We start from the raw sequence: 274,575 nt of genomic DNA, 5'->3' as shown, positions 1-274,575 counted from the left end.
CAAGGTGCTTTACACAGAAAACTGAGCAAGCTGGCATCTTAGACAGAGGCTGGCATGACATCTACAGACAGCTCGGCGATGAGTGAGGTATGGCTCGGTGCCAAAGCCACTTGGAGAGGCCCAGAGCCCTGTTAAGCTGTCTGGAGCTTCAATCTAAAAAGAATCCTAAAATTTGACTGGAACACATCTGGAAATACGGCTTATTGTAACTCAGATCACCGCCCCCCAGGTCTCCGTAGAGAACAGGTCGAATGTAAACTGGTTCCTTTGCCACAAAAAGAGACAAGGTTCTGAAGAGAATTAAAAACAGGTCCCCCAACCACCACTAAAGTGTTGAACAGAAGTCAGACTGTCTGCTTGAAGGGAGGCCAAATTTCTATCCTGCCCCTGGTCCTCACCTCCACCCCAGCCAGCTGACCCAGGAAGTACAGATAACTATCACCAAGTCTCGGGTTAGAGAGGCTGACGGCACCATCAGTCTGATAACCAGCAATGATCACGACAGTGGGCGGGGCCCAGGGACCGGAAACCAGGGTCCAGGGCAGCCTGAGCCTGGCAGCCGGCAGGCTGCACATGGGAGGGTGGTCAGGGCTTGAATTTAGGGACCCAGTAAGGCTGGCCTCAGTCAGAAGGGGTGATGGCAGTGGCAGCTCCAGAATTTCCATTTAGGGAGGGCTTAGAGGCAGCAATTTGTTAGAAAGAGGACAAAAAAAGCTGAATGTGTGATGCACCCTACATAGAATTGAGAGAATGTCAGGTATCCCACTCAAAAACTGTAAATGCTATGGAGATTTGGGAGGGTAGCTAAAGCCTCTGCAAAACACGCTGTCAGCCCCCCACCGCACGACACTGCAGAATCGGGAAGTTTCCTGCATTCCAAATTCTCTAAGGTCACTGATCTAAGGTTCCAGCAGAATGGTGGGTTTAGAAACCAGGAACCACAGTGGGGACAGGTTCAGGCTTCAAGCCAGCCACCAATGTCCTGTCCCAGCAGACAGGAGGCAGAGGACACGGAGGGCTTGCTGCAATCCCCATACCAGGCGGCCGCCCCGCGGTCACCAGAGGGACATGCATCCTTGGTTAGAAAGGTGAGGACAGACGTCTGGATGTGTATGTCTGACCCATGGGGAGGGAGTCCTGGGGTCTGCTTAATTGTTTCCTGCCTCAGCCCAGATTGGGCTGGAAGGAGGCAGGGCTGAGTTGCAGGTGAGAGATGTGTGTGGCCAGCTGTGACAGAGCTGAGAGGCTGAGTCCAGGGGAAATGTGATGGGAGGTGGGGTGGGAGTGGGGAGGCTTTGCCAAAACAAATTCTCCAATGTTCTAGGGAAGGAGACGGGTCACTCGACGTGGGGAAGGCACTTCCTCCCCTCTTTCCTTCTTCTCGTTCCTCTCTCTTCCCTCAGAGGCAACAGCTAAGGGCAGGATGAGCTGTCTCAAGGAAGAAGAAACAAAAACAGCTTTTAAATTACTGGAGGTCATGTCCTGTTTGAAACAACAACAAGAAAATAGAGCAAAGTGCTACCTCCCCTGCAGAGACCAGGCAGCCATGACCTCTAGCCAAAGGGATTACGTAAGCACATTACTAGAGTATGTGAGCACGTTAGTCGATGACGAGAGCATGTTCCATCGAGAGCATGTTCGTATGGTCTTCGCAGCCTGGGGCGGAGGCGCGAACCCACAAATCTCCGTTCCTCGCTCTTTTAAAGAAACTGCTAACCTGCCATGTCAGCCCCTAAAGCACACGTTCCTTTTACTGCAGACAGTTCCTGCCCGAGAGCCAAGCACCGATGCAATAATCCCCGAGGCGGTGTCTGGGGTTCATTTGTCCTCGGCCCATGTTCCTACACGTTGGCCTGGAGCACAAAGAAGGGACCCCCAATGACAATAAAACAAAGTGAGTGATGGTATCTCAGCTCCCCTTCTCCAACTCAAATCATTTACAATTGCCTACTAACCTGATTGCCTACTAACCTAAGACATAGTCACCGCTTTTTCATTTTCTGATGAGACACAGTCTTCAGATCTTCTAAAGCTGGCCCTTCCATCCAGTCTTCAGTCTGGTGGCAAATATTCGTTAAACCTCCCTGGTCTCCAGAGGGAGGCAGAGCATGCTGATGACATACTTAAATGCAGCAACAAGCCCCCAGGAGAAACTTAAACACACATTGGTGAGATTGACTTCCAGAGACAAAAGATAAAGTTGGTACCTAGAAAATAGGCCTAGTCATCTTACAGAGTCAGAATAGCTCTCTGAATATGTCAGTCATTTCCAGTGTTGGGCGGGGAAGCAGCAGGCTGGCCAACCACCTCAGGACTGTGGCAAGGCTCGACTGGCTCCTGTGTCCCCATGGCGTGCGGACCCCCATGGGGGACACGGTGCATCGGACAGACTGGAGCCCAAGGCATGAAACGTGCAGTTGCTCTAATTCACCAGGCCCCTCTGGTGCTGCTCGGGACCCTCCTGGAGGCCTGCGCGGGAAGAGTGCACCAGCTGGGGGTCCAGAGTGCCTGTCTAGTCCCCTCGGCAGTCCTGGTTCTTATAAACTGACTTGGCTACTTAATTCACAAACCATCTTGGTTCCTGTAAGTCTGCCCCTGAAAGGCTGGGTCTGCTGACAAATGCAGTGCCTGTGGTAAATTCAGTCAACACGAACTGAGTGAACAAAGGACTCACATTAGGCTTCTGCACCTGCAAGAAGGAAGGTTTGACCTGGAGTGGTGGGAAACCCCTGTGGGCAAGGGCTCTCGGTGAGCGGCCAGAGAGCTCGCCTGTCCCTCTTTCCCATCATCCTCCCATCATCGTGGCTCCCTGGTCAAACACGCAAGTCACGTATTTCTAACTCAGACCGACACCAGTAAAGCCAGCTCTTCGACCAGGGGGAAACGTGCCTGCTTCAGAGAATGATATAAAGCAACGAATAACTGCTCCAGTGCACGGTTCATGGGCAGGACTGAAGGAATGGCTGAGAAGGGCCTCGTGGAAGGGATGAGCTGAGTTGGCTTTGTAGATTGACACAGATGGAGACTCGGTCCGTGGCAGCTGGATAGGGATGCAAATGTGTGGGACCCAGAAGGAAGTGGGACCGCTTAGAACAGAAGGGTTCGGTTTGAAAGTGCTAGATGCGAAGTTGGGGACGAAAGGACTGATCAGACCTTACAGTGTCTTAAACACCAGGCTGCTACAGGTTCATGAAGCAGAAACAGGCCTAAGAATACTGGCCTGGTGACAGTGCAGAGGCTGGCTCCCAGAGGACAGGGACCAAAAGTGAGAGAACAATTACTGTGTCAGCACAGGAGCCTGGTGAGAAGGGCTGCTGAGTCTATTTTCAGTACCTTGTTCCTCCCTTCAACTCTCCATGTTCTCTCCTGTGCTCTACTCGGTCATCTCTGCCCACTCTTTTTGACTGGCTTCTGCTGTACACACATGACCTCACTGAACTATCCCAGCAAATGTGAGGTGCATGCTCTTGTCCCCAATTGTTAGGTGAAGAACAAAGCGTCCACTTGAGAGTTAAGTGACTTGCCCAAGGTCATGCAGCTGATTAGAGGCTCGCCCTGAATTCCGACTCAGGCCTGCCTAAGCTGAAGCCCAACAACCCTTTGTGTGTGTGTGTGTGTGTGTGTGTGTGTGTGTGTGTGTGTGTGTGTGAACAGTTTTCCTGTTATATGGGGAAATTAGGAAATATGGTTTCTTAGCAGAACCTTTAAAAGTCAAGTTCTATTTTTAGCACCTAGGTTTTTTTGTGTGTTTTTTTTAAATGCTTTTATATCAACCTCACATTTAGTCCAGGAAGAATTTACTCTCAGCCAGCATTAATTACGCATTAGGTAAGTACAATTCTCAAATATAGTCCATGCTCAATCATATGAACAGGGTCAGCGTTAATTAACAGAGCAAATCAAATGGGATTCGTGGCTTAAAACCACATAAAAGTCTATTGTTCCCTTGCAGGAATGCAGTCCAGGAATAAGCAGTGTATGGTGGTGATGGTGGCATCACAGGATCAAGACCCCACCCTTTTATCTTTCACCTCCACCGTTCTAAGCACAGGAACTTCCATCTTCAAGGTCACCTCAAGGTCCAATATGGTGCTGAAGCTCTAGCCACCAAGTCCAGGACCCAGGCAGGCATCTGAGGAAGTGAGGATGGACAAGGAAAAATGCCCTGTCATGAGGTGCATTTTCCAGAGGTTCCTCCCCACAAATTCCATTTGGAACTAACTGGCCATTCTCAGCCACAAGGGGAGCTGAGGCTGTGGGTTATTCTAGGCAGCAATGAGCTATGCTAAAAATCCATCACGTGGGAAGAAAGCGAGAAGAGATACTGAGTAGGCAACTAACAGTCTATGCCACTCAGATAACCTGAATTGGCAAGGAATCCAACAATTAATTTAAATGCAGACAGTATGCTAGGATCCATTTGCATGTGAATAATGGAAATTGGAGCCTCTTACAGCACTTTTCTGCAGGCCACAGAAGGAAAAGAGTTGAAAACCTACTTGAAGGGTTTCAGGAGTTTGTTTTTAAATTCTTTTTTTTTTTTTTTTTTTTAATGATCCTTTGGTATTTGAATGAAAAAATTTGCTCCTGTCCAGTAAGCTTAATTTCCTGAGACCTGTCAAAATTTTCTCTTATTCTATTTCCAATGTAAGTGCTTAGACTGATGAGGGTGGGACATATGAAGTGTGAGAAATACAGCTGGAGGGGTTGGGAAGGTTGATGCTGGGTTTAAGGAGTTAAACGGTGAAAAGATGCCACTATGACACAAACACTCCCCAACCTGAAGCTCTGCCCTGAGACCTCAGCCTAAGCACAGAACTAAGTTTTATCTTGAAATTTTCAAGGTGAAAATCGTATAATATTTTTAAAGCCAACCCCAAAGAGGATTATCTTGCTTCCTTAGCGCCACCAGAAATGGCCTCTTCTTGGTCAAGTGGCCTCCTCTGTACCCTTTGTTTTATTCCTCAATGGTCCAGTGTGGTTTAGGATTAAGGCAGCCCCAGAAACTTCAAGAAGATCAGCGTTTAGCCATCCTGCAAGCAATTCCGATTTAGAGAACTCATGAGAAAAGGACGAGCTACCTCCATGATTTCCCAGACTTGGCCAATGTCAATTTAAAGTAAATACCTGAAAACAGTCTCTCAACCGTGATTCCAAATGTTCTGATTATGCCAGAAGGAAAACACTGCAGAATTTCAAAGGCCTACCATTTTTGATACTTCCATAATAATGTAAGACCATTTTTCCAACTTACACTAGCTCCAGACAACCATTGTCAGGCAGTGCTGAGTTTAGGTAAACAGTTCCAGCTCCCTTCTAAGTAAAATAGTGGCCTATTTTTAGAGCCCAGGGGTTTCAGTGTTTCACCATTATGGGAACAAACATCATTATCATTCCTTCTATTTCAATGAGCACAGCTGTCTGGGTGGGGATGTAAACATCCCCCAGAGTGTTGTGAATCTAAATACAACAATGTCAGACTGCTGTGTGAGAACCAGGAAACCGAGCTGAAGACAAATCGCCGCAGAACTGATCTAGTCTCATGATCTAATCTAAATGGAGTAAAACCTACAAGGTATGCTATACACTTGGCCTCTTGGAAATTAGTCCTGATGTCAATCCATGCTTCTCACAGAAATGCACAACTCCTGGTGGAAGTCTATCAACCTTATTTTTTATTCTCTATAATTTTATGATGTTTTGACATCTTGGGGGTGAGGGGCTAGCTGGCCAGGGCTAGCTAACTCCTAAGATAATAACTTACTTGTGGACACACCTTTCATATTCAAACCAACCAATCCTTAGTCCATACCCCTCAACCACCTCCTTTCTCTAACTTTCACACATCAAGTCAGTATTTTCCCTGCTTAAGCCAACCCGGGGCCATGTACCAGACAACTAGGGGCAGCCCCTATGCCCCAAAGCCCGCGAGGATCATTCAGTCCAGCCAATTCTAAGCTGTTTCCCTGTCCTGCCTTGTGTTTCCTGCAGAAAACACAATAAAGGCTCTGGCCTATGTTTTCCTATCACTCCTTTCTTTCTCCTGACCAACACTGGTGCTTCCCCAGGTGGCCCTGCATGGCACGGAGTGACCCTTATCTTAGGAAATCTAAGGAATAAAAATCTTTCAATGGCATCAGCCTCCCTGAGCTGTCACTCACTCACCTCTATAAGAAAATCCGCAGGTACCATCATTGCTTCAGAAATGGTACTAAATGTAGATGGGCAAAGTCCCAGTTCTTTCTATGTCCATCGCCTAGTCTGCTGGCCCCGTCTGTGTGCAGTTGAGTACATATGACACCTGCCAAGAGAAAAACATTTTCTCAGCTGTGTAAGAGTGCCAGAAAAACTCATCTCACAAGGATCCAATACAGTTGTGCCCCGACTTTTCTCCTCTGCTAAGAACAGAGGGGGGCATCCTAAGCAGGATAAAGGGTGCAGACTCAGACCCCCTTAACCCTCTGCCTGGACCACTGTGGCCTGCCAGTAACCATCTGTGGCGGGTGGGCCAAGTCTGGTTAACAGATGTGTCTTATTTGGCCATCACATTATGTTTAACTACATTTGAGCCAACATTCTAAAATCATGAAATTTCACACAAAAATCCAGATTTCCAGCTTCTTTTAAAACTTGAAAACTTCGGTGGTGCCAGCCTATTTTCCCACATGGCAGCCACCAACTAGAGCTAAGGAGGAGGGTGCCCCTTAGCTGGGCATGTGCTCTCCAGCCTGCCACAGGTTCCCCCATACCCGTCTGGTTCAGGACTGAGGCCAAGTGGCCTGTCAACCTTGTGCTTGCTCAGTTGGCTGTCTTACACTAGAGGTGTTTTCTGCACACACACACACACACACACACACACACGGTGAAGAGCAAGGGGCTCACACTTTTGTCACAGGTTTGACCTCCAGCAGTTTTACTCGTCATCCTGCATCTTGGCAACCTCATCATTAAAAAGAGGGATAATAATGGTACCTACCTTGTGGGGTGGTTGTGAGGATCAAAGATTTAAAAGCACTTAGAATAGTGTCTAAGGAGCAGAAAGTAAGAGTTCAATTAATGCTAGCTTTAAAAAGCCCCACATTTATTCTAAATTAAGTTGGAGGAGGGCTGAGAGGACCACGAGTTCAGAAAAGAACTGAGAAAATGTTTCTTTGTAGAACGAAGAAAACTCACTCCCACCAGCCAGCTTCGTTCGTTCACTGCCTGTGTGGGCACCAGCGGCGGTGCCGTATATTGGAGCCCAGCTCCAGGCTTTCTCGTCCCTGGTCCAACATGAGAACGCTCCCCAGAGTAATCTTCCTAGAGCAAATCTCTACTCATTTCCCTCAAAAGCTTAAACAGGGCCCGCCTCCCTCGCCTGACATCAAGGTCCACTACGATTTTTTTTTTAAATCATAAAAAAGTAAATATAATAACTACCTTTTAAAGTTTTTTAAAATACAATACACAATGACATGAGATCCCATATTGCCCATTAAAATAACGGGCTAGACCTTTTAACCATCAATTATACTTATAGCTAACATTTATTCAACACAGTGTGCTGAATAATATGCTGATTGATCTTCACCTCAATTTGTCCTCATGTGTTTCCATTTACATTTGAGACACTGAGTTCAGCAAAATTAAGTTACTTGCTTCAAGCCCCACAGATAAGAAATGGTAGCGGTCAGGCCCATCCAGACCCCTCCGATTCCACAGCCTCAACTGGGATTAGCAGATATGTGGTCTCCTCACCACCCTCCTGCAGAGGGCGCTAGGAAAAACCGACACGTGTTGCCCGTGGAAGAGTAAAAGGTACAATCTTGCTAGAAAGCAATTGTGCAATGCATATCAAGGGCTTTAAAAATGGTCACATCCTTTGCAAGGACTGTCTCTACGAATATATGCTGAGGCAGTAAGTTAAGACTTATCCCAAAATTTATGAACAGGATGTTCACAGCATCATTACATTTTATAGAGAGAAGGTGGAAACAGCCTCACATCAAAGAAGGGAACTGGTTACGTAAATTATAGTGTTTCGGTTTAAAATGTTTTTCAGTGACTTCAATGACACAGCAAAATATTAAATTAAAAAAGCATAATATGAAAGTATGTTTCGTTATTAAGTGAAAGCATATTTCACATAATTCTGTTTTGCAAATGTAAAAAAAAATTATTGACATACAAATGCATAGAGAAAGGTCTGGGAGGGAAATCACACAGTTGTTACTTATGGTGAGAATATAGGCCTTTTAAAAAATGTTTCTGCTTTCCATATTTATTAGGATGAATATATTACTTAGTCACAAAAACAAATTTTCTTACACGAGATTCAGTCTTCAAAAGCCTGGTTTCTACTCAATTTTCTGGAATGCACCTACTGCCTCAAAAACACCTTTATTGAAAAGGGATATTCTCATATTTTTAGAATATATAGAATATATAAGTCGCTGTTAAGCAATATTAATGTAAATAATGTAATACAGTAAATTTAACTCGCATGGAGCCCCCCCCCAAATTAAAATGTGATCATTATTAGAACTAAAACTGGAAATCGTTGTATGTGCAGCAAACGTCTGTTTATCTTGAGTCCAACCTACTGGAAAACTAAGATAAACATAATTATTCCGTGCTGTACAATCGAAGGGTAATTACTGCTCATAATGATGACTCGAAGGCATTGCAAGACCCTGAAATGCCTTCCAAGCCACCAAAGAAAGATTGCATTACATTCAGAATAGTTTCGTTGTTAAGACCGCTTGATTGTGCTGAATTCTGAAAATTGGCTAACCTACATTTGGCAGGTACAGTTACTTTCAGTAAGCTAAAACTGTCTATTAATCAGAATCCCTATTCCCTGATGCTTTGGAATAAACTGGAGAGCATGAAAAACTCATCGGAATTTGTTGAGAAAGTGGCAGTATGAAATGCCTCTGGGCTTTTTACTCTAATTTACCCTCTTGACGTGGGGGGCTGGGAGTTACAAAAACAGAGAATTGACGGGACTGGTAAAAAGAGCAAGAAATCCTGCAGGCGGCTGGAGAGAACCCGGGAATGGCGCTGTTTAAAGATAATGTGATGATGTAGGGACTGTCAAGTTCTATTAGCAAAGGCATGTGAACGGACGCTTCAGCACAACTGCTAAAAAGAGGTCAGAAGGCAGAAGAATTTTGGCAAGCGTGGAGCTGTTTCCGGCTGTGGGAACCGCATGGTGCTCTGGGCAAGGGATCATGGGGGCAGGAACTATTCTTTTCAGTGTTCCCTGGGGGAAATGCCATGCGCTCCATCCTGAGAAATGACAACAGGGCCACAGGGCTTCAGGATTGGGGTCAGCTCCCTGAGCATGTTGTCCGTCTGAGACGCTTCTCTAGGTTTCCTGAAATCACATGGTTGCTGCTAAGGAACAGACGGGGAGTAAAGGACACAGAGAAGCTGCAGGTCGGTGAGCAGCGCTGGGCGGAGGTGGTTACCACGGCCAAGGGTCCAAGAGCCACAGAGAGAATGGCAGGATGGCCAGCACCGCAGCTGCCTTGTGGATTTCTGTATCTACCCTTGGGCACACCTGGAGTGGTTAGGGCAGTGCTTGTCGCCAGAAATCATTACTGTTGTCCCAGGAAATCCCTAAATGCAATGGGTCCGTCTAGAGCTGGACTGTCCAATATGGCGGCCACCAGCCACATGTGGCTATTTAAAGTAATTAAAATAAGGTACAATGAAGTTCAGTTCCTCGGTCATCCAAGCCACATTTCAAGTGCTCAAGAGCCACCTGTGGCCAATGGCTACTGTACCAGCCTGTGCAAATACAGAACATTTCCATCAGCACAGAAGGTTCTGTTGGACTTACACCGAAGCCAGCATGATACACATACATGGAGCAGAGTACACGTGTCTTACAGATTTGTTAGACAAGATACAAGAACTCAAAGCATGTGTGTGCCTGCACCTGGCTGCTTTGAGCCGAGCCCCTGGGCCTCCAGGAGTACCTGTGCGTCCTCCTCCGGCTGGGAGCACTGGCAGTGGTCAGCATCTACAACATTGCATCAGGTATCCCTTACACACTGCCCAGCAGTTTCATGAACCAGACAAGACATGAGATTTGGAGGTAAGACTGTTCTCTTGGGGCCCATCCTGCTTCCAAGCATCTCCTTGTCCATAGGTAATAATTAGCACTTCCCAGAGACAAAAGTCAGTTTGACATTTTTTTCCCACCCTAGGTCTTCAAGACCAGGTTATCCCCCACCCGCCCAACCCCCATCTTTTGGCTGAACAAAGCCCCTGCTGGAGAATCCCAGGCAGCCGACCCAGTCCATTCTGCTTAAGGGCAGGTCAGCTCTGCTCAGAAAGGGGCAAATGTTTGTGACTCAAGGTTTCTTTCCCGAGTAATTTTAGCATTTATTAGTCATTGTGCATTCTAGAATACTCAGTGTCTCTAAGGACCTCTTGTTTCCTGTGGCCATCATTCACCCCCCACCCCACCTTGGTGAGGTTCATGCAGCTCGAGAAGAATGCTCTCTAACCCAACAATTGACTATATCTGAAGCACAATAAGTCAATCTTTAAAAAAAAAAAAATGGGGCTGAAAGTCAAACCTTGTAAAATAATTCAGACATTTTAGTGTTGTTCTGATTACATACAATTCCCACAAGAAGGGAAGTACCTTTAAAATAAGGACTATTCAATACTAGTACAGGATTTCCTCTTGTTGTTGATAATTTCCTCCTCACAGAAGACACAACGCGATCCAAACCAGATTCAAAGGAGGTGGCCAGAGACAACGCGGCATCTACGTTCTGCGGGGAGCATTGTTCAATCTAATTGATGTTTTCCTTGCAAGGCAATAGAATGAGTGGAACTATTTTTATCCAGAACAGAATAAGCTCCCCTCAACTTAGGACTCCCTTACCCCCCTACTAGTTTTATATATAGTCAGAATCACAACATGTACCTTCCCAAAGTCCACATTTCCACAGCAGAAGTTTATCAACAATAGGCAAATGTAAATGCCAAACTATGTTCTTACTTGACAGGCAAAACTTTACCAGCCATACAGTTTTGAATTGTGGAAATTCTGGTCCCACTATTACATGTTCCACGACTCTCTCTTCTCAGCAGGTGTGGTGTCTAGAAAAGGGTCCTCAACCTTCACAGAATGAAATGCCTTCCTCTTTGCTAATGACAACTACACATATCTACTAGTCACTTTAAGTTACCTGTAGAGGCTGATGCCTTCCGTGACATATGGCGGAGTTTCTACACAGACCGTAAACCTTGTGTATACAATGGCAGTAAATCACTAAGCACATTTTGGCAGAACATTTTTCCAATTTCCTCCCTTCAGTCAGAGAGGCACAATTCAACCTTCACAATTTGGCCTGACTTTCTTCTAGAAATAAACTAAGGTTAACCTTTTGTCCAATGACATAAATGCACCTAATGAAGAAGGTGGTTGCAACTTTAGGTTGAATTAGCTAAGAGCTACGATCACGAAAAACAGCCCTGCGTAGGAGAGGGGAAAGGTAATGAAGTAGTAACGGGGAACCTACAAGAGCTCATCAGTACATGGATATTTTTAGAATTTTAACGTGAGAACTTCATAAAGTCAGGTTGTCCTTGGTTTTCCTCAGTTCCTTCTTCCCTTGAGTTCTTCTAGGAAGTCAGCTGAGTAATTCCCACCACAGCTACCTTCCCCCAGAACAGCACAGACCTGACTGCAGCCTTGGGCAGAGCCAGCCAATGGACCCCCACCATACCCTGCAGCAGAAGTGAAGAACAATTCTTCAAGCCTTAAATTATTTGGCCAAAATATCATAAAATACTACGTGATAATTACTAAACTAGCCCAGACCCTCCCAGGCTGTCGAGGGTTGTAGCAAGTGGAAGATTCCATCCATCAACATCACTATACTTTTCCAGGAGATGGCGACCCAAACTCACCAGGGCTCCCCAAGTTACAGCTCTCCCATCTTCTGATTCCCCCCAACATGCTCTTGTCCAGGGTAGCTGTGTCAGGGCACCCCGCCCCCCTCCACTCTCCCTGTGCTTATGTCATTATTATCCGGGCACCCTGATTGCTCCAGGGATTTCTTTTCAGTAAGACAGGACTTCCAATGGAGAGCCCACTCAGGGAAAAACCAGGTTTTGTAGGGCCTGGAGCTTATACAACTTGGGGGCCACTTACAGTGCACAAAAATAATTTATTTTTACAGAAACACATGACCAGGTTGACACATTGCCACCGCCTTTCCAGGTTTCCCAAGGAGCTCACACAAGTGTGTGGGGGGGGGGCGGGGGGGGCTCCTGAGCCTCACGGTGCATCCACCTGACTTTCCCTGTGGTTCTTGCTGCCTCCTGCGCTGTGTGTTGCAGACGCACGGCCACCGCAGTGCAAACACAAACAGAAATGCTCGGGTTACGGTTGTAACTACAGCAGCCACGTAAGTACCGCGAGAAAAGCGCCCCTTGCTGACCACGCTCACACCCAAAGGTAAATTTCTGCATCGTTTTCCCTTGATTTGGCCCAATGTTCCTAAGACTCTGGTAGTCTGGGGCTTTTGTGTTTGTTTGTTTGTGAGTTATGAATTCCGTTTCTCTGCTGTCCCATGTGCCGAAACAGTCTTTTTTATCTTGTGGCACTGGACATCCCTGGCGGTCCCTTCTCCCCCCCCCCCACCCCAACCCCAAGAGGGGAGGAACGGAGTATTGTTTGGCTTGGTTTGGTTCCTAAACGCTACAAATAATAGAAGAAATGATATTGTTTGTCGTGGGTGCACCTGCTTCCCTCAGCCAGGGCGAGGTGTTTTGTTTCTTTATTCCTCTCCACCCCCACTCTCCTTTTATCTTGGCTGTGCGGGCTTTGTTGTTTGGTGGGAATTTAAGTGGCTCCTGCTTTCTTAGGGAACTTCCTCTCCCAGGGAATTCAGATTCTCCCCAGGGGCCCCCAGAGACTGTATTGTTTTATTGCCCCCACCCCTCCCCACCCCTGTTCCACGTAAACCACATAAACACGCACCCAAACACACAAGATGTTTTTAAAGGAGCAAAGGAAATGCAACCCTGAGAGGGATTCCAGCAGATGTGGGCACTAGTGTGTGTGTGTGTGTGTGTGTGTGTGTGTGTGTGTATGATACTGAATGTGTTTTACATGTACGTGTGCATGTTACAAAGAGAGAAAGTGGAAGTCTGCATGGTTTTCTATGTGCATTCTCTTTAGTCTTGAATACAATAAAAGTAAATACGATAATTTCTTCTCTAGCTTCCTTTGTTTTTCTCCAACTTATAAGAAGCCCCAGATGATCAGCAACTTGATGCCCGCCCCCCCCCCAACACACACACTATATAGACACACACACTGTCCCATGCCCTTCTTTCCCCAGGGTTACCTTCAGCCCTTGGGGTCACTGGATAGCACCCACCACAAAGCCCACCCAAGATGGCTGGGTGCACAATGCTGGGAGGGAGGGAGGCCCATCTATTCCACTGTGCAAGCCTCTGGGTCGCCAGACACGCCAGGCTTCGTCTTTGTGCCACAGCTCCTGGCAAAGGGCCTCCCACATAGGACACGCCCAGTACATGTCTGTAGCATGAAGGTTGCATGAAGTGACCTGGGGCCGGTCACTAAACCGCTCTACCTCTGAGTCTCTTCCTGATAAATAAGACCATGGATTCCTTGAGTTTTTTTCTAACGCTATTATGATGTTCTTTGTCTAAAATGGATTGGATTTGCCTCAGAAGAAGCTGCACTCAGAATCCTGCCACAGACCTGTTGCTGCTTGATGGCCAGAATCAAGGTCAAGAAGGGAGGTCCCCTCTCCATCCCAAGCCCACCTTGTCTCTGCTCTGTGTCAGAATGTAGGTCTGAGAACCTGGCCTCCACTGTCAGAAGACCCTCTCTTTACATACTCAGAACAACAATTTACCTGTTAGTCACTATTAGCCTCCCACTTACCCCAGACTGTGATATTGTAGTTCCTTTAACCTTGGCACGTTTAGTCTAAACATTTTATCTGTGCTGTCCCCCTGGGATTCCTGGGCAGATGTAGTCTGTTCCCATAATAGAACTTCTGTTCTCTCCATCCCTACGAATGTAGATGCTAAGCTCCCCCACCCCGCCCCAAAAGACAGGACTAAATTATAGCAAGATCAAAACCACTGAGACCCCTTAACCAGAGAGAAGGTGGAGGAGGTGAAGATGAATTAAGAATTGAATGTTGGGAGAAGATATTTGCCAATGATACATCCAATAAGGGGTTAATATCCAAAATATGTAAGGAACAAATAGAACTTAATGCGCGCACGCACACACACACACACACACACACACACACACACACACACACACAAAACCAATCTGATTTAAAAATGGGCAGAGGACCTGGATAGACATTTCTCTGAAGGGGATATACAGATGCAAATAGACATATGAAAAGATGCTCAACATCACCAATCACCAGAGAAATACAAATTTAAACCACAGTGAAGTATCACCTCACACCTGTCAGAATGGCCATCATCAATAACTCAACAAACAAGGATGTGGAGAATAGCGAACCCTCGTACAATGTTGGTGGGAATGTAAATTAGTGCAGCCACAATGGAAAACAGTATGGAGGTGACTCAGAAATTAAAAATAGAACTACCCTGTGATCAATCCAGCAATTCCACTTCTGGGTGTTTATCTGAAGCAATCCGAAACACTAATACGAAAAGACATATGCACCCCTATGCTCACTGCAGCACTATTCACGGCGGCCAAGACATGGAAGTAACCTGGGTGTGTACATCAATAGACGAATGGATAAAAAAGATCCATATATACAATAGAATATTATTCAGCCATAAAAAATAATGCAATATTGCCATCTGCAACAACATGGATGGACCTAGAGGTTATTATGCTGAGAGAAATAAGTCAGACCGAGAAAGACAAATACCATATGATTTCACCTGTATGTGGAATCTAAAAACACGAATGTCTTCAGGGAGAGTAGGGTCTTTAATGGGGAATATAAAACAGGTGACCAGTGTCCCTCCATCCCCAGTAAACACTGATAAAAAAGGAAATCGACTTGAAGAATCATATTTGAGTTAGGTTGTTCTTTTTTTTTTAAGCTCGATTGTATAATAGTGACGAGAAAATACTTAAGTAAAACATGAAATTAACTTTCCAGGTAGTTTCTAAAATAAAAGATTGGGGGTAGGGTAGGGGGATAGAGACATACCAGTTTGGATGTGTTTTGCTCTGCTGCTTTGCCGTGGTAACGGTTGGATTGGATTCACGAATTCATTCAACAAGCATTTACCGGGTGCCTCCTACCCGTCAGGCACTGTTTACATGACAGAAATATAGAAGTGAATGAACCAGGCAAAACAGACAATAAACAGATCATCAATGAAGAACATATTCTGTCCGATAATGCTAAGTATTACAGAGAAAAACAAAGGGGGGAAGGGAAGGAGGGAGGGGCAGGAGGCCTGTTGGGGTGGGAGTAGTGGAGTGTTTTAAATAAGGTTGGAAGGGAAGACCACAGGGGGAGCTTTGAACAGAGCCCCAAGTAGTCACAGATTACAGTAGATTAGCAGTTAGCTGGGGGAAGAACATTCCAGGCGGGCGGGGAAACCCCATTGCAAGGCCTGACAGTGAGAAGGCACTTGGCATGCTCCGGCAACAGAGAGAGTATGTGTGGGTGATGGAGGGGCGAGTGGCAGGAAATGAGGTCGAAGAGGGTGCTTAAAGGCTCAGACATGTCATTCTTTAATTTTATGATTCAATTCCGCATTTATGGAACATTCCTATACACCAGAAACAAAACTATGCCCCAAGGGAGATATTAAAAAAAAAAAATTAGGAATAACTACAGAAAATTGTCAGTAATCAACTCTTTCAGGGGGAACAGCCAGTCTCTTTCTGCCTAATATGTTGTTTTCAAGTCTCTTCTGGTACATCAAGCGATAGACCAACTGCCCAGGAATCATTTAGGTTTTTGAACGTGGACGTGGCCTTGAGTACATGTCAAAACCCAACACAAAGCACTTAATGACACCTACTAACACAAGAGTAAATACGGAGGGGAAATTGTACCCCACAATTGAAGAAGCATGGTATCACAGCCGATCAACACAAAACCTGAAGACTGCCCATAGGCTCCAGCCCCAGCTCTCCAGACAGGACAGCGTTTACCTCCTTTCCCTGGGACTCGGGGGCCTGGGGAAACAGCTGTGCTGCAGGCTTGTCAGGACCGACCGACTGCGCCAAGAGGAAGGCCCGGGGTCGTTTCCTTCCTTCTTTCTCCCCCCTCCCTGCCCCCACCCCGTAGCAGAACACTGAGGCAGCACAGAGAAGCCAGCCCCGCAGCCCGTCCAGATCAAGGCCAGCGTTATATTTCAAGTTGAGGTTCAAACAGCTTGCTCTTGGCTGGGACTTCTTACTTCCTGAAATCAGACGGCGCCGTGTGGGACGTCAGTGTGCTGAGTCACCAGCTAGCTGCACACTTGCTCTTTCAATGAAGACCACCAGGCTGAGCCCCCAACTTCCTCCAGGGTGAAGGGCACACGAGGACCTTGCCGAGAGCCCCTTTGGAAGAGGTTCCTGTGACATGCCCAGGCTTAGAACAAAAAGAATGATTTAAGTGTCTCTCTCCTTGAGGTGATTTGGCGGCTTAGAAGTAATTACAAAAACCCCTGCCCGTTATCTTTACAGGGTACTCTGCTCCATACCACCTCCAGCTGCCTAATTACTGAGTGGTTTATTTTAAGTTAGGTGAGTGTTTATCCATTGTGCATATTCACAGGCCATGCATGACAAGGATGTTAGAAACTTCTAGCCCTCGGGGAGCCTTTGGGATTGCAGCCCTAAGAGCTGAGACATGGCTGCTGCCCAAGGCCCAGGCTTACTGGCAGTCAGGTTTTGGTCAAGTAGTTACCAACCTAAACAAATTGGACAGTCTTGCATACACATCTAAAATTGGAGATGCTCTTGAGAACTTGAAAGATCTGGCAACACTGGACCAAAATTCCTACGTAGAAAACAACTGGCCTTCAGACAGAAGGTGCTGGAACGCGTGCTCCCTGGGTGGGCACCCACTGGCCCGTCCCATCCCAGTGCATCCTTCCCCGTTGGTGCCCACTCCCATGAGGATGCACCCAGACCCCCATCTAGTCCAACCCGCTTCCCATGAGGAAAGCGGGTCTAGAGAATTATCAATGACTCGCCCAAGGTCACTCAATTAGGTAAAAGCTGAGCAGGCACCAGAATCCGGGTCCTCTTCTCAATACACCCCCGTTCCCCCCGGAGCTCCAGTTGTGAAAGAAATGAGGCCACATTTGAAGCAGTGTCTCAGACGACGTTGGCTCTGAAGTCCTTTTAATTATAAGTCATCACCGGAAACTAATGAAAGGCATCAAAGCTGTGATACCGATACAGAAGGGCTAGGGAAACGAAGAACTCGGAGATACATTTCCTGAGGGGTTTTAAATGTAAGTCATCTATATTTAAAATGTCATGATTTTAGTGAGTAACAGAGTGGGGCAAAGCCATCTTGTATCAAAATCGCATGCTAATTTCACTATACTGAATAAATTAGACGTGGTATTTCTTGGATTTTTCTTTTAGAGGTGTTTTTAAATGCAATAATTCTGCCCATCTACCTTTCATTAAGTCATGGTAACGCATGTAATGAAAATGAGCGGCTAATTATTGAGGCTTCAGTTACTTATGACCAGTGATGCATACGGTAAATTTATAAATTTATCTGAAAAATGTTGGTAGAAGTATTACAAACCTAGGTATAATTTTAAAGCACGCCAGCACTGATGACGCCGACAATTTTTTTCTTACCGCATCATCACTTCATAATAGAAATGAGAGTTTTCTTACATTCATTTTTCCTACATGCCACTGGCTTATCGTCATAACGCCATCCTGTTTTCCTGGGAGGTCCAATCCCACCTGCACCATCTCCACAAACCTGTCACCTCACAAGGCCTTAAAAAGAAACCAAAGTACTTCTTGGTAAAACTACTACGTAACCTTGAAAATGACCTTGCACACACCCTCCAAAAAAAACCCAAAAAAACAAAAACGTACTGACTAGATCAGGATATAGAGATCATTGATGTGACGAGTGAAACATGCCACATGCTTCACTCCTTCCTCACCACCTGAGCAGCCATCGAAACCTGGGTACCAGTAAGAGAATCTAAGAGCGTAAGACAATGCTGCTCGTAGCGCTGTAATGGCATCTAAAATCGCAGTTGCTAAAATTGAACTGGCACTTGGCAGAAATTGTCATAACACTTTGCATCACAGCACTATGACAGACAGAAAGCGTCTGCGTGGCACAGGACGTGCGCAGAACAGAGCTGTGCCTTACAAGAGGGACCCACATCTGAGGCCACACAGAAAACGGTTGAGTGGGAGCCTCCGAAACCCACAGTCACAAAAACGCTGCAGTCTCCATTCCCTTCAAAGGGACCCAGAAGTCACCACTCCAGGTCCAAGCTCAAACTTCTCTTCACCTTCCTGTCTTCGTTTTCTAAACAGAGGGGGAAGGAGGAGCTCAGTGGTTGGGCAAAGAAAAGTAAGGCTCTACTTTGTCACCTGCCAGAGTGGGTTTCCTCCCTCTCTTCCCTGCCACCCTCAGGATCAAGGCAAACTCCTTCCGAGCGAGCGAGGACGGGACACTCCTTAATTGCAGGATGACTTTTAAGGCAACAGGAAGGCACTCCTCTCCCCGGGGCCCAGATGACTGCCTCTGTTCTGGCAGCGTTTTGTTCTAACCCGAAACATACCTCAGCCTCCTCACTACACAGCTCAGGAGTCTAACGCCATTAAAGGGTTAAACAAATTCCTTGGGAACAAGACAAGGCTCCTGGAGCTGTGCAGGTGGGGAATTACAGCCTGCCACTGCTCATCATGCCACAGATTCCGAGGTCTCAGAGAGAGCAACTCTTGGCTCTTCTTGTTTTGCCATTAAAAAGAAAGACATTTTCTGTTCTCTCAGTACAGAACTGAGTACACAGAAGATGCTCTCCGCAAATATTTGTCGAACGGGTCAACAGTTCTGTAAGATTTCATCGGAGTTCTTTTGCACCCTGCCCCTCCAGCCTGATGTTGAGATGTTTAGGGCCAGATCATCTGACATAACATGTCCCCTCAGGCTGAAGCTCTGCCCTGCGATGAAGACCCTTTATTCAATAGCACAGATTCGCACAGGTTAGAATTCCACCAATAATGAAATTGTTACACAGAAGAAAACTGATGATCGAGCAAAATGAAAATGAGAGAAAATCGATCTTTTCTTAGCCAAGAGAGAAAAAGGCCAACGTATGTAAGACGTAAGCAGAATAGTCGGTTCCTTCTTTTTTATTTAGTCACAACACATCGGTACAACGGTGGTCAAACCCAGTTCAGTGGAGGTCGTTTAAGCTACACCTGCTAAAAGAATAAACCTGTAAAGTGATGCTTTCATAGGCCGAATCAAATGGAATAAACGAAAAAGAGGCAGCAAAGCCCTTCGAAAATATCTCAACAGTCACATTTCCACGCACCGAAAAGGAAAACGCAACATAAAAATTTCCAGTGAAAAGAAAAATATGGCAGAGGGAAGAATTAGGTCGTATTTTTAAGAGGTTCTACTGGACCAGCCAACTGACCACTTGCCCACCCTTACCCGTGTTAACATTTGTGAACTTGAGATCTGTGAGAGTAAAGATGCGCTGCATTGCTTGGGGCTGGTAAGTGCAGGCATATTCTACAATCTCTTCAGTCTCCTCCCAGCCACCTGGGGACCTAAGGTACAAGTAAGTGCTCTCTCCAAACTCAGCCAGAACTGGGAGTCCTGGCAGATGACAGCAGTGGGCCACAGGGACGCAGGCCCCTGACAATTTGTCCATTCACCCCACTGCTGTAGGAGGCAGAGAGTTAACTAGTCTTCTTTCTTGGATAAAGCTAATCATCTGATTTGTCAACGCTTTGTTCAGGAATATAAAATTCAAATATAGCCCCCCCCCCCAAAGAATATTATTTGTACAACACCTTAATTGTCAAAATATTAACAAATAGCGTCATGTTAACATTGAACATAGTGTTTTGGAAAATTAATTCTAAAAACAGACTGTAACTATACAAGGAGAAAAATAGCCCCCAAATACTAAATGTTAGAATTCCCAAAACTGAGGCAAAAATGGTATCATTCTCAGACAGATAGGTTTACACAGTAAATTAGGCACAGTACAAACCTATCACCAAATGTTGTTTTATACTATTTCAGTTTAATGTTTGGAACAAAATTTAACAACTAGTTATTAAAAACTGCTAATACATGACATAAAAAAAATTAAAAAAAGAAAAAGTAAACCAAAAAACCTTTAGTCTTTCAACAAAATGTATCTAAAATTGTACCTTTTTCCTTTTTATATTACTGACGACTTTAAGGTGATGTTGGCAACAGCCCAGCTCAGCTGGGATTTTAAGCTTTCCCCTCCCCTCATTCTACGGCATCGGTTCTTTAAAAAGCTCCAATCTCTGTCCCCCACGGTCTATAGGGCTTGCCAAGGTTTGCGGCCTGCGTGGGTGCCGAAGGGCTCAGTGCATTGGGAGAGAGTAAGTGGAAGGAGCCGAAAGAGAAGGGGAAGGCCGACAGGGAGGCCACCGAGGAGAGCAGGGGCGGCGACAGTTTGGAAGCGGAGGTGACCACGGGGAGCACCGGTCCAAGGCCGCCGCTAGGGGGCGCTCGCAGGGCGGGAGCCTCGGGATGTGCGGTGGCCAACCTGCCCTGGTGGTGCGGGTCCGTGGGCGAGGCCGCCGAGCTAGTGTTCCCGTGGGCGTTCTGGGGCAGCAGTAGCGGGTGCGCGACGTGCGGATGATGTCCGAAGGCGCTCCCCCAGGGAATGTGTCCGAGGCCCGCGGCATGCGCGCCGCTCGCCGCTTCCCGCTGGGAGGCGTAGTTGTTAAGATGGGACACCAGGCGAACTCGAAGGGGGTCGGAGGCATCTAGTCCCTCAATGATGCTCAGGTAACGGGCGACTTCCGCCAGGCATTCCCGGAACCCCAAACTCCGATAGTCCATGGCCAGAGCGTGCGCGTCAAAGTAGCCTGAGGCAAAGAACAAAAGAAAAACCTCTGACCTCTGCTCACTGCCCACATTTCTTCAACCCCAAAGGCTGCCCTTCCTGGCAAATACCTACATCCTTAAAAAATGGCATTCACGGGCTCTTCTGAAAGTCCAAATATTTTGGAGTTGACCAAAATCTTTGCATTAATCAACAGAAGTATGTGTTCACTAATGCAAGTTCAAAGCCCAATTAGAAGCCGCGGAGCAGAAACTGGAATTATATCCTACCAGCAGATGAAACTATGTTCGTCCTTTTAATGTTTTCCCTCAACAACAACAAAAAATACATCAAGGGCAGAGAAACCACAGAGCAGTGAAATTCATTAGACACACAGATGTAAGTTATCGTCATGGAGTTTTTAGGCACTTGGTCCTGAGGACAGCATTTTCCGGCTGGAGACAGACACACAGACCTTGGTCCCCCAACTTGTTGGGTTTTCTCTGCTTAACCACAACAGGTTTCCTTTCTCAAGTCATGTGGCAGCTATTTTTTTTTTTTTTAATAATCCTGTATATGAAATTAAGACCATATACTTTTTGTAAAAAAAAGCTTTATTCTCAAAATGGCAATACACAAATGTGGTGAGAGCTCCCTGATTTTAATCAGGGCTGTCACAACTTTAGGGCATCTCCCACAGAGCAGGTATTTTCCAAAAGAAGGTGCATTAGCTCAGTTTGCAGAGGGTTGGGGGTGATGAAGTCACCGGAGAAAAACCTATGTGCACTTGAAAATGCACTGACAGGCTACGGCACACACCACCAACACAGGTCTCTCCCCACCCCCAAAGCACAGAGTAAAAATAAGGCAGCGACTGCACCAATCCTGGCCTGCGGAGGCTCACTGCGCCCCAACACTCAGGGCGCCCCACAAGGGACCAGTGATGTACCTTTCCCTCCCGCGGTGTGCAGCATTTTCAGGTGATCCACCGTCATCTGTAGGATCTCGGCTTTTTCTAGCTTAGCAGATCCCTGGAGAGGGGAACGGCAAAAGATTGATTTGGCTCCAACTGCCCTTGGGGAACAACTGAAAATCTATATGCACATTTGTACGTTGTGCATCATAACAGCACAAACTAAAACAAAACGACGTTTCTTCGCAGAACGTGTTGACATCTGTGCATGAATGCATCTCCGCACAAGCAGCACAGTTATTTTCCAAGACACAGATGGGGTTCAGATGAATGAGGGGAAGGATTCTGGTGTGGACAGCTACACTGGGAGTTCTACCTACTTGCTCCATTACCTGCTTCTCAAAAGCACTGGGTACCAGCCTCCTCAGCTCAGACAAACTGTTATTGATTCGGTCTCGCCGACGCTTCTCAATGATCTGCAGAAAGCAGGCAAAACAAAGGAGAAAATTTCCATGACGCCTCTAAATCCCAAAGTGAAGAAAGGTGGTTCTTTCCATTAATTTTAAAAAAGACAAAAAACCTAGTATAAAAAGACTCACGCCTCTCCGTCTTTTCCTGGCCAAGATCTGGGAAGATGTCGTTGGGGACATGGAACCTAGAGCCGAACTCAAGTTTCTGAATGAAGGGGGGAAGACAAAACAAAACAGCAATCGCCGTTAAGGAGGGGGGGACGGTATGAGGGGTCACCCCCAAGGTCCTCCCGCACTCAGATTGTTTTGGCAACTCGGGCAGGAAAGCGCCTCGGGGGGTCCCTCACCCCCGGCGGCGGGCGGCCCGCAGAGGTCAGCGCAGGGCACCGGCGCGTCCGGGCCTCGGCCGCTGTCACCGCGGACCGCCCGCGCCCGCCTCCCGCTCCGGCTCCGCTCCGCCGCCGCCGACTCACCCATTCTCGTCCGCACTCTCCTTCTCCACCTCGATGGTCTCGTCCAGCTCGCTATCCGAGGAGCTGTACTCGGGGTGGGCTCGCTTCATGTCGGCTGCGCGAGGGCTCCGGGGAGGGTCGACGCGGCGGGCAGGGAGGAGTTAACAGCAGCGGCGACACTCCGCGCTTGGCTGCTCGCGTTCCGCACACACTGATCCGGCTCACGCTCTGCCTCCGGTTAAAACTCAACCATCCCTTTCCCACGCTGCGCCCCTTCCCAGGGCCCTGGGGAGGGCGGGGGAGTGGAGGGGCGGGCGAGGGGGCGGGGGGGGGCGGGGCGGTGGCTCCCGGGCAACAGCGTCCCATCGGCCAATCCGGCTTCTCGCTCCGCTGATTGGCAGCCGCTCAGGGGAGGGCGCGGGCGAGGCCGAGGGCCAAGGCGAACCCCGCGCCTGCCCCTGCCCGGCGGCGGTGCGTCGGCTCCGCCGGGGCTCAGCCGGCCGCCACTGAGGGGAAGGAGGCGGCGCGGGCGGCGGCGGGCCGGCGGGGGAGGCCAGGCGGGGACACCAGCGCGCCGGCGGCCGCGGCCCCGCCCCGCCCCGCGCGCCCCGATTGGCCTGGCCGCGCGCCAGGGCCGCGCCTGCAGCGCCGCCGGTGAGCCGCACGCGCCGCGGGCCGTGGGAAAGTGCCGGCGCCGCGGCCGCCAGCCAATCGGGCGGCTGGCGGCGGCGACGGCGGCCGCGCTGGCGGCTGGCGGCGGCGCTGGGCGTCCGCATGAATGGAAAAGAATGGGCGGCCGCTGCCGGGCCCCCCGTGTGAACCTGTAATCGGAGCCCGGGCGCCGGGCGGCCCCGGAAGCCGCCGCCCTGCGCCGCGGTAAAGCCCGGCGGCGGGAGGCGCGCGGGCTGGCCGGGCGGGGCCCGATACGCCGGTCGCGCCGCCGAGGGTGCCGGACGCCACCCGCCGCGGCCACCTGCCCTGGGGCCGGGGGCACGGAGGGCCGACGGAGCGTCGGGGAATGCTCTTTTCGGTTTCTGGGGCCATGTCCCCACTTGCCGCCGGTCTCGCTTCCGCAGGGGCTTCCCAGCCTCCAGAATGGAATGAACTGCCCTGTGCATCTGATTTCCCGGGAAGCGGAGCGCTTGTTTTCTCGGCTGACCAGGGGAAAGAAGGCCCCTGGGGACATGCATTATGTTGTTTTGTTTGTTTTATTTTTTCAGGCGTCGGCGGCCAGATCCTCGGCGGGCGACAGGGTGGCGGGGCTGGGCGTTGCGTCTGAGGCCTCCCTCGCTGTGGGAATGCACGTCTCTGACCCGGAGATAACACACGCATCTCCCAGCTCTGGCCTCGGTGGTGGTGTGCTGTGCATTGGGTGCTAGGTGAAGTCCCTAAGAAGGCAGATTTAAAAAAAAAAAGTTGTCGATGTCAGCCCGAGTCCTGATCCAAGGATTTGTAGCAGCAGCCGGAAAAGTGGTTTTAAATTTGAAAACTCAAGCTTCTCCATCCTTCACAGAGGAGCAGAGCGATTCGCGGTCCTCTGAGGGCCCCAGTTGTGGCTGCTGATCTTGCAGTCTGGCAGGGAGGGAACACTTGATAAATGTTCTTGAGGGTGACACGAATTTTCTCATGCAAATAGCTTCTCCGTTTCTGTCCCTCGATTGTTGGTCTCAATGCCATCTTCACACGTTTTGGATGCGGCACACTGAGTGGCCTGAGCTTACTATGTATGTTCGATTCCGAGCCCCTCTGCACGTGTCATGACAGGTCCTGGCTCCCAAAGAAGGTCTTGGCAGGTCACATTCACCTCCAGCCCCTCAGCCCTCGCTCTGGCCTCCTCTGCTCCCCTGTCTCAGCTGGGTGGGGGCGTTGGAGGGGGGTTATACTGACAAAGCTAGAAGTCAACACTCCTCAGTCAATACATCACTGTCACCTGCCTCTTCCCTCCCAGAACCTGATGGTCCAGGCATAGGCAACCGCCACTCACTCCACTCTACCTCCCAGAACTGACTAACAGTTTCCTCTTCCACGTGACAGGCCACCCTGCCCCAGAAATCAGTATGTCCACTGCCCCTCTGTGATTTGGTAAATTTTCCCAGATTCTCTGCGATGAATCAGCCTTTTCTGCTCTGGCCCATTTCTGCTGCCCTGCAGAAGCAGGGACAAGCACAGATAGGTGGGCGAGAGGAAGGACAAAGCGGCTGAGGATTCCTGGCTCCACACTGGCACCTAAACAAAATGTTTCTCCCACGGTCAACACTGTTCTGTCAAAGACTAGGTCTGCATGAAACTTTTACACTTCTCAACTCTGACTCTTACCCATCCATCCAACAAATCATTTTCAAATGTCACAGATTACATAAGATTGATTACTAAATCATTTTACACGGTACTTGGCTATTAGAAACACTTAATATGCAGCAGCTGTCATTATTAACTATTAATGTACCTGACTGACCAATGAGTGAGTAAACGGTACTAGGTCACTGCTCGGTTTTCTTCTGATACCCTGTCACACATCCAATGAGGCTCAAAGGAGGGTTACATAATTATCTAGTAATTGGACATATTCAGAACAGTGTCTCTAGAAAGTAATACCCCTTTAAGATGATGAGAAAGGACCAGTGCTTCTTAAAAGCACTAGATAATTCTAAGAGAGCTAAAACATATGCATCTGCTATTCATTATTAATGAAGGTTGTGCTTTTTGAGTCTTTTATGTAGGAAACCCCCAAAGCAGGCTGTGCTGTAAATATGTGTCTAAATAAGTAACGTACTTTCAGAGTTCAGAAAGGGCACTTTCATGGGAACACACCAAGTCAGAAACCACGAGGTAGAGTCGCCCAAAACACCAGAATTCTGACTAAGTGCCAGTTTCCCTCTGTTCCTCATGCTTGCTGTTTTCCCTACATACTGTCTCTGACACCAGATTGCCTCGTGGCCTGTCATGCCATGCCATGCCAAAGTGCATTTCCCCGCCATGCTCCTAACTGAGGTCAGGTGTAAGATGCCTGGGTTCATCCCGAAGGGTTGTTTAATTGGAAACCCAGAGGGCCACAGTATGGAATAGCAGAAGATGCAAAGTCCCCTGCTTGGGTTTGTCACCCTTTCCTAGCTGTGTCACCTGGAGCCTCAGACCTCTCTTTTCTGGGCCTCAGCTTCTCCCTCTGTAAAATAAGAAGAACCCTGCAGCATTTGTGTTGTTTTTTTGAAAGGCAGCGTGAGACAAAGCATTTTGTGAAATACTATACAAATGTTATACCTGATGCTTATGAGTTAATGATGATGATGATGATGATGATGATGGTAGTAACACGGGCTGCTTCATCCTGAGCTCAGCCAGGCCACCTGAGAGGATGCTTCTGTAGGTTTTCTTGATCCGTCCAGTGAATTTCTTCACGAGGGACCAAAAGATATGTAAAATGCCAAAGTGCATTTCACAGAACATTAATCTCTCAAGATGCTCTCTAGACAAAAGAATCTGTTTCCAAATACACTTGGGAAACGGAGAGCTCAGGGCGCATGAGACATGACCGGCTCTGAGAAGTAGCATGCACGCGGAGGTGGGTCTTTCTGCAGCTCCCACTCCACCCCTGCATGCATACTGACCACCAAAGCTGCCCTGAGGGTACAGGGAAAGGCACCAGGGGGTGGTGGGGGGTGGGGCAAGGAGCCCTCTTGAAGAGGGCCAGGTGGTGATGACCTTGGCCCAGAAGGTCAGTGAGGCACTGTCTAGGAGTGGCTGAGAACCTGGAGAGGGGCCAAGGTCCCACAGGCAGGAAGGGCTCAGAGTCTGTAATTTGAGTATGAATGTGACCCTGTTTGTACTTAGGCTAGGGGCGCCAGGCAACATTCCAGGTACAAGAGGAAGAAAGAAGTGAATGGTGTTTGGATATCATTCCTGCTATGGACTGAATTGTGTTCCCTCAAAATTCATCTCTTGAAGCCCCAGCCTCTAGTGTGATGGTATTTGGGGATGGGGCCTTCAGGTTTAGGTAAGGGTGGGGCTCTCATGAGGAGATCGGTGCCCTTACAAGAAGAGACACCAGAGAGAGTAGTCTGTCTCTCTGCTGAGTGAGGCAGCCAGAAAGAGAGCTCTCACCAGAACCTGACCCTGCTGGCACCCACCTCGGACTTCGGCCCCCAGAACTGTGAGAAAATACATGTGTGTGGTTTAAGTCACCCAGCCTATGGTATTTTGTTATGGCAGCCGCAGTTGACTAAGACAATTCCTATTTCAAAACTTATAGAGTGTTAGTAAATCTTTGTACGTAGGCATTTCTGTTATAGATGTGTTCTATTTCATAGCTTTTAAAATACATTTTACTTGTCAGGAATTGAAAGAGCTAAACTAAAGATTTTTACAAACTTTTCCCACTTAAAAGGTGCCATTTATACAGCCGCAAAGATATGTTTCTATCTTTCAATAACTTTTCTTGTTCAAATCCCTTATCAATTATACATGAATGAAACAGGACAAGCTGCTCTCCAAATCAATGGCAGAGGGCTTGGTATTTCTGCGTAGCATTACCATGTACCAGGAACGTGGGGTTGCAGGCGGGAGTCTTCCTTCCTGCCCCCTCCTTTCTGACCTACTCATCAAATGACAATGAAATGAAGAGATGGTTGGTCTCTGCTACACATTTTCACCGTAGAGAACTGGCACATGACACAGACAAACCCAGGATCCCTCTCTTTAGGCCTCTACTGTGTGTACCCATGACACCCAATACCCAGCATTCAGCTTTCCTCGTGCCAGCCTTGTAACTGTGAAGAACCTCCCAAGTGCCAGGCAGATCACCCACCCTCCCTGAAGGTACACTTGGGAACACAACACCCTTGTTCAGATCTTAACAGAATACATTTAAAAAGAGCAGTTGCATTAACAAGTCTTCGGATTTTGTCATTAGATCCCCTTAAAACGCGCACGCACGCACACATACAGACTTTGCTTTGCAGGTAAGCATTAAGAGTTTTCTACACAAGGCACCTATTATGGACTATAAATATTCTCCCTTCTTGATTTGGATACTCTTAGGCCCACAGCACTGAACTGTGTGGATGCACCAAAAAGCTTAGAGAAGACTAAACAAGAGTATGTCACAATGTCACCTTTGTCAGCATTTTTTCTCTGATTTTCCTTTGTAATAAGACCAACAGGTAAGGAATCCACAAGACCATCCATGCTGTTCTCTAGGAAGAATTCTCATATTGCTCCTTCCATGTGCTTACTCAGGGAACCTGGTCTCTAGGACCCGCATTTTCTAAGTGTAAGCCAGAGAGTAAGAGAATTATGACAGGTGGTGAGTGAAGACAGAACTGCGCCAGATCAGACACTTCAATGCAGTGTGTCAAGAGCAACTCGCTGCCTTTATTCATTCTACCTGTATTTGTGGCATTCATGGAGTTGGGAGAGGGAACAGGAGAGCGTGTGGTGGGTGAGCCATGGTGGAGAAGAGGGCCTGGAGGATAAGGAAACGGTAGAGAGGGATGATCCAGTGAAAAAGGATTAAGCGCCCATGAGGAAAAAGCAAGTGAAACAGGATTAGACGACCTCGTTGGGTTCAGCACAGAAGGGGACTGCACTGCACTGCAATTCCTCATCACACGTAGTTGAGGGGATACAAAAACAATGGACACTAGGAGAAAAGTCCTAGAGTTCGCGGGGAATCTGCTATGAATGTACGTGGATTATGGCTACAGTTTCAGGGAGGGAAAGACAAACGGAAAGAACATTGAGCAACCCTTGTCATGCCATTAGATGGAGATAATACTGTCTGGCCAGGTAGTGGGTTCTCAGATTGCTTGCTCTAAAACCGTGGTTCTCAGCCTTTAGCCTCAGAGTAACCTCAGGACAAGGTGATGCTTCTGCTGCTCCAAGGATCACACTCTGAGGAGCTCTGTTCTAGAAGGCCACATGTCTTTGCCAGTAGAGAACCTCGGCTCTAACAGACGACAGTTGAGGAGAAAACGGCGCTTGGCTTCAAGTGTGTCAGAAGACCATGAGGATACACACAATACTCAGTTATGTATCTTCGACGTAAGCCAGAATCTTTCAATGCTAAGGACTTCACACCTATGTAATTAATTCAGGATACATGTCAAATTCTGTAACGGAGCTATGTGAGTTTGGGGATGGTTTTGTTGGTGGTGATAATGGTTTGACGTTTGTTTTAAGAAAGTCACTGCCTGCTTGAAAAGCATGGACTCGCAAAATAAGTTTCCCATGGGAAGGGCTCCACGGAGAAGAAAGGAAGCCATTGTTTCCTCCATGTCAAATGAAATGTTCAGGCCTCTGAAACCCAAATAAATTGAGCAAATAAAAGATAAAAGCATAAAGGAGACCATCCTTTCAATCTACAAAGACAAAATAATTAAAAACTAGGTGAACATTACATTGGTCATAACAGAACTTAATAATACATATTAATTACATAAACCAAGAAACGGTTCCTCCCGGGCCTACCCCATGGTTTTGTACTGAACTAGGATTCACCTTCTATGTATTCAAACATCAGACCCTAGAACTATGCTGTTGAGACCAGTGGCACTCAAACTTTCACGGGCGTCAGGATGACATGCAGACTTAAGAAAACACAGGTACTTGGGCTCCCCCGCCCCGCCCCACCCACCCCACAGTGTCTGATCAGTGAATCTAGAGTGGGCTCAAGAATTTGCATTTCAAGCAGATTCCCAGGAAATGCTGGTATCTGTTCAGGACCAAACTTTAGCAATTGCTGGTTTATATCTATAGTTCACAACTTGGCCACATATTAGAATAATCTGAGGCGCTTTCTCTTAAAAATCCCAATTCTTAGACCACACCTCAAAACAATTACAGTCAGAATCTCTGGGAATGGAACTCAGGAATCGGGATATTTTGGAAGTTCTCAGCGAGTCCAACGTGTAGCCAAAGTGAAGAACTTCTAGTTAGATCAGAGTTGTCAAATGTGAGCCCACATCAGAATCTCCCAGAGGACTTGTTAGAACACACTGCTGGCCCCTCTTTGGATTCAGGAAATCTGGGCTGGGCCCAAGCACATGCATTCCAATCAAGTTTCCAGGTGACGATGCTGCTGGTTCTGCAACCACACTTTGAGAACCATGGGCTAGACCAACCTGAACCCTGGCTGAACTTGGAATCTATTGGGGGATCAGCAAAAGATACTGAAGTTAGCCACTGCCCCCACCCCAACTACCAACAAAAACCGGGCATTGGGATCTAAATCATTGTGGGAGGTGTGTGGTGTTAAGTATGCTTTTCAAACTCCCCAGGAGATTGTAACGTGCAGCCAGGACTGAGCAAAGGTGGGGATGCTGTGAATGCATCTCATGTTTGCTGCTCACCTGGTTGAACGTGAATTCCTCCAATTACAACATATTCCGGCTTTAATCATTATATGCAATATATGTCTTTGCTTAAGAAAAATACTACATTGAAATAAACGGAAGGTTATGGCAGTCCTTTCTGAATTTGAGAAATAACTAGTTAAACCAGGAGGGGATTCTCCCCACTTTCGTTGCTATAAATACAACTTACTGTCTGAACTTTTTTTTTAATGTAACATGGTAACCCACCCCTTTGGTGATCTGCAGCTAGTCATGTAAACAGAAACATTATAACTATTATTATAAAAGCAGTTTCCTATAAATGAGAATTTATGCTTATATCTAAATAAACTTGAAACCTGATCAAACACCCTGGCTCCAGGAAAATAACTTTGGGTTTGGACAACAGAAACCAGGGTAACGTTTTACTGCCAGTTGAAGTTTTTGAATATACAGGGTCATTTTTAATCACATAGTATGAGAATAACTTGTCTGCTACAGACAGTGGAAGCTGAGATTTGGGGATGGGGTGGGGTGGGCCTGGGGGAAAGTAGCAGACGGAGTCAGCTCCTAACTGGAGCTTTCTTGGCCAGCTGCATGATTTCAGCCAGATACATGTTTGTCGATAATTACTTTCTACCGTAGTTTTCTCTGAAAACAGTGACACTATTGTGTTTTGGCAGCTAATTTCGTGAGCTTCCATTCATGACCCTTCTGGAATATATAATATGCAAAGTCCAGTTCGTACACCCAGAAAGCCTTTAGAAATTTAGCCCTGGAAAAGCTGAGATCCCACTTCACACCCACGACAGTGGCCATGACAAAGACAAACCATAGCAAGTATCAGCAGGGATCTGCAGAAAGGGAGACCCCCGTGCATGCTGGTTGGGAACTTACTGCCCATTTCGAAGCAGTTGGTCAGTTTCCTTCAAAATTGAGCATAAACTGACCACACAAGCGAGCGATTCTGCTCCTAGGTATTTCCCCAAGAGAAACGAAAACATGTTCACACAAAATCTTGCATGTGAATGTTGATAGCAGCATTATATACAATGCCAAAAAGTGGAAATGTCCATCAAATGTCCATCAACTGATGAAGAAACAAAATGTGTTTACAGACAACGCAATGGAATATTATTTAGCAATAAAAGGAGAGTACTGATATGCCACGGATGAACCTTGAAAACATGCTGATTGAAAGAAAGCAGTCACAAAAGATGACAGTATATGATTCCATTTAGGTGAAATGTTTAGAATACGCAAGTTTATAAGAGGTAGTACATTAGTGATTGCTTAGAGCTGGGCAGTGGGGTGGAGGGACAGATGCAGGGGAAGTGAAAGCTAAGGGGTACAGGGTTTTTTGTTGTTTTGAAAGGAGGAAAACGTTCTCAAATTGACTCTGGTGATAATGCCATTTATCTGTGCATATACGAAAAACTATGGAACATCCGCTTTAAACGGGGAGTTGCATGGTAGTGAATTACAGCTCAGTAAATCTATTATATATGGAATGAATGTAGCAGACTGGGAAATGTCAGATGCAAATTTCCATCGGCCTATTTCTGACATCACCTTGGACAAGACTCTGAGCGCATGCGCAGGGAGCTCCCCACAGCTCGAGAGCGCGCGGGGCCAGCTCCTCGCTGTGTCTCCCCTGCTGTGTGTGCCCTTGGCTGTCCCCTGCAGTAGCCCCTTGCAGCCACCGGCGGAAAGCGCGGCGACGACTTGTCCCACATAGAACACGACCGAGCGCGGTCCCTGGGCGCCCCGGCCTCTCACTGCTGATGTCCCCGTAGCGGGCGGGGCATGTGCTCCCGCGGGGGCGGGTCCTTAAGCTGTCGCCAGGAGGATATCTGATGACTGTCTTTCTTCCCTCTCTTCCCCAACAAAGGGTAACCGACCTGCTGCGTGACCTGGCAAGAGCTGAGGTTCCCTAACCACGTTTCCCCCCATTGTGTGAGGACGCTCACAGAGGGCAGAGAATCGCCGGTCTCACTAGAGGGACCGGGACAGGGAGGCCGGGGCGCCCCGGACCGCCGGCCCCTCCCTGGCGGGGCGGGGTGCGGGTGGGGGAGGGGAGCTGTCACGCAGCGCAGCCCCGGTTCCCACGCTCCTGTTGTTGGCGACTTACTTTCCAATTCCCATCACGTGTGCTAATTAGTTAGAGATGCTGGCTGACTGGGAGGCGTGTGGCCAGCCCAGCAGCAGAAAGATCACTTCCTGTAGGGAGCAGGGCAGGCTGAATGCTCCTGGGGCTTCTTTCTTTCTCCTACCCAGTGCCTCCTCCGCCTCCCAGGAGGGTGGGAGTGGGAAGGGACGGGGAAGAAATGCTGACTGTGGAGTAAATGCCACCGAATTGCAATGGCGACCAAAAAGCTGGGGAGGGGGGTAAGTGGAAGGGGATGAGTCAGAGCGGGAAGAAAACAGGATTCAAGGAGAAATTTCCGCTAGAAATGTAATGTAATGTAAGAAATGCTTTACAAAATTCGTTCAGTGAGTCTTTTCCAGGAAAGGTATTAGAGTGTGTTCGTAAACTAAAACAAAAATGTTTTCACTCAGAATAAAACAAGCACATGCAACAAGCAAGAAGTCAAATGTAGTAAGTGGTGACTTTTGAGTTAGCGACTTGTTGGGGGACTCGAGCGTCTGAGTTTTATGCACTTTGGTGCTAAGCTGTAAGGAGGGGTGCTGGGAGGTGTGACACCACTGACAGAGGACAGACAATAGGGGGCTTGACAAGACACAAGGTCCAATGAAAAGCAAACGTGCTTTCTATGTGTCTTGGCTTTTCGTTGGGTTACAGATTTAGTAACGCTTCGATTCTCACAATGGAAGTCCCCACTTGGAAGATAAAATAGTATCCCTACTCCACTATAAATAAGAAGGAAGCTGGCTTTTTTAAAGGACCTGTTGGATAACCTTGTCTGCTCTAGCAACAGAGAAGTTCCTGCCCTTTCCTTGATAAGTGACAGAGCAGTGGAGAAAGAAGATCCAGGGTCACTGCCTCCAACAAGGATGTCCTGAGCATCTCCCACAGCCAGGCATTTGCCCAGGGCTGGCGATGGGGAGATGAGACGGCCAGAACCTGTCTTTAACAGCTTACAACTCCAGTTGAGGAGACAGGTAAACGTGTAAGCCAATAATTAAGGATGACTCAATAGCGGAGGTCTGTTCTGGGGACTGAAGGCCAGATGAGGGGCATCAGATCCAGGCAGAGGGATTCGGGAAGGCTTCCTGGACAAGGGATGATTCGTCTGACACGTGAGTGACACGTAACAAATGGCCAAGAGAAGAAGGGAGAAAGGACCTCTGTAAAGAGGTACCAGGCTGTCCAAGTGGCCCATGGGCCTGGACGGAGTGTGGGGTGGGCACAGTTACAGCACAGGGATAGAAGGTGGGGGTCATGGAAAGTCTTGTTGAGGACTTTGGACTTTAACCTAAACGCCATGAAAGATTGTAAGCAAAGGACTAAGCTCATCAGATTTGTCCTTTAGAAAGATAACTTGGGCGGTGACGGATTGAAGGGACACAAGCTAGAGGCAGGGAGAGGAGGTTGGGGACGAACCCCACGAGAGACTGAAATGAGGAGTGGGATAGAGAAGATGGGCCAGGTTCAAGAGGTATTTAGCAGGTGGAACTGACAGAACATGGGGACCCACCGTACTTTGCAACAAGCACCGAGGAGGAGTCTGGGACAACTCCGGGTTCCTGTCTTGTAGACCTGGACGAATGACGGTGGCATTCACTGGGGCAGGCAACTCGGATGACAAAGAACAGGCTTGAAATGGAGTGAGACGATGAGTTGAGTTTGGGCCACGTTGTATCAGAAGTGATGGTGGGGCATCAAAGCAGATGGATATATGAATGTGGGACATAAGTGGGACAGGATGGGTGAGACAGGGCTGGGAGAGGAAGCAGAGACAGAAAGGCAGCGTGCTTTGCCTCTGACCCACAGAGGTCACTCACTCTGTGTGGCGTCCCTCTGCAAGCAGTTCCTCCTGAGTCCAAAAGGGACTCAGGAGAGAGGGCTGTATGATCTACGTGACGTATCGAAAAGTAGTCACGTTCATAGAAACAGTGGATGATGGTTGCCAGAGATCGAGGGGAGGCAAAAAAGGGAGGTTGTGTTCTAATGGGTACAGTTTCAGAGTTGCAAGATGAAAGAGTTCTAGAGACCCGTTTCACAGCAATGTGAATATACTTACCACTACTGACCACTTAAAAATGGCTAAGATGGTAAATTTCATTATTATTTTTTAAATCAAATTAATAAAAGGCTGGGGGCACGGGGGGAACTTGGGAGGGAAGGCGATAACTCTACCAGCTTCCTCTGGCCTGAACGGGGATGAGTTCTTTGTCTTCTGCTAATGCATTTTCACCCAACCTTGGGGGGAAGGTTAAGCTGGAACTGATGGGTTAGACAGCACGGATCAGGAGCCTTAAAAAATGTTTATGCCCTTGGATCTACGCATTCCACTGCCTAAAACCAATCCTAAACAAGAAACCAAAAACACTGGGGGAAAAGATGATTGAAAATATTAGATATAATTTTTACATTAAGTGTTCAGGAATAGAAAAACAAATACTTAAACGTAGTCAAATACCATATAACTGTTATACATTTTTACAAAGAATTTACAGCAACATGGGAAATACTTATAAAGTTAAGCGAAACAAAATCCCGGACACAAAATTGTATTTATATTTTGACCACAACTATGTCAAACCCAATCTCTACAGAGAATAAAAGCCTGGAGGAAAATACACTAAAATGTTTATAGTATATATTTCTGGTAGAGGCCATAGGTGATTCTTTTCCCATTTACTTTTCTGTATTTTCCAAATTCCACATTAAGCATATATTATTTTATAATGGGAAAAATAACCTATACAAATTCTTTCTCCTTAATTTTTCTACAAAATTTTCCATCACTCCTTTGACTTCAGAAGAGGTGGCCGGCATTCAGCACAAAGCTGCAGCCGATTATTACGTAAGAGATTTATAAATGTGTCAAAAGCCAAAGGGAAGGAGAAAGTCTCTGTCAGTAAACTCTTAGAAAGCCTTTGAAAATTCCTCCAATATTCAAATATATCGGTTTCTCTTTACTGCCCTTGTGTGGGAAAGATGAAGCAGGAAATCTTAGCATCAGGAAGTCATGGCGAACATTTTAGCTGATTATAAGTGCTACAAAGGCAAATTAAGACCTTCCCTTTAATTGGATGTAATCAGTCAAATGCGATAGTGGGCCACCTGTGGCCGGGAGGGAGCTGGGGAGCCCCGCCCCCCACGGTCCTGGCCCCCCCTCCACTCCCCCCCACGCCCCACCCCCGACCTCGCCCCCCTCCGCTCCCCCTCCCTGCCCCCCCAGACCACAGCTTTGGTATAGAGCATTTCTCAGGTCAGCTGGGATGGGCTTTTTGATTCCATATCAAGTTACACAGGCTGTGTCACAAAGACATATTCAATCGAAAGCTGAGTGTATGATTTGGTTTCCAATGTCTTGATAAAGGGAAGAAAGTATAGAATTTTTAAAATAATTTAAAAATCATCAACAACTAAGCCAGTAAAGAGCACTTCCTATGTGCCAGGGCACTCGCTAAGCACTTCACGTATAATTAACTTGCCAACAGGCCTGCGAAGTAGAGTCTATTAATATCAGCATAATCATCCCCACTTTGCAGATGAGGAAACTGAGGCACAGAGTGAGACTGACTCAAGGTCACACAGCTTCTAATGGTAGAGCTGGGACCTGAACGCTGACAGTTCGACTCCATCTCTCGCTCAGGTTATGCTTTATCAGTTAATTGGGAATTCCAAACACCCATAGGCCAGAGCTTGCATGGGACAAATGTCTGTGATACACTCTGCCCTCTGCACAGTAGTGTAATCATTGCAGACGCAGCCTTTGGGAGGTGAAAGGCCTATCAACGATTGAATCAGCAAACCTAAAATTACCAAGAGATGACAAATGTCACACTTTACTCACACACCATGGCCTTTGGGCTTTGAGCGTGATGCCGAGGTGATTTTATAAGGAGCACGCACAAGTCCCTACTTTGGAAGCAGAAAAATGTCCTCACGTGGTTCTGCCACCCTGGGGCAGGACCGTCTTTCCCACAGCTAGGAGAGTGCATGGGTTGGCAGCGGGAAAGCCTCCTTAAAGAGTGGGCAGCTTCTTGGGTCCATACCCCTTTTAGCTAAGGATGTGTCACCAACAATTCGTAAGTTTTAAATTGCGCGCGGTTCTCAGTAGCATGATGACATCTCACACCTTCCCGCTCTGTCCCACCGGAAACGCATCCTCGTCCAGCGTCTCCACGCTGTAGACGCTCCCCCGGTCGTCGGTCAGTGAGTCGCCCACTCGGGTATCAGATCGACTGTCGGGGTACCACACTGCAGGTGCTCAAGCACCCTTCTTTTACTTCATAATGCCACATTCACATGGCTTTCATTGCAGTACACTGTTAGAACCGTTCTATTTTATTATTCGTCACGGCTGTGACTCTCTTACTGTGCCTATTTTATACATTTAACTTTATCATAGGTATGTATATAGGAAAAACATAGTATATATGTAAGGTTTGGTACCATCCGTGGTTTCAGGCGTCCACTGGGGTCTTGGAATGTGTCCCCACAGATAAGGGGCACTGCTATATACATACATCCTAGCTAATCTCCTACATATGTCGCACACACCATGTCTTCACCAATAGAAAGAGCTAAACATGATAAGGTTCTGAACAGTCTTAATGTTCTAAAAGCATAGCCAGCATTTTAGGGGGAAAACAAAAACAAAAACAAAACTACACTTCAGGAATGGAAATGCTATAGAAGAAATTCCAGGAGGTGTTATAACCTTGAGACAATAGGCGAGTGGGTGCCTATAGATACCCATGGCTGACTGGCAGTAAAAATCAGCCAAATAACTACACAACTGAGAGCGGATGCCTCTCGGATTTCTCCAAAGCCTCATCTTTCTCATAATCTAGATGTCACTGCACCCCTCTATCCAAGGTCAGCTCTGCTCAGCCCTGTGCTGTCAGAGAGCTGAGTCTTGCCCCAGTCTGTCATCTCTGCCTGTCCTTGGAGTTCTCCAGGGGACCCCACGCCAGAATCCACACCAGGGCCTGTTTCCCTGCCACCACTCCCGTCAGGCACCACGGCTGCCACATGGCATGGCAATGCATGCCCAAAGCTCGTCACCGAGGAGCTGTTGCCATCTCTGAGGACAATCAGTAGAGGAGGGCAGAGTGGCCAGTCTGGCTCTTGTCAACTGCCCTTGAACCATATATAAAGGAAAACCTTCAAGGCATAGGCCGCTCAGGAAAGGGTCCTCTCCAACACGTGCCTTGTCATTTGTTTGTCCCTCATTGCTTTTCTAAGTACCCACAACATGCCAGGCCCTGGTTGGCACTCGATACACATCGGTGAATGAAAAGATCTCACGCCCGCGTGGGTCCCAGAGCCACAGAGAGATGGGTCTTTGCACTCAAGTTTCAGCTTCCTCACCAGCGAGGGACCCAGACCTCGTGTTTCCTCACTCTGGACCTCAGGACATCTCTTGTGTAACAACAGTCCCCTCTCACACTAGAAGTGCTCATGTGTCTTGGCACTGACTGTCTAGTGACACACTGACCACAGTTTTCCTTTTAGCCGGACTTCAGTCCTGCGAGCCCGAGGCCAAGCTCTAAACAAGTGAGAAAACAGCTAACACCTTTTGATTCCGATTATCTGTCTGACGAAAGGAGCTATGCGTACGGATGGGGGGAGGGCTTCATTTTCCCCACGCCCCAGCTCTATTAGTGTTTTGGAGGACAATGGGAAGATACTGACGTTTTCTGGGAAGGACTCGAAAGCATCACTGGACTAAATTCACATTTCTCAGGCAACACGGGTAACAACCCGTAACTAAGTGATAACAAAGACCATTCTGTCACAGTCTGAATCAATGAGCTTTTGCCGAATTTCTGTTTTGAGGGTAGTGATGCCAGTGGCTCGCTGAGGGTGAGGGACTTGCGGTGGTGACTGCTCACTCAGTGTCCCGACCCCTCACTCAGCGTGGCCGGGGGGCCCGGGGTTCACAGGTCAGGCTGCCTGGAGCAGCACACAAGACACCAACACCCTCCGCAGACTCCAAGCCCTGAGGTGCTGGCGTCACAGGGTGCAGCTGTGACCCCACTTTCACCTGGAACTCCTCGTCAACAGCCACCTGGGGCAATGCTTTCAAAACTGATGGTCACAGCCCACTCACTTCCACGGGTTACAACCCGCATTTTTGAAAAAGAAGGAAAAGAACAGAGTTCAGTAGAAGATAGCAGAGGACACTGGACACAGTGGGTCAGCACTGCTCTCTGAACCTTTAGTTTGGGTAGGAAGGTAAATCGGAGACGCATTGTTATCATGGGCTGTGTCCTAGTGTCAGGACGTTTTTACCGAGGAGCTTGGTCAGTGCGGACCAAGAGTGGCCAAGGGCTGTTCTCAGTAGTTCTTAGGCCTCCCTTTCTCCACTGTGCTATTTTTCAACTCTCTTTTCAGTGCTGACGAATAAACAGTTGCTTCAAGTCTTTCTCTTGCATCCTTATTCCCCAAAGCTACCCACACCCAGCTGGGATCTTATCTGCCTGAAAGAGGTGATCTCAGGATATACACTACTTCTGAAGATGAGAGAACCTGGGTAAAAGAGGGTCATTCAGGAAAATTCCAAAGATGTTACAGAACTTAAACTGGTCACACACACACACACACACACACACACACACACCACCCTTTTTCTGGCCAAGGCAGCCGAAAGTAGAATGTTTTCAGGACTGGCCTCAGACTCATTCGAGTCCCATGCACCATGGCTCCCTCCATGTCTAAGCTTCCAATGCCCTGCCTGTTTGCAAAGGCCCTCGGCGGCTGGCGAGCCAGACTGAGCAGACCATCCTCCAGCATGTGCAGTGGCTGAAACAGGCCCACTCCGGTGACTCGGCAGCAGCCCGGGCAGTAATCCTCCCCGAGCTGACGCCTGACACGGTGAGAAGCACCACTTCCCCTCCCAGCTGCTGCAGCATTTCACGAGCCTGACAAGGAGCATTACGTCCGACCTAAACCTCACCTGTTGCAATGCGACTCCACGCATTCACTCACTCTGTCAGACGGTCGGCAGATCTTTCCCGAGCCCCTGCAATGGGCTCCCCTTGCACGACACGGCAGAGTCTGGGGTACAGGCACTCACAGCCCAGACACAGGGACCACACACTCCTAAACCTCAAAGCCCGGCCACGTGTAGCTAAGGTCGCTTGTGCGATGAACACAACGGCTCTAGTGCACAGGGAGGGGACAAAACGGGTGGCCCGAGGGAGGGGGCTCTGCTGGTGAGGAGTGGAAGCTATGGACGTGGAGATGGACAACGGCTGGTGTCGTGCTCCTCAGAGTGTCTGTCCCTGAACTCCTCCTGTTTTACGTCTCAGTTCAATGTTCCTCATTAGTTTTGCTCTCTATCCCCAACTTGCAGCCCTTTCATCAATTCCAGCGTTGAAGTCAATGTCTTCTCTCTCTATATATAACGCCGTAAGCTATGAAAGTAGACCTCGTTTTGGTCCCTGCTCTATCTTCAGCATCGGGTACAGTGCCTGGCGGTAAATACTTGTTTAATAAACATTTGTACCCATTTTCCCTGAGCTTCATTAGGCTGACGTGGGGGCTGGGCTCATGTGTAAAATGAGCTCCTGTTACGAACAATGAAACGGACGTCCCACTCCGGCCACTGCAGTGCCCCCGCCCCAGGTCTCTCGTGGTTATTTCTGAGAGTTCCCGGAGATGCCCTCACTAGGCTCAGGAACAAGATGCCGAGAGGCAGGGGCTACACCGGAGGCCTCAACAAGCGGAAGAGGTTCTGTGCTCTTGGCCGCCCTCTCCGCACCAGAGCTGTGGCTGGGAACCATGCAGAAGGGAAAGCAACACCATTTCCCCCGCTGTGTAACCTCTTTCACACAGGCACTGAAGCAGTATGGCCCTGTGCTTTCTATTTGGAGGACCTGTGAGGAAAATACTTCTTCCCACATTTCCTTACAGCATCTTGTTTCCCCTGGACCCAGACGTGAGTCCGTGAGGAGCTCGTTGGGAGATATGGGCAGTATTCAGACTCTCTTCTCTCTGTGGATCATTGAGACGTTGGGATTGCACTTGTTAGCCCGGCTCTCCCTTAGGGGGAGAGGTGCCCATGAGGCTATTCAGTGTCCCCTGCAAAAGGGACTTCTCTGGTAGCCCATGGTCGTTACCAAGCACATCTGGATTCCAGCACGGACCACAGTCAAGCCTGAGAGCCACCACTAAATTCCTTATTTCCAAAGGAAGCTTGGGCTGGCACTGAAATCTCTCATGAGCGTGAGCAAGCCCGTGTATATGTCATTCGTATCTTACATAACATTCTAGAGCTTGTGGATGGCCAGGTCCAGACAGCACGGCCAGCGCGGGAACGCTGTGGGAGGACACTTAGCTTCTCTCTAACCCACGGACGTGCTGCTGTTCGAGTTGTTACAAAGGCAAATGGGGGAGAGAGTGTGGACCTCACAGAAGATACCATCAGTCCTGTCAATGCACCTCCAGGGAACAGACCCACTATTATTCCTCAGATCAGAAGGACAGCTCACTCAGCAGTGTCTGGATGGAATGCCAGCGAGCTGCACGGGACGCTCATAATTACACTCTGCTTATCTGGTGCTTTGTGAGTGTTCTGTGTGTGCTGGAAACCCACTGATAACAGGGAGGCAAATTGTGCTTGCTCAACAATCAACACATCGTTATTGACTGCCTACTATGTGCTGGGCCCCCTTCTAACCACAGTCATAAACAAAAGACACCGGGTCACTGTTTTTGTGTAGCTTACCATACGTAAGGATATCCCATAAGTACATCATCAGATAAACACCAAGGCTACTCAGATAACCACACATCCTATGAAAAAATTAACCAAGGCAATAGGACTCAGAGATGACGGGGATTGGCGGTCCCAGATTGCTCCCCTCTTTTTGCATTTGCTAGTGTAAATGATGAAAAAATGAAATGCTTGTGCCCCCAACATCCCTTTCTGCTAGGGGGAGCAATGTGACACACATCCATGATGCAGGAAGAATACCCCGCCCAATACAATGCGGAGTCAAAGGAAAGCTGCTGATGCTTTGAACTTGCCCTTCTGCTTGTTTGGGACACAGACATAACGCCCAGGGGTGCAGCGATCTTGACGTGATAACCCCAGGAAGAAAGTCCAGATGTTAAGGGTGGCAGAGCCGACGGTGAGAGTGTCTGAGTCCCCGGTGGCACCACTGACATAGCCCTGCACAGCCCTGACTAACTACCCTGGCTGCTGTAAGATGTGAAGATCTATCGGTCTAGGCCTGTCTTAGGTTTATTCTTATTCTCAGCCAAATACTTTCCTAACTCATGGAGGAATATAGAATTGTGGCTGGGAAGCTCCTTTCCCCAAGGTGTTCAGGGAAATCTTCTCTGACATGACGTTTTAACTGAGACCTGAGTGAAAAGAAGGAGCGAGCCACGTGACGATCTGGGAGAAAGAATTCCAGGCAGAAGAAGTAGCAAGTGCAAAGGCCCTGAGACAGAGAATCGGGGAGACCAGTGTGCCTGAATCACACTGTGGTGGGCTGTGGCCACACTGGAGGTCCTAGAGGCAGGCAGGGCCCAGGCCATGGGGAGCCTTGGAAGCAAGGTCAAAAACACCGGATTTTATTTTAATCCCAAGGGGAGATTTGAGATAGATGAATTTGAGATACATTTTGGAGGTAAGGCCTTCAATAGGACTTATCAATGGGCTTTGTGAAAGATAAGGAAAGAGAAGGAATTAAGGACAACTCTTAGATTTTTATCCTGATCAGCTGAGGGAGCCATTCCGTGAGTGGGGAAGAATGTAAAAGATCGGGGTGGGGAATGAGAAGGGCATGCAGGGTCAAGAACTGTGTTTTAAGTCAAGTGAGAGACGTCTGTTAGAACTGCAAATGGCAATGCCACACGGGAAGCTGCATCCGGGGGTCTGAAACTCCCGGGAGAAGCAGGGCTACACACAGACATTTGGAACCAGGCTTACACATCTCAGTCGTGGCTCTGGACAAGGCTTCTGGCTTGAGGACCTAGACCAAGAAGCTTAGGCCTGAGATAACTCCAAGATTTCGACGGAGGATGGAGGAGTGTCCAGAGAAGTGAGACAAAAACTTGGAAGCTTTGAGAAAAAGTCTTTTAAGAAGGAGAGCCATGAGCTCTGTTGAATGATGCTTAGTGGTCGCTGGAGTTCGCTCATCCAGTGTGTTCACCTCGCTAAGAGCAGTTCCAGAAGAGAGGAGGGCAGAAGCCAGATTTGAGTGGGTTCCAGACAAAACGGGCGATGAGAAAAAGAAGTAGAGACATCTCTTAAGCCCTGAGTATCCCGCCTATGAATAGAAGCAGGAAAATGGAGCAGTGGCTGTAGGGTGTTTGGGTGAACGGAGGGTTTGGGAGAGTTTTTAGTTAGAAGAGATCTTATAACCCCTGTCTGCACAGTAAGGAGTGAGGTGATGGATTTGTTACTTACTGAGCTCCTGCTACATGTGAGGCATGTTACAAATTCCCGTAAAGTAATGGTTGGTACTTCGGGTTTGAAGCCAAAAGAGTCTGAGCCTTGGACTTGTTGGCTATGTGGCCTTGACGTCTTAGTTTCCTCACCTGAAAAATGAATGAATTAAAATTCATTTCAAAGCCAATTTACTTGACTAATGTAGCTAACGAAACATGGTACTTACCTCAAATGAATGGTGACCATGAAAATAAAGCAATACACATAAACGCATCCACAAGGCCTCACACATAGTACGTGCTCAATAAATATTTGTTCTTTTCAGAGATGAGACAAGAGAGCCCCAGAGGTTAAGGATCTCTTAAGCAAAAATTAATACAAGACCCAGTCTATAATATAATATAATATAATATAATATAATATAATATAATATAATATAATATAACATAACATAATATAATATAGGTTTGATATAAATTTTTGCTCCAAAAGACACATTAGAGCTGATTGTCTGGTTAGGTCTTATTTTCGGGGAAACAAGGTATCTAGAGCTTCTACTTTTTGCTAAGCCCCATGTAATGCCAGGAAGCACAGCAGTTGACAAGCTCAGAAGTGTCCCTGTCCTCACAGAGCTTAGCGTCGGTCAGTGGTGATGGTGGTGGTGATGGTGGTGGTGAAACCAACCATCGCTAACATGTATTTACAACTCACCAGGCCCCGAGGCTTCACAGTAGTGAGTAACGAAAGCGGACTAAGTCTTGTTCCATTTTGTCTTTCTATTATGTCACCCTTCCCAGGGGTATCATTTTACAAGAAGAATGAAACCCAGCTCCATTGAAATAATCCTGCTGTATGAGGACATGTTATTGAAAGGAAGACAGTACAGGCGATGACTAACCTTCCTTGCTTTCTCCTTGATTTCCCAAAGATCCTATCAGAACCGGGTTTGAAGTATTGTTTTCCCCCGCATCCTGCCTTCTTTCCCCTTCCTTGGTTTCTCCCAACGTTGTGTGGTTAATGAATGACACAAACGTGAGAGGCACCATAGTAAAGATCCTGTGGCGTATCAAAGATCAGTGTCACGGGCTGAACTACGGCCCCTCCAAACTCATGTTGAAGTCCTAACCCCCAGGACCTCAGAATGGGACTGTCTTCAGAGGTAGGGACCTTAAAGAAGTGATTCCATGGCAATGAGGTCATATGGGTGGGGCTTAGTCCACTCTGACGGGTGTCCTTGTAAGAAGAGATTAGCACACAGACGTGTACAAAGGGGTGACTGTGTGAGGAGAGAGGCCTCAGAAGAAATCAGTGCTGCCAGTACCTTGATCTCAGACTGTGAGCCCCTGGAACTGTGAGCAGACAGAGTCCTGTTGCCTAAGTCACCCAGTCTGCAGCACTGTGTGTGGCACCTGAGCTGACTAAGACAGTAAGTACAACACCCCGTGGCCTGCAGGACCCAGCAGTGTCGTGAGGAACTGGGCATCTCCTACCTGACGCCAAGCAAGGAGGGCCACGCTGGCACCGTGTGAGAAGCTGGGAGGTGAAAGTCCCAGCACCCAGGACAAATTAGTCATTTCCATCCTCGGAGTGAACAGTCAGGCAAAGAGCTAAGGAGCAAATACATGGTGAACTGGAACTATAATGACCCCCGGGGATGTACTGGGTATCAGATGGTTGACAGGGCACTCTAGTGAGATGGCCTGGCATGAATCATTTTTCTCCTACTAGGAGGTCACTCTCTTTGTCCCCTGATGTATTATTCTTACCAGGCTCTGTAATCGAATGATCATTCTAGCATTACCGCACTATTATGTTCATTAAGGAGCAAAGGTATTATTGTCCCCATTTCACAGGTGGGGAAGTTGAGGCACAGGAAGGTGAGGTGACTTGTCCAAGGTCACACTACTAGTAAATAGTGAAGCCAGCTGCATACCCAGCAGTCGCCTGCTTCACTAGTCATATAACTGAGACCAAGCTTGGCCAAGGAGCGGGATGGGGGTGGATGGAGGCCATGTGGAGTGAAGGGTGTTCGGGGGAGTGGGATTCCTCTCTCAAGACACATAGGTTGGAATCTGAAGAAGTACACTAGGCAGTAGCTTGAGAAGGAAGGAGAGGTGACGGAAGTTGTTTTTATTTTTGAGGACAGGGAAGATTAGAAACTGTGGGTAACAGGGAGGAGGGAAGAAATACTGAAGATAGGAGAGGAGGTCATTGGCAAAGAAAGTTCTGGAAGGAGAGCAGAAGCCTAGCGAATGTGCATGTGCAGGTGGGGGAGTTTGGGGTGGTGAGGACAGAAATTGGAAGGAAATCGGGGCACAGTTTCCTCTGAGGTGAACACGCAGAAGAGCTACAAGGAAGAGAATAGGAGACGGGGGGCAAGAGGATGGATGCCCGTGGCCCTGGTCTGGACTTTTCTTTCTCTCTTCCTTCCTGCTTTCCTTTCTTCTGTCTTCTTTTTCTCTCTCTCTCTCTTCCTCTTTTCCCTCCCTCCCTTCCTTCTTCCTTCCTTTTTCTTCTTTCTTTCTTTCTATTTATTTTACTACATATTTTAATTTTCCTGTGACGTACAAGGCAAGGGGAGAGAGTGGGGAGGAAGACCGAAGGGGAGCCATGAAATGTGGGGACAGATGCCATAGGGAATTGGAGAGATACGGAGGACAAGTCACCCACTGCTGGGGTGTAACTCTAGCCAGGAGGGGCAGCGTGAAGAAGGCGGTGGTGGGAGGGATCAGAGTGGGGTGGGTGTGGGGCAAAGTCCCGGGGATCCGAGAACTGACAGAAGGAGACAAGAGCCCCTGAGGCCACAGGCCATGACAGCATCACCTACATCCGAAGTGATGTAAGCATGCTGGGTCTTATATTGTCCTCTATATCCCTTCTCATCTCTTTCATTTGACCACTTCAAGTGAAGGGAGAGCCTCTTGAAGGCAGGAATTATGTCCTACACCCCAGTTTGCTTCCCACAGCATCTGTTCCCCCCTCCTCATGTGCTTTCAGCTTCCCACCAGCTTCCCCATGTGCAAGTCCAAGTTCAGCTCCAACAGCACTTTGTGTGACGTGGCCGCTTCTCCATACAGAAGTATTCCTGTTCCTCGGGAAAATCATAACTTTATCTCTTTTTAGTTTTCCACATCATAGTACAGTCATTTGTTCGTGTCATATCTCTCTCATCATTGAAGATGGAGGTAATTGTTCTCAACCACTCTTTAAAAAAAAAAAAAAAACCAGGAAGAAAATTGTAGCATGCCTCAGGGTATGCATGCATAATTAGTTTATTTTCCCTCCATACTTATCACTCTGATTTTTGGTAATCTGACTATTTACGTAGGAAGTCATTCTCACATTTCAGAGACGCAGTATTTCTCCTGGGCATGCTGGGGGTCCCCATAGGGTCTGCGCGCTGGAGACAATTGTTTCAATTTGTGTGGTCTATCTAATAAGTGGTCTCAGAAGATTAGACGCGAAGTAACGGGAATCTGCAGGAAATCGAGCCATAAGGAAACCAGGGCGACATGAAGTCACATGGGTGAGGAAGAAAAGAGCCTCACCCCGGGGTAAGGACCAGTAGCAGAAGGCTAATTGTTACCATGGCTGGTGTGAGCCCACTGTGTCACCGCCTGAGCTAATGGGAACCTGATGTGTCCGTTTCCTGAAACCCCAGCCTGGACTTCAAACACAGCAGCCGTCCTGCAAGGCCAGGCTGGCTGGAATGGAGGTTTATTTCCTCTCCCACAAAGGAGTACCTCCCCACCCCACTCTCACTCCATCCGCTAGGATGCTGGCAGGGCTCTGGGAGCACTCCCCCCCACTTTCCCCCATGTAACACTTCATTCTGACCCACCCAGCCCCACCTTGAAAGTCTCTGACTTATCTCAGTGGCTCCCAAGCCCCTCTGACTCTAGACTGGAGTGAGAGAAAGCTCACAGGGCATTTATCAGCAAAACCCACTGGGCCAGCTGGGAGCACACCCAGGTCTACACATGCGTGTAGTGACATCAGGCCCTGAGAATTCGTGGTCGGTGGGTATGGGAGTGCCAGGAAAGAGAGCCCACGGGTGGGACAAACCCTTCCGGCCACGTTCTCTTGTCCTACCTGCATCTTAACACTTCTGTTTTGCCACCACTCCTGACAAGAGAATGACAAAGTGACCTTGTTTGTGTGACAGGAAAAGTGCTTACAGTCCCTGGTGGTTGGGGCCAGTCCAAAGCCCCAAGGCAGGCCAGCTAACCCTGCCTCCTCTCTGAGGAGGCGGGTGTTCTGGAAAGTAAAGCTTCCTGGGCTCTTTTTTCTGACTTCAATTCCCGCTGGCAGCCTTAGCGTTTTTTCCTTTGCTGAGATTTCTAAAGTTCCCTTTTTTTTTTTAACCTCCCTTATCGACATGTAAGCTCCACACGAGGGTGAAAAGGTAGGTGTTTAAGATAGACGACAACAGCTGGGATAAACGGCGTCTTAAAAGGCTGTCTTAATGAAATGCATCTCTTTATATTGGGGGCGTTTGTAAGCAGAATGGGAATGAAACTCGAGAAGATTCTGTGATAACCAGACTATATCCTGTCAAGAGAGAAGACTGTTTCTCTAATGACACAAAGTTGAGCTTCTAGATAGCCCAGCAGATAACCGTCTTCCGCTCTGCGTCTCCCATCATAAATCTTCGTTCTTACTCAGGTTTTCTGTAGATTTCTGTGGATAGAGCTCATTTCCCTAGAGGGACAGGCCTAAGGAAAGATCTGGAATTCCTCCAGTTAAAAAAAGCCGCCATTCCGTTTAGGGAACACGTGCTCCATGCAAACCAATATCCTGCAGAGGGTGGTCTGCGTCTTCTAAAGCCTGTTTGCAGGTGGCAGAGCAAAGATAAGTCTTCTGATAAAGATTTGCTGGAAAGGAAAATATTCCTCAGAAGAGCAAAAAGCCCCCTAAACTCTCCTTTTCCAAATAAGATTCCTTTGGTGAGATGTTCTGCCGAGTTTTGCACTTTCAGGGCAGTTTAGTCACCTGACCGACAACTCCTCTCTTTTCAGAGTTGTCTGTGATTTCTCACTGAAAGGGCCCAGCCGTTTGCTAGGCCTCTAAGTTATTTGTCCTCTTTGAATCTTAATTTCTTTATCTTTGGTAACAGTTCCCTACCCTGCGGGTAGTAAATGAGATTGTGTGTGTGTGAAACTGCCCAGCCCATGGTGGACACTCCATTGTACATAAACTCCCTGCTTTATTTGATTTATTTATTTATACACAGACTGTATGGGGGGGGGGGTTCAGAATCTGAACTGGGTTCAAGTTCTGGCTACTTTGTTTTGCACGAGGGGTCTCCTCACAAACACCCTAGTCTGGGGTCTTCCCTGAACTCCAGGCTCTTCGTCTGTACAAATGGGGAGACTGAAGTTCTCCTCTCTTCAGAAAGGACGGATGAGAACCAAATGAGCAAATAGCAGTCCTGTAACGGACATTTGTAGATGTGTAAACTGTACAGCACATACATTTTGGTACTTATCGTCATCAATCGTCTTTGCCATTGAATAAAATACACCGGATACTCCCAACACCACAGATACACTTAAGAAATCAAAGAAAAATATTTCTTTATGATAAAACAATCTTGCTCTCGCTTTGACTGGTTTTCTTACGAGCTGACTCTGAGGACGGCTTATGCAGAGATGCGGTACCAGAAGAGAGCACCAAAACCCATGCCCTGTGCTGCAAGGAAGAAACCCAGACAATTAACGACGGTCTCTTGAAGTACAAAATCTATGGATACCCAAATGATTTATGAAACTCCACTTGAGTGGGAGATTGTTGGTGTCCCTGGCACGCCTCTCCCTGTCTGGCCTCCCTTTCTTCTTCACAGGGATCCTGGCGCTCAGGGAGCCATTGTAGGTGGAACAGCTGGAGGTCCCCAGAGCCCCCTGGTGTCCGAGCTTATCAGTGTTGACAGACAGAGTACATGAGGCCTCGCCTCGCGACCAAACAGAAAACACACTTCTCTCTTTCTCCCTCAGGAAAGAGCAACGTTATTTATGACGCTGAAATATATAGGAAGCCTGTGGTGCAGTGATGCCACTGGGCAAACTCCATGCCTGGACCTCACTCCAATCTCACCCATGACCGACCCAACTCCTAGGGGTTCCAAAGCCTAACACAGGCAACTTTTGTTCGTCCTCCAAAGAAATAGCATAGATGTTATGAAAATGATAGGTACCCGGGGCCCTCTTTTTGATGCATTTTAACTGGAAGAGGAGTAGGAAGTTTGCACAATTCGTGAATTGAAGGACACACACATTAGATAAAGCAAAGACGTCTGATGCAGTGAACACCTCCCCCAATCCCCACAATCCACTGACTCATAATTTTGGACAAAGTTAATCTCTCTACATTTTGACTTGAATATTTCAGATTTCCATATATATCATATATATATGTTATATATATATATGATAGATATATATGGCAAGGTCTTAGTGGAATGCACTGGTTTTATTAAGTTAATTTACACCTCAAATGAGAAAATAAACATCGCCCCAAAGAAGTCTGGATTCACTTCCTCATGCCTAACATGAATCGGTGAAAATCAACGAGTGCGTTCATTATTTATTCCACAAATATTTCGTGAGCCCTTTACTGTGGACCGAGCACTGTGCTTGGTACTGAGTGTACATTGAAGAATAAAAGAGATGTGGTCCCTCCTTCAGCCCTGGCATTCCGACACTAAAACCACGTGCACAGCTTCCTTTGGCATAAGGAAAGAGAAACTGATACAAGAAAACCACCTCCACACTCATGGTAACTTCCACTATAAAACGGGCTGGCGGGTAGGAAAGAGTCACTTGTCACCTGTCAAGGGGAACCTGGGGCTGTCCGAGCCCAGCCTAGCCACTCAGGCAACAGGCTCGGGAGTCTAACTGTCTGGGCCGAATACTGGCTTCTCCACTCTCTAGCTGTGCGCTTTGGGGCAAGACACTTGATCTCCCTGTGAATCTGTAAAGCAGGACTTACGTTAATGCCCCCTCATAAGGGCTGTTGTGATGATTAACTAGGCCAACACATGTAAAGCCCTTAGCACAGTGCCTGGAAAACAGCAGGTGCTCAATAAATGCTGGCAATGGTTATTCACGTCTGGGCTCTCCCATCAGGGCTCCCCACACAGGGCAGGACTGCTTCCCGTCTCAGCATATGGCCTCGACATGGGACACAGTTTCCCTTGCGGGCCCTCTCCCCGCAGCCCCTCTGTGCTCTCCTTGCCACACCGCGTCCCATCAGCCTGGGTGGCCTCATCATGTCCTTTGTTCCCAGCTGACTTCTCTTGCGTCCTTCAAGGCTCAGCTCCAGCTCACTCCCCTGGGAAAACCTCCTCACCCCTGAAGGCACTCTGCTCAGCGAACAGCTGCACGTGACGCTAAGGACTCCAAGAGCCTACTGTGTGTTCCGTCCCGCCAGAGGCGGGCTGCTCTGAAGCCACAGGACAGGTTCCATTCATGTTTGTTAAATAATTAGTGAGCAAACTGACAGAGGGAGGGAAGGAGGAGAGAAGGAAGGAGGGAGGAACGGAAGGAGGGCAGGAGGGCGTCCAGAACCACCTAGTTGGGACGCTTCATTGTAACACCTGGGCCAGGCAGTGAGATAAGCTCCCTGAGGAGCTCTGAGCCCTACCACCATTGTTACCTCCTCCCGACTCCACAGGGCTCTGCTATTGGCCTAAAGACATAAGGGCAACAGCCAAACCCCAGGAACAGCTAGCTTTGTATGCGCTCCCCACCCCTGAACTCTGAGCACACGGAGACCTGCACAGTCTCAGCACAGCACATGCGCCCGCCCTGTGTGTGTCAGCACAGGGAGCCCCCATTCTCAGGAGGGGTGGCTGTCCCTGCCTCGAGTGCATCAAGTCTGCAAGCGCACAGCTCCCCGCGGAGCACGTTTCTGGGAGCCTCTCCACAGAAACTCTCCACCTTTCTTAGCCCATGACGGTTGTCCTCAAATTGGGTTCATTCTTTCCACCTCTGGTTCACCAACAGCGCTGCATTCTGATTAAGGATGGTCACTCCCAACGCAACAACGCAAGGTTAACTTCCCCAAACCAAAGGCCCCGGCCGGCCGGGCACACCAACATTTTCCAAACCCTTGCTTGCTGAGAGCAGGGAGAGGGGAGATTCTGTGTCTGAATATCACAGCCCCGAGCGCTGCAGTGAAAAACAATCACAGGAGGAGGGTCTCCTTCCCTGAGATCTCTGAAAAGGGCAGGTATTGAGTTCATCCGAGGAGACGTTTCAGCTACCAAGAGCTTTTCATTCCCCCAGTCTGCACAGAAACAATTCAACGTTAGCATAACAAAGTGTAGTTTTTCAAGTTTCAAAACTGAGCTCTCCATACCCCTGTATTTTCTCTCTCCCCTTTCTTAGCCTTCTGCGTATGAACTCGCTTTGGGCACACTGTGAGTGGTACCCATATCTTGATGTCTGGTGCCCAAGGCGATCGGCTACCCTTCGCAGGAATAAGTCTTTCTGATCGCTGTCCTCAGACCAGGTTCACTGTCACACGTGCTCCTTCGTTGGGCACTCATGACCTAGGGCACATACTCCACCCACCATGCAAAGGGGGTGCAGTAGCGAGCTCAGCCTGCCCATGGCCCTCTCCCTGGGAAATCTGGCCTCGTTTCTGCCTGGTGGGTGATAACGCGCATGTGGGTACCTAACTTGAACTGGGAAATGTATTTTTAAAATATGCCACAGGAATTGGATTTTTTAACATCAAATTTAATTTTTGACACAACGAGACACTTCTGTCCTCTGGCATAGCATCTGGGCGACCGTAGGTGCTCAGTAAACATCCATTTCTTTTTCGCCTACCTTTGAGAGTCAAGTCTTGTTAGAGATGAATTTGGGGTCTTGATTTTTCGGGCAAAGCATCAGACCCCACTGCCTGAAGAAGTTATCAAGCAGGGAAGACCATGGTCCTTGGACCTAGCCTCGTCTGGCTTCCAACCCTGGTTCTCCCTGCCACTCGTTGGAGCAGCAACACCAAAGGAAGTCACAGAAGCTTCCTGAGCCTTAAGCTCCTCATCTGGAAAATGGGGAGAATGGGACCTGTCTCACCAAGTTGTAAGATTACTTGAGATAAAGTAGGTAAAGCTTTGCTCATATGAATCAGGCATCAGTAGTAGCTACTATTTAATGCAAATAATCACATCCCCAATGGATCTGTGTTGGGAGACCAGCTTATTTACAGAAATTGGAGTTTCTTAAGGAAAAACAAGCCTATAATTTGCAATCAAACATCGACCCTGGAACAGAGGTCTGTGGGAGTCTGGCACATCTGTCATTTTTTAAGACATGTTATGACAACCACCTCCTCCCCAAGAGTCCTTCTTGCCCCAGCAGGAAGGAGACCAGCACATACACTCTTTCCATAGGATGGACCCAAATCTCGCTCTCCACCTGTCTAACCTCCTTATCCGAGAGCTGTAGCGAGTCTGAACCAGGCTGTTCACTCGTTAAGGCTCTCTTTTATGTTTTCTCTCTTTCTTACAAAATCCTCCCAAACACTGCCTTGGGACTACAACTTCTGGAACCGAGGTATCGGCCACCATACGCATCCCAGGAGAGCCTACTCCACCGTCAGGGTGCAGCCAGCTGTGGGTGCGCTCTGCCTGCTATTGTGTTTATTGCTGCAGGAATGGAAGGGGCTCCCCTGTCAGTAGGCACTGCGCTGTACTTTGCAGAGCCTGCGGTCAAGGCAAGCCAAGGCCCCCCTAACGTGACCTTTGGAAAAATCTTTAATATAAAACAGTAGTTCTTGAATCTGGGGGACTCTTGGACTCTGGAAAGTCTGTTGACTCCATAAGAGCTCTTTTTGTGGGACTGGGGGAAATATGCAACTTGTTTACACAGAGATTTTTAACCCAATTTCAGATGACTCACGGGCCCCCTGCCGTCTGCAACTTTTGAGTACATGTCTAATCTGGGAGAGTCCCAAACAGCAGCCCAGTTCTTGCCGGCATTCTGTCTTTTTCTGTGACTCGCGAGGAACCCAGCGCAATGGTGAGCACCTAAGAATCCGAGCATTGGGCCAGAGCCTGCACAGCCGCCTGGCTCCGCTCTGGGTGTCTCTGTCTGTAACAGAGGGGTGATAATTCATCCTACTGGGGACATCCTGGCCAGTTTCCTCAGGCGCAGACATTGTGCAAACTCCAGAAACTCCTCAGTCCAAGAAAAGAAGCATTATGCAGAAAGCACACTGCATGGTAATAAACCTGGGACCTTTCATGAGCAGTTGTTTGAGGTCATTTTCTCATCAACAGCAGTGGGCTCAAAATGGATGTGCAAACCAGAAGGTTAGGGAGTGCTGGCAGCCTGGGGGGCTGTTTTCTGCCTGGTTCAGGGGAAGCTGCTGTAGGAATTTTTGCCTCCAGCCTCTTGTTGAGTGACAGGGAAAGAAAAAAGAATCATTTGAAGCTCCCCGATTCAAACGGCTTTGGTGCGTCCAGAATGCCAGGCCCTCGCTGCCCTGGAGAAAGCCACTCTGGTGCCAGCTTACGAACAAATGTGTTCCCACTCTCCCCTGGAAAGGCTCTCCCCACCCCTGCTGAGGGGGTGGATTTCAAAACAGCTGACTTCTTGCCCTTTTTACTAGGACTGCAAGTGTTCCTGTTTCAATTCTAAAACTCCCCCCCACCCCACGCCACACACACACACCCCATCTTGCAAGACTCCAAGGCCTCCCCGGGAAAGGCTGGTATTCTGGGTCCCTGAAATGGCGCCAGGCTATTAGGCACAGAAAGGAGATTAGAGGAAGGGTTCAGCGCAGCACACAGTTATGGCACTGGAAGCTCAGGTTGCATGTTAATGAAATGCTATAAAACATCAAACCCGAAAGGTACCACTCAAAGCCCCCAAAAGCCTTTGTGCAGCCTGCCTTCTGCAGCTGTGGATCTACAAGTCCCATGCCTTTCCCATACTTCCGTAATCATGCTCTTCCTCCTTTAAAGACACACAGACGCCCTCCCAGAGCAGGGTGTTTTCAATGCTGACTGCCCCATCTCTCCCTGACACCGTGGAGCCTTTCAGTCTAAACCCCCGCGCCGGCGGAGTCTGGCCAGAGCGCAGAGGAGAGGCACTGAGGGTGCAGTAATTAAGTTAGCTGCGAGCTGCTGCGAGCTGACTCGGGGATTTCATCGCAGCAGCTGCCTGCCTCCGTCTCCCCAGCCGCCCTCCCACATCTTCCTAGAGACCGGCTGTGTGTGTGAAGGAGGTGCTGTTTCCCACAGCTCTGATCTAATTCGGCTGAAATTCAATCTCCGTGTGACCAACGTCAGCCAGCGTTCTCCCACCCGCCACCAGGCTCCCCTCTCCAGGCTGTGTGCGCTGCCCATTTACACTGTGTCTCACCGCCTCCCTCCACGGGCCCCTGGGTATAGACTTACGGTGTCAGTGGGCCAGCCCTGGGGGCCTGCCTGCTGGCCGGACGCTCACCCCTCATCCCCTGTGCTCGGAAGACAGACACCCTATACCTGCCACTCAGCAGCTTGAATGGGGCTCATGAGTTATCGCTGGAGAAAAGGCAGCTGAGCCAGATGAGGCTGGGAACTCAAAACAGATGTAAAAGACATCAGGCCGAGTTTTCTGTGGGTCTTCAATGCCCAGAAAGATTTATGACCCCTTTTAACCCTCTTTTAACGTAGGTTGAACTGGGCTTGTTTTATAACAAGGAAACAAGCCTGGCAGTCATACAGAAAATCACCAGGCGACATGGCCTGCCCCGGGGTCTGGGGACCCTGGCTTCCTTTCTTTGTCCTCTCTCCCTTAAGCTGGAGCCCTTAGCCTCTGCATTCGGTGGGAACATTCCATCACAACCTCTTTATAACTCTCGATCCCCACATAGCCCAAAGCCACCAGTGGCTTTGACCCTCAAGCTGGGTGTGCATCTTTACACTGAACAAGGAGATACGTATCTTTTAAAAAGCTGGAGACTGCAAGAGGCCACACTAGCCAGTGATGCAGTGAGTGGCCCTGGTTTTTTTTTTTTTTTTTTTTTTCCTAATTGTCACGTAATCACGTTATCCGGGCTCAGGCATACTTTCTTTTGAGGGAGAACGCTTTGAACTTTGCTTTGCACTTCCTGCAAGAAGAGGATTTCTACCTCAGGGCAGGGAGGTACAGGAAAGCAGAGGTTTGCAAGCCTTTTACAAGCCCTGGGAAGGGAAAGGGAAGGGGTTCACAAAGGCATGGTAATTAGGGACGATGTGTCAAGACAAGCAGGTGCCTCCTGAACCTGACCCTGCTCGCCTTCTCAGGAGCTCAGCAGTGGGCACCCAAGCCCTTCTCGGAGGCCAGAAAGCACGGCGACCTGTCCTTCCTTCCTTCATTTTATTGCGCAGTGGGAAAGTGGAGAGTGAGGTCACACGTTTTGTTTTACTGTTATCATCTGAAGAGCAATACAGCGTGCATGAAAAGATGCCTTTTGGCTCCCAACCATCTAGCTTGCTTATCTTGATACACAGATAAGAAGAGGCAGGTGGAGCTGGAAAGTGTTTCCCTCACCTTCTGCAGACTCCCTGGTCTGGGTCGTACCACAGGGAACGGAACTGCAAATCCTGCCGACTGGGGGGAAGAGGAATGCTTCGTTTCAATTCAGCCTCACACAGAGAGTTTAGAAACTATGACCAGACGGAAGAAGTCTTGAGCACTCAAAAAAAAAATGTTTTTTAACCTACTGTGGTCACAGTAGGCTGGGTCACGGCGGGAGGTGTCGTGAAATAAGGAACACCATTTTGGGGGGAGAAGAGTTTCCTCTAGTCCTGAGAAAGTGCCCCCAATGTTAACGCATCAATCTTAAGGAAACAGGCCTGGATTTTACCAACTTAATTTCATATAATTATTTCAGAGTTTGAGACTTTACAGGAAAGAGGGAGGGGAGGAAACAATGAGAAAATTGAAGAGGAGGAACAGGAACGGAACGAAATTGTCTTTGTTTTCAGATCCACGTTTCTGCCCCGTGCCTGGGGCGTCGGCTATGTTTCCATCTTTTAGGAGCAAACGCACAGCACAGCGTGTGGAGCCACTCGGAGGACTGGTTCCAGCTCCGGCCTGCTTTCCAGGGACACTTTAATAGGGCGTTCTTTTGTGTCTTGAGTACTAGGACACTAAATGTGTGGTGAAACGAGGCTGTAGGACCTACATGCCAGTCTGGCCCCTGGCTACTGAGTCCCAGTGTCTTTTGCCCAAGTCATTAAGCCGCAGGGTCCCCAATTCCATCTGTACAATGGAGGTACACTACCTCCCCTGCCCGCCTCAGGGGGTTAGACAGAGGAGGACACTTCAGAGGTTAAAAATGCTCCTCTACAGATGAAAGGCATTACTTGTACAATAATAAAGGCTGACTATGTGAGTATTTAAATAAACTTAACTATTTCTTGTATTCAAGTAAGAGGTAGATGCATAGACTTCGCTAAGCCAACAAAAAAACGCAGCGATTATCTAGTTGATTTAAAATGCAAATTACAGAGCCCCCCCCTCCAGAAGTTTCCATTCAGTAGGTGCAGAGTCCAGCCCAGGAATCTGTATTTGAAACAGACACCTTGGGAGAGCAGACAGGTCAGCAAGCCAACCGGGAGAAGCACTTTGTTTTGCCAAATGAAGACATTTGTCCTTCACCCCGTCCCTGGCCATGCCCACGCTCCCATCGAGGCTGAGAGGACATTACTTTCACATCCCTTCATTAATATTTCAGTATCTACAACATGAAGGACGTCAAAGAAACAAAGCAGAAGAGGGGATTATGTAGATGGGTTTGGTTTCCCTTTAATGATGAGAAAAATGCATGTCTGCTCTGAGTGGATGATAAATTGATCCAGAAAATGTTGCACAAGTGTTCCTTGCTAAGCTGCAGGGTCAGAGTCAACAATATAAAAGAAAATATACCTCCGCTCAGTTGAAAAGGACTTACGTTCGAGGCATTGCATAATGGAGCCGGTATGGGTTACACTCTGTCAAATAGCCCATTCGGTTATTCAGCTTTCCACAGAACTTTGCCAAAAAGGACAATAAGCGACAGAGAGATTTAGCTCTTGTTGTTGAGTTTGTTTTTGCACCTGTGTTTTTTTTGTTGTTTTTTTCCTTTAATGACAATAGTTTGAGAACATCATGATAATGTTTTTAAAGATAGTCCGTGAAACAGTTTGGATGTGAAGTTGGGATAAGAAAATGAAGAACCTCTTATAAAAGGAATCCCTTTTCACTAACCATTGCCTAGAATTAAGTGAAAACAAAGAATGAAACTGAGGAAGGAGTTTCTAGAAAGATAAATGACTCCTAGAAACCGGGGAGTAACTTTTCACCAAAGTTAAACTCACTTGTCTCGCAACTTTCTAGTTGCTAAAACTTTCATTCGCTAACATGAGCGAAAACATTAACAAAAATGGCCTCTGGGAAATCAAAATAGAGAAGTCACAACCTACTCAACCAACTCACAGAAAACCTGAGTTTTTCACACAGTTCTAATACACACGCGTGTGCACATGTGCTCCGTGTGTATTAGTCTTCTACACCCACAGCAAACAATGAAAATTATAAAATGAGGGTAGAAGAATTTCTGAAGATGGGTACATTAACAACCAGAAGTGACTGGTAATGGCCTGATAGAAAGCAGGGAGACAGGGAGTCTATTTACAAGTTTACGAAATAAATTCAGAATCACAGAAATCTAGGGCCCTTTCTACTCCCAAAGACCCTCAGGACCCCACTGCACTGCAGCAAGTACAAAACCGTTGTTCACGAGAAGGTTCCCACGACATCAAGAAAAGGTTAAATTATGTTCTATTTTCTCTGTTCAAGAAGGGACTAAATAATATATTTGGGAAAGAATTCCATTAAAGTGTGTAAAATTAAAGAAGTTTCCATACTGAAGGTGGCAAATCCTTATCTTTCCAGAACTCTCACTTACTCAAAAAGACTTTCTTCCCAAAGTTTCTGGATAAGCAAGGTCTTAAGAGGAAGAAGTGGGGGGGAGGGGACAGCTGTTTTGAGTTAAACAAGAAGCATGTTAATGACAGCACAGGAGTCAGAAAGATACTCGGGCTTAGCCAGCCTGCTGGTCAGAGAAGTGATGTACTAAATAGTTGAATGCAAACAATGATTCAAGGTCTGTGATAATGGACGTGAGGAGGGAGATTCAGGAGACACTGAGGAATGAGGTACCCGGCATGAAAAGCATCCTCCCCCAGGCCTTTGGCCCGCAGCTGGAACAGGAAGTAGGCGGGGGTGGGGTGGGGGGACACCACCTGTCCCACCAGGTGAAGGGGGTGCTGAAACTGGCCTAGGCTACCTCACCAACGTTTGGGCTTTACAGAGAGCATTTTTGAGCAAGGTGATAACCTGAACTACAGATGGGCCATGGCAGGTGCGAGAGGGGAGAAAAGGGATGGTGTCAACTGAATATGAATGGTAAACACAAAGTGTCAGGATTACTAGGAAAGTTCCAGGCACCAGAGACACAAAGAAAAGAAGCCAGTAGGTCCCTTTATCTTTACAGTGGTTCCGACGAGGGGGTCAGCAGGTCGGGGCAGAGACTGCCAGTTAATTACTTCCGTGTGTCTCTAAGACAGCAGAGTGCCTCGCTCAGAGAGCTCCAGCCTCTTTGCAAGGAGACCCTGAGCTTCCTGGTGTGCACTGGGAAAGGCTGCTGGGGGTGCGGACGAGGATCCCCAGCTGGAACCTTCCTGCGGAGACGATGGCTGGCACCATGTCCCCGACCTGTGCTTGCCTTTCACCCCTGCACCAACATCACAAGCCCCTGAAAATTCCCCCCAACCTCCTACTGACTGGGGAACTCTGTCTCTGTTGAAATGACTGATAATGAACTGTCCCTATTTTTGAAGAGAAGAGTAGCAGGAACACCGTCAGAATCAGGACACGAACACTAAGTCCGGCCCTAACCCTCTCCCAAGACACTTGACAAGACATAGCCACACTTAGGACTTTTAAACACGGAAATTCTTCAGAACTTTTTTCTAGTTCTGTGTCACATCCTCTAATTTATGCTATAGATTATAGGAAACACAAATACACAGTTATTACAATTTTTTTTTTGAGTACGAGGTCATGGTTATGAAACCACCCTGCTGTATATAACTAACTCCAGAATCCAGCTTTCTCCTCAGCCTTGGACCCAGATTTCCAATTGCCTACTGGACATTTCCTCCTGGATATCTATAACTTCTCAACTCTTTGTACTTGAATTCGCTTTTCTCCCAATGCAGGTCTGTTGTCACCTTCTCTTCCTGGTAAGTTCTTGAGATGAAGTAAGATGCGTAGGCTGGGTGATGATAAAAGCACAGCCCACCACAGCACAGAGACACACTGGCTCTGGCCGAACCTCAGGGACGTTCACAGGACTTAGAACTCAGGTGGCAGTGCAGACCACGGGCCCACACATCCGCAACACCCCTAAGTCATTAGCACTTGAGGTAAAGGGGAATAAGAGGGGTACGCAGGCAGAAAGCAGCTCACCTGGATTCCCATCCCCAAAGTGCTCCCGCCCCGTCTTTCCTCACAGACGCACAGAAAGCAGAGCCTGAAAAGGACCTTGGAGACCTTCTAGTTCGGCTCCTTTGCGTGCAGATGAGGTCATGGAAATTCAGAGGTACTGTGCCCTCCGTCCCAGAAACCCCGTGGCAGGGCTGTCACTAGCCAAGATCATGTTTTTCTGCTTTCACCAGGACACACACACACACTGATGAGGAACAATGCACACCCTTTCCAGGGATCTTTACACTTTAGCAGGGTTCAAAGAACCCACTAACCCAGCTCTGAGGGCAGAGCGCCAGGGCTCAGCCACAAAGCAGAGCAGGGCTGTCCAGGCTAGCTGTCCACAAGGCTTCAGATTTTAGAATGCATCTCATTTGACATCACAGAGGTCTAACGTGTACACAAAGCCTCACTATCCCTGCAACTCTCCTCAGTATCAACGCCTTCGCAGCCAGACAGGGAAACACCTGTGACTCCACCGTATAGCACAGTCTGTGTGTCGTAATTGGGGTCATCATGTCACCAGGGCCACCTTCTCACACATGCAGCCGTCTACACGATTTCCCCCCAAAGAAAACTGAGGCTAATGAGAAACTCTCGTTTCCCTGTCCAGTTGTTCTTGGTATTGTGTTGCCAATTTAGGGATTGCTCAGCTATACATTTGAGCAGGAGGGGGTACTAATGGTGTGGGGTCACAGCCATGGACCTGGGTCCAGGAGATCTCTGTATTTCCTCTTCTTGGTGATTGTCAAGCCATTTCCCCGGGCAGCCTCATTAGATTGCAAGAGAGCCAGCATGCCAGGTAGTAGGCATTGCTTCTTGAACGTGACCTCACCCATTTCTTGCACCCCCTATCCTTTCTTCCTTAAAGATTGGAAAGAGCTTTGCCACTTACATTTACCTCCACCCCGATATCCCCCACTTCCTTCCCATTTCTCTTAGCAAGGTAATGGCAAAAGAAACTATATTCAGAAGACACAGTTGAACTCACATGTCGGAGGCACGCGATAAGCACTGATCACCCAATTGACTGGTATCCTTCCCTCTGTGCTTATGAATCAAGAAGCCCTGGAGCACAGGGCATGGCATTAAAAGTCAGATATTCACGTAGACTGAAGGTGATAAAGATAGAAATATTAAATACTAATAAGGGTGAGGATTGTGATTCTAGACAGGATTCTTGACATGATTCTAGATTCTGGAGAGGCTCATGGTTCTACATAGGATTCTTGACGTGATTCTAGATTCTGGAGTGGTTTATGATTCTAGATAGGATTCTCGACACATGGAGTTTTCCACCAATCCCAATAAGGAACCTACAGGATTTATTTCACAAAGGATCCATCCACCAGCATGAAATTCAAGTCTGTTCCCAATCTTTCAAAATCATGACTTTTTCAGTCAACTCTATCATATATTCATGTTTGTTTTAATATAAAATCCTCCTACAACTTCTAATACAATGGACGCTTGAAGAAGATTCACCACGTTTATTCTATGACTCTCAGTCGCCCTTGTAAGTCCACTGCATAACCAACAAGTTAGAGAAATCTAACTTGACCATCCAGGGAACAACGGAGAAAGCCATGCTCTTTCAAGGTCAGAATTACAATTTTATTTTAAGCCTTCCCCTGCCCCCCTCCAAAGAAAACCCTCTAAAATCTGACATATGTTTCTATTGAGTAAGTTTTGGGGTGCTATCCAGTCAATGTGCCATTTTTTTCTAAATTATTTTTATCCACAGCCCTGTTAAAGGAATAGACCAGCCTTCCTTGTTAATTCTGTTTGCCAGCTGACTGGACCTGACCCAAGTAGATCCAGTCAGACACGCGCCTCAAAATTTAAAATGGGGTCCCCGGAATTACCTGGTGCTGGGCCTTAGAGATGAGAGGTCACACAGAGCCAGGGCTGGGGTATTTTTTTTATACCATGAACAGTCTGAATTAGAGCAAGCCAGTCCAGAGAGAAAATGACTTTTAAACAAAGCCATTTAAAAAGAGAGAGACTGCAGCAATGAATAAGTGAATAAAATATCTTTCTGATCAAAACAGAATTAAATTAGAACTCAGTAACGAAAAGCTACATAAAAACCACCAAATATTTAGACATTAAGCAGTATACTTCTAGATAAATCCCAGGTCAAAGAAAAAAATCTAAAAGCAAATGGGTGAAGGAAAAACACCCGTTGGTGTTGATGACCCTCTGAAATACTTGTAACTATGCAGAAGGATTAGGACACTGATATCAGTGCTGAGATGAAAGCCTCCCTGCTCAGCTGTGAGCCTCTGCACTTAATTCAAGGTTAAAGAAATCTTGTGTGGGTTTTTATGGAAATCAAAAGTACACGCAATTCTTCTGAAGGCTTGCTGATTGCTCTCAGGGCATTGTGTTTTAATTTTCATCTCTGGAAAATATCAGGAACAAGGAAAGCACTTCCCACCCCCACCCGTCAACCCCCGGCTCCATAGGACAAACAGCACTGAAATAATACCAACATCTTGGATCGACCTTCTTGAGAAAGAAGCTCGCCTCGCCCTCCCAACAGGCCCGAAGTCTGCACAGTTTGTGCGCCAAGAGTGGGACTTGGCAGCACTCCTTGTAAACTCCAACCGCAGGAGGCCAGCGATTGAATTGAGATTGTTTCCTCTGGTCAGATTTTGTTGGTGGGACAGCCCCACCAGGATGTGAATTCATCATGTTCCCCTTGGGTGGAGAGACGGGGCAGGGGGTGAGGACACGTGAGAGTAACCCGACACTACCCAGATAGAATCCTGGAAGATTATATTGATCTAGCCTCAATATCTTTTAAACTGATTGTAATTTAATCGACACAAATAAGGAAATTGGAAAAATGGAAATGGCGAGATGCAAAGGCAAACTTGGCAGCAAATTTCCCACAAGTCATTACCCAGCGTCCTTTGAGGGCACAGGCATCCCTTGTAACCTCTGAAGAGCCAGCAGTATTCAAAGGGGTGAGGTCCTTTTGTGACAGGTTTATTTCACTTTGCATAATGTCCCCGGCGTCCATCCATGTTGTAGCATGGGATAGGAGTTCCATGTTTTTTAAGGCTACAAAATATTCCATTGCATGGACACACTACATTTTTCTTTATCCATTCACATGAGTATGTTGGTGGATATTTGGGATGTTTTCACCTCTTGCCTGTTGTGAATGATTTTGTAATGAACACAGGCGTGCAAATGTCTCTTTGGAATGCTTCCCAAGTATCAAAATGATTTGCAATTTCTGGAGGCCAGGTCTTTCCTGCACCTAGCCTCTCTCTGGGGAGGACCATATCATCTGAATCAAAGACTGGAGTATCTTCTCTCTCAGAGAACTGTTTGCAGTGTATGAATGAAAGTGAATTTCTCCTTCCTGTTTACTAGAAGAGCCCTAGAGGTAAGTCACAGCACCAGACCCTAACCCTCCCGCCCCAGCCCATGCACAGGATAGGAGGGGGGGCTGCTGCTTCCTCACTCCACCCCCTCTGCCCCACCTCCAGCTCTCTCCACACAAAGGAGGGAAAGGTGAGGCCCCATGGTTACAGGAGGAATGCGCAAGTGGCGCTCAGTCTTGTATTTTTCATCCCAGTTGTTAATGTTTCCAAGAGCCTTTGGAGGTCTGGTACCCAAAACGTGTCCCCCAAGGGGTATGGACCTGTTGTGGTGCAACATCCCATGTCATTTTTGACATTCCTGACCCATGCTTGTTTGTCCCCTCTTGTTTAATTTTGAACTGAGAAGGAACTGGAATCAAAGTTGATTTCAATTATACACCTAAACTCTAAGATCTACAGAAATTTTAGAAACAAAATAGAGACGGGGAGAGAGAGAGAGAAGAGAGACAGAGAGAATTCAGCCTGAATGTTCGTTTTCTAAAAGAAAAAGAAAACCAATAAAGGGAAATTAAGTAAGAGGTTAAGAAAATATTTTCATGTATACACATTTCAATTTTTTATAGTGTGGCAATAGTTTTTACATCACTGTAGCTGTCTTATTTTAATGCCTTTTATTGTTAAATGCATCTTGCAAAAACAAAAATTTTTCTGAAATGTTTATATCAGTGGCAAATGGATTTTGGCACATTATCTAATATGAATGCTTTGCTTTTGAATGATCAGTAATACTGTTAAAACAATGTTGGATTATTTGTTTGAATTAACCTGCATAATAAAAAACCACAGGCAGAAGAAAAAAGATAAGGCAGTTTTCCAGCATTCAAATGGTTATTCTTACTCAAAATTTCAGCTGGCTGAACCACAGTAGGTACTTGAGAACAAAACATCTTTATGTAGATTTTATTATCGCTAAAAAAAACAAACAGCGACAAAAACACTTGGGGGCCGATTTTCGAAGTGCAGTTCCAAAATGCACTGAGGCCCAGACTGTCGTGACACTTTGGAAGTGACAATAAAATACAGGTGGCAGCAGCACATGTCCCATCATGAATTATAAGTGGGGACCTCAACTGAGCCAAAACAGTACAAAGCACAACCCTAACAATTAAATATTTTTAAATTTAAAAAATTGCACGAATGACATGTCCAAATGTTGCCGTTAGACGGTAATAACACCATGCCACCTTTGTCTATCTTTTTCCTCCTGAGTTGAGATCCATCAACCAATTGGACATGCATTTTCCTGCATCTGGGCTCTCACTTAGCCAGCGAGGTGCTGGGGGAAAGCGGTAGTCAGTGTGGAAACAGAACTGGGAGGGAGTGAGGACCAGGGAGGCAGCAAAGGGCCTCTCTGCCAGAGCCTGTCAATAACGTGGGGCTGTCGGCGTGATCGCTGAGCGCCGCCCCTCTGCCCTGCTGCAGGCTCCTTTCCCAGTGGACAGTTGGGCCAGCTGTCTGGGCAGCAGGAATGGTCCTCCTTTCCCAAGCCCGGGCCTGTGGGAAAATCTTCATTGGCCAGTAATTGATTCCACCCTGCCAGCTCCATTACTTCAGGCTCCAGTCAAACTGGCAGGGAGCTGGAGAAAGGGGCCGCTGGAGGGGTGAGGGGGTGAGAGCAAAGGCCATCAGGGCCCCCTGCAATTAACACTAATCTGAAAATTGGCCTCTGACAGCAGAGCCCAGCACCTGACAGCTAATTACTTATGTCAGACTGATGTGCACTTCATAGAGAAAGGTTATTTATCAGAGACCAGGGTGTTCTGCCCACCCCCTTCCTCACCCCCGTTTTTTTTCTGTTGGTCTTAGTTGAAAACAGTGGGGAATTGTTCCTGGTTGCTTAGATCCCGGAAACCCCGAAAGTTCTCCTACCTCACCTAACTGAAAGGTTCCCAAATTTCCTTTCTAACACGTGGTGCACGTGTGCTGTGCAGCTCACCTGTACTGGAGACCAGAGAAAGACGTGGACATGCCAGCAGGTGGGCTCACTTCCTTTTATAAATGGAGCCGAAGTGATGGAGACATAGGAAATCCAAAACAGTCAATGTAGGTGCAATAAGGGATTCAGGAAGGGCAAACCACCTTCATTCACCTCCTTTTCAGAAAGCGAGTCCACACTGGGGAAGATTAGTCAATGGCTTATTTTGCAAATAAAATCAAAAGCCTTCTGTCTTAAATGATTTCAACACCTTTTCTCTGGCTTCATCTATCTGTGCAGTGAGTGTCCAGGTGACCCACACAGGTACATTGTCTTTCAGCTGGTGATGTGATCTGCCTTTCCAATAATGAAAGAGGTTATCAATAGAGAAGAGGGGTGGACAGGGGGCTTCCCTTTTCTACTTTATACTTTCTGTCAACAAATATTTTTTGAGCACTATTTTATGTTAGGCACAGTGCTGGGCATATGAAATAGAGTCCATTCTTGCTCTTAGGAAGTTTAAGGTTTGGTGAGTGACACAGACAAGTAAGGAAATTATACTGTGGCATGATACACATTACGAAAAGATTTGGAAGCACCTAAAACAAGACCTAAGCTAAACGTGTGGCACGTCTGAGTGGAGATCTGAATAAATAGAGGAGTTAGGCAGGTAAAGGAGGGGGCACAGAAAAGATAAAGGACATATGACCTACACAAAATCCAACGCAGGACAGAATTTAGCAGGGTTGAAGCCCAGTGTAGACATGACCGAGGAGGCTGGTATGCAAGGCTCGCGGTTAATTTGTCCCAAGGTTTTCCAAGTAGAAATCACAAGGCTTCCAGTTTAGTGGACTTTTCACTATCCACCCTGGGCATCCCCTTTCATCTAACCTGACCTCATGCAGGTAGCCATGCACTAGACGAAGCCACGCCAGGGAAATTCCAGTCCAATCGACAAGCAATAAGGCAAGTGGGTGAATATTAGAGCCGGAATCAGAGCCAGGGAGAGTGGGCAACTACAAGTTTTTGCTCACCAACCACCTGTCTTTCCAGTGAGGATCCCTCTCCCCCGCATGTCATGTGAGTCTGGCTTCCGTAAGGATTAAATTATCCAACAAATGTTGTTGAGTGTGTCCGCTGTGCCAGGCGATGGAAGTCACCAAGGATACTGAAATGGTCCCTTGGGACCATCCCAAGACAGATGCGAAACAAACAGTTATATAAAAAATAAAATAATGACATATGTGGTAAGGGATAAAAAAGTTAAGGAGTACATTATCAAAACTCATTGTCTGTATGAAACTGTTGTGAAAACCATGTAATAATGAAAATGAAACATACTGTCCTAAAGGTATCTAATGTGAAGTCATGGAAAAACGAGTAAAGAAGAACACAACTTGAGTTCTCACCGTGTGTCCGTCCAGTACTGGGCCAGTGCTTTGTATTCACTATGTCACTGGTTTCTCTTAACAAACCCACGAGGGAGTTACTTTTTCCCAAGAAGTTTCTGAGATGCAAAAGAGTTAGGTAACTTGCTCAAGGCCATCAGCCAGTAGAAGGGGATTGGTAAGGCCTGGGCCAAGCTGGTCAGCCTCCCTGCATCCCTCCCTGCCAAGAATGCAACCCCGTCAGCACCTCAGCGGACTTCCGTCTTCAGCACCTGGGACTAGACCACACCCAGGCACATCACCACATCCAGCGGCCAGAGCAAACCTAACTAGAGTATTCCATGCTCCCACAGAACACCTTTTCACTTAGTAAGAGTTATCACCTACCATCATCTTGGCAAAAATACTTATCCTTTCAACAAGCATGAGACCCTTTTCATAAGACCTGGTAGGTAGACATTGTGACACAAATCTAATTTCTATCCCATTTTTTTCTACTGCACTTACCACCAGCCCCTCTAAGAAATGTGATACTGAAAATAGAAAAAACTCATCAAACTTATGGTTTTTGAAAGACAGAGAAGTTACTATCAAAGCAGAAAAGCAGGACTATTCATTGTTTCTGAAAAGAGGAAATCAGAGAAATAGACCAAAAAGAAAAGACCTTGCAAACAGATGTACCATCATACAAATGTTAGTCTTAGCACACGCGGTTGATTTCCAACGGGCCCTCAGTGGCAGAATTAGGAAGGGACAGTCATTATGCCCGGTCATCACTTAGGGAGCATGGCAGTTTCCACGGTCACGAACAAGTCTCTGGGCACCGGCACAAAATAACTCTGCTCTAAATAAGTAATGAACAGAGAAGCACCAGTGCAGCTCAGACACAAACACCTAGACAAAGCAAGCAAGTTCACAGCCGCTCCGTGCCCAGCGGCCCCGGGTTCTGAAGTTGTCTCAGGATACAAAGCCCACAGTTCCAACTGAGTGACCCCTGAGCTGGGGCTCCTGTCAAGACAATGTCAGTAGCAGCTTCTGGAAACCGCAGACACTGTGATCTCCGTCCATAACAGATCGTTATGTTTGGGCTTGTTAATCGCCCGTTTGGAGGACAGAAAGAGAACAGTAACCAAAGTGACCAGGCTGTGGCCTGCACTTGGCCCCCGGCTCCCGCCTGGAAGCCACCTCCCCACACAGGCTTTTTATAGGCACCCAGTGGAAACAGGCAGATAGTCTCTCAGCCCCATGCGAGGTCTCCATGTCACAGCTCCTGCTATCTGTTTGCAAGAAACCCAAGGGTGTGACAACACTTGCATCCACTTGTGTTGCCTAAATGCTTCTTCAGTCAGTGTTGAAAATGCTTCAGTCTTATCAAAGTCCTATTTTTCTTTCACCTGCCTATGTTTCAAAACATCTTTTTCTTTTTGAATAAAACCAAACAAAAAATAAAATACCTCTGGTATCAAGAGTGAACGTGATTTTGGGGGGGTTTGTTTCTACGAACTGACCTTAGGCCAATTTGCTTATAATGAATGGTGAGATGGTCTGATTTCTGATTAAAGAGTATATATCATCTGTTTTATATAAAGGATTCATGTTTTGGTCTTCTCAGAAGTACTGATTTTTCTCAAGAAATAGTACCTAAGAGCAGCTTCACTCCAAGCGTGGTGTTTCTTGCGAGCCAGCCCATGGTGTTCCAAGGACAAGAAGAGCAATGTACCCACCTGGCTCCCAGCACCACCAGCACCACCTCCCACACTCTTCCGCTTACCACTTACCACATATCACGAGACCATATGTATGCCCAGGACCCCAAATATTTCTGCATGAGGGGTTCCCCATACAGCCCTCTGGATGGCTGGAACTCAGCCATGGTTCTCAAAGCTTCCCAAGTCCCTGGACACCATCAAGTGCTCCTCTAAGCCGAGTGACACCTGCTCTCTGCCTGTCTGGATGGGTGGAGGCCTGCTGTGAGATGACTGGCACAGTGGCAGACCCCCGGAGAACTCCCTTCACCAAATGCTAGGCAGGTGGGCACCACAGCCACCACTCCAGGCTGACTTGGAGCACAGACTCAAAATCATCATCATCTAGAAAAACAAATATTTTGGCAGCCCAAAATATAAACTCGCATCAAGTTTAATTGAGAATTATTATGGAGACAGGCTTGACTTCAATTGTCCCTTGGCCATACATATTCCAATCTCTTTGGGACCTGTTTGACACCTATTGACAACGTCCATCTCATGTGATCTGGAATTACCTTTCTTAACCTACATTAATTGCACCAAGCTAACTCACAGATCAACGTTTTCTTAAGCATGAAGATGGTTTTTTAAAAAATAATAAAGATGACTTTGGCTCATCCTATTCCAACAAAGAGAAATGCACATGGCTCGCAGTCATTATCTGGCACTAACTGATATGCAAATCCACCTCCCACCGCCCGGTGCAGTGTGGTGGTGGCACAGCTGTGAGTCACCAGGCAGTAATGTGGATTTAATTTGAACTGGTGCTGGAGGTCGTGGGCACAACTCAAATTAGACATGTGGTGGGCGTTTAACCACAATATTACCAATTCCCATTCTGACATCTGACAGCCCTTAATAATTAACTGCATGTAAATGGTCAAACCTTCCCTCCCGGTTGGACCAGGCTCCAGCTCTACCAGTCCCTGCGTTGTAATTGTCAGTTGCACTTGAGACAAATCATAAGCAGTAGATCAGACAGCTTCAGGGGTCCCACGCTCTCTGATCTAGCTGCCTTTTAATTGGCCTGGAAGGCCTGCCCAGCAGTTCCCATATGCTGCCTCCTAGAAAGCTCTAATATTCTCTCGGAGAAGAGGGAAATTGATTGTGCTTTGAGGCTTAACTGGAGGCTGTGGGAAGCAGGATTTGTGGAGGGATTGCAGGGTTCCCCCAGAATACACCGAGGGGGCCCCAACCCAAACGTCACGTCTCCTCTTCTGAATCTTCGTCCTTGTCTGACTTTTCTTCCTTCTCCTTCTAAAATGTCTTATTCAGATTAAGCCCCTGAGTGACAGAGTGAGTTTCTTTTGGGTCCTCCATCGAACAGAGATGGGAGCTCTCTGAAAATCTACGGGAAATGCTGCGGAGGTAATCAAACCCAGAACTGTAAACCCGTCATCTCTTGAAAAAAGTAATACCAATTCAAACTTGGAAGGCCCATGAACAAAACATTCTACTGCTTCTACTGAGCTAAGCAAAGGTCCTGGAGCTACGTCTGTCTTTGTTGGACAACACGAACATTCAACTGATTGTTCAGGCGGCTCTGATCGTCCCCAAAAAGATGATTTTACCTGACAGTAAAGGAAACCATGATTGATAATGCGTACAGCACACATATAGGGACCAATGACACAAGCACATTTATGATCAAATTATAGATAATTTGGGGGTGGCTGGATGGCTCAGTTGGTTAGAGTGCGAGCTCTGAACAACATGGTTGCTGGTTCGATTCCCACATGGGCCAGTGAGCTGCGCCCTCCACAACTAGACTGAAGACAACAAGCTGCCACTGAGCTGCCAGAGGGGCGGCCGGATGGCTCAGTTGGTAAGAACGCGAGCTCTCAACAACAAGGTGGCCAGTTCAATTCCCTCATGGGATGGTGGGCTGTGCCCCCTGCAACTAAAGATTGAAAACGGTGACTGGACTTGGAGCTGAGCTGCGCCCTCCACACCTAGACTGAAGGACAACGACTTGGAGCTAATGGGCCCTGGAGAAACACACTGTCCCCCAATATTCCCCAATAAAAATTTTAAAAAAAATTATGGATAATTTGGATAGAAACAAATTAGTTTGCTTTTGTATTATGGACGAAAAAGATTTACTAAGCCAACGAATGATATAAAACGGATTGTAGAATTTGTAAAACAAGTAAAAGCATGCCCTTTGCAATGTTGTGAACTTCTGTGACGCACCATCTAAGTACAACTGAAGGCCAATTACGTTTGTTCTCTTTTTAGTAAAACAGAACCCCTAAGTACCCCCCTAAATGATATTTTATGACTCTAGTTGGATATCACCAAAGCATTAACTTTGCCCCCTTTCTTTTTAAGATTCTACAATTGAGACTGGATTTGTCCAAGTTCGGCAGTAGCGGCAAGGTTTCTAAAGGAGCTGGAGGAGCGATCATGGCAGCTATTAGCAAGTGTAGTGCCAAGCCTGCTGTTATGTGCTAAGTAGTAAGTAAGTAAACAGCTAAGGTGGCTCGCAGCCTCCTCTGCCCCAATCCCGTCTCCGCCTCTCAGGTTAAGCACACTTGAAGTATCAGCTCAATTATAACCTAAACTACCACGGAAGAGGAGGCGTAAGAAACAAAAAATGCATGAGAGAGAGAGAAGAAAAAGTGTTCTTTAAACATCATCAGGTGTATTTGCACACAGATGCATGAAGCAAACGCTAGATGTGAGGGCCCGTGGAACTTCAGCTATGGCTGCGTCCTGCTCATATTTCTGTGTCACAGAAAAAGGATCAGCCCCCTTTAAAGCCAGGTCTGAAGGAAGGGCTAAGATCAAACAGCCTCAGAATAACCAGGAGATTAAAGCTCTTCAACTTCCTGCCTTGGAACTAACTAACTAATCTGCTTAGAGTTGGAAGAAGATGAGGGGCACCATTGTACCAGAAAAGCTTTCTAGGTCAGAAGCAGCAGCAGGGCACGCTGGCAGGAGCCTGGGACCAGCAGCAAGAACCAGAAGCAAGAAGACTTCTGCTGTGTCCTCCCAGGTCTGCTCTCATGACTTCAGACAAGTCCACACATGCCCATGCTCTGGGGGTGAACCCGCTGGTCATCTCCCCACGTGGCTCCCCTGCTCAGACACTTTAGAAGTACGGGAATGACTTCCCGGCAGGGGAAGAAATCAGCTCCTGGCATCCCATTCTGTTCTCCTGACCCTTGCATGGCCAGGGCACCTCTCAGCCTTCACTGTTCCTCAGGGTCCCTCTTTCACTGCTGGTTTCTCAGCCTTCCCAGGTCCTGCCAACTCCCGGGTCTGGCTCTCCTTTGTTCCATTCCCAGCCTCGCCTTGGCAGTCCTGGGTCCTGGCCTCAGATATCTGCCATAACTCAGGGGCCTGGCATGTATTTAACTAGAAACCTAAAAGTATTTTGGAAAATGACTGTGAGCTGATATGAAAGGGTAGAGCTACTTCCACAAACCAGTAATGCTGACCAACTTCCACAAACAGCAATGCTGACTGACAGACAGGCATACTGTTATTTGATGAAACTTAGGAGAAACTTTGCAGAAAGTTTTAGTATGTCTCCTATCTCCCTTTCTCCCCAAAAATGTCAGGTATGTTTCTCCATCAGGCTTACACTCATGTACACAGTTGACCAGCTTATGAAACTGAGAATATTAATATTTAAACTAAAAAAAATGAAGTATCTGTAAATACCTTACAGTATCCTCAAATACTCACCATATCACAAAAAGGAAATTATTATAATATACTAAGATCTACCCCAAAGGTACTGTAATAATCTCCCTAGTGAAAAAAAAATTAATGCGTTATAAAAGTAAATATAGCATCAAAAACTACGGGATAGTATTCTAAGGTAACTTAATGTTGAAATAGAACCCTAAGAATAATTATATTTTGCTTTCTAGATATACTGAACAGTGAAAACATCCGGACTGAGCAGTCTTTCCTCCATCATCAACTTCTTCCATTCAAGGTGATAATGTTATTTGTACGTGTGGTCTCTCTAAGAATAGAAAAAAAACAACTTGGACAATAATACAGAGATTGCAAATGTTCATCAGGCAGCATTTATTTGACCTCAGGCCTGTTCATTAAATGCCTGTTGAATTATGAATGGAAGAATGAATGAATGAATGAATGGATGGATGAATGAATGGATGAATGAATGAATGGAAGAATGAATGAATGAATGAATGAATGAATGGATGAATGAATGGATGAATGAATGGATGGATGAAAATCCAAATGTTCGGACTGCTGCTGAAAACATTCTAAGCCAGTATCTAATCTATTGTTTTTTCAAATCTGGTAGCTCAGAAGACTTTCCTCAGTCTACAGTGGCATTTAAGCGACAGTCCAGAAATATTTTCACAGTAAAAAGAGACATGATTTGGGTGCCTTTCAAAAGTCCAACCAGTTTGACCAGGCTGGTTTTTTCTCCCTCTGCGCACTTGACCCGCGTCTCCTTGGCTGTGGGAGCTGATGAGGGGTGTGAGCGATTCCATCTGAATTGCTGTTTTTTCAGTGCGACGAACCCCTTGGTAGTGACTCCAAGTAGAGACGACTGTGATCCCCCCTCTGACCTCACTAGAGTCATTTAGGAGCCCACAAAGGTCGGGGGGGAGCGGGGTGCCCTGACTCAGGCTCCTGAGCCCCGGAAGCACAGCCGGCGAGCCGGGCGGAGTGGGCTGAGCAGGACACGCACAGAAAGCATTCCAACGCTCCATCACCACCCGCTGAGTGACAAATGCAGACGGTCCCCACGTCCTCAGTCCTCATGTGCCGCTCAGTTCAGTCCTTGCTACAGAATGAACAATTAGATTGCACATCCACTAAACAAAGTGTCCTACCAATGTCCAGATGGGCCCAACAGCATTAAATGCAGGTTTTTACCTAAAACAATACACTTTCTAAAGTGCCTACGAGGAGCACAATTCAGCGAAACGTAGATTACAATACCACACTGTATCCCTACTACAGGGCAACGACAAAAACTCTTAAGACCCTCAGAGCTGGCGTGGAGTCCAGCTCCAGGACTTACCGGCTGTGATATTAGGTAGTTAGACTGCCCTGTGCCTCAGTTTCTTTATCAGAAAATGGAGATAATATCTATATGTAATGATTCATAAGGATGAAATGAAAAAATGTATAGGAGGAACAGAGAGCAATACTAGCATCTAACAGGTATTTAGTACCTATTAACACTGCTATTACTACTAAGTACTATTTATACTCACCTAAAGGCTTTGGAAAGTATCAAGCCCTGGACAAACGTAAGACAGTGCTGATGACCACATGCTTGGGTTTGGGGGTAGGCAGGATGGGAGGGGGTGCTGTTCTGAATTTAAAGTCAAGCACACAATAGCACAGGGATAGGAAAAGAGATCAATGAAGCAGAATAGAGAGTCCAGAAATAATCCACATACATATGGCCAACTGACTTCCAAATTAAGGTGCTAAATTAATCCAATGGGGGAAGGAAAGTCCATTTAATAAATGTGGTTGGAACAGCTGAATATCCATATGAAAACAAAAACGACAACAAAAAACCCTTTGATCGCAATTTCATTCCATACACAAAAATTAATTTGAGATGGATCACAGACCTAAACATAAAACCCAGGACCATGAAGCATCTAAAAGAAAACAGAATATCTTTACAACATTGAGGAAGGCAAAGATTTCTTAGACTGCATATAAAAAGCATTAACCATAAAAGAAACGATAAATCAGACCACATTGATATTAAAATTTTCTGCACCATTAAGACAATTAACAGACAAGCCACAGAGTAGCAAAAGTAATTGCATACATACATCTGATAAAAGACCTATCTAGAGCACATACCGTGTTTCCCCAAAAAATAAGACCTAACCAGAAAATAAGCCCTCGCATGATTTTTCAGGTGACATCCCCTGAACATAAGCCTTAATGTGTCTTTTGGAGCAAAAATTAATATAAGACCCGGTCTTATTTTCAGGGAAACATGGTAATGAACTCTTACAAATTATCTATTAGAGGGCTTTAAACTATTTTAAAAGGGGGCAAAAGAGTTGAAGACACTTTGCAAAGTCAGAAGTATAATTGTCCAATAAGCACATGTAAAAAAAAAAAAAATGCACGACCGAGATAGTCATCGGGGAAACCCGCGAGGATGCTAACACAAAAAAGACTAGTAATGATACGTGCTGAGGATGTAGGATCCTTGAAACTCGCATGCACTGCTCAAGTGGGGATGTTAAAATGTTACAAACACCTTGGAGAACTGTTCGGGAGTTTCTTAGGAGGTTAAACTTACGTCTACACTAGGAACTAGTAATTTCACTCTTAGGTTTTACCCAAGAGAAATGAAAACATTTGTCCACAAAAAGAACCTCATTCATAATAGGTGTGTCAATCAACCCAAATGTCCATCAAGAGGAGAATGAATAAATGGTGATGTACTCATAAAGGAATAGTACTCACAAAAGAACTGCTAATACAGACTCACTGTGGATGACTCTCAAAAACGTCATGTCAGGGGAAAGAAGCCAGACACAAAAGGCTACATACCATCTGACTCCATTTCCATGAAATCCAAGAACAGACAAAACTAATCTATGGTGACAGAAGTCAGAAAGTGGTTGTTTTATTGGGGAGGGGGGCACTGGGGAAAGGCTGAAAAGGGGCACAAGGGAACTTTCTGGAAAAATGCAAATGTTATAGATCGTGTTTCGGGTGGTGGTCACAAGAGCGCACACAACTGGCAAAGCTCAACAAAATGAGCCCTGAAGATCTGTATGTTAATATATGGTAATTATACCTCAATTAACCATATGCACACAAGGCCAGGTGACCCAGGTCCTGCCTTCGCAAAGTTTGCAGCCCGGGTGAGGACAAAGGGATGGCCCCATTTAGATTATTAGAGAAATTACCGTACGTTTATAAAGCATTTGTGGAGCCCAGTTCATTCAAGCAGCATGCTGCATGGCACACAAAATGTCCCCCATGAAGCCCGTAACCTGCGTGAGCTGGACAAAGCCTTGAAGGCACAAAAAAGCTCTTTGGCCCCTGCCCCACTGGCTAGTGATTGACTTAAAAGGAGTTGGCAGGTGGCTATGAAGGGGCCATTCTCCTTTGGCAGAAGAGCCCTAGGTTATTAAATTCTTCCTCTCTGGCCTGTTCACCTCCACTGTGTATTGTTTTGTCTTGTTTATGTCCCACAGGGAGCAGGCCTCACTCAACAGTGGGACACGATCCTGGTGGTCACGATAGGACTGATAACACAGCAACCCTCTCCCCGCCTCACACTCATCATCCTGGGACCAGAAAGTGCAAGTGCAAACCATTTGGCCCCTCTCCCTGTTCTTCTTAAGCTGGCTTTCTGTGTTTGTATCCTAGGGCAATCCTGCTTTTGAATTTGTGATGTTCTAATTGATAGTGCCTTTGGCCGAAACCTCAAAACCACTCGACAGAAGCCATTCCTGGTTCCCTGGGTCAGTGGATGAAGGGCAGTGTCCTGACACAGTTCAGAAAGAGTCTGTGGGGTGCAGGGGGGGAGAAGCCAAGAGCCAGTCCTTTATTTGGGGCATTGTTGCTGTTTCTAAACCATTCTATCTGTGTCCCCTTTTCCCTCACAAATGGAATATTGTTCCCTTTCTCTCCGCGAACAGGCACAAAGGGGAGAGGGGAGGGACAGCTTAAGAAATGGAGCACGAAAAGGGTATACAAAATGGTTCACTTTATGAGTAAGACACGTAGACGAGAGAAAGGGGGGAAGGCCTGTGCGGGGCCGTTGTCCCTCTCTCATTTAGGGCAGATTAAATCGCACAGAGCAGATGGAGACAGTCTGCAAGGGAAGAGCTCACACTTAGCGTTCCCCCTCGAACCCTCTGCTGTGTGCTCCCCATTCAGTAAAAACACTTCATACATGTGATTAAAGGTAGAAAACGCCCTCACTGATAATCCCCTGGAAATGCCACCTGTGCAGGTGCTGTGGCCACACTGCCCCTAACTCCTTAAAACCAGTGGGGTCTTCCCACTCAGAAGTGCAATTCTCTTCTTGCCTTCCACCACCCAGTCTTTTAGAGATGGAATCCTTTGAGCTCCTCAGCCATCTGACTTCCAGAACGTCCACATCGGAGCCATGTTTCAGGATTCCAGAGCAAGGATTCCTTGACCCCCCGCTTGGACGGTCTCTTGTTTTCCTCTACTGTTCTATCTGTGCTCTACTCTCCTAGGGCACTTAGAATTGTCAGCTGTAGCCATGCCCCCTTCTTCCTGCAACTCTCAGCTGAGGGACTGACTTCCTATCATCTCTGGGAAGACTGGCCTGTGACTTCATCGCACTTGTGGGTCCATGAAGTTCATTAACTCCTGTCTCTGGGCTCCAGGAGAGCAGGAATGACGTCTCGCCTTATCGTATATCCGACATGATCCCTCATGCATAGTACACCATACATGTCGCATGTGTTTCCTGTTCATGAAGCATTCCTTGAATTTATCTCTTCGAAGGTCACGATGGGCCTTCTGTTTTGTTTTTTCACCCCAGAAGGGAAGTCAGAAACAATACTGCAGTGAGGAGAAGAGTAGCAGGTCTAGAGAAAGTGGCAATGGTAAGTGTACACAACTCTTTCGAGGAATTTTATTATAAAAAAAGAAAGCGAGATAGAAGAGGAAATGGAGGTGGAAAAGGAATTGTGATCAAAGTAAAGGCTTGAGGGGTTTCTGAGAGCTGAGCATGTGTGTGGGCAGTGAGGGGGGACCAGTAGAGAGAGAGAAACTGAAGATAAAGAGAGAAATCACAACAACGAGATCAAAAGCTCAAAATGACAGGAAGAGTAGGTTTAAAAGTACAGATGGAGAAGAATAAAATGCCAGTTATTCTGAGATAACAGGATGAAGAAGATGAAACGAAGAGGAAGAAAGAAGAGAACGTTAATGAACACAACCAACTGGAAATAAGAGTCTCATGGGGATAAACCTTCTGAGTGGGCAGTTCCTGCTGGAAGTGAGTCTGGGAAGTCCTAGAGGGCCGGGGGTGGGGGTGGGGGGAGGTTGGAAGGGCCAGTGGGGAGGAAGAGGGTCAGGCAGCAGCTCAGTTAACTGTGAACTTCTTCCTGTGCCCCCTTCTCAGCTCCACCCACCTGAAATGCTCCCCAGTCTGCATGAACCATGCAAACACAAACAGAGAGCAAAACAGACACATTTAAGTACTGGAACCAATAGGTTCAGGTTGAACCAGTATTAAGAAAAAGTTGCTAGGGGTTTCACTTATGAAGTTGGATTTCCTCAAATAGCAGGGGTGCCCAAAAAATGTCTACAAGTGGACACTTTGGCCAGCGTTGCCCAAGCAGTAGTTGGCCATCATCAGAAGTGTCTGGACACTGATGGGAACCACTCTGAGCACCTCTTGTCATTGCAGAAGTCAAAGGTGACTTGGATTCATCTTTTGTTATCGGTATATATTGAGTATGACAATTTTAATACAGTTTTCCTTTCTTAAAATGTGTATACGTTTCTTTTGGCACCTCCATATAAGCGGCTCTTGAGCAGACACCGTTAGAAGTTGTACTTCCAAATCAGTAACCTGATGACTTCAAACCCACCGAGGAAAATGTATCCAGCCTCTCTGCTATGTTAGGTCGTGTGCAAGGCCTGGGATAGAAGGGGTCTTCTGACTTCAAGAAGCACGTAGACTAGTGGTAGCACAGCGCAAGACGCCCTGTGGCTCATCCCACAGGTCGGCATGCTGCTATGTGCCAAGCGTGTCACCCTGGGAGACTGACGCCCTCGCCATGCGTACGTACGGTCTCTTAGAACTCTGACACATGTTATGTAAATACCGATCGATTATTTAACTACAGACTTCATAAATGGTACAGAAGTGCTTCATAACTGCACGAATAAAAAGAGAGCATATAACAGACCTGCCCAGGGGGTTGGAGAAATTCTTTCTCAGGAATTAAAGGACATAAAGGAATAATTTAAACCAGGGGGAGGGAGGAACCATCCAGGTGGAGAGACGTACAGGCTGAAGGCTCGGAGGCAGTAAAGAATGGGGCATCTGAGCAAGTGAGAGGTTGCCAGGGTAGCTGGCACACCTCCCACAAGGGGATGACAGCAGGATGAGGGATGAGGACGGAGAGGAAGGTAGGACTGCCCCAAGGGACAGCTCTGTAAGCCACATTACAGAGGTCGGACTTACACTAAGAGCAGTGAAAAGCCACTGGCATTTGAGAAGGTAACTCTGCCTGCAGAGTGGAGAATGGATCAAAGAGGGTGTCCAGCTTGGATGACGGGAGACCTGTTGGACGATACGGTAGACGCTCAGCGTGAGAGAACGTGTACCAGGCTTGGACCGGGTTTGGCCCTGGAGGTGGAGGGAAGCAGGGAGAACTGAAGGACCAAATAGTGGACAGGATCTGGGAGAGGAACGCACAGTGGGGCCACGGATGGGTAAGTGAGGGGACAAGATGCCACTGAGACAGAGACCCGGGAGGAGGACTCCTGCAGCCATGAAGTGGATAAGCATGAACCTGAACAATCTCACAGCCGTTCCCGCGCCAGGTGTCCTGCCAGCACAGTCAGGACGCTGCTCCCTCAGGTCCGGCCCGACGGCAGCTTGGTGGCGGTGACGACAAGACAAGCAGTCCCGGCTCACGCACGTGCACCCTGTGCTATCTGATAGGGTGGCAGTCTTTCCTTCCTTCCTTCTTTCCCTGGCTGAGGCCTCAGTCTGACACCGGGAACAAACAGAAGTCTGTGATACGATTTTTTGTTTTTTGTTTTTTTAAATTTCCAGTAGCCCTTTTACGTAACTTTCCACAATAACCGGTCTTTGAGGGCCTGGGACAGGCTGTTCTCTGCGCTGGGAGACACTTATCTTCCACACTCAGATGAAAAGATAAGCGTTGAGTCTATAGATAGAGCACAAGGCAGCTAATGAGGCATTAGGCAACGTGTTTCCTTGCTGCTAAAAGCGCCTCCAGATTTGCCTGGGCTGTCTCAATCCCTCGTCACCTACTGTAGCTCTGTCCTACTGGTGAGGGATTTGACACCTGACACAGCATGAGACAGGCACACAGCGGACTTCTGGTCTCTTTTCTTTAAAAGGAAAAGGCAGGGATTCAAAATTCAGAAGCAGGAGCAGCTCAGATTCTGATCCTAAGGGGGGAGTCCCCAGAGCCATGACAGCACTGAGTCAGGGAAGCGGATAGGGGTGTGCAGAGGGGTGGGACTTTATATTAGGGTGATCACAGGACACTTTGAGAAGTAACATTTGAGGAGGGGAAGTTGGTGGGAGTTGGGGGGGTTCGGGAATCATTCCAAGCAGAGGGACCGCCAGTGCAAAGGACCTGAGGGCAATGGTCTTGGTGAGTTTAAGGAACCGCAAGGCCAGTGTGGCTGGAATGAAGGGGCTGACACAGAAAATGGGAGTGAGGGTGGGAGCTGAGGGAGGGGCTGCTGCACAGGGCACAGTGGGCTGGGCCTCGGAGGCCATTCTAGGGACTTGAGTGTTTATTCTGAATAACATGGTGCATTTTCAGTAGAGAATGACACGATTTGACTGGTTCTTGAACGATCATTCTGGCTCCGATGGTGAGAAACGTCCGTAAGGGAGCAAAGGTAGAGGCAGGAAGACCACTTAGGAATCTACTGCAGTAATTCAGGGGAGGAACGAAGGTGGGTTAGACAGAAGTAGGGGTGAGGAGAAGGGGTTGGATTCTGGATACGTTTTGAAAATAGAGGCAAAGGGTTTATTATGAAATCAGAAATGAGATTAAATGGAAGAGAAGGGTCAAGGGTGAGTCCAAGACCTTTGACCTGAGCAGGTGGCCAAGTGAAGTGAAGACAGAGACTGGGGTAGGTTGGAAGTGAGGGGTATCAGAAGTTCATTTTAGGAGATATTAAGTTTTGTGATGCCAACCAAACATCACAATGGAGTAGATGTTGAGTAAAGAAGTTATGTGTACAAGCCTGGTATTCTAGGAGGGTTCAGGCTAAAAATCCAAATTTGGGATTGAAGCCATGAGACCGAATGAAGGCACCTGGGGAGTGAGCGTAGACAGAAAGACGGCAGGGGCGAGGACTGAATCCCAGGCACTCCAACATTCAGATGCTGGGGAAAGGAGAAGTGCAAGCACGCTTGCGTGTTCTGAATGTGTTTCTAGATTATATTCTCCAACTCCCTCACATTCAGAGCTTCCACTAGAGTAAACCGGACCAGATAGATCCTTCTGCACCAAGGCCAGCAACTTCTGAGGTTGGCAGCGCCTTGGCTACAACTTTCTAGGAAGTCCCCTCAGAACTGGCCACCAAAAGGTGTCTGTGGAGAGTATGGGCCCAATATTCTAATCCCACCTTCTCTCGTTTGCATTTGAGGAGACAAGTGGGAGGAATGAGAGGGGCCTTTTTGACCCCGTCAGTAATATTTCCCAGGGAGAGCCAGTCTGGAATGGTCAACTACGAGATGCATATTCGAACATCAAGATGTGAAAGTCCTCTCATCCTGCGAATTAAGATGCTGTTCACTGTCATTTACAAAGAGTGAAAGACAACCAACGCCCTTGGCCGGAGTCTTTACAGAATACTTGGAGACCATGAGCCCTGAACCCAACCAAACCAGAAATTCTCTCATTTCAAAGGATGACTTTTACAATTTATTTTTCCATGTGTGTTTTATGCCTGACTCTTGAGGTTTTAACATTGTGAAATTTTTTAAAATATGAAAATTACATTAAATAAAATGTTTAAGCTATTTTCTGATTGCTCTCTCTTCTCCAGCACAAACTGGGAAGAGAGAACGGGGGTTCTATTTATTTTTGAAATATGAATAGTTAAAGTGTTAGCTCATCGAGGAGAAAACACGAGGATCTGGAAAGAAATCATAGGGAATGTAGTTTTCTTTTAAAGAAAAAATAAAAAGGAAATCGGATACCCTCGGGTAAGTGCTTCCTAATTTTCTTTTTCACAAACCTAAACTTTGTGTTGTTACCTTATTGTACCTCTGAGAATTTCTTAAATGTCTAAACAAAGGAGTAGAAAGGACATGGCTACAAAAGGCTCCAAATCCTTTCTCTGTGTCAGAATAAGACGCCAACCCCTAGTCCCATTAACCGGCTGGACCTCGTCTCTTGGAGATGCAGAGAGCACAGTCCTGCCTCTTAACTTACCCCTATGTTCACTGGGCAATGCTAACTGCACTTTAAGCAACTTGGCTAAATAATAAATGAGATGCAGACACCTGACTCAATTTCTAGATTGATATTTACTTTGAAAAGGTTAAATCTTTCTTGTACAAGGAGGAGGGGGGAGGAGGAAAGAGAATGCCATGTTTCTGACACTCCTCTGCTATTCAGCGTCTCAAACACATTCCCTACATTTGTAGATGCCTAAAGATGTGTGTGCATCCAGACCTCAGATGAACAAGCGGGTACCAGCAATGAGGCCTTGTTTCCTGACGGCAGGTGCGGAGGCGCGGGCTTTAGAAAAACACAGACCTGGTTTTGAAGACTAACTCCATTGCTTTTACTACTCATGTAGATAAGGGCAAGTTACTTTCCCTCTTTAAGCTTTAGCTTCCTCGTCTAAAAAAAGAAGATAATAGGGCCGGCCCGGTGGCTCAGGCGGTTAGAGCTCTGTGCTCCTAACTCCGAAGGCTGCCGGTTCGATTCCCACATGGGCCAGTGGGCTCTCAACCACAAGGTTGCCGGTTCGACTCCCGCAAGGGATGGTGGGCTCCGCCCCCTGCAACTAGAAATGGCAACTGGACCTGGAGCTGAGCTGCTCCCTCCACAACTAAGATTGAAAGGACAATAACTTGACTTGGAAAAAAGGCCTGGAAGTACACGCTGTTCCCCAATAAAGTCCTGTTCCCCTTCCCCAATAAAATCTTTAAAAAAAAAAAAAAAAGATAATAAACACCTTTCCTATGGGATTATTGTGAGTACTAACCGAGATAACTTAGGTAAGCACCCGTCACACAGCTGGTGCTCAGCAAACGCGATGTTCCCCCCCCCCCATTAGCAATGCAGAGAAACAGTCTCAAGTACAGTTACCGGAGAAAGAAGGTGGGTTGAGTGTGTTTTGAAATAGACAACATCTACTAGAGACAAAGCACAAAACTATTTTCAAATGTTTACATGTTGTAATTTGCATCATCTTTTCTTAAAGCAAGGAAAACCCGGGCTTTACCCAATCTGTAACGTAGCTTTGTGACTACTGCTCCAGGGCACGCATGAGCTTTCCCCGCTTTTTAAATTGATATCAGATGAAGTTTTTCCAAATTCAAATATTAGGATACGTTTATTTTGGAGACCTCCATCAGGCATCCTTGCAATTGAGCTAAGCCAAATGAAATCCTAATCTCAGAATTTCATTTCTGAGGCTGTATTTCTATTCACGTAAATTCTTTTCCTCTTTGTATAGCCAGGAAGAAGCGAGTTCCTCTGATCCGGTTTCCTTATTTTTTGTGTTCTCTAGAGAAACTGAGATCTTCTCTTTTCCTATTTGTTGGACCATAACCATGACCAGTAGTGGTCTGATGTGCTCTGGGTACCTCTAATGTAACTTTCCATGTAATTCTTGTGGTCAGTTCTTAATTTGCGTTTCCCAGATATTTTCTGTAATTTTATCAAATTGCCTCCCAACCCTTAATGACTTACGCAGACAACCTGGTGACCCAAATGTAACATGCCTAGAACTCATGAGCTGGATCTGGACGGCACAAACTAAGCAAAACCAGGCCTTGACTCTTCTTGGATGGAAAACCAGAGGAAAAGAGGATGGGAGCTGTATTATTTAGCAGATGATAACCTTTCCTGGGATCAGCCCTGAACCAACCCCCCATCGTCGTCTGAAGTTGAACTGGAGGGCATCCATTGGAATCATATGTAAAACTAAGGTGCTGTTAGTTTTTCCTGTCACAGTGCCTCGTTTGTCTAGCCTTCCTGAGGGATGAGGAATTCTACTTACGTATTTCACAACCAACTGAAGCGTATTCCCTTAAGTGAAAAAACTTTCTATTTTAAATCGAAATCTTCGCGAACATTTCTATCTACTTCCCTGCCTCTATTTTAAGCAGAGTGCAGTAAGCCTCATTTCACCTTGTCTTAACGACTCAAGTTCACAGTTCTTGCCGTTTGGACTGATACATATGTCAGTGACCTCCAGGTCGTTCGTGCCGAAAGGAAAATTTCACTCACTCACACGCACAGAGGCTCCAGGTGACTGTTTGCTTTTTCAATTATTGTCACTTCTTTTTTGGGTCTTAAATTTCCTTTCAGGTTTCACTGACAGTCTGTCTTCTAATGGCTCATGATGGGTTGGGGAATAAAAAGCCAATACCGTTAGAATCATGCCTCAAGAAGAAGCAAAGAGGCTCTGAGTGGAAGCCTGCAGGACTCACCTACTAATAAGACATCTAGCCTTTAGTGTACGGCTTTCTTGCTCTTTTTTTTTTTTTTCAATGCTCTCTAATTTGCTAGTTATATGTCTGAGCGTTAAGGCTGGAGTCCTGATGTGAAGGAGGCCCTACTGCAGCAGGGTATTTCCTTATAAAAGAACAAAAAGCATTTAGTCCTCGTCACCTCCAGGCACTTTTATTTCTTTCTTTCTTTTTTTTTTTTTTTTTGACAAATCCTGCTTTCTTGCATTTATTAATGGGAACAGAGCAGTGAAGTGACTTACACAATAGGAGGGGCTGGACCAGAGACAGAAATGGCATCATTTAACTTTTCTGATCAACTCAGTAAACTCAAAATTTACAGGACTCATCCTTACCTGAAATTTCAGTGGAGTTTTTTTTTTTTTTTGGGGGGGGGGGTAGATAAATGCTATGGACAGAGTGGTACCTGTTCATAACAAGACCATATTTAGTGATTTTGCTAAATGATTAATTTTCATAAATGGGAGGGCTGAGGAAGACCTTACAGAAAGAGAGAGCAGAGCTGTATCACTCCAGTTTAAGGGACTGGATGCCTCATGGTACCTGTTTCTGCCACTTGGGCCTCAGGGATCTGAACCCAATTTAGACTTTCAAGATGAGAGTTCCTGCCAATCACGTGGCCCCTTGAGAACATGTAATAAGGAGAAGACACGTGTTCCTTGTCAGGTGTCTAATTCCACCTGCTACATAGAAGGCATTGAGTTGATTTATTTGATTTTTAGGAAGGTAAAATCCTGCACACAATTCAACAACCCTTTAGCCTCAATCTTTAGAACACGAAGTTTTTGTTAGACGTAAAGCAGTACCTGAGATTAACAGATTTATCAGGATGTATCAAAACAAATAAACAAAAAGGATGCAAGCAGCAGCCATACAGGCCACAGCAGGAAAACGGACTAAATGTATTAAGAGCCCAGAAGTTCCCACCTTACCCCTGGCCATTCTGAGGTGGGAGCACGGGGACAGGGGGGGACCCCAGGTTACAGGAGTGGAGGGTGCTGAAAGCAAGGTACCTGCTGACCGCCCTGCCAGAGACTCCCAGGCTGAGAGGAACACTGTCTGGAAAAGAGGGTCTCGCCGTCCACACCCCACCCTAAACTGGTAGCAGTGGCCCCGAGAACTGGCGGAGGCCTGGTCCACCAGGAATAAGTGTCCAGTGAACTGTGAGCTTCACTCAGTGCAATTACTTATCTTTTACATTAAATTCTGCTCAAGTCTCTTAAAATTGATTTTTCAAACACAGACCTATCTCCTTGGATTTGAGCAGGAAAGCAGAACAAAACAAAATTTCAATTTCATTTTGGTGCCCGTCATCATTCAGTCACGTCCTCTGAACATGAATGTGGCACAGAAAGGGAGGAAAACGTGAACTACGGGTATGGGGCCGCTTAGTTGGAATTAAGACACTACTTGCATCCATCGAGCGTCAGGAGCTCCCCAGCCTGGAATTTACGTGGCTTTAACAGTTTTTAAGGGGTTGACTTTTACTCTGAACCCAATGCCCCCCACCCCCACCCCCACACACGTGCAGGCAGACACAGGCATAGACACAGCTTATGTAAGGACGCCAGCACGGGCAAGGAAGGGAAGTCAAGATGCAGGGCAGGGGGAGCGGTGAGGATTAGGACAGGCTCAGCCAGTCGTATTGACACAGCGCTTCCTGCAGACGCCGCCTCAGTCATCCCGCGTGGCGCTGTGCGCGCTGGCACCGCGACGAGCTGGTTCAGTGGCGCGGAGGCTGGAAACCGAACGCCGGCTCCTGACGCACAGGCCTTTGTCCTCGGCACTCAACGGGCCACCTTCCTGGCAGGTGTCTGGTAAACAGGTCAACTGATCTGCGATTAGGGCGCCTCCTGCCTACGTGCCAAGTGAGCGGGGGGATGGAGCCGTTCCTCCTTCATAGGAAATGTTGGAGCACAGATCAATGACGCTGGGGCTTCGAATATCATCTTGCGCTGGAGAAAACGGACTCTGAGCGCCTGCACAGGGGGCGACCTGAGCGGGAAGCCGATGCCTCTGGGGACGCTGAGTGACAAGTCCTGGGACCCAGGGGCCGGCGAAACAAAAACAAGCCGCACTGCTTCATTTTCTTGTACTCTGAAATGCCACTCACATTCCTTAGAGAGAGAGAGAGAGAGAAGAGGAAAAGGGTCCTGAGAAATACAATAATCGGCGTCCGCACTGCGGGCCAGAAGGCAGACAAGTGTCCCCTCCAGCCCAGGCCTGGGGGCGAGCATGGGGGGCGGGCCTGGGGGCGCCCCGCGGGGCCTACGCGTTCCCAAGCCCGCAGGGGTGACGAGGTGGGGACTTCGGCTTTGTGGCGGCTGTTTTCACACAAGAGCCGGTCCCCAGCCGCTCCCTGGAAAGGCCCCGCCGGTCCCAGCCTACGCGCTGCAGCCCGGGTCACAAGGGCATTTCACAGCCGCTCAGTCGGTAAATGGAACGTCAGCTCTGGGGGATCCCGCGTGTGTGGGGCGCGGGCGGCTGGTGGCGCTGCCCTGTCACAGCCCCAGGTCCGTGGGCGTGTGGGGGCCTCTGGTCCCCTCCCGGGCGCCCCCGGGCTCCTGCAGCCTCCTGCCCTGGTGCAACTTGCTAGAAACCCAGAGGCCAAGCTGAAACTTGGAGAGAGAATCGTGGAGAAGAAACCCAACCTAATCTAGGTCAGACCTGGAAAGATAACTAAATTCATCCTAATTAATTATTAGATTCTCCCTTTTAGGTAACGTGTACCTCAAAGGGGAATTTTCACCCAATTCGATCAGATACCAACCCTTTCCTCTAAAGTCATTTCACCTGAAACTGGGCGTGAGCACATGGGTCAGCCCCAGTCCGGCCTGGCCTCCCTGCCCTTTGCCCAGTTCAGGGATTCCGGAACTGCCCAACACGCCCGTGCATCCCCTCGCAGCGAGATGGCCTCTTTCACCATGGCCTCTATTCTGTTTCGGGGAGAGGCAGCTTGAGCTCTTGGGAAACACACGAGGTCCTTGCCCCTCTCGGCGTCACTCACTCCTTGGAGCCAAAGGGGTCACCGCTAATTGCTGTGATATCAGGACTTACTAACATGTGTGATGACCTCAGCGGCAGGGCACAGCTGGTGGGCCTGTGTCAGTGGAGGCTCCTCACCCAAGTAGAGGCCCCAGACTCTGCACGCCTCACACACCTGCTTGGTACCTCCACGCATTTATTCTTATTTACTCCACACAACAATCTATTTCACGGATGGTAAAACAAGCTTCTGGAGGCGCAGAAAGTTGCCCAAGCTGCACAGTTAGGTGTCAGGTGTGTCAGCCTCCATGCTCATAACACATGTTCCACAGTCTTGGACTCATAGAGGAGGAAGGGTACTGTGTGTGGTAAAGCAGCAGAAAGCATGGACGAGAGGCAGGAAGGGAGAGGCGTTCACTTTTGGTCAGACACTAGTTCAGAAACCCAGCTTGCAGATGCAACGTTCACTTTCTCACCGGAGGCGCCCTGCATTAGCGTTTCCCTCTCATTTTCCTCTAAGGGATTTCCTCAAAGGCTTGAGATTCTGACCAGCACCAGTGGTGTCTGTTTCTCAAATGCTCAGCAGGGGAGATCCCAACGTTCATTCCTCACTCAAGTCTCAGATAAGCTAGTGAAGGGTGTGAACCTGCTGTATTGCTCGGGTTGCCATCACGAAATACCACAGACTGGGTGGCTCACACAACAGAAATGTATTTTCTCACAGCTCTGGAGGCTGGAAGTCCAAGATAGGGAAGGGTGCCAGCATGGCTGGTTTCTGGTGAGGACTCTCTTCTCGCCTTGCAGACATCCACATTCTCACTGTGTTCTGAAGTGACAGAAAGAGAGAGAACTCTCTTTTCCATTTCTTATAAGGCAGTCCTGACAGATCAGGACCCCACAGTTACAACCTCCTTTAACCTTAATTACCTACGAATGCCCCACCTCCTGCTACAGTCACATTGGCAGTTTGGGATTCAACGTATGAATTGGGGAGGCCACTGGGGGGACACAAGTCAGTCCACAGCGCAGTGCCAGGATTCAAAGCTCCCGTACCAAACTTCCAGTTATAAGACAAATAGGTACTGGGGAGGGAATGTATAAAATGGTGCCTATAGCTAACACTGCTGTATGGTTTGAAAGTTGGTAGGAGAGTAGATCCTAAGAGTTCTCATCACAAGAAGAAATTTGCTTTTTTTTCTTCTACTTTTTCTTTTTATTGTATCCATATGATATGAAGGATGCTAATTAAACTTACTGCAGTAATCATTTCACAGTGCGTGTAAGTCAAACCATTATGCTGTATGCCTTAAACTTACAGAGCGATGTACGTCAATTATATCTCAGGACAACTGGGAGGGAGGGGCGAGCTGTGGTACCTTCAATGGCAGCAAACAATTAGATATTGGTTAATGCACTGATATTAATGGCAATGGGGTGGGAGTAAATAGGAGAGAAACAAAGCCATGCCTTGTTGCTGCCATAGGAGCGTTTTCTGTTTTAGAATCCCTGACTTGATAGCATTATTTTGCACATACCATAAAGTGAAGCTTAATGCCATCTTCAGGGTGTGATACCATGAGACCATCTTCACGATGGAATTCTAATACAATACCTTCTGACACTTCAAAAACTAGACGTCTTTCAGGGACGTCAAATAAGATCTACTTTACAGAGAATTGTGTTTAAGAAAGATTCTCTCATGTAAATTGATGCCGCTACTATGGAAAACAGTATGGAGGGTCCTCAGAAAATTAAGACTAAAGCTACCATATGACCCAGCAATCCCTCTTCTGGGTATCTACCAAAAAATTTGAAAACACTTAGTCATAAAGGTACCTGCACCCCCATGTTAACTGCAGCGTAATTCACAGTGGCCAAGACACGGAAACAACCTAAGAGTCCTTTAACCAATGACTGCATAAAGAAGATGGTACATATATACATATATACAATGGTATAGTATTCAGCCATGAAAAAGATGGAATAATGTTATTTGTTACAACATGGATGGAGCTTGAGAATCATGCTAAGTGAAATGAGTCAAACAGAAAAGGACAAGAACCATATAATTTCACTCATGTAGGATATAAAACAAAAAGCAACAAAAGAACACGCAAAATAAGCAAACTCATAGACACAGACAACAGTACCGCGGTTACCAGAGGGGAAGGGGGCAGGGGGAAGATGAAGAGGATAAAGGGGTTAAAATATATGGTGATGGAAGGAGAATAGATTTTGGGTGATGAACACACAACGGAATATACAGATGAGGTATTATAAACTTCTACACCCAAAACTTATACAATGTTATTAACCAATGTTATCCCAATAAATTTTAATTACAAAAGAAAGATTCACTCATAACTAGAAGAAACTTACACAAAGATTTTTACAAAGCTAGAATCATCTCTTTAAAAGAGCAATTTTAAGTGAGTCAGTGGATTGCCATTTTGGTACACGTTTCATTTATTTGCAAAGCAAGTCCAGGAAGGCCAGATTGATCCAGAACCTGATTCTATTTCTCCATATGTGAAAAAAGAATAACCTTACTGGGAAGACTTATCTTGTTCAAGCATATGGACAACAGAAGCCATGATTTCATGTTCGGTTTCATTTGTCAAATGTCACTACATTTCTGTAAGTTTGGTTGACTGTGGTAAAGAGGTAGGAACTGAGCACTGCCAAGTTCTAATAAAATTCCTCTCTGTCCTCAACGTCTGGAAAAGAAAAAGGATGCGCTGGACCTTGAGTGGTGAAGCACAAGCAAAGACGGCTGTAGTTCTGGCCTAAAAACCTGCATCCTTCTGCCAATAATCCTTCAGTCATTTACATCTGAGGGTGGATTTCTTCTCCTCTTAAGCGATGGATGGACTCAAAACACCTTTTCCGCAGTTTAATCTTTTTACAAACCACTATATGTTTTCTTGTAGATAGTGTTTCTTTTCATGACCCACAGCCCCTCATATTATTCCAGTGTAGGTCACTGGAAAGTTTGATGGGAGAGAGCAAGAGGTGAAAGTAGGGATAATTCCGGTTGATTGTGCCTGGCTGGCAAGCCCGGGGTGGGATGGGTAATTGATGGCAAGAGGTTTAGGGCTTCAGAACTTCTGTATTGGAAGTACTGACTGCCCAGTGGGAAGAGGAAATAAGATTCCAGCAGATGGGTAAGGAGCAAAGACAGGGGATTGGGAAGCAGACTTAATTTGCTTTATGGTTGAACTAGATTAGGTCCCCAGCAGGGCAGTAATGCCATATACCCCTGGGACATGGCACCCTTTGGGGAGGAAGGCCCATGTGGACCATCACAGAACTATTAAGCCAGAAACAGAGGTTACTAAACTGCTGTTACTAAAATAACTGAGACAACTACTGCTCAGAAATAATTAAGACACTGCATCCTCAATGGTAACCGTTCAACATTCCTAGTTCCTGGGCTATCTGTATCCTAGATGTATCCTTTTATCGTTTGTCTCCATAGATAAGCTATATTAAGTCACATTTACTGGGAAACCTAGGCTCTATTTCTTGACCACCAACTACAGAGCAATTACGTGAATTTTTTTTTATTGTGGTGAAATACACATAACATCATAAAATTGACCATCTTAACCATTTGTAAGTGTACAGTTCTGTGTCTGTGAGCACATTCACCTTGTTGTGCAACCGTCACCACCATCCTTCTCCAGATCGTGTTCATCCTCCCACACGGAAACCCGACCTATTCAACAACAGCTCCCCATTCTCCCCCCTCCCAGCCGCTGGGAGCCACTGTTCTACTCTGTCTCTACGATGTGACTATTCGAGTTCCCTCCTAGAAGTGGCTCATACAATACTTGTCTTTTGAGTCTGGCTTATTTCACTCAGCATGATTTCGAGGTTCCTCCATGGTGTAGCATGGGCCAGAGTGTCCTTCCTTTTTAAGGCTGAATGACACTCCACTGCGTGTGTGTACCACATTTTGTTTATCCAGTCATCCACAGGTGGAAGTAACGACTTTTTTAACCAGCACACCAGTACTCACATGTACAAATCACACTGTCTTTCAGATGAGAGCCCTTGGAAAGTTATACACTGCTCAAGGATGACGTGTTACGGCTGAACTGTGCTTCTCCAAAGTCCTATGCTGAAGCCCGAAACCTGAGCACCTCAGACGGGCCTCTATTTGAAAAGAGGGCCTTTAAAAGGATGATTAAGTTACAAGGGTGGGCGCTAGTCCATTATGACTGGTGTGATCTCATGCGAAGAAGAAATGTGGACATACAAGGAGACACCAGGGGCGCACAGGCAGACGAAAGGTCACGTGAGGACATAGCAAGAAGACAGCCATCTACATGCTGAGGAGAGAGGCCTCAGCTGAAACCAACCCTCCCAGCACCTTGATTTTGGACTTCCAGCCTCCAGAGCCGTGAGACAAATGAATGTCTGTGTTCAAGCCACCCAGTCTGCAATATTTTGTTATGGCTGCCCGAGCAGATGAATACACCTTGTTACAAATAAGCATTTTGCATGTGTGTTTTTTTGGTGACACTGCCTCAGAATCAGTTTAAGCCCATGCACCAGGATCAGCCTCGTTACTTTATAGTCACAAACAGTGTTACTCAGCTTGACCACTGGATTTTTTCCCCCATCATATTTGGCTTTAATTTTTCTTTAACGAAAAATTAAATCCTTTCTTAAAGGATAAAACACCTTCCACTGAGGACATTCAAAAGAACACTCTGCCAATTTTGAAGGCAATTCCAAGAGGAAATTGCTTTGAGCAATCGCAACAGAGTTGAAATGAGTATTTTGCCTACCATGCACCAGAGGCTATAACACTCATTAAAATACATATGCTCTATGATATTTGCTAAAGAACCCATCGCTTTATTTTATATTCCTGCCTCTTCCATCTAAATAAAATGCGTGTACCTTTGGAACCTGCCACACCCTTTTTTTTCCTCCCAAAACTCAAGCTCCTCAAAGAGTTCCATGATCTGACTCTTAATCCAAAGCTTCAGCCTCTGTGGCCTTAATCCGCAGCTGTACTGCTTTGATACTGTGGTCAGAAGGATCAACTCCCAGTGTCTCCCTCTCTCCTCTGTCCCCAGAAGGAACAAGCAGAGGTGGCGTCGTGATGAAAACACCAAATGGGAAGGAGAAGAGGGCAAGTCCTAGGAAACGGGGCTTTCGTGCTTTGAGGGAAAAGAACTGAGTTGAAATTGGGGACCTCGAAGCATTATAGGCACTAAGCTTGGTGGAGCCAACATTTCCAAAAAGCTTTCCGTTACATTGTCTTGCAAAGTTATTTCACCAGGAAAGAGGAGCTTGGGATAGGAATCACGCATGAATCGGCATTATTGCATCAATCTCTGGCTTTACGGAGGGTCCTTGTCCACAAATATCCCAATGGAAACTTTTCAAAAATAACACCAACTAACAGTCTCATTATTTTCCTCCAAAAGAAAGTCTTATTTCTTGTGGGGCTGAGCTCCTTGTGGATGAGGTCTGTGCCTTCATCTTCCCATATGTCGCACCTGGTGACACTCTATCCATGTTGAATGAATGACCCAGACAGCCCTTCACTGGGTTTTCAGTTCCTGGAATTCCTCTGTCCACTATCCTCTCCTCCGGTTCCCATTTCTATCTCATTCCCACTTGATTTTCTCTCATTTTGTGATCCTCATGTTGAAACCCAAATGTATAGTAACGTTTTGCCCATGGCCAGAATAGCGTGTAGCTTCATCACAGCTCTGACTTTCAACTTGTAAAGTCGGTGAGGGCTCTGAAATGTAAACGGATGCTATGTAAGCCTGGGTCCGAGTCCACTGGAAATAGACCTGCACTGACCCTCTTCTTGTGGGTCATCTCTCAGGCATTTGGAACTTGGAAAAAATGGTGTCGTGGCCAAAGGAACCCAACCATTACAACTCCCTTAATTTTTGAAGTCAAGTGGCCTTAAAGTGCCAGATTTCAGATGGTTAATACAATTAGGTTTATCCAAGAGAACTCTTTTAGTTAAGAAGAAGAAATCCTAGTGCATGATGACAATTCTTTCCATCAAAAAGGAGACCAATGGACTAACACACCTACTGAAAGGCTGACCTTCATCTTCCGTCTTGGAACTCGGTGACACTGAAAGAACGCATCTGTTGCAGGTTACCCTAAAGCATGCCATATCCGAAATGACTGTATGTGGACGGAGACCAAGGACGAGACCCCCACATGGTAAAAGAAGTTTAAACTCCTTATCATTAGGAAAATGCTTTTCCAATGGTTTCCCAACTCTTTCTGCAGACCTCCTTGCAGGCTGGCGGGGGGATGTGGGGGTCCCCTTTGTGAACGCCAAAGGCCTGAGGAACTTAACTGTGCCTAAACTTGGCAATCATGATCATGCCTATTGAGAATGAGCTTTCTCTTTTGAGGACCAAGGAATGCAATATGCACAATTTCTCTTTTTTTCCTCGGGAGCGATTTTATTCCTCATTAATGCCAAGATAAAGGGCTTATAAGGGCCCTTGACATGTAAACGTCTAATTAGGAAACTTTCAAAGCTGACATCTAAAATGCTCACTTTTTTTAAAAGAGAAGAAAAAGAAAAAAAGAATTTATCATTATACTGTGAAAGAAGTCTTCCAATAAAACGAGCTTCTTATCTGTCCATTCCACTCCAGCTGGGCTACGCTTGCTGCTCTCAATGCATGAAGTCACATGTTCACAGTCTGATCTGGAACAGTCCTGGGGGCACGTCTTAGCGTGAGTTTCCCTGAAGGATGAGCCTGACACCAGCCTTATGTGCAGACAGCTCACATGGGCGGTGATCCTAGAAAGCAGGGGAGAGAGAGAGAGAGAGAGAGAGAGAGAGAGAGAGAGAGAGAGAGAGAGAGAGAGAGAGGAGAGAAGCACCTACTGTGGGAGGCAGGGGCGTGACTCTTCTCAGGGACCACTGAGAAGCCCACTTAATGCTTTCCAGAATCTTCCTTGTGAAAGACAGGAAGCAGGTCCGTCTATCTATCAGCTCCCATCCAGTTGGTCAGAGGTCACCCTCAGAGTGTTAACTGCCTGATCTAGGCATGGGCTTGGGCTAAGCCAACAGGCTTCAGTATCATGACGCCCCAGGGTAGAAAACAAAGATATGTGATATATTATCTACTTCTGTATAACAGATAACCCCCAAACTCAGTGGCTTAAAACCACCAAGAATTATTATTTCACAGTTTCTGTGAGTCAGGAATACAAAAGCAGCTGGGTAACTCTAGCTCAGGGTCATTCAGGGGGTTGCAGTCACGATGGCGACCGGGTTTCTGTCATCTGAAGGCTTAACTGGGGCTGGAGGCCCTGCTTCCAAGATGGGCCACTCACATGGCTGATGACAGATCTCAGCTCCTCACTGGCTGTTTGCAGGTGGCTTTATTTACTCATCACATGCGCTTCTCTAGAGGGTTCCTGAGTGTCCTTACAGCATGGCAGCGAGCGTCTCCCAGAATAACTGATCTGAGAGCGAGGAGAGCAGGAGCCACAATATCCTTTATGACTTAGCCTATAGTACCCATGCTGTGGTCACACAGCCCAACCCTGCTACCATGTGGGAAGGGACTACACAGCAGGGCCACAGCCGACGGTGGGGACAACGGCGGCCATCATAAGGCTGGCTACCACATGTGGGCATGGGCGTAAGGGGCACTGTCTGTGCACCATGGGCCAACACGGCACGGAACTGTCCACCCCGGCCACGGCTGAAACAACACGCGAGACCAAGGATGTAAGGGGTGCTTTCCAGATGCCAGTTTGAGCTTCGCCTCCGTCATGCCTTCCAACAGTTGGATGCAATCAAGGCCTTGGCTCCTTGAGGAGAACGTCCGATTAAACAAAGATCCCAGAAAATGCTGATGGGCAAAGCTCATCTTGAGTTCTCAAATACCAGTACAATAGGTGGTCAGACATGGCAGACATCCTGGACTGATGGAATCAGTCAGAGAGTTTATTTCTTGGTTTTCTTTCACCCCCAGACTACAGCAGACAAGCTACAGAAGCCAGCACATAACTGCCTTTCAACAGGGAAGCAGAACACATCAGATGCTACGGTTTTATGGAACAGGACAAGACACAACCCTAAAGGAAACGAACCTGTGTTCAACACAAACGTTAATCGAATGATTCATCACAGGATTTATTTTGATTTAGTCCGGTTAATATTGCAACAGAGCCCTTGTCCCAAAGTCATGATTTATTGAAAACATGTAACAAAATGACCTGAATGAGTATAGAAAAAAGCATCTCTACCCATAGAGTAGGCTAAAAAAAAAAAAAAAAAAAAATCCAGGTCACAAAGACTACTTGCCCATTCAACATCCATCCTCCCCTTTTTCCTTATTAACAGAACCCATTTTTGAGGCCCAGCTTAAAAATACTCCCCATCTAATCTGGCACCTTGCAGTAAGCACATGACACTGTTCTGACCAATAAAAGTTATGTGAAGTCTGATGCTGAGTTCTGAGGTTTTGCTTTCCTGATACACGCATTACTCCTGATGCACGCATCACTCCTGGCGCACGCATCACTCCTGGCGCACGCATTACTCCTGGTACACACATCATTCCCTTTCTGGAAAGTCGAGCTAGTGACTACAGCTGGAGCCCTGGCGGCCACCTTGTAGTCACGAGGGAAGGGCCAAGAGAACCACAAAGGCCTGGAGCCACCCAACCACCAGCCACTGGCTAGCTCTGTACCTGTGTGAGAATAAGAAACCTCTCTAGGCTAATGGCTTTAGCCACTGTTGTCGACTTTTCTCTTTCATCCAGTCAAATGCAATGGCTAATGAACGTAGCTCACATGCATACTTTCAGATCATTCCTAACCAAGTGACTGTTTCCATACATCGTCCATTTTAAAATTTGTAATTCTCTTCAAAGTTGTCAGGTTTATAAGACCATCATTGTTGATTTTCTTCTGAAAAAAATATCCGTCCCATGGTGAGCCTGACACGCCTGCACAGCGCTGTTTTTCAGTCTCTGCTCACCTTTGGCTCTACACTTACAGCAGTGTTTCTATCCAGGTCCCCATTCCCCTCCTGACCCACTCCCAATCGCCCCCACGTTTCCTCACGGAGGCCTTCCCTGACTCCTCCAGTCTCAATCCAGTTGCTCAGCTACATTCCCATGCAAGCTGAATTTGTTCATCCTGGAACTTAACCAAATTTATATTTACACACACACACACACACACACACACACCTGAGAATGTGTGTAACATCGTGTCCACACTGAAGTGTAAGCTCAGCGAGGCCAGAGCTACACTGGCTGTGTTCACCCCTATACTCCTGGTCCCCAGAAACGTGCTGGCCAGGGTGTTATGTCCACACTGTCTTGCAAGGAGCCCCTGGCAAGTCCAGGAGGAACGCTCTTGTTCCAAGGACTCCGAGAATTTAAACACTGTCAGAGAGGGTCCCCACACTGCATTCTACTCATTGACATGTTTAAGCTTTTCTATTTGTTTCTCATTGTTGATTATTCCTCATTGAAAGCCTGGAGGGAGCAGAAAGGCGCCCGCCGGGGACAGCCACCTCCCCATGCAGGCCAGCCAAGCTTCCCCACTTGTCAGCGTTTCCAGGGTGACAGGCCAGGTACTAATCCCTCTTAGTCGCCCTAAACAGGGGGGGAAATACTAATTGTCCACAGTTAAGAGGCGAGAACCTCTTAATGCTTTCTCGGGTTTCTTTCTTTCTTTTTTTTTTTTTTAAGGGCTGCATTTTGAAGAGGTAAATATAGACTGGAGAATATCTGTTTACACTCTGGTCGCAGAGCAGGCATCTGGGGAGCATTTAACTATGGTGATATGCTGCTCCCAAGTAAAGGTTCTGTTTGTGACAATATGACACAAAGTTATTTGGCTTTTCAGAAAGGCGCCATTCTCCTTCTGGCTTCTGTACAGAAGGAAGGCAAGATTTCAAGATAAGCTATTTTGAGAATATTAAAACATGTGCAAACCCAAATGAAAAGACCAGGAAAAACTGAAAAGGAATCTAAGTCATGAGAAAAACTGAAAATATAATACCTGCTTGGAAAACATAATGCCATTGGCCGTTTCTTCTCTATATTTCCTTCAGGTACCTACTACAATGGAAATGCCTGTACGCGTGTCCTGACTATCTGGCAGCGTGGGTTAAGCCAGACGGTCTGGGTTTGAGCTCCATGGAGGCAGGAAGTGGGAGAAGTGGGGAGGTGGAGGCAGGCCGGAAGCTGCATTTCCGGCGTAGGCTACACACTGTGGGGCATAGTAACAGCTGGAGACGAAGGTTCTGGAAGATTTGGGTGCTTTTATACCCTGATGACTTAGGTTCCAAAGGAGCCAGGGAAAAGAATAAATAAATAAACCTCCGCCTCAGTGATTTCATTCAAGGTAATAATAGCATAGCTTGCTTCATTTTCTACTGGAATTAGAATATAAAATCTAAAAAGTTAAACATTTTAAGTTACTAAATAAAATTAATTTAAAAGTAGACTATATGACGAAGATATAAATCAACTTCCCAGTCCTTTAGTCATTATTTGGGAGGTACCCACTTGAAGAGGGGAAGTGTGTGTGTGTGTGTGTGTGTGTGTGTGTGTGTGTGTACACATATATACATACATACACATGATATATTATATAAATATATATATATATATTTAAATGTAAATATACATTTATAGATATTCATGGTTTTAATGTAACCTCAATACACTAAAAGCATTGTGAGAAAAGAACATTTTTAAAACTGGTAACACTTTTCAGTGCCTTTTAGACAGGAGTTTTTGAAAGGTTACTGGTAAGTTACCTACCACAGACCCATCATAAAGAATTGACCAGAAAATGTCAGAAACACGGGATAAATCTAAGGTAGAGAATTGTATCCTTTTGTACTTTTTCTGTCCCTGTAACAAGGGTGATGGGTTTAGATCCCATCCAGGATATGGCTGCTTTTGCCAGAGAAAGAAATATTGTCTCTGAATGTTATTCCACCGGGAAAAAAAATTTATTTTTTTTTAAAACCTGACAGGGCCAGAATATCCATCAAGAAGTTATGACCGTATAAAGTCACTTTCAAGTACACAAAAATAAGGGGTACTGGCGTCCTCTCTCTTTCCTCCCTGGGAATCAGACTTGTAAATCTGAACTTAAGGTCAGAAAAATGAGTTGCTTCCAGCATACAGCTGATATTGGTGCCAGTAAACTGTACACGATCGCTTAAAAATGGTTTCTACTGTTGCTGTTCTGTTCACAACTTGGAAGGGACACAGCCAAGAGCAGGTCTACTTGTATGTCCTGAAGTCCTAACAGGGAAACAAATGAAGAAAATCCCTAGAACGTGCCCGGGAAAGGACACGTAAGAAGGCTGCCCAGCGTCAGCAGTGTGGGTCTAGCTGGGCCTCCTTCATAGCTGCCATGCTGTGTTTTGATCTTTAGGTGAAGAGCAGAAATGTTTCTCCATGTTTAATCTGTGGGGCTTAGGCTGGAAGACACACAAATGGAACTGATGGAATTCTACTGTGGGTGGGACAATGTGATTATTCTGAGTGAAAAGTGAACCCGCCATCATTTACTATGAGAATGGGGGCATCTGAGAGGTTCTCAAACCAAACAGCAGGTATGCTCTCTTTGTGAGGACAAATCTGATTAAGAGGCACCCTTGTCTCCTTTTTCTAGTATTGAGTGAGATGCCAAATGCTTAGCTTCAATGGAACCGTTAGCCATCATCCATGAGGAAAACACTCCCTGTCAACACTTGGGGAAGCAATCCTTACGAGTGACGGAGGGAAGCAGAGGCCATCGCGAGTCCACAAGCCCTGCTTGCAGTTCATGAAAGAGCCAGAATGACCCAAAGGAGAACGCAACCCCGGGCCTTCTCTCTTCAGTCTCCTCCAACGCCCCACAACCTTTACATGTGGGAAGTTCATCCCTGACTGCAATGACTATGGCGAAAACGCAATGCTTGTGCCCCCAGAGAAGGAAAGGGCAGTTAACAGAAAGTATCACCCTTTAAAGCACACACAGTCACCTCCGTGTCTACCCTGTAGGCCAGGAAAACGCTGAACAAGGAGCCGTGGCCCAGCCACCAGCTTTTGGCTAGAAAATTACCAGGACCTGTGAATCAGACTCAGAGGGAGACCGGAAGCCTGTGTGTCCCTGACATGTGTCAGTGCGGCACGACCTGTTAATTCCTGTTCAAAGCCTCTAAGCCAAGTGGTGCAACGCCCGTTACTCAGAAAGCGTGGGTGGTGGTGGAGTGGGGACGAAGGCTGTGGAAGGGAGGGGGAGAGAAACGAGGGTCATCCAGGGACTGTCTACCAATCTCACTGCCCAAATGTCTGCTCCAGGCCTTGCAGAGCAGTTTGCTGGACGTCTAATCTTTCTCTGTTGGTAGAGACTCTTGACAATGGCAGCCACTGAACCAGCTAAATTACATTCACCAAACTGAGACGACTGTTTTCTACGGGTATGACACTGTGAGATGAGTAAAATGCAATCCCTTTCCTGGAGATATTTACCACTTATGAAGAAAACATAAATAATTCTCTAAGAGATAAATCTACGAAGGACTAATTGGCTTCAAAGCAGAAATAACTAATCCAACCATCCTTCCATCCACTCATTTACTTAGACACTTCAGGCCTAGGAAATTGCCCCAGGACACTCTTAAAACTGATGTGAAAAATAGTCAATTATTTTCTTATTTGTTTTCTCTTTTTCTAAAACTTTTCATTTCAGTGACAGACCGATCACAACTTTTAAAATCTAAAACAAAGATTTTATGGAGAAACAATGGCTACAACGCTTTGAAATAGAAATCACAAAATTTATGCACAGTTTTGCAATTCTACAAAATTTCTCTCAACCCTCTTCCAGATTACTGGTAAAACAAGCTTATAAATTAGAAAAGCACACTGACACTAATAAAAGTCACAGCTGACAGCAGAGAAAGGAGGTGGCAAAAATGTTTAAAGCAAACAGAACTAAAGGAAGCCTGTCACTGAGTCAGTTACTGTATAACCAAAAAACTGCCACAGTTAAAGCAGCGTGGGAGTTACCAGAAGCGGCAGGTACAATGGGCGTAAGTGAAAGGTACCAGCTGATATCACGGGCAGCGACAGGTAACAAGTTAAAAAACTTCTAAGAACACAGTGGTCCTGGGCCATTCATTCAGCAGCAGCGGGCAGCTCTACCCACCTTAATCCCTGGGAAATCACATCATTCTGAAATTGTTTTTCGTAATGGTGGCCCTGAGTCATCAGGGAAGACTTTAAATCCTGTTCCGTATTCTCTGATTTTAAAAAGCAGGAAATGCATTGGGGCCCGGGGACTGAGTAATTCATTTTAGAGTTTTACATGCAAGGTTTGGTTGTGTAGCTATTTACCCACTCCCTAGCAACTGAAATCTGATTAATCAAGAGTTTACAATGCTTTTGATCAATACAATTTCAAAAGCATTTTCTCTACCAAGTATCAGCCAGGGACACACATATCATTAGAAATGTTAGTCAGAAAAAAAAAACCACAGGTATTTTCCATATATACCTAAAATTATTTTAAACCTGAAACCTGGCCTGTGGCAGGGAAAGCATTTTGTGTAGAATTGATACAGAGGGAGAGATGATAGGGGGAAAGTTGACAGCAGTAGAAATGGCATGGGAGTCACTTGGCATGTTTGCTCACGCTCCTATGACCTGACTGCGCAGGCGGAAGGTGGCAGGGAAGGCGGGGTGGGGTGGGGGGCTGGAAAACATAAGCTAGCGACCCCACGCCTCTATGCAATAGATGTGACAATTGCAGTGTTTTGCCCCAATATGCAAATCCTAGGGAAGGGCCACACTTCTGTGGACAGTCCCTTCTTTCATTTGGAGGAAGAGATCAAAGGAATAGGAAATAAACCTGACAAACAGGCCCTTACGGAGGGGAGAGGGAACCCCTAACGCGCTGGGCCTTACTCTCCTGGCCTCCACAAGGAGCTGTCTTTATACTTTCAGGGTGATATTTCAGGGGCCCTCTGGTGAAAGCAGAAGCTGGTTTCTGTCTTGGGGCAGGAGGGCAGGAAAAAAGCCAAAACACACCCTAGGGTCCTGGAAGGATGAGCAAGCCTTATCTAAGGAGCTAGAAGTTCTCGGTTATAGGTGAGTTCTGTGTCTGTTTCCCTTCGGACCCATGGGAGCTTTGCAGAATCTTCCTTGCTGGTGATGGCCTTTCTCAAGTGGCCAGCCAGCCCATACTGTTAACATCCGTGAGGGATCACGTCCTACGGCCCCAGGCAGGCTGAGGGAATTATTTAGATGACAGCCATTACAAAGTTAACTCACCTCGCATGAGCAAGACTGTCATTTCTGGTTTACCAGAGGATCCAACTTTATAATCACGCTCTTTCTTGCTCTTTGTGGAATAATGTTTTTTTCTGGTTTTTCTAGTTCTTGCTCCACACCCATCAAGTACCATTTAAGGTAGATTATGTGGAGGCGGATGTATAACATCCACTTGGTAGATTTCCCAGGACTTTTTCAGGTCCATTTGTCATTTCAGACTTCGTTAACACCTGCACCGGAGGGAGAGCAGGAGAAGGGATGGTGCGATCAAACACAGAAATGACTAATGGACCAGAATATTTTTAAAAAACAAAATTACAGGCATAGGATTACCTTAAATTGGTATCCATTTTGTGGTTCTATTTTGGAAATTTACTAGTATATTGGGCATCACTAAATATGTCTAAAAGATAGTTATGCAGCAACATAACTGAGACATACCATTATTTCTGACCAACAAGTTTGCAGAATTTACCCACAATCCTCATCTCAGTTGCCTGCCCGAGTGGGATTCCCACTCCTTTTAGTATTGGTTTGGGAGTTGGGACATCATCTTTATCTACTGGCTTCTGTGGTCTTGACTGCACTGAAAATGAAAGATGCTGCCTTTAAATGTTGCCTGGAAAAAACACAGTATCTTGCTTTCTTTTATTCACTCATTTGAAGTAATTATTGCTATCACAGTGTCATGCGCATTTTTTCCCAAACCATAATGATTTGAGACTTATAGAGTACGGTATGAGAGTTGGTGGGGATTGTTTTTTCAAGCAGGCAATTTTGTGAAGCAAATGGCAGCAATCTACACCATTTTCTGCTTTCTAAAGTTTTCATCTGTCCACAGCATGATCTCAGGGGCCATACAATTTCTTACCTGGAGGCTAAGATCCTACGTTCAAAATCCTGTTTTCCATTCCCCACACACAGCACGCAAGTGTGAGACTATAAAACAAGACACATTTGTTCACAGAGTTTCCTACATACTTTTGGCTGAGAACATCTCTGGGCTCTTTGTAATTAGTTTAAAAGAAACATAGGGAAAAGGTTATCGTCTCTTCAAATAAACTACACGTTTCCCTTAGGAATTTATACTAAAATGTGTATTTATTTTTGAAAACCAAATGATATGAATATAAGTAATGCAATACTGGGTCAGCCCAATGGTCTAACCAGCCTGTGGTTTCAGAGTCTCATAGTATCCCACTCACGCTGGCCTCAGAAGTTGTGGGATTTGTTTCCATCTCCCTGCTTGCCTTTAATACTCAAATCTGGACTTACCATTCATGGATTCCCCTAACTCTTTCCTGACCTGACTTACATCCTTAGCTTCTAGCAATTACAGACACAATGAGTCCCTGAATGGCAAAGGCTCTACCCCACCAGTCCTCAGGAGAGTGTAGCCAGGGTCCTACGCCAGGTGAGTGAAGGACGGGATGAGTAACTGAAACTGTCACAGTCGTCCTCTGGTTACAACCATTCACATCTCTCCCACACGCAAACTCACGGACTCACATCCTATGTCCCCCACTGGCCCCCCAGCCACATAATCATGGCGTCTGCCAAGAGTCCAAGACCTTGTGGTCTGCACGAGGTCCAAATCCTGCTACTCCTGCTCCAGAGACCTATAAACTGAGCAGAAAACGATCTGCATTCCACACAGCCTGGTCGGCTCCGATAGCCCTCCCCTCTTGGATCTGTGGCCTTGAGATGTCCTCTCCCCTTGATGAACTGGCTTCTAACCAACAGAATATGGCACTGTTGAGGGGATGTGACTTTTGTGATTAGGTCACATACTATAGTGACTTCCATCTTGCCAGCAGTCTCTCTCTCTCTCAAAAAAAAAAATAAAAAATAAAAAAGCTTGCTTACAAAGGGGGGCAGGAGGACACTTTGGGGGGTGACGGGAGTCTATGATGTGGATGGTGGTGATGGCTTCATAGCTGCATCTTTCTGTTCACACTCCTTGTGTTGTATACATCACGTACAGTTTTTTCCACGTCAAGCATTTCTCAGTAACATGGTTTAAAAGAAGACAGTGTGATTTGAGGTGGCACATAGAAAGCCTCCACCTCCAGCCAGGGGCATGCTGAGGTGACACTCCCTGGGCATGTCCAGTGACTGAGCTTGCCGGCACAAACAGCAACGGGCCACCACAGACTCACGGGCACTCCTTTAACGGGCCATCTGCTCTGGGGGGCCGGACCTACGTAGTGTGTGATGTGTGACAAAATATTTGATTTGCAAGGTTCTGTCTTTTGCCCGGACCCCTCCCATGAAGTCCAGACCATACGTCATGACCAGCTGCCTTCAGAACATCTCTGAACTTAGATGGCTCAGGGGCATCTCCAATGTAACGTGTCCAAAACTGCACTCTGCACAGGCCCTCACTCCCACCAGCTCGTCCCGAGCCCGGTGAAGGGCAATTCAACTCTTCTAGCTGCACAGGCCAGAAAGCTTGCTGGCGTCCCTCACTCCTCTCTGAGCACACACTCCATGTCCAGTGTCAGGAAATACCTCTGCTTCTACCTTCAATATATATCCAGGTAGCATCATGCCCCACCTCCCCCACTGCTACCACACGGGGCCAAGCTGCCGTCTGTCGCACGGATCACTGCACGTCTCCTACTCCTACCGGGCCCGTGGCTGCCGCCCGAGTTCGTCTTCAGTCTGTACTTCCAGGGATCCTAACACGTCAGTCAGATTCCACGCGGCCTCTGCTCACACCCTCCAATGATGCTCCATCCCAACCAGAGCAAATGAACGCCAAGTCCACAGCAGGACCTCCGAGATCTCCCCACGCTCAGGTTCATGTGCTCTCCCCTTACGCTCGGCTGCACCGGCTTCCTCCCTCCTTCCCCTGGACAGGCCCAGTCCTGCCTCAGGGCCTTTGCACTAGCTGTTCCCTCTGTTCGAATCCTCGTTCCCAGAGACTCACGTGGCTGGCTCCCTCATTTCCTTCAGGTATTACTCAAAAATGAATTCCTGGTAACTGAGTATGGTGAATGCTAACCAGGTTTATTGTGATCACTTCACAACGCATACAAATATCAAATCAGAATGGTGTACACCTGAACCTAATATAATGTGGTATGTCAATTGTACATCAATAATAATAAAAAGAAAGTTCTTAGAAGGGCTCTATCAGTGGAAAAATAAACAAAATCTTTTACATAAAAAAGTGAAGTCATCTGTGAGGCCTCCCATTGACACCACCCCTAAATTTCAATCTGTCACGCTGATAACCTTATAACCCCATTCTCTGCTTTCTCTTATTTTATTTTGAGATCTAGCTAACATATAACATCACATTAGCTTCAGGTATATGACGTAATGATTCGATATTTGCTCTATTGCGAAATGGTCACATTAGGTCTAGTTAACACCCATCACCACACAGAGTCACAAAAATTGTTTTCTTGTAATGAGAACTTTTAAGATCTACTTTCTTAGCAACTTGCAAATATGCAATACAGTGTTATTAACTATAGTCGCCCTACTGTGCATGACTTCCTCAGGACTCACTTTAAAGCCGGAAATTTTTACTTTTTAACCCTCTTCACCCTTTTTGCCCTCCTTACCTCCCCTCAACCTGTTATATGTATCCATGAGCTCGTTTTTTTCTTTTTGCTAGATTTCACATTTAAGTGAGATCATATGGTATATGTTTCTCTGACTTACTTCACTTAGCATAAGGTCCGTCCTTGTCAGAAATGGCAAGATTGTCCTTTTCATGGCTGACTAATATCCCAGTGTATGTGTGTGTGTGTGAGAGAGAGAGAGAGAACACACACACACATCACATCTTCTTTATCCATTCTTCCATCAAATTAGATTGTTTCCATGTCTTGGCTATTATAAATGCTGCTGCAACGAACACGACGGTGCAGATATCTTTTCAAATTAGTGTTTTCTTTTTCTTCGGATAAATACCCATAAGTAGAATTGCTGAATTATATCATAGTTCTCTTTGATAACAGCCATGCTGACAGGTGTGAGGTGGTACCTCACTGTGGTTTGATTTGCATTCCCTGATGGCGGGCACCTTTCCATGAACCTGTGGCCATCTATACGTCCTCTTTGGGAAATGTCTATGCAGATCGTCTGCCCTCCCTGCTTCATTTTTGTCCTCAGCACCTATCACGATATAACATACTATATATTTTACTTACTTACTATTTCCCCCAGTTGAAGGTAAGCTCCACAACACAAGCAATTTTGTCTAATCTGTTTAGTGCGGTTTCTTTCACGTTTAGAATAGTGCTGTGCACACAGGACACTCCAAACATATTTATTGCATGCAAGCGTTTCTCAGTACAGTTTACACATTCCAATCAAAGGGAAAGATGCGTATAAGAGCGCGTAGGGAAGATACAGGTAAAGGAAATTCTAACAGTAAGAGCTATAATTACAGACTTCATTTATTATGTCTTCTTTCAATCATGTATTCACAATTTTCAAGTTGCATTCTTGGTGAGTATCTGGGTTCAGCAAAGGAGTTGATGCACTAAGCGAAGTCCATTTATTTCTCACGAGGGTCCTCTCTGGATCTGGAGTCTTTACCGTCCTGGAGCCCTAAGAGAACGGCATCGGCCTCTAGTATTGTTGTGTCTGTCGTGGCTCCCAGGAACCGAGATGTAAGTTCAAGATCTAAAAGCCGCAGCCGGACTCTGGTTCCTACCAGGTATTTCCTAAATAGGAAAAACAGAATTTCATTAATGCTGCATATGTCAAAACATGAACCACTAAAGTAAAATCCAAATTCTAATTTTAATTTGTGTGGGCTTAAGTTCATGAGATTAATACTAGTAGCTGAGAAATAGTTGTTTTTGACAGACAAGTAATTTAGTTGTATCAGAAATTTCATCTTAAAGTTGCCTTTAAAGATTTTTATAACTAAAATAAAAATGTATTCCAAACTGAAATTCAAACCAGTTGGTTCCTGAAACTGACATTTATTTTAATATGTCATTCATTTTTAAAGTCAGAGAGTATCAAGGGGACAAAAAGGTTCTCAGACACATTTTTTTCTTCTAAAATTAAAATCTTCTTTTAAAGGAAATTTTGTAAAAGCAAAATGGAAAAAAAATCTAAGTGCAAGGTGCATCCTAGTGGGGATTGATTGCACTGTAACGCAAGAGTAATGCTGGCCGTAACAGGCAGGATCGCTCAATCTGGTCAATAAAATATTCAAGTTATTTTATAGCACCAAACAAAAACATACTCCTTTACCGTTATCCCTTGATCAACTATTTTAAGAGTTTAAACATGAACATTACACAAAGGCACAGGAGAGTGAAAATACTGCTACCAATTGAAAAGTAGAAATCATTAAAAATCAAAATATATACTTAAATTACTCTAAGTTAATCTTAAAATTAAAATAATTCTATGTAAGCAAGAAATGCAGAAACCAATGCTTTCCCAAAAAGTCACTGTAAAATGATTTTGTACTCCATATAATGAACAGTATGCATACAATGTCTGGTTAGGTATTCCGAAGTAATTTATAAATGGTCCATTTGGCTTTTTAACAAGTCATTTGTCTTTCTGATCTTGGAAGTAAATGTCCTTTTGTAAAATTTGGAAAATAATGAAGTCAGTTGCATTTTCTAGTCCTTTCCTATGTGTATTTACATACATGTACATATGTGTGTACTTGACAGCATAGATCATATTTTCTGTTCGTTTAAAGAAATGAAACAGATATCCAAGACTATTGAGGCATAGCTTTGTGTTCTTAGAAAACAGCAATTATAGGACATATTGCATACGAATTAACCACTGGGAAAATAAGGTTAGTTCACAGACAGGGCAAAGCGGAACTGTTTTGCACATTACCTGTGTTCTAATGGAGTCTTTCACTGTCTTCGGAGCATGACCCACAGTGATGCCTGATGCCCCTTCCTTCCCTCCTCCCCTGCACCGTCAGGTTAGTTATCACGCCTTGTTCATTTTGGGCACGGTACTTCTTGAACTTAGCCCTTCAAGTCTTTCATCCCTGGTTAGAGCTTGAAGTACGACTCCATCTTCCCGGGGGCACCTTTCTAGTCACTTCTCACGATGGGCTCCGCATGTGGCGCGCTCCAGTGGAAGTGGCCGGATGTCCTCACACTTCTCTTCCTCTGCCCCGTGGCTTCCGCTGCCTGCACTGCTTGAACTTGCTACCTACATCCTGTTAGTGCCCCAGTATCCAGGTAGAACGCATCAAATGCACTGCCCACACACATGGAGAAATGCACCCAAGAAGAGGCCTTTAAAAAGGCCACCGACGGCCTGGAGGGGGGCTGACTCTCCCGTACAGACTGTCCGTTCTGGGAAATCCAGGACACGGAAAGGTCAGCATATTTCTCCCTCAAAGGAACAGCCATACAACTAATGTGGAGGTTATCTGCGCTTTAACTTTGAAACACTTTATTAAAGGGAAAGAATGAATATATTTCTGAGAACCCCATCTCTGCCAATGTAATCTGAGGTGAACGTCAGCATCGTAGCCTCTGATAATGGCTTATACTAATCAGCCTTCCCATTTGGGTTTCCACTGCTCCATATAACGAGATTTAAAATGAATACGCCAGTCAAGTCTTTCCCCGGATTGTTTGTGCAGCCTTCAAATGGTCACATTATTCAAAGATTTGGGCCCAGGTATAAAAAGCCTCAAGAGGGAACGTAGTGATGACAGGTGAGGGCTCTGGAGCCTGACGGCCAGGTGTGTCCCAGCTCGATCACTTAAAAACACGCGACTTTGAACTCGTTACTTTCTCTCTGCTTCAGGGTCCTCGTCTGTAAAATGAGGACAATAATTCTGCCTAGCTCCCAGGTTCCTGTGAGCACAAGCTGAGTTACCACATGCCAACCCCTTATAAATGCTCAGAAATGTCAGCTACCATCATCACCATCACTGCCCCCCCCCCCCAACCACCATCAAAACAAGCCCGGGGACACCTGGCACTCTAGTGGCGCACACGAGAGCACTCCCAGCTCATTCCAAGTTGTAATTAAATCAGTAACGAATTTCAGTAGAAGAGAAACGTGGAGGTGGGTTTTCTTCCAGTATTTGCTTTGATTCAAATCCTACTAATTTTAATGGCATAAGCGTTCCTCTGTTAAAATATAACATAAATGTTCTACAAAAACGAAAACTGTTTCTTTGCAAAAGAATGTTGAATTTCCTTTGAGGGTGTGAGGCAAAATAGCACTGAACAGAAGCAAGTAAAATTCAGAGAACTCCATATTGAACAGTCGCATTTCTCAGCATTTATCACAACACAACTAGAAACAAGAAAGCAGCATAAACCGTCAGTCACTGAAGGGTCGCAGTGATTTATCTCATCTACTATTCTTTCCCACAGTGGCTCAAGGAAGACTGCAGGGCAGGTAGAGCTGTCTAACTTTACCTGTCTCCTGTCACTTGCTTCTTTAATTCTTAATAGAATTAAGCCTTCTATGAATCTACTGTATTTTCAGCACATACCATTTCTTGGAAGCGGAACATTAATTTCTCTAGGTTCATTATTTGTTCTTCCAAGAAGCGTATTTTTAGCTTCTTTTTAAATTTACCATTTCAATAATAAACTTCTAACCTAATCAACCACCCCCCTTCTTGACTTGATAGACCTGAATCTATCTTGATTATCTTCTTTCAATAATGGGGTTTTATCATTCTTATATTTAACTGGTTTTTCTTATCCCATTAATATCAATGGACTCTTCTAAAAAATAGACAAATACCTATGAACATAATTTTGCTACAATTTCAAAGGATTACTTGCAGGTCGTCTATGGACCACTAAGAGTAACGCCTCTATGTTTTTGGTCTATTTATCTTCTTGAGGTCAAAGAAAACGGTCCTGATTTCACCTACACAATATCATGGACTGTAATAATTACTACTGTTGCTTTAATCCCAATGTGCTTCTTAAGGTGGGAAAACCCAGGAATTCACTGAACAAGCTCATTTGGCCAATGCTCAGAGCCACACAGCTAGTAAGTGGCAGAGCCAACCACAGCCTTACTTTCTAATGGATGTAAGACAGAAGCTGTGTGTGTGTGTGTGTGTGTGTGTGTGTGTGTGTGTGTGTATGAAGACATTTTCCTTTCATTATTCCTGGTCACTTAATTAAGTCTAACCTAGTAGGAATGAATAAGGACAGGTGTTAAAGAATTGGGCCCACAGCAGCATTACATTTTCAACTTAAAAATATGGAACGAAAGATAAATCAAGAAAACATACCCAACAAAGGAATAGGCTTACGATCATTATCTTAAGAAGCCAGATGGGTCCACCATCTTGAATATTTACACCATAGTGTGTTGGAAATGTTTAGAAGTGCTTTTTGGTTGTCACAATATCAGCTTGACATTTAGAAAGGGTGGCTGGGATGTAGACATTCTGTAAAGCTCAGAACTCTTTGGTACCACAGAGCTGTCCCGCTTCTGAACTAGACATGGATGTGGGGGAAAGGCCTGCTTATGATTATCTAAGCCTGGAACTATGCCTGCCAAAGACGGAAAACAAAGTTATTTGTTTTTTAATAAAAGTTTAAGTATACAGTAAATATCCAAGAATGCAATTACTGTGCACATTGATAGAAGATTGACTTTGTTCAAAATCTTAGTAAGTGTTGTTCACTATTTCAGAAAATCACATTACTCAAGCAACACCACCATTTCACTTTTGTGTTTTGCTATATATGTTCAATGTATCTTTTTTACAGGTTAAACTTTAGCTAAATCTTTGCATTGGTAGATCAGGCTCCTCTATACCTGCCATCTAAAAATACATGACTGATGGTCTTACCTTTCAATGAAATGCATTGAAACTTAATTAAAATGTCAATGATACCAAAACTCTGCTGTTCAATCCAACTTTCTATGATAATGGAAACACTCGATACAATGTGGCTATTGAGCTTTTGAAATATGGCTAGTGTAACTGAATTGAATTCTTAAACTATGTTTAATTTTAATTAACAGTGCAAATCTCCAATTTCAAATTGACAATAAAAATAGTAAGCATACTTGTCCCACGATATACTAATACACATTGTTGCAGAAAGACTAGCTTCATAGGAAAAATGGAACTTTGAAATAATTTGTTATAATAAATAATTACCACTATTAATAGTTAGAACCAGCAATAATAAACAATCAGACCCACGTTTGCCATTGCTAACCCCGCAAACATTTCTTTCCTCGTTTTGTATTCTTTCTCAAATCTGTGACACTGTACTAGACACACAGCAACTGAACTGTCTTATTAGGAATTTAGAGGTTAAATTAAATTCTCAATAAAGACCGCCCCCCATGTTATAGACATAACATTGAAATACAGGAAGTAAAGTCACTTGCCTATACCACAAAGTGGTACAAGAGGATTCACACATTCTTTTTCCTCTTCCTTTTCTTAAGTTCTCAATTACCTGTGACTTCTTGCAAGAACTGTAAACTTAATCCTTTTAGGGGAGGTAAGAATTTACCACTTCATACAGTCTTATAATGTCTTCCCTTTGAAATAAAAGGTAAGCCATGTTGCTGCCATCCAACTCATTATTTTAATCTTTCCCCACTAGAAAAATGACTGTTCGGTGGTAACAAATAATGAATTAAATGATTAGAAAAAAAAATCTTCATGACTTCATGCCCTGTTGTCTATTTTTTTTTTTTACATCTCTTAATTAGGAGAAAACCCAGATATTAATCTTTCAGAAATCTATTTCATATTAAAATCACTAAATACTGCAGTTTTGAAGGGCAACGAGGACGTATCTGATGAGCAGGTTCAAATGAAGACAGCCTAGTTTTCCCTGCTCACGGCGTTTCTTTTAACTGGGTTTCTTTTAACTGGAAGTGTGTGCCGCGGACTGAAGTCTGAACTCCAGCCCACACGGCTTCCATCCCGGCCTTCACCATGACCACGCTCCTCCACTGTGCACTTTTCAGACCATATGCTGCAGTAAATGAGCTGCACATCGGAGCTGTTTAGGAAAAGGGCAATTAAATCTGGTTTTGCATTTCTGTATTAAGGACATAGTTTAAAGGCTTTCCTTTGGAGAGGTTTTTGACATTCTTTCCAGACATTCTTTAACATCTGTCAGTGCATGCTTGTGATGGTTCTCAGACTTAAAATAGACTTTCAGACTAGATCTTTGATACAAATATATTGAATAATACAAAGCTGACAATTACAAGGCTTGGATCGAACCTCAGTATCCAAAGAACAATACTGTGAGGAATTTTGACTTCGCTCGTCAATGGAGCTGTCCTGCTGTGATCATAATTCTCCGAGGGTTTAAAAACAGTTCTTTTGAAATCATTAACCATCTATGTTTTCATCCCAGTCAGTTAAAACACTTCAGAACTTTTTCTGATTTTCTTACAATTCCTTATTTAAAGCTTTAAGACTTTACAAGTAAATTTTTCTTTTTTGAAGAGAAAGAATGAAAATATTTCTAATGGTTTAATTAACACCAATCTATTTTTTCTAATTTGTATGAGTGTTCACAGTAATGTTGACCTATATGTAAGTGTGTGTGTGTGTGAGAGAGAGACAGAGAGAGAATATGTGTGTGTTTTGTGTGTACTTTGTTCCTTAAATGAACTGTGTGCATTCTTCATCATTAAAAGGCACAGTGCTAGAATAGATCTAAGGTCTTTCCCAGTTCTACATTTTATTCTATTTTTACACAATTTTAAGTGTTTGAAAACTAATATAGAGTAGGGTAATATTAAATGCAAAATTGATTAAATATATATACAAAACGCAAAAATTTAAGATTTTTTATTAGCTATATAAAACATTTTATAGCCTTAAAATTCAATTAACAAGTGAGCCTTTATATGCAAACTACTTGATATATTTTAGATTTGTCTCACTTTTTCAAAGTACCATCCGCCATGTCTCCTTGACCCACCCAGCCTGTCGCTTCCTTCTGTTCAGCCTGTAAGACGCCTATCGACATCCTCTCACCACCAAACGCTCTGCACTGTCTACCAAGCACAGCTGCCACGGGTAACAAAATAAAGGGAGAGCGTGTGCATCAGCTCCATAGCTCTCCAATATGTCCCTTCATTAAAATTTAAAATACAGCACACATCTTACATCCTAATTTATTATCCCAATCATCAGAAGACGTATATGGAAACAAAAATTATTATAATCATGACTTCCGCTACATGAATTATTACCAAAAGCCCTTTCAAAAAACGAATGACTACTCCTTAAAAAATACTATACAAGGTGTGACTATCAACTAGGCAAAAATACACAATGCATATCAACTGGCAATGGAAACCTGCATGCCCTTAGCTATAAGCAAAGGAGATTGCTCATAACACCAAACTACATTTCCTCAGTTGCAATCATCCTGGATAAGGATTTTAATCTTTTTCTGCAATTCTAATATAAATACTTATATGATTTTGTTTTTCCTTTAAGCCAGCCAAGTTCTTTTTAACCTTGTCCTCTTAATTAGTATTTTTTGCCACCATAACCAAAAGTTTTGTCTCTTAGTCAAACACCGATTTATTTTATGAAATGTGAAAAATGAAACATGTTTACATGTCCAATAAATGACTTCACTTTTTAATAATGTAGAACATGCATAGAATATATTATATGTGGCATCAATAACGACAGTTATAATCTTCGAGTTACAAAATAAGATGTGTTAAGAAATCCGGGAAAGGAAAATCCTATCATCTAACAAACATAGTAAGTCTATTTTTATTAAAAAAAATTGTTGCTGGTCAGAATATGAACATATATATACACACTGGAAAACAACTTTGCTCGTCTCATATTTGATGTTTAAAACACGCAATTCTAACTTTGACGTCCGTAATGTCTATACTGCCTACAATTGTTAGGAAATCAAAGACACACACACACACACACACACACACACACACACACACACACACTCTCTCTCTCTCCCCAAAAGTCCAAAGGAAACAGAATGAGTAAATACTCTCAGGCACCTGAGATACACTGATGACTAAAATTGGGGTCACAGTTGGAGCTAATATTATGGCATCTAAGCAAAAAGGCATATGTTTTATGATATATAATTTTTATTTTATGAGAGAAGAAAAAATATACATTTATTGCCAGAGACAAGTTTTGTCAGTGAAGCAGAAAGGAAGGAGTATGGGCTTTAAAGAATTAGAGAAAGATCTAGGTTTGATTGTGATTGAGTTTTCTCTTTCTTTTAATCTGGTTTCTATCTCTGAATTAGTTATACCGTGTTTCCCCGAAAATAAGACCTAGCCAGTCCATCAGCTTTAATGCATCTTTTGGAGCAAAAATTAATATAAAACCCGGTCTTATTTTAATATAATGTAACGCCCGGTCTTATTTTAATATAAGACCGGGTATAATATAATGATATGATATGATATGATATGATATGATATGATATGATATGATATAATATAATATAATATAATATAATATAATATAATATAACAATATAATATAATGTCGGGTCTTCTATTAATTTTTGCTCCAAAAGACGCATTAGAGATGGTGGTCTTATTTTTGGGGAAACACGGTAAGTATTGTTACATTTGCCACAAATACCTACTTAAGATCTGTAGGGGTGGGGATTTACCAACAAGGAATAGAGACACTACCTCATCCCTTCCCAGCCCACAGAGACAAGATGAAGCAAGAGGCCATCTTCCACCAATTCCTACTTTAGCAGGTAGGTCCTGATTTCTGTGCCCTTTCCTCACGAGACGAGACAAGACTTTCTCAGATGCCTTTTAGAAAGCTAAACACTAAAGAGACTGTTACCACACTAGCTTGTGTGGGCTGGCGAGGGTCAAAGGGGGAAATCTTTCATAAAAGGATCAGACTCAGGCTGCAGATTTCATGCCGTCCCGAGCTCTGAACAGCCTCCTCTACAAGAAGGACCCAGAGTTGATGAGGGGAGGGGAAGGTGGGGGTAGAATGCAAAGACGCCTTCGCATGCTCACAAGGCTGAAGGTGGGTTGGTTTTAGAAAGACCCTTGGACTTGGAATAGATCTTGGGACTTGACACTTACAGGCCCTGGTTGATATTTGCCCTTTGTCCTCCTAAATCTGCCTAAATCTGGGCATGTTTATTAAACATTCCAGTTCATGCTCTTTATTAAAAAGAAGACAACCAACTACACAAGTACAGAAAGTGAGTAGTTTAAAGGCGCTTAATGTAATATCACATGGTTTTAAATAATTGCAAGATAGTAACAGTCAAAGTGTGGTTTTGCTCCCCAAAACTTAATTCACTTTTAGGCTGACTTAGTGTAAGTACATATTCCACGTAATACTGTCACTCTCCCTTCACTTCTCCGACCACATGCCGAGCACCGTGATCCCTTCTGGCAACACAATTGCAGGGTCGTTGATCACTGGGCTCCACCCAGAAGGACACGGTGACAGAATCTTATATCATGTTGAATGAAGACCTTAAGGAAAGGAGGACACTTAGCAGATTGAAAAAGAAGCACAAAGAGGACCTTATAACTGTCTGAAGAATTTGAAAGGCTTTCATATGAAAGAGGTTGCAATATTTACTGTGTATGTCTAGTTCATACGCCTACAAAAAGCAAAAATAAGAAAAATGGTAGAAGGTAGAGGATGGCAGATGGAGCAGATTTCAGTTTCACACAGGGAAGAACTTCTAACAAGGCTGGCGAGAAAGGGAATCGATTATTTTGTGTATTAATGGAGGAAATCACAGGGAATTTTCAAGATGGAGGTCACTGTGGCAATGATGGAGTTTCAATTTAGTAAGGGCTGAATTAGATGACCTCCAAGACTCCTTCCATTTCTGAAATTCTACGATTGTTTGACTCAGAATGCCAATTACGTCCTCCAGCACCAGGAAGCACAAAAGCTAGAAAGCAAGTTAAAAGCAGCCAAATTAGTCAGAAGGTAGGTCAGATATGCGGTAAAAAATGTAGAATCAGGTCACTTTCTTCACTTAATAACTCTTCCAGACCAGGAGGCACGGCACTCTCATTAATGACCTCCCACCCCACAGGCGCCCTGCTTTGTTTCCAGACAGCACTATCTGTTATGCACGACCCGCTTATTCACCGGGCTCCAATCTGAAGCTAAAGATGATTTGTGACATGACTGCTGGCGAGATGGCCAGCTAAACAAATGCACACTTAACTTGACCAGGAAAAAAAGTTATTTTACCCCTCCTATGAATCACCTCTGTAGGGAGGCGACTTCTACATCACCTTCTAGTACAAATGAGAAGAGACTTAAAAAGGTCAAATACCGCCATCTTTTTCTATGACCTGCACTACTCTCCGTAATAAACCTGTGTGAATGTGGATTTACGCCCTTCTACTTTGGCATTTGACAGATTGTTGGAGAAAATGATAGTATTAATAAATCCATATTCTCAGATGCTACCAAAACTTGTACAGCTGGTTCTGTGAGCTGTGGTCTGCCCTGGACAACTCGCCCTTGCACCAGCGGTCGGTCGGTCATACGTGCTCCTTCCTCCAGCTTCCCGTCTCAAAGCCACACTTAATTATCTTAAACCCTGAGTGGCAGCTTAGGTGCTGACAATGTGTCACTCAGATGCCTCAAGGACTCCCTGCTCTCTGGGTCATTCCTATCAAAACAGGAGTGTGACCACACAGTGACCAGGGGCTTATACGCAGCAGCTTGATGGCTTGTGCTTCGTATCTGAGGAAAGAAAAGGTTTCTGAGCAGACTGGCATCTCTAGGGGGACTTTGTCTTAAATGCTAACAGAGTAAAACACTGGCAAGAGTCAAATATCTTTGGAATAAAATTCTGCAAAAAAAGAAATATGACACACTCCAAAGTCTCTGAATCAAAATCAAAGCATCTATTTATGATGTAAAAATGTATATAAAAGCATTTTTTGTTTGCTTTTGCTTTTATTTAGTAGGAGGTTGTGCCTATTTCCTTGGGATTAGGTAATGAAATTATTTTAAAGCTTTCACTACCCAGAAAACAATGTTCAAAAAATACTAAAATTCCCAAAGAACTGTGTTAGGTTAGCATTTTGGCTAATGTAAGTGTCTCTGAATAAATTCTTATGCTTTTAAAGTGAAACAATACAGGGTAGGACAGTGATGTAATTCTTGTCTTCCCTACTCAGAGGGGGTGAGCAGCCCCTGGTAAGAAAGTCTTTGCTTTGAGGAGCATCCATTCCCCTCGCAAATTCCACTCTTTACAGGTTACCTGTAACCAGCCTTCTTTGCTCATGCAAATGGACTTTTGGAATCAGTGCCTGCAAAATGGAGGGAAACCTCAAGATCCGGGAGCTTTTTAACACCCCAAGAAAAGGTGAATGAAGAGACTTCTGTTCAGAGAGTATATATCACGTTATAATAATAGCTAAAGAGAGCCCGCCATAGTCTATTGGTTTACTGGGTCGAGAGAACTAAAACCTTGGATGACAAACCAGCTGACAGAGTATGAGAACAATGCTGTTTCCTGATCCACTCCTGCTATGTGAACAGCTCTGTGATCAGTTACGTCACCTTGGGCAAGGTTATCTTTATTGGGAAACGGAATCCCCGTAGTACCGACCTGCTAGGATTGCTACAAGACTGCAAGAGAATGCACACAGAAAAGTCTACCAGGACGGGCCCTGATTTAACAAAGAATAGTTCGGGCAGATAGAAGCATTCCAGGTACACACAGAGATTGCTAAAATATAAAACGTGTATCCTGCACCTTCTGTTCGGTAAGAACACCTCACCCTAAAAGAAGAAGTGGGTTACGAAGAAACAACCCAATTAAAAAGATATTTTCTTTAACAACAATTCTGAAACAGACTAGTAATTATGAGGGGGGGAAAAAGAGTTCTATTTGAAAAGTGGTTACAGTTCTAACTTTACAGCCACGGACACTCTTGTTGGATGACATTGAATAAAAACTAGTCCTTGCAAAGTCATTCTGATGCCCGAGGATGGGACAGGCTCCGCGGCCACAAAACGCTGCCAGCTCTACCTTTTAAATAGAGTTTGCCAAGATGAGTGTGTTATTAGCCAGGCTTGGCTGAAACAATCCACTGCCCACAAAGCTACTTTAATGTACTGTCTCTATTGAAAATCACAGTAATCCAACAATACATGACGATCCTTTCCCATCACTGCAGCAATTCCCACCACAGGCAGCACTTTGTCCCCAACAAAGAAGCCTCACATTCTCCGTCTGCAGAAGCCCCAGTCCTGCCTGAGCCTGTAAGGCAGCCAAGAGGGACATCTGTGTCCTCGACAGCACACAGCACTGGCTCTCTCCTTCGCCCTTTCTTTCCTTCCCTTTCTGCTTTCTTCTTTATTTCCTAGACAATAAACTGGGCGATTGCTTGGTAAGGAAATGGCCTTTCAGTCCCTTCCTCTTCCCTTTTATTTATTTGTTTGTTTGTTTAACATCACAGTCAGACAACTGCATCTGCCATCTACGATTAAGTCCAAATCCTGAAAACACAGTCAAGTTTATTTCCTGATACCGTCTGAGCTTACGTGTGGCCATCTGAAAATGCTGCCTTCAAAGATGAAGCATCTTAATAAAAAGGAGCTGTCCAATTCTGAAAATATTCTAGAACTTCATTTTTATTTGTAGAGTGATAAAGCCAAATAAAATACTTTAAAAAATGGTAATACACTCTTATGAATTAAGAAAGCGTATAAACTGCATGTTCCCTGTAGAAAAGTTACAATATAAGCAACTACTTGCACAAGAATATTACATTTTGGTATTTTATACCCAGAAAGACTTCTGTTATGTCAACTTTCACCTCAAATCAATATTTAGCCTTAAAGAAGTAAAAGAAATTAAGGCAAACAAGGGACAAATGGACAAAGACAGTAAGTAGGACTTCACCAGAGAAAAGTGAGGTACGAGAGTCCACAACTTCTATCTGCTCCCCAAACACACGAAAATGCTCAATTTGATTAATGATCAAATAGTTGCAAACTAAATCTAGATATTTTCATTATCAATATGCTTAATATTTAAAAATAGAGTACCCATGCTTGCACAGGAATAGACTAGTTGGGATTTTAAATCAGCTCTGCCTTTCTGGAGGGCAATTTGGGGATCTGGGCGCTGATACCATTTGGCCCTGCAATTTTACTTTTAGGATTTTATCCAAGAAGAGATGGGCATTAAGAATGTTTATTGTAATTTCATTTAAAATAGAAACAACTTAGAGATAGCCAAATACCCAACTATAGAGGATTTATTAAATAAATTATGATACACCTCTACAAGGAGTAGTAGACAACCAAAAAAAAAAAAGATTTAAGAGAATATGTAATTAAAAGGAAGTATTCACCATATAGTTAATAAACGAAAATAGCTGGTTATGAAATATGTATATATGATCTCAACCACCTTTAGAAAATATATGCTTGCTGAGAAAAAATAAATGTTACTGATGGTATTACTTTATGGTGGTATGGTAAGAAAATTCTTTATTTTATAATAAATATGCCATTAGTTTTAGAACCAGAAAAAAGTCCCTGAATGAACTGCCTCTTGGAATTGATGGCGTAATTTATTACCATTAAAGAAATAAAGGGTAATTCATTCCTTCTCAAACATACATTAACATTTTCCTGAGTTTCAAAACAGTTCCATTGAAATAAGGTAAAATTTCACATGAAGGGTGCAGCGAGGGATACATAGGAAGAGGGAATCAGCACAATAATTTAAGAGATCGGGACCGGAAAAGTCTCTTAGATTTATCATTTTATGTAGAGGGGGCAATCACAAAATCATAGCTCAACAAGTTAAATGAAGATTCAACAGACTGACACTGATTTTCATTCTCGAAAAGACCAGACCGTGTGAAATGTATCTCTTATTATCAGTAGATGGAAACAACATAAACACCAAATAACTACAATTTGCGCAGAAGTGAGTGTGTGATTATTGGGAGAAACGGAACAGATGGAAAACAATGAAGTTTCTAATTCTGTGAGTCACGGACAATGCGGAGAGCGCTTTTACCTGCATAGCTTCACAGAGTGTCACATGGCAAAACTAGATTACCAAGGAAATCATTTTCCAATTAACTTTGAAAAGGACGAAAGCATTCTCTAAGACCTTACGTCTGTTTAATCCCCTGACATGTTGCAGAGGAGTCAGGAAGCTACAGGCAGAAAATCTGTGAGTTCTGAAAGCATGTCAAGCGTGGACCTGCTCTCTCGAGTTATATCACTGTTTCCAGTGCACATTTTGTAAACTGGTTTTAAATCACATTGTTTGTGATTCTGCTACAATAACCTGTCTGTGTATTTCTTTTGAATGAATGAATGAATGAATGAATAAATAAATAAATACAATTATCTGCTTAAAATGGCCAAAAAAAATAGTGTTTGCAAAGCAGCTGTTACACAAATGAGCGAGGCAGAGCTGTACTCTATTGACACCAGTTTAGGACATGGTATTTAAAAACCATCACCGGAAAAGCGATAAAAATCTCCTGGGTTGTGATCTGCATTTCTACTCACTGTAACAGCAGAGTTCATGTTATATTTTTAAATTATTATAATTCTAGAAGCTACTGAATTCGCCTGTTTTTTGTGTTCCCTAGAATATGACCAAATCACGCTCATTAATAAAATTAAAGGCAGACTAGCAAACGAGGTATGTGAAGCCCTGCCAACACATGACACCACTTTTTAAGGATGTACCGATTCCTTCTGATTTAATGACTGAATAAGCATGCAGCGGGGGCACGCGGCCTGTCACGTGGAACATGGGTGCCACGTACCCAGACGCAGGTGTGGCTGTGCCACAGAAACACACACGCCTCCACTGAGCGCCAGGCTTGTTTTTTAACGCAGTTTCCTTAACTCCTACTATTTCTACACATGTGCTTCGGAACTTTACATGTTATTCCATCAATTCCCACAGCTTCAGAAGGAGATGTTACCATCACTATTTTCCGAGAGAAAAAAACGTTCCCCAAGTCACAAGCTAGTAAATTGTAAGACTGGGATTCATACCCTGATCTGACTCCTATCTGTGCCCTTTTCACTATGTTAGTGGGTCAGGACAAGTAAACTGACTGGAAGCTAAAATTACAGGGACACCTCACGGCTGAAGTGTCAGCACCTGAAAGCCACCAGATCAAAAACATCTTGCTTTTTGCGAGTGTTTCCTCGTCCTCCAAGACACTGACAAAGCCCAACTGTTTACTCCAGTTAGACCCAAGCCAGGGGTGTGACGTAAGAGAATTCACAGATAAGTGGACCATTCTGTTTGCAAATCTGTCAAAAAGGTACATTAGACTGTCAAGTTACGACCTCACTGGTTTCTGGAGAAGTTGAACTGTAAGTTCAGGGATACACATGGGTTTTCTGTGTCAGGGAACCCTGATTTGATCTCATAAATAAGTGAGAAAAAATCTTTAGATGCATTTAGAAACATTTCTGCAGTGAAATGAAGCATTGAACACCACAGCTTGTAAGAGTGAAGGAGGCTTGGATGTGCTGAGCGGCCTGGGCGGGGGAGGGTGTGGGGTTGTGGGGCTGCTGCTTCCACTTCTGGTTTCCACCCACAGCACCGCAACCAGAGACGCTTACTGAAAGACGAGGGCAGGGCTTCTCCACAAATTCCTCAGACTGGATTCGGTTACCTCTCCCAGCTTTCACCTTCCCTTCAAAATGATTTCACTCACACTGCAAAAGCAGCTTTTGGGGCGGCCACCTTCTCACACACTTGGGAGCAGGACACCAGTCCTCTGAGAAAGTCACTGCCTGCTCAGGGACACAGTGATTCCTTAAGTCCCATCGTGATGCCGTCACGCAAGCCAACATTGTCTGTGCCATCAATTAGCCCGTTGTTTTTTTTAATACTTTGCCTGCATGGCGGTTTGAAAGCAGAAAGTATTCCTAGTCAGAGGCACCTAGAATACGCAGACTTCCTTGCCCTTTTTAGGTCATTGCACTATATTTAAAAGTCTACGGTACAAGCAAAAAATTATTATTTTTGTAATAAAACCCAGCCAGGTCTGTCATCATTTTGAAAAATCTGTTATTAACTATTCCACTGCAGAAGGTCCTTGGAAGGAGCGTACCTTTCGGGTTTGGCCCCTTTGGTCCCCATGTCATTATTTCCTCTGTCGCCTGGTCCTTGCCTCAACTTCCTACGTTGTTACATTGTTTTCAGAAGTACACCGCGCCCGTCTCTTCTCAGCTGGGAAAGCCAGTCACCCTACTCGGAAACGCACGTTCATGAGGGTTGATGAAGCTCGTTCTGAGGCCGGAAGCACGGTTTCTGCAGTTTCAGTCGGCACCTGGAGGAGTTGGGGGATGTGCTGACAGCTGGTTTCGGGGCCTCCTCCCCAGACATTCTGATCCTTCCCATTCGGGGGAGATCACGGTTACACACTGAACAGAAAGGTCTGCTAAGACGATACCAGGTGTTCAGGGGGTTTGCGGCCACTGTGCTTAGAACTCCCCGTTACTGCAGGTTCTCTGCTCTGTTCTGGGGAGCTCTCATTATAGGAATTGTACTCTAGACAAATGATTTTTGAAGTTTCTCTTATTCAAATTTTTCTTATACAGTTTGCTTTTCACAGCAGCTTTGCAGGATGGAGTATATGCGTATACCACCCATTTGGGAAGAACAGCAGACAGGGATTAAGAAGCCCTGCCTTTATTTCACAGCGAAAGAAACCATACAGCGGAGTCTCTCTCTCTGCACTGTCTCCAAAGGTGGCGCGCGTCGCTTTCCCAGAGTATCAGGTTGCTGGTCTAGGTCCACACACCACCTAGGTGATAATTCACTTAGATTTAAACTACTTTTTTCAAAGCCAACTTTCCCAAACAATGCATCATCTACATTTTAAATGCTAGGTGAAATTCTACCACCACTCTCAAAAACAGGACCAGGAGTCGTATTGTACTGCACAAAAGAAATGCAGAAAAGTATTGACAGTACAAGCAATCTATAGTACCCCTGGGGTAGAAAGGACTGTTGAAAGAGTTTTCTCACACATGAAAAAGCAACAAGGAGCACAACATTGATTACATTTCATTATTTTTTGGACCTAGGTACGGAAATACCTGAAAAAAAGCCATCACCTGTAAATATGAATTATCCCTTTGCCCCACAAACAGACGAGGCAGTGATATACACCTATGCTTAAAAATTAAAATTTTAAATCACATTACTGGAACACTAGCCCCAATCCTAGAAAAATGTGTCTTTGAGAAAAAGTGAGACATAGAATCTTTGGGACTTATAACTATAAATGACATCATTTGGAGAAACATGAAAACCCTCAGCTCTTCCAGCCTTTCCTCATTCCCACACGTGGCAATGTAACCTCCTGACCCATTGCCGCCTCTGTTCTTCCAGGTCTCAAGAGAAGAACGACGCTCCAAAGAGCACAAACAGGTAACGACTATTCTCCATGCCCCCTGTTATTCTCTGTGCGTAACATTTTGTGTGTGTGCAATCCTAAAGCCAGAGCTTTTGCAAAGCTCATTTTCCCACACTAAGCAAATATTGACTAAGACATCTGTGGGACAAATAAGTACAGTATTAGGTGGGTGCAAAAGTAATCTCGGTTTTTGCCATTTTTAACCCTTTAAACCTAATATAAAAATTACACCCGCGAGACTCGCTGAGAAGTGACCTATTCAAACCTCCTGCTCCTCGTCTTTGTAAATCAACATGCTGCTTCTAATGAAATACAGCTCTTCTACGATCTTAGATTCATTTTTTTTTTTTTAGTCAAATTAGCTGGCATGAACTCATGAGCTAGAAATAAATTTGAGAAGTTTAGTTTTAAATGTTGAAAAGTTAAGTTCATTGCCAAGGATAAGTCACTCGCAATGAAAGAGAAAATAGTTTTGACAATTTATTCAGATCTAAAGAAAAGGTAGCTGTGTATACCTTCCACAGCATTATGCAGCGTGAGCATGCATGACTTAACTACTGTAAATTAGGGAGAAAGGGATTAAGAGGAAAAATGTTTTTCATGTCCCTGCTAATGGCTGCCCAGCTGCTGTGGAAGGAAGTGAAGCTTGGTGTGTGCGTCTAACTTATTCTAATGTGATCAGGGGGTAAGGAAATTTGTGGAAGAGGTTTAATAAATAAGCTAAGTCAGATAGAGCACCTGGAGATCCGAGACTCAACTTAGAGCCCCAATGCACACAACGTTAGGCACTGACGTGGCCAGAGAGTAGAGCACAGAGAACTGAAAACTGCGGGGGAAATGAGAACATTCCTGATTTGCTTCAGGAGGTTCCGGGCTGCATCTAATCCCGCAGGAAAGTGGGTACACTGGTGGCAACACAGACTGCACTGACCCCTGGCCCGTCCTGGACTCAGGAAGTCACGCCTTTGGAAGCAGGGTGAAAATAAAGTCACAATTCCCAAAGCTTCACAAATTGTCATTGGCATGGGACAATGCTTTACAACTAGCTCAGGACGGCTCAGTTTCAACAACGGACTGCTGGAAGTGAAGGTATGAAAACTCTGTGATTTTGAAGAGTCTCAAAATCCCAGAATTACCCCCAAATTTCTGGCTAAATGACCAATTCCAGGCAATGTCTGTATCCATCTGGTTCTGCGACACTAGTTTCTTTCAGGAAACTTGCGTAAACAAAGCTGAGACAGCAGTACCAGAAGGCTGCAGCCAGAGCTGTTCTGGGATCACTGTGAAGGCACCCCAGTTCTCAAGACGGCTCTCTGGGTGCTGCTAGGGCAGTATTTGTGCACTTCCACCATTTCAAGTTAATGAAACTGCTGTTGAGATTGCTTTTAAAATGCTACTAAAATAATAATTTAAAAATTTTTCTAACAAGCAATTATAACCACTGTGTTTCCCCAAAAATAAGACCCTACTGAACCATCATCTCTAATGCGTCTTTTGGAGCAAAAATTAATACAAGACCAGTATTATGTTATATTATACCCGGTCTTATAATAAACTAAGACCCAGTATTATATTATATTATACCCGGTCTTATATTAAAATAAGACCTGGTCTTAAATTATATTAAAATAAGACCTGGTATTATATTATACCCGGTATTATATTTATTATATTATATTATGTTATGTTATGTTATGTTATGTTATATTATATTATATTATATTATATTATATTATATTATATTATATTATATTATATTATACCCAGTCTTACTATATTAAAATAAGACCTGGTATTATATTGTATAAGACTCGGTCTTATATAATATTAAAATAAGACGGGGTCTTATATTAATTTTCGCTCCAAAAGATGCATTAGAGCTGATGGTCCGGCTAGGTCTTATTTTGGGGGAAACAGTATGGCTAATATAAGAAAAAACCTCATGTGCCATCTACAGATAAAAGGAATTTTGAGTATGTGGTCCACTTTTGAATAAAACAAACAAAAAACCCACAGTTGTATGTCCCTGTCCTAAATCACTCAGGAAGGAGAGAGTCTGGGGAAATAAAAAGTGGGGGGGTAGGTAGAGGGGGTGCCAGCAGAAAACTTATTTAAAATTACTTCAATATCCTTCTATTATTTATATTTTTAGGAGGAATCGATAGCCCTATTTCATTCGAATTGGGCAAGATCTTGGATTAAAAGATTCTCCCGGCCAACTGTCTTGTTCGTACTTCTGTTAAGTTTTGTTGTTAATACCAAGTGCTATTTCCCCAGCTGTGAAGCCAGGCTAGCAGCTGCCTCCGCAAACCAGCCAGCGCTACACCAATACATGAAGACAGCTGCCTTGCTCGTCTTTACAGATGAAAGTAGGGTGCTGAAGGCCTAGGAAACTCCGGTACTTGGGTACTGGCAGAGCTGCTTGCCTGTCACACCGCTGGAGAGTATGTCAGGTGACAACAGCTACAGGAGACGAAGGAAAGAATGCATACAACTAATTTCTACCGATAACACACTACATTTCCAAATTGTTTTCTTTACAGCATGTTACATTGTTTTTGATAATTTAAATTTTAGATTCCTCACCACTCTATGCACAGAAGCAAAACCTCACTATTATATAAACATTCCTGATTTCTGCTTTAATTTGAATATACTATGCAATAAGGAATCTTAAAAGATTTGTGTCCCCAAGTGTAAGAGTTACAAACAACAATTGATTTTTCTAACATTAGCATTGTTATAAAACTTCCAAATAATCTGAGATCATGCCAGGACAAAACTGAATTGGAGGCTGAAAACAACTTGATAGGAACTAACATTTGCAAGAAAGTGTTTCATTACAGTGACCTTCTGTATACATTCAATGTGGATTAAAAGTCTAGAGTTTATAAGCAGAACTGATAATCATATTTCTCTTTTAGGAAATATTTTTACTTTACTAAAAATAGTGACTGTACTTGACCATGTCTGCAGTTTCCTTTGAAATATTGAAAACATACTTATATACATTTCAGGGGATGGTCAACAGTAATCATAATAAAATCCATATTTTAGAAGTGGTTACTTTAAGTGCCTCTATTACCTGTATTTCAGTGGACAACTGACCTTTTGCTAATCACCATATCGAATGTCAGAAAATGCTTCATTAGTGAAAATAATGGGCTATAATTAGAATGATGAATATTAAAAACAGGGTCCCATTTGTGAAATAAAAAGCATTTAAGAAATAGGGGTTGACTTCCTAGTATTTGAACGCCTGCCCCGTGCTTTCAAGAACAGAGCCGAGGAACCCACGGGGGCACGGATGCTTTTCCCTCTGGAAGATGCCTCCTTCCAATGAAACGCACTTCCATCTCGCCTGAAATGTAGAAGACGCTGTTTGCCTGTCGCACGCAATGAGGGGGGCAGAACTCTCCCTAAGTGCCCTCCTTTCTCCAGGGTGTTGGTCAGAGCCTCTGAGGACTGAGAGATGGGGTTTCCCCGAGTTCCAAGAACTGCCTATGCCTGGGTGTGAATATCTAGCTGTAAATCTCTGTGTGTGTGTCTTTATGTGCAATGGCAGGGCTCTCAGATCTCCTTTCACTCTAACTTGATAACGAGCTTGTAAGTAGCAGCTAGTCCTCACCTACCTGGAATCTCTTTGGAGGCTATCATCGTCTATCGAAAGGAACCTACAGTGGGTTATGACCACACTGGCTCAGGTCTGCGTGGCACGGTGCTAAGGTGTGTGGACTTAAGAGTAATCTCACTGAAAGCCACAATCTTGTCAAACACAAAATTTCAAATCAACATATGACTGCTCCTATCAAGTGGCATTTATTAATATAGTTATGTCGATCTGCCTAAGAACATAGGACTTCACAACAAAATACATAAAACACAGTACGTCTCAACATGGCCAGAATTTTGGAAAGTCCTAGCACCCTGTTCACATGGGAGGCAATTCAGAAATCTGTTACAGTCTATTAGAGAACAATACACACACACACAGAGAACAACTGCACAAATGTTGGCAAGAAGCCTAACCACGAGGCAGCATATTTATAAACATAAATTTACTTTAGTAAACTCCCTGGGCAAGAGAACTGAGAAGAATAAACAGCCCTGAAACAATCCTAAGTATATATAGAGAACTTGGTATATGACAGAGAAAGCATTTTACATTTGTGGGGGAAAATGATGAGTTATTCAACAAATCACACTGGGAAAACTGATTTTACATCTAGAAAAAAAAGTAGGTCTCTATATCAAATCACACATTGAAACAAGCCATATAACGGGGACAGGGCTTCCTTCTGGGCAGACTGAAATGTTATAGAAGTAGATGGAAGTGATGGTTGCGTAACACTGTGACTGTACTAAATGCCACTAAATTGTACACTTTAAAATGGTTAAAGTGGTAAGTTTTGTTATACCGGGGGTGCCAAAAACATGCAGACATTTTAAGAGATGTTAACACTTTGGCCAACGTTGCTCAAGCAATAGTTCACCATCATCAGAAGCGTCTGGACGCTGATGGGAACCACTCTGAGCACCTCTTGTAATTGCAGACGTCAAACGTGACTTGTATTCAGCTTTTGTTATCGGTGTATATTAACATAGTTTTTTCCTTTCTTAAAATGTATATGCATTTTTTGGCACCGTCTGTATGTATTTTATCACAGTTACTATAAAAAAATAATTTGTAGATATATTACAGAAACTAAGTGTGAAAACTCAAGATTTAAATTCACGTATTATACAAAAACAGGGGAAGTACCGTGTTTCTCCGAAAACAAGACCTAACTGGAAAATAAGCCCTAACATGATTTTTCAGGATGACATCCTCTGAACATAAGCTCTAATGCGCCTTTTGGAGCAAAAATTAATATAAGACCCGGTCTTATTTTCGGGGAAACATGGTATCTTTTTGACCTCAGGGTAGGAAAGGCTTTTCCAGAATAGACACACAGCGCCATATTATTCCATCTATGTAACAGAATTATCCCAACACTCAGTGGCTTCAAACAACAGAAATCATTTTGCTCCAGAATATGAAATCTGGGCAGGGCTCAGACGGGACAGCTCATCTCTGCCCCACACCGTGTCACTGGGCTGACACGCGGGAGGGACCATTTCCAAGATGGCAACTTAGCACTGGCTGACAGCTGCTGCCCACATGTCCCTTTCCGCAGGGCTTGGGCTTCCTCACAGGATGGTGGTTTCATTCCAAAAACATCCCAAGAGACAGGAAATGGAAACTGCCAGATTCTTAGAGCCTAGGCGCAAATCTGTCACAATGTCACCTCGACTATAGTTTATTGTTCACGGAATCATGCAGCCCAGATTCAAGGGGAGATACAGACGCCCTTGATGGGAGGAATGTCAAAGGCTCTGGGGGCCGTGTTTTAAGACTACGATAGCAATTCATAAAGGAAAAGATGGGCACAGTTGACGCTATCAGAACTTAAAACCTCTACAAAAGTCAGCATGAGAAAGGTAAAACATGAGATAGTTGGAAAAGAGGTAATTTGTAACACATGTGAGAAAGAACTAATATCTAGAATACATAAAGAAGCAAATCAAAACATTTCATCTATTACACTGTCAAAATCAAGTCTACAAAAAAACCCCAATGTTTGGTGAATATGTGAGAAAATGGGAACTGCCATAAACTTGGAGAGTAAAATGAAATAATAACATTAGAGAGCAATTTGGAAGTAACTAGTAAAACAGAAAATGTATACATAGTCTCAACCCATCAATTAAGCTTCCAGATAATACAGGGAAAGAAATGCATTTATCCCTGGAGACATCTACAAGATGCTAACGCTCACCATGTTCAAAATAAACAAAACTAGAAGCCTCCTAAAGGTTCACCAAGACGGAAAAGTATAATAATAACTGGCGTGTAGTCAAGGAGTGAAATCTACGTAGGAGTTACAGCAAATGAAGTAGATCTCAATGTAGATTATTGGACAGATTGAAAAACACAATGTTGAGTCAAAATATTACAAAATGATAACAAACGAAACATTTAAAAATAACGTTTTAAATTTTAAAAACATACACACAAAGCAATATCATATATTCTCTATGGCTATGTACACATATAGTAAAAATGTAAAAACCTGAAGTATACGCAACATATTCTAGGTGGTAGTTGCCTCTGGAGAGAGGGAAATGACACAGGGGAGTTGAACGAAGTAAATACACCAGAGAAACTTTGTTTGCCAAAGATCTGTTTGCCTCTTGATAGTTGTTGCTGGGTGGCCAAGTATTTTATTTCCCAGCACCTTACACCAAGGTGACTTCTTCTCACCAACGGCTATGAAGACCAAGGACCATCATGTGACTTCTTCTCACCAATGGCTGTGAAGACCAAGGACCATCAGAAGCAGTGGGAATGCCTTGCCCAGTCTCTCTCCTTTCCCATCAGCTTGATACCCATGAGCACTGTGACCTTGGAAACCATGTGATGAAGATGATGGAGCCACAAGATGGAAGGGGTCTGGGTCTTTATAACACCAACTAGCAACACTCACACACACACACACGACAGTGCTAAGATGAGTGAGAAATAGCGGTAAGCAATTAGAATTTGGGGATTTGTTTCAGCTAGCTTCATCCAACTATACAAAAGGGGGCTTCAATTTTTTTTAACCTATTGATTTCTGTTTCTTTGATTAAAAAGAAGTCTTCAGTAAAACCACACCCGCCACCACCAAAACGTCAGTGTTTGTTAATTCAAGGTAGTGAACATTCAGGTAGCTGTTACACTGTAGTTTTTCAGTTAAAAAGCGGTTTTATTGTGAAAGATTTAACAAAGTTGGCCATTCCCCTAATATTTTACAAGGCCGCTATATTTTTGCTGCAGTTCACATTTCCACTGTGTATGCTCCTAAAAGTTACGCTGTCCTCTAATGAGGCTACGCCTGTTTTTTCCAGATTGTAAATATTGCTTTTATGTCAAGGATTCAGCTCAGTTCACAAGTGTAGCTTTCCTCCCTTAACTCCATGTGTATCTGAATAAATGTAAAAACCTCCTTAACTGTTAAAATAGGTGACTTCAAAATGTTCAAAATTATATAGGAAGAAATTGTGTGGTCTAAAAAGGTGTGAAAGAATAAAGGGGAAAGCAAGTCCGTAAGTAATCCTCTGCAAATGAGGAGAGAAATAGCTAACAGTTACTGAGTACTTGTGTGCCAAGTACTATCATAAATCAATATGCTTAATATTAACTCATTAAGTCCTTAAAACAACCGTATAAATATGTGCATAATGTAAAGCCCCATCTTACAATGGAATGAAAGAGACTGGGGAGAAATAGTCCTAAAACTACTAAATCTAATTTGCTCTGGGAGCAATCCACAAAGGTCTAACGCAATTTCAAGATCAAGGTTCTTAAAATGGAAATCTATTACAAAAACTCTCCTTGATCCCTTAAAATGCTCCATTTTAAACACCAGTTCCATTGCTTACTATTTTGTCAATGTTTCACGAACCCATTTCTCTGCTTTACATGCCAGTGCCATGGCCCAAAGTTAAACCATCAAAACGTCTCACTTTAACTATGGCAATAATTTGTTACCTCTCTTCTCACCCTTCCCTCCACCTGAAAATTATTATATCACCTATATGTGCTACTAGAATAATCTATATAAAATGCTTACCCCATGGAATCTGACCATATTACATTCCCTTACTTCTCAGGCTTGTTTTGAGTATTAAATCTACTTCAAGTATGTAGCAGAGTGGTTGGCACATTGTAGAAATTTAAGAAACGTTAGTAAAGCTTTGAAAAGTAAGATTTATCAACCCCATTTAACAAAGTTAAGCAGTCTCAGAGAAGTTAAATAATTTAACTGAAGTAACTAACGAGGGAAGTGGCTGAACCCAGATTTGTCTGGCTCCAAACATACACATTTCCATTACAGCCACATTGCTTCCTAACACCGTCCCAAAGCAAAATTTTGAAACGAAATTTCACTGTAAGTTGAGGAAGGAATGAAAATTATGCTGTTATTATTTCTTTTCAAATTTATCAATAGAATCTTTTTAATAACATCTAAAAGGTAAATTTTAAAACACACACCTACAAATCTCTGATATATAGATCTACAAACTAAAAAATGTTTTCCAGTACGAATTAACAGCTTTACTATATATTGCACAGCAGATGAATAGTCAAGCAAAATAATGATACTAGCTAGTAGGAGGAAATCCCCAATAACACTTAGAAAATCCCATTAGTGATAGGTTTTAATATACCACTGCAGCATTCTTGGATTACTATCTTAATATGTGTATGTTTGAAGTAAAGAAATAGATGTTGAAATCTAAGTTTTTTCTTACTAATGAAAGTACAAATAATCCTGCCACCCCCAAAAAAATCTTCTTATTGAACTGAAATCCAATTTAACACTCTCCAAGGTTCAAAATCTTATAGAAAGAGAACCAATTTGCCAAAATTAGAGCTAGCTATTAAAAACATCACCACCGCATATTAAACTGCGTCTTCTCTATTTAAGACATCGTACTTGGAAAATAAATCCCTAGACTATAACGTACCATTATATCTCCCATTGTCATCTATGAGTGGTAAGATTAATTTTGTATTTTTTCTTTTTGATCTTACACAATTTTTAAATTTTCTAGTTACTTTTACAGTAAAGAAAAAAATTATCAGAAAGTTACTAATTATTAATCTACAAAATGATTGCTTTCAAATTAAAACAAGCATCTTTTAAGAGGTATTATCTGAATTTCAAATTTCAAAATGTTCCCCAAGTATTAACAAAATCAGCTTAGGTAAACAGAAAAAAAAAGAAAACCAATAACTTGACACTCTTGCTCTTTGATAACAAAGTGCCACTGAGTCAACGTATTTAGAAAACAGAAAGAAATGAAAAGCATAAAAATTAGAAGGGGTGGGGGTACGTTTTTTCATTGTTCACAGATGATGGTTGTGTCCTTGGAAAACCCAAAATAATCAAAGTAACAAATATTACAAATTATAAATTTAGTAAGCTGACTGAATACAAAATTGACACACAAAAAATCAAGCAGTCTTCACATAGGCAAACAAAAATTAGCATGAAGAGATAGTAGATGAAAAGACGCCACTGAAAACAGGAACAAAAAATAAAGTACCTGGGTGGGAATGAATATGAAATTATGTGCAAGACATCTATGAAAACCAACCCACAAACCCACTAAAATTCTCATCTATATGTCTCTCCTTTCGCCAATGTCAGACTGTGATTACTATAACTTTATAATAAATACTGACATTAGATAAGAAGACACATTGCTTTGGCTATTTTCAGTCTTTTGCCTTTGCACATAAATTTGAACATCAACTTGTCAATTTCTTCAAAAATGTCTGCCAGGATTTTGAGAGATTGCACTAAATCGGTAGATCAATTTGGAGAGAACTGACATCTTAACAATACTGACTCCTCCCTTTACTTAGCTCTTCTTTAATTTCCTGTTGTGATGTTTTGTGTAGAGTTTCTGCACATCTTGTTAAATTTATTCCTAGCATTTTTATGCTACTGTAAATAGAACTTTTAAAATTTCATTTTCTGATTGTGCATTCTTACTATACAGAATATACAGACGTTCGTACACTGATCTTGTATCCTGCTAGTTCGCAAAGTTTAAGTTTAGTACTAGTAGTTTTTTGAGGATACCTTTGGTTTCTCAACATACATGCCCATGATGTTCGCAATACGGTTTCACTTCTTCCTTTCCAACCTCTATGTCTTCCATTTCTTTTTCTTGTCTTACTACTCTGGCTAGAACCTCCAGTATAATGCTGATTGGAAATGATGAAAGTGGACATTCATGCCTTATTTCTAATTTCAGAAAATAGTGAACCTTTCATCCTTAAGTTTGATGTTACTTGTAGGTTTTTTATAGATGCCTTAACTAGGTTGAAGAAATTCCCTGCTATTCCTACTTTGCTAAAACGTTTACTATGAATATGCGATGGATTTTGTCATATGCTTTGTCCATGCCTGGTTATATGGGTTTTTCTCCTTTACTTTATTCATATGAAAAATCACATTGATTGACATTTTGTTAAGGATTTTTACACCCAAGTTTGTAAGAGATATTGGTCTGTAGTTCTTTTTTCTTGTGACACTTTTGTCTGGTTTTGTTACCCAATATTTATTTTCTTATGAGTTGGTAGAAAGTGAGAAATCAAGCAGGATGAAATAACAGGGCCCTACCTAATGGGTATATTGCTGTCACCATCATTATGTTTCATTAAATACTACCTTGAATTCTACCTTCCCAGGTATCTCTTATTTTCAGATATTACATAGTATAATTAATATGTATAGTAGAGTTCTGGTATACTATACCTACGTGAAGGGTAGTTCATAATAATGGCTGCTCTCCTCACATGACAGAGAAATCACTTTTTGAGCCTTCACTTTGTTGATGGGAAAACGATTTGTCAATAAACACCAAGTCTCTGGGATGGGATGGAGGCTGGCTTACGGAAATCACTAGCTAAAAACAGAATACTGGATGTGATCATAAAAATTGGACTATCTTCTATATATCTCATGCATCCACCCGAAGGTTACAACTGAAAAGTACATACTTTCATACGATGTTTGTGCATTATCAACAAAACATTTGCTTACCTAATTTTTTTGTTAGTGACCTTTATTTTTAAGTAGTTTGGACTAAACAGTAGCAAAGCCCTGTACTTTCTAGCACAGCTTTCTCAGCAGAGTCTCAGCCAGAGAAGTAAGTCCTACCTAGAGTGACATGAATGACTATTTCCTCAATTCTCCCAAGGATGATAAGAAGGTAATTCATTACAGTGTTCCTTAGAACATTCTTTCAAAAATGACATACATAGGTAATACAGTGGCAAGATTTATCTGTAAATGGCAACATATATGACACAATTATGAAATGTCTCAGATACATAACTGGAGGTAAAATACTTCCCCAAAAATCTAAAAGCATCTTTCCCAATATAGTTATCTTTATGAATAAGTCTGTTTTGCCATCTGAAGTAAAATTTTGAGTTCAGGGGCTTTTCTTTACATCAGACCAGCTGACCTCTCAGACGTTACTCAGGATAAGTGTGAAGCAATGTTAAATGAAGAAATCTCTGCTAGCTAACCACCATCCTGGAGTTTCTAGTGTGAGCTCAGAGGACAAGTCCTTGTGAGTTTCACTTTGGACTCAAATTCCAAACCACGTGTTTTCTCTGGTCACAGGAGACACTTCTGATTCCCAACCTAACACCCACGCTTGCCTGCCACCTCCATTTCCTCCTTCCTGACAGCTCCATTCTGTGCTCTTTTGCAGGGAAGGCTGGCTGCAGTCCCAATCCCAGGAGCTCGCAGGGCCAGGGTCACGGGTGTGCAGTCACTCAGGCCGGTGCTGGGTGTAATGCTCTGTGGTCGCTAATCTGACGTTCTTAGTAAATCTCCCTATGCATTTGCCTTGTGTAAGTGAAGTGGGATGAGACAATGGTGCATGCACTCAGGGCGTGGAGACTTGGTCCACGTGTGGTCCTGCGTCCTTATCCCATGATCAGTGGGGAGGCCCATGTTCCACAGTCACCTCTGCTCACAGTGGGGACCCGGGCACAGGCGTAGGTCGGGCAAGCACCCTGAGGAACCTCAGTGCAAGGGAAGAGGAGGCCACTCCCACCCCAGCGGGCAGTGCCATGGCACGTTCTGTGGGCGAACAGGTGGCAGCCTCTCATCTGTCCACAGTCCAGCTCCCTCTGTGCATCCTGGCAATGCTGGCACAGGCAGCGATCCCTCCAGGCGTCCCTGTCCTGTGGGTGGGGGTCCAGGGGGAGGGCAGGTGAACTCCCCTGGCCCTGGCTCGGGCACTTGCATTTCACACGGAACCCAGCCCTCGAAAACCTGACAAGTCTGAATCAGTCCTGGTGGTCTCACCCATCAATGACTGCTCTACAGCTCAGCCCAGGACGTACTTCTGGCCAATGACACACAGAAGAGCACATGCAGGGACACTCAGGGAAAGGCCTGTCACCCTTAGAAGAGATACAAGAAAGACACAAAATTGCCGGTTGTGGATGTGACAGCGGCATTGTTGCTGTTATGTTGCAACCATAAAGGGACCAAGCCTGAGTACAGACCTGTTTGGAGAGGAAAGCCAGGCTAGAGGGGGGAATCACCAAGAGGAGGATCCAGTTCTTATCACAGCTGAGTCACAAGTGCCCTGCCCCTGGATTCCTTGTTGTGCTCATTATTTACCCCAAACTGCCTTGCTGTACAGGAGGGTAAGGTTGGGTTTTCTGTCAATTACAGCAGAAAGCATTCTGAATGCTGGCAGCATCTCGATGCTTCGGGTACGGCACTTCGGGCAGTCACACAGATCTCATAGAACCTATTTTATCAACTTTGGAAATTAACTGCCCATTCACTCCTTTGAGATGTTCCCACGTCTCCTTCCCCCAAGTGAATTTTACATGTCACCAAACCCGTATTTTAAATCAAACCATTCAAAAATACCCTCTTCCCAAACTTGTCAGAATATTTTCAGTGATTTCTATGGTTACAGATAAATGGATAGATGCAACTTGATTCATATAGTTTGAGGCGTACTATCATGATGGACTTAACACGGGATATTAGAAAGAAAACTAAGTTTCCGGCAAGCCTACTTTCTTCCTCTTCCTACCCCCGCCTTCCAAAATCAAGCTCGTCAGCAACGAGCTGCATATCATATAAACAGAGAATAGGAACAAACGTATTTCCACCGGGACAGAAATTTCGCCATGCTCTATTTGGCAAGAGGATGACCTGAGCTAGTTTTCACGTTGAGGCTGAGCTGTCCTTCCTACGGAGCGTTCCGGTCTCGAGATCCAAATGAGCTGGCACCTCATCTCCACGTGGAAATCCCCACAGACAGTACCCCAGGGGATGCGCCCTCCTCTCCCCGGTTGAGCTCGTCCACCTCCCCGCACCAGCGAAGTGTCCTACACCCTCGAGAGTCCCTTACTTCTCACGGGAGTTTCTCCACTACAGGGAACCAGCTGTTCAATACGACGATTGGGTCTCTCTTGAGAGCTGCCTAGTTCTGCAAAGCAAATGATCTATTCCTGGATAATTACAGAGCGAAGACTGGACTGGAACATTTACCATAGGACATATTTGATAAATTTGGGTTAGGTGAAGCATCCGAGAACAGGCCAGGGACAAACATTTCATCTCATTTGGGGGGAAATCGTAATCGCTTACAAAAAACCAAACCAGCTAAAACACATGATTACAGCTTTCTTAGGAGATACCTCTGGGCAGTGAGGAAATGAATGAAACATTCTTCGGAAGCCATGGAGCTGAAGTCAGCGCAGGAACAGAGCAGCTGCCGGTGCGGAGCGGGTTCCTGTCCTAATCCTGTGCTGACGTCAGCCCGAGCCTGAGAACCTGTCAGAAAGGTGCTCTCACAGTGGGAGACGTGGGGCAGCAGCTGCTGGAGCACGCGCGCTCCGCAGGCTGCAGCCGTTTCCTCTCACTTTTAAGAACTCCAGGGCGCTTGGGCTGCGTACTTTAGGACGCACGGGGGTGCACAGCTCTCCTGGCTGCCACAGAGGACAGTGACCTTTCAGTTCCGTTAGCACAGGGATGGCAAGGGCAGGGGTCTACCAGAAGCTCTCCCGGATCCGGAGCAGCTTCTGCACGGAGGATGCACAGCGTTAGGGAACACAGTGAGGGATGTAACTATCTTTCTCCCGGGAAGTTAAACATTAGTAGTCACTGATCATTTACACACACTGGCACAGAAAGGACTTTTACAATTTTAGGACAACTGAGTACAGAAATAAATGCAAATCAAAGAAAAGCTGAGGGAGAGAAGGCAAAGCACAGGCAGAGGGAGGGGGGCAGATGGGCAGAGATGAAGACCGTGGCCTGAGAGGAGCAGCACAACAGGGACGTTGCTAAGACTCTGTCCTAATGTGTGACGCTCATTTGTGTAACAGTCCTCTCCTAAGTCCCATCCCCCCAGTGGCAACATCTCCAACAGCTTCTCTCTGATTCCTCGCGTGTGTAATTGGGGGACAGAGACGGCAGGTCATGGTGAAGAACAATGGAATTACTGGGCTCGGGAACGAAGATACAAACCCCCGGCAATGCCTGGCCTGGAATGGCTAGTCCATGGGCCCCTGCCTGGGGGTGCTGCTGTCTCCCCACAAGTAGTCATTTCGCTTATCTCTAGGCAGCACGGCCATTACAAACAACTCCCAGTGGCTTTGCTTCTTCTACACTGATGGATGTTATTTAATCAAACACCAAGCATTGCGTCGATTGGGTGAGTGCCTACACTCTAACCACCCTCGATAAGGGGAGTGGGCCTCACCCAATCAGTGACACCCTTGACGGCAGTGATGGAGGTTTCCTGGAGAAGACATTCTGCTGGGAGACTGCTGCGTCAGCTCCTGCCTGCGTCTGCAGCCTGGGCGCTCGGCTTACCTCAGCCTCGCCAGGCCCCACAGCTGTGTGGGCCGATCCCTTAAGTAAGTCACCTCTGTTCACCGTGTCTGCATTTCCCACCGGTCTGCATCTCTGGAGAACCCTGGCTGATACGGATGGTAACAACACCTCTGCTCTGGGAGTGGAGACACTAAATCTTCCAGTACATGCTGGGTGTCCTTCAGGGCCAGGATATTGATTCCAGATACCGTAATCGGCTCCTGAGCACGGACTCCCCGGCTCCTGGGGACTCAGTTCACTACCCCAACCTTTGATCGAGGTGAGCATCTTTCCCGTCCAGTTGGCAGCTTTCCTCACTGTCCCACCTCAGCTGGATTCTTCCCGGCTGGAGATCTGAGAGAAGAGGGACCTTCCCCTTTTGCTCCATCTCCTTTGCTACATTTGATTCTAACATATAATATATAAAAAAACATGTATTTTTTCAGGCCTATATATATATTTCTAACTGTATATATTAAATATATTAAATATAATTATATATAAATAAATACATAATTTATATATAATTATATAATTTATATTATATATTGATAGTATAACTGTTATAAATTTTAACTTATGAATAAATACAATATAAGTACAAGTTATAAATAAGTTACAAATAAATAAAAATTTACAACTGTAATTTATAATTATTATAATTTGTAAACATTATATTAAAGATATAAATAGTATAAATATATTTAACTGCATAGTTATAAACATATTTATACTTTAATTTTATATATATACATATATATAGGGTGTGTGTGTGTACTTTTCTTTCTTAGAAATACAATAGGAAGATACATATAGAAAACCTTGATTATATCAAAACCTTGGAGGGTGGGGCCCTCTGGTTAACTGAATTTCTTGGGTTGCTCGAAATTTGTCTCTTTTCTTGGTTGAACATATTTAAAAATAGAAAAGGGGGTAAGCAACTAGTAAGATGTTCATTTAAACAGAAAAATATCAGTACTTACATGAAATGTAAAAGATCTAAATATTCCAATTAAAAGTCAAGGACTGGCAGACTGGATAAGATAAACAAAGCCCAACTAAACACTGCTTACAAGAGTCATACTTTCAATAAATATAACACACAGAAGGTGGCAAATAGAAGTATGGGAAAAGATATACCATATCAACAACTTAACGACAATAAACCTGGTGTGACCATCTTTCTAAGAGACAAAGCAGGCCTCAAGGCATGACGCATGAGCAGAGATAGAAAGAAACATTTCAGAGTGACAAATGTCATTCTAAATGTTTAGGAAGCTAATCATACAGCCTGCAAACACGTACAACGCCGCCTTCCACGTAGACACGGCACTATAGGCCAGTTGGGGAGAACTAATGCGTGCTGTCCATCCGTGAGCACCAGAATAAAGCTGCGGTGTAGACAACAGCAGCTGGAGCTCCCTCAGTTTCCACGTGTGAGCTTGTAAAACACTGACGTGCACAGGAATATGTTACTTTAACTGCAGCAAAGGAGACTGAACTGACGATATGCTGCTGTTACTCTAACTTTAACTGTAGTCCTAAGGCAGCTCCGGGCTGAGAGCTGGAGACCTCCGTTACACAGAGGACACAGAACATGGGGAAAAATACAACTGCGATTCCCAGGGTGCTGTTCTACCTATTTTTAAGAGTGATGGCAAAGTTGGCTTCTCTAAATAAAAAGACACAATGAAGCCATTTCTAAAAACTACAAGATTTTAAGTTACATTTTTGTGGGATATACATAGCTTTTTAAAGTGGAATTTCATCCTGAAAGATTAAATAGTACAACTCTAAATAAATGAAACAAAAGGTTTCCTTCTATCCAAAATGGAAATACTTCCCACTATCTGAAGTAATTTTACCCAGAAAAAATTTTCAGCCAATAGAAATTCAAGCACATTTATAATATGGGTATTTTGGGTATAAAAGAAAGATTACTATAGAAGCTTTTGTCCTAAAAATTTGAGTTATGAACCATCTAAATAGCAAATTGAGTCATTTTAGTTAATAAGACAAATAGAAAATACTGAATTACCATCCTTGATCCTGTAGATTTGTACACTTCACAAAACTAGACTGTTAAAAATAGTAATACATTCACAGTATTTTATTTGAAAGGCTAATCTTATGATCAATATTAATTTTAATCAATAACTACAACAACACTGGAGTACTTTCCTTTCTTGAAAAAGCGCTGAGGCTAAACACTGACTGACTGAAACTTCTTAGCACTGCCAATCTCCCCATGGATCCTTCCGGAACATCAAATTCTGACAACATCCTGTTTCACTGGAGCTGTACTTCCCACATGGTGCAGGCTCAGAGGACAGGGCTTCCCTCAGTGGCCTTAGGCCGCTCTCTGAATGGAGCAGAGCAGTGAATCCCTACACAAGTCGTGCCTGCTTTTATAGAGACAAGTACAATCGGAAAGCTGGGTGGGAAAGTCCTGGCTGCTCGTCTCTGGTCTGCACAGCTCCTCTTTCCCACAACAGGTAGGCACAGCAGACTGCCGCTCAGCGCTCCCACCATGGCCAAGATGCTGAAACCACCGGTTTCTGCGGCTATTCCATTGTTTACAGATCTGGCTCTTTGCCAGAGCCTAATTAAGCCACTGAAAATGCCGGATGGTTAAGCCCCTCTGCACTGCACCCACCCACAACTCCCTGCAAAGCACTGCGACATGCTTTCACTTTTCCCCAAGATAATGTGCCAGACTGTGAGTGTTGGCGGGTGTGTGCAGGTACCCACGGTCCAATGCTCATGAACGGCACTTCCGGTAAAGAACAGGGTTCAGGGAACCACTCCAAAACAGATGTGGAGTTTGGTTTTATTTGTTAGAGTTTGGAGAAAAGTATGAGAGAACTCTATACTTTAATCATGTTTAATCTTAGGGAAATAACTTTCCATTAAGAAGAAGAAAACAACTATTTGGATCACAATGTCTGTTGTGAATCCTTTTTACCAAATGAACAAAAACATTACAGAGCTTTTGAAATTCCCAGAGCCACCGCTATTCATTAAAAAAAGAAAGCACCCTTTTAAGATGTAGGTGCTTTATCTTTTACAAAATGAAAAGATCAAACATAAAACCTATTTGTAAGCAAAGCAATAGTGTCTCTGAGTCTCTCCCTAAGATCAACAGCCCTGAGGATGAATCAGGGGAAGCAGTCACAATGGTGCAATGGGTGCAAGGAAGCGCCCTGCGAGGCCAGCCTCCCCTGATTGCAATCTTTAGACCCGAGGCCCATAACTCTGTTTAAGTACTACATCCTGAATAAAAGTTCATTCTGCTCTAATGAGAAGTGAAGTGGCGGGTGAGAGGAACACTGAGAAGCCTAATTGACCCCATACAATCTGATAGGAGAGAAGATCTCGATCTGAAGATAATTTACGAATATCTAAATTGGAGTCGGGAGAGATGCAGGGAATTGATTAGTCAGGCTAATTTTCTCTTTTTGACAACAGGGTATCTCACTCTACACATCACGGAATGAAGTCATCTTTTCTCCTTCCACATGCTCTAGCAACACACATCTGCTGCAGATGTTCTTCTGAACAAGGAGGCAATTTTGAAGAGACCCAAGAGACAGGAGTCGCTGCGCAGTTATCCAGTGTCAAGTGCAAATTCCCGTTTCCTCCCAATAGCTTCTCCCCACTCTTCTTGTGCTTCAGTTACTTTTATTTACAACGCCTATGACTGTGTAGGAAAATCACTCCCAAGTTGACTAATAACTGTGGTAGACACACAGCAGTGTTCTGACTTGGTGAAGACAGACTATTTCACACCTACACGACCCCACAATGTGGCCAAAACAAGAGTGGCTTAATTAATCGCTGGCCAGGAGCCAGATTCTTTCCAAACCAAGGCTTTTCTACAAGACGGCATATGGTTTGTGATTTCTTAGAAATATGAAAAGCCTTTTGAAGTGATTCCACTTGATTCTGTCAAAATAATTCTGTACGTGAAACAGGAGTACTAAAAAGTAGGGGGAAAAGTATTACTTGTAAAAACGATTTTATCCTAAGAACTTGAAAATTGTTTTCATTTCTGAGGGTTAAGATAGCGAGTGGCATGCATTTTAGTAAATATTTTATTTCCACATATGTAGTGCCCCACGTAGAAGAGGCCAACTTTACTTGGGAACAATAATGAGAAATACTATTTTTGAAGTGGAAGGAATATTTCTTCGTTATTTGCCCACCTTTCAAAGGCAGAACATATTTAGTCTTTGATTTTTTTTATATTATTTATTCTATTTCAATTCAATCACTATGCCTTTTTTTCTCCTTCAAAATTGTGCTTGTGGTGAAGTTAAAAAAAAAAAAAAAAAAAAGGCATTTATTTTACTCTGAGTTCCCTGAGGGTAAGAGTCTCATATTATTCGTCATTATATGTTCAGAACGTAGGGTGCAGGAGTAACGATGGATTGCCAGCCTTTGAAAACCACCATGAACCCAGTGCAACCAGCCCAGCGCTCTGAGATGGGCACAGCAGGGGCAGGCACTGAGCCCAGCCTATAGGAAGGACTCTGCTCAGAAGGTGGCATCGCCCAGGTGTGCGGGCATCCTAAGTGCTTTCTCATCACGGTGCCAGTGGGACCCACTTAGAGAGATACCGCACCAACACACTGAGCAGGAAGCATCAAAACCTTAGGAAACAAGCTTAGACAAACCCTGAGTTACAGTCTTAAAACTGTGTTGCTCTCTCCTGCACCAGCTCTGCTCCTGAGATACCTCATAATGCTACTGGTGACAGTGGTTAATTAGAGAAACGGAGGCAACAGGTCTCTATTTGTAAACTGTAGCCCAATATCCAGCAGAGTCCATTACCTACACGGCCTTTAACAATCACTATTCAGACTGACTCTTGGAGGTGAATGGAAACAGGTGCAGAGCACGCTAGGGCTAACTGGATTTTCTTGGTTGGTGGGAACATATTTCTAAACACCTTGTTTCCTAGTATAAAAGTAGCTCTTCTCCAGGACGGCTGTATTCATCACTTTTCCTCTTTAGAATACTGAAAGAAACTAGAAAGGATAGGCTTTCTTAACATAATTAATAGCCATCAGCCTCAATTCACTCCAGCGTACTTGTCATGACAGGGAACGTGGACCTCTCGCGAATACCATCGCCCACTGGGGGAGCCGGCAATGAGACCGTGGGTAAAACACCGGCAACAAGCGAAATGAAGATGTGACAGGCAGACTTAGTATCCTGATGGGATAGTCCAGGAAGCATAACAATCGTCTTACCTCACACGCCTTAAAAACGAAAACTGAACCCAGACTACTGGTTCTGAGTCAGGGGAAAGCGCTATGCGGGCAAAGGGAAATGGGTGCTGACAGCTGTGGCCAGAAGTGATGTGAAAGCAGCCACCTTGGTGATCTTTCAGTCCTCCCGACCCGTGATCCGTTCTCAGTTAAAAAGCATGAATGTCCAGCATATAAGAATCTAGACACAGGACGAAAACCACGTATTTTTTTCCTGTGGGGCAGTAACCAGATGTCAATAGCTGCAGCTGTGACTATATAATTACCTGTTTGCATTAACGCGGACCACAGTTTAGATTTAATAGGTCAAGTGACAATGCAGCAAAATGCATCGAGCCTATGATTAGCCCTTTTCAAACATTCTGTCCCTCGCCACTTCGACCCTGGGAACAGAGCAGGCACAGACTTAGGTCAATAAGAAACACTGGTCCGCACAATAGGCCTGGCCTCCAACGGCACTGTTGACAGACACCAGCACAAAGGCCGTGAATAGAGGCCCCCTCAGTTCTCACACAGAGCGAAGAATGACTCAGTGTGCTCTGCTTTGGGGCTCTGTTTGTACAGTGGATACAGCTTTTGTCCTCGGCCACTGTTCACAGCTCAGTGGGGCTCAAGGGCCGAGGAAGTGAAGGCGGAAGAATGCTGCCCACTCTTCCCTGTGGCGGCCCGTTGTGTCCACATGTGCACAGGACGGGGCCAGGGAGAACGGGCACGTCGCTAGAGGCCTCCCACGCCAGCGCACGCGAGCACACACGGAGAAGGCAGGACGCAGCGCGCCTCGGGAACTCACCAGTGCTTGGGTAGTAACACCGTCATTGACGGACTTGTTGTTCATTTGGTTTTTCTTTTCTGCCATTTTTTCCTCCCCAAAGGCTTGTGTTAGGTGCAAAGAGAAACCAGGACTGGCTCGAAGTAGGAATGAAAGCAACGTAGGCCAGGACTCAGCAGAGGCCCGTGGGAATGGGGCCAGGAGGCAGGTGAGGAGGCCAGATCCTGGCGGGGCATGGGCCAGGCTGGCAGTGGCATTTCATTCCTTGTTTATTAATGGCCTGTGTTGTCTCAAGTCTATACACCCTCTCTTTATGCCTACATCCCAAGGTAATGGGGCTATAACAGGAAAGAACCCACCCCACTCACCCCAGGGATTAAACAGAATTCTAGACAATTCAATGGGCCTACACAGACAGATTCCATAGGCCGAAGACGGTGTCACACTGGCCAAGAACACCTAGCTAGGGCAAGGGACAAACTCCAGCGCTGAAAGAAACATCACTGAGCTAAGCCAAAACCATCTGGGCAGAATTGGATCTGCATTTACGTGTACATACATCCTGGAAGGAGACTACGTGTTCAAACTCCTGTTCTGCCAATGACTAGCCGTGTAACGTAGTATATAACCCCTGTGTATCTTCATTGCTGCATCTGTAAAATGGGATGTCCATCCTATTCTTGATTCAAAAAATAACTATTGAGACAATATTAGTATCTACTTCACTGGTTGCTCTGAAGATAAAACAAATCAATACACATAAGGTACCCAGAAGAAGACCTGGCACCAGGTAAGCATTCAATAAATACCGCCTGTAAGAGTGCTGGCCCCTAATGCTGCAGGACCACCACTATAATCCTACAGCTACGACTAATATCACCTCTCCTCCAGTGAGGGAACCCCTATATTCATGACTGCACAGGAAAATTCCTACCAGGGAATCGACACTGATCCTCAAGTCCATGAGGATATCTCATTTACCCAGAGGCTGTTTCTAGTAAATACATAAACTCATGCTTTTTGGATGCCCAAAATGTGACATAGCTATATATGTATGACACACAAGCCTATTAATATGAAAACTTTAAAGAACGTATATGCTTTGAATTTTTCCCTAAACCTACATCAATGTACAGCCTAATAATTATTCCCAGGGGGAAAACACTAGCAAACATTAATTAAGTGCTTGCTACGCTAGGGGCCAGATATGCTTCTAAGTGATTTATCTAAGGTACTATTGTTTTTAAAGGAAAGAAACTGAAAAACAGAGCCCTCAGTACTCGCTGACGATCACGCTGCTAAATAAGCAAACCCAGGCAATCTGACTTCTGATCAATCTTGTGCTCACAAACACTGCACTATCCTTTCTCATTACTAACCCCACGGAAGCATCCAGAACAACTTGTTAAGCAGTACTATCCTTATTCTTAACGCTCAGCAAAGGAAAGAAGTCACTTTCTCAGAAGGTTCTGGCATGGAATAAAACCATATATCCACATTGGCCTCATAAATGATAATACACTATGAAATAAAATAAGCTTAAGGTATATCCTGTTATCCTTTTTGAAGAACAGGCAGTTGCTGACCACATCTAGTCTAGCAGGAGTCATAAAGTAAAATGTTTTGTTTAATTGCTTTCCTAAATCCTCATCTCCCCACAACCTTCGTTTCATGCCTAAGAATGTCATTTTACATGTTAATTGTATGTGCAATGATTCTGAGAATGCAAAGAAGTTAATTAATGAAAAGAAATGCCTTGAGAACAGATGCTTTAACCATAAGTGACTACTTAAGAGGAAAAAAGTCCTCCATTTCAGTACTTTCAGAATGCGCCCCCCCCACACACACACATTTAAATCTCTACTGGTATCTATTGGTCAGTGAAACATCAATACCAAGCAAGAACCATGTCAGAAGTTTAAGTAGAAGTTTGCACTTATTTAAAAGTTCATCCCATATGGCTCTGATCTAATTTATTCTTCAAAATCTAAATCTACAAATATTCATGAATGATCTTGATTAAATTCAAAAATAAAGACACCAGACTTCCACATCTAGCAGTATGTTAGAACAAATAAACTGACTAAAGCTTCTGCTGACAAAGGAATAAACACAGTGGTTAAAATACCGAAAACAGTTTCTTTAATGGAATCATTGAGTTGGCAACTTAATACTGATTACAGAAAGGCAGAAAAGAGAAAGAAAGCTGGAACCCAAAGAATAAACAGCATTGAAGCTAGGCTTTGCAAAACTTGAGCTTCTTTTAACATTTCTATAGACATAAAGGGTCACTAAGTAACAGACAAATGAGAGAATTACTTAGAAGACAGGAAGATCCTAAACTTGCATGAAAGTGGGAACAGGTTCGGGTTATACACGGTAAGAACTGAAAGGACTGCTAGCAGAAAAGACAAATCCATCGTCAAAACTGTTTTACAAACGAGACATTTACAAAAACTGACCAACTACTGGGCTGAAGAAAATGTCTTAACAAGTTTCAAAAATTGGTGTCACCTCCCCGATCACGATACAATTATGCTAGAAACTAATAACAAAAAATTTCTCACTGGTTTGGAAATTTAAAATACAGTTCTGAATAACTCATGGGTCAAAGAAGAAATAATGGAATTTAGAAAACAGCATAAAAAAGTACATCAAAATTTATACAACAATTAGCAAAGTTGCTCAAGTATACTAAGTAACAACATAATATGTACTAGTAAAACACTTCATTTCTTTTCTTGTAAAGCAACTCATTTAATAGCCTGCAGTTTTTCTGGCTTCAGTTCTTTTATCTTTCAGAAAAAGAATACTTAATGAGCCCAGTATAATTATGTATCTTATGTATAAAAATGTGACCGATATGTTTTCATCATAATAAACGGTTCTACTGTACTTTGTATTTATCGGGACCCTTCTTTGCCTAGACTGTCCCAAGGTATAATTTGTTTCAGTTAGTTTGGCATCTGAACATTTTTCATCTTGGAAGGAATCTATTTTGACTCTTTGACTCCAAAGTGCGTATCTTTTAAAAACTGCTGAGCAATCGCATGCATGCTTTTAAAAGCAATCTTGATTCCTGAGAGCTACAGATCCAAGGTTTGGGTTCCCACACCCACAGAATTCACAGGTGAAATCTTAATCCCCAAGGTGATGGTATTTGGAGGTGAGGCCTTCGGGAGGTGACCAGATCGTAAGGGTGGAGCCCTGGTGAACGGGACTGGTGACCTTATGAATAAAAGGACCCAAGAGCTCCCTGTCCCTTCCACCCTGTGAGAACATGGTGTGAAGACGCCTGTCTATGAGTCAGGAAGTGGATCCTCCCCAGACTCGGACTCTGCCAGAGCCCAGATCGTGGGACTTGCCAGCTCCAGAACTGTGGGAAATACATGTCTGTTGTTTAAGCCACATGGTATTTTTGTTACAACAGCCCAAATGGACTAAGACACTAAGTTCCATTTTCTCTATATTCATAAACTGGCTAGAAAACTTGGCAAGAATCAAAGAATCATTTGAAAAAAGGAAAAGAACAGTAAAAACCAGAACCGTAAATTAAGTGTTTAGAGATAGACTGGATATGTAGCTGGATTTAAAAACTGGGGTTGGAACGCATACCACTGTATTTCCCACTCGAGGTGCTAATTCTGGTAATGTTCAACCCAAATGCCTAAGCTGGAATACAAATACGAAGGCCCGACTTCTATTTCGAATCATTAAATCCAAGTCCGTTGTCTGAAGGCCAAACACTGTTCAAAAGGGTTAGTCCTGGTATGCCTGAGAGCACGTCCTGGTGGCACACCTTTCAACAACTGCCAAGGCAGAGAATGAGAACGGAAGGGCTGCTGTGTGGGTACTGGGCCCTGGCTCCCACAAATAGCAATGAACTTAAAGTAGCTTAAGGAGAGAGGGAGAGGGAGAGGGAGAGGCAGAGGCAGAGGCAGAGAAAGGGAGAATATGAATGACTTTTATTATAAGGCTACATGGGTGCCTTAAGAAAGCCTAGAGCAGATTCAAGAAGGGCTGGTCCCCGAAACAGAAGCCATGAGACTCGGGCAGTGTTTTCTCTCTCTCTCTCCTCTCTTCACTCCACATGTCCACATAACCCTCCCCCTTCCTCTGAGCCAGCTTTCTCTGCTCTCCAGTCTGCACGGCATCGATGGCTGTGCAAAGCCCATGAATTGACAAGTTAAAGCCCCAGACATGTGAAGAGTATGCTTCTCTTTCGTTCCCCAAACCAAAACCCAAGGGCGGGCACTTGGATGGCTTCCAGCTTCATTCAGGTACCTCCTCTGGTCCAGTCAGGCGGGAGAGGCCGCGTGACTTCAACAGGGCTGCACACAGATCACTCCTTGGGCGGGGGAGCTGAAGGTGCTACGGTGCTGGAAACTGCAAAAGACACTCAGCAGAAACAAGAAACAAGTGCCTTCCAGTGGAATCGACACACGGCCCTGTTTACTGCAGCAGGTGTCAAGTTGGATAACAGAGGGTGAAGGCATTGCCTGAGGCCGTGAGGAGGGGTGGGCAAAGAGGTGGGGGCCGGCTTCCTCAAGTATGAGAGCTGTGTGGCCAGCACTGCCCCAAGAAGCTGACAGGAGACAGCTGACGGGCTCCACTGTCTGTCCATGCGGCTGGGACAGAAAGACTCCTCTGACAGAACCGCCCTTCCCCCTGAGTTTCTGCTTTCTACACTAAACCTTCTGCCCAGTCTCAATTCATATGTGATACATACTATTTAGACTATCTTGACCGCACGAAGTAAATAATCTAGTTGTGGAGGGCGCAGCTCACACTGGCTTATGCGGGGATTGAACCGGCAACCCCAGTGTTGGATTTAAGTAAATAAAAGTTAGCTTGGCAAAATGATTTTGCTCATCACTCAGGTAAAGCATGGTTACCAGCCATTTGCTCAGCCTATAAATCCTACATGAATAACCTTTATCTCTTCTCCATCTCCTTCCTGCTTATTTTCCGGTTGATACTTACTCTAAAATATCTTTTTAATCAATCCCCTCCATTCCAGCAACAATGCTATAGTCTTAATTCAAGTTCTTATCTTTTTTGAATTTTTAGAATATCCGTCTGATTGATCCTGCTGCCTCCACATCGCCAACATATGTTGTACTAGCTTCAACAATTTCCACTTTAACGCAGAACGCTTGTCACGCCCCTGCTTATAAATCCCCCCTAGTTCCTCACAGCAGAGGCGCCAAACATGCCGGTACCTCCATCGGAACCACCTGGATCACCGCCCTCATCCTGTCTCAAGCACAATCTCCTCGAGTGGGGCTTAGCAGTTTGCCTTTCTAAACGAAGCCCCCACTTGATCTGGAGGTAACCAGTCCAGCACCAGTCTTTGGATTTGCGTCACGGGAATGCTTTGTAATAAAAAGTCCTGACTCCTCGACTTGAATGCAGTCTGACTCCAGCCTCTCTCCTTCCAGGGCCCTCCCTGCCGACCTCCCCTCCCAGCCTTTTTCACAAACACAGCCAGGCCTTGCCTACTGCTGGGCATCCAGCCATCTGCCTTCCGCCCTTCTCCACATAGGGGACGTCTACGTTAGGAATCAGCTCCAACGTCACCTCCTCTGTGAAGCCTTCCTTCACTGCCTCTCGCAGTTACTCATGACAGAGTGTAGGAGACAGTCTAGTGCTTAACAGCCCTGGCTCTGCAACCTGACTGGGAACGTGTGAATCCAGGCTCTGCCAATTACTAACGAGTGAGTAACACACGGCCTTGAACAAGTTACTTAGCCTCTCTGTGCCCTTAGGTGGCTTCACTGTAAAACAGAAATAATAATCGTGTTGTGAGGGCCAGTGAGCTCGTGCATGGAAAGCATTTGCCTGGATCGTAGCAATTACTCATTAAACAATAGCATCCGATTGATTTAAGAATTCCCTTTCTTAGTTGTGGTACAAAACTAAGAAAAAAGTAATTTAATAATATAACTTCTTTTCATTTACTTCTCAAAAGGTGACTAAAGATGATGGACTAAACCCATTTCAGAACAAAAAAGTTATTTATATGGAAAAGACTTAGATCGCCTTTTGAAGTCATTCACTAGACAGGCAGAAATAATTTGGAAATCTTAGCAATATATTTGATTTTTAAAGAAGAAAGGAAATACTGGGCCTAGCTTTGGGTCATATTTTTTAAGTATATAGAGAAATAATTGAAAAATCTAGAATGAAATCTCATAGAGCAAAATTTCCATTACCTATAACATCAAAATTTCAGCCAAAAACATATTTCAAGAAATCCCATAGGTTTTCAGAAACAGTATAAAAACTTTTATGAATCCTGATCTTTGTCTAATTACTAAAGTAATACCTGAAATGGAAAAGGCAGAGTGAGTAAAAAACAAAACAAAACAACAACAAAAAACCCACCAACCTTGGTCCTCTGCAACAAAAGGAAAACAAATTACGGTTATACAAGGTGAGAAGTACACGGGGGCAAACTGAATTTGGGCTCAGATATAAAGTGAACGTCTTCTGTGATATCACTAGATGCATTCTTATTTTTCCCTGATTTTGCTTCTCAAATATCAGCTAATAGGAAACAGTAGACACAGATACAGTGAGGTCTGGAAACAAGGGTCAGCTCTTCCAGAGAACATGTTTCTCCTCTGACCCCTCATTCATTCAGTAAATACTTACCGAGCACCTACCGAGTATATGCTTGGGTACAGCGGGGAACAAAAGAGCCAGGCCCGTGTGATGCATGACGCATTCCCACGGCGCTGACCATGGGACAGCCTCTATAGCCCAAGCTCGGAACCTTATACACTGTCATAAGGACCACACGCTCCATCTCCACATTATCACCAGAAGACTCCACAAGACAAAACCCATCTGGCTCCCAACTAGGTCTATGGGTCCCAAAGGGTTAATGGGTGTTAGGGGAATCTGGGAACACCCTAAGATCACACGCAAATGTGTGCGTGTCCATATACGTGTAAATGTGCTTAGACAGACAAGGTGCTTTCTCTGTATTCTCAAGTGGGCCCATGACCCCCAAAAGTCTAAATATTCACTGCTCTAGGGGTAGGAAAATGCCTACAATTCCATGCTATGGAAAAGACAGCTGCCAGACGCCAACACAGAAAGCACTTGGCAAATTCCTCATCTGACATTTTATACACGATGTTCAACAATTTTATGATTGAGCAGTTATGTTCTGATCACCTAAATTCTGTCCTCTAACGTTCTGAGTACCAAACATCTAGTCAGTGCATTAGACAAGGGCTTCTTCCAAAAAAACTGTTTATAGAACCTGGGCTCCAGCAACTCTTGCAATATAATCCTTGTGTATAACTGAACCACAGAAAAATAACTCCTTAATTTGTGGTTAGAATAACGACTGCACAACAACCTACAGTGGGTGGCATGAAACTATCACAATTATAAAGTAACCAAGCAAATAATACACTATGTCTATAACAGAGAGAACGTTATAAATCCAAAACATACATTGCTATAAATAAAGTCTGTGGTTATTTGCTGAGACCCTCTGACTAACACTGCAGTGACAGGGCTACTCTTAGCGTGTTTTCTGAGGGAGTCAGTAAAGCTAGTTGACAGTAGACTCCGTGGCACCACATGCATTGTTTGGGCTAAGAAATGAGGTGAACTGCACTGTATAGTAACTTTGGGAAAATGCTGCCTTTAATATAAACAAACAATGAACTTTCCTTTAGAAGCCACGATAAGGGAGAAGAGGGCAGCTGGATTACTCCCACTAAATCAGCCTGCCAGCATTTTGGGAAACCATTGAATAAGAGCAATCAGTGTGTGTAAATGCACATTTGTTGACAGCTGTAATCAGATCATGGCCCCCAAAATGAAAATCATGGGTTTTAGAGCCGGGAAGGCTCTAAAAAGATCAACAAGACAACAGGACTGGAGACCAAAAAAGATGTGTGACTTGCCCAGTTGACAAAAACAGAACAAAAAAAAAAAGAGTCTCTTGACTCCCATAGGTCGCCATTCTTACACAGAAAAATTATTTTTAAAAACAATACAGAATTCATGTACCATACAGTTCACCGATTTAAAGGGTCATCATCACAATCGATTTAATACTTTCATCACTCTACACCCCTCAGCCATCACCCCTCTCCTCTCTCCTCCCATCCCTGGGCAACCACTAAGCTACTTCCTACCTCTAAATGTTGGCCTGTTCTGGACATTTCATACACATGAAATCATACAATATGTAGCCCTTCGTGACTGCATTCTTTCTCTTGGCATCATGTTTTCAAGGTTCAATCATGTTGTATCAGGTACCAGTACTTCACTACTTTTTATGGCTGCGTAATATTCCACATGTAAAACACACACACACACACACACACACACACACACAAGTTCATCAGTTGGTGAACACTTGGGTTGTTTCCACCTTTTCGCTACTATAAATAATACTATGAATATTTGTGTTCCTAGCTTTTGAGTGGACATGTATTTGTGATCATAGTTTCGAGTGGACCAAGTTTTTGAATGGACATGTATTTTCCTTTCTTTAGGGTATAGATACCTAGGAGTGGAATTGCTGGGTCAGATGGTAACTCTGTTTAAGTACTGAAGGAACTACCAAACATTTTCCAAAGTGGCTGCACCGTTTTACATTCCCATCCATCAGAATGTTCTTGCTTTTAAAATCATAACCACTAATGAGATGATGAATACAAACGCCTTATTTTCTGCTTACAGGTAACTGAAGAACAAAAAAAACAAGTATTGGTAACTATGTTTTTTATAAACCACATATATTAGTCCATGAAATTCAGAACACAGAAAGGTAGCTTTAAATTGTTATTTTTAAAAGGGTTACCATGTAGTAAATATTCCCTTTATTACTTAAACCATATGAAAGTATTATACATGGGCTACAGATATATGTCACACATTCCTAAAATGTTGGAAAATCTTAAACATGAATAGAAAGGGACAAATTAAATTTTTCTTGAAAACTAAATTAGATTTTATCTAGTCAGGTGGTATCTATATACTTCTAGTCATTAGAAGGAGGAAAAAAAAAAACTATCTTTAAGATAGAAAACTGATGGGCATTCAACGGGGCAAAGTAAATGCAGAATGCTGATTTGGAAAAGAAATGAAAGCTGGCATTTACAACCATATAGTAAATTTAGATAATAAAGAGTTACTGCCCTGTGGGTTTGTGGTAAGCAATCTGGGGACAACAGCTTTACAAACGATGCATATACTGCAGAGTCAGGGGCTTTGCTTCTGTCTACTGGGCATGCTACCTAAATGGGGGGCCGGAGCGAGCTGGTATCAATGACTAAGTGTGAAGCAAAGACTGAAGGAAGTGATGGCCGAGCATCGCTAACTGCCGTGGGTGTTTCTGCCAAAGAGAGCCCAGAACCCTGGGAACAACAGCAGGCAGCGAGTGGGCGAGGGGAAAGCGTGACCAGGAGCACAGAGAGGGTGGGCATCCCCAGAAGATCCAGCCAGGCGGTACCCAGAAATCTAAGCTTTCATCACATTCCAGCACCAGCCGCTCTGTCCTTTCCGGTCAGCAGGGCTTACAGTCTTCCATAACTGCCTCTAGCCTCACCATGTCCGTTTCTGCCTAAGGGTGGCTGACAGGCAGAAACAGTTCCCATCATAACCAGCACCGTCATATTGAGATCTGCTTCCGTACACACATATACACACACTGAAATAAGTTTCCCCGAAGCAATAATTAGTCTTCCTATGTGCAATGCATTCCAGTATCTCCTATTCTATTTTGCTACCAAAAAAACAAAAAAAACTGAGAATGACCCAATACATTGTGACTTAAAGTTTATCGAGGACGTCTCAAAAATAATAATAATAATAATAATAATAATAATAATAATAATAATATGAATAGACTAACTTTGCATATGGGCAGGCAATGACAACTATGTCACAAGTGTTACCTAGACATTAGTGATTTCAAGGAGTAAGAGAGGTTAAAATGCAAAGAAATGTGTGTCTTAGGAACAACAGAAGAAGGTAAGTAAGAGCTCAGTGCATATTAGCAACTATCATTATGGGAGCAGGAGTTCTGACTTATTCCAACATAAATTATAAATAGCTTAAAATAAATTGACTAAATATAAAATTATAAAATACTAGAAGGAAAGATATACGCCAGTATTTCCATGGCGGCAATGGTCTTTCTAAGTATGACAACCAAAGTAGAAACTACGAAAGAAAAAAATAGATAAATCAATTATATAATAGAAAAATTTTACATGGCAAAAGTAACTGAGAGCAAATAGTTTTAACAGTTATGGCAAAGGATGTAAATTAACAAGCAAGTGATTAGGTGCAAAAGACTAACAAGCAACTGGGACAGGCCAATGAAACTGGAATATAAAATTAATTTAGAAGTAAATAAATGGCAAGATGTTCACCATTGCTAGTTATCAACAACACAAATTAAACCAATGATATAATTTTGATATAATAGACAAAATTTTTTTGTCTATTAGGTTGGCAAATGTGAAAAATAAAATGATAAGACTTACTGATAAAAAAGTTACTTTGTGGCAAATAGAAAATATGCATACATTTTTAAAGAATGTATATCCTTTCCAGTTCTCTCACTACAAAGAATTTATTCCAAAGAAATAATCAATCACACCAAGATTTATGCATAGAATTGTCACTGAAGTGTTGCTTACAAAAATAATGAAAAATGGAAAAAAATCAGTATATATCAATAAGGGACTAGCTAAATAAATTACATTAGGTTGGTGCAAAAGTAATTGTGGTTTTTGCAATGATTTTTAACCTTTTAAACCACAATTACTTTTGCACCAACCTAATAGTAATGGAATGCTATGTAGTCTAATAATTTTGTTTACAAAATATTTGGGTATCTAGTTGGAAGGAAAGCTAGTTGTAAAATGGTATTCAAAAATATGATTTTTTGTTAACTTTTTTACACATATATTAAAATGTGTAATATTTTAACTAGGTGCTCTTTGTTTTTTCCATTAATTTATTTGAATTTGTATCATGAAATAAGCTTGAATTACTTTTGTAATAAAATAGAATTGTTAAAAATAAAAAGATGAACAATCTTAGTTATATCAAGAGCTCCTATATAGGTTAGGAAGATGCTATAATCCCAAAGATAAGTAAGCTAAGCAAAGAAACTGACAATTTACAAAAAAAAAAAAAAAAAATACTATTAATAAACAAACATGTGAAATGTTCAACCTGTTTGCATAAGTCTGCAAAACATCGATAACCTTTAGTTATTCCACTTAATCTTTCCTCAGGAAATAATCTTAGAAGTCTTATGTTCATAGCTGTGTCACTTATAAGAGTTAAAAGAGTAGAAACAACCTGAATGTCTAATAAACACGAATGCTTAAAGAAATTGTGTTACATTCAGCGATATATAAAGCGTATAAAATTAAGGAAGAAACTCATGATATAAAATTATATAGAGAATGATTAAAACCATATACAAACAAAACAAAACTCTGTGTCTAGATGAAAAGTCTGGAAGGAAATGACCGATCGACCTTAGAGTTTTAGCAGTATTTTTTAAATTGAGATATAACTGGCACAGAACATTAGTTTCAGGTGTACAAAACAATGACTTGAGATGTGTACATAATGTGAAATGACCACAGGAAGTCTCACTGACATCCATTACCACACACAGTCATAAAACTGAACCGATGAAGTTTTTCAATTTTCCTACTTAGGGAATTTCCCATAGCTTTTTTAATGAGAATGTATTACTTTTACAAGTTGAAACAAAACAATTAATAACAGAAATACCAACATAATTTTAGTAATTTGGCTTGATCACTCAATAACATTAGCTTTGACACTGCAGTAATCAACATACAGAATACGTGAATTAAAGTTTTCAACGAAAATGAAAAAACCAAGAGAATTAATTGGGTTTGGTTTGGTCAGTAGTATATTTTTATAATAAACAAAAGAATACGTAAAAATGAGGAAGAATACTTGCCTAAATTCAAGTGTTTGCATTTTCGGTAAGCCATAAAATTTCAATGTAAAAAAGCACAGCATTTGATGATATTTACAATGACAGATGTATAAATACTTCTTTTTCTACTTTCCTTTTTCGTATAAAAATGCAACTAGGAACATTTTGCTTAGTTAATTATGTAAAACTATGAACCTGAAAATAGAGCTATACAGCAGTGTGGACAGAGCACAGAGCAATGCTGTTCGTTAGAAAGACCAACTTTAAAATTAAGACTGAAAAGGTCAACACAGGAATAGTCCATCCCTTTATTAGTCAATGGCAGTTTACAGCAGACCACGGTGTGGCTGAATTTAGCTTCACTTAGATAACACTGCTTCATAATATCTCTGGTAAAGTGAGCTGGTAAAACAGGAATCAAAAAGTGTGGCCTAAGATAAGCTATGGCTTATACTTAATAATGCTTCTGAATTATTTTACAAAAGAGTATTGCAACCAAAGTTGTTGAAATGTGAAAAGTGATACTGAGAGGTACATTTTGATAAACACGTCATTTAAATACTTTTAAAAAGACAGAAAGCTGTGTCCTCAGTGGACAGAACATCCAGGATGCTCCCAGTGCATTGTGGGAGAGTCAGACCCAACCCAGAGCCTACGGTACACCAGGTTCCCAATCTGCAGAGTTTTCTGGACTTCTCCAGGCCTCTGTCTCCTCACCTACAAAAATGAACGTTATCTAGCTCAAAATGTTATTGTATCTTACCCTCTTTTTCTCTACAAAATTCAATGCAACTTACCTCAAATAGAAAAAAGACAGAATAAAATAGTAAGCTAGGGTGATATATTTGAGGAATGAATGGAAAATTTGGATTATGACCTAATTTCACCCACTCTTCATCCCACCCCCACCTCCGAAAAATAAATAAATAAATAAATAAATAAATAAGCAGTTTCCAAGAATTGTGACATAATTTTATTTTCAGAAAATGAAATCAGTGAATAACCACCCTTTAGGAAATGAGCAAAGAACAAACTCATTTACCATAAGTTAAAACATAATAATTAGAACGGAAAGAGGCAAAAACTCATTACCTTAATTATGTATTATGTTTTCTTTACTATAGAAAGTTGAAAAATGTTATCAGAAATTCCCTGTAACAAACATATCTTAGTAATCATTTCTAATATAAAAAGCATTCAGTCACTAATTTTTGTTTTGTTTTATGATACGAAGGGAGGGACACATAACCGTTACATTGAAAATGCAGCCACTCTACAAAGGTAAATAATTTTTATTCTGAAAAATACAAAATTTCCAGAAGAAAAACAGTACTATGTAGATGTTGGATAATGTTTGCTCAGAATATTGGCAGAGCCTCCCGTGCAGCTAGGAAGCGGCCGTCTTCTACAGGTCTAACAAGGAAAGGTAGGCTGAAGTCTAGAAGAGGTTTCTCAAAGAGCTTTTGTTTGCAAGATAAAAAAGAGACAGAGCGTGACTGTCCCTCCCCATTCCCTTCCGCTCTGGGGCACAGAGAGGTTGCTCGGGACAACCGCAGCATTACTGCCCCGTGACACAAGGAGCAGAAGCCAGTGCTGAGGCTGTCAAGCTGCTGGAGAGACCCTAGAAGCCACCCACAGACAGAATTCTTCTGCAAGAAACGTAAGTCCCTATCTGCGTAAGCCACAAGTCTTCAAGTGTTCTGCCATGTGCAAGTGACACAAGTCCAAGTGATTTGGGAAGTCACAAGTTCTCTGAGGCTCTCTTCTCACAACTGTAAAGTAGGTATAGATAGTAAGGAATGTACGTACAGTATCTGTTTCACATGTAGAAAAGGGTCAGTAATGTCCGTTGTTCACAACGATTGTGATGACGATGGCCTCATCTGAGTCTCACACCAACCATCTGGAGTAAGTACCATCATTTCATTCATCCATTTTTAAGGGTAAGAAAATTGAGGCTCTGTGAAGTTGAGCAACTTGCCCAAGAACATACAAATAATAAGTGGCAGAGCCAGGATTCAAATTCAGGAATACTTATTTCAGGGCAAATGATGTTTAGAAAAGTGACTAAACACAGTAAGAGCTAGCAGAAAATGCCGGATGTTCAAACTGGATTCAAAAAAGAGGCGCTCGAGATCTAACTGCAAGCATTCGCTGGATGCTGGAGAGCTCCAGAGAATTTCAGGGCAGTCTGTCTTCCAGACCACAGTAAAGCCTTTGACTGCATCCATCACGAAAAGCCATGGGTTGCTCCGAAAGAAACGGGCGTGCCTCAGCACTGACTGTCCCACGCCTTGCCTGTACTGTGGACAGGAAGCCACCGGCAGGGCGGAATATGGAGGAACAGAATGGTTTCCTGTAGGCAAAGGTGTGTCAGATGGGTGCATTCTATCTCCCTATTTGTTCAGTCTGTACACAGAACATTACCATATGAAAATGGGCTAACTCGAGGAAGGAGGAGTGAAAACTGGCAGAAGAAATATCAAGAACTTAAAATATGCAGATGACACCATCTTACCAGCAGAAAGTACCAATGATTTGGAACGACTTCTGATGGAAGTGAAAGAAGAAAGTGCCAAAACAGGACAGCATTTTACCATCAAGAAGACAAAAATCTCAACTACAGGAGAAAGACACGACTTTAACACAGACAATAAAGACCCTGAAAATGTAAAAGATTTGGCTGATCGTGGTTCAGTCGTCAGTTCAAATGGAGACAAGGGAAGGCTGAGACTCAGAGGGCAGCAATGGAAGAATTAGGAAAGATCTCCAAGAGCAAAGATGTGTCGTTAGGGACCGAGGCTAAGATCATCCACCCCCTTGTAGTCCCAGTTACTGTGTACGGATGCGAAGATTGAACAGTGAAGAAGGCTAGTAGGAAAAAAGGAAAAATCGATCATTTGAAACATGGTGTTGGAGGAGGCTCTACAGATACCATGGGTCATCAGAAAGATGAACAAGTGGGTCCTAGAGCAAATTAAGCCTGCAACATCGCGGGAGGCAAATATGACAACTCTGAGGCTGTCCCACTTCCGGGCACATCAAGAAAAGAGAATGATGCTGAAGGGAGGAAAATGCAAGGCAGCAGGACAAGAGGAAGACCAAACATGAGACGGACTGACTCCGTAAAGACTCTCGCCATAGGCACGGGTCTACAGGAGCTGAGCAGGGCTGTGGGGACAGGACAGTGCAGACGTCACTTAATCATAGGGTCCCCAGGAATCACAGACTATGCAATAGCTTGTAACACATGTAACAGTTGTGATAATATTAGAAAATTATAAAGAAAAGAACGAATATCTCCTAATTTTCAGTTCTGAAAAATAATAAATGTTTTATTTCAACATGATTTTTCTACTTAAAATTGAGATGGCTTTCATTTCTTTACTGAAACAGGTATACTCAATCCTCTTCAACGAAGGTAATTTTATTCCTTTATAACATCAACAGAAAACTAAGAACAGTGTATCTCAACCATTATCTACAACACCCTACTGTTAGCTAAATGCTTTTGTGACACTTGTCTATCCAACAAGTAAGCAATGAATATTTATGCTGAACTTATAATCGGCAAGGCACTATGCCAGACGTTTTAAATTATTTTTGCCCAAAGATACAGCATATGTTTATTTTCTAAAGTAACTTAAGATTCCTTTGGGGGAGAATTTTCTAAGAGTCCTAAAAATTAGGAAGTGGCTGCTGCTATTATCAACCACCATCACCATCACCACCATCACCATCACCACCACCACCGCCACCATCGCCACCATCACCATCACCAACATATATAGAACATATCTCACAAATTAGCACATGCTGAGCTTTATACTTTTGGAACATGTTCCTTCAAACGTCAATTGTCTCCTTCAGTAAAATAAACGAAACAAAAACTTAAAGAATTCAGGCTGAAGGCACAGTATTTGAAAAACAAGCTAAATTCAGAATTCAAGTTTCTAAATACATTAATTACATTCAGGAACCAGGCATACTAAAATATTTGCAATTGCAATTAGAAAAAGATATTTTGTTTCTGGAATAGATTTTGAGATTTAAAGAGTTTACGTTTAGTTGTTAATGTTCAAAAATAATTTGGCATATATCTTTCTAGCAAATATGAAATGAATGTAACGTAAAGGCCAAAACAAAAAGGGACGTGAGTGAAACAGAACTTTTGAGGTATGGTTAACTCAAGCAAATACCCTGAGTGTCAAAATACGGATATTCACAAGAATACTCCACAGTGAAAGAAGCATAGCTGTCTCCATCATATATCATAGCAAATAGTTGATAAACCCATTTTCAAAACAGTACTGTACATAAAAGAAAATGCTTTCAAGGAAAATACATCAAGGAAAGACTCATTTGCTTAATAAATTAAAAAAATGACATAGGCAATAGCATAAAATCCACATGAACATTATAATATGCTCAGTCAGTACTAATTAAGGATTTCATTATACCTACTTAATAGCTAATTTGCATTTTAAAAAGGAACACAAAGTATTCTATTTTAGGTCCAAATTAAGGTTCTGAATTAAAACTTTAAAAGAAACCTCACTATAGTATATTTATGAAAAATTCATTTCTTAAAAATTAAAGCTAAAAACAAAGTATCATATTTTCAAGTATCAGACTATATTGAGCCTGAATGATTCCTAACTTACCAAATAAAAAAGGGATACCTCTACACAGACACCTTTCTGTGTCATTTATAGGCATACCAAGTATTTTTCAATTATTCTAGTGCTGTGGTTTTTAAACCACAGGCAGGCACCCCAAAGCACTGCGTTTTGAGCTGGGGTTTTGGCTCTTGGGTAAATGAACGGCTCCTGTTCTTACTGACGGATATCGCCCCAGAAGCAAGCATCTCGCTCTCCACCCGTGTTCTGCCTGACCTGCCCCGCTCCACTGCCCTGCAGGTGCCAAGCCCTCCCGACCCCCTTGCCCTCTAAAACACTGTAAAGCCCTGTTAGAGGAAGGTGAAAAAGGAACAGGGAAGTAGGAGAACAGAACGTGACGGTGTATGATAACTTCAGAAAAGGGAAGAAGGGCCAACGAACAGTGCCGACGACCATAGAAAGCTTGAGCAAGGCTCAAGCTTTGGGAAGGGGACCAGAAGGTCACTGACGAATTTAAGAGGTGCTTCCCATAATGGCCAGGGCAGAGCCGGCTGGACTAGACAGAGGAAGGCATGGAAATGCAGAAACAAGGGCAATTTGGGGGACAGGGAGTTTGAAGGAGAAACGGTAGTTTGAAGGAGAAACAAGGTAAAATGTTTTGAAATTTTATCAAACTCTTGAGAAAAAAATGACACACAGAAAATTTAAGGGAGAGAACAGGAAATCCGGAGAGTATTAGATTAAATCATATGAAATGTCAGATATTCAACTATTTTTTACTTTAAAAACCCCAGCAATTTCATATGGATTAAACTAACGGATGAACTTGATTTCAATTAAGGACATAAGATTATCTGCTAAGGAGATGGAAGAAAGGAACAAGAGGCCTAGTTGTAAAAAAAAAAAGATAAAGTAATAAGAAATCTACTAGAAGTGAATGAATGTTGAGAACTCTGGTTGAAGCTGGATAGTAAGAACAGGCACTGAATCCACCTGGCAAGGTGACACTGCTTCTGCCAAAGGGTCTCATCTGCTCTTTGTACATTTGCATTTCACTTGTAGAAACAAAGCTGCTCAGCTCTAACCCTGCAACATCTCCTCAAATCAGTTACTCGCACTTACTGTGGCACAAACACAAATCTGCACTGATGTTGTTGCCTTTGGTTTTGGCATTTTGGTTTGGTTTGGTTTTTTGCTAAGATATAGAAACTTAGAGCTCAGTGAAGTTGCTAATTCCAGGTCTAGTGTTGTTACTCTACAGCCTGATTTCTCATAAATCCAGCCCCACACAGCCAAATAGCCACAGAATAACCACAACGTGCCTGAAACGGAACTCTCGTCCTGCCCGATGAACAGTAACTATTCCCACCACCCTACTGCCTGAATCTCTATTTTCTCTTGTCACCTTGGCTGGAAACCCCAAGCACCAGTCACCAAATCCCAACAGTCTCCCCTCGCTTTCCTTTCCCATCTCTTCTCACTCTCGTCCAGCCCCTGATCAGCCCCCACCTACGACAGTCTCAGAACCGGCCTCGTGCTGCCCGCTCCATCCCACACACCACGACTAGTGTCCTCGTCCCAAAATACCCATCCCCAAATACCGCTCCTCTGTCTCTCCACAGTCATACCTTTCCTGGCTGAAAGTCAGAGTTTTCTGTAAGGATTCTTGCCTGGATAGCAAAGCAAACATTTCATTCCTCCCTCAAACTTTAGCCAAGGCCATGGGCTCTTGACCACTGTAGTGGTTTTAAAATGTGTACACACATTTTGTACACACTGCCCTCTGAAAGGTGGAGAGCGATTCCCCTCCCCTTGGGCACAGTGCCTTGCTTCTAATGAACAGAATGTGGCAGAAGTGACAATATGTGACTAGGTCACAAAAGACATCACAACCGTTCAGTCTGGGGGAAGCTACCTGCTGTGCCATGAGGACCCTCAAGCAGCCCCATGCAGACAGGCCCACGTGACAGGCACCGAGGCCTCCTGCACTAACCCGCCCGCATGCAGGGAGCCCTGGGAACAAACCCTCCAGCCCAGGCAAGGCTTCAGACGCCTGCCGCCCTGGCTGATATCTTCACTGAACCTGCTGAGAAACCCTGAGCCAGAACCGTCCAGCTAAGACACTCCTGGATTCCCGACCCACGGCATTTGTGTGGGATAATGTTTATTGTTTTAAGCCCTTCGCTTTTGGAGTGGTATGTTCCACAGATGTAGATAACTAATGGAATCCTGCCGAGCTCAGGCTCAATCTGTGCTCACGCCGTCCTGCCATTATCCCTGTCACTATCCATCTCCCAACACCCCTTCCCCATCCTTCAGAATCTAGCTCAAGTTCCATCTCTTTGAGGAGGCCCCCTTTTTCTGTTGGTTTATAAAACCGTTTCCACTTGCATTTCTCGGGCTTGTCCTTTGCCCACCTCCACGCCTGACCACATAGTTCCTTCAGGCATTCCTTCGTCGATTCCTCTGTGTTCCTGTACTCTGTGTATCTTTCCTCCTAGAGATGGAATGCAGTCCTTCCAGACTGCATTCAGCACACTGCAATTAAGAGACTCGATAAATATTTGCTGAGAAAATGATCGCGCACACACACACACACACACACACACACACGCACCCTGGAAGTGTACTTGTCGGGCATAAAGCAGTGGTGAACGATACGGACTTAGAACTTCACTGTCTGGGGTCTGCTCGCTTAGCTGCTGTCCTTGGGTAAGTTTCCTAAAATCTCTGCAAGCCATTCTTTCCTTAGTGGTTTTTGAAAATAAGGAATTTAACAGTCTGTACCTTAGAGTAATAAACAGATTAAAGAAAACAATACATGCAAATCTCTTAGCCAAGTGCCCAGCACAGAGAGTGCTCACCAAATGGTAGCTGTTATTGTTCTTATTAATCACAAATTACAAAATACACTCTGACATTCTTGGTCCCTGAAAGTCTCTAGATGTTATCAAGTGGCAATCGAAATGAATACAAAATTCTAACAAACTAAAATAGAACTCACGCTTTCTATTAAGATAGCTTTTATTTTTTTTTTAAACCTACTCTTAAGTCAATAGAACGACAGCCTGAACCGATTGTAGGAATGCAGCCTTGACTTTTTCTCCTCTTTGCCCTATTAAGATATTAACTTCAAAGCTTTTGTGGGAACACTTAATTGTTTGCATTCCTTAACAAGCAGCCACCATAGTAGTTTCCAGATTCACTTTTAACCTTTACAGTCCTGGGAAGGCACATACAGCAAACTTATTAGACATACAAATTTACATAATGTCTGGGCTAATACAGCAACTGTACATACGTGACTATGCGACACAAAGCAAATCAATGAAAAAAGAATCCAACAGAGCGAACCAATCCAATAAAACATTGCCATGCCAAATATCCTGGGGAGACCTCTAATACTATTCATTAAACAAAAATTTTATTAAGGGATAATTGACCGATAACATTGCATTAGTTTCATATGTACAAAGTTATGATCTGGTATTCGTACAAATTGCAAAATGACCACCAGAGTACTCTAGTTAACATCTGTCGCTGTATGCAGTTACACAAGACATTTTTTTCTCATGATGAGAACGTTTAAGACCTACTCTCTTAGCAATTCTCAAATATGAAACACAGTCTTATTAACTACAGTCACCACGCTGTACATGACATCGCCAGGACTTTTTATTTTATCACTGGAAGTTTGTACCTTTTGACCTCCCCACCTGCACCCCTGCTTCTGGCAACCACCAGTCTATTCTCTGTGTCTGTGAGCGCAGGCTTTTTTGTTTGTCTTTTTAGTCTAATGTTATTCTAAGTCTGAATCACACGTGCTTCACGAACTCAGAACATTTCTGAGATCATATTTTATAATTTATACATATTCTCAAGGTTTCTTACTAACAGGTTAAATACAACAGATGCTCTTTCATCCTAAAAAATAATAAGAGATCTGTTAAGGAAAATCTAATAGAATGATTTTCAATCCCCATCTATTGAGAAGCATGCACTTTTTAACTGCGGACCACATTTGCTGGAATAAAAAGGACCACTTAATTCAAATTCTTATTCTTCTCTTTCCCCCCACCAATCCATCTTGAAAACTTTAGTTTTTGAAACACTTAATATCTATCCCACTCTTTATTTGACCCTATATATTATCACACAACCTGAAATAGAAACAAAGACTGGTAAATTAGCTTGTTTATTCCACCTTAAAGCCAAACAAAAGTCCAAATAACATTCAGTGCATGTGCTAGTTACATTAGAACTGCCAATCATGCTTGTTTTGAAACTTCGATTTTTCAGAGCTGTCAATCATGTGTGCTGTGAAAGAGATGCCAGTGAGGGAATAATGCTTTAAAACATACCATCTTCATTACCACATGAATAAATAAATGGACTTTACTTATAAAACTGGACTTCAGGATATTACAGAAATGTATACTACTCTTGAAAAATTAGAATATAACTTAATGAAATGAAAAGACTTGGAGAATTTGGTTCTTTAACCAAAAGGGTAAGTATGGTTTGCTTAACCACAAGGATTTTATGTTTCAGTAAAAGGAGGAATGGGCCTTAACCGATACTAATCAGTTAAGTATTATGACCGTGAGTGGGAAGGAGAGAACCAAACTCTTCTAAACCTGGGCACTTTTATTTTCATTTCTGAAGCAGGCAAAAGTATCAATACATTCCCCTTCTCCACCTGCGCCATACACCCCAACTTCCTGTTCACATAGTCATTTGCGTCTGAAATCAAACATCATTGGAAACTTTTCCCTCTACTTCACAACCCACAATTACTCAGTCACCAAGACCTGTCTCTTCTGTGTCCTAAGTTGCTAATGAAAGTCTCCCTTCCTGGTGCTCAGACTTATTTCACACGCTCATCATTTCTTTCCAGAAGCGTCCTTACTGGCCTCCCTAACTCCAGTTTCATTCCTCCAGTATATGCTCCACACCACTGCCAAATGATCTCATTGAAACACAGGTCTCGTCCATGTTACCTGTTACAATACTTTAATGGCTCTTTACCACTTTTGGCACAAAGCCCCCATTTTTCCCAAAAGCATGCAAATCCCCTGGAGACCTGGCTCGTGCCCCCTGGCCACTCTGCCTTACTTCCTCCAAAGCGACTTGAGTTCCCAGGAGAGCAGGCTGCCCCACACTTAAAACTTCCAGGTGTGGCTCCCCCCATTTTCCGCACTTTGTATCTCCTGCCCATCTCTGACAACTCAGCTCCACTGTCAGTTCCTCTGGGAAAGCTTCTGACACGGCTGACAGATGCATCGGTCCCTCTTCTCCAGGGCTACAGAACACAGGGACTACACCTCATTTGGAGTTACGTACGTTTACTTCTCTATCCCCTGACTCAACCATCAGCTCCCTGAGAGCAGGGATTGTCTTTCATCTATACATCGCTAGCATTAAACACAGAAGAGGAACGTAACAGCTCCCCCTTAAACATTTGCTGACTCAGTGAAAAATTGCACCATGACCCAGTTTATCGAAAAATGAAATTCATAAAATCAGCAGCTTAATTCTTGAGACTGGTAAAAGGTATCATAGGTGTATGCCAAGCCAACCAAACTAATCAATGCCATGAAGCAACATTACGGGCTGATCAATGTTCTTAAGAAATTTACTGATTTATGTACAATTTCACTGTAAGAATTGGCACCATCTCAAATAGTACTTGAGAGCCACTAATCCTGTGTTCTTTCCACGACTGTTCTGACAGGAGGTGTGAAGGTCTCAAGCACAGCAACTGCTCATGTCCAGGTCACTCAGCACCTCGACGGGCTCTGCAGACACGGCTCTGATATGTGAGCAGCCCTGCCGAGGGCATCAGCAAGCAGGCAGGGAACACGAGCGAGACTCTCACACGGCGACACTTCACTTATCAGGACGTTGGTCATCTGGTGACATCGAGTCTCCTCAGAACACGATGAGAATTAAGCAGAGGAGTTTCGAAGCTGTCGAAATACATGGTGAAGTCCATGTACTGAAGTACATACACTTCCTTACAGAAGAGGCTGCCAGGTCCTTACTCAAACACTAGTGATTCTCTTTCTTAAGTACAATAAATGTAGTGACCAATTTCCCAGGCATCAGAATATCAGAAGAAGAAATAATGAGGTCTAAGCAAGCTAAAAATGCAGGCACAGGCACAACAGCAGAAAAAGAAAGATGACACCTAAAGAAAGATGAAATACGAAAACTATATATAACTGGGGGGCTACGTGGTTAAAGAGGAGTAATTCTGTATGCCTGAACTGATACAGTACAGAAATTAACGTTTACAATTATGATCTTGGTCATCAAAAACAGACAAAAAAAAAATAACCACGTTAAACTATTTTAGGTTTAACAAGATTTTAAAAAAAAAGTAGAAGACATACCTTATTTAAAAAAATCAAAGAATTAAAAATTAAGTATTACATGTAAGGAGTCATCTTTCTACTATTTGTAGAATAAACTTTTTTTGAAATATATCATTCCCAAATAACAGCATAGCTGCTGGCTCCACGCTACTAATCATTGTTAGACATTAACCCGTTCCTGTGACAAGAGGTATCACTATAATTATGACACACATCCATTCCGAAACAAAGCCTGGGCCCGCTGGTCGTTAGCTCACTGGTGGTGACACTGTCCAATCACTATGGACACCTCCCCAAGGACCACAGTGCACTATAAACATGGACACCTTCACCAAGGATGTGGTAACAGGCGACCTATTATTGGAAAATGGGGATAATATGCTCTGCTTCCTAAGCCTCTTATAAGGAATAAATTGGACAATACACATAAAATGCCAATGTAGGTTTTCAAAAACTAGCTGTTAGGATTATCAGATGGGGCTATGGAAAGGGGTCTTGATCCACACTAGGGCAAATTTTGGGAAATTGTGTGTTGTATCAATAAGAAAAGAAAAAATGTCTAAAGAGAAGGGCAGGCAGGTTCACACGATGATGGGCCGAGTGATTTATATTTTTAAGTCACAGTAGAAGCCTTCTGACTCAGGTTGGTTCATGAAAAAGCAGGTCAAAGTGAGGACTCATAAGTAAAGTATACACATACACTGTGAAGACATGAACTTAATTAGCACTAACCAAATCCTCTGACACAGGGCTGGACCTTCTCGCTGAGCAGAGGTCCACTCCCTGGAGCTGTGTACTGCTTTCCTTACGTAAACAACACCCCTGCTGCAGGTCTGTGATCGCCAGGGTCAGTCGCTTTCAAATCAAACAGGAACAGAAGGATATTTGGAAAGCAATTCCTTCCAGATTGTTATGCTTTCCCCCCAGTCTTTATGATTTACTTGCTCAAACTAATTCAATAGCAATTTTGTTTTAAAAAAGATCATCTCTCCTTTATGGAGTCTTTCCAAAAAAATATCTTTCATAAGAACAAAAACCCTTTCTGTACTCATGTTTTATTAATTTATGCCATAATCAAATAGATTACTTAACAAGAATATAAATAGGTTTTGGAACAAACACAACAGTTTTTTCCTAAACTATACCTCAACTGCAAGAAGCAAAAGTGCCCAGTCTAGTAGAGGACTACTAATTTCTAATTTTCCATGTAGTGCTGGTATCAGTCAGTGGATTTTAGAGAAGAGAACAGAGTGTTGATTAATTTAGCAAGTCAGTTAATTCAAAGATAATTGCCAAAGAAGTTTTGGCAATTTATTTTGTTTCAGTCTGATTTCTGATTTCAAGTCATAGCTGAGATGAAAACAAAAAATTTATAAAGGTTAAAACTTTTGAGGTTGATACTGTAAGCATTAGGTCCCTTCCAAACCTCCAAAGTGAATTTTCCAAATTCACTTATAGTATTTCTATTTTGCACTTCACTCTAAGTAGGTCACCATATATCGATCATGTTTAAATACATGGTTATATTCTGAATGTTACTATTAATGTAGTCTCTTTCTAGAACTAATTTTTCTTCCAAAAGTTTTTCAAACTTTTCATTTGTTTGCAGTAAAAATACTCACCATCACTCCCCGCACACACTTTAAACAAAATGTTCCCAGAACTGTAATATGTAAAATAATGACTGTAGAGCTGTTCTGAGAATAGGACCTAACTTCCCCTCTACCCCCGCTCCGCCGAGCGATCATTGAAGCCTTTCTGCACAACTCAAGAGCTTCTTGAGACAAAGGCTGAAAACTGTTTCTTTAAACTGTAATCAAAAACTAATATTAAACAAGAAGAGTTATAGAACTTACTAAAAGGGTGCTACTTAGCGAATTGGGATATTCAGTTAACCAAAATGATTTCTGATTCTTATCGGTTACTCTAAGTTTGAAATGCCACCAAGCTTATTAAAAGCAGTGGTGAAAAAATTAAAACATGTGCTAAACTGGGTATTTTTTAAATTTCAGTTATTTTTCATTGCATTTAATCTTTAAATTGTTCTAACGTAGAATCAATTAAATCACACATAAGTCTAAATGAAGAGAAAAAACAGTTCTCAAAAGGAATTTTTAAAAAGGAGATTAGGCTGATAAAGGATAAACGAATTATGTAAATACCTACATCTTACTGACAGTCACTTAATTAAATAAATGTAGCAAAGCAGGAAGATTGGCCGTTACTGAGACTTCGCCTCCCAGAATCCACCCTGCCAGAGGCCTGACGCCATGAAGGCAGACAGCAAATGTGTGTTCAGCCCAACAGCTATCCTATGTGATGGTATGATCTAAACTTGCAGGTGGGAAAAGGGGACAACCAGAGACGCATCCGGGTCCCTTACGTTCCCATTTGCTGTTATCATCCTTCCACTAATGATAAAGCCAACAGGTAAGATTTGATTAAAGTATTTCCCATCCACAAATTTGGTTTTGGATACAGGCAGGAAGCAAAGTAACTGGTACAGTAATTATGCTGACCTGGTCCTTTTCTACAATACTGTCAAAGCCAAAGTGACAGGTAGCTAAGAGAGACCTAGAGAATGGTTTTGGGGAGAACATAAGCATTTCTACGTGTAGAAACCAAGACATTTACTAGATATTCTGAGAAGAGTATAAACCTTCTTTTCATGACAAATTAAAAACTGGACAACAAGGAATTACTAAGTTAGAAAATTTCTCCCCCAAAACAATGTGTGTAGCTAAGAGGTGTAGTCGTTGCCTTCACAGCCATCGGGGCATGTGTACATACAGGTAGGCAGGGAAAGAAGTTAACCACACTCTCCTGGTTAAATCCTGGCGGAAGCGAACTGCTCCCTTCAGCGTGCGGTTAGAAATAAGATTCCCAGCCTACAGAGCCAGAGGAGGAGAGCGTGAGCCCTGACTCTTGTTTATCATTTGGGGGGGGGGGGGGGAGATGAACATTCAAATCTTCCCCGAAACTATTCTCACTGCTTTGCAATGATGTGACTCTGGCCCAACCTGACTAACTAGCATTAGGAAAGGAAATACGCATAATTTCTGTTTTTTCAAACAATCAACAAAGTCCAATATTTTTGAGGTATCCCAACTTTAAGGAACATGCTTAAAGCGTTTGGAAATGATTCTACTTACTCTCCATCCACTTCTGGTCTGTTACATACACAGTGAAACTTGCCGCCAAAATCTATATAAAGATCGTTCTCCACAATGTGAAAGATTCGTCCAATGACTAGTTTATCCTTGGCAGGGCCCATCTGTGTGAGAGGAGAATGTCTCAGCATAGACGCGAAGGATTGCTCACTTTTTGGAGAGCCCTAAACATGAAAAGAGATACTTAGATGCATATAATTCAGTATAAAGGTATGATAGTACAGTAAGATCTTACAGGAAAACATTTTAAAAGTCATCTGCTGTATATTTACATTTTGTAGCAATAATACGCTATATTTACGTGGAATTTTGCTTTAAAAAGCCAGGCAGACTCCCTTTCCTTCATGAAGAGGGGCCAGAGGAACGGAGGCTTCTGCACGTGGCGGGGGATGGCATGGTGTGGTGGCCCAGAGTGGAATCTGGCATGTCCCCACATGGGGAAGGTCTGAGTAGCCGAGAGGACATCCAAGAGGGCGGTGGGCCTTATTCCTAGTACTGACCATCTGCAAAAAAAATGCCTTCGAATTCCGGTTTACTGAGATTATTCTTGTAATACAAATTTAAACAACGCATTAAGGTAAAAATGATGAAGGGTCCCTTTGATTAGTAGGCGGAACTCAAGTTCTCATTGCGCAATATTTTTAAACGGCTTGACTTTGTTATAATTGACTTCTTTTTCCTAAAGTAAAATTTCAGAGGAAAAAATAGCTTCTTTGTTTTGTGCTGCTCACGTTCTAGGAGTCCTTTTAACATTGAATTTAACTTGAGGTATGACTGAATAAATAACGCAGGCTGCTTACTTTTTTTAACTGACAGCGTATTTCCAAACATTCTTTTTCAAATATCCATGCGTAAGATTTGTGCCTTCAACCCCTCTTTGTGTGCGGTGTGATGTGTGAGCACCTTGGCTCACACTAAAGGCAATCCTCAGACCTATTTGTGAGAGCGAATGACACAAGAATATGCATTTGATCCAACTACATACATCCTGTATTTGGAATGAGTTTTACACTTGTTATTCAAGCGAGAATTATTAACAGCTTGATGGTGTGCGTACTTAAAAACTATAAAACCATAGTTCTGACTGAATGCTACTGCATGTAGGACTCCAAGAATTACAAACACGAGTGCCAGGCTGGGTGGGGGCTCGGTGAGAAGAGGACGTGCCAGCGTAAGGTACAGTTACCACTTGTAGGTCCAGCTGCTGCTGCAATTCAAGTCCAGTGTTGCCATAACTTTCGATTTTCCAAGAAAAGCCAGAAATCCATGTACCGATGCAAAATTTGCTCTATTTAAATGTTTATATGTTGAAAAGAAGTTTTTCATTTTATAAATCTGGCAAAACACACATGCTGGCCCATGGTCCAAAAGTTTACGGCCTTTGCCTCAAGAAAGTCAGAATGCATGTGGCTGATGCCAGGTCGCTTAGCTGCTGGAGGAGGTGGTGACAAGTTTGTCCCAGAGGGTTGACACACACTGGGAAGACATCCCTAGCACATAAGGGTCACTCTAAGCCAAAGACAAGCCGTAGACCTAGATGCCAAATAGAGCTGAAAGGTAGCCAGGACTATGAGCCATAATATGCGTTGTATAATTCCACACAGGATAATATTAAAGGTCCTTAAACACGTGTCTTGAAAAAAACAGTTCTTTCTCGCAGACAGCCAAGGATGAAACACACACATCCGATAGGCTCGACACAGACGGAGCTACGAGCTGTCCTCTACAGGTGAGGCGAAGTGAGTCATCAGTGACAAGGGCAGCTACTGAGGTCCTCTGCTGGGAGCCGTTTCGTCACCCTCAGCAGCTGCCACCAGCACAGCTGAGAAGAGCACTGCTCAGGGAAGAGCAGGCAGAGCAGCAGCTTGGGGTCTCGTCCTGCTCACTCGCTCGCAACCACGGTGGCTCCTTCCCAATTTCCCCAATGACTCGCTTTCCCTTGTCCCACTCCTGTGGCTGACGGTCCCTCTCTCCTCTTCCTCTCACTGCCCCTTCTTTTCTTTGGAAGACTTTCCATTGAAGCCAAGGTCTAATTAAAACAGCCTTGGAAAACAGGAAGATCCCGGAGTAAATGCACTCGTTACACATTTATTGAAGAGAATGCAGCCACCACGAGGGCCTGTCCCTAAAACAACATAATCTCCCTACAACCATGAAGAGCTATGTGGGCTACGGCCAGTACGACAGTACGTGGTGATGAAGGGCCGTCATCGCCACCGAAGCAGTGGCCGCAGCAGCACAGAGGGGACACAGCAGGGTCTTGCTCCCACCTGGCTGCAGAGAGTAAAGGCAAAGGGTAGCAGTGCCACAGAAGTCAAAGAGTGAATTCATTCGGTATAATACGTACTGGGTTGTGAAACCCATACATTGCAGGGAACACTGGCCCGCCGGTAGGTGTACTTAAAAACAGCAGTGTGCATATTTATATACATACGTATATTAAGTATACATGTATGTACATGTGTGTATATACATTTATACAAATTTACACATGTCTACAGTAATATTATACAGATATAAATTCCTCAAAACTATCAAATGCTAATAATTTCTATACAGAACTATTTTTCTTCGTATTACAGAAAATCTGGAACGCAAAGAATATATATTACCTTTAAAATGTAATATACATAGCGAGCATCGGGCATAGATCTAATATCCCTCTCACGCACATGAGGGCCTTTACTCTACGGCTTGGAAGCAGAGGTGATCATTGCTAAAAGAAACATGGGCTACCAACTGGCCCAGCTACCTCACTGAACATGTGAGCACCGTGCCTAATAGTCAAAGCGACACGATGTCCTCAGCAGTGATTCTTGAATACAAGGTGCCTCAGAAGAAGAAAAATAGAAACATTATTTGAAAACTTCAAAGGAAGGCAACCATACAGCAGAATAACAGAAATACTTAGGAAACTTAGGTTTCCTGTGGCCAACTCAGCCATAAATAGCGAAAAAATCTTGAATAAGTCATTTAACCTCTCTCTGGATCTGTATTCTCATTTGTAAATAAAAGGATTGGATACCTATAGACTTTAGTACTAAGAATTCTTAAACATTCTAAAATATAAAAAGGATTTTATAAAATAATAAACATTAAAAATGGAAGACAAATCCTACCCAGCTTCCTCTCCTAATGTAAACAATAACAATAAAAACAATGAAACAGTGTATGTGTTTTACTTCGTATTAATTAGCAAGAAGAAAAAAATTTCAATATGCATCTTCTCTGACAAGTAATTTTAAAATGACTCCCTTCCATTAACTGTGCTGCAACAACTTTTGTTTCCCCAACCCTAATCAATACATGTCATGCTCATAACAATGTTTTTTCATTAAAATAAATGGTCTCGTGGTTCAAGGTGGCAGAGTGAACGCTTACATTTCTCTCTCTCCCTCCTGAAATCCCATTAAATGATGGTAAAAGAATGAACGAAAAAATGACAAATCCTCATTACTGAAGAGGACGGAACGGAGACAAAAGCCTACAGGAGATTTCAACAAGGTGCTAGGGGACAGAGAGCACGCAGAAGAGCGGTAATTAGCGAAGCAGATGGAAGGAAGCTGCAGCTAAAAATACACGTGAAAGGACGAAGCTGTGAAAATAAGTCGATCTATTGTGAAGAGTCCTGTGAAGGTGTGGGACTGTCCTGCCAGGAATCCCAGAAGCTGGAATGAGAAGAGAGGTCGAGCAGGACAGGAACAATGAGAAGATTACAGGCAGGGCAGTCCGTTTTCTGTCAAGCACAAAATACCTGGCAGTGAGGCCAAATGCAGACACCGAGTATGAGGCATTAACTACCCTGGCAAAATTAATACAGTATTTTTTTCTCTTCTCTAAAAAAATAATTGAATAAATTATCTAGAGAAGAATGAAGTTTGGGATGACTGGTCATGGAGCCATAGGTAACACATCCAAGCAGTAAAGCAAAGAATCAAAATGACAGCTGTTTGGCAAGGTGTGAACAATCAGTCAGGACGGGAGCAGGAGGGCTCCCCAGGCAGGCTCTGCCGTGTGACAGACAGGTGGTGCCCATCCGGGCTCTGCCACTTACCAGCTCTGAGGCGGGGGCAGCACGTGCTACACCAACTCACTGTGCTGCTGTTTACTCATCTGTAAAATGGGTGAATAGTTACACAAATTTACAGGGTTGCTGTGAGGATTAAATAAATGCACAGCCATCAAACAGTACCTATAAAAAAGGTAGGTTTGAAAAACATTAATCAATTTCTTATAGGCCCACTCACACCAAGTTTTATTGACAAACCAGTAGTTTTCAAGTGGGACATTTTTGCCTCCCCCCACCAGCCCCAACATTTGACGTCTGAATGTGTGGATACACGTCTGTCATGACTGGGGGTGCTACTGGACTCTAACGCATAGAGGCCAGGGGTGCTGCTAAACATCCTACAATGTACAGAATGGCCCCCATAGCAAAAAATTCTCCAGTTCAAAATGTCACTCGCAGCGAGGTTAAAAAACCCTGGACTAAGCGCAGACAGCAGCACACAGCAGAACAGCTATCAGAGCAAGGTGTGTTCACTGAAGGAGACACAGGGTGGCAGGCCAGGCAACAGATGAAGGGAGTACAATTCCAGAAGGTCAGAATGGCTGCAGGCGGTCCCAGACTGAGAAGGACGGGAGGAGGGCCCAGAAAAATAGTGGCAGATAAAGACCTGGTGAGGGGCCTGGAGAACATGACCAGGGTAAACGGCCATCCGGGAAGGGCTCCGGAGTTTGAGAACCTGAAGGTAAGACTGTAACAAGAGATGATGATACAGACATTATTAGATCTGCAAGTGAAGAAAACTCACAATGAAGGTCTTTTTAGGTTGGAGCAAAAGTATTGCAGGCTTTGCATTTATTTTTAACCTTTTAAACTGCAGTTACTTTTGCACCAACCTAACAGAATGCGATCCTGAAAACCTGCTGTTAACGTGCTGGTGAAGTCATCGCCAGAATGCTGAGGTCAGAGAACCTGCAGGTGTGACGAGAAGAGAGAAAAGCTGGGAGCCCAACATGGAGAAAAAAACTGAAAGAACGAGAAGGTCTCTAGCAGGGCGTCTTTTCTTCCATACTTTTCCCTGGTCTATGGAGTGAGGGCTCAAGGTAGAGAAAGCCACGCGGAAGATACTAGAACTTGCCCTACCTACCAAACACGCCAGATACACTGCATTCCTGGAGGCACTGCAGCAATTAGTGCCACTTTCAAGGACACGAAGGGCGCGGGTGGTGACCCCCACAGCCCTGTTCAACTCGCCTCTGTGGCCTTGCGGAAAACAGATGTTCTTAGAGAATGACAGTTGATGATCGTGAACTTAATCAAGTGGTAACTCCAATTGCAGCTGTTGTTCCAGATGTGATTTCACGGCCAGAGCAAGTCAAATATCCCCCAGCACCGGGTATGCGATAACCAAGCTAACAAATGCTTTCTTTCTCTCGACATGGAAGTAGGCGACACATATAGCTGAGGGTTCCATTAATTCTGGTCCGTCACACATGCTGACTGCACTTGGAAACAGGAAGTTCCACCTCCTGCAGACATGGTAAGACACGTATGCCAGAGGGTGGGAGGTAACTCCCACAAAAATGCGGGGCCCTGGGCAAGTTCCTGGGGCCAGTGGTCTGGGCTCCGGCAAGATACCCTTTCTTACCACCGAGAAAGCAGCTCAATGCCCAGTGGGCCTCTGAATTGTGGAGGCAAAATACCCTATTGGACATGCTTCTCTAACTTTTTTTACCATGTAATCCAAAAAGCTGCCAGTGCTGAGGGGGGCCCAGAACAGGACAAGGCTGAGCACCAGGTCTGGGCTGGTGGGCAAGCTATTCTACTACTTGGCCCTCACTACCCGGCACACGTGTGCCAGACCCTGACGCAGAACGGGGATGCTGACAGACATGTCCAGGTGACCCCAGGGCAGAGCCGCAGTGGCCCTGGAGGCCAGCCTTCCAGTGGGCGGAGCTCTGAGCGGTGCCCAGTGATGGCTCCACCTGGACAGAGATGCAGCCTAAGGTACGGGTTTATACTGATTTGTGGGCAATGATGAATGATTGTGCTGGGCACTCAGGGATTTCGAAGGAACATGATTGGAACATAGATGATGAGAAGGTCTGAGAAAGATACGCAGACAGGCCCCTCTGAATGGACAGAGTGAGAAAATAAACGAGTCACATGTGAATGATTTGTTCCGGGGAGAAGGCTCTTAACGACCAGGGGATAAGATAACCAGCCCTGTGGACGCCGGTCAGCTCTTTCCCCAGCCCCTCCTGCCCCTCGTAAATGGGTTCAGGAACCAAGTGGCCATGGCAACGGGGAGGTGCCTCTGTCGCAGGAGTAGGAGGGGCTTCTCAGCATGTCCCAGACCACTGGCCAACTACAAAGTCACCAAGGCAGCAGGAGCCTGCGTTTTTGTGGGACGGACGTGATGTATGGATTCAGGAACAATGACTTCTCCTCACCCACGTTGATCTCACTACAAACACCGTGAAATGACCAACTGCCCACAGCAGAGACCAATACTAAGCCTCCAATCGGCATCGTCCCCTGGGAGCATCAGCTGTGTACTCAGTTGATGACACAGGACCATTCTAAATGGCTGTGTTATCACTGGAATAGACACTCTGAATATGGATGTCCCTTCCCGGCCCACAGAGCGTCTACCAAAACCACCATCCAGAAACATACAGAATCCCATTTTCATCGTCATGGTATTCCACGCAGCGTGCTTCTAACCAAAGGAATCATTTCACAGGAAATGAGGTGGGATAATGGGCTCACGTCCATGGAATTCACAGTCTTACCAGTGCTGGGCCTAACAGACTAGTGACACGATTGTAAACTTGGTTATTTTGAGACCACTGTAAATACACATGCAATTTTAAGATATGATACATGGAGAGAAGCCCTGTCCTTTACCCAGTTCCCCCAATGGTACCACCTTGTAAGACCACAGTATAGTATTACACCCCGGAAACTGACACTCAGATTTCCCCAGTTGTGTCCGTGATCTTTGTGTAGGCGTTTAGCTCAGTACAATTTTGTCCTGTGAAGGTTCATGTATTCACCACCCCAGTCATTACAGGACAGTTCCACAACCACAGGGACCCCTCGTGCTGTCCTTTTATAACTCTCTGTCTCCCTTCGGCCCACCCCCATCCCTAACTCTCAGCGACCCCTGATCTGTTCCCCATCTCTGTAGTACTGTCATTTCAAGAACGACACATTTGGGACCTGCCTCTTGCACTCGGGATAATTCCCTTGACAGAGAAGCATTCCAGTTGATGCGAGCAAAACTCGCTTGTCTCTGTTTATCGCTAAGCAGGATTTCAGGGGAGAGATGGAGCAGTTTAACCACTGAGCCGCTAGGCTGTTTCCAGTTTGGGCTATTACAAGTCTAGCTGCTGAGGACATTTGTGGACAGGTTTTTACAGGAACGGAACTTTTCACTTCTCGAGGATACGTACTCTCTGCCCCGGCGTGCACCTGTTTCCTTTGTGGAAGTCTCCACTAGGCCAGGGACTTTGAGTCACCTACTCCAGACTGGGCATCTGCCACTCATTGTCTGCCAGTTGCCAAGAGCAGGCCGCCCAAAGCTTTAAAGAGGCAAAATCCAAACTGAATCAACACTGTTGAATTTTATTCCCAAATCCCTAAAACCAAGCTCTACTCAAATGCAAGTTTCCTCATTCCCTGCTATTTAATGCCAATAGATAAAAACAAACCTAAGGGTCACACTCGTGTTACAAAATTCAGTGTAATGAAAGGAGAAAAATTTAATATAACCTTTAAAAGAGAAAACAAAGTAAACCCAAACCCAAACACATTAAGAGAAGGGAACAAAACCGAGTTAAGAGCGATATACAGATGGTGAAAGCTAATGCTGCCGAGAAACCGAAAAGTCTGGCTGCACGTGATCAAATCACATGACTGCCCATGGAACAAATACACACAGAATATGGTCACTTTCTTTCAGGAAATGCATGGTATTATATAAGCATATTATTGGTGTTGATAAAAACCTACTTTCCCTAGAGATTTATATCTACTTCAACACACTCTTTCATTGTTTGTATATTAACTGGTCATTTCCTCTAAACATGCTTTGAAAATGTTAGGCTCCACTGTGAAACTAAACATTTCAGAAGATTTTTATTACCAACTCAGAGCTAAGTCTCCTAGAATTCTAATAATGTAAAAACCAGGGGACACCATGGTTAAAACCAGAAATATTTTTCAACATTCCTTTACATATTAGTTTATAAAACATTGGAATAATTTTTTAAATTGTCAATATAAAACCAGTGGAAAAAAAAGTGGTTAAATAAAACTATATTATATTGCTACTATATGTATTTAGCAGACTTAAAACTTATACTAAAAATATGAGAATTTTTTCCAATATATTGAAACAAATACTTTAAATAAGATGTATTTCGGATTTTCCCAATATTCTGAAAAGACAATATCTGATTTAAATACTGTCTCCTGGAATATTCCAGCATTTTAAAATAAAAAAATAGCAATAAGAATATTCATTTATATTCAAGAGAGAAATAACATTTTAAAAATATTTGCATAAAATCTAATATATCTCTAAACTGAAACTATAAACTGTGTAACATTAGTATTCTACATAAATAAGCTAACATAGTAAAATGTTATTCGCCATCTTAAAACAATACTGCATGGCCTTAAATTCTTACAAAACCTTATCTTTTCAAAGTGCTAAATATGCCACCCTCTACCGTTAGGAAACAGTAATATTCATAAAGCAGAAAACCAATTCTTGGCTCAACTGTCGCCATCTGGTGGCTATAAGAAGGGGGATCGGCCGCAACACAGTTTACAATCAGCTTAACAGCGCCAACAAATCTCTACTGACATAAGAGGGTTAAAGGCAGAAGGAAGGGAAGAAAAGGTATCTGACTTAAAAAATATATTTTACCAGGTGCTCTATACATAAATGATGTGTTATGTTGGTTACAAAAATGAAAAGGACTTGGTCCCTACCGTCACAAACAAACACACACTGGTTAAAGAGACAGCTGCATAAACCAGTATTAAAAGTAATGAACCAAAGGAAAAGAGGTGGCTAGGTGAGTGGAGTGAGGGCACCCACAAACCTGCATACAGAACAATGGCATGTCAGGTCACTGAAACAAGATCGCTGTAAGGAGTAACCTCATTGAAATTGTAGGGTAAGGAATTCACGGTGAATGGCCCTTGATTAGATTCCCACCAGCAGGGGAAAGCTCCTTTTAAGGAAAACTCGCTTGGCTCTTACTGAATATCGCTTCCCTCTGAGGTGCATGTATAGACACACAAGTCCGCACTTTCAGGATCAGAATTAACTTAATGGGTACAATTTCAACTTGCATCATTACACACATTTTTAAATCCAGTAATAGGCCACCTGAGATGTTATTTCTCATGTATCATTATTTAATCATAGAACTGTATGAATTTAATTCCAATTCAAATCAACTAATATTAATATGGACTCAAGCCCTACCTGTGTGTAAGGCTTGATGCAAGGAAGGAAAGGAGTAAATGAAAACATGACCCCTGACCTCCAGGAACTACAATCCAAAAAACAGAAGGAAGCAAACTCACAATAAAACAAATTCACTTTACTATAAAGAGAGTGTGTACCATAAACGTAGTACAAAACAAGGCGGCCCCCGACATCCAAAGGCGTTTCATCTGGTTGGTGACACAACAACGGCCTAATAGAAGAGGTAGCTTTTACAACTGAACTTGCAGGCAGGGACGCTAAGTCCAGGCCAAAGAACAAAAGTAACGAAATAGGGATTTATTTAGGGAACAGCAAACTGTTTATGTTCCAAAAAAATTTTTAATAAGAAACCATGTTTCAAATGAAATTTTACATAGAACCCCAACATACATGTAACATAAATGTATTACTTTGTTGGCATAGTGTATTTTATGAGTTCAAACTGATAGCATTTACTTATTATTAGGTCAAAAATGTGAAATGAACATGCAGTTATTTTGATAAAAATCACAAATTGGTATCAGGGGTGAGGGATAACAACCTCAGCCTCCAATTTCTGTATTTTGTTTTCACTGCCCAATATCAAGAAAACCCACTTACAGTAATACCCCACATGGGTAAGGGGGCAAGGAAACAGGCACTGTCATGCACTGTAAACGGGAATGGAGTACAAACAGGCCGCATCTACCAAAACACAAATTGTGTGCACACTTTGTCCCAGTATATATTCCATAAATGTGCAACAAAATGCAAATGCTCAGTGTAGCACAGTCTGTATTAAAGGGGGGAAAAAAGACAAACAGAAAGAATCCAGAAGCTCATTAATTCCTGGTTAAATAAATTACACTATATCCTCATCATAGAATACCAAGCATTTTTTCAATGAGTTAAATGTACACTACACATATGTAATGAGAAGGAAAAATATTCAAAGTTGTACTTAAGTGACAACAGCAATTTTCAGCAGCAGCAACTAAAATACATACTCGTACACCGAGTGCTTAAGTATCAGGCATTTGTGATGTGTTTAAATAACGAATTCATTTAATCTCATAATAATCCTATCATCGTTTCATAAAAAAGGAAGATACACAGACATTAAGTAATTTTCCAAGGAAACACAGCTAGTAAATGATAGAAGAACCAAGATTCAAACCAAGACTTACGCTCTGAAACAGTAATGTACTTCCAAACAGTACCAACCAATGTGCTAAGTTTATAAATATATACACACACGTATGTATCAATAATTAGCTTTTATTTACATGTGTATACATAAAATTTCTGGAATATGCATTTTTAAAACATACACCCTCCAGCCTTCAGAAAGTGAGAAAAAGAGAAAGGGGGTTGTCACATCTCTCATAGCAACCTTCAATGCTATTTAAATTCTCTTTTTAAAGTAAGCAAATATTACTTTATAAATTAATTTTTTTCAAAAATCCTGATCACACAATAAAGATGAACTTTATTCATCTAGTAATCTCAGGACACTATTCAATTCAATAGATCCAGAAACTTCAAACACTAAGGTGTACATTTTTTCACAAAGTTGAATCTCTGTCAACACCTAGTAACTACTCATATTGCACCTCATAAACATAAGTCAGAAAAGCATTGAAAACTTCCAATTAACATTAAAATTAAAACAAACGTGGTATTTTCAGTTATCTTATTAGTCCCACAATTGTTTTTGCTGAATTATTATTCTGGGTAAGCTCATATAAGGAATATACGCAAGCTTGTACTATTCTCACTTGTACAACTGTTTTTGAGCAGTCACACACAGATCTCAGGTCAAAGAACAGTCTAGGCCTAATTCAAGTTCAAATATGCACTATGCATACATTTCATTCATTCACCCATTTGGCAGACACTTACTGAGCCTCAGCCCACTAAGAGGCACGCACTGTGAGAGATGCCAGGCAGTTTTCTACAGTCCCGGACACTATGTGTCTGTTAACTGTTTGATACTGGGCCCCAAGGAGATAAATACAGAAATTGAGTGTTTTTAAATAACTTAATATTGCCAGACATCCAATTTCACGTCTGTTGACTCGAATGATTAAAAAAATCTGGCTTGCATTTACGTCTATTTCTTCCACTTCATTTATCTAGTAATTCTATCATATTTGACCAATGTGTTGCCTGAGACAGATGGGAATTTTTTTAAAGTCCTGTGGGGACAGAGCCAGGAGAGCAGTTTCCAGGCTCTCCGCCTCAGGTGGAAAGGTGCTGGCTCAGGTAGTAAATGGCCATCAACCGTGATTGGATGGCCATCAGCTGTAGCTAGTTGGCCGTCAGCTGTAACCTGTGAGCCATTGGCCACTAATATAACTGCCGGGGCTATGCCAGCAGCAACTGGGGGCTAGCAAGAGGATGGTGGCTGAGCCTGCAAGAGAGGAATGCAGAGAGGCGGGTGCCCAGCGAGAATATAGTGGTATCACTCCCCCCTCCATGGCTCCGTGGGTGTTCCTTTTTGGCCCCACCATGTCCTGTGTTCTTATGTGGGGAGCAGGACCAGAGGCCCCGGAGGCCATCCCATAGGACAGCCACCCTGCACGACAGCTGTTTACAGGAAAGTGAAACGCTGACACGTTCAACTGCTTGCTCCAGTTCATAGAGACAGTAATTCTCTCCACCTCGCCACTGAATTAACACAGATTTATAAAGATCCTTGCACGCCAGACAGCAAGCTCCATGCAGGAGCTACAGCCTAGACAGGAACAGCAGAGAGCCCAGCCTCTCCGGGGTGAGTCCAACTCGCCTCCGAGTGCAGGACTCGCCCTGGACCGCCTGACTGGCAGCGCTCGCTTCAGGAAGACACGCGCAAAGGAGTGTGGACACCGCGGGTGCAGCCCGTAAATGCCGCACATAAACACAAGAAATGAAAGAAAACAGCAACCACGCGCCCCATTCCAAGTGGCCTGCCAGTGGGTAGGCAAGACGCACCCCCTGCCGGCTCCACCCCCTACGCCAGGCCCCGCCCCAGCCACCCGGTCCCGCCCCCACACCAGGCCCCGCCCCAGCCACCCGGTCCCGCCCCCACACCAGGCCCCGCCCCGACCCCGGAACCAGCCGCTGCTACGGGCTCCGCGCAGACTGCCGGCTCCACCGCAAGGCCGGCGTCCGAGCCCGACTCTCGGCCGCGCCCCCAACGCCGGGCTCCGTCCCGACTCCCGGCCCCGCCTACCGCGTCACTGGCACAGCTCCCGCGACTCACCCTCGTCCGTCCGAGCTCCGCCTTCCGCTGCAGGTCGGAGTGACGCTCCAGAGCGCTCGCGAAACCGCCAGGGCGCGATCTAGACTCCGTGGGCTCGGCACTCTCGCTCCCGGAGCCACTTTCAGTGCCTGCGCCTCTACAGGGCCGAGAGACGAGGAACACTCGCAGGAAATGACTTTCGGCAGTCAGGGCACGGGTCCGACAGAGCGCTGCCATGATGGCTCCAGAACCTCTGACCTTTAACCTCTCCGCGAGCGCGCAGGTCACGGGTGGAGCAACAGAAGGTCCGCCTTTATACCGCAAAGCACTGATGCGTGGTGGGCGTGGCCTATTCGGCGCACGCGCAGAGTGGTGTGGGAGAGGCTGGAAGTAAATCGGTGGGTTAAGTGGTTGGCCAGAGGTTGTCTGCTGGCAGCAATCCGCTTCGTTTTGCGTGGAGACCGTTCTTCACTTCGGGAATTTCGGCCTCCCAGGTATCCCTTGGGCCTGTCCTGCTGTAAATTCTGATAATGCGACACTTGCTGGCCCCCACGTGGCTGCGGGGCTCGTTCCCCTATCGCTCATCAGGTCTTTGCTCAGATAAGAGGGTCTCCTTGATTTCATTATTTAGAATTGGAACCCCAAATACACACCATCGGGCGCCCCCGGTTTTCTCTCTACCGTTTACCGCTTCTTCATATGCCATTTTACTTACCAGTGATTTTGTTCAGCGTCCGCTCTCTCAACTTGGTAACAGGGATTTTGCTGTTGGGTCCCTGACACTGGGCACATAACGTATTAGGGCGCAACCAGTTCTGAAATCTTGGATCCAAGTTTGTCCTTGCCTCCTCTGTGGTCAGCCCACCCGCGTTACAAAACATCTTTCCGAGACATTGTTGTCACTTCCAGATAAAAGTACGGAATGTGCCTAAATAGGCACCACCAGAGGGCCCCCCCCCTCGGTTTTCTCCCTTTCCCAACAATCTTAATTCCCAGAATTGGCCCCCACGCTTCAAAACCGAGCCTAACACCGTAGAGTGTTTACAAATTTACTTAAGAGTGTTTACAAATTGAGCTGTCCATCCATTTTCTATCCAGTAATTTTATATTAGTTAGGCAATTGTTTACATGTAATTAGTTATTTTGGGGGCCGGTGGAACGCACTCTTTCCAACTCATGTGCAAGTACTTTGAAAGAAGGAATTTTTATGTATGACCACAGCCCGTTTTAATGATACCTTTGACTACGGATTTTAAATCTTAAGACGACATACAGAACAGCAGAAGTACAGTAACTTGGGAATGGTGTGTAATTGTGTGAATCACGTACATACAGAGACTTATTACTAGCCAGCTGTAAGGTAATCCTTACGAATTCAGTAAGGGGCTCCAGATAAATTCTACTCCAGATAAGTTCTCCTCTCGGCACTTAAACCATTTACTTCCCTTGGCCATTAATGAGGTCTTGCCTAAGACACGTTTGCTTTTTTCTGTATGGCTGTTGCTGCTTCTACTTCCGGTCAAGGAAAAGTGTGATGAACTAGGGAGCATTGGCCAGTGACCGTAAGAACCCTTAGTTCTAGTCCTGACTCTAATCCTGACCTCAGGCAAACCAATTTAATGTTAATTTGGCTTCCTCATTTGTAAAAACAAATTACTAGGCCCTGTGTTAAGAAACTGCTGTGCAAACTTATCTGTATCTGGCCACAGGATACACAGGATTACTAACATCCCAGCTCTTAGAATTCACATGATGTACGATGTTCATGTCTTACCTTAGCCAGCTGGTAGATTCCTTGAAAATTGTGACAACAGGTATTTTGGAATTAATCCTCAAATTTTTAACATGAGTTTGTTTCAGCCGACGTCAAGGTATGCTTAGTTCTCTGTCTTTGGTAGAGCACCAAATGAGAGGGGCGTAAAGGACTCGGCAAATTGACAAAGAGGTGTCCGCACACTTTGTTCTTGCCTACGCAAGCACCAATTGTGACATCAAATCGGAAGGCAGTGTTTTAACGTCTTCAGGGCACCACAGGGATTCTGCTCCTGCTCTACTCCTTGGACCATCCCTTCCTTCTTTATTATACAGTCCTCTTTCCCCTATAGCTTCAAATTGTTACTATGCTTTGTAAAAATGTTAGTAATGGCGGATGGCAAGGAAAGTGGGTAACAGATTGTTCAAGTCTTGGCTCCACATCTGCAGGCTGTGATCTGTAAAAGGGACACTGTCACGTCCTGGAGTCAAATATTAAGGGACATGGGTGTACAGTGTCCAACACGTACTGAAAGCTCGATAAACAGCAGCTATATAGAGGTGACCAGGAGGTGATGAGACATTCATGCCCCTTAAGCATGCATGAAAACCTGGAAAAAGGACACGGCCAGCCATACATTTGGGAGATATTAGTGTCACTCTAAAGACAGTCTTTCCAGCCATAAGATGAATAAGAGCATTAAGAAGATTGTGTAGCAGATGAGTGGGGCTAGGCAGTAACATTTAAGGAGGTGGGAGAAGGGAACACTACAAAACAGTCGACCTGAAAAATAAGAGAAGTAATCCTAGAAACCAAGGGGGAACTTTAAACTCCATTGAAATAGAGGGTGTGAAAGTGAAAGATACTACCCACTTAAAAATACCCCAGCAACAAAATTGTGTTTGGTTTTTACTAGGGGCTAAGAAAACTGCCACATTAAAATAATCACACTGCCAGCCAAACTGAGCAACATCAAAATTACATATGAGAGTTGGCACGAATTTTAGTTGCCAAATAGCATTTATTTTAAGTAGGAAACCCTGGCAGGTGACAGCCACATGCGGACCCTGCCCTCTGGTGGCTTATAAACTATGATTGAGTTATTTTGGCTTGTTTTCATTTTTGTTCAGAATACGAAAAGAGTGAAATGTAAGGTTTGCAGTTTTACTTAAAAGTGACAACGCTTTGTATTAACTAATCCAATATGGTCTCTATAAGTAGTCCTATTACAATGGGACAGTCACTGATGAATGGCCAAATGTCTCCTCACTAAGGGCAAAAATTTGATTTTTCATAAGGGTCAGGAGAGGAGTTATCACATCTTTCCTCAACAGACAGGTAATACATACAAAAGGACCCACACCCAAATTTCAGAATTTTTATTGTTTTCAAATACTATACAAAAGAAAAATAGACAGAGTGCATTTCTTGATTAACAAATCCAGAAATAGTGATTCCAAATTAAACATGCCTTTTCTTTTTTTCAGTAGTTTCTTTGAGTTTCTAAATGATAATCCAGTGAGTTCCACGCTCTCCCATTGATTACTTTGGTCTCATAAGCATAAGAATTTTTGCTTTATTTCCCACAAACTCCGTAACAATGGGCCATGTCTTTGTAAGAAAGGGACAATTTCAGGGGTTGTTCTCTGACATTTCTTGAATCCTTGAATATCTGCGAGTTCACCCTCAAGTTGCTGTTTTTTTATAGCATCAAACAAAACGTAATAAAGTGTAACTGAGTTCAAAACATTGAATCTTCCACAAAGACCATTTTGAATAATATTTCTAAATCCATGTTTTATTTTTCTAAATTCATCCTCCCTCTACTGTTGACTACTTCTTTTAAGAGGCAGAGTACTTTACGCTAGATTAAATCATTTTCAGATTACATGATTTCTCTGATTTCTTCTTTCACAGCCATCACCAGTACCCACAAACACCCATCCCATTTTCCACCCCTATTTCTATTATTTCTCCCCACAAACTAGAGATTTCAGGATATTTCCCTCAACTGAAAAAATTGTCATCTTACTCCATTTTGCCTTGTTAAGATAGTATAAGGGCCGGACACTCAAGAAACAATGTGATAAAGAAATACTGTGATAAAAAAAACTGAAAGACTACATAGTTGGTAGAAAAATATAACTTAACAGTTATGCTGAAAAACCACAATATTTCTATTAAAAAACATTTTTCTATAGCTTCACTCCTTCGGGACAATGCTTCAACAACCTTTGCCTTCAATCCTCTCTAAGGAAATAATTTATAATACATTAGTCTGATACCATGAAGCAGTGTTGAAAGCAGATGGTAAAAAAGTGCCTTATTTTAAAGCATAGGACACCAGTTGATTATTCAATGCAACAAGCTGTTTCCAGACCACTGGTCTCATAATAAATACTGAGACCTATACCACTGATACACAGAATTTATTAAGCTTCTCACATGGAATAGAGCGGAGTGCCAAATGCACCTGAAATGCTAACAAAAGCTCTCAGAATCAAGAATGGCAGCATGTTATTTTATAACAACCAACACTTGTGGCTTTTCAAATTTAGTTTTCCTAAGATAACGTACAGAGTACATCTATTCATGCTTTTTTAAAATGCTTTAGGTCACTCCAAGCTTGGCAGTGAACATTTGGCATAAACAATAATAAGACAATCACAGCTTGATAACTAGCAAAGACAGCGTTGAGGTTATGACCATACAAAGCATAAGGGGAAGGTGATGAGTAAGTAGCCTCTAGAGTTTGACAGTACGTGGCCTCCGTGCCATTACTGCTGGAGGCTTTGGTGCGTTCAGCCCTGACACTCAGTTTTCGAAGTTGGGGGCGACGTCTACAGAATCATTCAATTATTTCTTACACACTGGAAACATACAAGTAGAAAATGATGAGTTGATTTTTATGAATGTGTTAAATCCTCTGGAGTTATCACCAACCCCTTGTTATAAAATTTTTTCAAGTTGTATCAGTCATAGAACTCGGTGTGCTTCCTATTTAAAATGGTGCTAAATGAATTAAATGGGAGACAGCAGTGTTTTCCGTAGATGTGATTGATCTTAGCATTTTTGACAGCTACCTAGATGTAAAAAATTTTCAGACTTTTGAATTGAGCATTGGATGAGAGTGTTCCTATTTCAACCTACTAATAATACAATATGCTTGGTTCAGAATGTTCCTTTGCAGTTTACTCTGGTGAACTCTAATCGGGTGAAAATAAGTTGACATAAGTAACTGGCGTAAGAAGGAATACACGATAACTGTCACAAATGGTAACAAGCAAGGATGTGAGGGTTCCACTCTCAAGTCACCTAGGAATCTGGGTTACTGTACATATCGTCACTCACAAAACTATAACAAATGGGATGTAGTGCTGATTTATTTAGTCTGGTGTCTTCAGACACCCAAGATATAAGATAGCTTACACCAAAACAATATTCAAAAATATCTCTTGTACCTGGTAGTCCTTCCCTTGGAGGTAAAGAAAAGTATGTCCACACATTCAATAACCAGGATTCAGAAAATTGTAAAGAACAATTTTAGTTAAAAATCAAATATACAGAGGTTCAAAGACGAAAAAAAAAATCATATGGAAAAGATCAAACTGGCATCCCCGATCCAGAGCCACTTTGTAAAGAAGGAAAGCCATTATGACAACCTGCAGCTTTTCAGACCATTCTAGTGAGGGTCCCCAGGTACTACCCGCGCTTCCTAAATAAAGGGCCTTAAACGCATATGAATGGGTATTGTGTTGCCCAGGAACAGAGGTGAAGATACATTTATTTTGTTCAACCCACAGACTATTTGGTCAAAGGAATACGTAAAGCTAAAGAAAAGCACATGGGGTGGAAATTCACAGCAATGAATGTTGACAAGATGTGCCTGGATCCCGCTCGCAGCATCTGGCAGTGGGTAGCAGAACCAAGGTAGGAATCTCACGCACTCTCCTTTGTATGTTCTGGAAGAGGCTCCGTGGCAGTCGTGCTAGCATTTGCAGTCGAATTCAACACTTCTCCAAAATCCCCGCCGGCAGGCTTGGTCCCCCCTACTTTAGACTTTAAAACAAGTTCAAAAAGGAAAAGGCACCGTAAACTTCAAGACATCATGAAACATAAACTTAGCTGACTCTGCATAAAGTAAGTCCAATTTGACTTTGAAGAGCAAATAGGAACACAATGGCTCAGTGATTATTATATATGCAGGGAATTCAGTGCACTTATATAGAAAAACATGCAGTCTTCCCTGATGAAACGTTCCGATTGATAAATTCTGCCCCTCCTCCTTTTTTCCCCTATCTGCTCATTGTTCTGCACAGGGAAATCTGTCTGAAGAATTCTTTAAGGCCTATTATTCTAAAATACCAATTGAATTCTCTTAATATTTGCATAACTTTGTAGTCCATCAGATTGCGCATTCAGCTTCACTCATGCATGAAACATGATTGAGTACAACAATGGAAAGCAACATGTATTCTGCTACAGTGTCGGCTTTCTAACCCATTGTTATTCATACTTAGAATGTGCTGCAAAGACCTACAGACTCCACCTCACCTGGGAGCTTGTTAGAGATGCAGAATCAGAGACCTGCCTCCCCACCTCCGTCTGCAGACCTGAAATCTACGCTTCAATAAGCTCTCCAGGTTCTCCCTCCACAGCAACATACCTGGCCTGAAATTGTCAGTAAACACGTGTCGGAATGAATTGATCTGCCTTCCATTTGTACAATATTTTATGCTTTCAAAATCCTTACATGTGTCACTTCATGCTTAACACCACTGATGTATCTATGCTTTCTCTCTTCCGGGAGGACAGGTGACTAACAGTAAAAAACCAGTCAGTGCAACACAGTGGGTTTAACTCGACCTGGCTCTTAGCTCAATCTTAATTGACTCGCCGGAGACTCATTAGCAACTGCAATCTAGTTGGAAATGTCTCTCATTCTTTTTGCTTTCCCATCCAAAATCTTTGAGTTGTTTGAAAAATTTGCACAGTTTTTATATTTCTTAAATTTTAAAAAGACATTCCTAATTATAAAAAAAAAAATGTTAAAACTCCTTATAATTCAACATGTCTAAAACTGAACTCCTACTCCCCACAACTGGTCCCTTTCCTATTCTTTTTTAAGACTTTGAATGGCAGCAGCACCTACCTGGCTGTCCCACTCAGCCACCTGGTAGTTTTCCTCGATATGTCCCCCTCTTGTTCCACATCCAGTCAATCACTAACTTTTTGTCTATCATTTCTTATTTCTAAACATCTCTCGACTTTGTCCCACTGGCGCTACCTTAATTTTGGGCCTGGATTATAATTCCTGACAGCGTTTGTTTTTCTTCCCTGCTTCTGTAATTTATAAATGATGCACTTAAAAATAATGAATGTCAACTATAATTTTATATATCTATATATGTCTATATCTATATATAGTCAGAGGATGTGGAGCACAGCATAAGGAATAGAGTCAGTGGAATTGTAACAGCTGTATACGATGTCAGAGGGGCAGTAGATTGCGGGAGGGCGGTTATCACTTTGTGAGGGGTGTAAGTGTTGATTACATTCTTTTGTACACCTGAAACTAATAATAAAAAACAAGAAAAAATAAGTAAAACATAAATGACTCACCATTCTTCTGAAAGACTGACTAAATCTGCATTTTTAAAGTTTATTTATATAAGACACTTAAGATGTTAGTTTTAATCCTTAAAAAATACCCACCATAATTATCAGGATTAGTTTAGGTAGAAAGGAACCCATGGGCTTTGCACAAACTGTAGAGAAGTGCGGGCAGCGATGGGAACTAAACAACCTTTCTGGTGACCTGTGATCCTAAGAGTGGATGATTTTATAGTTTTGAATATAATCTTGAAGATAATGCAATTTACAAGTTAATAAAGCTAATCATTATGGGAAACTGTCCACCTTCACTGAAATCAAAGCAACCCAACAATAAAACTGACTCATCAGTGATGATCACCGTGGCATCGTCATTATAATAAAAATGCCCAGTAATTGAGGACTGGACACACAATGTCCATTACAAGGCACATGCGAGCAGCCATTAAACAACATACGGAGGAGGAATACTTAATGGTACAGAAAACTACAGTGTACGGTGGAGTTTCTTCTAAGTCAGACTAGCACAGTTATCTGGCATACACCGAGTGCCACTGTCTCTGTGTGGTACGATCAATTTGTTTTGTTTTTGTGCTTTGCTACCTTGTTTTTAATTGTAGACAATAAAATTTATATTAAATTTTGTCCAATTACAAAAGTATTTGAAATGAATCACGCAAGAGCAGCACACACTTCTAAGAGCTATTGTATTTTAAATTACACATTTCTTTTCAGCACTTAAAATGCCGTCATGCATTCTAACACACTCAGAAACACTGAATGAGAATACACAGCACTTTAAATATCCTTAAATATCCATTAATAATGTATAGAATAAAGTTGTTAAAGTTCTTTAAATATTTTTAGCATGAAACAGTAATTTGAATGATTTACCCACAACCAAAGAAGGTTAAGACACCAAGAAAGATAAACAAACAGCTGTTCACCTCTCTACTTGCCTTTAAGTTTTCAACCTTTTCTTCAAATGACTTGAAAGTTGGGGAGTTTCTATGGAGAGGAGAGAAAAAAAAGTAAAATTACAAACATTGAAAAACAAAAATCCATCAATTTTGAAAACATCGTTAGTTGATTTTATTCCTCTTGGCCATTATTCTCAATCAGCAAAAGCACAGATGTATCTGTCTGTACCACAGGTGTGCAGGCACACACACATATGTATCATTCTGTACAACGATCCACGTCTTCTAAGGTTTCTACAATGATGCTGTGATTCCGCGAATGAGGCCAGTCTTAGACATAGAGCTACAGATACAGTCAAGTACCGTGTGAAGAGGAAACAAGGTAAAGCACCATTCTGTCACTTCCCAAACCAACTTGTCGCAGTACAAGGAAATACCACCGTTGGGTCAGTTTAATTTGGGTGAAGGCACTATGCTCTAGAACTTGTGTTTAAATTCCCATGTTGCCTGGCAAGATTCCTACTTGAACCCACATTGACAAGCAGACTATAGGTGGGTCCGTACCAGGGGTCCTGGTTACCAGAGGGCAGCAAGACAAAAGGAGCGACCAAAAGGAAGGGAGGCGTGCAGACACGTGGCTGGCCTCTTCACCAAGCTGCCCAGACAGCCAGAAGCACTCTGAGTCCATGGAAAGCCCCTCCCACATCATCCATATTAATGAGGGCAATCACAGCACCTACGTTGCTCACATCTGGGTTCCTGAAGTTTTACACTATCCACCGCCTTGAATATCCTTCCTACTACTGCCATGATGGAAAAGGTGAAGACGGGAGCAGGGGCTTCCTCCTTCCCACAGTGGTGATGGGCAACCATTCCCAAAGTGTGGTGCCCAGGCCGCTGCCTCAGTAGCTCGAGGGAAGCTGTTAGCAATGCAGATTCTCAGGTCCCACCCTAGGCTGACCCTGGCGGGGGTGGCTGGAGGCAGGCAGGAAGCAAGGGGCCTTTTAACAAGCCCTCCAGGTAGTTCTGACATACGCTGAAGTTTAAGCCAAACACCCGTTGTTAGAGACCCGCGGCCTCTCTAGAGAAGTAGATGAGCTAATAACATGTACCAACTGCTTCTGATGAAAGAGGACAGAAGAATTAAGTGGCAGTTGGCTCCAAATGTCATAATGGGATGCAGGAAGCGGAAATGGGGAAGATGGAGGAAAGCGAAGTGTAAGGAACTTAACGTGGACAGAGGTGGTGGGGCACCTATATCCATGAAAAGGTGGATTAGATGAGTCGTGTCCACTGTCGCGAACAGATTTCAGATACGAAACAACAGGGTTAGAAAATAAAATAGAAGTAATCATTCTTTTTTAAATCACAAACATTTCATGGCTCTCTGGCTCTCTCATATCCACCCCTTCTAACATTCCGGGAAGAGCAACCGAAAACTGACACACTGTTAAACATGCAGCTTGTTTCGAGTAGAATTCTACTTCACAACAGCTCAAGGTACACGTCTCAGTCAAGAAGAAGAAAGCACAAGACCAACGTTTTTTATTTTGTAAAAATATACTTTACCTCATAGCAGGCATGCTAATTGAATGTTGAATGGAGCGTATACTAAGAGGCAGCATTAAAAAGAGACAGAAATGAAGTTAGTACAGTGGTGATTAGACATTATAAAGAGCAAGCGAAACGTCGCTTTCTAGGAGCTTGTTCTTCGGGCACCAGGGAGAATTACCTACTTTTTGAGGTGGAGGAGAGTCACGGTTATTCCCACATAATTTACTCCTATTCCTGAGCCATTGTAACCCCCGTCGTTAATTGGGCTAATGATTCAACCTTGCGTGTTTATAGCACTTTGCAAACTATAAGGCATCGAGCACCAAGGCTCAGAAGTTCAATGATTTACCCACGATCACAGCAGAGTCAAGAACGTGGGCTCTGGACTCCTAATTAAGTGTTCACCGCCTCCCCTCAAAAAAAAAACCAAAAATAAAAAAACGAGACACACAAATACAAGTACACACACACACAAACCAGGCCAAGGAAGGTCTCCTCAGCCGTCTTTCTCCCACTTATTTGGTACCAGAACAGGAAGGTTTCAAAATAAATCACCTATTTTAAGGGATTTACATATCCCTCCTTAGTAGCAGCAGTATCCATTTTCTACTAAGAGACATTTGTACTTCATCTCAATTAAACTAAACATTCTTACTGGTCATTCAAATAACACATGTCCCCTGTTTTACTAGGACCAACTTCTTACTCAAGGGCAATGCAGTTCCCTGTTTAGGTTCAAGGTCACCTTCTCTCAGCCATCTCCCATAGAGGCCACCTCACAAGACAAAAGAAAGTACCTCAATTCTTGGGCTCACAAAGTCCCTGTGTCCTGTTGCTACTGCCACTGCACTTACAATACTTTGATCACGGACACGGCATTTTTGGTGAGTAATCTTTCCTTTGGGTAAACTGGACAGTCCAAGGTATGTATTCTCAATTCTACTTAAATATCGTGTGTGTGTATGATTTGGTTTTCTCAGACTCGGTCGTTATAGATGACAACGTATTTCAAGTGTAGTTCCCCACATCTCATTTTGCATTATCTAATAATATGGAGTATGTGCTTGATATAAATCAACATACGCTGGCAGGTGGTGCAGTCAAGAGAATCAGTCAACTCTTTGGACATCCTCCTACTTAAGGTTGTAGATCCCCAGAGCTCAGCATTCTCTCTAGCCTATCACAGCGGTAAACTATCCCGGGAGGAATTTGCTAATTCCTTTTCTGTTTGATCTGTTGCAGTGTGCTGGATCCATATTTGAAGGGTAGTAATAAAAATCATCCTTCTTAGTTTACAATGCCAGAACTCCAAGCATTCCCTGCCCTTCCTTAGAACCCTCTAAAGAAGCTGCCCAATAGCCATACTGCCACAGCTGTCCCCACCATGGTCAATTTGACACATGGGCCAGTACAGCTCCACCCAGTACAGCTAACCTGGTGGTGGTCTGCACATTGTGTGGACTGAATGCAAAAATAATAAAAAGTCAAAACAGTTAAGATTCTTAGACCGAGATTCTGTGATTAGGACACTCAGCCACTGGTCAGTCGGGATAGGAACTTGAGGAAGATATTTTGGGGGACCAGGTGCCAGCTGCAAAAATGCGGAGGATACCAGTTCCCAAAGAAAGGAAGATACCAAATATCAGCAGAGAGACAGAGGAAAGGAGGGAGAAATGGCCATGCAGGGAAGAGGGCTGGGTGGGAGAGGAACAGTGGTTTCCTGGGTTTCTAGAAGCTACTTTGGTTTTAATGGCTTTCCAACCAGCGGGGCTAGTCAGAGCGGGGCCACGGCTTGCTTCCTTCCTTTCTTCTCCTTGGACTCTAAAAACGTCCTTTCTCTGCTACACATTCTCCCTAGTGAGTTATTTTGCATAATTTTCTGTTTCTTGTAACTGAAAGACTTTTGACAAGAACATTTATTTTTGCAGAAATTAACAAATGCTGGCAAATGAAGGTGAGGAATGGCCAAACGTGATAAATTGCTCGTCCATGGGACTCACACATTGAATTCAAGAGTATCAACAAAATGAGAAAATAGGTGGATAAAGTAAGTGTGCATTTCAGAAATTCACAGCTGATTCTAGTGACTGTCCCTAAGCACCCCCATAAAAGGCTGTTTGGTGGGTTCTGTGCCCCTTAGACCAGCATACAGGCCGGTTAAGAGGGCATAGGTCAAAGGCCAAGTGGAAGGAATAATCACAAAATGAATCCTAAATGCCTCACGTTGACTGTAAAATCAACACCCAGGGCACACATTGATTCAGGATTATCCTGCATAACAAATAAGTCCTGAGACATAAAGGCTGAAAAACCAGAGGGGACCCTGATTCTCACTAAGGGCGTCTTCATCTTCTATTTACTCTGACTCTGGAAAAGGGATTCGTTTAAAAAGCCGAATTGATTTTTTAAATTGTCTTTGTTTCTTACATAGTTATTTGATCTTTCCATCCCTAATAATAATTAATGGGGAGGAGGAGAGTAAGGGAGGAAGGAGCAGGAAGGAAGCAGTAAGTAGTATATACAGAAAAGGAAGAGTTAATATTTAACTTGTTTGAATGCTGACTATGTGCCAGAGAGGCTTTTAAGAGCTATCTATGTATTATTATTCCATTTTGCCCTCACGGTCATCTCTTGATTGTAAGTGATGAACCAAAGTAACTGCTGGAAGTGCCTGGGGGATTGGGGGTGGGGGCACAGTCTTTACTGTCACTGCTCTGAGAAGGTCTCCTTCACAAGTACTATATACAGTCTTGCCTGGTACATAACTGTTCACCATTTTGGTTATTACAGATGACTCACTGAAACACATACTCACATTTATTTCACTTGAGATTATATTCTTTAAAGCTTTCAAATTTCACCCAGCTTGTTATTTGGCTTGGTAACTCCAACCCTATGTCTAGAACACTTCCTGGTACATAGTTAACATTCAGTAAATACTTCTGACTGAAAGAATGAATGAATAAAAATGAACTGTTTGTAACTGAAATTAGGAAATATGGGCACAAAAGGTGGAAAAGTTCATTAAGGCTTCTCAGACTCTAATCCACAGGCACTCTCTTTTTAACAAGAGGAGAAAAAAAAAAAAATCATTTCGGGGCCGGCCCGGTGGCTCAGGCGGTTAGAGCTCCGTGCTCCTAACTCCGAAGGCTGCCGGTTCGATTCCCACATGGGCCAGTGGGCTCTCAACCACAAGGTTGCCAGTTCAATTCCTCGAGTCCCGCAAGGGATGGTGGGCTCTGCCCCCTGCAACTAAGATTGAACACGGCACCTTGAGCTGAGCTGCCTCCTGGATGGCTCAGTTGTTGGTTGGAGCGCGGGGCTCTCAACCACAAGGTTGCCAGTTCAATTCCTCGAGTCCCGCAAGGGATGGTGGGCTCTGCCCCCTGCAACTAAAAAATTGAACATGGCACCTTGAGCTGAGCTGCCACTGAGCTCCCGGATGGCTCAGTTGGTTGGAGCGCGTCCTCTCAACCACAAGGTTGCCGGTTCGACTCCCGCAAGGGATGGTGGGCTGTGCCCCCTGCAACTAGCAACGGCAACTGGACCTGGAGCTGAGCTGCGCCCTCCACAACTAAGACTGAAAGAACAACAACTTGAAGCCGAACAGAACCCTCCACAACTAAGATTGAAAGGACAACAATTTGACCATTGTTCCCCAATAAAGTCCTGTTCCCCTTCCCCAATAAAATCTTTAAAAAAAAAAAAATCTTAAAAAAAAAAAAAAAAAAAAAAAATCATTTCTTTTCCCATTAAGTGGCAGCAATTTTCAGCAAAACAGAATTGTCTAGAATAACTTTCATGAGCCCCACACAAATAAAAAATATCTAGAGGTTTATATGAAGACACACACATGTAAAAAGGAGAAATGGCTTTGGAAATAAAGGCAAAGTTAATTAGCACTTCCTCTTAAATAACCAAAAAATACTTGACTCATGAGGCTGCTGAATTATTACAGTATGCTTTACTAACATGAAAATCAATGCTTAACACTGGCACTAAGTGAAATAAGAAGTTTCTTTTAAAGTTTCTCTCAAAAAATTAAGGCATAAAGTCAATGCTTGCCCTATTATGTGTAGGAAATAAGCAAATAGGAGAGGGGTGGATATGAACACACCACATGGGGGGAAAGCTGGCTGTCCCCAGAGGTTCTCCCAGGGTGAAAGCACCGTGTCCCACGTCTGGCTCCTAACCTTGCTGTGGCAAACAACTAATTCTCAGGGCATCAAAACCAGGTCTCTCTCTCTCTCTCTCTCTCTCTCTCTCTCTCTCTCTCTCTCTCTCTCTCTCTCTTCTCCTTCTTCTCCATAACACACCCACTCACGGCTTAGGACAGATCATCTAAACACCAAGGGCTAATTTATTACTTGGCAACATAAAATAAAAATTGTTGACTAGTCTAACAATTCTGGTCAGCAAAATATGCACAATTCGGTCAGAGAATGAAATCATTGCCACAGTCTGCTTGGGAAACGGGACCCAGAACAAAGGAGCGTTAACAGGATTAACCAAAAATGGCCTCCTGCATCCGGCTCTGCTTCCCTGGGAGAAAAGGCCCTGCTGGGAGTAAAACACTCAGATGCTACTGTCAGCTCCCTCTTCTTGGACAGTTCTTGGGGGCAGGTGGCCAGTATTTGCCTCTGTGATATAAAGATGTGGTTTTCTTTATATGTTTTCTATGATACACGTTTTGATACACTTTCTATTTTATGTGAACACATTAAATCAGATTACCACCAGAACTTCTTGGCCTAGAAATTATTTGTTTAAAGGACTTGACCCAATTTTTCATTGGTAAGAACAAATCATGAAATTTAGCTTTCAAAAGATAACTTCTGTCCTTCATTTCCAAGTTTGCATCAAAGACTTACTTTAACTCCCACGTATTGGTAGGCAGTATGTTGGAAAACAAGGCTGGAGATGGTAGAGAGTATAGTCTTAATTGTTTTTGAAATGAAATGAAATGAAAAGAGTGGCCAGAGAAGAGCAACACAGCCCCATGTTTTTCTGGTGAACCAGTAAGACGGCACATACTGTGCCATCGTGCGTCATTTACAGGTGGAGAGAAAGAATGGTGTTGCGTACCGATGGTACACGTCATTCCTCAGCAGCACTTACCTGTCTTTCTATTTTTGCTTCTATCACATCTAACATTGTTTCATAACCAGGGATTAACAGGGCTCTTCCATTCCTAACTCGACCCGAGTCCCCACTGCCTTCCCCGACTCCATCCCCTCAAGCGTTTTAAGGTCCCTGTAAACCAGAACCTTTCTGGTTGATGGTTACAGCCTTTGAACCTGCTCACAATAGACAATCTGATGGTGGCAGAATGGGTGATGTGACTGAATACGTAGTCACACAATTCAAATAACTTCAGATAAAATTGTCGTCGTTGCCTGGAGCACCGAGGCTATTTTTAATAGAACACCAGGTACAGAATCACCTCCTATAAATGATTTCTTGATTTTCTTTTAAAGCACAATTTTAGCTTTAAAGGGCTCAACATTTACAGTTGATTAATCCCCATGACTTACTCTGACGTCCAGGACTAAGTGTCCCTAGGATAGAAGGGCTTTATCTGTTAAGTACCCATTTACTGACGTAAGAAGATTAAATACCTAGACCTCAGCTAGTGACTGTTGGAGAAGACAATTAGCATGCATAGAACAAAGATGGCTGCTACTATATTATCCTTCCTGCTTACATTCTAAAGACCTTCCTCCACCTTCGTTTTCTCCAACTACTAACTGCATAAATGGTCTGTATGGGAGAGAGAGGAGAGGCTTGCTCCACATCACGAAGGTTCCTTCTGTAAGGCGTGGTGTGGGCTGACGTCCTTTTCATGTGCTTTCTCTTTTAGCCTAACAGACCTTATTTTTCCTTTTGCAACAATGAAATTTCTTTGTGCGCATAGTTAAAGAACATAGCTAGTGTAAAGAAATAACAAACAGTACACTCTGTAAGCTAGTAAAACAGGTACTAAAAGGTGCAAAGTAGTAGCATATTTTATCTTCTGTCTGCTTTAGCGTGCACACACACACACACACACACACACACACACACACACACATCAGAGTAACCCATATAAGACGGAAGACTACCAGTACATATGCAGTCTATTACATTGCATAATGGGACCCAGGTGAATGACCCAGCCTTTTAAGAGCACCAAAGAAATGAAGGCATCAATACCAAACAAACAAAGTCAGACATTAAAAGGGAGGAATTCTGCGTGCCATGGTAGAGTGGCTTCTTTAAAAAAAAAAAAAAAAAAAAAAGCCAAAGTCCTTTCCATATCCCTTGATCCACAGTGTCAATTTCTTCTTCTTTTAATTTATCCATTACCCATGGTATACAAGAAATCCTCCCTTAAAAAACAGGAATAGCATTAGAGCAAACTATTCTAAAGGCCAGAAAAGTACGTAGTGGACAAACACGACCATCCAACGTGGCATCACAAGCTAGGAAGCACACTGTCTGAGACAACTGCTGAGTGGCAGTGACGGTGCAAACCCTCCTTACCTAAAGGAATGTGAAAAAGCTTGCAATCTGCAAGAAGCCAGAGTAAGCATTAAAAAAGAAAGGAAGTGCTGGTAAATCTAAAACAATTAAATCACCTATTTTTATAAAGTTGTGTAAGGTTTTAACTGAACTCAGAAGTGCTGCATAATTGAGTCAGCATAAAAGGAAATGAGAACACCTGAGAAGTGTGTGTGAGTGTGTGTGTGTGTGTGTGTGTGTGTGTGTGTCGTCCAAGGGTTCAAGAAAGCTGTGTTTATTACATTATGCTTAGAATGTCGATAGTCCAAATATAATGAGCAAGTCATTTGGTGTTTTGGGTACAAAGTATAAAACACTGATAGCCAAAGTTGTTCAACCAACAAAATTCTGGTTGTAAAATCCACTTTCCCCACAAATGAAAAACACAAAGTCATGCAATCTGAGGGTTTTTGTTTTTAAAACACAAGTCTTTCATGCCAACAGAAGCACAGCAAATTTAAACCCCATCTGTCATTTTCAGCACCATTCTAATTCACACGTGGGGCAGGGCGAGGCACACAAAAGCACTGTGATGCAGTTTTATCAAACCGGCCAGGAAAATTCGGCAGACTCATCGAAAAAGATCAATGCAAAATAAAAAGCGAAAGCTCAAACTCAAGATTTGGGCCTAAGCATGAATGTCAACACGGCTTGCAGATCAGTGCACAAGTGGGCGTGTTGTAGTCACATCATGGTGTAAGAACGTACCACACACAAGGGAAGGGAAGGCTCCAGCCGGGCATACGCTCCTGGATGCGTCCTCAGTGAGACGCCAGGCTCAGCCCACAACCACACTCTTGCAACCACGAGAGACATACTTACCCCGTACAGTCAGGAAGCACTCAAAGGAGAAAAGTTCACAACCAGAATTTTCCAGCAACTTTAAATGTATTCCGGAGACGACCCTTTAGAACGCTAATGCCTAAAAGTGAGACGGCTGTGCCTGGAAGAACTGAGGCAGCGATTCAGGGCCTGCTATGAAGGTGTGCCCGCCCTCACGGGAACACGTTCCAGCCTCGTCCAGAACCAGTCAGGAGACAAAAGCAAGCGCGGTATATTGTACAATAATTTGCCTCAGCTACTTAACGAGCAAGGAAAATGGAGGACATACTTTACGTCTTCCAGCTTCTTGGTGATGACGGATCCCACAGACGCGAAAGCAGCTGAAGCCTTCTGTCCAGCTTGAGACAAGGTTTCCGATGTCTTTTTGTATCTGTGTTAAATGATAAAAACAGAGCAAAGAAAAGTAAGCCGACCTGTTTTTTCCCAGGACATCTAACATCCTTCACAACCACCAGCTCAGCATCACCATGTCCTCTTATCCCTGAGCATCACTTCACAATCTTTGTGGGGCCCTGAGAAGCTGGCAAGACAGACGCCTGTAAAGGCAAGGCCGGGGAACTCAGGGGAAGGGCTAAAAACAGTCATGGAGCAAAGATGAAAGTGAGCCAGAGGCTGAAAGAAATTATACCTCTTAGTCTTGCCTTCTCCACTTAAGCCAAACAAAACAAAAATGAAATCAAATTCCTCACATGCCTTTTACAAGTTTATCTCCTAAAAAGGGGCCAGAAGCAAGGTCGGGGCCATGTACACTTTATTATCCAAATGAACTGTATGAGCATAAATAATTTTTTTTTTAATTTTGCGTGTCTGTAGAACTACCAAATAAGGACTTGTGGCCTCTCAATAGAGGACGGAAAAGGTACAATACTTCACATGGCTGTGATACTTGCTGTGACACAAAGGCACAAAGGTATGATTCACCACCTCCCCTTTCTCATCTCCCCAGGGATTAGCGAAGGGGAAACAAAAACAAACAAAACAAAAGGATATGGTACCTCCTGCAAAGACGTTCAGAGCCCCGCATTATAGAAAGGAATGCTCAGGCATTTTTACTCACCCTTTCAAGATCGATATTAAACACAAAGACAGTTTATGGTGCCACAAAGAATAGTTTCCTGCATGTTTGCCCACTTCCTACTTCTATAGGTAGAAAGTGGGCCAAGGGGGTGGGCACGCTAGCGCTGTCGTCTCAGGATGCAGTCGGCCCTACCAGCTTAGCAGGTGAGACTGAACACAGAAGACAGACAACGGCGTTCAGAATCTATTACTAGAAGCATGCCCCTTCTTGTGCCAGAAAACAACACGGCACCATGACAATGCCATGTCCAAAGTCACGTGAGCGAAAGACAGGAAGATAAGGGGCGAGCCTCTACCACCAGTGATGTATAAAGCAGGGTCAAAAAAGACTGGTCAAATCCTGCCTCCCCATTTGGAGAAGTTGGTGACCTCAAAACTTATCTGATCCTGTCTGTTTACCCAGGATTCTGTCACCACTCACTCCACTGGGTTTGTCTGAGATCTAAATGGCACATGCACATATCTGGCGAGTCAATCTACAACATCTTGGGAACTTAGATTTTCTTTCTTCGACTCACATGGGGCTGTTTTTCTTTCCATTTCCTAGAACTGTCTGGAGGACCAAAGTTAGAGCACCATCAGGTACATTGAGAATTGGGGTGAAAGTGCCCTGTGTAGCACAAAGAGAGGTTATAGAAGCATCCTCGCTGCATTTCTACTCCCCTCCCCAGACAAAAGGCAGAAGTGTCCTTTACATTCTCTAGAAAGACATATGATCAAGGGGACCTACGCAGGTGTTGCTGTCACATCTTGCCACCCTTTGGCAATGTTCTGTTTTAGTTCCTGTAGTGAATTGATCCCAAGCTTCCGTTTGATCTCAGCTAGATGCTTCTCTTTTGCTGCTAATACCTGAGACAGAGTCTGGATTTCTTCTTCTACCTGCGAGGAAGAGGGTGGGGTAAGAATACAGCAAGGTCATTCGGTAAGTTCAGACTATTAACGCAAAACTATATGCACCATTCTAGCTATTTCAAAACATTTTTTTGATTCATGTATCTGTCTCTTTAAAAACAATGTATCATATGTTATAAAGTAAACTGGTCACATGCTAATAATAACGCGTCCTGTAGAGTTTCTCTTTTCTCTCGTATGTATTTCCGTCTCGAGTTGTCCTCAGCCTTCTCGCCTCCCCCTATATTTCCTTACTCAGCTACCTCCTGGAAACGTAGGGCTTGAAACTCTACACAGATAACATTCATTTTATTCTACCATCCCCTCCCCTGACCCTTGATGCTGGCTGACCAGCCTTCGCTAGGTGGTTAGAAGTGGGCCCCTGCTCTACAGCCTGTAGCCAACAACCAGTGACATGGCTGATGTGAAAAGAGATGCTTGACTGAGCAGACTCTTTTTCATTCAAGAATCGAGCTTGAGAAACTGAGAAAACATTGGGAGGAGAAGCTGGAAAGACTTGGACAAAGAAGCCCTGAGGTACAGGTAGGGCACAGTGAGATCATGAGATGTTGTGGAAAGCTGAAATATACCCGAGGAAGCCAAAACTCTAAGCAGAAGCTCTGAAGAAAAGAAAAAGACTCACAGAGTAGAGGGAAAGGTTACACCAGGAAAACAGAAGGAAAGGCCAAATCCACAATGTGGAAGAGACTTTTTGTCCCAGGAAGTTGAAAAACTAGGTCCCTAAAGTATATTCGTTAATATTCAAGACCCTGAGAAGAATGCTTCTCTTGGCTGCTTGAGGAGCCATATTCGCAGCCTGGATGTACCGGTACTTCTATGATTTCAATAACAACATGGCCTTAAAACAACATATACTGTCAAGTAAGCTGTTTTCACTGCTAATTAAATCTTTAGAGAGCAAGAAGGGAAGAAAAATAGTACTCAACATAAGGAGAGAAGGATAGGGCCGGCCCGGTGGCTCAGGCGGTTGGCGCTCCGTGCTCCTAACGCCAAAGGCTGCCGGTTCGATTCCCACATGGGCCAGTGGGCTCTCAACCACAAGGTTGCTGGTTCGACTCCCGCAAGGGATGGTGGGTTGTGCCCCCTACAACTAGCAACAGCAACTGGACCTGGAGCTGAGCTGCGCCCTCCACAACTGGGATTGAAAGGACAACAACTTGACTTGGAAAAAAGTCCTGGAAGTGCACACTGTTCCCCCAATAAAGTCCTTTTCCCCTTCCCCAATAAAATATTTAAAAAAAGGAAAGAAGGATAAATCAAATGTAATCCGGCTGCCAAAAAAAGGAAAAAAAGAAGAAGAACATCGCTCTTGGATGGTATGAACAAGAATGCAGGTCCAGAACAAAGACGATTCTCTCTGTTTGCCAGAGAGCACTTCACATGATTGTACCAGCTTTGGAAGTCACGTTTTAAGATGTACATTGACAGAGTGGAATATGAGAAGAAAAAGGCAATAATGGATGAATGATAAATGAAATTAAACATCAAGTAAGTTAAATGAGTTGCCCTAAATCATCAAACTCGTAATGTAGGAACTAGAATTTCAACGCAGGTTTTCTGCCTCCACGTGTCAGTTTACTGACAAATTTCTCATTGCTCACTTTTAGCTTTCCAAAACCTCTCTCTTCACCCCAAACTCCAAATCTTCAGAAACACCAAAGAATAGACTTAAATGGTACGTTTTTGACCTCTTGACATTCTCTGAAGTACTCAATTCCCCTAATGAAAGTGGGGAAAAAAGACCACTGTAAATATTTCTGAACAATACATGACCCAGCGCATTCCCACCTTTGTTGGTTAGATTGTGCAGCTAATACACCTAACTTAGCACACCATACGTACAATACTACGATTCCTTGATTCAGTATACCAGGGGCGCCAAAACAATGTTCACATTGTAAAAGATGTTATCTATGTACTACTTTGAAGTTGAATTGAATTACGGCAGCAATGGGTAGTATGATGTTTCGCTCAAAAGATGGCGTTAATCAAGTGAATGCTAGCATCATTCATTGTATTACAATTTTAATACAGCTTTTTCCTTTCTAAAAATGTGTATACATTTTTAGGGGCACCATCTGTCCGTGTGTGTGTGTCTGTGTGTACTTCAATATATTACATATTCTGTATGTTCAATATATTGAATATATATTGTATATCGAATATATACGTGTGTATATATATTTATATACCTTGTGTGTGTGTGTGTGTGTGTGTGTGTGTGTGTGTGTGTGTATCTTAAAAGAATAAAGCAGAGCATGATTAGGAATCTCTGATATAAATAAAAAATAACGAGTGGGACAGGTACTACAAAGCTATGGTAATCAAGATTGTGTAGTACCTGGCATAAGAATAGACAGATGGATCAATGGGATAGAACTGAGAGTCCAGAAATAAACCCATACATTTACGGTCACTTGGTTTTCGACAAAGCTACAAAGACAATGCAGTGGGAAAGAACAGTGTTTTCTACAACGGTGCTGGGACAATTGGATTTCCATGCACAAGAATAAACTTGAACCTAAATCAGACTACATATAAAAATTAACTCAAAATGGATTGGAAGTCTAAATGTAAGAGCTAAACTATAAAACTCTTAGAGGAAAACACAGGAGTAAATCTTCATAGCCCTGGATTAAGCAACACTCCTTAGATACGACACCTAAAGCACAAGCAAACAAAGAAAAACTAGATAAATTGACTTGAGCAAAATTGGAAATGGCTGTGCTTCAAAGTACACATCATGAAGTAAAAAAACAACGGACAGAACGAGGGACATACTTGCAAATTATATATCTAAGAAAGGCCTCGTATCCAGAACACATAATGAACACTTATAACTCAGTAATAAGAAGACAACTAATCCAATTAAAGAATGGTCAAACAATTTCAACACAGTAGCCCCCTCTTCCACGGTTTGGCTTTCCTTGGTTTCACCATTACCTGTGGTCAACCACAGACTGGAAATATTAAACGGAAAATTCAAAATCAACAATTCCTAAGTTTTAAATTGCGTTCTGAGCAGCATAGTGAAACCTTGAACTGTCCCACTCTGTCCCACCCAGGGTGTGACTCATCCCTTCGTCTGGCATCTCCACTCTGTAGGCACTGCCACCCATCAGTCACTGGGTAGCCATCTGGGTAATCAGATCGACTGTGGTATCACAGGGCTTATGTTCACGTCACCCTTACTTTACTTCATCGGGGCCCCAAAGCACAAGAGTGATGATGCCGGCAATCAGTATATGCCAAAAAAGAAACTAAAGTGCTTCTTTGAAGTGAAAAGGTGAGAACAGTACAATTAGATACATGAGAGAGAGAAGAGAGACCACATTCACATAACATTCATTATAGTTTGCTGTTATAATTGTTCTATTTTGTTATTAGTTATTGTTACCCTCTTATGGTGTCTAATTTATAAATTAAACTTTATCATAGGTATGTATGTACGGAAAAATATATAGTATATATAGGGTTTGGTACTATCCATGGTTTCAGGCATCTACTGGGGGTCTTGGAACATATCTCCCTGAGGAAAAGGGGGACTGCTGTAAATAGTTCACCAGAGAAGTTATACAAATGACCACTGATCATATGAAAAGATGCTCAATACCATTCATTGGTAATTAGAATAATACAAATGAGTTATCACTTCACCCTCACTAGAATGGCTATAATCAAAAAGACAGACAAAGAGTTCGTAAGGATGTAGGGAAATCAGAGCCCTCACATATCACTGGTGGGAATGTAAACTGGTGCAGTTTGCCGCAAAAACAGTTTGGCAGTTCCTCGAAAAGTTAGACATAGAGTTAGCATATGACCCAGAAATAACCTAAATGTCCATCACTTGATGGATGGGCAAACAAAACGTAGTATATAGCTATACAATGGAGTATTATTCCGCCCTAAACAGGAATGAAGTACTGATGTATACTACAGCATGGATGAACCTTAAAAACAGTACACTAAGTGAAAGAAATAAGGCACGCAGGACCACGTGTTGTTTGATTCCCTTCATATGCAGTGCCCAGAATAAGCAAATCCGTGGACACAGAAAGCAGACAACTGGTGGCCAGGGTTTGGGGAGAGGAAAAATTGGGAGTGACTCTAATGGGGTCTGGGATTATTTTTAGGGTGAAGAAATGTTTTGGAATTAGATGGGGTATAGTTGTACAACTTTGTGAATATACATACACCACTGAATTATAAACTTTAAAAGGATGAGTTTGATGGTATGTAAATTATATCTGAAAAGGGAGTGAAAAAGAATAATGAGTGTTTGGGGAGGAGCTGTTTTTCTCTTCCTTTAAGTTTCTAAAATTATTTCAAGCACTGACTGTGATGTAAAACCTTTCCAAACTAAAAACTATCATTTGTTTTGCATTTAAATGATTTTATTACATCTAACTATTATTAGTATATGCTATTATTCTTATATCATAACCATGAGGAAAAGTAGCATTATGTCTGCCATATGTCATGGAATTGGTTTTTTTTCTTTAATTTGGCTAAACTTCTGATAAAGCATGGATACTATAGAAATAAAAGGGCAGGTAAGCCCACAAACGCCAGAGTTCAAAAAGATATGATACAAGACTCTGCTGCAGTGCATTTCCTTGTGACCTTAACCTTCATAGTGGTGGGTTAGGGAATGGTTTCTTACATATGACACCGAAAGCACAAGTCACCAAAGGAAAAAAATAGGTAAATTTGACATTGTCAAAATTTTAAAGTTCTGTACTTCAAAGGGCACTATCAAGAAAGTGAAAAAGGAAGACCCACGGAACAGGAGAAAATACTTACAAGCCACAGATCGGATAACTTCATTTGTTAAATAAAAATGATATCATCTATTCAGAGATTTAGACCTATGCTTTCTCCTCCAACAATCATGGTAGTAATGGCAGCTGCCTCATAACTGTTGTGATGATTAACGAGATAATTCTTGCAAAGAGCTCAGCTTAGCGTACACCACCAAGCAAGGAGACTGGAGATACTAGGTGCTATCACTGGTTTTAAAATATTATGGCTAATGCAGTAATAATACTTGGAACTAATGAGATTCAGAGAAAACCGCTTTCTCATGCTCTGAGAGAGAACTTTTGACCCTGTTGGTGTCCACAGGAATATCTGTGTGCCCTTACAAACCGTTAGACATGGATTCTGCTTCTAGAAGTTTGTCCTGAAGAACTAATTAAAGGAGTACATAAAGGATCATATGCAAGTATTTCCATTGAAATATTTTTCATGATAGCAAAAAATGGAAGCCATCTAGTGTTTATAAAGGATTTGTCCATTAATTTAAAATGAGTTCATAGCAATTAAAAATGGGCTATGCAACAATTAAAAATGAGGTTGTAGAAGATTATTTATTGGCATGAAAAATGTTTTTGAAATTCAGTATTAAGTGGGGAAAATTATAGATGTATATTCTAATGCCTTCTTAAAATATAGAAATATTTATAGCAACACAGACATCGAAAAAGTCTGTAAATTTATACAATGTTTTTAACCAATGATACTCCCAAAAAAGGTAATACTTGTATAGAAAACAAAGGGAAGGCATATTTGGGAAAAATAAAAACATTGTATTAAAAAAAAAAAAGAAACAGTCTAGAAACAGATAATCTAAAATTTTGACACGTAGGTATTTTTAACTTCCTTCAGTATTTGTTATGTTTCTGCAATAAACACATATAACTTGTAGAAAAAATATTTTTGTTTTTTTCTTTTAGGTATGCACTACTCAGTATTTTTAATTCTTAGTGTCCTTGTAGGGTTTGTCACCAATCTGCCTTATCCATCCCATTCCCACCTTGTTTATAAAACCTTATGTACAGAAGTGGAGAGAACAAATACAGAGAAAGTCAATGAGGAAATGGAGGACGGGAACAACACTATAAACTAACTAGATCTCACAGACAGATGGAACATCCTCCAGAATAGAGCATATATCAGGCAAAAAAATCAGGTTTCAATAAATTTAAAATTATATAAAATACCTTCTCCAACTGTAATGGAATAAAACTCAGAATCAAAAACAAAAGGAAAACTGGAAAATTCAAAATATATTAAAATTAAACAAAACACTCTTAAACCACCAATGGTTAAGGAAGAAACCACAAAGGAAATTGGAAAATACTTTGAGACAAATGAAAACAAAAACACAACATATTAAGACTTATGGGATGGAGTGAAAGTCATGCTCAGAAGGAAATTTACAGCTATAAATGCCTACATTTAAAAAAAAGATCTCAAATCATTATATCTTAAGGAACTAGAAAAAGAAAAGCAAACTAAACCCAAACCTAACAGAATGAAGGGAATAAAATTAGAGTGAAGATAAACAAGGTATAGAATAGAAAAACAATAAAGAAAATCAACAAAACCAAAACTTTAAAAAATATCAATAAAATTGACAAATCTTTATTTTAGCCAGAAAAAATAAAAGAGAAGACGTAAATAAGTAAAATCAGAAATGAAAACGGCGACCTCACAGGCATAAAAACAATTATAAGAGAAGGCTATAACCAACTATATGCCAACAATCTAGATAACCTAGATGAAATGGACAAATTCCTAAAAACATACAAATGATCAAAACCGACCCAAGAAGGAATAGAAAATCTGAACAGACCTACGCCATGTGAAGAGATTAAATCAGTAATCAAAAACATCCCACGAAAGAAAACCCCAAGACCATATGGCTTCATTGGTGAATTTTACCGAACATTTAAAGAAAAATTAACGCCAATCTTTCTCTAACTCTTCCACAAAATAGAAGACGATGAAACACTTCCTAGTTCATATTAAAAAGCCAGTATTACTCTGATTCAAAAATTAGACCAAGAAAAGAAACTGCAGGCCAATTTCTCTCATGAATATGGATGCAAAAATACTCAATAAAACACTAGCAAACCAAACCCAGCAGATATTAAAGGGATTATACAGGCATACGTCGGAGATATTGCAGGGTCAGTTCCAGACCACCGCAATAAAGCGAGTATCACAATAAAGCAAGTTCTAATCTTTTTGCCAGTGGAGGGTCATGCCTTCAATTTGTAAAAAAAAAAAAAAAATCGCAATATCTGTGAAGCGTAATAAAGAAGTTCAATCAAATGAGGTGTGCCTGTATTCCATGATCAAGTGGGATTTATCCTAGAATGCAAGGATGCTTCAATGAAAAGCAATCAGTGTATTATATACCATGTTAATTGAACAAAGAGGGAAAAAAAAATACATGATCATTTTAATAGTTCAGAAAAGCATTTGACAAAATCCAACACTCTTTCATGATAAAAACACTGCACAAATTAGGAATAGAAGGAAATTTCTTAAATGTGAATAAGTGCATTTATAAAAAGCTGACAGTTAACATCAGGCTCAACGGTGAAACTCTGAGAGTTATCCCCCGAAGATTCAGAACAAGACAGGGATGCCCAGTTTCACCGGAGCTGCTCAACATCATACGGGAGGTTGTACCCAGAGCAATCGGCAAGGAAAATAAAGAAAAGACATTTAAAATGAAAAAGAAGAGTAAAATTACTTTGAATTGCAGACAACATGATTTTATATATAGAAAATTCTAAATGATCCACAATCTGTTTCAGAGCTAATAAATTCAGCAAAGCTACAGGATACAACATTAACATGCAAAATGCAGCTGTGTTTCTCTATAATGCCAATGAAAACTCTGAAAAGGACATTTTAAAAAGTCCATTGATAATCGCATCAGAAAGAATAAAATACTTGGGAATAAAGGTAACTAAGGAGGTACAAGATCGATACACTAAAAACTCAAAACATTACTAAAAGAAGTTAAAGAACATCTAAATAAATGGAAAGACATTCCATGTTCAGGGATTGGAAGCCTTAATAGTGTTAAGAAGGCAATACTCTCCAAATCAACCTACAGATCCAATAAAAGTCCTATCAAACTCCCAGTGGCATTTTTTGTGTATGTGTGTGTGGGTGGAAAAGACTCTAAAATTCACATGGAATTTCAGGGATCCTAAATAACAATTTTGAAAAATAAGAAAAAGGTGAAGAACTCATACTTCTCAATTTCAAAAACTTCTACAAAGCTATAGTGATTAAAACAGTTTTAGTACTCTCAGAAGGACAGACATATAGATGAAGGTAACAGAATCAAAGGTCCAGAAATAAACCCTTACATCTATGGTCAGTTGGTTTTTGACAAGGATGCCAAGAGCATTCATTAAGGATAGTCTCTTCAACAAATTGTACTGGGAAAACTAAATATTCACATGCAGAAGAATGAAGTTGGACCCCTACCACAAGCATCTAAAAAATTGACTCAAAATGGATCAGAGGCTTAAATATAAGAGTTAAAAGTCTTAGAAGAAAGCATAGGGGTAAGTTTTCATGATCTGAGTTTTGGAAATGGATTCTTAGATATGACATTAAAAGCACAAGCAACCAAAGAAAAAATAAATCGGACTTTATCAAAATGTAAACTTTTTGTGTATTAAGATACTATGAAGAAAGTGAAAAGGCAACAAATGGAATGGGGAAAAAATCTGCAAATCATACATTTGCAAATTACATAAAGAGCTCTTCAATCTCGACAACAAAAAGACTAAAAGAAAACCCAATTAAAAAAAAAAATTGGGCAAAGGATTTGAATAGTTCTCCAAAGAAGGTATACAAATGGCTAATAAGCACATGAAAAGATGCTCAATATCATTAGTCATTAGGGAAATGCAAATCAAAACCGTAATCAGGTTATCACTTCACACTCACTAGGACGGTTATAATAAAACAGACAGAAAAAAACAAATGTTGGTAAAGGTGTACAGAAATTGCTGATGGGCATGTGAAATGGTGTGCCTGCTGTGGAAAACAGTTGGACTGTTCCCCCAGAAAGGTAAACATGGAATTGCCATGTGATGCAGCAATTCCATTTCTAGGTAGAGAGCTCAAGGAACTGAGAACAGGTACTGAAACAAGTACTTTTACAGCAGTCAAAAGGTGGAAACCACCCAAATGTCCGTCGATAGACAGGGGGCTAAACAAAATATGGCTGCTACATGTGATGGAATACTACTTAGCCATAAAAAGCAGTGGAGTGCCATACATGCTAAAATGAGGACAAACCTCGAACAATTATGCGAAATGAGAGAAACCAGATACAAAAGGTCAGGTGTTGTAAAACTCCATTTATATGAGCTATCCAGAATAGGAAAATCCATCGAGACAGAAAGCAGATGAGTTGTTGCAAGCTAGGGGCGGAAGGAGAGAAGACTAAGGGATGCCAGCTTAATGAATACGGGTCTCCTCTGGGGTGGCTGAAAATGTTCTGGAACTAGATAGGGGTGACTATTGCACCACATCATGAACGTGCTAAAAGCCACTGAGGTGTACACTTTAACATGGTTAATTTTGAGGGGTGGCCGGATGGCTCAGCTGGTTAGAATGCAAGCTCTGAACAACAGGGTTGCCAGTGCGACCCCCACATGGGCCAGTGAGCTGCGCCCTCCACAACTAGATTGAAGGGCAACGACTTGGCGTGGATGGGCCTGGAGAAACACCCTGCCCCCCAATATTTCCCAATAAAATTTATTAAAAATAAAATAAAATGGTTAATTTTGAGAGAGAGAAAGAGAGAGAGAGAGGGTAGAACAGCTGAAAGTCCAAGTGTATTAGACATAGGGAGTTCCCTACAGAGACATTCACTAGCCCTCCCCTTACCACTTCCTACTTCTCACCCTACTTCTCAGATCCACTTTGCCATGTGCACCTTTACTCATGTGAAAACAAACTGGTATCTCTTCACTACCTCCTCTCCCCCACTCAAGACCTCTAGGATAAGTAAACAGCTTGCTTTCGTTTCCCTGGAACTGCTTTTTTAAGATATTACCACGTACTTTAGAAACACAGTGACAATACCTTTTAAGTACAAAACAGAAAGTTCCAGAAGGAACGCTCCTTTACCTTTGCAAGTTCTCTCCTTAGCTCCTCTTGCTCTTCCTCTGACAGGGTCTCTGTGGCACCAATCGTGGCAGCAACATCTTCTCCTGCCTCAGGTGCTGGGTCAGTTCTCAGAAGACCTTCATGGGGATTAAAAAAAAAAAGTCTGTAAGATATGAAAGCTAAGTTAAATTCTCCTTGAAGCTCCTCCACTGCCCAGGCCAGACTCAAGCCACTGAGATTAGATCCATGCATCATCTTTCTGCACCTTCAAATGACCTGGCTCCCCCAGAAAGAACCACAGGAGTCTGAGCCAACCATTAAAAACCACCAACTTCGGCTCTGTCAGAATCGGAATTTAGAAAATACAGCATTCTCTCAGCTTCTTTCACGTCTTCAGTCACAGGAGAGTCACTGCAGAAGACTTAAGAGGCTAAGAATGGGTCTCGGCAAGGCTTTCAATGCGGAACTAGTCAACCAGCATGACTAGCAATTCACACTAACCCGGGGCCAGGGACTGTCAGTGTCTTTATCTTCCTCTGTGTATGGAACCCAACAGGTACATAACAACCTCGGGAGGAAGAATACTGAGCAAACTCAATGCCTAAGGAAATGTTACTCTATTTCTTTCCATTAGTTAATAGACATAGGAAACACCTTCTTGTAGCTTTTAAAATACATCACCAGATATCTTTTTTAAAGTCCCTAATGTGTATAGTCAGAGAAATGACCAACGCCCACGTAGAGCTTTCCACATTAGGTATGACCAATCCCACCGCACCCATTCCCCTGGAACAGAGCCAGGGTCTGCCCGTCCATCAGGAAGAACTTGGTATCTCTAGAAAGTGGGCAGGGAGGCCGCTGGCTCTCAGCAGCTCTCCCCTCCCTCTGCCCACCCAACTATGCACAGGGCTAGGGGGAGGCCAGTGAGGCCCCCACACCCTGGGTGCAAAATTTAAGGGGGCACCCCAAAAATCCAATATAAATAATTTTATGATTTTAATGCAATATTTGTAAAAAAAAAAAAAAAAGTTCAACCAAAAAACCCACGATGAACAAAATACCAAAATTTTAAACAGACAGGCTCACTATTGCTAATTTGTCCTTTTGCCACGGACTCCAACCTGGCTTTGCTCGGCACTGTTCCTGATCTTGTCTTCATTAAAAATTCTAATATTTTGTTCATCATAGTTTCCTTTGCATTATTTTTAATGTTTGAAAATGCTACGTTAGCATGTTTTTATCTTGATCACGGAGCTTCTGGGTGCCCCCCTTAAGCTGTACACCTGAGGCAAGGACTTGTCACCAGTTCACGGTCCTCCCCATCCATTCCCATGTCACGGGTTTGTGTTCTCGCAGGCTCCTATAGTAACAGACTTTTTCACGTAGGGGACCCGGGGAAGGTCTCCCCTTCTCCCTGCCAGTGAGCATCACAGCTACCACCACGGTTGTTTCCCACCCATTCCACCCCCAGGTCCATTTCTGAGAAATGCTAGGTCAGCCATAGCAGCTGTGTGGCACCCACCCAAAGCCAGCTGCTGGGCAGCAGATGACGGACGTGACAACCAGGCAGAGAGGAAGAAGGAAGAAGAACCACACTGTCCAACAAGCAGCCAGCGCTGCAGCCACCCTAAGGGGAATCGACGCGTCAATGACAGAAGGAGTATGTGCCCCGCATGAAAGACACAGAGACAACTGCGACCCAGCCTACTGTCTATTAACTGCATAATGGCAGTTAATATTTATAGGAACAATAACCACTGGCATACGACTACCGAAACAGAGCCCGCCTGAAAGGTGTTTCCAGAATTGTTAAAGTGATACCCACAGGCTGGAGTGGCAAACAGCACAGGATTAAGTCCTCTGTACAGAGGCAACCCAATCAGACAACACAATCACAGCCAGCTCAAGGAATAATTGCTTCTGTAGGTTCCCTCTGAAATAGCTTCCAACAGACTGCCTGAGTGATGCTTCTAGGACAGAAAGCTGAGCATGCCATTCTGCAGCTTAAAATCCTTTCGTGGCTCCTTGCTGTTTTCAGGACAAAACTCAACCCTGTAGTTGAGCGCACAGGCCTTACTGGGCCCATCATCTGCTACCTGGCACTGGCATTCCAGACTCCAACTCTAGCCAAATCGAGATATAAACAAGGTGCTGTACTGGGTACTGTTAGATACCCCTGAGGAGGGTCCGTGTGTGCTTGCAAATTCATCCCCGACACCAGGTTATGTGATGGAGTATGAGACTGAGGACGGAAGACGAGCATACAGGTAACAGTTACACCCGCAACATAGGAAGAACCATAATGCCTTAGAAACATTCTTTATGTTTATGTTTTGCTGAGACCGCTCAAGTGCCCCAACTAGAACAGGACACCCTCCCCCCAAAAGAAAGCAAAATTCAGGTGCTACACGATGCCTTAAATAACGAAGAGGCTTTCATGCTTTTTAATAAACATTATTTTGCACATCTATTTAAGAAGAAGAATGAAATATCTGAGGACTAATAGTACTTTATGCGTAGCTGTCCAATTCCAAAAAGAATCTAAGGGGATTCTAACACTATTCAGATATTTAGTTAGATTATCAGGGAAAATAAATGTCTCAGGAAATGGGGTAAAGGGGTTGCCCACACTTGGTGTCAGAACCTCCAAGGTGACCTTGGGATATTCAGGATCTAAGCAAGTCCATAACGACATGTTCTGCTTTTTTCCGTATTAGCCTGCAGGTGGCAGCAAATGGTCGGCATTCTAATTTAAAGGTGAGGTTTCTTTTAGGATAATCAACTGGGGGCGGGGGGGGGGGGATGGAAAATAAAGGACATGAAGGAAAACAGAATGGTAGATATTGGAATCACCAGCAAAACATGTCCTGACTGAGGGAAATTACTAATAACCACGGCCATCACCTCGGCATGCGTTCCATTCAGACCCATGTGCGAGCTGAGGGCTACACATATGCGACATCATTCACAGGCAACACATGTGTGAGGTGGGGATCACCACTACCTTCTACAGCGGGGGAAACTGAAGCTTAAGCAGCTCGCCCACAGGAACCCGTGGTGGAGTCTGGCTTTGGAATCTAGATGGTTTGATTTGAAAGCATGTGCTTCAAATCACTGATTTCCACAGCACAAAGAGTAGAGACTGAAGGTCAGATTTGGGAAGACACCTAGAAGCAACAGTAAATAAGAATATACAAAATAAAAGGACCTGGTAGACTAGATCAAAAACAATTGCTTCATTGTGTCCAAATGGGCAGTTTCCCTAAACCTAGAGTTCAAATTGTGCCTATAGGTTTTTCTAGACATGCTCCCATTCCCCTATGTTCAGTAAGAGTGCAGTATTTATTGTAGAGGTGGAGTCTGGCTTTGGGGAAAAAAGATGTGAATTTCTCATTCATAACATGAAGCTTGGGAAACAGGAACGATTTAATGTGCATGTTACTTAAAACTATAAGTAATCCAAAAAATTCTGATTTGACTCTTAATTTTAACGTGCCTCCTCAGAATCTGATGGAAAGAATCTGTTTTAAAAAGAGAGAAAGGGGACACAATATGACTACAATTTAATGAGGTCTAATGTACTAGCCAGGCACGGAGAGTCACAAGTTATCTCATAAAAAATGAAAAACGAAAGCCTTACCACCAACTTGGGATGAGAGGAGGGGAATTTATTTTCAGTAGGGCAGGGAGGCCCTCCGAGGTTAGTAATTTGTGTTAGTCACAGAGGTGAGATGCAAACACAGGCCCTTCTGACTCTAAATTCTTTCTCCTTCACATACACTTTTTCTCAGAGAAGCGCCAATGAGCAGGGAGGAAAAAGGGCAAATCACCGAAGTGCAGCTGGAGGCAGAGGACAGAGGCGTTTTATAATACTTCACGGAGGGTCTGAGAATATATGGGGCTCCCACAACGCAGCCTAAGAGCCTTTCTGTTATTAACATGTTAGCCATTTCCTTAATTCTTCTAGCTGTGCCAACAGATTGTCCACCTGTCTTCAATTCCATGCACGAGACCCCGGAGAGTTTTGGGGGGCAGGGGAGGACCTGCAGCCCACAGCCAGGCTGCTGGGTGGGGTGCCCAGGTGAGAGTCCCACTGCCCAGGAGGCAATGGAGAACATGGCAGAGACCAGGAGGGTCATCTCCATCAATCCTAAAACACAATGTTTTTCTTTCACATTTTACATCTTTGAACTTGAGACGTGCTGTATATCCAGCCAGGTAAGCTGTCTTTGATGGCTTAGTTGTTTATCACTTGTAACTGTGCTTCAATATCTGCAAAATGGGCAAGAGTGGCTTAGACAATCGCAGATCTCTTTTTTTTAAAGACAGGCTGCAACACAGACATTTTGTGGCTTATTAAATAAACAAACAAACAAACAAACAAACAAACAGACATGGGTTATTCCTAGTTGAAAAGCAATTCGGGTAACTTACACAATGCACATGAAGGTGTTTCAGAAAAACTTTTAACTTATTTTTCTTTAAAAAGTATGCACAGGAGCATTGTGGTCAACATATATGTCTGAATAAATCTAAAAGAATGTTAACGGGCATAAAATTAAAATTTTAAGTGAAAATAAAGCATTTGTTTTTTTAGTTTAACTTGAAGCCATTTTTTCCGCCTTAATGAAACATAAAATAAGGGTACATCTTAAAATCCGTGACATCTTAGATGTGATGAAATATGATACTTCAGACTTCAGGGAACTTGTTAGTAAATTTGAGGAAAATTAAGTTCTTAGGTTTCAGGCTTCGGTGGAAATGTGTGTGACGGGCCAGTCATGTGGGGAACGATGAGGAAGAATGGGGAAAAGATTTCAGTCTTGAACGTGTCTCCATGTCTGCCCCACCAAGTCCCAATGTCATATCCTTATCTTTTCAGTTCAGTACTCACCGTCCCTGGAACAGTGTTTTATTTGAACTGATTTATTGGATTTATTGAAACTAAGTTTCTCTTTATGTGCCCATGCATAGCCACCACTCCCATGCTTGCCGCATACTCCCAAAAATGTCCACCAGGGAAAGAAACAAGCACTGACTTTGGATCCTGTATCTTTCACCCAGTACAGTTCTGGAGGACAGATTCTCAGAAACACTCTCTGAATAAGTGATTTACATGAAGGTACACAGTTGAGCTAAAGGAAAGGAAAGAACTGTCTCCTTTCATTATCTACCTCATAGTTTGAGTTTTTTATTCTATATTTTTCATTCTCACTTCACTGCTTTCACCTACAAAGGTTTTTCTAGTTAGAATATACAAAATGTCACTTTTCTAAACAAATACAACTGTGCCTTACAATCCATCCAAAGGTGATTACATTTGGAGGTCATCTGCCTTCACATTACAGAGAAAGCGCCTGCACCACAGGTGGTACAGGTGGGGCACAAATGATATCATAGAAGGAAAAATATAATGAAAAAAAAAAAAAAAAAAACCCAAAAAACACAAGAGTGAAAATCTTCAATTACTTCTGGTCCATCAGTCCCCATAACCCCAATCAAGTGTAAAACTAGTAACCGGGGCACCCCACAAAAGAGAAACAAAAGGTCAGCCATGGAGAGATTGGGGGGTCCCCAAAAGGAAGTCACTTCCATCCTTAAATTTCCTCTCTAGGAATAAGGAGGGTCTACATTTCTTTAACTCTGATCCGATTTTTCCTTAGAAAACAAACCATCGGCGTGTCTGCTGCTTAAGGCCTTCACAATCATGAAAAACTTTCATGAAGTGATCACCACTTCCCTAAAAAGAAGGGAGAATGACAGAGAGCAGAAATCAAGCAGGGTAATAAACAGAGTGCGAAGAAGGGCTCAGCTAAGGAATTTCAGTTTCGTTTTCTTATTTCAGTGTTTTCAGAGTTTCAATTTGACAGCATAAAACTAAAATGTCAGATTTTTAAGCGGCTTCTCCTATTTCCTGGCATCGCCAGAAATAACCCAAGGTTTTTTTTTATAGCCCAGGACTGCATCCTTCTGCATACCAGAAAATTCTTAAGAAGAGTGATTCTATATAAATAACATTTGGAAAACCATCCCTGTAGGGAGTCACAGAATGGAACAGAAAATGTCACAAAGGACCCCAGGTACTATCCTTTGAAATGCCAGCCCTGACCAGCAACTGCAGACATGGGATGGGATGTTCAGGTCCATGGAGCAGAGAAAGAATCAACAAGCTGCCCCCGCAGTAAAACCCGTGACCAAAGGAAAGGTTATGCCTTGAATGAGTAAGTTGTTCTATCATATTCATTACCAGAGAGGCCAAAATAGTGGGATGTGAAAAAAAAACAAAAAACACACAAATAAAAAGCCAACCACTGGCTTGGGAACTGAGACATAAGTACAAGTCCCAACTTACGCTACCTGAGCTTTGTGACTTGGGGACTTCATAGCATGTCTCTCGGCCTCAATGTTCACATCTGTAAAATGGACTGAAATATGAACTAGCTACTTCTTGCCAGTTTCGTTCCATCCATCCATCCATCTATCCATCCATCCATCCATCCATCCATCCATCCAACAAATATAGAGCCACAGATGTCAAGCGCGGTTCCAAGTGCTGGGGAAAAGCAGTGAATGAAAAGACTGACATTCCTAATGGAGCTTATATTCCTGATTCTGAAACTTACTAGAAATCAGTGTTTTTCGAAGTGTGGGCTGTGAAACCCGCTTAACAGCACCAAATGAACATTTTAGAGAGAACAAATCGGACAGCATGAAATATCAGAGTATGTCACACATCGGAAGGATAAATTCTGCTTCAGTGGTTGATATTTGTATTGGCGAGAGCTGCAGGTCCAGAAGTCTAAGGCATTTCGGAAGGTAGGTTGGTTCCACGGAAAGAGTTGAAAAGTCCCTGACAAAGATCTCTTTCTGTTTCGGCCACTGGCCCTCATCCCGCCCTTCACTCAGATTGCTTCTGAGGGACATTCTGCCCATAGATTAAATCTCATTATTTTCTCATTGGCCCCACGATGGCATTTGGGATAAATGTGGAAGAATGTGTTTGAGATCAGCGTTCCCAACCTTTCTGAGGCGGGTTCCTTTTAACTTCACTTCTTTGCACACGACTTGTCTGCTGGTTAAGGAAATGCACAGGAGCTTTTAAATGGATTAGTAGTGTTATCGGTCCTGAGAGCTCAACATGGAAACACAAAGAGAACAAATGCAAAGAAGACTCAATATTCATTCCATCTACGCCCCACGTTTGATGTTCAAACAGGCTGGCAGGCTTCTTGTGCCCTGAGGGGACCCGGAACTGAGACTGGGGGTCACTGTTCTAGATGCCCTGCTTTCATTTGCTTAGTCGAGACTCACCGTGTTCCTTACTAGATGACTGCTTATGATGGTTTCTGTTTGCTTTACTGCTCTCTCCCCCTCCTTTTTTTCAATTAAAGCAAACTGCAAAATGTGAGCGCTAGTGGGTACCTGAGTTTAGTTTTTGTTGTTCCCTTGCTTTTTTATAATTCTGTTTTTAATCCTATGAAGCCAGACGCCTACAGATCGCTACTAGGAATTGGGAAGGTAATCTCTGGAAATCTGCCTAGAGAGGTACCCAACCCTACCAACTGCTATTGTTTTATCAGAAAGCATCCAAAGGCAGCAATTATTGCAACCGGGAAAGTGAAAGGAGGTGAAACAGAGATACAGAGAGAGTGCCCGGGAACTAAAACAAGCCGTGTAAATCCTCCTGAAATCTCAGACCCTTGCACGCTGATCACCAGGCTCTACCTCAAGTCAGTTAACTTTTGGCCCGGCCCCCATGGCCCCGTCACTTGGGCTTCCCTCCGTCATGGAACTCTAACTCCCCTACTGTGTGTGCTGTTCTTAAAGCATTTCCTACACTCAGGACTCAGAAGTCAGGACGGATGACGCCATCCTTTTAGGGCCAGGGAGAGGGCAGGATTCACTTTGTGACAGAGGTCCAAGAGGGCCAGAGAGATAGTGGAAAGGCAGCAAAGGAGAGGGCTTCCTGGCACGCTGGCTCCCCCAGAAGACACCCAGCTGCTGCCCACCAGCCCCCAACCTCTAGAGACCAGCTCTGACACGCTATTTCCAATGCTCTCCCTTCCTGGAAATCCAAACTACACCCCAAAAGTGATTCAGATGGCAGCCAACCACCAGAGGACTGTTGTTTTTAGCACACACCTTACCGTCAGCAAAGCCACAACTCAAATACTGATAACAGGTTTCATGCTGTATCCATCACCATTTTTTTTCTACCTTACAAAGAGCAAAATGGGACCTATTCTTCATTAATAAGGAAAAATGTAACCTGTAGGGAAATCTGCTTACTTCTCTGGCACCTCACAGAGGTCATTTAACCGTCTCCGAGCTTCACTGTAAAATGAGGGAACTGGTCTGGGTAATGGCTAACAGCTCTGTGAAGTTTCATGCTCCCAAATGCAGACCTTCCCAGTGGGAACTCCTGGCCTTAGAAAACTCTCGAACCAGCATGTATGAAGGAATGACCAAAGGAACCGCACTTGGAGCTTCTCTATTTAAAAACAAATCTCTTGCCCTGGGTATGTCCATATGTTGCTCTTAGTATTCCGGAACAAAGTCCAAGGCAACCTCCACAAGGACGACCTTAAATGTCACCAGTGGTGGAGATGCTTAAGCCTCATAAGCCTTAGCAAAGACAAAATCGGGGGTGGAGGGGGCGTTCTTCATAAATTACATAGGTGACTGAAAAACAAGCGCCTTCAGATGCCCCCATTTTTGTTATTTATGTGCTCAATGAATTCCAAGTGATCAAAAGAACTCGAATGCTCATATAAATATCATTGTCTATAAAATCTAAAATCCCATTATACATGCCTACGTACATTATATGTATACACATGCGCGCACGCGTGCACACACAGACACACACACACACACACACACACACAAAATATTTCATGAGCCATCTATCTCTCTGCTTGAAATCTGTAACTGCGTTGTTAACCAGTTTCAACACGGCAGCACCCCGGTCCGTCTTTACACTTCGATAATTTTAAAGCCAGGCAAACCCCAAGGGATACCCAGGTTTTGTTACAGCAAACTTCACTTCAGAAAGTTTGTAGTTACCAAATTTCGGAAGAGTAGGTGATCCGGGTGGAGATGAATTTCCACTGGGAGACAAGTAGAGATAGCTTTTGTTCACGCCCGCATCAAAATCAAATGGGGACTGGTAGTCCTCGTAAAACTCCATCTCTCTAGAGTCCACTGCAGACAGATGCAGGACCCATGGTATGGCAGTCACCTGGAGCTCTTCAGTTGAGGTCCCGTCGCGCCACGCTGCCCTCCACCCCTGCCCCGTGCACCCTCGCTGAAAACATCAACCTGGGGTGGAGGGACCCGGCCTCCCGGCCCAGGTGCTTTCTGCTCAGAGCCTTCCCACCCTCTGGCTTGTTTAACAAGTGACTTCTCCTGAGGACCCAGGAAGTCTCTATTCACCACCTGCTGCTCCTTTTGGTCAACAAGGAACAACCTGGCTGGGAGCGGCGCTTTCTTCGGTCAACAAAGGAGGGCTGGGACCTGCACCACGGCAGGCTGCCCAGAGGTACAAACAGTGCAAACACACGCCAGACGCTGGCAGAATGACAGGAAACTACCATTTAGCTTTTTGTTGTTTTTTAGCCAGTCAGCTGACCAAAATTACACCAGGGTGGACTTAATCCTCTAGGACAAGGAAGGATTACTACTCAGTAATCTCCAGCAAATGCCATCTGGGTGGTACTTTGTTTTTACCTGGATTACAGCCGGATTCTGAAAGCCAAGCGGCCTGGGTTTGTGATCAGCTTTCTAAGTACAAGTTGGTATAGAATTAAAGCTCTATTGCCACTATTACTTTAAAGTAACGTCTGATTTAGTGTAACAAAAATTTCAGTTTGACCTTCCACCCTTCCTCCCTCCCTCCCTTTCTCCTCCCTCCTCCCTTCCTTCCTTCCTTCCTCCTTTCTCTCTCTCTCTCTCTCTCTCTCTCTCTCTCTCTCTTTCTCATCCCCTTCCCTCCCCTCCCCTCCCCTCTCCTCTCCTCTCCTCTCCCTTCCTTTTCTGGGAAGTCTGTTTTAGTTACATGTACTTTAAAGAGAAGAACCAACTCTGAAGGTAGAGCTTCCAGGTATTACCACACCTTCTTTTTTTAACCAAGGCCACGCCTCTTCAGGTGCAAGAAACCTGGGTGCACACATGCAGGTAAAACGCCTGCAATGCAGAGGCCTGGGCCCCAGTTAGTCTGTCAAAGAGAATTCGAAGTGACCACATTCATTTCCTTTGCACCAGTCTCTGAGCAGACCCATTCTAACTAACTCTGGCCTTTGCTGGAGGAACTTGGCAGTTCCTGCCACTTTTGCCCACATGATTCATCTGCTACTAAGGAGGTAAAAATAAAGGGCACTCTCCCTTAGGTGGGCATGGTCTGTCACTGCATGACAACAACAAAAGAAGCCGTTCTATCTTTTCAACTCTACCTGATAAAAAGGGAACTCGATATACTTTCCCTGGATTGGAAGCAACATGAAAACCTAAAATATTTTAAGCATTAAAACAAAATCTGGGCCAGCCCGGTGGCTCAGGCGGTTAGAGCTCCGTGCTCCTAACTCTGAAGGCTGCCAGTTAGATTCCCACATGGGCCAGTGGGCTCTCAACCATAAGGTTGCCAGTTCAATTCCTCGAGTCCCGCAAGGGATGGTGGGCTCCGGCCCCTGCAACTAGCAACAGCAACTGGACCTAGAGCTGAGCTGCACCCTCCACAACTAAAACTGAAAGGACAACAACTTGAAGCTGAACGGCACCCTCCACAACTAAGATTGAAAAGACAACAACTTGACTTGGAAAAATGTCCTGGAAGTACACACTGTTCCTCATTAAAGTCCTGTTCCCCTTCCCCAATAAAGAAAAAAAAAATCTGCATGTCTAATGTATAAAATATAAGTGTACCAAGACAGTTTATATTCATCTCAACGTATGATTCATTTTCTGTTTTTCTTTGTTAGTCTCTTGTTGTACTCAATTTTTGGCAAGTCTTTATCTTAAGTTTTTAAAAAGTTTATTTGTAACAACAACAAAAAATCAATCTGTATTTTTCTCCTAAAAGACATCAAAATTTGGGCAAGTCTAAGTGCTGTTCACTCGCTATTGAAAAACAGAATAAATGGTTTCCTTTCTATTATTATTTGAAAAAATGAATTGTCTGGTTTCTTGACCCCCCACAGTATCTCTTCCTGAGATGGGACAGTGCCATAGTTATGTCCTTGGGCCAGAGTGTGGTTGGTAGGGTCCCTGCCCACTCAGTACTCTCTGCGGCCATCGGTCACTCACTCACTGGTAGAAAAAGCATTTCTCCACACCCATTCTGCCTCCTAGGGCCACAAGCATTAGAAGGTGTCATGGAGTGAATGTTTGTGTCCCTCAAAATGTATAGATTGAATCCATAACCCCCAAGGTGATGGTATTTGGAGGTTGGGCCTCTGGGAGGTGATGAGGTTCAGATGAGGCCATGAGGGTGAGGTCCCCCTGATGGGACTAGTGCCCTTGTAAAGAGAAGAGAGCCAGCTGAAGCTCTCCCTCCACCATGGGAAGACACAACAAAACAATAGCCATCTTCCAACCAGGAAAAGGGTTCTCCCCAGGAACCAAATCAACCAGCACTCTGATCTTGAATTCCCCATCCTCCAGAACTGTGAGAAATAAATGCCTGTTGTTATAAGCCCCCTGGTCTATGGTAACTTATTATAGCAGCCGGAACTCAGAGAGAAGACATCAGCACTGATGCATATTCAATGCCAAGCCTTTATCTGCCTGAAGCACTGCCTGTTTTCTGCTTGCTAAAGTCCTTCATCTTTCCACACTTAGGCAGAAATGCCACCTCTTCTCAGAACCCCTCTCTCTTCCCAGCTCTGGCTTCCTATAGCAGCACACAGAATGTCCTCCCCTCCACGTAGGCACCAATTCTCGAAGTTTGGGTTCTGATCAGTGTGGAAAGAAGAAAGCAAACAGTGGCTCGGGCAGATATGACATGCCTTATATATAAATACGAGGATTTAGAATTTAAGTGATGGCTGAAGTTTTTATTCCACCTGCTTAGGGAGAATCTTCGGACTGTTCTATAACAGCCTGCCTCTCTGAATCAGCTGTAGTTCTCCCTTCAGACCCTTGTCAAGAATTCCGGCATGAAAGGAACGTGAGAGCAGAAGACCAGAGGTGGACAAGGCATGGGATATGTTAACAGAATGGCAAAAATTCAGTTGACTCAAGAGTCAGGTACCAAGGAAAAGGGAGTTGTAAGATATAAAAATGGAAATGCAGCTTGGGGACAGACCATTAAAGACCTTAAGTGACAAACTTTTACACTTAATATATACGTGTGCCAAAAAGCCTCTGAAGGTGTTTGGGCCAGGTAAAGACAGGATTAAAAAGTTTTATGACGATGACTCTGGAAACGGTGTATAGGATGCACTGTAGGTAGAAAAAGGCTGAAAGAGAGGGGACTCAGAGCGAGTCTACTGTTACAGTCCAGGCAGGAGGGAGAGAAGCCTCTGTAACTGTGGCAGCTGTTTCTAGTTCCTGCCGTGGGCTATTGGCCCAAAGGAGGAAAAACCAGGTGAGATTTGGCCCTGTGCTGCTGGACACTGCCACGCGGGTGTTCCAAATGGACTTCAAAATCACCATGCACAAGACTGAATTCACCAGTTTTCCTCACGACGCTCCTAAGTCCAAGTTCGTCATCCTGAGCCACCTCGGCCTGACCTCAGACGAATGGTTTCCAAGTATCCCTGCTTTGCAGGGAGGCACCACCAACAGCTGCTCATTCACCTTGCACAGCATGCCTTCTCGTCCCTCCCACTGTTTGTCACTGTCCACACCCTAGTTCAGACCTACCTGGAGTGTTCTGGTAGGGACCCGCCCAGCGACAGGGTGGCAGATGCCTGCTGTTTGTCTACCTAGCGCCCTCTTTTCTTTGACAAATCCCTCTTCACCTGCCCCACGGGTTAGAGTTGACCACAGTTCCCACCTATGCCCAGCTCCGGGCGTGGGCTTCTGCTTCAGAACCAGTCTGTGCAGACCCCCCATCCCCTGTTCATGGGGACTGGCCTAAGGGTAGACATCTGATGCAAACAGCGCCAACTACAGGCCTTCATTGATGTTCACTCGATGAGTAAGGCGAGAGAGGGACTCTTCCTGTAACGTGAGCTGGTGGATACCAGTATGCAGGGTCCAGGGGGCTCTCTCTCTCTCCCCAGGCCAACAGGCAAGAGAATCAGTGCTGACACAGGGAAGGCATGAAATGGAGACAGGTAAAGGATGGAGGAGCCAGTCGGAGCCCCCCCTCCCCCACCCCAGCTGCCCTGGGCTTCCCAGTTATTAAACAAACACATTTCCATTCTGCTTCACTTATGGTGGATGTTGGCTTCTATCATTTCAGTGGGAAAAGTCCTACAATACCTACTTTCCAATCATTTCCCACTATTACCCCCCCACACACACACCACACACACACAAACACACACATATTTCAACCATACTTGATTTTCCTGTTTCTGGAACACATCCTAAACTTGGCCTAGACAATGTTCTCAAACTAGAGTCTCTTTTCCCTGTATTTTTACCCATCAAATTCCTACCTACTCACCAAGCTCAACTTAATAAGTCACATATAAATGGTATATGTCCAAGGATGTTCATGTTAGTGCTATCGAAAATGGAAAAAACCAACAGCTCAAGTGCCTACTAAAAAGTGGATTACGTATTTAAATGCTACATAGAACATCCTTATAAAAGTGAACTGGCATCTTAAGATGCTTAACCATAGAGCTGGGAGAACTATGGGGGTAGCTGGGCCCCTTGTTAACTCTCTAGTCCTGACTTCCTGTTAAAACTTTGTGGTAACTTCTGGGGGAGCAATGCTAATAAGTAGAATAGCCACCTTGGAATTGGGGCTTTTCGCACGCGTGCGGCCTGTTGGAGTGTCGGTAGGAAGTGTGCATTCGCACACTACTGGGGTGACCTCGTTTCCTTTTCTTTTCCCAAATCAACTGCTTTTTTGGTGGATTTTTTGGAGAGTTATTTTGGCCAGCCGACAATCCATATAATAGAAAATTAGGCCAACGTTAATACAATGATGTAGACATGTCTATATTTCACAGGGAAAGATATTCTTGAGACAGTCAGTAAAAAAAAAGCAATGTTCCAACACTGTTTGTATTGTATGATCCATAAATGTGTAATAATTGGGGAGAGAGAGAGACCAACCAGCCAAAAGAGAAACAAAATGGTCAGGAGAAATCCATCCTACAACCCCAGGAAAGTGCTATGCACGGCAGTGTCAGCAGAGGGAGCCCCTGCGCAGCTCAGGTTAACAGCCGGCTAAGTGCACACTACAGAGCAATAGCCCATTAGGTGAGTCATGCTATTGCAAATGGAAGGGGAGGAAGTACAAACGCCCATAAAGAATATTAAGTTTCTGCCTGCCTATTAATACATCACTCAAATCGGTCTGGGTAGGCTCTCCCTAATTTTGAAAGATATTTAAGGGTAGTCTGCTGTAAAAGCTGTATGACACATACAAACATGCACTTGGGGGGCTTCAGAGGGCACACAGACAGACGATGTGATTACCCGATAGGAGAGGCAGGCCACTGAAAGGCCAGGAGGACGTTCCAGGACGGAGGCTGGGGGTTAATGAACACCACACCGGTTTCACTCCCCGCCCTCCCACCTCATGCCGCAATACGCAAACTTTCACTCTAAAGCACACAAGAAAGAGTACCATGAACCAAGCACACAGAAAAGCACTTAGTTTTAAATATGGAATTTAATTTAAAAAATAAGCCTCAAAACCACTGTGAGGTAAGCAGTATGACTGTCCATGTTTCAGATGGAAAACAAAGCAAAGGCAGTTGCTGTAAACACCCAGACCCACCTAACGCTAGCAGTGAAGGAGCTGGGATCTGAAACCAGGGGGTCTGCCTCCAAAGCCTGTGTCGTTTCTGGAACAGGAGAAAGTGGAGTAAAGTTAAGAACCAGGCGAGGAGCCAGGATGTCACATGCAAATCACCTGAGGATCTTATTACAATTCAGTCGGCATCGCTGACAAGCTCCCGGTGACAGGAGGGTGCTGGTGGGGACCACACTGGAGCAACCAGGTGATGGAGGCCCTGGAATGGCAGCCTGGGGAGTGCGAACGTGATTTTTACATTTGTTAGCGTTTATTTGATCCTCCAGTAGCACAGGGATAGTGACATGATCTCCAATTTTCAGATGAGTAAATGTAAGGAACTGAGCAAGGAAGAACAGAGTCCTACGGTCTCAGAGCAGTGATCATCCTCACTCCGCACCTAAGTCCCCTTATTAGTAACGGGCGGGAGAGGCACAGAGCTGTGCCTTAGAAAGACTGTTCTCGCCTTTATATGAAGACGGATTACAGAGGGGAGATGGGAAACCAGGGAAACTATCAACAGCACCAAGGACTGAATTGTGTCCCCTCCAGAAATGCGTATGTTGAAGTCCTAGACCCCAATGTGACTGTATTTTAGATATAGGGCCTTGAAGGAGGTAATTAAGGTGAAAGGAGGTCTTAGGGTGGGATCTGAAAGGTCATAGGGTGGGGCCCGAATCCAAGAGGACTGGTGTCCCTATAAGAGGACGAGACGCCAGGGACACACACACGCAGAAGAACAGTCTTGTGAACACAGCAAGAAGAAGGTGGCCGTCTGCAAACCCAGCAGAGAGTCCTCACCAGAAACCAACCCTGCTGGCTCCTGGATCTTGGACTTCCAGCCTCCACCGCTCGGAGAAAATAAACTTCTGTTGTTTAAGCACCGCAGTCTGTGGCATTCCGTCATGGCAGTCTGAGTGGACTAATACCAACAGTGTGCTCCAGGGAACAACAGTGGGACTAGAAAAGCAGACATATTGTGAGACACCACGGAGGGGTCACCAGCAGATCTTGGAGCCCAACTAGGGTGTGGGGGACAAAGAAGACCACTATAACCGTGGTTCCCCAGCAGGAGTTGTGTAGATGGGGCAGTGTTAATTAAGACGGCAGCAAAAGAGTGTGATGGAAGGAGGCAGAAGGGAAACTTTAGATGACCAGACAATGGATTCCATTTGGGCAGGTTTGGTTTATAATGCTCAGGAGATTTTTGAATGGCAATGGTCTGCCAGCAGTTAGAAGTTAACCTCTGGGGCTCCGAAAAAGGTGACGGCCAAGGATGTCAATGTGGGAAACGAGAGACTGTTAAGGGAGAGCCCAAAGAGAAGAGAGCTCCTATGAAAGAAAGAAGAAAGGAATGGAAGGAGAGAGGGAGGGAGGGAGGGAGGGAGGGAGGGAGGGAGGGAGGGAGAGGGAGGGAGGGAGGGAGGAGGAAGGAGGAAGAAAGGAAGGAAGGAAGGAAGGAAGGAAGGAAGGAAGGAAGGAAGGAAGGAAGGGAAACAAGATAATGAGTGCCTGCAAGTAGAAAGCAGGTCACGGAGCCTAAAAAGGGGTAGGAAATGCCCTTTGGTGGTGATGACGGTGACGACAACAGTATGATCTATCCCTAAGGAGCCCTTACAATGCTCCAGACATTCTTCTGTGCACTTCACACTGACCTTATGGGGTAGGTTTTTCTCTAGCCCCATTTTACAGATGAGAAAACTGAGGCACACAGAATTTAAGTAACTTGTCCTAGGTACACAGCTACGAAGTGGTGAAGCTAGGGCTTGAACTTGGGTAGTCTGGCTCAAGGACTCTTAAAAAGCAAGAAAAAGAACATGGAAGATGATAAACCTGAGGGACCAACATCACGGGAATAATGGGACGAGAGAAAGTGGACACCACTAAAAGCAAAAGAAACTTCAAAACAAGTCTAGGTGGAGTGTTTTTCTGCCCTCTCAAAAAAACTGGAATTGCATCCGGGTCCAGCAGACAGACCAGGGGCCTTCTGTTCCATTAAGAAATGTTTTTTGAAATATTAAAGATCAAGAGTTATAATGAGAATGAGGCTTCATTCCTTTCCTCAACCTATCTTCAAACATATGTCCCGGTTGACCTTTAGCTGGGAAAGCCAGAACCTGTTGAGAAACCTCAAAAATGCCTGCCTTATCTGTCACAAGCCAGAGACTGGAATCCAAAGCGTCCAAGATCTCACTATGTCAGGAAGGTCCCTCCTCTCTGATGCCTTCGGGCCATGTTCCTGCCGAGACTGTTCTCACACTGGAGGTATCATTAGAACACCGGAAAATAATACAAGGCTAGCGCGATATTCATTATGGACCCAGATAATTAACTACGATATACAGCTTTTTCATTTTATAAATAGAGTTGGAGTTGAAACTTTACGGTCCCTCCTGGTGGTTTCCATGACTACAGGTTCAGGGAAAAGTTCTCCAACCAGTGCTTCTCAGACTTTAATATGTTCACAGAGCATCTGGGGACAGTGTTGAACAGTCAGCCTTTGGACGGGCTCCGGGCAATTGCTGATGCTTGCATTAGATAGCGGACACTACATCTGCCTTAGGATGAAAGCTTGAGAAATTCTAAATACTCACCACTCTCTGTGGCCGTAGCACTTTCTAAATAGGTATCTCCTTTTGAAAATAAGAGCCAGATTTTACAGCGAAACAGCTTTTTGTGTGTGTGTGTGTGTGTGTGTGTGTGTGTGTGTGTGTGTGTGTTTCTGTTTTCCTGCTATCCTAACGGTCCCCAAAGCGTGCAGGTTGAGATAGGGGACAGAACTGGCTATGTGACGACAGGGCGTACACCTGCCTGGCCTTTTCAATGTGGAATTTCTTAGAGTCTGGAATTACAACAACATAAACAGAGTTGAAACAATGGCTCAGGAAGACGGGAATGAAAGCAGGCCATTCCGTCCCAGAGTCTCAACAATGTATTTAAGAGCACAGGGGTCTCTATGGTGAGATTATTGGACAATAAAAGAGCTTTCGATCAGGCTAAATGTTTCCAATTTGCTGACTGAGTATAAACAGACCTCTGCAGAGGTACATAAACATGCCCCACTGTCAGAACCTACGTAAAAGGAAAAAACGCACTGGCGGACCAGATTTCAATTTGGAAAAACATCCACCCTGCTTACACAGCTATTCTTAGCAACTAGAGGCTCCTGTGAAACACTTTTCCTTAAGGGAATGGGAGGTACTCAAGAACAGTAGGCACTTATTTAAAATTAATATTTGGCCATGAACTTCCATCATCACAAACATACTCAAAATACTCTACCACCAACTCAGACATTTAGGCAGCTCAGCTTCCTCTTCAGCTGTAATAAATTAATTAGGTGTATCCATTGGGTCAACGATTGAAAAACTACACAGCATGAATACTGCCCATTGTATCTCAAATGTTATGAAGAAATAGAGTTTCGTGCCCAAATGTCTAGCGTTTCTGTCTGAACCTGCTACTCTGGTTAAGAAATGCCATTTACAATGATAGATTTCACATATTTTCCCTTTGAAAGACAGATTTTACATACTTCCTTTTTTAAGGTAGAACACCAATGCTTACAAGTCAACTCAAGAGAGCCCGTTGGCTTCAAACCAAATCAATGACTGGCAGGCAGAAACAGCCTTTCTTTCTTCCAACACAAACCTGAGGACCTGAAAACTGTAAACATCTGACGATAGTACAACCTCTATTTACTATTGTTAAGACTCCTTGCTGACTTTTCTCAGTTTTATAAAACATCATGACTAAACAGATATGTCTCAACACAGCATACAGTGTTATTTATTCCAGTAAGCTCGCTTAGTGGTAAAGGGACAACACAATTCGAGATGCATCCATCTATATCTATCTATCTATCTATCTATCTATCTATCTATCTATCTATCTATCTATCTATCGAGAGAGAGAGAGAGAGATTGTTGATAGCCACTGAAATTTTGGGGGTCTTTACTATAGAAGAATTTAGAGGAAGCTGAATGATAGAAATATACCGCCAAATAGAGCTTCAGATGATTTTTTTAAATTACTCTTTTAAAATGGTCATATCCCTAGATGAAAAAGTTCTGGAAACAGATAGTGGTGATGGTCGCACAGTAATGCAAATGTCAATAAACGTAATTAAGGGCTATCCCAGAGAGCCCTTCAAAATAATTACAATTACAAAGTTTGTGTTAAATGGATATTTTACCACAATTAAAAAAGATCATGTACTTATGAGAGTTGAGATAGTCCTTCACACTTTAAAGAAAATTACTTGAAATTAAATTTAAATTAAATTTTCCTGTAAATGACCAGACAGACCAAAATAAGAAGTGTGAAATGGAGCCATAATGGAGGGATGGAAGCACACCAACCATGACTGTGGACTGCTTGCTCTTACACATTTTAAATACTCTTTCCTGAGGGCACAATCAAGACCTTTGTGTCCAGATTGGTTTGGAAAATGTTTCCAGGGAAGAACAGGACGCCCCTGGCAGAGGCCGTGGGGTCGGGTTGTCACAGAAGGGAGGCCACTGTCAGAACGGTTCCTGGGGAGACAAGGGCAGATCACCAGGCCAATAACCGATTTCAGATCCTGCAATCACGCACTTACGTGTTCCCCCAAATGAGCTGAAAACATATGCCCACACAGAAGCCTGCACACAAATGTGTACAGCAGCTGTAGTCCTACCTGCTCTAACTGTAAGCAACCAAGATGCCCATGAATAGGTGGGTGGACGAACGGCGTTACCTCTAGACAATGGAGGATTATTCAGCAGTAAAAAGAAGTGAGCTACTAAGCCATGAAAAGACATGGCGGAACCTTAAATGCCATTGCTTAGCGAGAGAATCTCTACTGTATGATTCCAATGGTATCACACTGGAAAAGCCAGGAGGAAAACTAGGGAGGCAGTGAAAAAATCAGGGGTTGTCAGGGGTTCAGGGGGAGGGAGGGATAAATGGGCCGAGCACAGAGGGGTTTTAGGGCAGTGCAACTCTTCTGTATGATTCTGTAACGGTGGACACGTGACATTATGCATTTGTCAAAACCCATTGAATTGTACAAAACAAAGAGTGAACCCTAATGCAAACGATGGGCTTTAGTTAATGATAACATATATCAACATTGGTTAATCAATAATAACATATGTACCATACAAGTACAAGATGTTAATAATAGAGGAATTTGCAGGGGTGGGGGGTGGATGTGGGAGCTCTCAATACTATCTGCCCAATTCTGTAAGCCTGCACCGGCTGTAAAAAATAATCTAATAAAAAAAACAAAAAAACAGTTCACTTACTCTGCCACTCGGCCTGGGGGAAAACACCCAGGGCACTGCCACTCATCTGCTGGGACTGTTATCAGACCTCACGAGTATCTGAAGGGCTACCCCAGAGAGCACTATATGTGTAGTTTCCAGGGCAGATCTGAGTTCATGATAAAAGGAATGATGCCTTAAGTACCAAGTTCCATTATTAATGGAAAGTAGACAATCACTTGGACAGCTCTGGTTAAATTCCTCCCATGCGTTTAAGAAAAAAAAAAATAATAGTGGTTTGAATGTCTGCTTTCTAGCTAAAAATGTTGTGAATTTACGGAAGAATGTTATCATCTTCAAAGAATGTTCCACTGCAGGTGAGGGTGGTACCCCAATCTGGCTAGGGCTCTAACATCTTTCTAACACTAAACAGATACAGACATCACTTCAGAAGTAGGACACCAAGTTCAAGGCCTACACTTGATCCTTACAAGGCTTTTTTTCTTGGCAAAATTCAGTGCAAACAGCTTAGCAAGATGGCACGCCCGTCGCCGCCCAATAATACAATTACTAGTGGTGACTCTCGGTATTGCTGTGGATTTCTAAGACGGCAGACACGGCCCCAGCACCTCCACTGAACAGTGTTCTAAACCTTTATCAAATCAGAGAACGCCGCCAAATTTGGATTCTCCATAAGAGGATTTGATTTAGAAAGATCGTCCGCTGGTCACATATGGCCTCCCAATTTTGAGAATGGAAATCAAAAGGTGAGAACAGCACGGCAGACTGACACAGGAACAAGGTCTCAAAGGCTAGGAACCAGAATGGTCCTCGACTGAATAGGAAGATGAGCGTTTTAAGCCAGCTGACCTGGGGCCTGATGAGTTTTCTCTGCCGTGTTTCTTTTTTTTTTGACTTTTAAACAGAAAGAAAACGGAAACGCTATGCAAAGAGTTCCCCTTACAGCATTTGCTCTAAGATAGTGGATGCCTTCCGCACTTCCATCTAAAACCAAGAGTTTTTACCACAGAAGCCAGAATCTGCCTCATTGGGAAACTCTGTCTGAATCAAGGCTCATCCTGGCTGCGAGGCAAGGCCGCTCACCGTTCGGAGTCTCTGAAATGAGTAACAGTCAGCTCCTTCTCGTCACCCAGCCAGCCCGGGTTTATTGAGTGCTGGACTGAGTGTCACAATGATAGACTCTCTCAGGCCTGTGTCCTTAACCACCATCCCGTTCATCTCCCACATGGTCTAGGGCGGGGCCCAGGCATCCATATTTTTACCTCAAACCCCAAGTGATTCTGATATGGATGGTCCATGGATACACTGGCTGCCCAGGAGGAAAGAATAATAGTAGAAGTCGTATCTCTCCATGTCTGAGAAAGCTCGTCAGGCTAGGTAACTGTTAGACTTCTTTGCTAAGGTACAAAAAATATACAACCACGTAGAAAAGAAATTCCACTTCCAAATGGAAGCATCCAAGCAATTCATACCAGTGCTCTTCCTGCCGGCACGCTCTCCATTCCCACCCCACCCCCACGTTCAATGCCATAGCACTAGCTTCCCAGACTGCTCTCCCACGTCATCGGCCACCTCCTCACTCACTGCCTCTACCTCGCCCACCCATTTAAAATCACAACTGTGCTCTCTCCGAAACCACCCACACATAACCAGTCCCCATTAGCTTACTTTCTTTACCTTTCTATACCATATATTACCTAACATACTATATAACATACTTATTACACATTTGATTAGTGACTGTCTCCCCACTGGTACGTAAGCTACACAGGAGCAGGATTTTGGTTTTTGATTTTCGTTTTTGGTTTATTTTGTGCACTGATCTATCCCTAAGTGCCCAGAACAGTGCCTGACATGAATAAACATTTGTGGAATGAATGTCACTGCCCAGTGCTAAACCTTTCCTTTCAATAGCTCCCCACTGGTTACCGAATCAAGTCCAAACATCCCCTAGGGCTTCCGGAACTCACTGACTTTTCTCATTCTTAACCCCCCCCCCCCCCCATCAATCAGACTCAGAAACCAGGGAATCACTATTTCCTCCGTTGCCGGCTTTCTTACCCCTGTGCCTTGGTTTGCGTGTCCCCTCTTCCAGGAGTACCTTGTCGGATACCACAACACCTCCATCTACTGGCATCACACCTGTTTCAGAGATGCCGTTTTCCAAGGCCTCTGAAATGGTGCACTTTTTCAAGTACTTCTCCGATTTCAGAGGCATAACAAGCTCCTCTCCAAAGGCTTATCTTCTGCCCAATGCCCGACTTCCCCGTGTTGTCGCTAATTGTGTCTGCGTCCTATCTCCTCCGCTGCTGGGAGCTAACGGAGGGTACCGAAGGCATTTAGGCTTTGGGGTACATTGTTTCCTACAGAAGAGCTGCCCAGCGCACATTTTGCAAGTCAGGCCAAGCAAGGCGCCTATCACTTCTGCACCCTTTGGTTTTTCACAATTCCTGTCACGTGCACCTTTTTAAGCTTTTTCACTCTTTTAAGCACAGAGGCTGCCCTTCTCCCACTTGACCCCACAGCTGCCATTTTACCACGATGCCAAAACCAAAACTATCACAAGAACACTACAAACCAATATTTCTAATGAACAAAGACACAGAAATCCTCAACAAAATACTAGTAACCTTTATCCAGCAACATACAAAAGGTGGTACATAACATGAAGAAGTGGGAATGCAAGATTAGTGTAAGATCCCAAAGAAAGCAATGGTTCATCACACCAATAGGAGAAAGGGCTGAAAACATGTGATCAAAGTAAAGGAAACAAGAGATGCAGAAAAGGCATTTGACAAGATTCATCACCCCTTTATAATAAAAACACTGAACAAACTAGGAACATAAGGGAACTTCCTAAACCTGGTAACAAGTATCTATGAAACCCATTAAGTAAGTTAACATCGAACATAATGGTGAAAGATGGAATGGTTCCCCCCAAGATCAGAGACAAGACAGGATGTCTGATCTCACCACTTCTATTCGACATTGTACTGGAAATTCTAGCCAGGATGCTGAGGCAAGAAAATGAAATAAAAGACATCCATTTGGAAATGAATAAAACAATCTCTATTTGCAGATGTTATGATCTTATATATAGGACTACAGAATTGACTATAAAACTATTAAAACTCACAAATGAGTTCATTAAGTTTGCAGGATACAAGGTCAACATACAAAAATTATCACATAGCTATACAACTGCAAAGAATAAACTGAAAAATGAAATTAAGAAAAAAGTTCTATTTACAACTGCAACAAAAAAATTAACAAAAGTGAAAAATGTATAATCTGAAAATTACAAAATACTGTTGAAAGAAATTAAATACAGTCTAAATAAGCGTGAAGACATCCTACGGTCATGGATCAAAAGATTTGATATTGTTAAAATGGCACTAGTCCCCAAACCTATGTACAGATTTAACATAATCCCAATCAAAATTACCTCACTTCTTTGCATAAATTTAAAAGCTGGTCCTAAAATTCATATGGAAATTCGAGGGACACATAAGAGCCAAAACAATCTTGAAAAAGAAGAATAAGTTAGAGTATTCACATTTTCTAATTTCAAAACTTACTACAAAGTTGCAATAATCAAGATGGTGTGGTATAGACATAAAGACAGGGTATTAATTTGCTAGGGCCACGTGACATAGGAGATAAATATTTGGTCTCTGCCCTCAGTTGTTGACACAAAGCTCCTAAAATCCGTGGAATTTCCTGGATGATAGGGGTGATAGAAGCATCTTACGCAGAGCTCCAAAGTTCCCTGGAATTTCCTATGTAATCGGATCTTTTGTTCTAATGAGGCAACTCTTGGATTCCTCAAGGATAGAGGCTGGTCATCAGCCAGACCAAGCCATGATTAGAATCTTGGAACTATTCACCCCTGATACCCCAGGGAGGGCAGAGAGACTGGAGATGGAGTTAATAATCAATCATGCCTCCATGATGACTCCTCCATCAAAATCCATAAACCATGGCGTCTGAGGAGCGTCCAGGTTGGTGGACACACAGAGGTGCTGGGAGGGTGGTACGGCCACCAGAGACAGCATGGAAGCTCCGCACTCCGTCCCCACACCTCATACTCTGTACCTTTTTATTTGGCTGCTCATCTGTATCCTTTATCATATCCTTTCTAATAAACCAGTGAGTAGGTAAGCGTCTCCCTGGGTTCCGTGAGCCATTCTAGCAAATGGTGAGACTGAGGAGGAGGTTGTGGGAAACCTGGATTTACAACTGGTTGATCAGAAAACCCGAACTTGCAATTGGTGTCTGAAGTGGGAGTGGGGGTGGGGGCGCAGTCTTGTGGGATTGAGCCTTTAACCTGTGGGGTCTCCAGAACTCTGGGTAGCAGGTGTCACAACGAAAGTATAGGATACCCAACTAGTGTCTGGAGAATTGGAGAATTGCTACGAATAGAGAAAAAAGGTGGGGTCATTTCTGTTTGTTTGTTTTTTTCTTTTTTCTTTTAGACTGCCGTAACAAAATACTACAGACTGCATGACTTAAACAACAGAAATTTCTTTTCGCACAGTTCTGGAGGCTAGAAGTCCAAGACCAAGGTGCCATCAGGCTTGATTTCAGATGAAGCCTCTCTTCCTGGCTTGCGGATGGCTACCTTCTAGCTGTGTCCTCACATGGCCTTTCCTCTGAGCATGTACGGAAAGAGAGAGACCTCTGGTGTCTCTGCTTATAAAAACACCAGTCCTATCACATTAGGGACCCCTCCCATGACCTTAATTATCTTCATAAGGCCCCATCTTTAAATATAGTCACACTGAAGGTTAGAGCTACAACATAGGAATTTTGAGGAGATATAGTCAGTCCATAGTATTTAGATATCCAGATCAATGGAATAGAATTGAGAGTCCATAAAGGAATACTCACAGTTTAAGGTCAACTGATTTTTGATAAAGTGCCGAGACAATTCAGTGGGGGGAAAAGTCTTTTCATCAAACGGTACTAGGACAACCAAATGTCTACATGCAAAAGAAGGAAGACGGATGCCTACCTCAAACCATACACTTAGCATTAGGATCTAAGTGTAAGGTCATAAACTATAAAACTCATAGTTTTAAACTATATATTTAAAGGTCATAAACTATATAATACAAGGAAACATAGACCTGTATCTACATGATCTTGGATTAGGTAATGGTTTCTTAGATATGACACCAAAAGCACAAGCTACAAAAGAAATTGCAAATAAATTGGATAGTCAAAATTAAAAACTTTTATGCTTCAAGAACACCATCAAGAAATTGAAAAGACAACCCATCAAGTGGGAAGAAATACTTTAAAGCCATGCATCTGATAAAGGATTTACACCTATAATATATAAAGAACCCTTACAATTCAATAATGAGAAGACAACCAAAGTTAAAAATGGAAAAGGATCGAATAAACAGTTATCCAAAGAAGATATACAAATGGCCAGTAAGTACATAAAAAGATGGTCAACATCATTAGCTATCAGCAAAATGCAAATCAAAACCACAATGAGACACCACTTCATACCTATTAGGACGGCTATAATAAAAAAGACATTTATAACAAGTGTGTGGTGAGGACATAGAGAAACTAGAATCTTCGTCCACTGCTAGTAGGAATAAGAAATAGCACAGTCGCTTCAGAAGATGGTCTAGCAGTTCCTCAAAAGGTTGAACTTAGAGTTACCAGGTGACTCAGCAATCGCTACCCTAGGTATCTATCCAAATGAAATGAAAACATACATTCACACACAAAAAAACTGCACACAAATGTACATGAGTATTCAAAATAGCCAAAAGAGTGGGAATAGCCTAAATGCTCGTTAACCGATGAATGGATAAATAAAATGCAGTCTCTCAATACAATATTATGCGACAATAAAGAAATTAGGTACTGATACATGCTATATCAAGGATGAATCTTGAAAATATCGTGCTAAGTGAAAGAAGTCTGTCACAAAAGACCATGCATGTAGGAATCCATTTATATGACATGTCCTGAATAGGCAAATCAACAGAGACAGAAGGTAGATTGGGGTTTGCCAGGGCCTTGGCAGTTGTGGGGTGGGGCAGTAGAGATGACTGCTACTGGGTAAGGGGCATCTTTTGGGTTGATGTTCTAGAATGGATTGTGGTAAAGACTGCACACGTATATGAATATACTAAATATCACTAAACTGTACACGAAATGGGTGAGTTGTATGGTATGAGACTTAGGCCAATCAAGCTGTTATCTTAGTTACAAGCAAGGTAAAGGATAATACCACATACAGTATGTATAATATAATCCCATTGGTACACATTTTTACCATGGGTAAGTGTGTATGCTGGAACACCGATACACATTTTCTGGAAAGTCAAGAAACTTAACATTAACATTGGGAAGGGAGAGACCATGGTGCATGGGTTAAAAAAAAAAAAAAAAAAGGAATTTCAATTTGCTTTTTATCCCTTGGTGTTACCTTAAAATTTGTATTACACCGTGTAAAAGAAAATGTAAACTTTGTTTTTAAATTAAAAGAATAAGAGCTTTGAGCGGTAATTAAAACCACACAGCACTGGCATAAAAAGAGATAAATAGATCGATGAAACAAATTGAAGTCCAGAAACAGAAACCTGTACACAGAGGAATTTGTAGGTGATGACAGTTAATATCAACGGAGAAAAGATAAACCCTTTCTTAAGTCAGGTCGAAATTCCAGATGGAATAAAAAGCTCTAGATAAACATTAGTAAATACACCCAATAAAAATGTTAGAAAAACTACAGGAGATAACTTTCATAATTTAAGTGATGACTTCTCTAAGGTACAAAACCCAAAAGTTACCAGAAGACTGACAAATTTGGTTACATACAAATTTAAACTCTGTTATGATACAGGATAATTTAAGTTAAAAGACAAGTGGTAGCCTGCAAGAAAATACTTACCACGGATGGAAGATTACATACTTTTTGTACCGTACATATAATAAGAATTTAATAGATGGTATCTTAAAATAACAAAATCAAAATTAATGTCTTTGAACAAAATAATGAATTACAGGTTGATTCTGTATAAGTTATTAATGGCAACTGAAATACAACACATATATAGAAGTTAAATGCAGCTTTAATCTTAAGAATGGCTTGTTTATCAGCACTGTCAATTGACCTTCTTCAGTGAGGAGTATAAAACAATGTTTATTATAATTATTTCAGCTAAAAAAAACTAAGACAAATATTTCTCAGTAAGCAGGTTTTCTTTAATTACCACATGTCTTACAATATAGAGGTAGCATTCATGTGGTATTTAATACAAAAAAAAAAAAAACTGCACTCAAGTAAACATTCAAATTTATTTATGTTGGTTCTCTCTTCCTCTCCCCACATAAATTTGTGAATATATCCAGCGAGGTACAAGATCATTACCGAGACAACTAAAATCAACACTCTACCATTTCCCACTAAGAACAAATAAACAATTTAAAACTAAGGGTTACTTAAGGTGAACCCAGCAAAACTGCCACCCTTTCGAGGCCCCAGAAAAGGCAAGATGTGACAGCAGCCCAGAACGCACACTAAGTGACAGCACGCTTCTCCTCTCCGTGCAGGATAAGAGGACACGTTATTCAATTCAAAGATTACAGTCCCACAGACCAGGGAATTTTGACTGAATGTTTTTATAACGAGCTCGAAGAGAGTCTTAGGATTACGCCCGCTTAATGCCGCCATTAATCCTCATGAATACCATATTGCAACACTAACAAAAACATGGTATAAAAGTAGACAACCCCAAACAGACCAGCCAAACTAATAATCCTCTGAAACCTCAGGGGCCATGTGGAAAATGTAATGTAATTATCTCCCCTCAACTCTGTCCATCTGTACAAGGGCTTCCTTCTGGGATTACATTCTCAGTACGAACGTCTTAAATTAATTCCAAAACAAACCTGGCCCAGACCTAGCCAGGTGCCTGTAAGACACAAACCTATATCGGTTGATCACTTTTTGTTGCATCGCACACAGACAGCCTGGTATACAGACCGGCCTCCAGCCTGACTTTATCCTTTTCTTTATTCATTTGGAATATTTCCATTGATTTCTGGCTGAATTCCTAGAGCTACAGGTGATAAGACACAGTGAAAGTTTCGGGGTTCTTTTTCTCCTAATCATTCGTAATTATATAATTAAGACTAACAAATTATATTTCTCATTATTATTCCTACTTTACATATTCCCCTTGTGCTTTCAATATACTATCGCATTTAAGCCTTCAGGGGGAAAAAAAAATCCTGGATACGATCTTTTATCATTACCATTTTATAGATGAGAAAACTGAAAATCAGGTAAATTATTTCGTTTGGCTAAAATCTCATGAGCGTTCTCTCGTGAGAACTAGGAATCCGGCCTTACAGTGTGACCAGGGCTTTCGCTCTTGCAACCCTCGGCATCTCCAAACAAAACAGAACATAAGGTGAAACCAAGCTGAGTGCACAGAGGGTTCAGGCATTGAATGAGAAGTGTCCCTTGGGCAGAACTAATGGCAACAAACAAGGACACGAAGTGAATGACCTAGGTTAGACAGTAAGGTCTGGGGACCCCTCACCTCCAAGCTGAGAATTCTGACTCCTGCTGACAGGCCAGTGAGGAGCAGGCCCGGAGCAGAGCGCAAGATTGGAAGGAAAAAGCAGGGCGATCAGAAGCAGCCGGAAGGTCCTCAAGAAATATTCGAGCAGGGGGTGTTGGGGGTGCGGGCGGGAGAGGAGGAGATAAGTGTTGGTGATGGAAAGATACTGAGGTGACAGTTCAGCTCTGCATCTTACATGACCCCCTCTGGTGACTGTGGAGGGGTCCTTTGGGAGAGACAAACCCAGAGGCAGAGAGACCAGTTAGTGAGGAGACCCTGTGAGGATGAGGTCCTGAGTTAGGGAGGCCCTGGAGGCTTGTGACAGAGAAAAAGATAAAATACTGAGAACTATTTAGGATATAAAATGTACAGTCCTTATTAGATGGCTGTTTACAGAGGAAGAAAAAGAGGGACCGACTTTCAGATTTCTACCATAGAAGACGGGGTGGATGGTGGTGCCCCCAACTAGGAAAGAGAACACGGGAGGTTCAACAGGTCAGGAGAAAAAGAAATTCCATTTTGGTCAAGCTCATGGGATAGCCAAGTAGATTTGTTGTACGGGCGGTTGGAAATAAGACTCTGAGGCTGATGGGAACAGCTAAGTAAATCAGTAGCACAGTATGGCCGCTGAACACTCGACAATGCACAAGCTCTCTGAGGGAGAAGATGCAGGGTGACAGGAACACAAGTATCCTTAAGAGACAGACAGAAAAGCTAGAGTCATTTAAGCAGTGGTCACACGGCCATGAGGAGCAGTGGGAAAGTTCAACGCCTGGAAAGAATGGGAAATACTTTCAAGCCATAGGACAGGCTAAGTCAGCAACATTACAAAATAATGATGATGCTATAGCAAACTAAATTAAAACAAAAACACGTGCATTAAATAACAAAATTGTAAAATTTGGAAGCAATCCCACTATCCATCAACAGATGAATGGATAAATAAACTATATATATACCATGGAATGTTATTCAGCCTTAAAAAGGAAGGAAACTCTGACACATGAAGCTAAGTGACATAAACCAGTTAGTGTATGGTCCCAGTTATATGAGGTACTAGTGTAGTAAAATTCATAGAAACAGAAGGTACGAAACAGGGCGAGAAGGAGAGAAGGAGGAAGGGAGGAAGGGAGGGAAGGAAGGAGGGAGGGAGAAAATGGCCAATCGTGTCCAATGCAATGGAAATAGCTGGTAAAATAAGGAAGGAAAAATCGAAGGCAGACAGGTGTTGACTGGTGATGTTGGCAACAGCACTTCAGGAAGAGTGAACTGAGCATGACCAAAAAGGGAGCAAGTGAACACGACCACAACAGGTCTCTCTGGAGAACTGTGCAGGAGAAGGGGAAGCAGGGTTAGAGACGGGCCTCTGGGCAAGGCAGGGTCCAGGCTTGTTTCATAGACTAAGGCAGCAGTTCTCAACCTGGGCCGGACAGCAGTCATTTCTAAAAGCTCCCCGAGTTAAGAACCACTGAACTCAGAGGTAACAGTTTACCAGGAATTCAGAGAGAGAGAGACAGAGAGAGAGAGAAGAAATAGGGGTGGTGGGGAGGAGGGGGGGGGGAGAGAGAGAGAGACAGAGAGAGAGAGAGAGACAGAGAGACAGAGAGACAGAGAGACAGAGAGAGAGAGAGAGAAGAAATAGGGGTGGTGGGGAGGAGGGGGGGGAGAGAGAGAGAGAGAGAGAGAGAGAGAGAGAGAGAGAGAGAGAGAGGAAAAAGAAGAAGTGGGGGAGGGAAGGAGGGACAGAGGCTGATCTGATCGATAGCAAGACTCAGGAAGGAGCAGGGCAGAGCTTCTTGGGCAGATAAGATGCAAACCCGGTATAGCTGGAAGGGAAATAGGATACGGGTACTTTTTCCAAGCGGCGATTCATAAGCATACCAAGAGTTCTGAGAAATTGTGATTTTTTATAAAAAGATTACTGCCTTTCATCTTATCTCAGATGCCTGGCATACTGACTATAGTTTGTTATCCCAGTTTTGTTTGATTTTTTTTTCTTAACCTGCGACATAATGCACATGTTTATCCAGTTCCAAGTTTTGTTGTTGCTACTACTGTCTAAAATCAGAGAAACCCCATGTATTTAAACCCTTATCATCGAGCTAAATATGCTACAGCTCTTTGCTTTATAGAATATCTTGAGTGCTACGAATCGTCTCTCCCAACTTGACAATATTTTCAAATGTAAACGCACACTAAAAGGAAATTAGTGAAATGGGGGTGGTGGGTGGCATAAAAACCTTGTGTCATAGACTGTCCAAGCTGTACTCAACCGCCCTAAATGCATAGCACGCCAATAACTACTATACTGAATGTCACTGTTACAAATACATCGACTCCCCCATTTTTCAAGGTTAAAGATACTTTAAAATTTAGCATTACTCAATGAGTCATGTTATGAGCTAGAAAAGTCATTGAGATACTTTCATCAGTATCAAAATTCCTGTCCCTCTTTTTAATTCGAAAAGATATAAGGAACAGTCTGTCAAAGTGCATCCATTTTCAGTTTTTCTATTTTTCCTTTTTCATGAATCAGGACCATACAAAGTTCTATTTTACTGATCTTTCAAAAAAGAAAAACACAGGTTTTGGATTAAACTATCTTTCTGAACTTTTTTGTTATGCATTTTTTATTTCATGAAATGCAGTTTTGATCTTCATTCATTCTCTCTTCCTAGTTTCTTTGTGTGTTTTTCTTTCCTTTTCAAATTCCTTAGGGTGACTTCCTGTTTTTATTTTTCCTTTATGTGTAGTATTTAGTCCTTAATAACAAAGTAATTTAAGCTACAAGACGTTCTCCTGAGTCCAGCTGTGCCCCATCAACACTAGTATGACGTTTTCTCCTTATTGGTTTCTAGACAGTTTGCACTTTCCCTTTTTATTCTGATCCAAAGGTTTATAACAGTGTGTTTCTTAGTAGTCAAGTGGTAAGATGTTTTTTAACAAACTCTTAACAGACTCTGTGGCCTGACCATCATTTTATAAACGCATGAATACAACTATAAAATAAAATGAACTGAACAACAAAAAACTGACAGAATGTTCACGTCATCACAAAATCTAATTACTTACAAACTCAAAAGGTATGTGTGACAGCGTGAGTGTAGAGCCCTTGGGTCCCGCCCTGGTGAGCTGATGTTCTCTCTTACATCCCCACAGGTGCGAGTAAAGCTATCAGGTGGAAGAAGCCTGGGTCCCTGAGGCTCTGCTTACTACAAAGCTGCCAAGCAGTGCCACCCAGCCAAGGACACCACATATGGGACCGATATGCGAGAATTAAAATGGTGTTAGGTGAAACCACTGAAACTTGGAGGTATTTACAGAAGTTGTCCTGTAACCTGTAACCGGACAAATACAGGTCCCATTTGTGATTTCTAAACACACAAGCACATATGTTGATATAGCATAGAAAAATATGCAGGTAACTATTAAGCCAGTAACAGCTTTATCGCTCAGAAATGGGACTGGAAAGTAGATAAGGTTGCTTTTGCTTTTTCCTTTACGCTCCTCCGTGCTGTTCAATATTTTTTTTCTTTTTACATTTACTAAAGACGAGCTTATGAAAAATCAGGTAGCTGCTGAAACTATCAAAGTTTACTTAAACAAATTGCCAGCTGTCCAGAGTACTACACAGTACTGAATAAACAGAAGTAATAATTACCTCATTTATAATGTCCTACGTTTCAGCCTTTCTAATTTCACTTGAAATTTGTTCATTGCATACCTATTACCTTAAAAATTCATAAAATGAACTTCTTTTAGCTTTTATTCTGATTTATACTTACTTTTATGCACAGAAGGAAAGATAACATGTCTTATAATGGTAAAGGCTATTTTCAAGAGGTACAATATTTGACTGAATTTATGGTACATGCCATTTCTTCTATTTATCTTACACATATAGGTAATAATTTATCAATGAAAGTTTTAACATTTCCATCAAAATTTGCAATAATTTTTGTTTAAATTCACTTTTTTTTCATGTTTTCTAAATTTCTCCAGATCATTTTTCCATCTGCATTTTTTGGGGGCTAAGGGAGGACAGACAACTACCAGAATGACTCCAACCTTTGTAATGTTATACTCCAATCATAAAAATATATAAATTATAGGATCATTTAAAACTCTACACCTGTGAGATTTGCCTGAATGTGTTCTAACTTGTAGGTAAAGTTAGTTGTGATGTTCCTTCATTTATGCGTATTTTCAAGAATTTAAATCTTTGAGCAAGAGCCCAGCTTGACGGCTTCCTCATTCTCACCTCCTTATTTATATTAAACATACACGGGTTTATTAATAATAAAAAGATCTTGGTTATTCCTACTACTCACATCTGCTTGTCTCAGAACACAAACTGTCTAAAAAAACTAATTCTTGAATCATTGTTATTATTTTTAAAATCACAGCCAGACACAAAATATTGAACAAATATTTCATTATAAAGTAGTACATTCACATGAGCATATCATTTATATTCAAATTAAATTTCAGTAGACATTATGATATTACAAATCACATATCCACTAAATTTATATGGAGGAGGGCCAAGAAGAAAGCCTAGTGTTGAGGTGACGAGGAAGGAGCAGCACAGGGGGTTCGCTGAGAGATCCAGAACGGCTCCCCTACTAGAGAACAGGGTGACCCAATAGCCCAGAGTCCATTCTGTTTGACTGTTGTGTTTCTCTTTGGTGTTAAAATCTGCGTTATTAATATAGTATGCATATTTCACAGCAGAATGTCGAGCACAAAGTATGTGCTAAATACTGGTTGGTACACTAAGGAATAGAGTCCCTTTAAGCGCTAATCTGTTATTATTCAATCTCCAGGTGGAATCCTCTTCCTCTGCCTAAAAGATGAGTATGTCTCCCAAGCCCTCACTCCAACTCCTCCTGGGCCGGACTCCATCTGGTGGCTGTTATGTCAGGGGTCAGGGGGCCCTGCTGAGCAGTTCATCTCCTCCCACCCCCCAATAGTGTTGTGATTTGGCCACATCCTGTCTTCCATGGGGCTGGGCACCCTGCGGTGAAGTCTTCTCATAGGCCCAGAGACGGGTGCCCCTTGGGTTGACGATACACCATGACAAGGGTGGGTGAGGTGCCAGGAATGAAGGGGAGTTCATGAGGCGTGAAGTTGGTTAAGGACAGGATACGAAAGCAGACTTCCTTTGGCTGTTCTCTGCCACTCCCTTTTGAGTCAGAGAAACAAACAAACACAGGTGCCCTGCCTAAATGACTTGGGGAACAGTGCCCTTACGGAGATACGGCACAAACGAGGAAGTCCCTCAGCAATGGGAGAAAAGAAGGGGCAAAAGAGGACCTCTCCATGGGTTACCCTCAATAACTAATTTGTTACCATGAGCCCCGTGCTCCTTTTGAGTTCTTAGTTCATAGTTTTCAGGTTCTAGCCGTTCAACCAGCCATCCTGCCCTTTGATCATGATGGGAAAGGAAGACCTATTTATTCACAAAGATAAGTTCCCATCCTGGCTCCAGCACCTACTACCATGTGACTTTAGCCAGGCCATCTAGCTCTCCCGTGTTTTTTTCCTGTATTTGTAAAACTGAGGTAACCACACTTACCTTGGCAGCTGCGACCAGGAATACATGTGACCTTCAAAAGCACAAGGCCCTGATGTTCAATAAGTGTGTTCCCTTGATTTCCTTTCCATAAATGATAGGCCCCTCTTTCTGAACCACTTCAGATATTATCACAGGGTAGAGCACACCCAGGCAAACAAGGACTGGACACCCTCTGCCTGACGGGGAGCGGTTCCAAGGATGGCAACCAGAAGTGCTGTGGCCCACCGTGGGTCGTCCACACAGCACTGCAAGGGGATACCAACCCCGCTCCAATTCAAAACTGAAACTGAACTTGACTTCTTCCCTCCAAAACCATATATTCTTTCTTCTATTTGTTTCCTCCTGATTTCTTATGAACAGCACCAGCACGTTCTCCAGTCGGCCAGGCTTAAATCCTCCATAATTTTTACTTCTGTGACCCATCCACCAAGTCCGCCAGAGTGCTAGCAATCCTTCCTCCAGTGTCCTTCCATCTGTTTCCTCTTTCCATCCCGCCTACCACACCTCAGCCCTACGCCACATCACCTCCTCGATTCTCCATGAATTACCTGTAGAAACTGTCTCAACTTTCCAACCTGGATTCCAGGAATGTGACGATACCACAGACACTTATGAAAAGCAAAGGACCCATAATTGTTGGTACGTTTACGGGAAGCTGGGCACTGAAGGGGAAGGGCAGCAACAACACAGTGCGGAAAAAGAGTAAGTAGGGTCCCTTTTATTCTTTAGGACCTAGGTTGTATCATGTCAGCACATGAAGATGAAGACACGGGTCCAGAAGTCTTGGTTAGAATTTAGATTGGGGACGTCATCCAAATACAGAAAATAGCAAATAATGAAAGCTGGTTCCCCGTACACAGTATGTCCTGCAGTTAATGACACAGCAAACACATGTGGCCCCCAATCCATGGTCACATCTATTTCAGGAATAGTAATGGTAGCTGTTAATTGTGTATGTACCATGTACCAGGCGTGTGCTACGTAACCTACGTGTGCTCTTTCCCTCCGTTCTTACCGCAACCCAATGAAGGGGTGTTGCAATCGCTGAAATACTGGAGATGGGGGAGAGACAGAACCCTGAACTACGAGGAAAATGCTTTGCCTCAATAGGAAAATATCCATGTAGTACCTCGGCGTCTCTGAAACTGTTAGTGCCCATCACCTCATTTGATTCCCACAATAATCCTACACGATAGACATGACAGAAACTATTACTCCAGACCTACAATTGAGAAAAGCTCCCTCAGAATCAGTGCAGTCCACTGTCTTCTTGACTTGAAACATCGCTGCAGTTTCTATCTAGAGCGGGTACAAAAGGGCAGTATCTGTGCCCACTTGTGAGGGGAGCGAAGGGTACCTCTGATGCCCAACGTCTCCTGTACCCTTTCCTCTGTGGAGGCCTGGACCCCTTCCCCCAGGAATAAAGCGAGCCAATGCAGCTAGAACAGTGGTGTGACAAAACGTAGCACGTATTTAACTCTCCGGGAAAGAGAAATGCAGAGAATTCTAGATGGGAGCAGATAGCACTCTGGTAGAAGATAGGAGGGACATAGAAAAGTTTTTTATCCCCCCAGGAGACCTGAGCTAGTGGGGGATCTACAGCAGTTCTTCTCCAACTTTAGAAGTCATCACAATCACCTGGAACACTTTGAAAACGTGGACTGCTGAGCCCCACCAGAAATTCTGATTCAGTGAGGGAAAGCCTGAGAACATGCATTTCTAACAGGCTCCCAGGTGGTGCTTGCGCTGCAGGTGTGTGCTCAGTAACCTTTGAGAAGCATCGCTCTTCAGGATGATGGCTGCTTTCTCTTCTAATGAGGGTCAGCATGCCCAGTTACCCTTCTGCTTACCTAATCACAGAGCAACCCTTTTCTACCATATCGTAATAAGTAGAAAACCGAGGGCAGGACGCACCTTTCCGCCATATGCGTCAAAATCTTAAGAGGTTCTCTTTCAGGAAGAAGAAAGCTATTTTATGGTGCAATGATTCAGTCTCCTTTTAGGATTACACCTCACCTTTTTCTTCCTTCTTACAGGTGATTTAATACCTGACACTGGCATCACATTTCTAACCAAGGTACTTTAGGGAGACCATTTCCATTGGGGAGGGGTGGGCAGCTATGTCAACAAGCTGACACTTGTTCTGAATTGTATTAAACCCAACATACCCAAACTCATCATCTTCAGTTAAGCTAAACTGTGCTCTTCCACCTAAATCCCCTAGAAGTTATAACTACCAGCCATTCATTGGTGAAGGTGGCCAGCCTCCAAGATGGCCCAAGTAATGCCTGCCTCTTGGTACTCATAGCCTTGTATGGACCCTCTCCCATTGTATCAGAGTTGGTCTATGTGACCAATAAAATATGGAACTGAGGGATGATATGTGACTTCCGAGACTAGATCATAAAAGACACTCTGCCTTCTGCCTGGAAAGGCAGATCCAAGAGAGGGAGTGAGTTATGAAGACGCTCAAGCCGCTCCATGCCGAGGTCCACACAGCCAGGAACCGAAGCCCCTGGCAACAATGAGGTGAGGGAGCCATCTTGGAAGTAGGTCCTCGGTCTAGTCAGCTTTCAAATGACTACAACCCAATTGTCAACTTGATGGCAATCTCATGAGAGACCCTAGGCCAGGCCACCCGGGTAACCTGCTCCAAGATTTCTGACTCATTCCTGACATAATACGTTTGTTGTTCTTTTAAGCCTCTAAGTTTTCGGGAAATTGTTCTGTAGCAATAGGGAACAACACAGCTATCCAATTCAGAAACTGGAGATATATGAAGGCTGAGAGTCCTCAACACAAAGGAGATGAAGAAGAACTGGGGTGCCTGGAGAGTTAATGAGTTCCCCTTTAGCGGATGTGTGTAAGTGTGGGATGCAGAACTACCAAACACAGGTGTTGGGGACAGGGTGCATGCCTGGTGACCTTAGGGTACTCCAACCACACGATCCAATGAATTCAAGTGTTCTGAAGTTCTCCCTAGTCTAGCTATGTACACAGTTGTTGTCACAAAAGCCACAACTGAATAATTGATAAACTGGCTAAAATCCATCCAAAGCTTCCTCTTTAGAACTTTGGAAATAACTCATTATTTTGATAGAGGAAAGTGGTCACACAGGACCTTTGCCTGAACATTTTCATTTCCAACTCCCGCTCTCCCAGACAAGTTGGCTGACTTTCCCAGCCAACATCCAACTAGCTTTTGTCTCAGAGAACTATCCTGCCCTAGTTTTCTCACTCTACCTGCCACTAGGAAATGCTCTGGGACAGCTCGGGTGAAGACGAAGCCTGAACGTAATCTGTTCCCTTGACTGAAATTGAGAAACTCTAACTCCTCAGCCATTGACTTTTCAACATTTCTGGTGTTTATGTCACATACACACAATTTAGATTTAAATTCAGAAAACGAGGCTCAGCATTACAATGTGAAAGTTGACATGAGTGAAGCCATTTTAAAATGGAGCCAGTGCCGCCACACACGAGGAACTGCCTGTGTGCTTTGCTCTTGACCCCCAGGGCTGTCTGCTATGGGCCAAACCAACATTGTCGTCCAAACAATTTTTTGCAAAGCCAGCAGGAAAGCAGACGTCCTGGCCACAAGGCCTGACAGTGATGGACTCTTTATCTGAAGATAGAATAGTAACCAGCCATGTATAGCTAGAGAGTAACTCAGCTTATTAGCACCGATAGGAATTTCTTTACTCTTTTCATGTAATTATTTCCTTTCTTTTTCCCACAAAAACCCTTTGTCCTCAACCTGTAATCGGGACATTCTTAGGGTTTCTGCCTGAATCTGTGCTTCCTAAATTGCAATTCTTTGATCCCAAATAAACGCTATTGCCTTTCATTTGGGCTTTTAAATTTTAGGTTAAGGACAAAATGCAAGACGTTTAATATTATTCTGTTCTACTTGTTTTTTTTTTTGTGTGTGTGTTTTTTAAACAACAACAACAACAAAAATAGGTAGTCTGAGACCCAATTATGAGTCCCAATACGCAGCTTGAAAAATATATAAATCTTAAGACATATTCAGCAGCTCCTAGTTAGAGACTAAAGTGAAACAGGAAAAGTCAAAATAATAAATGCCCCTCAGTGCCAATCATGTGTAAATGCTTAGTTCCACTTTCCCACAGCCGTAAAATATGCATTAATTCTTGGGTTTCCACCTCATGCAGGAGGACCTCAGGCAGTTTCTATTCAAATGCAGGTAATTACCCAGGTCCTACCATTTTTCCAGTCTTACAGCTAGTGATTGGAAAACCCACGAACAGCCCACACTAAAATTCCCTTATCACTCTTACCAAGTCTGGCTCAAAGACACATTTTCAATCTTGTCAAACATTTTTTGAAAGGAAGTAGGAAGACAGCAAAGTAAAACACTAAATTTGCTTGAAGAGAAACCAGTTACATTTTTGTACTTCCACAAAATGAGCCACTGGTTGCCGTTAAAAAAGAGTAAAATCAATCTATAGAGACAGAAAGTAGATTAGTGGTTGCCTGGGGGTGGAATGTGGCTTGACTGCAAAAGGGCACCCGGCTAATGGAAACGTTCTAAAATTGGAATGTGGTGACAGTTGGATGGCTCTGTAAGTTTACTAAAAAAAAAAAAAAAAAAAAAAAAAAAAATCACTGAATTGTACACTTAAAACAAATGAATTTTAAGGTAAATTATGCGGTAATTATTTATTGCAAATTATACCTCAATAAAGTTGTCTTTTAAAAAAAGATCTACCATGTGTGTTAGACAAGGGTAAACATCCCAGAAAATACATGTTGGTTAAAACAATCAAAGTGCAGAATAATGTGTGTGATATGTTCCCATGCGGATTTTTAAAAAGTGACACACATTACCTGCCTGGACATTTCTGGAAGGACATCCAGGAGCTTGATCAGGGCAGCTGTCTTTGGGAAATGGGTCGAGGGTAGGAGAGTTAGATTTTAACTGAATACCCCTTGTACGGCTTGATTCTTTTGCCTTAACGTGTATTATTTTTCATAAGCATAAAAACAATTTGGCAGAAGCAGGACGCTCAAAGGAGTCCCACACTGTCCTTTGAAGGAGGGGAAAGTCTGAACCTTCATAATTTATGTATTTCTCAGTAGAAACCTATGTTAAAAAGATGACAGACTGTCTTTGACAGTAAGGTACCAAAAGGGACAGAATCCTCAGTCTGAAACCTTATTGCATAAAACCCAACAGGAAGAGAATTTGAATGCCCTTTGAGGAGGAAAATGTGCTTTCATAAGATTTAGTTGTCTGCTTCTGCAGGTGCAGGAATGAAACTCAGAGTGGCTTATGCTTTGCAAATTGTAAATCTAGAAAGGCATTCAGTTTGTTCTGTACACGTACAGGACTTATATGCATCTAGAGAATTGAAAATATACTCCTCAGCAACATTTACCAAAAAGAAAAAGAATACGCAAATGAAAACACTGAAAATAATCCCCACAAGATAATCCTGCTCCAGAGATTGTAACCCCACCTTAAGTAGCTGCCCAGATCTCGCCTCACTCATTTGCTAGCCTTTGTGAGTCTGCGTACTTGGCTACCCAAGGACACAGACACCCTGAAAATCAAGACTGTGACTCACTGCAGCCCTCGCCCCCACCCCCCCAACTCCCCAAAATGCAGCCATCTTCTGCCCTTCAGCCCACTCTGTCATCACATGGCTTCCTGATTCAGAAGACCAAGGCGACCAGAATTTGGACCATAAAATACTATCATTCCCAACTTTCAAACACGAGAGTCACGTCTGACCTGCATCCGGAATCATTTGCGGCTCTTCACACCCAGATCCCACCTGCTTGTGGCAGGTCTCCTTCCTCCCCAGTCACCCATGACAACGTCCACCATGAGGACCACCTCTTGCCACAAGACAACCCCCCCAACCAAGCCCACCCGCTCGGCCCCAGCCCCTCTGGAGGGGCCCGCCCTGCTGCTGCACTGCCCCCTGGAATTTTACCCCGGCCACTGCAGGCCCTACGGCCACCCTCACCTATCAGTGCAACGTGGACTATTGCAACTACAAGGTCTGATAATTGACTTCGCGAACTTGTTGCAATGATATTGCTACCCTTTTGTGATATCAGAGGAATTATTCATTATGAATTTGTACCAACTGGACACACAGGTAACCAAGTTTACTATTTGGAAGTGCTGAAATGGCTGCGTGAAAAAGTTAGACGAAAACGACCTGAACTTTTCGCCAACAATTCATGGCTCTTGCATCACGACAATACACCAGCTCACAGGGCACTGTCTGTGAGAGAGTTTTTAGCCAGTAAACAAATAACTGTATTGGAACACCCTCCCTACTCACCTGATCTGGCCCCCAATGACTTCCTTCTTTACCCAAAGATAAAGGAAATATTGAAAGGAAGACATTTTGATGACATTCAAGACATCAAGGGTATTACGACGACAGCTATGATGGCCATTCCAGAAAAAGAGTTCCAAAACTGCTTTGTAGGGTGGACTAGGCTCTGGCGTCAGTGCATAGCTTCCCAAGGGGAGGACTTGGGAGGTGACCGTAGTGATATTCAGCAATGAGCTATGTAACACTTTTTCTAGGATGAGTTCGTGAACTTCATTGTCAGACCTCGTACATTACTCAACATTCAGTCACGGGTTTGTACTAAACATTTGCCATGTCCAAGACACCGGAGGGGAGGAGGGAATAATGGGAATTTTGTAGATAATATTTAGAAGTGTTTTGTATTGTTTTTTAATCCAGTAGCAGCTCCATTGAGCCATAATTCACATACCATAAAATCCACCCTTTTAAAGGGTACAAGTCAGTAGTTTTGAGTATATCTCACAGAGCTGTGAAACCTTCACCACGATCTAATTTTAGAACATCTTGTTATCACAAAAAGAAATCCCACACCCATCAGCATCTAGGATAGTGTTTTTATGGAAAAAAAAATTTTTTCAGAGTTCCAGACTTGCAAAGTTTTAGAACATTACAAATTCTGAAACACTCATGTCCTCCCAAAGACTGTACAGTATGTGATCTAGATTCATACAGTTAATAATTACCCACTGCTGGGCAAATGCGAGTGAAAAGGCAGAGCTGAAGCTTTCCCTTAGAGAAAATTCAGCACAATGGTTAAAATAACAAGCAACAGTAAAGAGTGTGGATTTGGACAGCACCTCGGGGCTGATAAATGGCTCCAACACAATGGCTTTCTTCTGTCCTCCAGAGCATCTGGATAGGTATGTGGGGCATCTACAAATGGGGAACCTGACCTTCAGAGCACGTGCCTGACCCACGGTTACCCGGCCTGGTCCCCCAGCCCAGCTCTCCTATCTCTTGGTCTTTTTCCTGGACCCACACTTTCAACCAGCATCACGAGCAGACTCTGTGTTAGCATTAAACAATTCCAATTTCCTATCTTACTGGAAAACAAGAAAAGAAAAGAAGCCTATTTATGCTCTCAACACAATAAAACATGCCTTTGTTTTACGCTAAGGCCCTGGAGATTTTTTTCAGTGCAGGGCCAGCTGTGACACACAGACACTGGTTCAACCCATGAGGCAAATGCTTTTTCTTTGTTTCGTGGAGAGGCTGTGAGCCCTCTCTCTATAGCCCAAGGCCTCGGTTCTCCTGAGGTCACCTGAAAGCAGCTGAGGAACCTGACAGAGAACTACCTGTGCCCAGCCCCCACACAGTTGGGAAAACAGGCGAGAGTTAGAAAGTTTTAATTAAAATGAGGTCAAATTCTAATTACTTTACAATTGTCTCCAGAATAACACCATTTCTTACTCATCTAGTGCTTAATATAACCTGAACCCCAGGGGACACCCACTCCACCTTGTAAACTAGAGGAAACAGCTTGCTTTTTCCAGGAACCTGAACTCTTTTTTCAGACATAAGGTAGTATTTAGTGGGTGTGCTCATTAGTGCTCAGCCCTTAACGGCCTGAAAGAGACGAACAATTTCTGCAAAGTAATCCATTGTGAGTAACAATGGATAAGACTTCCCTATGGCTACTGAAAACACCCACAATGTAGGACACCTAAACGCTGACACCCACTGGGATCCACACCACACACACACACACACACACACACACACACACGCGCGCGCACACGCACACACACACACACACACACACACACCACAACTCCAGCATGTACTCTATTCTCACATAAATTGGTAACATGTGACTTATCTTTCATGAAAATGCGTTGGACTCTCCCCCACCAGAATTATTTACTCCTTTCTCTTAAGTCCAGTTGCATGGTCACTCTTTAACAGAGGTTATTCTGTCCTACATTGCTCTGAAGACTCACGGGCCTGCATCCCACACCAGCCACAGGCACAGGTCAGGTCTCTGTCTTCTCACTGAGAGCCAATAGGCAGTCACATCAGGGCTTCTCACTCATCCCACACCTGTGTACAGAAACGACTCGGAAGGGAAACCATGGGACATTAGTGAGAGTTGGGCTGGTCCCCAGTAAGAAGACTTGGTTAACACTGGAGAAGCCCGCTCTTTAGTCAGAAACCACTTTTGGAAAATGGGGAGAGTCGGAGAAAGTGTGTGCAAAAAAGCACAATCAGATTGGTTGTGGGCAAGACTGACCTTTCCTTCCCTTCCCTACCTCTGCACTTCCCCTGGAAACCCCATCAGAAGAGAGTGGTAAAGAGTGCAAATTGATAGAAACGTCATGTTTGCTCATTCACAGGGGAAATGACGTAAAGCAAGCAGCTCAGGAGTCAACAGAACAATACCCACAAGGAGCTGCAATGGCTTCCAGCAGCTGATGGCAGTGGCCCCAGAGCACGAACTTGGGAATCAGATCGTTCTGGGTAAGCTTGATTCCACACTTAGGAACCGTACACCCTAGGAAGGAAGGAAGTGTCCACTTCTCGGACCTTCAGATCTCCCACCTGTCAATTACTAAGGCAGCTGTTGAAAAGACCAAATGAGAGATGGATTTACAGGTTTCTGTGAAACCCCCAGAAGGGTGATTGTCATCCCCTGCCCTTCTTTCCCCTTCACTGGAGAAGTTGTGGCCCAAACATGAGTTGTGCCCCAAACTCAATTAAGTCATCTCTATTTGCCTTTGTTGCTACAAATCCCCCCCAAAAAAGGGCCTCCAGAGTTGGGAAGACAGCCCTCAAATTCACTTATAATTATTCATAAACACATCGCCCTAATTTAAGAGTTTGGTTCTTTGGAAAGCACATTTTCACTTCAACCAAAACACATTCAAACTTAGCAAGAGGACACCCCTGAGCATGTTCCAGGCTAATTAAATGCAGTATCACCGCATAGAACTTACTGTAGCTAATTCATCTGCCAGCATCCCCCACCTAGGTACACCTTCCTTAGGTGCCAAAGCCATTGATTCATTTCTTGTTTTGCGTTCTTGCATGTCATACAGTTAGCACACTGTCCACCACTCTAACAGCAACCAACTGATCAATCAAGTAGAAATCACCATTGCTAGAACTTACCCCTACTCTGGGGACCAAGAATGTATACACATTACAAAACCTAGTAAGGATCGGACAGATCCATTTTCAACAGGAAGCACGTTTGTTAAATGTTTACTAAGATTCTAGTACATGCCACTGTATTAGGCACCAAAGCAAACAAAAAGAAGCAAAACACTTCTCAAAAAATGTTATTTAGGCTCTCGTAACATGAATGACTGTTTGAGATTAATTTTTAAACATTTGCAAAAGCCACATTAGTTCATTTGCTGGTTAATCTGTAAGGTGTAATCCATATAAGAGATTCCAAAATTTAAATTATATATAACAAATTCTGTAATCAGCTTTAAAAAACAAACAAACAACAACAAAAAAATAACGTTCGAGGTATAGTCAGAACTAAACATGGCAATCATGCTTCTTCAACTGAACAGTAATCCTTGTCAGGCAAACGGGTATGGTAGTATTTTGTTCTTTTATGTACAATGAAGAATCTCATGATAATATTACAAACAATTAGTAAATAAATTACATCTTAATTTTATCAAAACACAACACTAGAATTTTGCAACAGGAAGCCATTTCTGACTAAAATAATACAGTATTTTAACAATACGGAACAGTTAAAAACAGTAGACATATTACAATAGGGGAGGCCATAGGGGAACGGATCAATAGCCATCAAAACCAGCGGGGCTTTTCAAGCTGACTGAGGTTAAATGGCCTTTCACTCCTGCTCCCCTTTCTGAAGGGCTAGTCACACAACTGGGACCAGCCCCTCCTTCTCCATAGCAACTGCAGCAGGCACTTCAGGGCTAGGAAAGCACCACATGCCTCCCCTCCTATTAAATATTTATTAGGTTTCAGAACAGTGGTCGTCTCGGGGAAGTTCATGAGACGCACACACGACTCAGAGTCCACTGCGCTTCCTTCAGAAACATCCTTTCTGTCAGATTCGCTGGAACAAACCCAGAAAGGGGGTGCCCACAGCTGGTTCCTTGGGATGGGCAGGTGTTAGACGCCCTTTTACATGGCACTGTGTCATTTCTTTACATGGTATTCAGAGCCCAAACCCAAGGGTTTTCAAATTTTTTAGGTTATCTCAATCCCCTCAGCACCGCATCCAGTAAATCATAACAGAAAAACAAAAATCAAATAAAGTACAATATCTGTATCAAACCGAATAAGCCCCTTAGATCTTGCTTGTTTAGAAAGAATTCACACATTGTCATGAGTTACTCTGTGGGTTATTTTTTAATCTGTTTCCACACACCACAGGAGGTTCAAAATGCATTAGCTGTCTTAGGCTGAAGTTCTCCTGAAGGGAGTCCCCTCTGGTTCTGGGAGGCGCTGGTGATAAAATTGGCATAAATTTTATTATCATGTATTAAAGATATTTTCACATCCCAAAGCAGAAGTACAAAACTAAGTAATAGGTATTCAGGTTTTCTGATGATAGAAATAATGTCTTGGCTTTAAACGCCGGTTCTCCCATGGAGCTCAAAGACACAATAGCGACCCTGTCTGAGCTAGGCTTGCCGCCAGAAGTGAGGGACATATGTACAGATTTTGATGGCGACTGATCTTTCAGCAGTTGTCACCATGAAGGTCTGGACGCATTTTCACAGGAAAGCAGTTTCTGTGCTAGAAGAAGCCAGACTATCAGGGAGTGGCTGAAATACAAGAACCCTTTCTGCTTCTTTTCATCCAGGACCTGGCTCAGTGCCTGGCACACGGTAGGTGCTCGAGGAGTGGGAATGAGGGACTGTAGACACGTCGGAATTTTCCTCCTTCAGGTGGGGGGCACATTACAGGGCCACCCCACCCCCAGCAATCACTCTTAGGAGCAGCACAAACAGCACGACAAACTGGGAAAGACTAATACCGACGTCAAATCTTTTAGTCAAGAAGTAACACTGTTCCTCTGCATAGTAGGCCAACTCCAGACTAAATCAACACTTTCACTTTGAGGCAAAAGGAGAACAAAATATTTTTTCCTTAAAAGCAATCAACGCCCTTTATTCTGAGGTAATGTTCTTCCTGATTTTGAGAGGGTAGAGGAGTATTTATAAAATCTCACATTTATTTTAAAAATACCATCTTGTTGGTTGTTTTATGACTTGGCAAAACAAGGAAATGACAAACCCAGTGTGAGCTTTCCCCATCCCCCGTAATTTTAAGTTTAGCAATCTTTGTAATATAAAATATTAGGAATGGCGGTGCTAGGATGTCACACCCACTTACCCTGTACAACTTACCTACGATGGCAGCCTTACCTGAGACCTGCCCAACTCACCTCATGTCCCGGCACATGTCACTGCCGGGACACGAGCAGAAAAAGAGGAATAACTGGGTTAAAAGGTGGAGGTTGCGTTTGGTTATAAGCATATAGAGTCTGACACCATATACTTATATAGCGACACTATATACTGAGGGAAGAAAATCCAGATTGGAGAAGTCTAATGATGACTTCACATAAAAAAGATACATTTGGAACCATATCCTCTGGAAACTTTAGCAAGTGAGCCATCAGTACTGAGGGCCATCCTTAACAATCAAGTGAACTGAGAGGGGGGGAAAACAGTTGAATATCACTGTTTTAGGAAGTCTACGGAAAATGAAAAAAAAGATTGGCCAGCAGCCCAAAGCACATGTCGGGTGGAATTTGTGAAGGGCCCAAACAGCACATTTTTACAATTTTCCTAGCAACTCTGCTTTAGCCTAGATGAGGAGACTCAAGCAAGTTCCACAGGGCTGGGTATTGAGGTGGTCAACATAGCGAAGAGTCAGAGTGACATTCCCCAGGAGAACAAAACTGAGGTAGAAAACACACACACTCAGCAGTTTCAACTCCGCATCACCCTCAACCAACGTGCTCGCATAAAGAAGGATTAAACAACGGCATTCAGGAAAGCACTTGTGTACAGTAGTTTCAAAAACTTCTGTGAAGAAGCCAAACGTCCATTAACAGAAGTTAAACCGAGGCACATCTACACCCTGGAACACGAAGCCGCAGTTAGAATGAAACGACCAACACGTACGAGCACAGAAAACTCTCCACGACACAGAGCTGATGAAAAATACAGAAGCATATATAGGATGACAGCATTTGCTTTTTAAATTTATTTTTTATTTTTTTAATAAGCAAGCAGGGTTTATTAGTGATACAGTCTCAGGGAAGAGAATGGGCCTAGCTGAGGTGGGGAAGAGGGAGAAGGGGGGGGGAGGAGAAGGGGAGGGAGGGAGGGAGAGAGGGAGGCAGGGAGGGAGAGAGATCAAGGGCCAGAGAGCTGAGGGCGGGCCAGAGAGAGGAGCATTTGCTTTTTTAAAAAAGACACACACACACAGACACACACACACACACACACATACACACACACGCTCACAGTATCAATTCTATGAGAGTCCCCAAAGTGTGGACCCTCGAGCAGCACATCAGTGTCACCTGGGAACTTGCTAAAAATGCAGATGCTCGTGCCTCCCTGTGGACCCACTAACTCAGTGATGTGGGTCTAGCCTCCAAGGCAAGAACAGCTGGACCTGCGGGTGTACGTGGGTCTCTACACAGATGCCTGAGAAAAAGTCCAACGGGACGCACACCAACCTCAGAGGTCTCCGAACAACTATCTTTATCTATACTCTATTGCCCCTTTTCTTTAACAAGGAGAGTGTTTGCATACATTTCTCCCACAACTGCTTTAGATATTACAGGTGCTGGGAGGGGACCGGGCAATGATTAACTCCGTAGTTGCAGTGGAGGAAAAGCTGACAGGATGGAGAATGGAGGTTCCCCAAGGGCTGCTGAAAGGTTGGAGGCCACAGAAGTCATAAGAAACCAGCCCAGAAGGACCTGGGCCGCAGAACTGGCAGCAGAGTTCAGTGGGTCTTCCCGTGGAGAGAGAGCATGACAGTCAGTTCCCAGGAAGGACAGGACAACTAGCCACCAAGGGATCAAAACGACCTTGTTGTGGGAAAGCCAAACCTTTATGAAGTCTTTCGTTATCCTGTTTTGTTGTTTCTGGAGCACTACACACAGCAGTGGCCAACGCCGCTCTCAGCCCTCACTGTCATCCTTACATGTGGCTGGACGGTCTCACAGGTGACAAGAAAGGAAGCTTTGAAATCTAAGTCACAAATCCTAGTGAGGACATCTAGCCACTACCCCTCTAAGGCCTGATCATCTCCCTTCAAGGGAGTAGGGCCTGGAAACAAATACACACACACACACACACACACACACACACACACACACACACACCCTGTGTTTTACTTCCCAATAACTTCATAGTCAGAAGTGAAGTCAACCATTACTGCCAACATTTATGAAGATAAAAGAAACACACAAGTGTAGTCAGGAATCCACTTGAAAATCAGGCTTATGAAAACCTATAAATCTAATAAGAGGATTAGCCATACTCCATTTTCAGTTGAGAGGTGACAGTAATCTCCACACTACTGCTGCAAATCGTGTTCCAAACCAGGGACAAAACAAAGTGGAATCTCATAAAGAATTATTAATTTTCCGCTTCTAAGAACCTTTAAAAAAAAAAAAAAAGTGAGAGCTTAGCTGATATGATGTCAAAAGGTCACAGAAACACATACCACACAAAAATTTTAAAAGCCAACATCTAAGACAACCTAGATATTCTCACTTTACCTCTACGGTAAACGACCAAGGAAAAGTTTCACTCTCTATAAAAAGTTCTCCTCAAATTTCACTGACGAGAAAAGGCCGAAGAAAAGGACACTCTGGGTCCCAGGTTTGGGGCCATCAGCTACTCTGGTTTCAGGCTTTATTCTCTGGGACACTGAGAGGTCATCACAGCCCATTTGGTCTCTGATAGGAGTGAAATCCCTTGCTGGAAGTGACTGTGGAACTACAAAGAAGCAGCTGTGTGCCACCCAGGTTTCTGGGCCATGTTTCTCCATGGTACAGACAAAAACCTCTGCTTTTTTAAACCTGAAAGCCAGTACAGTTCTTCTAATCTCCCACCATTCAGTCCACTTTTAAACAAGACCAACTTTTTAGCTGTATCCATTTAAGAAGCTTGGATTCTTTCCCCAGCAAAGATGAAGTGAAAAGTGTTATTATAGCCTCACAGCATAGAGACACATCCAATTAAAAAAAATATTTGGTCATGACATCAAGAGCAGTAAAGAAAAATATCCTTTACCTCCAAAGAGAATTACAGCGTGAGCAGGGGAGCATGGGAGCAAGGTGTTAAGACAAATTACAAGATCTTGCATCATAGGTCTACGGTACTGTATCGATTCCTAAATGAGGTAGGAAGCAAGTTAAGTGAAAAGCAAGACACGGGACAGAAATGCCTTTAGGTCGCTGTTTGTCAGAGAAGGCGCAAGCATTGACGGATAAGCAGCTTTCAGCACAAACACAGCCTAGTACTGGGGTGCACACCTCGGGCAGCGGCCTTCTGCGGGGTTGGCCTTAGCGGCACCTTCCAGAACTGACATTTTTGAATACCCAGTAACAGCTGGAGAAAGGACGCAGACTGCACAGGCCTGCCTCTACCTCCCCCATAGCTCCCACCTCAGGGGCGGGTCAATGCTTTTCCTCCCCCCATTCTGACCGCCCCCCCACCCCAGGTACAGCGCTGATCTGGAGAGGACGGCCACCGTGTCCTTGGGCCCGGCCAGCCTCCCACAGTCAGTGACACAATCACTGACACACAGTGAAAAACAAGGCCCTGAAACCAAGGCCGCTGTGGCACCCGGATCAGATCTGAAATGCCGCTGTGAAAATACCCTTCCTCCTCCACACACACCCCTGCCAAATGCCCTCCGTATACATTAATATGTACAACGTGACTGGCAAACCCAGCTTTACAGAAGATCTGTTATGTGCAAGGAGTCAGGCACAAGCTGGGCTGGGGGTCCCTTTGAACAGAAGAAACCTGATACCCGAAGGCCTGCCAGAGCCAGCAGCCTGCGTTGCAAGTAAATACTGTGATGAAGAACCTGAATATTGACTTGACAGGGTGTGCCCGGGGGAGGGGGAGGGAGGTGGGTGCACAGATATTAGTGAACAAAGAAAACAAGCCGGCACCTCTGTTTTCACTTTCCCTAGGATGTGCTTATGTTTCCACTAGTAGATGGATCCCTTAATCAACATGTATATTTGAAGGACTGATGCTCCGACACCAATGAATAAACATGGGAGAAGAGTGTTTTAAGATTACCGAGGTCACTAGGTTTTTTATGAACAAGAAATGTTGATATATGTTTTCCTGCTATGATTATGTTTAACTGATGCAAAAAGAAACGATAATTATTGCAAAGCATAGAAAAATACTAAATACATTAAGTACAGCGGCCCAGCAAGTGAAGAAAGTTATTGACGGCCATAGTTGCTTCCAAAAAAGAAAAACAGAAAAACAAAGTGGGGATGTTACACAGGGATCGAGTAAAGCATTCACTGCCCGTAGCTGCCTGGCTGGAGCCAGGACCGAGGAAGCACCCATGAAGGTGATGTCATCGACAAATTCCTTCTTTTCCACACAGTACTGGTTGAAAAGAACTAAGAATTTCTAATTCGTCCCAAGCTGAAAGGCCAACACCACCCCCATCACGCCCTGTGCACCCTTTCTTTCACCTTTTTCAACATCTAAAGAAAGATGAGCTGAACTGCCATACTGTGAAGGACACAATGACATTTTCCTTTTGTTTGGCGCAGAAAATATGGATGTGAGGTAGTGGTATTAATGGGAAAGTGAACACATAAAAAAATCCCCCAGAATTGCACGTTTATTGTCAAAAGCACTAGGGTAGCTGGGCGGACAGGCGTCGTGGTCAGGAGAGCAGGGGACTCAGGGTCTGGGGGTTTCTGCTGTTCCCTGTGGGCAAGTGCCCTGAGAGCTCAACCCCGGGGACCCAGATGGAAGGGACGCCCACCCCACAGCCTCTCCTTCAGCCCATGTGGCAGTGACACTATGACAGAGGTCCTGGGATGGCACCAGAACAGAACTGCTATTGACTAACCACTTCCCTCGATTCCTTTAATTGAGAAAAAAAAAAATCAAGTTTCCTCTTCATCTTCTAACAAGTTTTAAAAATTATGTGACTCTACGTATTTCTACTTTGCCCAGAATTCATACAAAGATCCAAACACTTAATGTATGATTTTTGAAGATTCCCAATTAATAATTAGAAATATTTTTCTAAGCTTTCAATCATTTCAACACATACCAGAGAGAAAGAAGAGAGAGAGGGATCTAAATTAGTTTTGCAATAGCAATGCAATTAATTAATAATAAATGAACAAACTAGGAAATTCTTTTTCAGGGTGTTTTTTTTTTTTAATTCTTACTGGAAAAAAAATTTAATACTAATAAGAAACACAAAATATACTCGTATTCAATGAGCCCATGAAATCCCTTGAGTGAAAGCAAAACAAAAAGAACAAGAACAACAAAGCTCTTGAGTTCCACTTTATGGCCCAAGTAGGGAAAGATTTTTTAAAAAGTGCAAATCACGTGAAGAAAAAAGGAAGAGAGAGAGGGGGCAGGAGAAACAAAAAGTGAAGAGGAGTAATAGAAACACTGCAAGAAACGCAGAGAAAACCAATGGAGTGGAAGGACCGATGTGTGACTGGAGGTTTACACTTCACTCTGAATTTTAGGAAATTGTCCAAGTCATCTAATGCACTGAAAAGTTGGCTATTTCATCAGCGTTCACTGCTTTTCAAACTTAGCATCTACAACCGTCATGATGGGAAGCATAATCAGATGAGGAAATGTCATCAGAGCGTCTTCCTCTGCAGGGACCACAGGCCCCACCCGACGCAGGCAGACAGCGGGCAGTGGGGCGCCCAGGCCTGCAGTCCCTTCCAAGGGGCTGCCAAGAGGAAGTAAGCTGGGGAAGAGACTGGGAAGCTGGGAAAAACAAGGCCCTGAAACCAAGAGAAATCTGTCATGTAATCATCACTGTTAGTCACAACCTTCATTTACTCCTGAAGCAACCCATTTCATTTCAAAACCAGCAGAAGAGGCAGCTGCAAGGTCTGTTCCTCTTTCAACAAGGACCTGAGGAAACAGCTGACTGGACTCTCCAGTCGGGGGACCGCCACTCTGGAATGAAAATTATTTCTCAAGAGAACCTGAGGGAGAATATGGGACAAATCCAGACACTGCATGAGTCGATTCCACAGCCAAGATGCTCCACGACCAAAGCAATCCTTCACAACAATTCATGTTTGCCCTGAGAAAGCACCACTTTGGGGGGGGGGGGGAAACCATAGCGTTACTGTGATTGGCTTGAATGTGGTCACCTCTGGACTCAAATGCTTCTCACAGCACCCAGGGAAGGCTTCGTACTTCCGCTCCACTAACACTTAACAAGTACTATTATCTGCAAGGCTCTTACACACTGAAGTGAATTATCGCTTATAGACTTGAGTTCCTTGAAGGTCAAGCTCTAGCAATGCCTATTAAAATACATTTTGCACTGAAAGTATCTTCACTAAAACCGGTGACATACACGACGGGAATATTAAATCCCATTACTCTCCCCGCCTCTGCTTTCTCCTCTCATTTTATGAACACACACAAATGTCAAACACAGGCAAGCAAATCTCTATCATTTAACCCAATGTCCCTTCGAAGCACCACTTGGCTTCTGGAAAGAGCAGTCTGGCCTCTTGCATTGCCTCCCTTTACCATTCCCACAGGCCCCGAACCACGAACACACAGGATCTTCCCTCCACCCGTTGGCACCCACACCCCAATCCACAGAGCTTTACCCACGATTGGTCCTAATCACCTAAGCCAATACTTGCTTTTCCCTCAATTGGCTTGGCCTCTCCACAGCCTCTGAGAGTCAAGCCCCCATTTCTGAACTTGTACCTTCCCCGCCCTGCCCTGAAATGTCCACATTCCATGCTCAATTCTCTACTGTTTTTCCTAGGCTGTCTCAGCAAGTTAACAGCTGTAAATACCACACAGGCTGAGGTCTCCCAAACTGAGCTATCCTGCCCCGGCCCTCCCTGAGATGCGTGGTTCACTCCAGCCACATGGACGGCCCACACCTGGTGGCGGGTTTAAACCATGTGCACACACTCGTGGACACTCTTCCCACCAAAAGTGAGGTCTAATTCCCCTCTCCTTGAATATGGGCTGGACTTTGTGACACATTTCTAACCAACAGAATGAGGACGAAGTGACGAAGCCAGGTGACTTGGAGGCCACATCATAAAAAGCCACACAGCTCTCTCTGCCCACCCACCCCTCTACCTCTTGGGTCTCACACCTGGGGAGCCCTGGGCTAACATCCTAAGGCAGCATGCTGTTGGGTCAGCAGCATGGCCAGCAAAACACAATACTCAACGCAGGCAAGCAAAGAGCCATCAACAAACAGAGCCAGGTTGTTTTGGCTGGGACCATACAGTAGGACCAACCGGTACCTGAGGCTCCAGCTGTTTGCATCTTCCAGGTATAACGACTTCTAGCTTGATGCTTCAAGTTGCCCCAGTTGATGCTGAATGGAGCAGAAACCAGCCGTCCCCATGGAGCCCTGCCCACAGTACAGATCGGTGACCAGAATACATGCTCTTGTTGTTAAACCACCAGGTTTTGGGGTGTTTTGTTATGCATCCCTGGATAACTAGGCATGCCCCAAACTAAACTCAGCGTCTCCCTCCCTCTCTGCTCTTCTTTTCATCACTCCTATCCCAGTTCCTTTTCCATGCAATCTGAAAGCCTTTCTCTAATCTTCTTTATCATCAGACCCCCCCAAATCAGACCCCCCAACTCCCTTCCTCACCCTTCTTTCTCTTACCACTTTGAAACATTCCTACTTAGCCTTCATGTCAAAGTTCAAAGGTCATCCACATTGCAAACGCTTTTCTGATGACTCAGGCAGAACAGCTCACTTCCTCCTCCGTCACAGTTCATCGTGGCCTAGTTGGATGCATGCTTGTTTCTCCAGACCCGCCTGTGAGCTTGAGGGCAGGCATCATATCCTACTTATCTCCGAGGGAAGTGTTTCATTTGAACTGGGAGCCCCTGAGTTAGCATTTTACCGGAATATCTAACCCTCAGTTTCACAGTCAGTATTAACGGAACACCAGTGCTAGTCACAGATTATCCCTTCATTTCCACAGATAGTTGAGGTATTACCAGCCTCAAAGAGGTTGAGCGACTTTTCCAATGTCTCAGAACCAGAAAATGATGCAGCCGAACTCTGAACCCAGATGCCACTTCACGTCCAACATTCTTTGCCCTAAACATTTGTAAGTATTTCTGACGCACAAGGACAATCGGCCATTTTCAGGCGTAGACACACTTCTTACTGCTCCCTCCCAAAAGCTGCTGCCATAGCCTACTGCTCTTTTGAACAATAGTTTTGAAAGGAAAAGGGAGACTGGATATAACTCTGCTAGACATTTTTACATATTATGAAGCTACAGTCATTTAAAGAGGTTAGTTGATGGGAATGAACAGATAGATCAATGGGAAAGAAAAGAACATAAGAATTTAGTATGTGACAACAGTAGTATTTCAAATCAGTAGAGGAAATATCTAGTAGTCAATGAATGGTGTTGGGAAATTGACTGAGTAGCCAACTGAGGGGACAGTGGTTAAAATTCATACCTCACACTTTTTATCAAAATAAACTCTAGATGGATGAAAGATTTGCATGTAAAAAATAAAACCATAGAAACATACACTCAAAAGTGAGGAGGGCATTTCTAGGAATGATTCAAAAGCTAGGAGCTAAAAATAAAAACCCATCAATTAGAAATTCTGCTTGGGAAAAAATGACCATAAAGTCAAAAAAAGGAACAACAACCTAGCAATTCCTATCGTGGATGGAAGGCTGCATTCTACAGATCAAGGAGAAATTGACAACACAATTTCTTTGCCACAGAAATTGGCAAAGTATATGAACAGGCAATCACAGAAAATGAAATACAGATCTTCAACATATAAATAGAAGCACAACCGCCTTCATACTTAAAAAAAATGTATACTGAAACACACCGGGAAGCCCTTGTTCCCCTAGAACCTAAGCAAAGATGAAAAAGTGTGACAACACCCTGCCACAGAACACAGGAGGCAGAGGCTCACACCTGCCGGTGGGGTATAATTGGTGCCATTTCCAGGGGATAGGACACAGCACTGTCGGAACACAACAGTCGCATTCTTCTAGGAATGCCTCCTGCAGACAGACTGGCACATTTGTCAAATGGCTTGGATACAGATTTATTTGCTGCAGCTTTGTTTTAATGGCAAAATTATTAGGGGAAACCTAAATGCCCATCAACAGGGAACAAGTTAAATATCATCCATTATAGGACATAATGGGGGGGGGGCACACACACAAAAATTTTTTTTTCCTCCCACCTTCTAAGTTCTTCTGGCTGGGCTACTAATCAAATTAACAGGAGGCAGATTAACAGGAGACGATGTCCCTAGCTCATTACAGTGTACATGCAGGGGTGCCCTAACCCTGAGACCTGAAGACGCATTGGACAGTTGAGGCTTATGTGTACCTTTTTGGACCAAGGAGAAGGGGGCAGGGGTCTGGGATTTCAAAGGCAAAGTAGGCAATTCATGGGTAGACATGAAAGAGCAAGCATGTGCGAAACAAATTCTTGCTGGGCCACCCAGAAACAGTGGGACTCAGAAGGAAGGTCAACAAACAGGCTTTGCTAGATTTCTTCCTGTCTGACACATTTTATATTATGAAGCTAAGCTGATGCTCTCTTCCTTTAAGCAGGTTTTTCCATCTGATTTCCTTTAGGCAGGTACCAGGGGAAGGTCAAAGTTTCTTTCTGAGTCTTTTGTTTCTTAATAACCAGCTTAAAATCAATATCCCAAAAAGTATATTTTGGGGTAGCAAAACTTTGTTCCCTTTCAGTAACATGGTACATCTACAAATAGACGTCTACAAACAGCCATTAAAAATGAAGCAACAATACTGTATTATATAAACATGTTGAATGACCTCTGACGTAGACACTGTATTTAAGTGCAGGAAGTCAGGTGCTAACCAATTTGTGCCAATTTGTATAATATATCCTCGCAAATATATGTATATATATATATAAATACATAATACAAGATCGGACAATTGAGTTCACGAACTTCCACCGTGCAAGTTCACAAACTTAATTGTCCAATCTTGTATATATTTAAATATAAGTATAGGTAGAGTACATACATAGACTCTCTCTGGATGGAGAGATACAACCCTGGGAACAATGGTGGCACTACTATCCGTGAGATATAGACCAGGAGACAGGACTGGCAGAGAGATTTACATTTTGCAACCTTTCAGTCATTTTGAATTGCGTCATGAGCATTAATTACCTGGTCACACTAGTCAAAGCAACATTAGAGAAGTGTGTTTTAAAAACATACTGTATCTTCTTTTAAGGCAAGTTATAAAATGAAATATTCAATAAGAGATTATTTTGTGACTTGTTGAAAAAATTTAGACATAAGGATGGGTATAAACCGATATGCTAATAGTGATTTAATTTTTGTAGAGTAGGATTATAAATGATTTTATTTTATTTTTCTCCATCTATATTTCCTGGTTTCTCTAAAAACAAACAACTACTCTCAGCTACCAGAAAGTACTTTTAACTCAAACATTTTTTTAGCTTCCTTGATTGACATTTTCTAATAAAAATACACTGCTAAGATTATGGATTCTGTACAGCTGGTGCTCAGACGGTTTAAATAAAATTTGGGAGAGTCTCAGGAGACAGATTTTACAATAGTTAACAATTCAAACAGAAATAATTAACCCCCAAAGGAAGATATAACCATCTTAGCCTGAAACAAAAGGAAGAGTAGCACTGAAGTTCAGGGGATTTGAGTGTTCTTTCTTTTCTTTCTTTTTTCTTTTCATTTTTTTGTTTTGTTTTGCTTTTGTTAGTGACCTAATTGCATGCACTTGGGTGTTCTTTTTTGTTTTGCACTGTGAGTGTATTTGTTTAGCTATGTGCATGGATTATTCTGTTCTGAGATCTCGCTAAACACAACCCCTCCTACCACTCAGCTTTCCCCTCGGGACTAGGCAGGCTGCCGCATAAAAATAAATGCAGGAAGTGAATGTAAGCTAACAGAGACATCACACCGGCACCATATGGAAAGTGAGACTCTGACCAAAGACACCGAAAACCTGGCTGGGTCACACACAGAGATTTGTGAGCAGACCCTTAAAATTGTTATCCAGCCATCTCTACATTTGTTTTACTTTTAAATAAATGACACGTCACATTTTTGTTATTTCTACAGCATGGTTACAATGCTGAAATCACAGTGATAGATCATTATGTCACTGTTCCTTACAGCTTTCCCCTCTCCCCAGTGTTTTGGCCCCAGCAGCGTTCCCTCTTCCCCTTAAAATAAAGTTTTGGTATTTGTTGTTGTCTTTTTTTTAAATTCAAACACACATAAAATGCTTAGTAGCTAGCTGACTGTCACTTCAATAAAATGGTGCTAAACTACAGGTTACTACTAACATAGGAGAATACTCAAGTATAAATATTTATTCAGCCCCATCAAAGGTACTCAGGAGGTTTTTCACACAGCATATGCCCTAATTAGCATGGCACACAGCACTGTCAGAGTAGGAATACCACACACATTAAACGTGCTGTGCGGGGCTTAACACACTGAAACTTTTGAGAGGCACCAGCAGCTTAAAGTATATTTTAAATCACGTGACACCGACTGAGCTCTCGATATAAGCAGAGTATTGTGTACAAAGTGTGGGTATAGGAGAAGTTGGGGAGGAGAGCAGAATCTGAGTCTCATACTGAAGACTATTACAATATGTCATTGAAATCACAAGGAAAACTGTTCCTTTCCAACTTTATAGCTCTGTTAAATAAATACGTTTTGAGAACTTCCTATAAGGAGGAAGGTGTAAGGAGACATTTTCAAAGAGAGAAATGCATTTAAGACAAGAGGTAGGGCATATAGTTTTGCATCTAGAGTCTTGTTTAAGGGACAGACAAATGCAAGCAACTCCATTCACATTAAATAAAAAGTAAATTAAACAAACCTAAAATGTCCTGATTTGGCTTTAAAACCTGTGCAGAAATCACAATTCAAGAGAGAAGCACAGCATTTTACAAACCTTATTGCAGCCAGCATTGTTTGCTAGTGAACGTGCTGTGCACAGTCCCAGATTCCTTCTTCACTTTAAGCCCGGCGTCTAATGGATTCCCTGGACGCTGAGCCATCCCTCCCACTCATTCAAAAACCTCACATGAAACTTACACTCTAAGCCCAGCAAAGCCTGGTGAGCAACTTTCTCCGCCTCACCCTGGAGTTCTGCTTCTTTAAAACGCAGGGGAAAGAAGAGCAGGAGGAAGTGGGAAGCAAGAGGGCAGCTTGGAGGGTCATCAGCGGTTCCTACAGCTGGAAGTTACTCCTGGGCACTTTCCTCTTCCATGGTAGGCCGTCCACAGACATTTCTGAGCACCTACTATACGCCATGGGAACATAAAGATGAAACGGGAAAAAAGACAGGCCGATGGACCCAGACATGTAAGGCAATGCCACATGGTTGTCACCCAGCACAGCTGTACAGGGAGCCCGGTGACCTGCCCCTGGCAGGTCACTCATCTTTCATTCCAAAGCCAGGCTCCAGACTCTCCACTTGAAGAGGATGGATTTCCCTTGCCCTCGAGGACTAGCCATTAAGAACAAGGCCTACCATGACTAACTAATACCTTGACCAGAGAAAAAATATATAAATTAGACACAGAAAAAGAATCCTCTTGTAAGCCAAAGAATTAACAAACTATGTCTTAGACATACATACACAAAAACGAGGCCTACACAGACCACACACAGTGTATCAGCCAACTGGAATATTGCAGACGTACTAGTGACTGATCCTACCAGCCAAGCAGAATACAAAATCTAATAAAGTGACTCACTCCACTCACCCAAGCCAACCACAGCGACTGACTCCATGTTTACAAGTACCAAACACAGTTGTTGTTCTAAAAACATCATTCTGTTAAATATGACAATGGAAGACACGTACAAATGTGCATATTCACATGTTTGACACCCCCATCGTCCCCATTAAAAACCAGACAGAGTAATGCTGGCTTACATGGTGGCTCCTAGGCCTTTTCCTAACGACACATATAAGACCTGTGCTGAGCTTTCTGAAGCAAACATTTGAATGCCTACTATGTGCAAATCACCATGGTACCCAACCGTGGGCAAACATGAAGTACATGCTTCTAACCTCAAGAAATTTAAAATGTAGACAATATGTGTGCGTGTGTGTATACATATATATATAATGTATTACATATGCATATATGTAAAATATATATTACATATTGTATATATGCGCTCATGTTACATGTCAGATTAATTTGATGGGTGGGGAGAAAGGAAGGGTTGGAAGGCTCCAAAGATTCTATCTTACAACTTCTCAAAAGTAAAATACAAAATTCTACATATGGAATACGGTTTTATTTACATAGGAACTCACATGCATGAAGGTAAATCCTGGAGGGTGACAAGCAAAAGAGAAAAACTATTGTGTTAGGACTCAAAACAGCGTAATTCCTATCCCCACTTTCTAAAATTTACCTTCTTGTTATCTTTGGTATTTGTTTTTAGCGTTTATGTATCTCTTTAAAAGTGTGCCACGCATCTGTTACAGCTTACTGCGTTATTATGGGCAAAGGCCTCTAGGATGGGGAAATACTGAAATCTGAAAACGCTACCCTACACCTGCCACATCTCTCTTAAACAATGATTCCATTGGGGGCACTTGCGCTTGACGCACTATTTTCAGAAACACGTGCATCCAAAGTTATGGTAAATAGACTAAGTGTTTTGGGTGGTGGGGTTTCACCTTGATGGCTAAAAGAAGACCCTTACTATGAAAAGCTGCCTTCTCCCCACATAAACCCATAGACACCTCTCCACAATCTGGGGATCCATCTCATGTTTAATATCTGCGTCCAAAACCATCGCCATGGGCTCCAACGCCACCCGAAACCCTAACCGCGTTAATCTGAGAGGGCAGAAAGTCTCACTCCTTGGAAGGGGGTCGGCGGTCATGGTCCCATCTTGAGGGACGAAACGACCCCCCCTCCCGTGCCCAGTGCCTCAGTTTCCACCAGTTAAGAGCCAGTGTGCGGCACTCCCTCGGCGCTGAACCCAAAGCATCACACCATCCGCAGTCCCGGCCCCGTCGCTGCCTCCCAGAACCTTCTCTGTCATCACCCGCTCCGGCCCCCCGCGCTGTTCCCTCCAGCTTGGCCGCACCAGGAAGCGCGATCGGATCCGGGAGCTGTCACTCGCGGCGCGGCCGCCCCAGGGGACCCCGTGCACCTGCTGGACCCGCGCCGGCCCACCCTGTGCCCGCGCCCACGCGGGGGGGCCACGCAGGGCCCGCGCCCTCACCTGGCTCGCCACGATCCATGTCGCCCGCCCGCTGTCTCGCGTCCTCTGCGCGGCGCCGCAGCCCGAAGCCCGTCCCCACTCCGACCGCGCGCCGTGGGCTCCTCCTCGACTCCGCTGGCCACTCCCGCCCAGTCTCCGCCCCCGGAGGCGGCGGGCGCGGTGGCGCTCTCCCTGGCGCCACCCAACCACCTGACCGCCAACCGGTGCGCCCTGCCACGTAGCCGGGCAGGAGGGAGGACCGGGAGCGCGGGCCGCGGGGCACCCGCAGGAAACCGGCCGGAAGGACCAGGGGGAGCTCGGCCAGGACATGGACCGGAGCACGGAGGCTGCTTGGGGATCGGGATGGCGTGTGCGGTCCACCCTCAAGTTATTTCTTGCATCGAGTGTCCTCTGAGGCATCCACGACCCCTTTCTCTGCCTCCAAGAGCACCCGATCTTGGGTACTGCTGACGAGAAAACACAGGAAGGTTATTCAGAAAAGCCTTGCCCCCCCTTACAGTCTTCAGATTCCCCTCCTACCGAAATAATACCGTGTGACAGCTTCAGTAACTGGGTCCCAAACAAGCGAAGAGGCCACAATTACGCAGAATCTCCTGCATGAAATATGTACCCCTCTCTTTTCACGCCCAGGGTGGGTTTTCCGGTGACAAATTAGGAAGCTTTTCATCTAAGAGCTGTTTCTGAGTGCAGGGTTAAACAGACCACTCTGAAATGAATTACGTGAAATGTGGGAAATGGATTAAAGTAACCAGAGTCCAGAATGATCAACGGGGATCTGTTGAAAATGTACTTTGAGGCTTCAAACGGACAATCTGGAGTTCCCGTAGTATGACTGTTAATTGTTAGCACAGCGCCCTGCTTTCAAAGTGCGTTTTGCAGCTACCAGTCTTCATGAAGTCACTCTGATTTTATCGTGCCAAGGTGACGCCTCAGTTGCAGAAGCCCTCTGAGTCTGAGTGACGCAAGCGTCTTTCTGTGTTACATGGAGACGGTGCCTCGGGTTTCAGCACGCAGCAGCGTTGCATAGTACTTCCCGTGCGCTAGGCTTTCACTAACGTGTTTTTGTTATCAGGTAGTCAGCTGAAGCAACTCCATGCCACGTAGGCTATGCAAAGTGCAGCTTCCTCCGGCCTGCATCTCCCACCAGATGAGACTTTTCCTCTTCGGTCCCTGGTACCCACCCCTGCACTTGTCCCCTCTCTTGTGTCACTGACCCCTGGCACTCAGGTCTCAGGCCAGCGGGCTACAGCTATAGGTCCTACTAAGTCATAACCTCCTACCTTGTGAGCTCCAGGAGGTGGAGGATTATTTTGGTCACCTTTTCATCTCTTTTATGACACCACGCATTTAAAAAATATTCTAAGTTCAGCTTTCAAGTTTGCGTTTTAAAACGATGTATATCCTATCTGCTAACAATCCAGTGTTGGGAAGAAAGATGTGTCATTAATACGCTTTTTAAAACTTTTTAAATGGAACAGTAAGGTACATTTTGGCATTGGCAGGAAATTCTATAACATAAAGAATTTTTGACAAGTTGCTGTGCAGATCTATTGTATAGAGATGATTTCCAGAGAGGCGATCTCTCAGCCTATGAACTAACTTGTGGACAAATAAATCGCACTTGAAAATAAATGTTGTGTAGAAATAGTATTCATTCTATTTGTATCTATTTAACTTGGAATTTCACTGTTACGTTTGCTGGAAGTCAAAAAATGCCCTGTGTGTAGAAAAACGTATATGCTTGTTCACATCTGTGGCAGAGACGGCTACCAACCTACCAGATACCACGCTTTCCTATCGCCCCTTCCTAGAAGAGCAGCACATAGGACATAGGAGCAGCAACGTGTCCAGATGAAACACTGGCCGTTTCAGCCTCTCTTGCAGCTGGGAGTGGCTCTCTGACTTATTAATGACCAGTAAGATATGAGCAGAGTTTGCTAGTTGGAACCTCCAAGAAATCATTAAAAAGAAGACAGACTTGGCAATATTATTTTGTCCTTCACCCTTCCCCTCCCTGCTTAGAAGGGCAGCAGCCATCTTGTAAGCATGAGGAAGAAAGCCAAGCCAAGGATGGAGAAAGGCAGAAAGAACCTGAGTCTTCAGGGGCATCACAGAGCTGCTTCTTACAGAAGGAAAAAACGCCTGATGTTTTTTAAGCCACTCTATTTGGCTTCCTGTTACAGAGTCAAATGCAATCCTAACCGATACAACCTGCCATTAAAAAATCCCCTTTCTGGCAGCTTTCAACACAGGCGAGTTCGTGCAGCCCTGAGCTTTAGAAAAATATTAACATATTTTTTTCTGTGAGGTTTTAAATAAGCACTGTTCACACCATAAACAACCTAATATGTGATATTTCCACAAAAGCCTGCTTTTCTCTTGTGTCTTCCCTCTACTTAATTATTTTTTCCTGACAAACAGAAATTGCACGTGCAAGGGACGCTGTTACTTCTGAAATGAACGGAGCTGATGTTTTTGCACCTGCGAGACTCTCTGGAGGATGGCTAGCTCTTACACACCGCACCTGGGTGCACTTAGCTGAACCGTCCCTTAAAAGGCTCCGTACACGAGAGAGGCACTAGGTTTACTCGGTACTGTTCTTGTTAATGGTGACGTGGATTTTCTCTTAAGTTTCTTTTTTCAGATACCCATCTGCTGGTAAAACGTCTACAAGGAAATTTCCCCAAAAGCAGATGAACCGAAGCAAATGAAAATATTGAAGGGGATAGACAGAAATAGAAGCTATACAGTAGAAGTGGAAACTTTCACACTCTGCCCTCATTGTACCCACCCCTTCATCTGACAGCCAGCAGAAAACACACAAAAGGTGCAGATCGTGGATTCTCTCTGCAGGCCCACCCCTCACGCAAGGGTTCACATGGAGGCCCTGGCTTTCCAGGCTGGCTCTGTCCTTTCACCTCGGGCTCTGTCCCACATCCATCCATAGGGCCTGGTATGCATCTGTGTGTGGACACCTTCGCCACATTCCCCACCTCCATCTGCGCTTTCCCATCAGCCACCCCTTGGCCACACCTCAGCCTAGGATTGCGCTGTCCTGGGGAAAAGTCCAAAGGTCCCGAAAACATATCCTGGGCAGTTAGATGGGAGATTTGGGACTAGCAGGTAGCCAGTGCCCAGTCTATAAAGAGGGTGCAGGACGGGGTGGGCATGTCCACATGGCATCACGGACTCCTCACCCAGAGTAGAGGTGTGAGTGGGCAGTCTCTAGAGCCCAGCACAGGGTCCCCCAGAAGCCTGGGTCTGTGGTTGCCGGATAAGATACAGGACACCCAGTTCAATTTGAATTTCAGATAAACAACAAATAATTAGTGTAAGTATATCCCCAGCAATATTTTGCAGCATACTTCTACTAAACAAGTATCTATTGTTTATCTGAAATTCTTGACGGATTCCTGTATTTTCATTTGTGAGCTCTGTCAACATTACTTGTTTCTATGGGCATTTCTGGCTCTCTGATTTGTCAAACAACGAAGGCAGATGATGCCACAATTTTGAAAAAGTTATCATAATCCAGGGTTAGGAGGTCCAAATAAACCAAGAGCAAGGTTGGAGAAATATTGATTCAAGGTCAGGTAACTAACACTTAATTGCTTAAGAAAATATCTCATTCCCTGATACAGCTGCATTCCCTCAGCTATATAAAAGACTGACGGTGAATGTGAAATAAACAACTTTGAAAATGTATCAAAATGGGTATTGGCAGGAAACAGTACTTCATACTAATGGATGTTAGACATGTAAATCCCTAAACATTAACAGGAAGCGATCTTACATCATTGATCTTGGCTATGTTAAGAAAAGCCATAGACCACTTAATCTTCCTTGTATTTTCTTAGCCACTTTGAATTCTGTGTGTTTATCAGATTATACCAGGGGAGCTGGGCAGGGAAGAGAGTACAGGCAGAGCCATGGTCTCTTTTCTTCTGGTTTCTCCACCATCTGTTCTCAAATGTTTTCGTCTTCTTATCTCTCCATAAGATTACTGCAAGGTAACTGCGGGACATGTCATTCCTGCAAGGATGGTGAGATTTCCAGAGCACCAATGTCCTTCTTGCAGAAATGCTGTAGGCCCGTATAGC

At 43.7% G+C, this 274,575-nt stretch overlaps 4 protein-coding genes and 3 long non-coding RNA genes across 15 annotated transcripts; 2 read left to right on the top strand and 5 right to left on the bottom strand.

Annotated features, from left to right (window-relative positions):
• Positions 1–2,834: 2,834 nt before the first annotated feature.
• LOC148757625 (uncharacterized) lies at positions 2,835–16,951 on the bottom strand. Its single transcript, XR_016021817.1, has 4 exons — positions 16,160–16,951; positions 15,201–15,305; positions 6,166–6,301; positions 2,835–4,132 (listed from the first exon to the last, which is right to left on the bottom strand). It is a non-coding gene; the product is annotated as an uncharacterized LOC148757625 (long non-coding RNA).
• A 2,375-nt stretch (positions 16,952–19,326) lies between these two features.
• Positions 19,327–23,390, bottom strand: HEY1 (hes related family bHLH transcription factor with YRPW motif 1). 2 transcript variants are annotated; one of them, XM_019725523.3, is made up of 5 exons: positions 22,887–23,390; positions 22,543–22,618; positions 22,336–22,419; positions 21,980–22,061; positions 19,327–21,073 (listed from the first exon to the last, which is right to left on the bottom strand). In XM_019725523.3, exons 1-5 carry the CDS (start codon positions 22,973–22,975, stop codon positions 20,487–20,489), a joined length of 918 nt encoding a protein of 305 aa, XP_019581082.1. In that variant the 5' UTR covers positions 22,976–23,390; the 3' UTR covers positions 19,327–20,486. The 2 variants fall into 2 exon arrangements, with proteins under 2 accessions (XP_019581082.1, XP_074175364.1); XM_074319263.2 differs by having other exon boundaries at positions 22,324–22,419; positions 22,887–23,107.
• LOC148757624 (uncharacterized) lies at positions 23,111–54,829 on the bottom strand. The gene is made up of 2 exons (XM_088799353.1): positions 54,143–54,829; positions 23,111–24,253 (listed from the first exon to the last, which is right to left on the bottom strand). The coding sequence occupies exon 2, from the start codon at positions 24,053–24,055 to the stop codon at positions 23,111–23,113; it is 945 nt and encodes a 314-aa protein (XP_088655479.1). The 5' UTR covers positions 24,056–24,253; positions 54,143–54,829.
• Positions 54,830–83,452: 28,623 nt separating this feature from the next.
• MRPS28 (mitochondrial ribosomal protein S28) lies at positions 83,453–181,450 on the bottom strand. Of its 2 annotated transcripts, none has more exons than XM_074319266.2 (3): positions 181,138–181,450; positions 168,382–168,563; positions 83,453–85,212 (listed from the first exon to the last, which is right to left on the bottom strand). In XM_074319266.2, exons 1-3 carry the CDS (start codon positions 181,351–181,353, stop codon positions 85,041–85,043), a joined length of 570 nt encoding a protein of 189 aa, XP_074175367.2. In that variant the 5' UTR covers positions 181,354–181,450; the 3' UTR covers positions 83,453–85,040. The 2 variants fall into 2 exon arrangements, with proteins under 2 accessions (XP_074175367.2, XP_019581130.3); XM_019725571.3 differs by lacking the exon at positions 83,453–85,212 and adding an exon at positions 104,659–105,074 and having other exon boundaries at positions 181,138–181,419.
• On the top strand, positions 161,043–166,943 carry LOC109444299 (uncharacterized). Its single transcript, XR_002136826.3, has 3 exons — positions 161,043–161,564; positions 163,152–163,362; positions 164,587–166,943. It is a non-coding gene; the product is annotated as an uncharacterized LOC109444299 (long non-coding RNA).
• Positions 181,451–181,458: 8 nt separating the features above from the next.
• On the top strand, positions 181,459–187,577 carry LOC141568686 (uncharacterized). The gene is made up of 3 exons (XR_012491910.2): positions 181,459–181,610; positions 186,673–186,799; positions 187,390–187,577. It is a non-coding gene; the product is annotated as an uncharacterized LOC141568686 (long non-coding RNA).
• Positions 184,234–270,634, bottom strand: TPD52 (tumor protein D52). 7 transcript variants are annotated; one of them, XM_074319265.2, is made up of 8 exons: positions 270,476–270,634; positions 210,283–210,398; positions 200,147–200,295; positions 198,608–198,709; positions 197,479–197,505; positions 190,972–191,013; positions 189,442–189,490; positions 184,234–186,928 (listed from the first exon to the last, which is right to left on the bottom strand). In XM_074319265.2, the coding sequence occupies exons 1-8, from the start codon at positions 270,492–270,494 to the stop codon at positions 186,809–186,811; spliced, it is 624 nt and encodes a 207-aa protein (XP_074175366.2). In that variant the 5' UTR covers positions 270,495–270,634; the 3' UTR covers positions 184,234–186,808. The 7 variants fall into 7 exon arrangements, with proteins under 7 accessions (XP_074175366.2, XP_019581091.2, XP_019581099.2 ...); XM_019725532.3 differs by lacking the exon at positions 270,476–270,634 and adding an exon at positions 219,328–219,757 and having other exon boundaries at positions 189,430–189,490; XM_019725540.3 differs by lacking the exon at positions 270,476–270,634 and adding an exon at positions 219,328–219,748.
• Positions 270,635–274,575: the final 3,941 nt, after the last annotated feature.

Source organism: Rhinolophus sinicus, chromosome 7 (genome assembly GCF_057876585.1).
Source record: "Rhinolophus sinicus isolate RSI-liver-muscle chromosome 7, RSI-T2T, whole genome shotgun sequence".
Classification (NCBI taxonomy): domain Eukaryota; kingdom Metazoa; phylum Chordata; class Mammalia; order Chiroptera; family Rhinolophidae; genus Rhinolophus; species Rhinolophus sinicus.
This window is presented reverse-complemented; position numbering and strand designations above follow the sequence as displayed.

What these genes read in the sequence shown, in the direction of transcription:
- MRPS28 (XM_074319266.2), bottom strand. Translation starts at nt 181,353, where the DNA reads ATGGCAGCGCTCTGTCGGACCCGTGCCCTGACTGCCGAAAGTCATTTC. An exon ending in CGGAGCTCGGACGGACGAGG is followed by an intron (nt 168,564 to 181,137) that starts GTGAGTCGCGGG and finishes TTTCATGTTTAG; the next exon opens with GGCTCTCCAAAAAGTGAGCA. An exon ending in AGACCAGAAGTGGATGGAGA is followed by an intron (nt 85,213 to 168,381) that starts GTAAGTAGAATC and finishes TCTCTCTCTAAG; the next exon opens with GAATGTGAGTGGCATTTCAG.
- LOC148757624 (XM_088799353.1), bottom strand. Translation starts at nt 24,055, where the DNA reads ATGCATGTCCCCAGGGGCCTTCTTTCCCCTGGTCAGCCGAGAAAACAA.
- HEY1 (XM_074319263.2), bottom strand. Translation starts at nt 22,975, where the DNA reads ATGAAGCGAGCCCACCCCGAGTACAGCTCCTCGGATAGCGAGCTGGAC. An exon ending in CCAGGAAAAGACGGAGAGGC is followed by an intron (nt 22,420 to 22,542) that starts GTGAGTCTTTTT and finishes TGCTTTCTGCAG; the next exon opens with ATCATTGAGAAGCGTCGGCG. An exon ending in AGAAGCAGGTAATGGAGCAA is followed by an intron (nt 22,062 to 22,323) that starts GTAGGTAGAACT and finishes TCCCCTCTCCAG; the next exon opens with GGATCTGCTAAGCTAGAAAA.
- TPD52 (XM_019725532.3), bottom strand. Translation starts at nt 219,451, where the DNA reads ATGGAGTTTTACGAGGACTACCAGTCCCCATTTGATTTTGATGCGGGC. An exon ending in AAGAAGCTGGAAGACGTAAA is followed by an intron (nt 197,506 to 198,607) that starts GTATGTCCTCCA and finishes GGCTTCTTGCAG; the next exon opens with ATTGCAAGCTTTTTCACATT. An exon ending in GCTTTTTCACATTCCTTTAG is followed by an intron (nt 191,014 to 197,478) that starts GTAAGGAGGGTT and finishes GCTGCCTCTTAG; the next exon opens with TATACGCTCCATTCAACATT.